The sequence below is a fragment of the Ambystoma mexicanum genome, chromosome 1p, assembly GCF_040938575.1.
Source record: "Ambystoma mexicanum isolate Mex_15411 chromosome 1p, UKY_AmexF1_1, whole genome shotgun sequence".
NCBI lineage: Eukaryota > Metazoa > Chordata > Amphibia > Caudata > Ambystomatidae > Ambystoma > Ambystoma mexicanum.
In genome coordinates, this window is record NC_090921.1 from 253,661,465 (window position 1) to 253,949,822 (window position 288,358).

A 288,358-nucleotide genomic window follows, 5' to 3' on the forward strand; every position below is an offset into this window, starting at 1 on the left:
ATTAATGCGGCCTAACCCCATGTTGCAGGGCGGCTACAACACAAAGATGCAGAAAGTTAAATCCGGTGGGCAAATTAATGCAGCCTAACCCCTTGTTGCAGGGCGACTACAACACAAAGAAGCAGAAAGTCCAATTCGGTGGGCACATTAATGCGGCCTAACCCCATGTTGCAGGGCGGCTACAACACAAAGATGCAGAAAGTTAAATCCGGTGGGCAAATTAATGCAGCCTAACCCCTTGTTGCAGGGCGACTACAACACAAAGATGCAGAAAGTCCAATTCTGTGGGCACATTAATGCGGCCTAACCCCATGTTGCAGGTCAGCTACAACACAAAGATGCAGAAAGTAAAATCCGGTGGGCAAATTAATGCAGCCTAACCCCTTGTTGCAGGGCGACTACAACACAAATATGCAGAAAGTCCAATTCGGTGGGCATATTAATGCGGCCTAACCCCATGTTGCAGGGCGGCTACAACACAAAGATGCAGAAAGTCCAATTCGGTGGGCACATTAATGCGGCCTAACCCCATGTTGCAGGGCGGCTACAACACAAAGATGCAGAAAGTAAAATCCGGTGGGCAAATTAATGCAGCCTAACCCCTTGTTGCAGGGCGACTACAACACAAAGATGCAGAAAGTCCAATTCGGTGGGCACATTAATGCGGCCTAACCCCATGTTGCAGGGCGGCTACAACACAAAGATGCAGAAAGTAAAATCCGGTGGCAAATTAATGCAGCCTAACCCCATGTTGCAGGGCGACTACAACACAAAGATGCAGAAAGTCCAATTCGGTGGGCACATTAATGCGGCCTAACCCCATGTTGCAGGGCGGCTACAACACAAAGATGCAGAAAGTAAAATCCGGTGGGCAAATTAATGCAGCCTAACCCCATGTTGCAGGGCGACTACAACACAAAGATGCAGAAAGTCGAAAGTCAAATCCGGTGGGCACATAACCCCATGTTGCAGGGCGGCTACATTTAGGTGCTGTTGTGATATTGCTTTAAGGCTGGGAGTCATGACCACGTCATGACATGCTCCTAATTAAAGGAGCCTCCTGCCGGCACGTGCAGTAGTACGACGGTGGACTCCATGCCTGAAGCACCCATCTCCCTCTCATGATTTGTATAATGGTGTGTGCTCACGTCTCGGTTTATTGTACAGGGCGTGTGAGCAGGGCAGTGATCTGGTGGGCTCGTGGGATGACGGGGCATGCCCACTACAATGGCAATGAGGCTTTCCGAGACCCTGCAGTGCTGGTAGTGCTGCTAATGGTCGCCCAGTAGTTTGTAGTGCCCTGAAGCTGCCGCAGGCATAGCGTTTCGCTCAGCATTCGTTCACGCTGCATGAAGGAGAGGGAAGCTGCTCCATGCTGTGAGCGCTCCTCCCTGGGTGTTCCCAGGACACGAGGATGGTGAATTGAATGCGCTCTGTGATCAGAGCTGGAAAAGAAAAGAAGAGAGCATCGGCATAATTTAGGGGGTGACAGGGGTATTTCCCCCCCAACTTTCATGGCACACCATGTTGTCCCCATTAATTTGGCTTGGGCACCTTTTCTTCAGATGTCATGTCCCACCCAACATTTTCAGCAATGTTACTCCCCTGGAAGAGAGTTCTGAAGTCCAGCGGGGGTACACATTGGACTGCCCCATTTCCCTCACCGAGGTTACAGCTCTGGTAAGGAGTGCACGTGCACCTCTGGGAGGGTGGGAACAAAATATGGTGTGCGCTCCGTGATGGGAGCTAAACAAAAGGAAGAGGGTAAATTCTCAGATTGTGTTGCACTGAAAAATAATTTTAAGGCACTTTATTTGGGAAAATTCAATACTTTGGGACTTCTGGGGGCGGAAATGTCTATATGGTCAAGATGTCTCTCAATCTCAAATGTTACGCAGGGCCTTGCGGTTGCAGGTTTTATCAAATCTCTAGATCTTTATGCATACTTGGTTTGAGTCTCTTGTTTATATGCTTTTCTACTACATTCCTTCTACATCTAAGCAATAACTCTACTATTTGAGCGATATTAGTTATCTATGAGTGCCTGTTTTGTCCTGTCTTTTATGTTCTCAGAATTTACATCGAACCTTTATATTGAATTTACACAAATTCGATTTTTATATCTCCTTGCACTGATTTTATGTGCTATGTATACATTTTAGAAGGTGTCTTGGTTTTTGTTGTACTGCTAATCTATAGATATGTACTCTCTTTTTTTTATTCATTAAATGTAATTGTAAAGGTTTATTATGTAAACCATATACAAATAACACATTTTAAAAAGAGGGTAAACTGCATGCCCTCTGTGAACGCAGCTGTAGGAAACAAAAATAAATAAATAACAAAAGAAAGGTGCTGTGCGCTCTGTAATTGGAACTGAAAAGAAAAAAGAGAGACTTCTGTCTGCTCCAGGGGTGTTGCTAGGTCTGGAAAAGATCAGCGGCTAAGCTAATGTCGGGCCTGGCGGGATTCGGGGTTAGCTATAGACTTTTGGTTGTAGTCCCTGAGCTTCTATCCGGGGCTACAACCAAAAGACCCAGAGCTATATCCCCCTTACCCACCCCCTAGCAACGCCTCTGGTCTGCTCCCTGAACAGAGCTGGAGGAAAAAAAGTAAAAACATCAGTTCTGGCACACGGGCCAACAAGGACAATGGGGAAGAGTCTGGGAGGTGTCCCAAGTGAGTGCTTGCAGGAGAATCTAGCAGGATCAGCGCATGGCTGGTGTGCAAAGGTGGAGGCTTGCAGCCCACTGCTCACGGTGAGTGCTTGTGCGCTCTCTTCCGTAGCATCGGCAGGGTGGCAGCCGCTGACTGGAGGTCCCACTCTCTGGATCGAAGGAACGAGTAGAGTTGGTCCTGCAGGCCAAGCAGTTGGTCCAGTGGGAAGGCGGTGACAACTGCGTACGTAGGTGATTTGAGCGGTCAGTGCCCCCAGACAACATAAGGGAGAAGACCTCACCTGCCCACCAATATGGGAGACGCAGAAGACGGTGTTTCTGAGATAGGAAGAATACCCTGCCAGCAGGGATCACTAGCACCGTTAGTTGAGTTTGACGTAGCTGGGGCCCTATCCAGGCTTGGGCCTTGGTGGACCTCATGCGTTGAAAGTCTGGAGATGTATTTTGAGGCAGTTGAGATCAATGAACGTGCGAAACGACCTACCATGCTGTACTCTTGACTTTAAAGCTGGAAGATGTCTGTGCGGTAGGGAAAACGCAAGGAGGTAAGACCTTCATAAAGAGTGAATGACCCAGGAAAGAAGCTGGCATGCGCCGCACTATACCCTTCCCACAGTGTGGATGGGACTTACCGCATGTGCATCACTGTCCTGCCAAAGGCCACACATGTGGGAGGTGCAGAATGGTTGACCACTTTGCAAGGGTTTGCCGAGCCCCGTCACCAGCCACCCCCTCCAGAGAATATGCCAGTTAGAGGGCTGGGGGACTACCATTTAAATAGTCTCTTGCTCAGATTGTGCCAGCAGAGTCTACGCGGAAAGAGGAAGAGGAGGAAGATGTCTTCTTTCTTTTCGGTTTTCAAGAGGACGAGCAAGCGTATTAACATTTTCATAAGTTACACTCTTTTTTCGGAACTTATTGGAAACGTTGCTAACACTCTAGTAAAACTTGAAGTCAGAAAAACTTCACCCCCAAAAAACATTCCCAGTAGTTTGCAGTATTTGAGGCACAGCTTCTTGCCCTGGTGTCAACGCTGGCATCAGAATAGAGGCGCAGCACTGACATCCTGAACTGGTGCACTGCTTAGTGCAGGCGAATGGCCGCCAAGCCCAGCCAGATGCTACAATCAGAACCTCAGCCTGAGTTGCTCCAACCACACTGGGGCACTGCGCATGCGCGATCAATGGACAAACCGAAACCTGTTCACAGTCTAAGGAAGCTAAGGCCTGCAACAGAATGCCACCAGGAGCTGCCGAGTGCTGTCCATGCCCCCCTCCTTTCCCCCGCATCGCCAATGGTAGTGATCATCGAAGTAATTTAGCCGTCCGATAGCACAGCGAGTAGAACGCTCGCTTTGACATTTGTGCAGAGCCTGCAGACGTTCGATTCCCGGCGGGGCCAAACTCACCCGTTCTTCTTTCCGAGGTCGATAACTGAGCACCACACACCGTGGGTAATATGAGGGTTCGTAGCACTATATAAATGCTAAATTATTATTAGGGACGATTTCCCCACACATTGCACAGCACTGGGAACGCTTTTTATTACGAAAACCAGATCCTGCCCCTTTCCATCCACCGTCAAGGAACTCGGGGAGGCTGAGGTTCCGTTTCACCCAGTGGCCCGGTGGCCCTTCTGCCCGTCATGTGTCTCCTGGATGTCTGTCTCTCATACTCCTGTTTGGTGGCCACGAAAGGCAATCGTTGACAGTTCGCTACAGGCACCATGGCCCCTCTCACTCTCTGTGAAAGATGACTACCTTCAGGCAGGTATGGTGTCGGGGTCTTTTAACCTTTTCAGGTGAAATGGCCCCCAAACCTCAGTGGGGAGCCCAACATCCCCCTCTATGTTGACAACCAGTTTTCATATGTGATGGCAATATGCACCTGCCATTTGGGAATTTAAATGTGCTGCTTTGAGCATGCGCATTACAGGCTAAATGTGCCAGAGCCCTGTGGCCTCTGCGGTACCTTTGTACTCCCGTTTCTCAACACTTTACTGACTTGCTTCTCCATGGAAGCTTAGTGTTTCAGCATCCCGGCTGGCTACTTGTCTGGTCATAATTGGTGGCTATAAAGCTCTTGGCTCTATGTCCTTGTCTCCATTGCAATGCATGCACCCTGCTGGTGCCTCAGACTGTTCTCTTCTCTAAGCAAGGAGGGCCCCCCCAACCATCATGATGAAATGGGCCCCCACGAGCTGTGACACCTCTTCAGCCGGCCCTGGCTCCAGGAGTCAACTGGACAGCTAATTCCAGGGCTATTTATTTGTACAAGTCATTTGGTGTTCTCCTGGTGATTCCTTCAATATGTTAATGGATTCAGGATAGTGCTCCTTTAACTTTCTACGGTATTCTCTGCCTTCCTTTCTCTATCTCACTGCATCGCTCACCTTTCCACTGCCACCTTCGTCCTTCCGCCACCCTTCACCCCTGACGCACCTCCACCTCTCTCTCTCTCTCTGTCTCTCTCTTCCTCCACCGCTCTCTGTTTCTCCTTCTCTCTCTTCCTCCGCCTCTCCCTCTAGCTCTCTCTCTCTCTCTCTCTCTCTCTGGAATGTACAGAGAGCAGGATTCAGACACTTGAGATAAATGAAAGAACAAACGGTCTTAGATAAAGCTGCAAAGGAAAAACGCAAGTGCTTCCAGCAAATATTTATATTTCAGTCCAACAGATGCAAATCAAACAACCACCTGATTTCCCATGAGGGAGGGAAGTGCTTTAAGTGCGATGGGAAATGGAGAGGGAGTGGGGGGGGGATGGGGGGGAGGCTCTAAAACGGGGCGGAGTGTAAGTGCTTGCCATTGCAAAGGTGGGGGTGGTTAGGAAGCAACTGTCCGCCCCAAACCATACATCACCTTGGGGGCGGGGGGGTGGGGGGGGGGAGTTATCATGAGAAAGCGAGGATACACCCTACAACAAAAAAACTGCAGAAATGTACAGCAACCAATTGACAGTTGTTTTCAGTTTAGCAAGTCTTTGACTTCGCAAAAGCCAATGGTACTTGTTTTCGTTTTTTGTTTTCAGGGAAGTTGGGACATCTTTTTATAAAGATGGACAGTGCAGATTATTCTCAATGCAAAAAAAAAGCAGGAACTTGGAAAAGAATACTAACTCTACTCTAAAGATCCTATGCTTGTTTTTGCTTAGTACATACATTGCACTTTTCATCCCGAGAACACAATCTTCCAAATTCTCAAAAAAATAAATATAGATTAGGTTACGAAGTAAAAAAAATAGTATTAACCTGAACACCAGAGTATCTGTGTCCTTTAATAAATAAAGCAGGCTCCTCTGCAGTCTGATGAGAGGCCATGAACTCTCTCGCAGTGGAGGGCCCACCCGCTGGCACAGGTGATTGGCTGGAGCAGACTGTACCCATGGGCACGTGCAAATGCCTGTCATTTGTTGGAAATATTCTCATGTACACGTCTCTATTGTATCGTTGTCTTTCCTGTATGTAATCTATGGAACTTTGTAACACGTCCAGATACCTCCGGGTTTGGTGCGCTACATAAATAAATAAACAAACAAACAAGCAAACATGCTGTCCTCGTCAGCAAGAGAGTTTGACAGCAGGGGGCATTTCCCTCTGCTTTGGCAATGCCCCCCCTCACAATGAAGTGTTAGGGCAATTCGTATAGCTCAGCGTACACCAATATGGCGCTGAGAGAAACCCAATGAAGACAGGAGGGGTAGTCATAAGTGAGAAAAAAAAGAATCAAGAGGTTTAGTTGAATAGGAGAGTCTTAAGACAGCGCCGAAAAGCCTGATGATCAGCCGTCTGAAGCTAATTCCAGCGGTGGGCGACCGCAACAGAAACATCTTGGCTCCCAGTTTGAGATCGATAAACTCAGGGAGTTTGAATCAGAAAATCAGATGACAAACGCAGCAACCGTGAGGGGACACATCGACAAAACCGCTCATGTAAATAGTGTGCGCCCACGCCATTAAAGGCCCGGTGAACTAAGCAGTGAGATTTAAAATCGACACAGAGTACCACTGGGAACCAATGGAGGCCACGTAATGATGGAGAGATATCGTCACGAACGGATAAGCCAGAAACAACAAGGGCAGCTGAGCTAAATATAGTGCCTTGCAATAATCCAAGGCACTCATAGTTAGAGAGGCAAAACGAGCACGCAGAGAGGGAGGGAGAAAGGAAGAGCGTCGCGCCAAACCTTAGGTTTAAAATGTCCCTGCTGACAAACCAAGCTGACTTGTGCTTCCATGGAAATGGAGGCAGATATTTACACTCGCAGGTTTTTTAGCACTAACACTTGCTGCAGGAAGAGGCACAAGGATGCAATAGGTGGACGTTGCTTTGTCCTACTGTCTGCAAACAATCATTGAGGGCTCTGATAAAACAAAACACAAAGAAAAGGAGCGCAACCCCTGAAAATAATGGACATATCAGTAATCCGCCCTTTCACACACATCCCTGACCCGACTTGGGGCCTGCTGCACAATATATGCATTGTGCTCAGCAGAGCGACAGACTCACCTGAAATACACTTCCTTGGCCTATGATCCACCAGAAGTCAGGACATGTGCAGGAAGGAAAAAAAAACAGAAGACAGGCCTTTTCTGTCTGCGTCCCAAAAGTCTGGACCATCCTCCACATCAACATCCAACTCTCCTCCTCGCTACCACAATTCACAAAGTGCTCCAGACCCTCCTCTTCAATGAATGGCTCCTCTCTAACGTCTAGGTCCATATCTAGGTGTGATCTGATCTGATTATTGACCACAACCTCGACTTGCTTGCCATCACTGAATTCTGGCTGCCTGCTGGCACTGACCCACTACTATCCATAGCTATCCCTTCTCAGCATGGATCCCACTAGTGCCCTGGGAGGCTGTGTAGCTCTTATTGCCAAATCCACGCTCCTTATTATGAGCATTGACTCAACCCAAGTAACAGGATTTGAATCTCTCCTCCTGAAACTCCCCCTGAACCCTCAGACAACCTAAAACCTCCTCCTCCATTACCGCAAAACCAAGCCTGTTAGGTCAACCTGACTCTGACATCCCGCTCCTGATCACCCCCCTAGTCAAACCCTCCACCAAGTTCATTGTTCTAGGAGACCTCCCCTTAGGCTATAACGATCCCAATGACAACAAAGACTCTTGGCTTGCACAATCGCTACAGGAGATGAATTACACACAGCTAGTTAGCTCGCCCACCCACTGCAAGGCACACATTCTAGACTGGATCCTTGCTGATAATGTCTCCCTCGAAATCTCCTCCTTCTCCCCTGTGATCTGGTCCGACCACTTTCTTATCCAATTTGCCATCATTTACTCCTCTCCTCTAGTTGCCCCTGCTACATCTCCCAGCCCAATTCAGGTTTGTAACACTCACAAATTCACTCATGAGTTTCTCATGCCCAGCCACTCCTCCCTGCTTTCCAAATACGCTGCCAACTAATAACACCTCAGAAGCCCTAGCTCATCACTATCACTAAAGCCTCCTCCCGATGATTGAACAGCATGCCCCCCTCAAAGCTAAAATTCCCAAACCACACAGACTCTCGAACTCCTGGTTCTCAGACAACCTTGTTTCACTTCACTGAATCAAGAGATCTCTTGAGCACCTGTACCGAAAAAATCCCTCCCAAGCCAATCACACTAAACTTGTTACAGCCGCCAAGACCTACAAAAAAGCAATCTTTTCCCACAAAGCCAACTCTTAGAACACAAGGATTGCTAACGCTATTTCCGACTAAAAGTAATTTTTCTGCATTGTCAGGTATTTGACCATCCACATGGGGAGTGTGCGCTTGTCTGTGCTTTTTTGATTTTTTGAGGAAAAAAAATGAATGATGGGATATCAACCTCTGAGAATGTGGGTGGCTAATCTGCAAACATTTTCTAATGCTTGACGCATAACAAACACAAAGTCCAGTGTATTCTTGGGGGCACAGCCTACAGACACAGTCCTCCCTGTCACATTTATTTGACAGCTGACAACAAGGGGTGCACTAAAACATCCAGAGGAGAAGGACAACACCTTCCTCCTGCCATGGCAGCCTAATTACATATCAAAGTCTCCATGGATCTGCCCTGTTGTATTGTCTAAATTCTGTGTGGTGGCACTGCATAACGATGAGAGTTCATTAAAGCAGGCCTGCAAATAGGCCTGGTCACAGAACTTAACAATGGGCAGGAAAACAAACACCTCTTTGATATGTAATGGGTCACCGTGAAGCGAACTCCCACCCCTATGTATGAAGGACAGTCAATGGTATGTCTTGGTCACTATTTACCTTGGGCAACTCCTTCAGAGAAGACCACTTCCAGAGGGAGAAGTATGTGATTTAAGGGAGACAGAAAGTCTGTTCTCACAACAAACATGAAGAGATACCTGTGCTTTGATCAAGAGCCACAGAGGGCTCAGTTAACCAGAGAGACACTTTGATCTACAACAGACAGGTGGATGGGTGAGACTTAGGAGTACATGCTGTCACCTCTTATCTTATCTGTTAGAAGGCACTCTGGTCCTGACCTCACGCATAACAGCAGATTGTCGGTGGGGAACCTAGATTGGTTCCTTAAGGTAGGCTTAGCCTGCAACAAACACTGGGGCCCATTTAGCTTTAAAGGAGGGCTGAGCCCCATACTTAGCAGATCATCCGATGACTTCGAAAGGAGTAAGAAGAAGGACTCAGCATTGGACCCTGGATGACGGTACAGTCTGCCTTACATCTTCCACCAGGATTTCCAAGAGGGAAGCAAGATCCCTCCCCTAAACATCTCCCAGGGAACAGAGGAAGATACCGTATTCAGAGGACCCATCCAGCAGTTCCAGAACCGGTACCCAGCCAGCACACAGCATGCCCTCCTAGGTTCTGCCAGCAAGCTTGCTAGGTGAGAAGTGCCAGTGATTCTCGAAACAAAGGACAGGGTCGTTGCCTGCAAGAACTCTCCTCAGCTTTGGGCCGTCTTCCTTAAAGGACGACACAAGCCCTACAAAGAAGCTAGGAGGAGTGCCACACAAGCATCAACCAGCTTCCATCTTTTAAGGACATTTTCGAAGGCAGTGGAGCCCTCGAACCGCGACCGGCTGCACCACTGACTTTTGTCACACTGTAGTCACTAAAGCAATCCGTGATGCCTTGACCAGCATTCCAGATCCGCCAACCAGCACAGAGAAAGTGATTCTTGACCCCAAGCCGCCGTGTAGGCCAGCCTGTAGCCATCCATCCAGCCTCGCTTGCCGAACTGCCTGCTGCCTGATTACCACAGATGTCTCCCATCTTGAACTCTGTCCCAGGAGCTGCAAAGTTTCCTGGAACTAACTTGACGCTATCAAGCATCAAGATCATCCCAAGCACCGGGTACATTGTGGTTCTGCCCCCTGGTGACAGTTACAACCCTTTGCTACCCTGGTGATGAAACCAAATAACCTTGAACAGTTAAGACTGATTGCTTTACCGATTACCCTCCTGTCAGTATCCAGAGAGCATTCCTTTCCTGTCTATTGTGATAATAATAAAGTAGACATTTTTATACAACCTTGACTTGACAGTCCCTTTTATCATTGGGTAATAATTGTATTTTTGCTGTGTTGCAACTAACCGACGATCCACAACCTTGCAGAGATAAGCCTGCCGTTCCGTCCATGTTACCAAAAATTGGACAAGGAGGTTTATAATTTACTTGTGTTCCAATCTGTTTGGATCCCTTCTAGTGTATTAGAGGTGTCGGGCTGATTGATGATTTAGAAACCAATATTCATCCCTGGACCAATGGTGCCCCGGAAGTTAATTCGTCACATTGCTGGCAAGCAGTCGGATCAGTCGGAGCGTTGCACACAGCGGAGTCACCCAACGATAAAAGCACTGTTGCAGGCAATGTTTATTCACTGCTAGGTTTTAGTAATAGTCATGGAGCTTGACATGGAGACTGTAAAAGGCATGACCAAGGATGTCCTGCGCGTCATATGTCAAGAGAGGGGACTTACCAACAGCACTAAGATTGCTGACCAGCCTCCAAGCTTAGGTAGAAGCAAGGGCAGTTGGGGAGAAGACCCCAGGGGAAAGGCTATGCCATGTTTTCCAACAACGGACAAGACATTCCGGAGGGGGAAAATGACGAGGACAGCCGCATGAGTAGTGTTTCTCGACAATCATCCCGCTGTGGGCAAGTGTGGTTTCTCAACACCCGAGAGTGTCAGTGAGGACAGGGGCTAGTGTGGTATCCCTCAGGTCTCAGGCATCTGCTCGGTCCTTAAGTAGCCCAGTAATTGCTCCGGCTGTTAATGAGGTAGCAGCTAGAAAGCTCCTACTCGAGGAGAGGAGACGAGCTGTAGCGGAACAGAAACAGCAGGTCAAGGTCACCATAGAGCTGCGCAAGCTGGCGCTTGAAGAGCAGAAGAAGGCCAACAGATCCCCCTCTAGCGAAAGCAACAATAGTGGTCAAACCAGAGTGCCTGGGATAAGCCTCGACAGCACATCCCGAAAGTCTAAGTACAGGCTTGTGAAGTGGGGAAGGATATTTTTGACTGGTTTGAAGTACTCAAGCTGGCTTTCCAGGTACAGGAGGTGGATGAGATACTATGGGGGGCAGCCCTGATGAGACACCAGGGACTGATACAATCCCTCAGTTAACTCCTGAGGAAAGGCACGTTTATGAGTGCATGAAGGAAGCCCTCCTCAGGAAGTTTTGTAAAACCCCAGAACAGAATCTCAAGAGCTTCAGAGCCCTTGGAAAGAAAGGATGGCAGACATTTGAAGCATTCACACACTTGTCATTGAAATTTCTGAGCTGGCTCATGGCTGGTAACAAAGTTGACACATTTAAAAGGATGTACAATTTGATTGCGTGTGAGCATGAATTGAAAAATGGTGAGGTTGACTTACACCAACAGCTTGTGGACAAGACTATCACAGACCCTAGGGAGCTTTCAAAGGATGCTGACAGGTTTGTGAGTACTCAAGTCCATAAAGGCTCAGGCAATCACACCCAATCCAGAAGAGATATTGGCGGACAAAAAAGTAAACAAGGATGGGAAGGACAAAGGTCCACCCAATCCTATTCCCTATTCCAAGTCAGATCTCCGAAAGAACGAACGGAAATCCCAAAACTCTTGTTCCGCCGTGCACACTGAAAAGAAGAGCACAGGCACCCTCAACACTAGGACACCTGCGTTCTCACCACCCAAAGGTTGTTTTGTGTGGAAGGAGCTGGGCTATAGGAAAGGGGATTCTGCTTGCAAGGTCTTACCCAATCAAGCCATAGTGAATGTTGGGCTCGTAAAAGAGCCTATCATTAGTGTGGGACTCTAAGAGGAAGACCTCCGACTAGGCCAGGGAGTGGCCGAATGTGGATTGATTACACTGAGTGGGTACAGTACTGGGTCTCTAGAAGAGATCACAATTCCCAATAATACTCAACTCTATCTAGAACATGTGTATATCGATGGACACAAAACCCCTGTGGTCCGCGACACCACAGCTAGCGTCACTGTTGTCATCCGGAAGTAAGTACAGCCAGGCCAGTATATTGACTGGGCTGATTGTAGCGTAAGTGAGTTTGAATCGAAGAGTAAGTGCCCCGTGGCGATAGTACAGTTCACCTGGCGAGTTGAAATGACGAAGCGCTGCATTGCGGGGAAAGACTCCATCCCTGTCCCATGTTTGTTGGGTAATTATCTTCCTGATCCCGAGATAATCGCAGCGGCTACCCGATTGAGGGCTAAAGAGATCACCAGATTGAACACTCTCAGCGCCATAGAGCCTGGAGTGATTCCAGAGGGCTTGTTGGAAGGACAGTCATGGCCGGTAGCCCCTAGTTCAGTTCCACAGACTACTGTGTCACCTACTCCTGTGGGAGAGGGGCTAGTACACACTGAGGACCCTCCTTTGGTAAAAGGGGACTCAGTGACTTCAGAGTTTCCTGGTGCAGCGCAGAAATCTGTGCTGGAGTATCAGGTGGGTGCAGATCTGAAGGTCCTGCTGGATGAGTTTGCCCAGGTCAGACAGCCTTCTTCACCACGCAGAAAGAGTGTCCCACTGTGGCTGATATTCAGAAGCAGGCAGAGCAGCAGCCTAAGGGCAAGGCCAATGGACTGTTCAAAGTGTACTGGGAGGATGGACTCCTGTACAGTGAGCCAAAAGACTCTGAGGGTAAGGGCACCAGACGGTATGTGATTCGCCAATGCCACAGAAAGTTCTCTTTGGATTTCGATTACCAAATTCCTTAAGCAGGTCACTTGGGAATGGCAAAGACATCAGACTGGGTGTCTGTGCACTTTTACTGGCTACAGTTTGGTGTAAAGGTCAAGGAATTTGTCCGGTCCTGCCCAACTTGTCAGGATTTTGGCAAGTCAGGTGGTGCCACAAAGGCCCCCTTAATTCCACTACCCATGGTTGGGCAGCCTTTCGAGAGACTAGGCATGAATATTGTGGGTCCTTTGCATCCTCAAACCAGCTCCGGGACAGTTATGTCTTGGTGGTGGTAAGCAATGCCACAAGATACCCCGAGGCTGCCCCTCTAATGAGCATTAAATCCCCTGTAGGGTTGCAAAAGCTCTGATTGGGATTGTGGTGTACATTTACCCACTCAGCAGAATTTCTCTCCACCAACAAGCTGCACGTCAGCAGTACCAGCAGAATGGCTGCGCTGGCTCCCTTGAGCACCATTGCCTCGCATCAAAACTGCATTTTTTTGCAGCTACAAAATGATGACTGCACTGTCTTGCCAAGCGCTTATTGGGCAAGATGGAACATGGAGCACACAGAGAAAGGCTGCCAGCGTGTTTCCTTATGCGCACCCAAGAAGAGAATTGAAAAGCAGTGCTGCTTTGCTGCTTGCTCAAAATTTCCCATTGGAAAAGGAAATATGTGGCATTTAAAATGATGACACCCTGATGCTCTTTTTCATCTGTTCAACATCACACTGCTTTTATCAGTAAGACTCAACTATGCTCAGCCATATTCAAGTTGTGCTTGAGCAAAAGAAAGCATTTTTCACTGCATGACAGGCTGTGTCAGGCAAGATCTGGGAAATCACCAGAAACTTTACTCTCAGCCATACGGAAAATGCTTGACCTTTATGCTACAACATGTCAAAATAAACACTTCAAAAGAAACCCTAACTCTCTGGGCATTGAACAGATTTCTGTGTAAGAGAAACTGACTACGGCTGCAAACCATGTTTGGAATCCAGATGGAAAAGAAAACCGAATTTGAAAGGGCCATCCCAGCAGAATTCACCACGTGTCAAAATGTGCTTTTGCAAAAAAGAAAAATATCTGTTTTAAAAGTGTAATGTTGAATAAGGCCCTGTCCTTGTCGAGAAATGTAAGGGGGGATTGCTTAAAATATAAAGTCAAGTTTTATTCCGACAGCCTTGCATTTTGGGCTCAGGAAAACTATATCAATACATAAATGCATTGGCTGTACTGTGGAACTAGCCAAACAGGTTTTGTCTGCCCTGGCTTCAAAGGACATTGCATCCCCCCAAGGGGACCAGCATCTGGAAGCTCTGAATGGACCAAGGGGGAGAATGGAACACGCTCGTCCAGACTTTCTGTCTAGACTCTAGCTTGACACAATAGATTCTGGGACACCTACGTGTTACTTTTGGAAGTGACACCTCCCATCCACTCAAACTAAGGAGCTCCAAAGACAAATTTTCTTACAACCCTAGGCTAAACTGACATTTGGTGACAAAGGCCAGCCCATTTGGCTCAAAAGACTATTTTAAGGAATACATTTTCAGACTGCAATTTCTACATCCGGACCATTAAGTAATGTAAACGTTTCACAGTTTCAGTGTCATTTTTGTGACTTTAAAACACAATATTGTGGCTGTCTATAGCATGTATGGGACGGAAATGGCAGGAAAATATGAATCATGGGAAAACTACATATGGTGGAACATTAAAAATGAATGGAAAGATGCTCTATGATAATATGTACACATCTAAAATTCTGGAATTTTGGGTGAAGCGGTTCCCACTAAGAATCGCAAAAAATGATTAGAAGGGCGAAACAATGTCGTACAGACCTGGGAGTTGGACTGCCATGTGCTGTGTGAAATATGTAATCTGCCTATGGGCCTCATTACGACCCTTGCGGAAATGGAAAAATGATGGCGGAAATGCAATACCGCCATCGAACACCGCTCGTTGCGATCATGACCCGTCACCGTAAAGTACGATGCCATTAGCGACACCGCAGTGAACGGCAACGCTAACTGCACCAAGTACGCGCACGCGCGCCTTGCAAAACCGGAATCACCGCCATGGCGCAACGGTACGCGAATTCTGACCCTAGCGGACATGTACTGAACGCCATCAAGCACGTCGTAAAGTACCATTCCGCCATGGCGAGAAATACGGCAACGCGAACCAACCGTAAATGGCCCACTGAGTGCCTGTACTCCACTCCCTGGCCTCATTGCACAACTCCTGGCAGGCGCAATGTACTCACACTATGCAACCAGTGAAATCCACAATTCACCCATGCATGCCAACGTAGAAAAGCATGCAGGGGCTCAAAGCGCCCCGTGAGTGGGCATCCATGTACGGCATGTCACCATAGCCGTACTGACGCAGCACAGGCATGTGAAGGTACAATACATCAAAATGAAAATCAAGAACACATGACACAAAACAACAGTAGTCCCCCATCGCTTGCCACCAGCGCAAGGCAACATCCAAAACAGCATCCTGAGGGGGATTGCACCAGCCCTGTACTCATGCCAGTAAACAAACCAACCATCAGCAGAAGCATGTACCACACAAGTCGGCAGAGTGACTGAGCAGCCAGGCTCATCCCAAGAGGGGCCGATGGGAGCTGCAGGGCACAGATGGCATCAATACAGAAGCTATTCCAATGGACATGACCCCAGTCCCCCTCCAACAAACGCACGCAAACACAGTCACCTGTGACCAGCCACATTCTGAACAACCCATCATTCCACCAATCGACCTGGCTGACAGGCACCAGTCGGCCAAAAGCCAATCCCCCGCCCCTGAACAGCACATCATGTAAACAGTCACAATGGCAGCCCCTATCCGTGACCATACTGTGCTACGTAGGCAAACGCGGCCAGTACTGTACCACACAACTCAACTCAGAAGGCGGAACACAATGCAGATCATCACGCAATACATACCGCCACAAAGCGAAAATCGCCACATCACCTGCAAAGAACAACGCAACACGACAAATATCGGAATACAATTTAAATGCACATCCAAATGACAAAGGCCCCACAGCAATTTGCAAAATACCACCAAAACAACCATCATCACCGAGGGCTGCATCTGCAATAATTGACCGGCTTCCACTTGTGTGACGCCCTGTACCATCATGGCACACAGGGCCTACATCAACGTTCCAATAGGCAACATGGAAGCGGCAAGAACCGCAGGTCCGTCCCATGAGGCAGGCACTAGTCGAGCTGAAAGGCCGAAATGTTGCACCTAGCCACCAGTACAGCGTAAGGGCATGTGGCCCATTGGCGATCGTCCCATAAGATCGAAATGGTGCTCCACTGATTCACCCGAAGCTGCAGGAGTCGAGAGTAAAAACCATCTGGAGGAGTGGCGTAGAGATGGCATCTGCAATAGGGCAGGAGATACCTGTCACCCAAAAGAAACACAAATTAACCGATTGCATTACGGGACTCATGATGCATTACAATCTTCATTCAACACACCAAATCCACACCCATATGCATGCTAGCCCACTCCAAAGGAATATACACACCCCTAAATCAGTATCGAATCATAACGAAACCAATCGAGCTAAATACACCATTGTCAACGTCGGTTACTGTGCATGCGTCCGTCAAGATAGAACCCATGACATGGGATTAGTAACGTGCCTAGACACAAGTGTATGAAGGCGCGTCGAGACAGGGAGGATCCGACAAGGGCAGATAGACGTATGTCCCACTATGGCAGCCTTGCATCACATAACGCAGGGGAAGGGGAGTGAATCAAAAAACCCATGTACATGGCAGACCCTAAACGGAATCATCAGTCCATGCATCCACACATCATTCCCTCATCCCGCAATGAAAACGCATGAATATTCACTCACATAATATGTGAAACTTCCATCGCGTCTGTGCGTAATGCAGTCCGCAAAAACCACTGTGCCCCTGGCCGGATCTGTAGTGTTGTGAAGCAAGATGGATTTGGGAACGTCCTGCCTTATCGTCCACTACGCTGTTGCGCATCCCATTCAATTCATATCATTCATTGCCTGCTCGTTATGGGCCATGTCCCAAGGACATTCTACAATAGAACGTTACATTTCCAGCCAGACCTGTGGGCGTATCCTCGCCGCTACTTCAAAACCCAAAATGCTGGCCTTCGAATTCCTCACTTGCAACATTACGTCGAAAAGGCTTCTGTGAACGCTTGCATTCACAATTACATCAATGTAGTGCGGCTGTGTGTCATGATGCTAACTGGCTGCAATCACAAATGGGACGCCACGCCCGTCGGTGAAGTACGTTACTGTGCTGCATGAGGGTCGGCCATCGATCGAGCCCTACATACCACTGACTCTTCACAGGTATGTAAGCGGCTGCAATCATAGCATGTGTAACAATGGGAGCATAGCATGAAAATCATCACACTGCCATCGGGATTTGATACATGATTCAAATCCCAAGATGCCATGCGGCCAAATGCAGCCTTACGTGCGGGACGTGCTCGGCCAGAAGGGATTGCATCTGCCACAGATTCATTCAATCAGCACAGGTGGAGGCCATACAGGCCGACAGCACATATATTGCAGACCCAAACCCCTCCCACAACCACTCCCACTCCAAAATGCTACCGGGAGGATAGCTCAGCGGCAGCGTGCGCGTCTTGGAAGCAAGACGACACGAAGCAGCAACAGGTTCGATCCCCGGGTCCGCGCTTAGAAACCTCCGGGTGTTTAAGCGCGTTATAAATACGTAACTAAGACAAAAAAAAACACAATTACGCAACTAAGAAAAACAAACAATTCATGTAACAGCGCCTCGATGCCTGCGGGCTGTGTGAGCGCTTTATAAATGTAAAATAAATAAATAAATAAAATACCACGCACGTACCAGGAGATTACCAACGCTAAAGTGGGATTCCATGCACTTGGCGGCATCCCGGGTTGCATTGGTGCCATCGACTGCACCCATGTTGAATTGGTTGTCCCACATGCCATGGAGGTCCAGTACCGCAACCGGAAACAATTTCATTCAATCAATGTGCAAATGGTGTGTGACTCCAACAAGATATTTACGCATTGTTGTGCCAGATTTCCAGGATCTACCCATGATTCTATGGTCCTGAGGAACACAAGAATACCACGCTACATGGAGCGACACGCAGGGCACAGATCCTGGCTACTCGGTGAGTCTCATTCCATGCATGACATCGTGGCCCATTTGATGCGTCAATGACCTTGCAGGGGGGGGGGGGGGCTACTTAGCACTATCATTCCACTGACACCCTTTATTCGTCTCATACAGGTGATGCCGGGTATCCACTGAAGAGATGGCTCCTTACACCAATCCGGAACCCACAGAACGAGCATGAGGAGGACTACAACCATGCCCACTCACGTACCCGTGTGGTCATTGAACAGGCATTCGGCCTACTGAAGGCTCGTTTCCGCAGCCTCAGCAGGTCTGGCGGGGCACTCATGTACAGCCATGAGAAGGTTTCTAAGATGGTCATGGCATGTGTCATGCTGCACAACATGTGCATACGTAGGAATGTGCCCATGCCCCCTGACGCTGTACTGCATGCACCTGAAGATGATGATGATGATGAGGGTGGGGATGTGGAGGCACCTCAAGGAGTCCATGAGGCACAGGATGTACGTGCAATCCGACAGAGCATCATAGATGCATGCTTCTAGCAACCACGCATGGTGCCTATTACACGGAAAGGGGACCTGTGGCACTGTGTGTGTGTAGTACAGGCACATTGTGGACTGTACGCCTATGAAGGCCTCGTACGCAAATATCAATGTCCACACATGTCATTGGATGATAATGAGGTGCTGTATTGTTAATGTGATTTGATTTATACACCCTATGGACCCGCCACCCAGTGAAGCCCAACACACCCCCTCCACCCTACTACCTCCCCCCCCAACACCAGTGTCCAAATATGCATGCTGTCCGTGGGTAGACGCTATTGCAAGCCCCCTCTACGGGTATCAGGGGCACCCCTGCCCGTGGAGCGCAGGTTCCTGCCAGATCTGCGTTGGGGGCTGCCCTGGACGGAACTTGCCACGGATGATGTCTCTGCCTGCTCGCGTCCATGCATGTCTCTGAGGGTTTGTGAGAGCTCCGAGAGCACACGGCGCACAGCAGCAAGTTCAGCACAAACGTCTTTGGACGTCGCATGCAGTTCCCCCCTCAGGCTCTCGGTGCTTTTCTCCATTTGTGCTCTCAGGCTCTCGGTGCTTCTCTCCATTTCTCCCCTGAGGCTCTCACTACTTTTCTCTATTTGTGCCCTGAGTGTCTCGGTGGATGTTTCCATGGCTGCCCTGGAACCCCCGCATTCATTTGCATGGTCCTTGAGTAGCGTGGACGCTTCCTGCTGTTGCTCGATCAGCAGGTCGAGGGACTGTTGCCTCTGCTGGGCCATGGACATTTGCGGTGGTGTGACAGGGGGGCTGCTCAACACATGTTGCCTTGGCACAGGACTTGTGGGGGTTGGCCAGTCGTCGTCTTCAGGGTGCCCCTGCATGGTTTCGTCATGGTGTAGGGGATGGAACATGCAGGGGGATTGGGAAAGGTCATGGATGGTACCTACGTCACCAGCACTGTTTTCCGTGTCGGAGCATGCTGGCATGACAGCTGTGTCACCTATGGTGCTGCTACCACCAGAGGCAGTGCCATCAGATACGTTCTTTGGGGGGACCTGTGGTGCTGGGGTTGTGGACTTGCTGGCTGCTGGGGTGCCTGTTGCAGTCCCCTCCAGTGTGCTGCCACTTGATTCCTGCTGCTGCCGTGTCTTGATCCTTGCACCTGAGGTGGAGGCTCTTGGGACGTTGGTCCTGGCCCTCTTTGCAGGCGTGCTGGTAGGGGTGTCCTGCAGCTCGTCGTTGGTATCGGACCCTGTGGTGGAGTAAAGAGGGGCGAGCGTTAGTTATGGGTCTGTCGGATTTGGAATGGCAACGTATCAAATGCATTGGGGTGGTACATGAGGCTGATTTGGGACTGGGCCTTGGAGGTGGTCTCATTTTCGTGTGGATTGAGGATGCATTCATTTGGCTGCATGCAGTTAGGGGGTGCATGCTGCACATGTAGGGGTTGTTTATGGCTTCTTGATTGATTTGTTTGTTCATTCTGACTTTTAGAGGGCGCTGTCAGGGCAAAGTATGTATTGCACTATGGGGTCACATGGTACTGCACATGTTCGTGGTTTGTGGATTTCGCATTGTTTCTCTTGGCCAACCTACCTGATTCTCCGGATGTCGGCACTCCTTTCTCCATCCCTCCGACTCCCTCTATGCTCTCCATTCCTATGGTGGAGGCGCAGATTTCCTCCCAGGGGGTCAACTTGATGGGCGACTCTGAACCCCCCCCGGTAGCTGTGGCGATGTTCCTGTTCGCAGAAAGTATGCTGCGTACGCGGATCCGCAGGTCGTCCCACCGCTTGCGACATTGCTGTGGCGTGCGGGGTGTTGTCCCCACCGCACTTACGCGCTGTGCCACCAGGGCCCATATGGCCTTCTTGTTGGCAAGGGCCGTCCTGGTCATTTGACTGGAGAAGACGACGGCGGAATTTTCCTGGAGGGTCTCGGTGAGCACGGTCAGTTCCTCTCGGGAGAAGTGTACCTGCCGCTTGCGGTCACACGCTTTCTTGGCTACCTTTCCCATATTTATTTTTTTAACTGGGGTTGCTAACGGGTTGGGATGTGTGTCAGGGTCGGATTTTTTATGGTTGTGTTGGGATTCGGATTTTATAGTTGTGCGGCGTGCTGTTTCCCGTTCCGGCCACATGCTTTTACTTCCGTTTCCGTATATTTACGGTGGCCGTAATTTGCGGTGCACGCTCGTTACGGTGACCGCTCATTACGGTGACCGCTAAGATGGGTGGCGGTATTGCACCTGGTGCAGCGTACGGCGGCGGTAAGGGCCGTTTTGGGGTCATTTCCGCCATCGCAGCCTTTCGGATTCCGCCATGGCGTAATGCTCGTGCCCGATGGGTCGTGATTGGCCGCACTTTGCTCCTTCGTGCAATGGCGGAAACGCTATTTACGCTGTTGCGGTCCGGTCAGTCACTTTCCGCCAGGGTCGTAATGAGGCCCTATGTAATTTGCAAAGGTGCCACAATTGTAAAAAGGAGCGATTTATGCCATAATTGATTTTGTGCAAAAATGACTGTGGGATGGCTTTGTACTTCGTGAAACACAACCCCATAAACTGAGTCCCCTCTTGGAGGAGGTGACCAAATATAGGCTGACCTATCCGGTTCTTAGGGGTAGGTCTAGCTTAGTTCTGCCCAACAATAAATCCTGTGATGTAGTGGGGGGGGGCTCACAGAGACAGGACTCTCTTCTGAATTTTCCAGCGTCTGCGTCTGCGTATCCAGACATTCCACCTTCACTCTGCAAGATTCCAGATTCTACTGCCAGGCCAGAGCATAGCTGCCCCTATCCAGGCAGGACCATTGATCCAGAAACCCCATTAAAAATCCCAATAACTAGGGGGAAAAGCTGTGGTACCCTTTTGGGAGTATCCTGTGACCAGACCGGATTTTTGCCCCACTACCTGCCTGCCAGCTGTACCCTTGCTATCCAGTGACCAGACAGGCCCAGCTGTTTGCTGTTAGGAGAGCCCGCCATGCTGTGACCAGAGCCTTTGAGTCCCGAAACCCGGTTGGCTGTCCCAAACCCCAAACCCCCAAGTGCGGATTCTGAGTATTTCCCCATCCCATAGCAAATATAGCATACCCCAACTTGATACTTTGGGCCTCATTATGACCATGGCGCTGCCGCAAATAATTTTTTACCGGTTCCAAGAAAAGGGCAATAACTGGGTTATGCCGACCTTGGCGGACCTGGTAATTGCCCTTTTCTTGGACCCAGTAAAAATCCATCCCCATTCCCATTTGAGCCCCATAGGGCTCAATGTGAATGGGGAGGATGTTAACAATGGGCCCGTTAATGAGGGGCCCATTGTTAGCATCCTGGCCTGCTAGCAGGTCCCGCTTTTCACATCTGGTCAGGCCAGATGTGAAAAGCGGGACTCTCTAGCATGCCTCGTAATAGGGCGTCCCGTAATGAACGATGCCGGTCCCGTACCGTCACCATTCATTACGGGTCCGCCAGGGTCCTAATGAGGCCCTTTGTCTTTATCCTACTCTCTAAGTAATCCCATCCATACCCTGGTAACATGTGTAAAACTGTCTGAATTCTCTGTGCATCCTGTCCTTGATCTTTAAGCATTAACACCTTTCTTCTATTTATTTCTGTCTTGCATAGATCCTTAGTCATATTTTGAATAATTTAAGTAATCCCCATATAGAGTTGAACGTGCGGTGAAAAGGTTAACGTTGCAAATTAACCCTGGACCATGTCTTTCTTTAACAATCTAGTCTTGATAATCTAGTTAAAGATTTGTCCTTTGTTTCCAAACCGACTTTCTCTGTTAACTGCGTTTATTTTGCCAAAAACGAATCTTCTTCCACATTGAAAATCTCATCCAGGTATTCAGTTAGAGCCACTCTTTCGCTTCTATATTATCCCTGAGATGTGCATCTATCACCGACCCTAGAAAGCGCATTCCGATTCTGTCTATTCCCCCTGTTTTTTTTAAAAAACGGTTTGACATTTAAAACTGCAAAAAGTGGGAAATGCAACTTTTCAACATGTGGTTTTGGCTGTACTGTGTTCTTACTTTCAAGCTGTTTTCTGAACTGTATGCCCTTTGTTGATACCTTGTAGTTGCTAGTGATATTACATTCCTGATACTGTGATAGATCATATTTACCTCATTTATTCAACCACACGTTTAAGTTAATTATTTACTAGTCTGAGTGTCATTTTATACAATTGCAAAAGTTTTTAAAAAGTCGGAATTTAATTCTGTTTGCTGCCTAGTATCCCTGAATCCTTGCTGCTCCTTTCTACCCACTCAAAATTCGATTAATAGGGGTTGGAGGGAGCATTGCAGGGTGAAATCTTAACTCAGGTGCTATCTACCCGAACAGTAAAATTGCTCCTATTCATCTGTGCTTTGGAAATGTTATAACTGTAGATCAAACTAAGTGTATTTCATCATTTATTCTGTAATTATAACAACATTGGTGATTGCTGCTCAATATTAAAATTGTGCGATCTCATTTGAATTTTAAAATAAATAAATACTGTATTCCCACCTACTGGCCTGTTTCATGGTCCATTGTGACCCGGGATATTTGTAAAAGGGGGTGTGAGACGGGTTGGGTGCCAGCTCAATCTGAATTCATAGAAAATAAAGAAAAAGTATTCTAATTGAGCGCTACATCCTAGGCTAAGGGCAAGAGTCCAGGTCCAGTGTGTGACGCCCGATTGGAATCATTTACAGGATATTCTCACGTGTTGGATTCCCCAAGGAAGTTGTTTCTGACAGAGTATCAAACGTCATATCAGTGTATATGAAGGCTATGTGGGAAGAGTGCGGTTCTCTATGTCCTTCCATCCAAAAATCAATGGGCTTGTTGAGCGGTTAAACAAAGAACATGAGGAGAAAATGGGATATTCTCCGGCCATGCCTTCTGTTCGCCTACAGGGAGGTGCCACAGAACGGAGCTCGGTTTAGCCCCTTTGAGCTTCTATTTGGACACCCTGTATGAGGTCCCCTCAGTCTAGTGAAAGAGGGATGAGTGAGAAACCTGATGGTATCTTCCTAACTAGTCCCCTGGGAACAGTCAACCAGGCGGCCAGGACGCACCCATCGCTATTGGATCTAGTTCCTGCGGGTGGACCAGTGAGGGAGGATCACCTGGATGGGGGGTTCTCAGGGAGTGACAGTGGGACACTGATGGGTGAGACATGGTATCCCCCTGCTTATAACACCTTTTCCCCATCCTACCATGTAGGATACTCAAACACCCTAACCTCCATCCACCCTTTCTGACACAGACACTTTTTTGCATACCACGAAAGACGACAAACACCAGAGCCATATACCTGACCTGTCCCAACACAAGGGTCAGGAAAAGCCAGGCAATTGGCCAGAATCACACACACCTGACAGCCCTTCCCTTTCCCTACAGGGATAAATGGTGGAGCAAGAGAGTACACTACGAGCAAGGCAGACCGCACAACGAGACAGCTATCCAAACATGGCAGTTCAAGAGGAGAAGAAAGACAACGAGAATCGAAAGGGTAATAAGGAGAGACGCGTCCTTGCCCTTTCCGACCCAGACCTGCAAAGCCTCCGTGGAAGACCGCAAACAATAGCGAGAGTGTGTTGCAGCAGATGTCAACGGTACAAGAATCATGCCTATGCTGATAAACAGGACAGAGAAAGACGCCTGATACCATCTTGCCGTCCATGACTCTGGAGTCATACAAGGAAAGCCAAGCAGTTCATCACAGCCGGTGAGTCGAGGGGAGAACCAATAAGGACATCAAACTGTGTTGAATGAAAGTTGCAAAGTAGCAAATTAAGAAAAGTTCAAGGAACTGTGAACATTAAGGGAAAACCAGCTGCAGAAGGGTCCAGCACCACGTGGGTGCTCACTCGAGAGACTCTGGTTGATCCTGCGTTTGTTTAAACTACCGAAACCAGAAGGCCCTAAGAGAGCCGCAAGGAAAAGGTCAAAGTGGTCATACAGGGGTCTAGCAAAACCCTCTGTACAGTCGAAAGTCTTTGACCCACACGTGATTGGAAAACTAAGGGGAGTGAATCCCACATAGTGAGACAATAGAAGGAACTGAAAGAATTGGCAAGAGTGAACCCGACCGAGGGATGCCGATAGAACGGGTTGAAGCCTGAAGTCCCACTGAATAGTGTTGGCAAAAGTGAACCCAGCAAGGGGATGTCCACAGTGAACTGTTTAAAAAGACATTAAGACTCGTGAATGTCACAGGTGAGATTGTTTTGAAAAGCTGTAGTGAACCCGATGGAGGGAAGCTGATATTTGAGAGGGGTCTGAACCCGGAAGAGGGGAAACAAGGGGTTGAAAATTCATCACCCAACGTACATGCGGAAATGGACTTTGAGTTTATTATTTTGAACACACCAGGTTGAACTGCCATTAATTATCAAACAGCTAATAATTATCAAACAGCTAAAAGCTTCCAGTATAATGCGTTTTAGGTTAAATGTATTCAATACAAATGAAACATGTTCCATTTCGTAACAAGTCTGATGATCAAAAATTTGCAGATTCTGCAAAGTTGAAGGAGAAACGGAAACTCTATTGCATTTGCCGTTAGTCTGTACATCTCTAAGAAAAGAGAGGCTCGAACACTTTGTCACATTTGTTAGGGATCCCACCTGGGTACAAAGGGATGTGATTTGCTATGAAATGTTACATGGTACATCTATGGCTCTAAAGATCAGGGTGATTGACTTTTTGAAAAATATTTGTAATGTAACATAGAACACCAGTAACAGGAGGTTCGGTGATGTTTAGTTTCAAATATTCCTATTAGTGTAAATTCATATGATAATTGAAAATTTCTATAGACCGTCAGGGGTTGTAATTACAACCATGTTTCTCTCTTTTATATTGCATTTTAGGCTGAGATATGTTGATATTAAGTTTTGATATTTGATTTTAATTTACCAAGTCGTACGTGTTGAAATGTGTACAGTATTTTTTTAATTGTAAAATTTTTACTCGAAATGATTGCATGTTGTATTAACAAATTCTATGTATGTGTATTATGATTCGATGTTCTTGTTTTAGTAATTTTGTTTCAATTTTTGTAAAGGTTTATATAAACCAATAAAAATAAAAATTAAAAAAAGCTTCCAAATGCAAAAATTACTCTTCTGCTGCCTTGATTATTAAGACCTGTCTTCCGACATTGTTGAGAGCTATCTGCTCATTTGTAAATGCCTCATTTACTCACGGGATTGCTCCCCAGGATTTGAAAAACGTCTGGGTTACGGCCATACTTAAAAAAACCTGGGCTCTCTACTGATTCTCTGAATAACTTTCGACCTATTACAAATACCCCTTTTCTCCTTACAGTTCTGGATGAGGTAGCCTAATGACAGATAGCTGAGCTTTTGAAGAAATATCCAATCCTACATGATCATCAATCAGGATTTTGGGTTGGCTTTGAAATGGAGATGGCCTTGCTGGAACTAAAATCAAGGCTATTGAACCGTATGGACACAAGATGCTGCTGGATCTGTCTGCGGCCTTCAACCTGGTGAACCACAACATCCTGGCCACCAGGTGGAAGGAGGTCGCTAATTTCTCACCCAGAGCAGTCCAGTGGACTTCTTTCCAGTGTACTTCTTCTTTTCTTAATAATCGGTTTAGCAGAGTTTTCTATCAAGAAGTTGAGGCAAAGCCTATTGATATTAACTTCAGGGGTTTCAGGGCTTGTGCAACTCGCCGTGCCTATATAATTTGTTTACAGTCCCTTTTTTTGCTATGTTAGCCCATAAGGGGGTTATTTTTACAAGCTACGCTGACGATACCCAGTGTGTGGTCCCCTTGACTGGTAATCATGCTTTACATGAAGCTCTGATTAATAAAATCTAAGGACTGATTGAGACCTGGGTGGTACATAACAAATTTGCCTTGAATAAAGAAAAAACAGAGCTGCCAGTGGTTGGCTCTCCCCAGATAATTCAGAACCTTGGCTCTACTTATGACTGTTTCTACATTGGTGGTGTAAAAATTACGCCTCTAAAGAAAGTCAAAACACTGGGGGTCATTTTTGATCAACATCTCACTATGGAACCTCAGGTGGGCTGTATAGTGTCTTCATGTGCTTATTTTGCGCAACTACTAGCCCACCTTAGGCCCCTTATTTCTCAAGCCAACGCTGAGATGTTGGCAAGAGCTATTGTGGGTGCTAGGATAGATTACTGCTCTAGCCTATTAGTGGGCATTAACAAATCTCTCTGCAAAAGGCTGCAGGTATCTCAAAATGGCGCTGTGAGGGCTATTATGGGTCTCTCTCAAAGAGATCATGTTTCATCTGCTAGAAAGTCTCTGCACTGGCTCCCGATTGAATCGAGAATTCATTTTCGACTCTTGGTCATCACGCAAAAGTGTAGACAGGGGAAGATGCATGGTTATCCTCAAGCCCTGCTCTCGAACAAATCCAATGGGAGAACTCTAAGGTCTAGCAACCAGGATCAGTTGATGATCCCTAAATGTAGGACTGAGAAGGCCTCTATATATTATACCCAGTACCCTTCAGGAGAGGTGGAATGGGCCATACTGTGTTCTGGAAAAGGTCAGCGACGTGAATTATCTCATTGCCGTGAAAGGACCTAAACAAATGTGCAGGGTCTTTCATGTCAACCGACTAAAACCCCATTATAGCCGGGATTACTTGGCCATGGCATTAGTGACAGATGGAGAGACTGAGGAGTAGACCGATCCCCTCCCTAACCTCTTTCACACTGAAGCCACAGTGGGGTCATTTAAAGGGGTCAACCTTGCAACAGACCTATCAGAACAGCAACTGACAGACTGTCACCATTTACTTGGAGAGTTTGCCGGTCTGTTTTCGCTGAGTCCAGGTCACGCAGATTGTTGCACCCATGATGTGGACACTAGAGATAGTAATCCGATGAAGAGTAGAATTCAACAGATGTCCGATAAGGTCAGGGGCACCAGCAAGGAGGAAGTTTCCAAGATGCTGTCGCTTGGAGTGATAGAGCCAACCCACAGCCCCAGGGCTAGCTTAGTGGTACTTGGTCCTAAAAAAGACCAGTGGTGGGAAGACTGAAGTTCACTTTCATGTGGACTACAGGGGGCTCAATTCTGTCACAAAGACAGATGCTCACCCCATTCCTCCGGCAGATGAGCTCATTGACAAGCTCAGCGCTGCGAAGTACATGAGTACCTTTGACCTCATGGCAGGTTATTGGCACGTCGGCTTGACTGATAGTGAGAAAGAGGTCAGCATTATCAACCCCAGAAGGGCATCAGTTCACTGTGATGCCCTTCAGATTGAAGAATGCCCCTGCCACTTTTCAGCGAATGGTTCAACAGGGTGTGTCTGGTCTGGAAAACTTCAGTGTGGCCTCTTTAGATGACATTGCTGTGTTCAGCCACACCAGGGAGGATCATTTATACCACCTGAAACAAGTGCTTCAGGTGCTGCAGAATGTAGGTCTGACTATCACAGCCACAAAGTGCAAAATAGCACAGGGTACCGTGACTTGCCTAGCCCACCTGGTCTGTGGAGGTAAGAAACAACCTCTCAAAGTGAAGGTGCAGGCTGTGAAGGGGTGGGACATCCCCACCACACAGGTGAGAGCCTTTCTAGGTCTCACGGGTACTACCGGTTGTTCAGCGGGGGTTATGGGACCATTGCCATGCCCATGAATGACGTAACTTCCAAGAAAATGCTGAAGAAGGTAACTTGGACCCCCCCCTGTCAAACCTCCTTTCAGGATTTAATGGATGGATACTGCTGAGCCCCAATTCTGACGGTGCCAGACTATGGTCAGGAATTCATTATCCAGACAGACCCCTGTGATTTTGGGATTGTAGCAGTGTTAGGGAAGGTGAACTCTGAAGGGGTAGAGCAACATGTCGCCTGCATTAGCAGACGGTTGACAAAAGGGGGAAAGGAACTGGACTGTCATAGAAAAAGAGGCAAATGTGGTTGTGTGGGCCGTAAAGAAGCTGAAACCCTACATCTTTGGGTCTCACTTTAATATCCGGACAGACCACCAGCATCTGCGATAGTTAATGGCCATGCAAGGGGAGAACCCTAAGCTTTTCCATTGGGTAATATCCCTACAGGGATTATATATGGTCATCCAGCACAAGCCAGGCTCCCAGCATGAAAATTCAGATGGCCCCAGCCGGTACTTTTGTCTTGATGTTAAACCAGACCCTCAGTAGTGTAGTGGTTCACATGTTGAGGCTGGGGGGGTTTGTGAGGAATTTGACCATCCACACGGGGAGTGTGCGCTCACATGGGAGCTTTTGATTTTTTAAAAATAAAAATTAATGGTGGGAAATCAACTTCCGAAAATGTCTGTGGCTAATATACACACATTTTCTAATAGTCGCCGCACAACAAACACATAGTCCAGTGTACTCTGTGGGACACAGCCTACAGGCGCAGTCCTCCCTGTCACATTTATTTGACACATGACAGCGAGGGGTGCACAGAAACATTCAGAGGAGATGGGCAACACCTTCCACCTCCCATGGCCAGCCTAATTACATTTCAAAGGCTCCATGGATCCTACCTGTTCTATTGTATAAGTTCTGTGTGGTGGCGGCGCATACTGATGCAAGTTAATTGAAGCAGGCCTGCAAATAGGTCTGGTCACAGAACTTAACAATGGGGAGGAAAACGAACACCTCTTTGATATGCAATGTGTCACCTTGAAGATAGCTTCCAACCCTATGTATGAAGGACAGTGGCTGGCATGTCTGAGTCCACTATTTACCATAGGCAATCCCGGCAGAGAAGTCCCATTTCAGAGGGAGAAGTATGTGAATTAAAGGTAGACAGCAAGTCTGTCATCACCACAAACTTCAAGAGCAACTGGCGCTTTGATCAAGAGCCACAGAGGGCTCAGTTAACCCGAGAGATACGTTGATCTACAACAGACAGGAAGATTGGTGGGACTTAGGAGTACATGTTGTCACCTCTTACCTTTTCTATTGCAAAACACTCTGGTCCTGACCTCACACATAACTGAAAATTGTTGGTGGGGACACCAGATTGGTTTCTTAAGTTAGGCCTAGCCTGCACCAATCACTGGGGTCCATTTGGCTTTAGAAGAGGGCTGAGCCCCTCACTTAGCAGATCATCTGACAACTTTCAAACGAGTAAGAGAAAGAACTCAGCATTGGACCCTGGCTGAAGGTACAGTCTGCCTTACATCTTCCGCCAGTGAAGGAGGGCAGAATTTCCAAGAGAGGAAGCAAGATCCCTCCCCTAGACATCTCCCAGGGAACAGAGGAATATGACAGACTCAGAAGACCCATCCAGCAGTGCCAGAAACAGCACTCAGCCAGCAGACAGCGTGCCCTGCTAGGTTCTGCCAGCAAGCTTCCTAGGTGGGAAGTGCCAGAGAGTCTCTGAACAAAGGACAACACCGTTGCCTGCAAGCACTCTCCTCAGCGTTGGGCTGTCCGCCTTAAAGGATGACATGAGCCCTGTGAAGAAGCTAGGAGGAGTGCCATACAAGCATCAACCAGTGGACATTTTCAAGGCAGTCGGCCCCTCAAACTGCGACCGACTGCACAACTGACTGTTGCCACACTGCAGTCACTAAAGCCATCCAAGACCCCTCAACCAGTGTTCCAGATATGCCAACCAGCACAGAGACAATAATTCTTGACCCGAGCCGCCGTGTAGGCCAGCCTGCAACTGTCTGTCCAGCCTCGCTTGCCGAAATGCCTGCGCCTGATTACCGCAGCTGCCTCCCATTTTGAACTCTGTAGCAGGATCTGTAAAGTGTTTTGAATCTGACACGAAGCAGTTGTGTCATGATCTCTGCTTCCAAAAGGTCAGGGTTTTCCCAACTCCCTTGGAAGCAGATCCATAACCCAGGTTCCGAGGGCCAACCAGTCCCAATTGGGACCTTTTGGACCCAGTCCTGGCGCCAGTGGCACCAGGCTCATAAATATGCCCAGTCCCAGCGCTGGAAGCGCCGGGCTCATAATGCTTGGGTGGACTTACCTGCAGCAGACCATGCTGCTTACTTGCCTGCCAGCTGAGCCTCTGATCCTCTTCTGTTTGGAACTACTTTTCCTGTTGGGTGGGGCAGGAGCCACCCTAGATTCAGAACACTGGAACTCTTCTGGAAAGCAGGAACTCTTTTCTTACCTAGGCGTGGCTGTGGAAGGAGACACCTAAGCACTACAGGAGGCTATTTAAACCACACCCGGTGGATGAATCTTGCTTTGCGTTATTCTGCATCCTCTGCAGCAGAACGCTCATCGTGTCTTCTGCATCGGATCCTGGGCCTAAGGAAAAAGGCTTACCATCCTGAATCCAGTCTTCAGCAACACCTATAAAGACAAGAAAGAACAGGTTAGCATTCCGGCATCTGAAAGACAAAGGCTTACCTACTCTTCGTGCGCTCCGGAGGTCTTCACACTGCATCCCGGCATCTGAAAGACAAAAGCTTACCAACTCTTTGCACGCTCCGGAGGCCTTCGGCGCTGCATCCTGCATCTGAAAGACAAAACAAGGTGCGTTTAAAGACATTGGGGAACTTTAATACTCACGTGCCATTACTCCTTTCCACATCAACCCCAGTGGGTATTCCGGCACCCTGCAGCCGCTCCGAACTCGTACCTGCAAAATAAAAGACAGTTAGAGCGCATCGTGAAGCAGGCAACAAGCGCTTACTTACGTGCTTCCAGGCGCTTCTATTCATCACACGGACTCCATTTTCAACTCACTTCAGCCCGTCATCCGCCATCGCCGGAACCTGCAAAACAAGAGACATCATTACTAAAGACTTTAAAGACAATAGAATTACTCGAAACTTACCGTTCGTGCAGTAAACGATGGACAGCAGTCCTCTGAAGTCAAGAGGCCTGCGCTACCGATCCAGTGAAGAAACTGGTTACAGCACCCTGCCCCGAGGCAGATGGAGAGCTCGGCATTCACTTACCTAAGGTGAGAGCGTTAACCTTTGGGGGTCTACAGGAGAGCAAAAAAGGAAAGAGATAGGGACACCCCAATAACCCCAGTTCATTAATCCCATATTTTCTATCTGCAGACATCTTACTCTTGAAGTCAGGCATACAGTGCACAGAGGTCCAGCCCAAAGAGCCAACCGGGTGCTACACATCACCTTTGAAGATACGGTAGTCGCCCAGTCAAGACCGGCGCCTCTGCGAGAATCAGGTGAGCGTTACAAGTTGTGCCTCAAGATCATTCCAACCACCAGGTACATTATGTCCCCATGGTCCTTTTCTGAAGGCCCCGAGTGACAGTTATGACCTCTTCCTCCCTTGGTGATGAAACCAAATATCCTTGAACAGTTAAGACTGATTGCTTTACCTATTACCCTCCTGTCAGTATCCAGAGTGCACCCCTTTCCTTCATGAAACTGTCTGTCTCTTTTTTCCTTTACAGGGTGGGTTGTATTTTGAAGTGTGCTCGAACTTTCTGTTGTAATAATAATAAAGTAGATATTTTTATCCAACCATGACTGGACAGTTCCTTTTATCATTGGGTAATAATTGTATTTTTGCTTTGTTACAACTAACCAATGACTATGACCTTGCGGAGATAAGCCTGCCATGCTGTCTACGTTACCAAAAATGGGACAAGGAGGTTTATAATTTACTTCTGTTCCAATCTGTTCGGATCCATTCTGGTATACTAGAGGTGTGGGGCTGATTGATGTTTTAGAAACGATATTCATCCCTGGACCACTGGTGCCCCGGAAGTTGATTTGTCACATGCATCCTACGAGAACTAGAGCACCCTGCCAGGTACAAAATTAGTGAATGCACTGACAAAGATTGGTGCACCACCATTCAGGTAGAACCCATCAACAAAATGGACACTGTGCACATCAAAATCAATGCCAATAAATCCTACTTGCCTCTAAAGCACCCTCCTCCACCATTACCCCCAACATCCTTTCCCTCCCAGACAATATACCTTTCTCCTTCTCCTTCTCCCAGGTTTTCTGAAGAGCATTGCATTGAAATCTATCTTATCACTTAAATCCTCAAACTGCAAGGGTGACTCTTTTCCACTGCACCAACTTTGTGAATGCTTCCTTCAGGACCTGCACTGTCCCCAAAGGCATCCAATCTGCTTGGATTACCCCTCTTCTCAAATAACCCTCTCTTCACCCCTCCTTATCCACTAATTACTGCCCCGTTACCACCATACCCTTCCTGCTCAAAATTCACGACCATATTTCCTATTCCCAAGTCCAACACTTCCTCGAATCCAATCATCATCTTGGTACAAGACAATCAGGGTTGCGACCAAATCCATCATGGAAACCGCTCTGCAGTTGGACAGCATTTGGGATGTAGGTAATCTGGCCATACTCCTCCTCAAACTCTCTGCTGCTTTTGACTTGGTTGACCATGACACACTCTGCCAACACATGGTATTCTCACTTCCTTTTTTCCACTGACACCATTGCCTGAGTAAGTCCTTCCTTTGAGATCGCACTTCAAGAATTTTCATTAGAAATTCAGCAGAAGACCCCATCCCAGCTCCTCTGGGTGTCCCTCAAGGCTCTTGATTTTCCCCCACCCTCTACAACATCTATACCAAGCCACTCTTGGACATCCTGGACTATCTTGACATCACATACACCAGCTATGCTAACGACACACACATTCTCATCCCCATCACAGGCAACCACCCTGAGGACACCATCATCATCAACAGGATCTATGGCATCATCCAAAACTGGATGACTACTCACAACCTCTGTCTGAATGATAAGACTGAGCGTCTCATAGTGGGCTCCCCTTTTCGCCTCAGCAAGCTTTCCTCTGTCTTCTCTGTTATCTCTATGGTACTTTCATCCCAGTTCTGAGACGGTACTTTCATTCCAGTTCTCAGACAAGTTAAAACATTGGCCGTCTACTTGGATGCTGAACTCAACATGTCTAAGTACATCAATGCCTTATTTTCAACCACCGCACACACTGCAAAGCTCATTTCCCTGAGCAGACAATTCCTTTCCGCTTCCAACTGTCTCATGCTCACAAGAGCCCTTATACTTGACTATTGTATTGTCCTCCTCATTGGCACTTCTGCTACAAACATATCTATGCTGAAACTCCTCAAGAACAAAGCCCTGCATGCAGCCTTGGACCTGCGCCGTTCGGATCACATCACTGCCTCCAGACGTGAAGCCCATTGGCTACCCATTAAAGCTTGCACTGATTTCAAAACCTTTATACTGGCACATTATACTGCATCTACAACATGTCCCCATCTACTTGAACAAGAGCTTCTCGCTGAAACCCCATTCACGTACCCTCCGTTCCTCTCACTGTACTTGGCTTGTTACTCCAAGATTCAAAAAGGCCAGAGCTGGTGGTGTTAGCTTTGCTGTCACGGCCCCCTTACTCTGGAACCTTCTTCCAACTCATATCAGTGACCAAACTTCCTACACCATTGTAGAGGAGCAGTTGGATGCATTATCCCTAACTCCTTCCCCCGATCACCACCATCATATTGGAACAGTAGTAGAAAGGCTCTGTATGGGACCCCATGTGTTGTTCCTATACCGCATCGAGTGTACGAGAGACAGTATGCACTCAGACAGCCATACCAAATATACCCTTGCACTGAAAGTGTGGAATGATGTCAGCAGGCACCATTGGACATCATGGAACACTGAGTGAAACTTCATGAGGGCAGATTGATGCCATAAAGCCAATATTCAAAGCCATACTGAAACAATATGAAAATACTTAAAGGGATGGTCTAGTAAAATTTTTTATTTAAAAAATAGATAGGCCACATAAAAAAAAATACTAGCATCCTCCGTTTTAAAACTTCCTATGTAAAATTTTGAGCTATTCAAGCTCAAAATTCGAAAAAAGCAAGCACAGGGACGCAGCCATTTTGTGAAATGGAGGCCCTCCTGTGCTGGCTTTTGCTTTTGCGGCACTAATGAAGGAAAAGCCAGCCAGCTGTAGTAAACAAAGTCTACCGCTGGGTGGCTTTCCCTTCATTAGTGCCGGGACTCGGAGGACGCGGACTGGACACCAGAGCAGGAAAGCTGCAGCTGAATCTCGGTAAGTGCTATTTATTTTTTTTACAAAAAATAAGCACTAGCTGCGTTTTTTTTTCTAAGTTTTCCGGGCTGGAGGAGCCCGGAAAACTTAGAAATAAAACCACAGCTTTAAAAACGTTGTATTTATGTTTGCGGTGGCTTTTGAAGCGACTGCAAACATAAATACAACGTTATTGTGTTGGAAAACGCTGCAGTTTTTCTTTCCAAGTTTCTCAGGCTCCTCCGGCTCGGAGGAGCCTGAGAAACTTGGAAAGAAAAACCGCAGGGTTTTCCAACACAACCGCGTGTGTTTCTGCCTGCTGTGGCTATCACTTTGGGTCTCCGGCTAGCACCGGAGACCCAAAGTGAAAGCCACAGCAGGCAGAAACACACGCGGTTATGTTTACATGCCGCGTAGTGTTTCTACCTGCAGCTGATTTCCCATTTGGGGCTCTCAGGCTCCCCGTGGTGAGCCCGAGAGCCCCAAATGGGAAATGCTAAATGCTGCGTTGTCTGCCTAAATCTGCTTTCCCATTTGGGGCTCTCGGGCTCCCCGTGGGGAGCCCGAGAGCCCCAAATGGGAAAGCAGATTCAGGCAGACACAACGCGGTTGTTTTCCGCAATGCCGCATTGTGTCTGCCTGAATCTGCTTTTCCATTTGGGGCTCTCGGGCTCCCTGTGGGGAGCCCGAGAGCCCCAAATGGTAAAGCAGATTCAGGCAGACACAACGCGGTTGTTTTCCGCAATGCCGCGTTGTGACTGCCTGAATCTGCTTTTCCATTTGGGGCTCTCGGGCTGGGGAGCCCGAGAGCCCCAAATGGAAAAGCAGATTCAGGCAGACACAACGCGGTTGTGTTGGAAAACGCTGCGGTTTTAAAACCGCAGCGTTTTCCAACACAATAACGTTGTATTTATGTTTGCGGTCGCTTCAAAAGCGACCGCAAACATAAATACGTTTTTTAAAGCTGCGGTTTTATTTCTAAGTTTTCCGGGCTCCTCCTGCCCGGAAAACTTAGAAAAAAAACTGCAGCTAGTGCTTATTTTTTGTAAAAATAATAAATAGCACTTACCGAGATTCAGCTGCAGCTTTCCTGCTCTGGTCTCCCGTCCGCGTCCTCCGAGTCCCGGCACTAATGAAGGGAAAGCCACCCAGCGGTAGACTTTGTTTACTACAGCTGGCTGGCTTTTCCTTCATTAGTGCCGCAAAAGCAAAAGCCAGCACAGGAGGGCCTCCATTTCACAAAATGGCTGCGCCCCTGTGCTTGCTTTTTCGAATTTTGAGCTTGAATAGCTCAAAATTTTACATAGGAAGTTTTAAAACGGAGGGTGCTAGTATATTTTTTTTATGTGGCCTATCTATTTTTTAAATAAAATTTTTTACTAGACCATCCCTTTAAGAGAGACGATGTAAATGGAGCAACAAGAGAAACATGTAGGAAATGATAAAGTAATCTTGAAGGCAAAAGAAGACAAAGTAACTTGCTCACCAAGAAGTGTAAATACACAGTAACGCAAGGTAGAAATTTCACATAGAAGCTTGCTATAGAGGAGTATATAATGTGGGTAGGACGGCCATAATTGGACAATGGACGCCGGCTCGTGTCAAGATTCAATTGAACAACCTCAGAAACAGACCGGGTTGAAGAGTCAGGAGATCCTGGAAGAACAGCTTTGTGTGCAAAACAAAGAGGAGTCCCTGTTGGCTTGGGATCAAGGATGCTATTTTTACAGAAGAGCATGCATAACACAAAGGGAGGCAGGAGGAGAAGCAATCGACGAGGCTTACTTCTCTTAGATTCAAGTGGAAGAAAACATCTCCAAAGAGCCAACTATTGAACAATTAAAAGTGTATAAAGTCTATACAAGATAGATGGAGCAAGACTTTAGAGGCCCAGAAGAGCAATGACACTTATTATAATTAAATCAAATAGCAGTAAATAAGATGTAGAAATTGACAAATTTGTGGACTCTTCACATGTGACTCAGAAGTCAAAAACAAGAGCTATTCATTAAGCCTCAGATGAAGATAGTGATGTGCTTACACTCCCTTGGATGTCCCAAAATAGAGAGCAGGCTGGAAGGTCAACTAAAGATGGGAAACTTTGGCTCATGGCCTGACGGATGAGAGATGATGGACTAATTGGGAATGTGGGGAGTAATCTGACGTGATTGAAGCACCTGGGTTTCCTTATGCTCACATGCTGCTAGCCGAGTCGAAAGTCCAAGATTGGGTGAGAATGCCAACTAACCAGTGGGTCTATGGGGCATCCTGCTATACAATGTTGCATAGACCAATGCACTGCCATTTTGTTCGCTGTAATCAGTATTATACGTATTTAGAGGTAGTTCGAGACGTGCCTCACAGATAAAAGACAGCCAATGGTGTACTAACCCATATGTATTCTGTAAGTAGATATGTTCCCCTAACCAATTCCTCCCGCTAATATGTTTTACAGTTTGCCAAATAGGATGATGTCATAGATGGTGCATATTGGGATATAAAACCTATGAGAAATCAAGTGTGGGTGTGAGTGTGCAAGCATCAGTCTGATGTCTGCTAGTTAACCTTGCTTTATTAAATTGAGAATTAACTAGTATTTTGCCATATTCTTTGAGTCTGTCCCGTTATTTGGTCTGAGATCTTTATTGGTATTTCCATCTAGCACAAGAGATGCTTCAAGGTGCTAGAGCCCGCCATCTTAAAGAAACTAGTCAAAACCTGCATTTCAATAATTACGAATAATGGTTTTACCATCCGATGTTCCCCACTCCCTAATGCATTATTTGACTGTGAATGTTCTGTTATTTCTTTTATATGGTGCAAACGCTGTGATACCCTTGCGTCTGGGCGTTACAAAAATGAGATACATACATAAATAAATAAATAAACCAACAAATAAATAAATAAATAAATAAATAAATAAATAAATGCATCGTCGACTCCTCACCTTACCTGAGCCTGGGTAATCTGATCCCCACTGTTCCCTACCATGGTTACTTGTAGATCCATTGCTGACTATTTCCCACCCGCCCCTGTTGTTAGATCCCCACTATGTGGTTCTCTGCCTCCTAACCTTATTCTTTCCCTATGATTGTAATGCGCTCCATTATTTCCCAAAGCTGGGTTTGTGCTCAATAAATACCATAAAAGTAATAATAATACTAATAATAGTAATAACTTAAGATACTTGCTGAGTACACATGATATTCTGAAAATATCTGTAGAAAGGGGATACAGACGGGAGCGCATCGATGGGAGCTTGACAGAGCCCCGGATCACAAGGAGTTTTTACAGACTGCTGGGGCTTGGCCCCAGCTAGCACTTGCCCACATAAATCCCTGACAGAAGGGGGACACACAACGCTGCCTCTGAGAGGAGACTGAGAGACGGGTGCAATGCCCAGCAGGGGTTACTGATGAAGAGGTGAAGAGGAGCACAACGACCGCTGTCCAGGAGAGGGTGACTGAGGCAGAGAGGCACACATAGCCCAGCCAAAGAGGGGGGACTGACAGAGAGATACAGAGATGCAGAGAGAGCACTGTCCATCCGAGTGGACTGAGACAGAGGGGTGCGCCGCACTATGCAGCATAGGTTACTGAGTCAGAGGAGCACAAACACCACTTAGGAGACCGATTGATTCTTCTCAATGGATGTATTCTGATCTCAGGAGGAGATATTGGGTGTTAGTCTCTGTCTGCTGAGCTCCTAGTCGTTGGCAACCCCAATGTCTTCCAGAACAGTGCTCTCCACTAGGGCTGTGCTCAGTCACCTCTGCTAGTGGTATCACTGAGGGACTCTCAGGGATAGTTTGAAATGTGTTCAATTTGTTCAGTTTCGGGTGATTGATGAAGATCCCTTTGAGCAGCCACCATGCTTCCCTCTTGGGATTTGATATCCATGGGTGATGGGTTGAACACCGGGGAGAATTAATTCTGGGGTCTCGCATTCCACACCAACACAGTATCTCCAATGACAACTGAGGGTGCTTCAGCCCCTCGCCTCTTAGTTTGTTTCTTCGTTCTGTTTCTTTCTCTTCGTGGTGTACTGATGCTTGTCAAAGATTGATGGGATCCATTCAGGAATTGTAGGGATTGGATTTCTTGGAGGTTGTCCTAACAAGATAGTTGCCGTGACATGGCTGTATGGGGCTTTGAGCAGTACTCTGAGCAAAACGAATATTGTGCTCTCTGTATCTTCTTATCTTGGATTCCGTACTTGGAAGAAAGACAATGCAGAGCAACGCAACGCAGGTTCTAATCCCGGTCCCCCACTTAGAGACTGCTTACCAGTATTAAGTGTGTTATTAAAGATCAATTAATTGATCAATTAATTGTTCAGCATGCTAATGGACTGTTCAGAATTTCAATTTGCTTGAGGTCAGTAAGGTATTATCTTTCAATGCCTGATGCCCAGCTATTGTCTCTGGAATTTGAGTCCAAGGGCGGAAGGCATCTCTTGAGTATTGAATTCTGGAATGGGGATTGTGGATGATGTGTGTTTGTTCATGGTTCTGGGTGTAGGGTGTGCTGCAAGCGGGGCGACTGCATCATCTGAGGTACCCACTCTGCTTTAATCGCCAAATGTTGTGCCCTATTTTGGAGTCGGGCCCACTGGAAGCAGTAGGAGGTTTTGGTCCTTTAGGGGCCTGGCTGGATAGATCAGGTGTACTGGTGGATTCAGGTTTAGTCATGCATCCATGCTACAAGGGTTTATAATCACCAGCGGTTCTGCCTCTAATAAGAGCTACCATACTGTGCTTAAGATCCACGCAGGGCTTCGGGCCCGTGCGCCAAAAACCGTGGGCCTATTATTGACGAGGTGATGCCTCACAGCATGACCACGTGACTTGGTGCATGCTTGTGGGTGTGCCTGTGGTCTGTGCATACCATGCTCCACCGCGTTGTCATGCTAACACTTGATACTATCACGCCTTGGTAGTGTGCTGTCTATGGAGAATAAGGACAAACTCATTTACTGCATTTCTGGCTTATAATATAAGGTTTCCCTTGGCTGTAACTGTATTCCAGTTCCTTCCAGTGGGAGGGGTACAAGCAAAAACCCATGAAGTGGAGTTCACCCCCTTGCAGTGCATCTGACCACGCCCTTCACAAGGAACACTGTGCTATACACAGACGACTGATTGCCACTGCCAAGACTAACTACTACCAAAACACCACAGCCAAGGACAACCGTGACATCAGAGCCCTCATCAAAGCCATCAAGCACTGCATCAACCCTCTGGCTGACCCACTCATAGGTATGCAGTGATAAATCGCGGCAATAATTGTCGCCTGTAAAAAGAATCGTGGCAAAAATGCTGTGGTTTGACCCGTTAAAATGTACCCCATTACACCATTTAAGGGGAGCAGGGGTTGCGGGGATGTCCCCGCTCACCTTAAATGGTATAATGGATACGGTGGTTGCGGGGGTGTTCCCTGCATCTTTTACATGGGTTGCGGTGGCAAAACCACAGCCTTTTTGCCACAATAGTTTGTGTCCACTGCCATTTTTGTCACAATTTTAACACATGGAACCCACTCAAACCGCACTCCATTGATAAATTCATCACCATCAACTCTTTCTTCATCAACAAGATCAGCATGATCCAACACCACATAAACACCAACCCTACAGCTGACAGCACACTACACATTCCATCTTGTAAATCCACAACTACCTGGACAACTTTCAAGACACTTTCTATGGAAGACCGCACTGCCACCCTAGCATCTCTCAAGGCCACATTGTATTTGGGCAACATCCTCCCTGCCTCCATACTCAAGACCCTTCCGACTGAAGCATTCCTCCCTTAACTGACAATCATCAACACCTGCTTAACTCAAGGCATCCTTCCCTCGACCCTCAAGAGCGGACAAATCCTCCCTCTTCTCAAGTAACCAACACTGAACCCTGACGACTTCAGCAACTACCACTCCATCACCAATCTTCCTTTCCTAGGTAAGATTCTTGAGAAAGCTACAGCCATACAACTCCTCCAAAACATCAAACCCTACAACCTCCTTCAGTCCCTTGGGATGACATTGACAGAATTCTCTCCTTAAAAAAGCACATAGCAAGGAAGATACAAGCAGCTTTTTACTTACAAATCAAGCCCTTCTTCCAAGAGAACAACTTCAGATCTGCTGTCCAATCATTGGTCCTCGCTCAAATGGATGGTGGCAATGCCCTTTTGGAATGCCTTCCGGCGACTACCCTGGCACCCTTGAGATTTGTCTTGTATGCTGCAAAATGACTCATTGAAGGACTCAGCAAATCTGACCATATCACCAAGACCCGCATTGAACTGCACTGTCTCATGTTGCAAGCAATATCATCTTCAAATCCTGCTGCATCATCTACAAGGCTGTCTCCCTGAAGTCTTCCAGCTACCTCACTGAGAAATTCAGCATCTCTGGAGGCCTACGATACACCAAAAGTAAGGACATGTGCAGACCTGAACTCTGCTGGTACAGAAAGGAAAGAACCAGAAGAGAGGCCTTCTCTGTCTTTGGGCCAAGACTCTGGAACATCCTCCCCACCAACATCAGACTTGCCCCCTCACATCTACAGGTAGGAAGGAGCTCAGGAGCCTCATCTTCGAGGGTGGTTCAGACCTACAGTGATAGAAGAGGTTCTCATAGGAGCCTCCACCTCATGGATGGCCGGTGAGGTAATGTAGATGTCAGCAGGACATGCCTGCCTACATTGGAGAGGAGAAACCTGGGGAATGACGTCACTGACACCACGCCCCTTTTGGCGAGCCTCCAGCAAAACCTCCCGCCCATATTTTTTACCCCAGCCCCAAAAAAACAGCGCCAATGTGATTGTCATAAATAAATAAAACAGAAGACACTTGATGAGACCACAGATCTTGCATTGGTTGCATTCTGTGTTGACAGACATCGCAAATGATGCTGACAGGTAATGTAAACTGTGGAATTACCTCCCTGTACTTCCTCTCTCTGACAACACCCCCGTTGACCTGACTCTTTCACTGGCCATTGTTACATCTGTCCTCTGCTCAAAAGGCCTCACAGAGAGTGAGCAGATCAGAGTGCTTCTCATTTTTTCGATTGTTGGAAGATCATATTTTGAGCAAATTCTCTGCACTACCGGGTCACGCCCACGCCTCCACCTGATTGGCTACCAACAGCCGTCTTTGGTGTTTAGTGGCTATTAGGATGGAGGCATGGGCGGAGCCACAGCAACTCTGATCCTGTGCCAGGACACCTGGAGATTCCATGTATAAAATCCTGGAGTCTTCGGGTTAAACCCAGAGGTTAGGCATGTATGTGCGAGGGACATTTCTTGAGAACTCTGGATCCTGACTCTTTTGAGGCAGATCCCCAAAGCCCCAGGAGCTCTCTGAGCCAGAGGATACAAATGCTGGCAAAACTCTGTGAGACAGGCACGAAAGGTGTGCACCAGGGCAGAGGTTGGTCCATCCCATGGGCACTCATTTAGCACACAGAGGGAAATTCTGAGAAGAATAAACACGCACATATAATCAAATTAAAACAATGCTCAGCTTATTAACACTGCTAATAACAACAGGATGGGATATAACCAGCGGGGAACAAACTAAATCAGACTTCCCTGAACAACCCAGGAGATTGCATTCCTACTTAATCGGCTCCTTCTAGTGCCAGGAGGAGGCAGGTGGCCACACCTACGTCAAGCACAGATTAGTTCCCTAATAAACATAGAGAGGAACCGGTCCAGCTCAGGGCTCAGCGTCGAACAACGAGCCGAGAGGTTGCCAAAACGTGTGACACTTGCCTAAAAGCAGCCTCTGCAGCATAACATGTCATCAGGTCATGAGGCAGGGGAAGGGCACTTAATTGCACCAGTAATGCTTGCATTAAAGCATGCATTCATGCAGAAAGGAGATCTCTTGAGTTCCTAACGTAACAGGTATCAACAACAACAAGCAGACACTCATTTCCCTCTCCGGCCCTACATTTCAGAGGTCTGTGGCCTCCCAAAAGGTGCATGCATGAAATAGATCATAGAGAAATTAAAATAGTCGTTTTGTGGTGACGGATGGAGACTTGTGATGAGAGGGCACCAAACGTACCACCTCACGCCCAGTGTTAGTTTCAACTTGAAAGGCGGAGTAACGTGCATCGCCCTGGCACAATGACATCATCACCTCCCGTCGGCTCCTTATCGAACCATCAAGCAAATCAAACCAGTTTATTAAGTAGTGAAGACTAAGCATATACAAGGCCTAGGAAGGGGACACACGGCACTTGCAGGAAAACGTTTAAAATCCCCTAGCCGTCCTTTTAGGTGGCTACCATTTTGGAAGCAGGTGTACGTTGGTGTGCTCTTCTAGTTTTTTGTATTGTTGGGTGTCCTGACCCACGTTTGAGCTATCATGCTGCAACATTTGGTGCTGTGGGCTTAGAAAATCCAAGATGGCCAAAAAGCCCACATGTGCGCCAGAATCCAGGAGAACCACGGAGTTTGTGCGTACACCAAAATGGCTGCCTAACTTGCCACCCACCAGTGCGAGCATGATGGGCCAGGGTGCCATGAGTGGAATGGGTGCCAAAGGCAAAACAGCAGCGCCTGTTAGCTCAAAAACGCTTTAAAATTACCTTTGGTTTCTCTGAATGCCAGCTCAAAATGCCTATTTTCAAACATTGCAACATATCCAAAAATCTCATTGAACACCAGCAGACATCTGGCAGAATGAAGTATGTGTGCATACAAAATCTGGGAAGATGAAGAGCCCAAAACAATGTTCATAACAAAACTGGCTGAGCTATGCATGTCAGCAGCCTAACTGAAACTGGATTAAAACCACCAAAATCGAAATGTTTAAATTAACTGAGTGACCTACTTTTGAGTGTCACATAGTTTGTAACTGTTAAAATGTCATAGTTTGAACTTAGAATCAGCATTCTAGCTGCATATGTAAAAATTGTATTGACTTAAACTGGGGAACAAAAAGTGACATTTTAGCTGAAAACTGGCTTAAAGAGATTCCAATTCTGCCTGACAGGTTCCCAGGCCTGGCTGCATTCTGTTGCCCCTGCCAAAAGGAGGTCACATACTCTCTGATTGAATTACCAGGGGACTGCAAGAAACTAAACAAAGGGCCCAGGCAGATGGATTATTTCGGGGGTCGTAAATGGCTTCCTTTTGAACAAAGCCCTTCCTTGACTCAGGCAGATGGTTTATAGGGGAGGTCGTAAAGTGGCTTCCTCTTGGCAGAAACGGGGAGGGGCAGCCCCCTCTGAGAACAGGCTGAGCTTAAAGAAAGTGGGCAAACTGGTTTCTCAACCATGTGACCTGGGAAGACATACCCCTGTTGGCCAGAATATGATTTTAAGAAAGATGTATAACTCATGGTGCGGACTTGTCAAAATTATCTAAATGATACCATAATTCTTGTGATTTTTCTGCCCACATTTTAAGAGGTTTTAGGACCCGGTGGTATGATCTGGGAGTTTACGAGCGGAAAAGAGGTTGTTACTCTAAATGTATGCAGGTTAAAAATCTGACACTTCCTTATGTAAATGCCCACATGCCTTGCACACAATTGTATAAATTTGGAGAAAAATCTGATATGGTGAAAGCTACTAAAAAGCACAAAATGTTGCCATTTCTGAATGCAAGCCCCCAGGAAGAGCAGAGTTTGAACAGAGTATACCTCATGTGATATGTGATGGGTGCATGTAATTTTAAACAACTGTGTATCTGTGGAATATGTATTTGGGTCAAATATAGATTTATGTGCAATTTGACAGGGGAGTGTCCTTTCTGCAGGCCATAAAACAGCATCACCATGACTCACATTTCCTTTCCCCTATCAGGGAAGAGAGAAAAGCTTGACCAATGATCAGTTGGTGATGCCAGGCACACACCCATTTCAAAACACATAAAAAGAGACTGCTGGGACAGGTAGAGACATTCAAATCCAGTTGCTGCGGAGCATTTTGCCGGACCACACAACATCCAGAAGATACTAGTTCCAGACTGACTCCAGCTACATACTCCAGAACCTAGAACTTATACTTTAGAACCTAAATCAGAGGCCTAAAATCACAAGCTGAGTTCTCTGCAGCAGGCCTCAAATCACTGCAAGCTACTCACAGCCGGGTGAGCTGCTTGAATCCCTTGCCAAGAACTTTTGCCAGGACCAGTGCAGAGATCCAGGAGCCGTGCAGAGACCGCTGTATCCGGACAGACCAGACCAGTGCCAGACCCGACCAGACCAGACCGTGCAGAACCACAGACCCAGAGACCAGATCGCTGTGAAGTGCCGCTAGCCTGATTGATCAGATCCGTGACGAGACCCAGTCCTTCCAAATATATTGTGAGTCCAGCTAGGACGGGGAAAACCAAATCTCTTAGTTTAAAGTTATATAATCCAATCTATTTAACCTAAGTAGAATGCCTCCTAACTGTCACCTGTCATTTGTAAGCTGCACCACTGTCATTTGCCAATTCTGCAGCTGCAAAGCTGTCACCTGTCATTTTGAGTTTACTTTAAATCCGAAAAACGACCTTTACAAAATCGTTCATATCTCTGGAACCGTTTGGGCTACGAACTTGGTTTAACTTCTCCTTATACTTTTTCCGCAATCACGATTCACGCACTCGCAAATTTTACAGTGATTTGCGATTTGGTTAAAAATCCAGCCACATGTAACCATCAGCAGTCATTTCTTTCCTTGCTAACAATTCGTTTGCCTCTTAATCATCATCTCTGAATCATTGCTAAAGTGAGCCTGAACTCATCCCAAGTATCTCTCACTCACTCTGAACCTCCTAAAGGGAATTAAAAGCATTTTCAGCATATTTCTCACTTCATTGCCACCACATTCAAAGCACTTGGGCCTGTGTTTTAAAAACTCATACCGGTTTTCTCTAAGCTTGCTGGGGGGGAACTGAATTTCGTATTGTATTTGATTGCATTCCTGAGAACTGTGTACTCCTCTTTCCATCTACTTCCATGTCTTACATTGCATAGGGGAGGGGGGTGAATTGCCAGAGAAAAAGTGATTATATTATCTTTTGTTAAAATCATCTCAAGTATTTCTGTACTGCCTTTTATTCCTCATTGCTTTTCCCTTGAAATCATAAAAGTATTTTTGCTACTTGATCCATCCTATACTAACTCCTCATTGATTATAAAGAAGTGTGCTAGTGTCAGATTACCCATTGTTGATTAACATTATGTTTATAAGGGCGATATCGATTATTAATTTATTATAAAAGCGTGGTATCTATATTTTGTCTTATTTCTCAAATAAACCTTTTAAACTTGCAAAACAGAACTACTTCGTGGCTCAGTGGGGTCACGGGGATTCTAAGAGAGGGGTGTTATATAGGGGTAGGCATTAAGAACTCATGATCTGGACATAAAGATATATCAATAAGTGTTTCCATTCAGTATCCCAGACTAGGCATTGACTTAGCTGTAGTGTTGAATTGAATCTTCTTACAAAGTGGGGGCTAGATTCTGGGTTAGATTTACCATTTGTGCAGATTAATACAGTGTGCCAGCTGACCAGATACACATATCCGGTCGGATCACCACGCTGTGTTACGCTGTAAAGCACTCCTCAAAGGAATGCTCTAAGGAAACGGTCTGTTTTGCAAAAATAAAATACAAACTTCTGTAAGTCAGGAAGGAACTCAAATTCCAGAATGACGACACTGGTAGACATCAAAATAGCCAGAGAGCACTTCTTAGATAAGCTATTTGTGAGAGGTGAGTGGACTCATCAGGACCAAACGGTCTGGTTGCAGGCAATCGCGCACCAGGTCACTGAAACAGGGTCAGATATATGGGGAGATCAGGGTCCCCTACATGTGGCCCTGAGTGAACTATATATGGCCCCTAAAGCCAAAGATGAACATAATACGATTGCCAGGATAGCAGCATATTTGTATCTATATATGGGAGCCATGCAGGACAAATGTGCTGAAGGCCAAGATCTGGCAAATAGGCAACAGCTGGCGTTAGAAAAGGCCCAATATGACCTGGTCTCTTCTGAGCAGAGGCTGCAGAGGAGCCAGGAGTCAGAAAATGAAAGTAGGCAGTATATCATTAAAATAAAAGAGGACATGGATAGACTGCAACAGGAGAAGGCTGACCAGGATACCAGATTTCTGGCCTTGCAGAAGGAGTACCAAGAAGGTTTGGGCTCCCTTCTGCAGAGTCAGAAAAAGCTGGAGCAACAACTGGACTTCAACAGGGCATGCACAGAACAGGTAGCCACCCTGCAAATTCGATTAGACACAGAGAAAGAGGAAAGCAATAAATTGATTCTGAAAGACCAGGATACCCAGGCAGAGTTTGATCAGGAGCACCAGAAAGCTGGTGCCTTTCAAAGGCAAAGGGATGACCTGGCGGCACAAATGCAGGCTCTTAGTCAGAAAAGGGACATCTTAGGCCAGGAAGTCTGCCACTTAAAAAGGAAAATGGAAGAAAATCACCTGGCCCTCCAGGGACTGGGTGACCTCCAAAAAGTACACCAGAACTTGTTAGAGCACACCAGGAGGGTGGAGGATGCTCTGGCAAGAAAGGAGCAGGCCAATAGGGACACAGCCCAGGAGGTAACCCTCCTGCAGCAGAGACTGGCCCAGTATTCCAGGACCAATCAGGAGGCACAGAGAGAAAATGAGGCTCTCTGTCAGCACAATGATAGGCTCCAGCAACAGGTAGCGATGCAGGAGAGACTGATAGAGTCGAGTAAGGCCTTAACTGAGGAACTGATAGCGCAGGCTCTTGCATTGCAACAGGAAGCAGGGGCGGATAGAGATGAGGTTCGCTGGGAAAGAGAAACTCCTGAGCATAACCTCAGGAGCCCTAGTACCAGAGGCCTTCATCTCTCCCAGTCCCTGGACTCTGCCACCCCCATGTCGCCTCGCGCACATGAGCCCAGGGCCACGGGGATGGCAGATTACTATCCAGCTAGAAGTATGGGGCTCATAGGCCAGCACCTTCCAGGAATGGATGGGCGGGCATCCGGGTATGGGCACCCAAGCACAGTGCAATTTAGTGGGGAACCCCAGGAGAGTAGGCCTATTAAGGGCATCCTGAAAACTTCTGCCCAGTTAGGTCAGTGGGGGGGTACCCATCAAATCCTGGCAGCAAGGAGGAATCTGAAGACTCCTCTGAACGGCGCAGGACACAGGAGACCAGGTCCCCACATTCTGCCAGCCATTCCCAGGCCCGCAGAATCCGGGAAAACCTGGAAGATCAGACGGGCACCTTTGGGAGCAGTGCTTCTGAGTCAGAGGATGAACGGACCAGGGTTACCCGAACCAAAAAGGCCAATAAGGCAAAAAGGGCCTTGCTTAAGGACCCATTGAAACAAATAAAGGCAATCAGGAGTGTCATCACTCCTTATCATAAGAAGGCCAAGTATTCCGTTTGGGAACACTTGGAGCTCTATGAGCAAATGATGGAGACTTTCGATTTGAAGGACAGCAGTAGCTGCATCCAGTACGTCAAATGGACATTCTCCCCAGAATACTCCAGTTTCTTTGCGGTGCTGGAGGACCAAAATCATTTAAGATGGTCCACCTATAAAGTGGCCATTTTGAAACATTTTTCTGTTCACAGAAATCCTCAAGAGGCTCGCAAGGCAGCCTACAATTTGCAATGTGGGGAGGATCAGGCCCCACAAGAGTTTGTGCAAGAATTAAAACGTACTTTTGCGCAGACCACCAGAAGGGTGCGCACGGATAGCAGAGAATTTATCAATACGTTTTTCCATGCCTTACCCAAATACATAATGACCCAGCTCGTGAGAGATTTTCATGAGAAAAGATCTTTAGACTGGGTCATTGAACAGGCTACCCGGACCTATGATGTGCAGAAGCCTATCGAAAATAAAAATAACGCGCCGAAAAACCCCAAAACCAACAGCACCCCGGCTGCTGCCAAGGTGGCAGAGGTAAAGGTTGCCTCCGTTTTAGATTTGGAGATGGGGGGGCCTAAACACCTGTCTGCACCAAATAATTCACAGCCCAGAAGGCCCTCGGGCCAGTCACAGACAGGGAGTCGAGGAGGTAGTCCCACAAATGGGGTCCCCCGCTCCCCTGACTATGTAAGTCCACGCTACAAGGGAAACCGACCAATCCTGGGTTATGTGTGGACTCCTCCAGCCCAAGGGGGGGGATCCAGCCAAGCACCTAACCCAGAGAACTTCCCTCCCAACTTCCCACAGGAGGGCAGAAATTCTCCAAATCCTGGGCAGAACTTTTTCCCCAGGTATCCACCCAATTCCCAGCCCCAAAATCATCCATCCTTCTTTCCCCAATTCCCTGAGCCCAGACAACCTAATCCGGGAGAGGGGAGGCCAAGGGTGAAGGGGTACCAAAATCTTCCCAACCAAGGGTATTACCAGAGAAGGGATAGCTACCCTTCCCGGGATCAGCCCAGGGGAGAAAATAGAGCCCCGTATCAGCCTGAGCGGGTTTCACAACTTGAGCGCCAGGTCCAAAATATGGCACGAGATCTGGGTCACATACTGAGGGCTCAACAGAACCCTCAGATGAGCATGCCACCGCAGAATGCCCCAAACTCTGGACCTGGTGCTCCAGAACAATGACGGGGGCAGCACCCCGATAACACACCGGTTCCCAGGGAGGAGGCACAAGGGGAAGGGGGGTGTAAAGCCTTGGAGGAAGCTTCCTTCCCAACTTGTAAACAGCCCCTGGAAAACCAGGAACCGGAAACAAAATCTCCTACCCCTGAAAGCCTGCCTCCCAAGGAGCAGAGGGGGGGTAGGAGAAACAAAGGACCCAAACAGACCCCCTTTGTGGAGGAGGTACAGGTCTTCCAATTTGAGGGAGAGGGATCCTCAGAGGATCCTGGTGAAAGGATCTTCTCCTTTAGAGATGGGGGATCTCCTCCCAAGGAAAGATGGGTCCCAAGGGATCCCAATTCAGACTGGGGAGATATGGAGAATGAGCTACCGCCGCCCATCATCTCATCCCAGAACCCACAATACCGAAATCCCCTGGTTCAAACCCATCCTGATGACTGCCTCCAAAGAGGGAGGGGCGGCCCAGAACCGGAACCAGGGGAACCCACAATGGCTCTGATCTCCAGTTGCCAACTTTTTCTTTCAGATTCCCAAGGCTCTCCACAGAATTCTGCCCAAATCTCTTCGCTAGCAATGTCCAAAACCAGAAAATTATCCCACCAGTTGTCCAAAAATGTGCATTATCTGTGCCCCCTTGAGGAGAAGGAGGGAAGATACTATGCCCCGGTACAAGTACAGGGGCAGGGTACAATTTTGGCACTGGTGGACACTGGATCCCAAGCTACCCTTCTGTCCAAAAGGGCCTTTGAGGAACTAAATTCAGGAAGGGGGAGAATTACCGTATTCCTCTCACCTCTCTTCCTGGACAACTGCAGAACTTTGACGGGACGGAGATTCCCGTTGAGGGGACTGCAGACTTGGACATTAAAATTGGGCGACACAAGGTGAAACACACGGTCATAGTAGTGACTCCAGAGGGCACCCCTTGTTTACTAGGGAATGACCTCCTGAGAAGGTTGTCACCCCTAATAGATTGTGTAAACAAGGTCCTCTGAACCCAGACTAGCCGACCAATAAAATGAAAACAGAGTGTCAAACATGTTAGTTTAAACGGCACCTGCCACATGGTTGAACAAAAATCTGACCAAGTAGAATTTCACTTCCAGAACAACCAAACTCCAGACGTGACAGTAATAGCAGTAGGACAACAGACTGGTGATGGGGTGTCCTCTCTATTTATGAATATCAACCTTCCTTCCAGTCTAAGGTGGTATTCCACACTGGAAGGAAACACCCTGAAATTCTTTACTAATCCACAATCAGAAACTCCCACGCCTATAGGCCAGAAAGATGTGAAATCAACTTAGAGCCTTGCTGATATTCAGCAAATTGGAGAGCAGTTGTTCATCCCTGTCCAGTTAAATGATGGGAAGGACTCTGTTCTCGCTCGAGTGTGTGTGAACAACGGTAAGAGCTTCATCAGCGAAGCCATGTTCCGCCAACTCCCAAAAGATCCAGCCATTGCCACATTCAAACTGATAGACAAATGGGAAATGGACCTGGAAGCACCTAATTCCAAACATCTCCTGCCAAGCAGGTGTATGCTCAAAATCTCCATTGACAACAAGAGCATAGTCCATAATTGTTGTGTCGTGCGAGACGTCACTGCTGCCTTTTACTTAGGCAGTGACATTCTCAATCGCTTTGCCATTAGTTTGGACCTAATAAACTTCAAAGCTTGGTCACGATTAGCGGATACTCCCATGGGCTTTGATGATCCAGAAAAAGCATTTAGGTCAGCTCAATTGCTACCTTATGCAGTTGAAATTCAGATCAAAGAGGAAGTCACCATCCCAGAAAGGCCCCGACAATTCTCCCTGGAAGTGAAAGTTAAAAAAGGACAACATTTGAAAAACCCTGATGCTTACATACATCTAAACGGTTCGCTCCAATAGCAAGGGTTGGGGGTAAACCCAACTCCATTAGTCAACATAGAACATGACACCATTCTAATAGAGGTGGATAACAGCGACTTAAAGAGTATTACTCTAGCCACAGGCACCATTATTGGAATGGTGGTTGATGACCGACATTTTTCCATCGATTTAGGAAATGAACTGTTAGGACCAATCCTCAAGGACTGTTTTGACAGTGACAGTGATGACAATACAACACCAGAGAGGATTTTTACCCGGCATGGGGGGAACTTCCTGGTGTACACTTCCTGCCCCTATGGTAAGGAAGATGTGACTTGTGACTTCAGGAGGGATGAGGTGATTTTCCAGGTCTATGAGGGTTGCCTTTCCCACCTGAGGCCTCCAGTCCAAATCAGCACTCTGAACAGGGACTTCTCCAGCCAGCTGGAGGAGGCTGCTGAGATAGCCAAACCAGAAGTCTTTCCAGGCTTCAGGCAAATGGTGGAAGAGAGAGTCAACCTAGCTGATACCTGTGTGACTCTGGAACAAAAGCAAAAGTTGAAACAAGTTTTCTTGGATTTCCAAGATCTCTTTGCGGTAGACTCATATGACTGTGGCCGCACCGACATCCACACAACAACAATCCCCACGGACCCTGGAATGACTCCAGTGTTTGTGAAGCAATATCGCTTGCCTCTTGCATCCATGGAGTCCCTTACTGAAATAATTAAGAACCTTGAGTCCCGGGGAATAATCCGTCCAGTTCACAGCACCTTCAATAATCCGGTGCTGGGAATATTGAAGCCAAACGGCCAGTGGAGACTCTGCGCCGACCTTAGGGAGCTCAACAAATAGGTCTATACTTCCCGATGGCCTCTGCCCTACATTGACCAAGGGCTGGCCCAGATTCAGGGGTCACAGGTATTCACAGCAATAGACCTGACCAACGGATACTGGACCGTGCCTGTCAGTAGGGAGGACCAATACAAACTGGCTTTTACCTTTGGGGGCCAGCAGTACACATGGACCCGGACTCCCTTCGGATACCTCAACTCCAGCAATGAATTCAACATTTTCCTACATAAGGCCATGCCCGACCTGGGTGCGAGAGGTAACCTGGCTTATGTAGATGATGTCCTCATCAAAAGTTCATCTGTGGAGGAACACATAGTGGAGATCCGTTATGTTCTGACACAGTTGAGGGCCGCTGGAGCAAAACTTTCCTTTCAGAAAGCACAGTGGTGTAGAACCCGTGTTAATTTCTTGGGGCATGAGATTACTCCTCAGGGTCTCTGTCCCCAAGAAAAGAAAGTGGAAGCACTTCAAAAACTGAAAGACCCCACAACTCTGCAGGAACTAAGGAGCCTCCTTGGACTGACTAATTACAGCAGAAAGTTCATTGAGGGCTACGCAGAGATCACCAGACCCCTGATTCATCTCTTGAAGGGGGGGTCAAGTGGGGATGGGGTCCAGAACAATCCGAGGCAGTAAGACAACTCAAAAGAAGCCTCTCACAAGCGCCTTGCCTAGCTTACCCTGTCAGAAACAAGGATTTCTTCCTGGAGACGGGGTTCTCTAATACGTGCTTGACGGCAGTATTATACCAAAAGCATGACAAAGTCAATAAAGTAATCACCTATTCGAGCAAAACTTTATCCTCTGTGGAGGAAAAATTCAACGATTGTGAGAAGACACTCCTGGCAACGGTGTGGGCATTGAAGAATTACCCCCCGTTTATCCAGGGGGAACACATCATAGTGGAGACTCCACACCAGCCTCTGGAATATATCCAAAGTGACAGAATCCGGGCCGGAAATGTGAGTAATTCCCGAATTACTTCCTGGATTCTGTCAATGCAAGGCTTTCCTGTGGAGGTCAGATATGGCCAAAACAAGAAGAGTCCCATCGCGCAAGGTCTGGCTGACTTGCATGATTGTGCCAGAGAAAACTGTCTCGGGGACGAAAGTCTAAAAATCAAGGACAACATGGAGGCATACCTTAATTCCCCACACAAATCTTTGAAGAAGACAAGTGTGAGGGAATGCCCACTGTCTATGTGGATGGATGCTCGTACCATGTTGACAACAATGGGGAGAAAGAACTGGTGGCCGGCGTAGGGAATGCCTGGGTGAAGGAGTTCCCAGAAACCTCCGCTGGGTACAAAATTGTTCCTGAAGTAGTCAGGTGGCAGAATTGATGGCTGTGCATCAGGCCATCCTCACTGCTGTCCAGCATCAACTCCACGAACTGGTCATAATCACAGATTTGGATTATGTACGGAACGGGTTCGTGGAGCACCTGGTCAACTGGAAAACCAGAGGCATGTTATGCGCTAATAACAAACCCCTGAAACATGGGAAGTTAATCCAAAACATTGATAATCTGGTCACCTGGAATGGGATGACCATCTACTGGAAGAAGATCAAGGATCATTCCAAAGTAGAGGGACCAGACAAAACTGTAAATGACTTAGCTGATCAGCTGGCCAAAACCGGGGCCATCCAAGGGGATCTAATCGAAATAGAGTCCCTGTTGGGGGAAATCAAGGTCACCGCTATCACTAGGTCCCATAAAAGTGCTCACAATGATCTTTCAACTGCACAAGTTGGAGTAAGGAGACCCCTGATGCTGATTTAATTACAGCTCAGAAGGGGGATCCAATTATTGGTAAGTTTTACCAACACCTTGAGGACCCTGAGAACTTTCCCCTGACGGATACTGATTACATTGGGAAAGAGGACCTAAGAGTGGTGATGAAATGTCCAAAAATGTTCCGGATACAAGACGGTTTGCTGGTAAGGAAATCCAAAGCTGGCCACAATCAGTGGGTGGTTCCTACTTCATTCCGAAGCCTGATGTTAAGTCACGGCCATGACGCGGCCACCGCCGGTCATAGGGGGTTTCACACAACACTGGAAATCTTAAGAGAGGTTGCATACTGGCCACACATGGGGCAGGACCTCGACCAATACTTGAAGGGGTGTCTTGTGTGTGCACAATTTCAGCCATCATCCCTCACGCACCGTGCACCCCTCCAAAAGAGGGAGATGACACTGCCATGGTCAGATTTGCAAATAGACTTTGTAGGCCCTGTGATTCGCTCGTCTAGAGGAAACTAGTACATGTTGACTGTTACATGCTTGTTTACCAAGTGGGTGGAATGTCTCCCAGCCCCAAACTGCAAGGCAGAAACAGCAGCTGCCCTGATGATTAACCACATCTTTTCCCGTTTTGGTCTACCTCAAAGGATTGAGTCAGACAGGGGTAGCCACTTCACCAGTGAAGTAATGACAAAGATGTGGGAGATACTGGGGGTTAAAAGGAAGCAACACATTGCTTACAGGCCAGCTTCTTCTGGAGCAGTAGAGAGATACAACCAAACCATTGTGAGCATATTAAAGACGTTTGTGGCAGATTATGGGCCAAGTTGGGATATCCGATTACCTCTGGTCCTAATGGCCATCAGATCTACCCCTTCTTCTGCAACCAAAATGTCACCATTTGAGTTGATCACTGGACGCAAGATGGTGCTTCCCCAGCATTTGCTCTAAAGAACCCAAGAGCAAACGTTGATAAATGCCTCCACAACTCATGAGTATGTGGAGAATTTAAGGAAACACCTTCAACATGCTTTTGCCTATGCTCAGCAGAATCTAGAAAGATCAGCTGAGAGTATGAAGACCCACTATGACCTGAAAACTTCCAGGAAGGAATATCAGGTGGGGGACCGGGTGTATTTATACAACTTCCAAAGAAACTAGGCAAGACAGCATACATTTTTGCCTACATGGAAGGGACCCTTTGAGATTATAGACAAGATCTCCCCTGTGGCCTACAAGATCCGCATCCCCAAAGTCGGTTTGGCAGAGGGGGAAGACAAGTGGATCCACATAAACCAGTTTGAAGTGTTGCCATCCCAGGCACACTTTGCAGCAACTGGAGGAGTCCTCTGTAATCCCAGAGGGTACCGCTCCACAGTAATTCAATTCCAACCCTAAAATATCCTACATATAGCCTATCAAATTCTGTGTTTCTCAAGTTTATGTGTTCCTGTCGCTTAATTTAAAAAAATGTGCATGTTCATATCTGTTAAGTTCTAAAATATATATGCCACCCCACTATATCAATGGTGGGGGAGAAATGTCCATGAATAGGTATTGCCGCTTTTCCTTTGTCATCCTAGGAGAAAGAAAACATGGAGACTGGCCAAGGAGGACGATCCGGTTACCGGGAGCCGAGACCCGAGGGGCCCGGGGTACCGCCCAATATTCCCATCAGGACCGGCGAGGAGAACTGATCGATCAGTACCGGATGGAGGAAAAGATGCTGAACTGTGCCATTTGCAGAATTGGAAGAAGATTATGCGAACATACCAGTGCGTGGGTCAAAACCTTCTGTGCACCCGAGTCCCCATCGACTCAAATTCAAAGTGCAGTTGCGTGGGGGGGCCTTGTTGGGTGTCCTGACCCACGTTTGAGCTATCATGCTGCAATATTTGGTGCTGTGGGCTTAGAAAATCCAAGATGGCCAAAAAGCCCACATGTGCGCCAGAATCCAGGAGAACCACGCAGTTTGTGTGTACACCAAAATGGCTGCCTAACTTGCCACCCACCAGTGCGAGCATGATGGGCCAGGGTGACATGAGTGGAATGGGTGCCAAAGGCAAAACAGCAGCGCCTGTTAGCTCAAAAACACTTTAAAATTACCTTTGGTTTCTCTGAATGCCAGCTCAAAATGCCTATTTTCAAACATTGCAACACATCCAAAAATCTCACTGAACACCAGCGGACATCTGGCAGAATAAAGTATGTGTGCATACAAAATCTGGGAAGATGAAGAGCCCAAAACAATGTTCATAACAAAACTAGCTGAGCTATGCATGTCAGCAGCCTAACTGAAACTGGATTAAAACCACCAAAATCGAAATGTTTAAATTAACTGAGTGACCTACTTTTGAGTGTCACATAGTTTGTAACTGTTAAAATTTCATAGTTTGAACTTAGAATCAGCATTCTAGCTGCATATGTAAAAATTGTATTGACTTAAACTGGGGAACAAAAAGTGACATTTTAGCTGAAAACTGGCTTAAAGAGATTCCAATTCTGCCTGACAGGTTCCCAAAAGGAGGTCACACACTCTCTGATTGAATTACCAGGGGACTGCAAGAAACTAAACGAAGGGCCCAGGCAGATGGTTTATTTGGGGGGTCATAAATGGCTTCCTTTTGAACAAAGCCCTTCCTTGACTCAGGCAGATGGTTTATAGGGGAGGTCATAAAGTGGCTTCCTCTTGGCAGAAACGGGGAGGGGCAGCCCCCTCTGAGAACAGGCTGAGCTTAAAGAAAGTGGGCAAACTGGTTTCTCAACCATGTGACCTGGGAAGACACACCCCTGTTGGCCAGAATATGATTTTAAGAAAGATGTATAACTCATGGTGCGGACTTGTCAAAATTATCTAAATGATACCTTAATTCTTGCGATTTTTCTGCCCACATTTTAAGAGGTTTTAGGACCCGCTGGTATGATCTGGGGGTTTATGAGCGGAAAAGAGGTTGTAACTCTAAATGGATGCAGGATAAAAATCTGACACTTCCTTATCTAAATGCCCACATGCCTTGCACACAATTGTATCAATTTGGAGAAAAATCCGATATGGGGAAAGCTACTAAAAAGCGCAAAATGTTGCCATTTCTGAATGCAAGCCCCCAGGAAGAGCAGAGTTTGAACAGAGTATACCTCATGTGATATGTGATGGGTGCATGTAATTTTAAACAACTGTGTATCTGTGGAATATGTATTTGGGTCAAATATAGATTTATGTGCAATTTGACAGGGGAGTGTCCTTTCTGCAGGCCATAAAACAGCATCACCATGACTCACATTTCCTTTCCCCTATCAAGGAAGAGAGAAAAGCTTGACCAATGATCAGTTGAGAGAGGGGCTGGCTTAGTGATGACAGCCACACACCCATTTCAAAACACATAAAAAGAGACTGCTGGGACAGGTAAAGACATTCAAATCCAGTTGCTGCGGAGCGTTTTGCCGGACCACACAACATCCAGAAGATACCAGTTCCAGACTGACTCCAGCTACATACTGCAGAACCTAGAACTTATACTTTAGAACCTAAATCAGAGGCCTAAAACCACAAGCTGAGTTCTCTGCAGCAGGCCTCAAATCACTGCAAGCTACTTACAGCCTGGTGAGCTGCTTGAATCCCTTGCCAATAACTTTTGCCAGGACCAGTGCAGAGATCCAGGAGCCGTGCAGAGACCGCTGTATCCGGACAGACCAGACCAGTGCCAGACCCGACCAGACCAGACCGTGCAGAACCGCAGACCCAGAGACTAGATCGCTGTGAAGTGCCGCTAGCCTGATTGATCAGATCCGTGACGAGACCCAGTCCTTCCAAATATATTGTGAGTACAGCTAGGACGGGGCAAAACCAAATCTCTTAGTTTAAAGTGATATAATTCAATCTATTTAACCTAAGTAGAACTGCCTCCTAACTGTCACCTGTCATTTGTAAAGCTGCACCACTGTCATTTGTCAATTCTGCAGCTGCAAAGCTGTCACCTGTCATTTTGAGTTTACTTTAAATCCGAAAAACGACCTTTACAAAATTGTTCATATCTCTGGAACCGTTTGGGCTACACGCACTCGCGAATTTTACCGCGATTTGCGATTTGGTTAAAAATCCAGCCACGTGTAACCATCAGCAGTCATTTCTTTCCTTGCTAAAAATTTGTTTGCCTCTTAATCACCATCTTTGAATCATTGCTAAAGTGAGCCTGAACTCATCCCAAGTATCTCTCACTCACCCTGAACCTCCTAAAGGGAATTAAAAGCATTTTCAGCATATTTCTCACTTCATTGCCACCACATTCAAAGGACTTGGGCCTGTGTTTTAAAACTCATACCGGTTTTCTCTAAGCTTGCTGGGGGGGAACTAAATTTCGTATTGTATTTGATTGCATTCCTGAGAACTGTGTGCTCCTCTTTACATCTACTTCCCTGTCTTACATTGCATAGGGGAGGGGGGTGAATTGCCAGAGAAAAAGTGATTATATTATCTTTTGCTAAAATCATCTCAAGTATTTCTGTACTGCCTTTTATTCCTCATTGCTTTTCCCTTGAAATCAAAAAAGTATTTTTGCTACTTGATCCATCCTATACTAACTCCTCATTGATTATAAAGAAGTGTGCTAGTGTCAGATTACCCATTGTTGATTAACATTATATTTATAAGGGCGATATCGATAATTAATTTATTATAAAAGCGTGGTATCTATATTTGTCTTATTTATCAAATAAACCTTTTAAACTTGCAAAACAGAACTACTTCTTGGCTCAGTGGGGTCAGGGGGATTCTAAGAGAGGGGTGTTATATAGGGGTTGTCATCCAGAACTCATGAACTGGACATAAAGATATATCAATAAGGGTTTCCATTCAGTATCCCAGACTAGGCATTGACTTAGCTGTAGTGTTGAATTGAATCTTCTTACAGTATCCCCTATTGGTTTGACCCTGTACGGTGCCGGCTTTGACCTATACACAGCCAGAGGCAAGATGTAAGGTAATTTCTTGTCTCCAAATCTAGTACATTCTGTGTCTAAACTTTGGTGTGCGCTTATGCCTGATGGAAATGAGCATCTGGAGGATCAGTGGAGAATGCTTTCTGCAAATATCATTTACTCATTGCACATATATATAGTGGAAAGCAAAATAATAGCGGTCTGAAACGCTGTCCCAAATGCAAGTGCTCAAAAGATTCAAGTGCAGAGTTATGGAGCGGAAGTAGTTGGCTTCTGGCACATCCTCTGACAAACTGGCCTGTCGTGTTCTCCAAAGGCATTACAGACTCTCCATCCGGTCCAAGGAGCGGGACCATATTCAAGCCGGCATCTCTGGGGCCACCAACAACATGGCTGAACTTTTCAAAATCTGTAAGGAACTTGCCAATCCTACTGCAGTCTCTACTCCTCCTCTTCCTTCCCAGGCCCTCTTAATGGCTTTGGCCTCCCATTTCACACATCCTGTCCTCCCTCTCCTCACCCCCCTCCACCTGCACTTAGACCTCCATCCATCCTACTCTCCTCCTTCTCACCCATGGCACCGGAAGCAATCACCAAGACTGTTTGCGCTATGAAAGTCTTCACCAAACAGCCGCTTCCCTGCTCCTCTAGAACTACCAAGGACAACATTACCGCCCTTGCTCCCTCTTTGGCTGAGTGCTGCAATCACTCTTATGGTTCTGGCTCCTTTCCATTACCTCTCAAGCACTCACTTGTGCACCCCTTCCTAAAAAAGCCATCTACGGACATTTCCTGCCTGGCTAACAACCACCCTATCTTCACTATGCCCTTCTGGGGCAAACTTTTGGAGAAGGTGATCATCTCCCAACCAATCCACCACACTGAATCTGTTGGCTGTCTCCACGACAACCAGTCTGGCTTCAGAGCAGTCAGAGGCACGGAAACTGCTCTCCTGAACACCCATGAAGACTTGCTCTCCTTAGGTTCTCATCCTCATTGATCTGTCCTCTGCCTTTGACATTGTCAGTCATACCACCCTCTTAAATCGACTCTGCGATACTCTGGGCATCTGGCTTGGCTGACCTCTTTCCTTTTGAATCAGTCATCCCAGGTTCAAATGGGCCCTTTTCTCTCCTCTACCTCACTCTCTACTTGCAGTGTCCCTCAGGGCTCTATCCTCTCACTGTGGCTTTTTAACTTTTACCTTGCCCCTCTTGCCCACCTGATCACCTTCTCTCCTTACTTCCAGTGTTATGCGGATGACACTCAGCTCTCTTTTAAGATTCCCTCCTCTGCCTCCTCTCCCCTCTCATTCCCCAATTGTCTGACTGCTATTCTGGCACGGTGTGTTGCTAACGATCTCTGTCTTAATGCCGGTAAAATCAAGATCCTTCTCATTGGAACTCCCCCACTCCTTTCTCCCCTCTACTCTCTAGCTGCCCTCCTTGGGCCCCCTTCCCTCACCCTCTCCTGAGTAAAGAAATCCTGGGTGTCATCTTCGACTCCTCTCTCTCCTTCTTACCTCATATCACTGACCTTGCCAAGAAGGATCACTTTCAGCTTCACCTCCTCAGAGGCATTCTCCCTTTCCTCACCTGCCCCAAGAAACTCAATGTCTCTAGAGCACTGGTTCTCTCCCAGGCTGGACTCCTGCGATAGGCTCTTCCTCAATCTGCCTCATTCCTCCCTCCGCCCTCTTCAACTAATCCAGAATAGGACTGCGAGACATATCCATGGCCTCAAGCCCAGGGACTGCATCTTTCCAGCCCCAAAATCTCTCCACTGGCTCCCGGTGGCTGCAAGAATCATACAGGGGCTAGGCCACCCCTCAACCAGTCTGCCTCAGCACCTCCTTAATAGCACTTTCCATTGGGCACCCATCTCTGACTAGACTACTGAGTCTGGTCCACCCCCCTCCTCGCACTAGTTGACCTTTGTCCCAACCCCCACCGCACTTGTCCTCCGGGCTCCCCATAGCACTTACCCAGCCTCTGTGGTCCCTTCCCCACAGCACTTACAAAGCCCCTGGGGCCCCCTCCCTCCTGCGCCCCTCTCCCCTCCCCTTACCTTCCCTTTCGCCCTTACCCACCCTTCCTCCCATGCACTTCCTGTTTGCTGCACTTGCACGATCCAGGTAAGCTGGGGGAGTGGGATGGGAATAACAAAGGGGGGGCTCCAACCACATATCAATTTATTGACACTACTATCCTATGTGTGTGTCTACTGTGTTGTATCTGTTTCATTACGTATTCAAACTTCAAAAATAAGCTAAGTATCCCATAGTGGAATAATTTGTTTGGGGTTTTAATCCATGCACATATCTTGAGGCAACAATTTTACGCTCAAAAATCTGTTTCATTCTGCAAATCGTGCCCAGACAATGGGCAAACATCTATGGTATTCATGCTTCATCAAATGAAAACAGTACAAATAGCATAGCCATTAATACAGTACTAGGACAAATAACCAACGTCTGCATCAATGGTGTGTTAGTACTGTTTGAGTGGTCAATATTACATCATATTTAAACCATCTTGTGAGAAATAAAAGCAAGAAAAGTGACAATGTTTACACATAGAGGATACAGTGGTGCGCAAGGGGCACACAGTAATTATATACATATTTCCTTAAAGTTATTCAAGGAAGAAACATGCTTAGGAACTGTATCTAAAGAAAGATTGTTGCTAGTCTGTTTTAGTTATCAGCTAGCTTTTGGGCTGGGACTTGCTATAGTAACCAGCTGGGGGGTGGGTTTAGATATTCCCAAAGTGCATTAAACCGGGGGAGTGGGAAGAAACTGCCTTAGGATGTGAACAGCTTGGTCCCTGTGGTGCCCACATTGTCGACACCCACTTCTGTCATGATGCTCAGAAGGGTAATTAGAGCCCCATTTGTGCATTATCCTACCAGTGACAGTAGCGCTAGGATTTGCTACTGTGCCGTACCCATTTCCATGCCCCAAAGCATGACATGCCAAAACAATCTGCATGTTTGACCAGGGGCAGGGCAGTAAAGTCCTAAGGAAGCAGAAACCCACAAATGATTGCATGCAGTGACAGCAATTTCTGCAAGCAGGAATTGTGATGAGCCCAAAGGATTAAATAAATAAGCAAAGAAAACGTAACAGATGGTAAGACCACACCTTTCCTTTTAAAGGGCATCTTCAAGAGCAGTGTGAATTCTGCAGAACTTTGGGTTTAATACATTATTTTACTACCAAATTAATAATCGCATCCTATCATAACTCTAAGTCTTCCTAGTTTAGAGATTCCAGCCGACCGAAGCGGAGGCAAGCAATCACCTCAGAGGTCAAGCTGTCCTCAACTAACCTCTTAAAATGCAGTTCACATGGCCCAAGAATCAGGACTCTGTCAATCGTCTGATACAAGTGACCCTTAAAAGCTGGACCACTGAGTGTGTGGACAAATGCGCCCAATCACGGTATGATTATCTTAGACCATCAATACTAAGATCGCACGGGCATGGCTGATCAGTGAAACAAGGCAGAAGATGAAAAGGAGACACTCTAGGACAGGGCACTGCTCGCTGCAGGGCTCCAGATGTTTTTGACTACGACTCCCATGAACCCTCACCATTGACTATAAGAGCTGGTGCTGACTGGAGTTGTATTCCAAAACATTTGCAGAGCCAAAGTTTGCACACCCCTTCTCTAGGAGATGGAAAGTCCTCAGTTGTGTATCAGCTTGCAGCGTGCCTGTCATTTTGATATTTTAATCATTACCCAAATCACCTCTTTTAAACTCTGCTTACCAGAGCCAAACGCGGTGGGAATGCATAATATCTGTGTTCCCAGATGCCCTAAGCTTCTGCAAGTTAAGGGGGTTATAGCTGTGGTGTTGTCAGACACCCATGTCACATGACAAGGGAATTGGGGACACAGGAAGGGGAGGAGCGTGCAGCGAGAAGGAGAGTTTAGTATTCAACGTGATGTTCAAGAATAAAGGTGTGTTGAGCCTCTCTCCAGCTCCCGCCTCGTGTGTTCGCATGGTACATGCTTGAAGCCAGTGAGGAATATGGTAGGTCCACCCTAAGATTCCACACTGGCGACGAAGTTGGGATTAGCGTGTATCCTGTGTCCTCCAATCGCGGAGTAGTATCATCAGGTTCTCTGTGTGACAGCACCAGGCTGCTTGTTTTGGGAGTTACAGCAAAGACTGCCACCCAGGGTAATGCTTCAGGCCCCCCTTTTATTTGATTGTTTATAGCATGGATCTGGCTCTAGAGCAGTGTGGCGCTGTACAAGCATGCAGGCCGTCATTTTGTTTCACAATAGGACAGTACTGTGAGTTGCGGTCTGCACATCCATTGGGATGCATCCTCAAAATATGTAGGTGCCCCCAACAGCCAGATATTATTTCTATGAAGTAGGTAGGGCTGTGCTGACAAATCTAGGAGTGTTAGTCACTGTCTGGATTTATTGCTGGATTCAGCATCCCTGTTTATTATCAAGAGAATCCTGCAGAGTTTCAATGTGGGTGCCTGCAATGGTTGGCTAATCTCATGAATGTGCCAATCAGAATGAGGCCTGTAATGCTTGGCGCCAGACCGGGGAAGGAGACTTGGGAATCAGCTCTAGAAGAAGAAGACCTGAGCATGAGCTGCTGACGCGTGGGAGAAGAGCTTTCAGATAAATGTCCAGAGGACTCTGGGGGCAAAGCTCTAAAAGACTTTGGGACCTTTCTCCAGAGAACTTCTAGGGTGAGTCCACCAATGTAGCGTTACTCTCCTCGGCAGGGACATCCCTGAATAATGTAACAGCGATTGGCCACTCATCAATTATGAGGCCAAGCCGTGAATCGAGACAGGACCGACTGAGTACTGAGAGTCCAGCCGCAGTGTACAAAATAATCCGGTGGACACCTCAGCTGCGGTGTCTCCTACCCCCTGGTGCGAAGGGGGTCAACTTGAACTTATGAAATGCCCCTGGAGCCAACAACGGTTCACAGAGCTACTACCGCCTGCCATGCTGTCATTACTACCAAGTCCAAAGACATCCCCTGGCCACTGCTCTGTGTTCTGGCTACTCCACAGCATCGTCATATGGTTCCAGAAGACTGCACCTCCGTGACTGTGAGGAATTCGATCATTCACACGGGGAGAGTGCACTCGCCTGGCCTTTTTGATTTTTTGATAAATGGAAATGCATGATGGGAGATCAAGCTCTAAGGATTGTGTGAGGCCATTCAGCACACAGTTCATCTGCTTCCCGCACACAAAACGCATAGTCACGTGTACTCTGGGAAGACACAGCCTACAGGCACTGTCTTCCCCTGTCATATTCAGCTGGAATGTGACAGCCACAGGTACATCAAAGCATCTTCAGAAGGTGGAAGGCACACCTTCCTTCAGCCATTAGCAGCCTAATTTAAATATCAAAGGCCCCATGGATTTGCTTTCCTTTGGTCTTATCCAGCTGGTGGCAGTGCATACTGACAAAGGAATTGAGGCAAGCCTGAAGGGTTTGGTTGCTGCACAAGACAACAGGACGGCGGGGTTAATGCCCCTTTGGTATGCAATGTGTCATCTTGAAGCTAGTTCCCACTTCTGTGTATGAATGGCAGTTAATGGCCTGCCTGGGTCCAGCAGTTACCACAGCTGTCCGTGCAGAGCAGACCCCTTTCAAAGGGGCAAAAAATGTGATTTGGGGGAGACATGAAGTCTGCTCCCAGCAAAAACTTCAAATGAAATCTGCACTTTAATCAAGAGTCACAGATGGGTGGGACTTAGGTATATGTTGTCACTCTTTGTCTGTCCTGTTGCAGAGCACTCTGGTCCTGACCTCATGCATAACAAGCTTGTCAGTGGTGAACGAGGATCGGTCCATTTAGGTAGGCTTAGCCTGCAACAATCACTGGAGCCCATTTGGCTTTTAAAGAGGGCTGTACCCCCTCACTTAGCAGATCGTCCAATGACTTTGAAAGGAGTAAGAAGAAGCACTCATTTGGACCCGGGCTGAAGTTACAGTCTACCTTACATCTTCCGCCAGTTAAGGAAGGCCAGGATTTCCAAGAAGGAAGCAAGATCCCTCCCCTAAACATCTCCCAGGGAACAGAGGGAGATACCGGACTCAGAAGACCCATCCAGTATCTCCGGAACTGGTATCCAGCCAGCACACAGCAGGCCCTGCTAGGTTCTGCCAGCAAACTTCCTAGGTGAGAAGTGCCAGAGAGTCGCTGAATAAAGGATAAGGCCGTTGCCTGTAAACACTCTCCTCAGCTTTGGGCCATCCACCTTGAAAGAATGCCACGAGCCCTGCGAAAAAGCAGCGCCATCCGAGATGCCTCGACAAGCATTCCAGATCCGCCAATGAGAGACAACGATTCTTGGCTCGGAGTCACTGCGCCCGACAGCCTACAGACGTCCTTCCAGCCCTGCTTGCTGAACTGCCTGCCGCCTGGTACCTGCAGCTGTCTCCCACCACTAACTCTGTCTGAAGGGCTGCAAAGCGCCCTGGAACCACCTTGATGCTGTCGAGCACCAAGAATTACTTTTGCACCAGGTACATTGTGGTTCTGCCCCACTGGCCTTCTCCGAAGGCCCCTAGAGACAGTTACAACCCTTTGCCTGTGGGGTGAAATAGCCCCGGATACCACGAATAAAAAGGCTAGAGTCATTGGTGTGTGTGCCCAAGAAATGAAAGGCCTGCGCGGAAATGATGTTCAACATAAGGCCTATGGTACCAAAGCAAAAAGGAGAGAAATGGGCAACTTCCAGATGCTAAAATATGCAAACTGCCTTTCATGAAGGAACAAAAACGCACTTGGACATAATGTGTTAATAAATCTATGGAGAGCTGCACTGATATTTCCAGGAACAGTAGTGCACAGAATCTTAAATGGAAAATGCCAACATTGTGTTTCAAGCCATACCACTGAATCGAATAATTTACTGTGAAATAAACAAATGCATGTAATTTCGTTTTTCCCTCTAAACTTATAATATGTTCAGCAAAATATTCGCCAGACTGTCAAAATATGAACTGGGTTTCTGCCTATCAGAAGCGCATCCCCATTCACAATGTTCAAGAAACTCACATGCATACATTGTAAATTGTGTGCCTTAATGTCATTTAAAATAAATGTATCTGCAAGCTTACAGGCTGCTTTCTGGATGGCCCAGAGCTGCTGACTATTTCATCAGATGTGCCTTTAAACTTCAGTGCCTCCCTTGGTTAACATGGAGATTTAGCCCTAGCTTCCTTAATTGTCAGTGATATTCCTTAAAAAACATTGGTGGCTGATGTAATCTGCTTGTTCTAATTTGCCTAAATAAATAAATTAATAAATATCTTATTAATACACACCAGCCTGGTTCCTAGTTCATTGTGCACTGGGTATTTGTTGAGGTTGTGTACGAGATGGGTTAGAGGCCTTATTAAAAAGGATCTGAATGATAGAAATAAAAGTGTTTTTATTGTGCGTCACATTCATTGTAGGGGAAGGAGATCCCTGACTTGGGTGTGACCGTATAATAAACCGCAACATGCCCCCTTGGTTCTGAAACCAAATAACCTTGAACAGTAAGAAGGATTACTTTACCAACTATCCTCCTGTCGGTATCCAGAGTGCATCCCTTTCCTTTGTGAAACTGTCTGTCCTATGTGTTCCTTTGCAGGGTAGGTTGTATTTTGTAGTGTGCTAGAACTGTCTTTTGTAGTAATAATAAAGTCGATATTTGTATACAACCATAACTGGACAGTCCCTTTTATGGAACTAGAGTCCCCAGTCACCCCTCTTGATACATGCACCCCTGACTCTGAATGGTGTTCCAATATACAAAAAGCACTATTAAACAAAATTGCCTTGCTCCAAGCCAAAATTAACACCAAAAAAAGCCAACTCTCAGACTCAGCGGGTAAACCCCAGTCCTACAATACCCCCTCTCCTAAGCACTCCTTCAAACCTTTCAGCTTCTCGCCTCTTACCATTAAGGAAGTTGAAAACATCATCATGAAGCTAAAGCCTTCCAACTGCCAAGGCGACGCCTGCCCTGCGCCGGTTGTAAAGGAAGCGGCGCATGATCTCGCCGCCTTCATCACCTCCTTTATCAATTCCTCATTCAAATCGGGTATAATACCCGACATCCTCAAGGATGCGTGGGTCATCCCTCTAATTAAAAAACCTAATCTTCTCCTTGTGCCTGTGACCGGGCCTGTTTCCTCAGACCTGCGAGAGAGTGACACTCTCTCTGTCACTTAGAGAAGTCCGCCCGGGAGGGTCCCTCTTCAGCTAACAAGCATTGAAGGTCGGGATGATCCTCTGGGTTGAGAACCTCTCCCACAGGAGAGTCTTCTGGCTCTTCTCCCACAGGAGTTGAGACAGGGTTTACCACTGGATCCAGCCCGTCCGGAGCATGGATCCGAATGGGTTCTGTAGGAACAGCAGGAAGAGAAGGGGCCCCTGGCACAGGGGTTGCCTTCTTGTTCTTCCTTCGTCTTGGCTTAGGCTGCACCTTTGACTCCGGTATCTGACTCACAGCCAGACCCTGTGTCACCTGTGAGCTAGTGACTGCAGCAGCAGTCATGGGAAGACCATCCGAGATCAACCCCAACTCTACTAGATCATTACCAAACAGAATGTTAGCAGGGACATTGTCCTGAACCAGGACAAGAAGCTTTGCTGTCTTGTCTCCAATTATGAGTGTGACTAAGGCTACAGACGGTAATTTGGGAGGCCCACCAGCTAACCTGGTGGTTCTCAGAAGAGCACCTACATAGTCCTCGGGCTTGAGCAGGGTCCTGTCCACCAGGGTCATGCCCCAATGTCTCTCAAGCCAGTAGAAGGCTAGCCATTCAAGAGGACACCTCTCAAAAATCTACGGGTGTTCTGTGGGATAGTGGCCAGTATTTCTGGGTACTGGTCCCATGCCCTAAAGGACACAAATGAAATCTCTACAGGAGCACCAAATGTGATCCCTGTTGAGGAGGGGAGGACAGTGGCCTCCACCTCAGACATGGGGTAAGGGTAGGTCAGGCTGACAGCCTGTACTCCAAGTGCCTTACCTTTACACTTGGAGTGACCCCTCTTGTGATCCAGAGCCCCACAATCCCAACAAAAGCCGGGTGTGCGGGGTACGCTACTAGAACCATTGGGAGCCTGCTTTACAGCAGGTGGACCACTACTCTTATTCCCACCCACAAATGACTTATCCCCACTAGATTTTTGGGTCTTAGGAGAGGAGGGTTTAGGTTTACCCGACTGTGACTGCTTTTGGGACTCCTCAGCTTTCTGAGAGGCCCCCTTTTCTTTGTCCTTGTCCTTCCCACTGGAGTCCTTAGGGGACACCCAGTGGGAGACCCACTTGTCAGCCAACCTAGCCAGCTTAAATGGACACAAAATGTTCTGGTCAGCAACATACTGACGCAGCTCTGGTGAACAGGCTTCAGAAAAATGCTCAAAAAACAACAGGTGGGACAATTCAACAAATATTTTCACCTTGTAACCATCAATCCACCCCATCATGTTCATGTGCGCAGCACTCACCCAGTCAACCCAAGATACTTTCTCTCTTTTCTTAAATTCCCTGAAGATTTTTAGGTATTGGGTAGGTGTCTTGCCAAACTTGGCAATCAAAGCAGATTTCATACACACATACAGACCCCTTTCTTCCACACTCAGCTTCAGAATACAGTCATTCCCAGTCTGAGGCACTCTGCTTAACAAACACTTAGCCCAATCTCTTTTGTCAACATCATGAATTGCACAAGCCATTTCAAATGCTTCAATCCATTGGAGGATATCAGAACACTCCGCAAACACACCAACCAAATCTTTCAAATCGGGTATAATACCCGACAACCTCAAGGATGCGTGGGTCATCCCTCTAATTAAAAAACCTAATCTTCTCCTTGTGCCTGTGACCGGGCCTGTTTCCTCAGACCTGCGAGAGAGTGACACTCTCTCTGTCACTTAGAGAAGTCTGCCCGGGAGGGTCCCTCTTCAGCTAACAAGCATTGAAGGTCGGGATGATCCTCTGGGTTGAGAACCTCTCCCACAGGAGAGTCTTCTGGCTCTTCTCCCACAGGAGTTGAGACAGGGTTTACCACTGGATCCAGCCCGTCCGGAGCATGGATCCGAATGGTTTCTGTAGGAACAGCAGGAAGAGAAGGGGCCCCTGGCACAGGGGTTGCCTGCTTGTTCTTCCTTGGTCTTGGCTTAGGCTGCACCTTTGGCTCCGGTATCTGACTCACAGCCAGACCCTGTGTCACCTCTGACCTAGTGACTGCAGCAGGAGTAATGGGAAGACCATCCGAGATCAACCCCAACTCTACTAGATCATTACCAAACAGAATGTTAGCAGGGACATTGTCCTGAACCAGGACAGGAAGCTTTGCTGTCTTGTCTCCAATTATGAGTGTGACTAAGGCTACAGACGGTAATTTGGGAGGCCCACCAGCTAACCTGGTGGTTCTCAGAAGAGCACCTACATAGTCCTCGGGCTTGAGCAGGGTCCTGTCCACCAGGGTCATGCTTGCCCCAGTGTCTCTCAAGCCAGTAGAAGGCTAGCCATTCAAGAGGACACCTCTCAAAAATCTACGGGTGTTCTGTGGGATAGTGGCCAGTATTTCTGCGTACTGGTCCCATGCCCTAAAGGAAACAAATGAAATCTCTACAGGAGCACCAAATGTGATCCCTGTTGAGGAGGGGAGGACAGTGGCCTCCACCTCAGACATGGGGTAAGGGTAGGTCAGGCTGACAGCCTGTACTCCAAGTGCCTTACCTTTACACTTGGAGTGATCCCTCTTGTGATTCAGAGCCCCAAAATCCCAACAAAAGCCCGGTGTGCGGGGTACGCTACTAGAACCATTGGGAGTCTGCTTTACAGCAGGTGGACCACTACTCTTATTCCCACCCACAAATGACTTATCCCCACTAGATTTGTGGGTCTTAGGAGAGGAGGGTTTAGGTTTACCCGACTGTGACTGCTTTTGGGACTCCTCAGCTTTCTGAGAGGCCCCATTTTCTTTGTCCTTGTCCTTCCCACTGGAGTCCTTAGGGGACACCCAGTGGGAGACCCACTTGTCAGCCAACCTAGCCAGCTTAAATGGATACAAAATGTTCTGGTCAGCAACATACTGACGCAGCTCTGGTGAACAGGCTTCAGAAAAATGCTTAAAAAACAACAGGTGGGACAATTCAACAAATATTTTCACCTTGTAACCATCAATCCACCCCATCATGTTCATGTGCGCAGCACTCACCCAGTCAACCCAAGATACTTTCTCTCTTTTCTTAAATTCCCTGAAGCTTTTAAGGTATTGGGTAGGTGTCTTGCCAAACTTGGCAATCAAAGCAGATTTCATACACACATACAGACCCCTTTCTTCCACACTCAGCTTCAGAATACAGTCATTCCCAGTCTGAGGCACTCTGCTTAACAAACACTTAGCCCAATCTCTTTTGTCAACATCATGAATTGCACAAGCCATTTTAAATGCTTCAATCCATTGGAGGATATCAGAACACTCCGCAAACACACCAACCAAATCTTTCATAAACTTGGTTGCTGAGGACCGGACACTCTCACTGGCTTTAGCTAAAGTCTCCACTCTAGCTTTCTCTAGCTGGATTCTCTGCCATTCAGTGTCCTTGTTCTTGAGTTCAAGGTCCTTATTTTTGAGTTCAAGATCCCTATTCTTGAGCTCCACTTGTTGAGCCAATTCCTTCTTCTTAAGCTCAGCATCTATTTCCAACTTGCGATATTCAAAGGCCAATTTCATCCTTAATAACTCAAGCTCCAAGGAATTTCTGGGGTCGGAACAGAGGCAGCAGGAATGGTGGCATTCCCAGAAACAGATTCAGCAGAAACCCCAGGGGCAGGGTCCTCGTGGGTTGCATTCCCCCCCTCCTCAAGAGTTTCACCATCAGTTTGGTAGTCCACCAGGGCAGCTATCAGCTCAGCCCCAGACGTATCCACAAAGTCTAACTCCCTGGCTTCACAAGCACTCTGGAGAGCCTATAAGCTCATCCTAGTCAATTTACCATTTGCAATAGACTCCATTGCTTGTAATGCAGTTATTTTGCACACAACCAAACCTTAATTTAATAAAGTGCAGATATTTTGTAAGTGGCACGGTTATACACTGATTCTTAAAACCATAAGCATCCCACCGCTGCCACCAGTGTAAAGACTGGAGGGGGTGTCTGTACTTCTGCTCTCTATATGGTAGAGGAGAGGCACAGAGGACCCCAGCCAAGATTCTCTATGCGGTAGCTATGGTCGAGCAATCAAGGCCTATCTTCTCAGGAGGTGATGCAGGCTGCTTCTTAAGTACAGTGTAGTCCCCAAGCCCCCACAAAGGAATGTCCACACACTGTATTACTGAAAACACAGTCTTTATATAATTAATAGTCAAAGGTATGTACACTATCACAATAATGCACTTTGTACCCGGAAATCAACAATGGTAAATATATACAATTCTAAAGTGGTACCACCAATATTATCAGATCTCATTAAAGTGCATTCAATATACTGTTAGAATGTCACACAGATCAATAACAAGGAAACCAGCAATAGAGATAGGAAGGAAAGCAAGATGGTTGACACAATTGGCAGAATACTGGCCCCTACCCCTGGACACAGTTCTGTGTGGAGATCCCCCCACCTGGGCAACCTGTAAAATAAAAATATAGCACAAGCCCAGACAATATATTGATCAATAGTCTTATTCTCTCCTATAATGTTTTTACCCCCCCCCCCCCAATGTAACTGGTGGAGTAGAGTTCTTCGAAGAAGCGTCGACGGATCCTTCTGGAGTGATTCCCTTTAAAGCAGGAGTCACGGATCGTCGAGAGGCGTTGAAGATGGTGAATTTATGGTCGACGGCGTTGATGAGAAGTTCGAGGGTGCCGAGACCAAGACGTCGATCCAGGCTGTGCTCGTCGGCAACGTCCTGCGAGGATGAGGTGTGCGGGGTACCTCGGTGATTGATTGCTCAGGACCGCAAACAGTTTCTGAAGAATTGTGGCCCAGCAAGGGCATCGAGCCGTCAAAGTCTTCCTGGCCTTCAGGTGGCGTGAAACCCACCGGCAGATTCTCCTCGGCACGTTGACGGCCTTGACTTTTTCCGGCAGGACAAAGCGGTCGACGTTGCGGACAAGGGAGTCCTTCGATTCAAATATTCTTAGGCAAAGGAGCGGGCAGCTCCGGTCGTCAGCGGCACGGCGTCAAGCGGTCCCCTCTTCTGGGGCAACACAACTTCAACGGGCCTCCAGTGGTTAGACAAACCTGCGAACCCTGGTCGACGGCAGTGGACTTCGACAGCGGCGAAGTCCGGGTGCTTCACTTCGTTCTCCTCAGCGGTCCCCGTCTCCGGTCGGCAGCCTTTCTAAGGTCTGACTTCCAGGGAGCTTTGGCGAAGGTTAGCAGTGCTCGATGGTCCCTCGGAGCACGGGAAGAGGGCGGCTTACCAGGTCCTCTCTCGGATCAGTCTTCGACGAATTCAGCAGCTTTCAGATCAGGTCGAAGCAAATGCAAAAGCAAGTCTTCTTCTTCCAGCTGGGCGTCGAGGATCAGCAGTTCCAGTTACTCTTCAAGTGTAGACACAGCTTCTGAACAATTTCCAGTGGTGAGAGGTCCCCATACATACTATCCTGTCTCTCATCCACACTGCTGGCTCACACTCAGCAGCCAATCATACAGAAAGACATTCATGCAGTCAGTCAGCCAATTAGGCCCACAGTGCATTCCGGCCATCCTCCTCCCTCTCAGACACTCACAACAAGGAATGTGGATTGGGACAAGTACCCAGCCATTCAATACTACACACTGCATTCAGGCCAGTTTCGGGCAGGGCTGTCTCAGTCTTTGTCTCTCATACCAGAAACCAGACAGCCACAACAAGAAGTGCATATTGGTCACACACTCCATTAACCCAGGTCCCACCCACAGGGTGTACCCACAATGTACAGTCACTGGGAAGGCTCCAGCCAGTCTGGACTGGACTTCACAACAACACCATATATGGAACTTCCACCCAACAGCCAGTCAGGGGGAAGGGACAGAGTCTGGGCTTCCCAGGACTTTGGGAAAACAAGTTAACAGGCAATAGAAAGCAAGAGGCCACAGGGGCCATCTTGTTTTCTATCAGGAATCAACTGATTCTAATGGCAGGGCCTGTGTATCCCAAAATGGAGGATACTCAGAGCACCTGTCAATTCAGCATGGAGCTGCCACCAGCTCATACCCTGCTCTGTGGGCCACCCACAGGTGCCCAAAAACATACACTAGGGGCACATGGTTGTACTCCCACCCATTGGTGCCATAAGGGTATCCCATGGGTCTGTTCACTAAACCAAAAACAGGACTTTCAGAAGTCCCACATGGACTCCTGTGCAGAAAACAATACAGAACACAATGAAAAAGGACTACAGGACAAGGACAGGGAAGCCCTGTCCCTCCAATGCATTTCCAGCCTCACAGTACGTTGTTTGCCAAACCGTTCGCATCGTTTGTCTCTGGACCCTCGGGATCACCGCCTCCGTTACCACCTCCTTTAGATTTTCGTCCGATCAGCTGCCAATAGGAATGGGAAGGGATATGTTTGATCTGCAGTCTTGGGTTAATTATACTAGCATTGTCTACGGGGAGCTTCACAGTCTGCTCAGCCGAATGGCGAAAGACTCGTGATATTGCCAAAGACCTAGAGTTACTTTATGTCGGCGGTCAATAGGTGTCTTATTTTAATCAACAATCAATAATCGATGGTTTCCAACCATCCTCTGCTACTAAGTGCACGGGAGAGGGAGTGACCCCTGACCGGCCCATAGAGTCAGAGCTCACTCTCGATTACTTTAAGACAAGATAGCTGCACCTTGAGGTGGAAGGGGTGCAGGATTTCTTACTCCAACATCAATCAATAAGGACAACTCAATGGTTTGGCAAAGCGGAGTCTGTTTAATGACAAGTACAAAAAAACAGGGAAACATGGAAATCAACAGTGATGCGATAGCCCGTCTCGCTTCAACTCCCAACAATCTTCATTCAAACAGTAACAGCTATACCCAAAATTCATCATCATTGGCGTGTAACGCTCATAAATTTGTCATGTAATTCTATTGGTTAGAAAAGGTAACTTAAGTATACGTGCTATATCTGTATGTGGTAACGGAGTGGTAGGATTGGTTAACCCTTATCAGGTGGCCGTCTATGCCCTTCCCTGTAACATTACTCATGTAGACGTCACTAAAGGTATGACGTCCCATTGGTTCTACTATCTATAGGACCCTAGATTATTTCGCCCATTGTGATTTGGTTGGCTACAACTCCAAGCATAAATCTCCACTTTAATTAGCAGCACGCAGAATGGTCAACCAGGTGCAGGATGCCCCAAGATTCACACAGCCTCCCTTCCATCAATCAGTACTCGAATGGCTATGTGTCAATTAGTTGGCTGTGGTCGGCCTCGAAACTGTAGCTTCTTGTCAGGAAATGTTATGGTATCTCCTGTTTTGGGTGACATCAGACGTTGGTGCCTCTTCGCGCTTGGTTGGTCACGTGTTAGCACACCGTGAATTTGCTTCGTTTTCCTTCTGTTTGTGCATTTAATTCTCATTTCGGCCTACCACCTGCCTGGGCCTCCTTATCTCGACCTTCACCGGGCAGGCTGCTCTGTACTTAAGTTTCGATTCTCTGAAGCTACTGTCCGCCTCCCTCTCTTGGTTTGACATCGATTTTCCAGGCATGAGCTGCTTCTTGCTGAGTTTCGATTCCGCCGTTCTTCTTGTTTTAGCTGGAATCAGAATCCTGTCCTGTTTGACCCTTAGTAACCTGTGTTAATTCTGCTTTTGTATAAAGTGGACTTTCACTTATATAGTGTGCCTTGTTGAGGTAGATATATAGTTAGCGCTTGCCGCTCTATTCTTCTACTAAGCATGGCAAGCCGCACTGTTTTCTTATCTTCTTGTGGTTACAAGCATAAGTACAGGTGTTAGCTGATTGAATGTCTTCATCCTACTTTACAGTTTACGTTTCTTTATATTTCAACATTGTCTCTGCTTGTAAGTTCATGCTATCCCTATTCATGACATTTCGTCTTTGTGTGTCATCTTTTAGATGTCGTTTCATCCATCTGTCAGTCTGTCCGGGCCCTTGTGTCGTCACCATTCGTCTTCAATTAAGGCCTTTTGAGTTTCTTCTGGGACAGTGTTTAAGCATCCTTCGTTCCTTGTCATTTGTTGGTAGGGTTGTCTCTATGGATACCTTACTGCCCATGGTTGTCTTGTTATTGGCACTTCAATAGCTATTGCTCTCCTGATGGGCACTGGGCAGAGCCCTAACGCGGCTCTCTGCTGGTTTATTTGCTCATCATACGTCACATATCTTGGTGTGAACCTTCCTGGTACTTCAAAATGGGTGGCTGGAGTACAGGCTATATTTGGGACCTTCTCTACACTACACTCATGTTCTGTTAGCGTGTTTCTATAAAAAAACAAATTTGGGGAAATATTGTTATGTTCATTTATTATGTGGTTTGTATACTTTCCAAGGCAGGCCTATAAAATGCTAATGTTTTTGTTCTTGAGATACAAATATTATTTAATATTTGGAAATGGCTTCAGGACAAGAATTCAGAAACAAACTGGTTAGGTGCACACATTGAAGATTGGGCTCCAATCCGAGCTTCATCAAAAATAATGTGCTCCTGGGCAAGTCATTTAAGATGATATTGCCTAACCTATCAAAATGTCCAGTCTCTAAATATTTTACAATAGTCTCGCCGTGAAAAAGATTTAGTTATCAGAGAGAGACACGTCCGCCGAAACTACCCACTATTTTTTTTAACAAGCTTTGGAGTTCCTTAAAATACAATAATAGTGCCTTTTTATAAATTGCAGACCACAAAGTCATTTGTTTCTTGGAGAGATGCCAGATTGTGAGGAATTAAAGGTGATTGTCAGAAAGGGAAGTGTTGATCAGTTCTGACAGCACATTTTCGATGACTCGCCCAAGAAACTGTACGATGCCCAGGCAGTCCTTTATAAGAGAAGTTATTTCACCAAGGGAATTAGCTCGTGGGAAACTACTGATCAGAGTAGCCCAGGATCGAAAAACATAAAAAACATTTTTTTTCAAAACAGCAGCGGCAGGAAATGGATCACTAGTGAAACGGTTTGGTTGGTTGGGAGAAAGGATTAAGGAAATGGCAGGACCAATTTATGTGAAGTCATATGAAAAGGGGGATTAAAGTGACATGGCACATTATCAAGAATTTGAGAGATGTTGGCCCTCATTAAGAGTTTGCCGGTAGGGACTTGATCTACTGGCAGGTCCGTGATCTCCGAGATCCGTGTCCCCCACCGGCAACCTTGTTTTTTACCAGTCCGGAAAAAAATACTGGAGCCGGAATGATGGCATTTGTCTGTTAAAAAGTAATGAAATGTTAACTCTTGATCATAGAAGACCTCATTAGTTCTTCACGAGGAAAATTGAGCATTTAAATTAAATGATAAGGGCCAAATCTGAGCATTTAGCAGAAATTATGAATTAGTTGCTATGAAAACACCATGCTACAGGTGGCAACTTATTTAATACATTTTGTCACACTGGATTAAAAGCAGAAGAGTGCCGGTTGTGCGCGTGTTTCGCCCACATATGTTTGGAGCTTCTTCAACAGGCACACCAGTGTCAGCTGCAGCTGATCACTGAGAGTTATGCGAATCAGTGCTGAGGGAAACATTGGCCGTTCAGTCCACAGTGGGGTTTCGCAAGCTCGAAAGACATTAGTAGAAATTATTGTGAGTCTATGAGGCGCAGTAAATCATGTTTTAGGGTGTCCATGATAGTCAATGGCCTATTCAAGGGCTTGGGTACGGCTTTTGCAGTATTTCCTCTCGAAATACCACCAAACGGTAATACCGTGAACGCATGTGATAAGGTACTTTACGGGTCTGCATGATGACACCTCACGTGGGCCTAAAAGTCACTCCCCATTTAGGAGTCCTGCTGGAGTCCAGGGGGGCTTTTATTACCGCATGTGGTAATTCCAGGCCACACCAAAGTAGGCATAAAAGGTACGTTTTATGTTTGAAACTCGTACCGTCCGGTATTGAAACCTTTGATCAAGCCCTTGGTATTTCTTCCGGCGACACATGCATTTCCGGCTGTGCAAGTGTGAACGCTGTGGATGTCGTGCATTGAGCAATATGCACAAACAGTTATTAGGTCACTTGGGACCGCATTCATAGAACTATGAATGTGTCAATATTGTGCAACGCATGCGCAATTTCTGCACACGCGAAAGTGCGGTTTATTGTCTGGGAGGGGGTACCTCCGTTCCCAAAGAGTTTGCTTCTGCCTAATGGGTGTGTCTTGAGGAGTGGTGGTGTGTGACCGGGCCATTCCAATGGGGGACACACCTGCACACACGTATTACCCTGATTCACAAAACAAATTCTTCCTGTAGCAACTCACCTCTTTTCTCACAGCCGCAAGTCACCTTTGAGACAATGATCTACTTCTGCGTAATATATGCAACGTTAACATGTTCCCCTAGATGTAGTCTACTTTCCACAAACCCAAAAGATGACACTACTTTCAGGTAAAACCGTAGAAAAAAACAATGTTTCTCTATTATTGGTGATTTTCCTGTTCCGGGGACATGCGCCTGTATGTGTAACTTTTTTGCGAGAATCAGTTCCTTTTCTGGGCACGTAGTGCGGTACATGCACACTACATGTGAGGCATTTGCAATTCTGCATGCATGTGCAGTGAAGAATCACTTCCTTTTCTAGGAGCGTAGAGTGGTATGTGAGGCATTTGCAATTCTTCATGCATGTGCAGTGGAGAATCAGTTCCTTTTCTGGGCATGTAGTGCGGTACATGCACACTAGATGTGAGGCATTTGTAATTCTGTATTCATGTGCAGTGGAGAATCAGTTCCTTTTCTGGGAGCATAGTGTGGTACATGCACACTACATGTGAGGCATTTGCAATTCTTCATGCATGTGCAGTGTAGAATCAGTTCCTTTTCTAGACGCGTAGTGTGGTACATGCACACTACATGTGATGCATTCGCAATTCTGCATGCATGTGCAGTGGAGAATCAGTTCCTTTTCTGGGCATATAGTGCGGTACATGCACACTACATGTGAGGAATTTGCAATTCTACATGCATGTGCAGTGGAGAAACAATTCCTTGTCTGGGTGCGTAGTGCGGTACATACACACTACATATGAGGCATTTGCAATTCTGCATGCATGTGCAGTGGAGAATCAGTACCTTTTTCTGGGCACGTAGTGCGGTGCATGCACACTACATTTGAGGCATTTGCAATTCTGCATGCATGTGCAGTGGCAAATGAGATCCTTTTCTGGGCAAATAGTGCGGTGCATGCACACTACATGTGAGGCATTTGTAATTCTGCAGTTTCAGTGTAGTGGCGGGTGCAAATGGCATCTGCCTCCATTTTCACATGCGATTGGAACTCCTTGCGATTTGTGCCCAATGTGTTTCAGAAGAAATCCAGTAGAGACCAATGATTGATCAGACCAGGCAACCTAAAATAATGCAGGAGTCGGGTAAGAGGAACAGTCGCAATACCCTAGCCAATTATGACTCCTCTCTATGTCGCGCCTAGAAACACTTGTGTACAGGCACGTAATAAATGACTTATCATATCATTATAATGTCTGATATGGCATTTATAATGCGCCTATACACAAGTGTTTCAAGGTGCAACGAGGCAAGGGAGGGGAACAGAGGGAAGACAGAGACAGCGGGCCTACTAGGCCAACTGACATTGAGATCGTGCAAGTGCAGGGGAGGGGTTACGGAGAAAAGTGCAGTATATAGGAAACAGTAAAATAAAGAAAGAAAATAAAGAATATATCATAAATAAAAGTGCGCCCAGCAGGTGTCAAGTGCAAAAGGGGCTGTAGGGATACAGAAACAGTCCCCCAGTGGAAGAGATTGCCAGGGGGGCAGTGCAGGTGTGCCATATCTAGAATGTGCAGAGAGATGGCGAAACAGAGAACAATGAGGAAAGGAGAGACTATTCTAATGTAGGCAAAGGATTTCCAAGGAAAAACAATCAGGTGACTTGAGGCAGAGGCCAGCAATATCTGTACTTAAAGCACTTACGCTAAAAGGCGAAATTTTATAGATGGTACAAAAATTTGGTACAGTATAAGTACATGCTAGTCAGCCCCAGACTGGCCAATAGGGCAATAGGCCGATGGGCGAACCGAAAACGCAAAATGCTGGGGTGGGCCAGTATTTTGGGTCAATGTGGGCCACTTTTTTGCCCACTGTGGGCCAGTTTGAAGAGTTAATTCACTATGCGGCTAGTAGTTTTTACCAGCGTTGCTGAATAAATATCCTTTAAAATGCACAATTCAAATCATATTTTATCCAAAATAATTACCCTTGGGTACTACGCAAACAGTATCACAATAGGAATGAAGTGCCATTTGCAACGGTGGCGGGGGCACTTTTTCATTGGTGCCCGAGACAAATTTATGGCCCAGTCCGACCCTGATGCTAGTCACGAGGAGATCAAAGAAGGTGATCTTTTAGTTGTGAGAAAACAGAAAGATAGAGGTACAGAGCCAGATAGAAAGTGGGAGATCATTCCAATATTTTGCAGCAAACATAGGAGCTATAGGTACGGCTAGCAGGAACTCAGATTGAGACCAGAGAGAACTAGAAAGACTATCAAAGGAAATGAGAGAAGAGAGGTAAAGGTGACAAGACCATGTAAACTTTCAAATACAATACTACATGATACATGAAATGGAACATAAGATGAGGGTCAAAGGGCAACCAATGAAGCGGCAACCGAGGCAGAAGAAATTGGGTCGGGAGGGGAAGGACCACCGAAAAGATGGATAGAGGAATTTTAAAGAGACGAAGAAGAGCACGTTGATAGGCAGGGAGTCCACGTAGCAAAGCAGAACAGTAATTGAGGTGAGAAAGAATGAATACGGAAGGCGGGTGGGGGGTTTAGTAGCGTGAAAAGAAAGGAGTGAGCAAACTCTACACATTAGCGCACATTATACAAGTGAAAACGACAGGAACACACAGTATTAGAAATGTGAACAGCAAAGGAAAGAGAAGAATCGAACATGGCACCCCAACCTCATTGTAGGAAGATCACTCTTTCCCGTCAAATCTGAAATCTTATCTATTGTACATTCTTTTGTGATCAAAAAGAGCATTTTTTTCCCTGTATGTAAATATAAATACATGAGTCAATTATGTACTGAGCGAGGGAGAGAGGGAGAGAGAGAGAAGCAAAGGTGGAAAGAAAATCAAAGAGGGGGAGAGGAGGAGGAAAATAAAGAGAAGGAAAGAAAAACACTTACATTTTTGAAGGATTAAGATAAGGAGAATTGGAAGACATAAAGAGTGGATGGCAAATAATCAGACAGACAGGCTAGAATGGGGAGTTTAGGACAATTTGAGGAAAATGTATGAGTTATCAGCAAAAAAAAAAATATGAATTAAAAGAAGAGATATACATAAGGGTGTGGTGTAAAGAGAGAAAAACATTCAAAACCAGAACAGAGCCTTGTGGGACCCCCGACAGGAGAGGAAACATAGGAAAGTAAGGACCAGCCAAGGAACGAGAGTTGGTATGACTTGCAAGATAAGAGTAGAACTACTAAATTTCAAAACACAAGAAATACATTGATGGAAAAGTGACGTGAAGAACAGAATGGTCAACTGTGTCAAAAGCTGTTGAAAGATTAAGTGGAGCCAAATGAGACGAGTCCTTAGCATAGCAGACAGATAACAAGGAATTAGAACCGTGCAGTAAGGGAGTCTCTCTAGAGTGCAAGGGCAAATCCAGACTGAAGCAAAGGTGCAAGCGAATCAGAATCCAGATAGGCAGAGACTTGGATGTAACCCATGCTTGCAAGCGCCTCACAGATAAACAGAGGTGGAGAAATGGGATGATACTAAGAAGCAAACAAGGACTGAGGGTCCGTTTCTTTTAAGATGAATGACTAGCTCATTCAATTCTTATAGATGTGATCTAGAATCTACCCCAATCTGCCCCACATTGTACCCTTCATCTTCTCCAGAACATACCCCTAAACTCCCCTAACACTTCAACTATTTTGATTCATAATCCATTCATGACCTAGTCCAGAACAAACACATGACATCCAAAGAATCGATCCTGGAGTTTCTTCAGCTTTACACATGATTTGTTCTTAAATCAGTCGCTGTTCTACTCAAGGCTCAAACTCTACACTGTTCCAGAAAATACCACTGGTTTGCTGCAAAATCGGTGTATCTTCTGCACCAGAATGCACTTCAGATATCCAGATACATTTACCACTTATCTTTGTGTCCAGAATCGTTCCCTGAATTCTTTCGGAACATACTCTACATTATATTTAAAACTCTTCTTGTGCAATCCACACTTGATCTTCATTGCAATCTCCTCCTTATATTCTTCTATCTACACATTGTCTGCTTGGGATTCTACCCTCGTGTGTTACAGAATCTACCCCTGATTAGCTTGAGAATGTACTCGCAATATGCTTCAGAATCCACTGATTGTCTCCAGTACCTCTTTCAGAATCTAGTGCTTAATTACTTCAGAATAAACCCCGAAGCCTCCCCAGAATGTATGATTGATGCATGTTGCACCCCGTATGCATCATATGCTCGAGAATGAAGTGCTGAGATGCTCTGCAATCAAACCCCGATCTGTTTCAGTACCTACCGTGATCACATCCAGCATCGGCCTCTTCATCTGTACGAAATTCTGTCTCATGTTTTCTGCTGGATCTACCTCATAACTACTTCTGAAACTTCTCCTGAGAAGCACCAGGCCTTTCCATTGATCTATTCACAAATCTACCCTTAACTCCGTGCAGAATCTAACCTTATTTCTGCCCAAGAATCAGTTTGAATCTTTTCTAGAATGTACATTGGATATCCTCCAGATTCTATTTTTGTTGTTTTTGTCTTAATCTGCTTCATAATCTGCTCCTGTTCTGTCCCAGAGAGGCTACAGAAATTTCCTAGTTTACCTCGAAAATCTACTCCTGACATGATGCAGAAAATACCTCTGAGATCTCCTTCTAGGGACGCGCCACCAGGGCCTGTACCCCAACTCCATACCCCCCCCACGACCAGCCTTTGACCGCACTCAAACACACCTCCCTAACCCAGCACCGCACACAAACTCAAACCCATCACCACCTCTGACCTCAGGCCAGATCAAGGCAAGCAACAAGAAACTCACTGGTGTTCTGATCAATGCCCGATCCCTCTCGGCTCATGCCCTTCATATTGCGGATATGATTACTTCTGGTAATCTAGACTTCCTGCTATTACCGAAACCTGGTTGCATACTGCATCCGGCCCTGCTCTCTCCCTTGCAGTTCCAGACAATAATTTCATCATTAGACAAGACAGAGATTCCAATCAATCCAAGGGTGGAGGACTAGCTGTCATCTTCAAAAGTTCACTTGAACTCAGGGTGATGCCTACCATCCAGATTCCATCTACTGAAATCCTATCTTTTAAGATACCCTTCTCCCCTAACCAAACTATCACAGCGCATCTTATATATAGGCCCCCTGGCCCCATCACTTCACTTGTTGATGATTTATCTCCCATTCTTGCCTCTAGCACCAAGCCCAACTTGAAAATCCTTTTATTTGGCGACTTCAATTTAGGCTCCAAGACGCAAATGATCACAAAGCGTCTGACTTCCTAAACACTTTAACTGACTTTGGTCTCACCCAACACATCAAAGAGCCCACCCATATCAAAGGTCGCACACTCGATTGGGTTGCGGACCTAAACTGCAAGCTTAACCTGATCTCTGTGAGCCCTTGCATATGGTCAGACCACTACAAAATAACCTTCGCTATCAATTCTAGCCCCCAAATTTGCAAACCTAATCTAGCCCCGGCCATTCAAACCCGCAATAAGAAGGATATCTCGACCGAGAAACTCCTTCTCATTATCCTTCCTCTACTAAATACCTCTCTATCCACCAGTTCCGACCCCACAGTATTAGTGGATATTTACAACCAAGCCATGCTCAAAGCCCTCGACACTATTGCTCCGCTCAAATTGCGTAAACAGAAACCTCGTTCTCATCTGAACTCCTGGTTCACTCCGCATCTCAGAGACTTACGCAAAGAAAAAAGAAAAGTCCCTTTGGAAAGACATACCTTCCACTGTTAACAAAAACAACCTAACCTTGGTTACCGCCTCATACAAAGCTGCTATTCTTGCAGCCAAAAAAGATGTCTACAACAAACGCATCACGCAGGCCCAATCAAACACGAAGGAACTCTTTAAGATCCTTAAGGAGCTAGAGTCCCCTGCAGCCCCCTTGGTGAATTGCTCCCCTGACGCTGTCTGGTGCTCGAATATTCAAAAGGCACTACTAGATAAAATTGCCTTATTGGAAGTGAAAATTAATGCTAAAAAGAACACCCTATCTGATCTTCCCCTGAACTCACCACTGCCTAACCTCCCAGTCCCTACATGCCCTCCCAAACCTTTTAGATTCTCTCCGCTATCCATTGAGGAAGTGGAAAATATCATCAAAAAGCTTAAACCCTCAAATTGTCAAGGCGACTCATGTCCTGCACCTATTATCAAGGAAGCTGCCCATGACCTTGCACCATTCATCACTACTTTTATAAATGCCTCCTTCAGATCGGGTATTGTCCCAGAGAACCTCAAGGATGCTTGGGTTATCCCACTAATCAAAAACCCTTCCCTTGACCCAAGCAACCCTGCCAATTACAGGCCTATTACTACGGTACCTTACCTACTAATAATTCTAGACCACGCCGCTTACTTGCAAATACAGAACTATCTTTAATCAATCCAACTACTTGGTCTTCGTCAATCTGGCTTCCGCCCTAGACATGGCACAGAGACTGCCTTGATTGATTTAAAAACGCAAATTGATGACCTTAAAGATAAGGGCAAGCTGGCACTCCTCCTTTTGCTCGATCTGTCAACAGCATTCGACTTGGTCGACCATAAGATCCTTTTCCACCATCTCAAAATTGCTGCGCATTTTTCCGACTCAGCATCGTCATGGATCAGTTCCTTTTTAGCAAACAGAACCATGAGGGTTTTCTCTCCTCTTGCCTTAGCAGAACCTGCACCTGTCCCCTCTGGAGTCCCCCAAGCAAGGATCCTGTGTCCCCCCCACACTATACAACGTGTTTACTAAGCCCCTCTTCGACATACTCGATTATCTGGGTGTCTCATATACTCATATACCAACTATGCTGATGACACCCAGATACTCATCCCTATCTCAGGCGACTTTGCACTCGACGCAAAGGCACTTAATGATGTCTACCTAATCATCCAGGCGTGGATGGCTCATCATGGCCTCTGCCTCAATGATGAGAAAACGGAGCTACTCATCCTTGGAACGCGCTCCAAACTGGCCAAACTTGACCCAGCATACAAATCATTCACCATAGACGGTAACATCATCAAAGTGTCAAACATAGCTAAAACTCTAGGCATTTATCTTGACGCAACCTTGTCACTAACCAGACAAACCAATGCCATAGCCTCCGCCTCAGCCTATACGTACAAACTCATTACAGCCTGCAGACCCTTCCTGAACACCGAGAACTGCATCAATTTAGCTAGAACACTAATCCTGTCAAACATAGACTACTGCAACGCCCTTTACTTAGGAACTAGCAAAACAAACCTGGACAAGCTACAAGTCACACAAAACAATGCCATCAGGGCAGCCCTCAACATCCCAAGAAGATCTCACATTTCTGACATCAGACGCAACCTTCACTGGCTCCCTGTCGTGCAGCGAATATCGCTTAAAACATTAGCATTAACTTACAGGGCCCAGAACAACTTGGCACCAGCTTATTTGACCAGCCGGTTCTCACAGCATGTTGCGCTCAGACCACTGAGATCAGCCCATATCAACACTCTCTCTATTCCTAGATTTAAGTTACAATCTGCGGGGCGATCAAGCTTCCCAGTCCTTGCAGCTAAACTTTGGAACACCACCCCCGTCACACACAGATCAGAACCCATGTTCCACGCCTTCAAAACCAAAACCAAATCTTGGCTTCACAAGCTTGATGAGCCTACTTCGTTCCCACTTTAGGTGCTCTCCGTAGTACACCAGCATCTCTTTCCCCGGTCCAACTCTTGCTCTCTCTTACTCTCTCTCCCCCTGCAGACCCTACTTTAGCTTCAAGTACCTTTTATACATTCCTGGAGTAACTATGTGTAACCGGCTCCTTTATTTCACTACCTGTATCTTTATAAGCTTTATTGTATATTGTTTCCTATATTGTTTCTTGTAAGACTGTTCCACTAAGGGGTCAAGTTATGCTTGCCTGTAACCACCTTCTTGTAACTACGCGCCCATATGCCTCAGGGCAAGGCGGCGCGCTACAAATAAATAAATACAAATACAAATACGAATCAAGTTTTGGTCTGCACTGAAATGTACTTCTCATCTGCTTCAGAATTAACCTTTATCTGTTCTAAGGTTTACTGCAGTCACCCCAAAATTCTATTCTTGATCTGCTCCAAAGCCACTGAATTCTTCAGTGTATTCTCTGGCTCTATTGCCTAATCGACCCACATGGACCTCCAAGTGTAATCCTGACACAATTGGTAGGAGAGCAGTGGGCTGGCATCTTTTAACAGTAGCACAGTACTGTGAGTAGAGGTCTGCCCATGTATGACACATTGCAGATTCCCCTCCCAATCGACCCTCTCAGAATTCTTGCTCCTCTGCTCCAGACAGTACTCCTCATATTATCCCAGAATGTTTGCCTCAGAGTCTTACTTGTGGTGTGACCCAGAATCGATTCTATCACACATCTGCCCCTGATCAGAAGAATTTCCTCAAGCAGCTACTCCTGATGTGCTTGAAAATCTGCCATGTACGTGCTCTAGAATCTAGCCCATATCTTCTCTAAATACGTTCTCTATTCCGCCCCAGATTCGACCCCTAATGTAACCCACAAGCTATTATTGATCTGCTCCATAATCTGCCCCTATGACCTACTTTTAGCGGACCTACAATATGCCCATGATTTGCTCGAGGATGTACGCCAAGCGTTGTCCCAAATCTACCTCCAGCTTCATCGCTGATTAGCTGTACCATCTACTGCAGATCAGATCCAGGGTCCACCTGAGATCTCCTTAGGAATCTTTTCTGGAGCTGCTCCAGAACGCACCAATCTGTTCTCTGAAATTTAATCATCCACTATGCCTGAGTATACCACTACTCTGCACCAGAATCTACATCTCGAGAAGGTACCAAATCTGCTCCAAAATCATCTCCGCATGCGCCCAAGAATTTAACTCTGATCTGATCCAACCCCGCGTTTCCTCCCCGATGTCTTGATTTGCTCTGGATTGAATAGCTCTCTAAAAACATGTAAGACAATTTCTAAAGATCTGTAAGAAACCCTGCTTTCTCAATTTCTTCTGTAGAATGAATGGTGGCCCTCCTAGAACCCAAGCTACTGTATCTTGCAGCCTAAAGTCCCTCCCATCCCACAGCCCAGAACAGTATGGGTGCCATGGCACGATTTCATTGAAATTCCAAGTTAAGTTTACCTTTCTAATGCCCATGACACTCCCAGACAAGAAAAAAAAATGATGTTCTGCTGGGTCACTTTGTTTGAGAAATGTAATAATATGACAATAATAATGACTATGCTGCGACGCCCGACCTTAAAATAGAGTGCGTCAACAGTGCGTGACGCGCAGGCAGCGTGCCATTGATGGATGGGAGAGCGTTGAGGAATCAGGCAATCACAGCTCTTATCAGTATGTTTGCTGTTGGATGTGTCCACACCCCCTTGATAAGGGCCGGAGCGCGGCTGGCTTCAACAGTTGTATGAGGAGAGCCGAGCATGGAGTGGGACTATCAACACACTGGCAACGGGAGGATGAGGCGCACCGGCTGGGCAGTAGGTGGCTTTCTGGGCCTCTGCCTCACACTAGCTCTGCTTCTTGTGGGTAAGTCCCTGGGCTGCATGTCCATCTGATGGGGAGTTATGTTACTATGCTTTTGTACTGAGCCGAATCACCACTGCAGCTGTTTTGAAATGCTGAATCTTTCTCCGAGGTGTATTGTGCCCCGGCCGGAGATAAGCGGACCACCGTCTGCTAGGAAGATTAGCTTGAGCAAGGGTGAAGTAAGAGGGAAGGAAATGGGGCAAGGAGTTTTCATTTCAGGCAGAGGGAGGCAGAGGCGCCACCAAGGGCTGGCCAAGGGGGCCATGGCCACTGTTATAAAACGCTGTCCTCCGGCCCCCACTGGCCCGATTGCCTCTTAGGTGTTTGTTTTGGTGTGCCACCCCAAGATTTCCAGTGACCATCAGGCCACCCCTAGGAAAGAATTCTGGGGGCACCACCGGGAGCTAGGCAAGGCTATATGCTTGTATTAATCACGACAACAAAACAAACCACACATAATCTTGCACAACACCACATGGCGACTACCAACTGAAAAGCCCACCTACGCTCAGTGACCGGTTTCTCTGAACTGAAGCTACCAACAGCACATCACAGCTCTCTTGCTCTTTTTCCCCCTGCTCAGTCCTACTAACTTACCCACCACCCTCCTGGCATTACAAATCCACCAGAGCGTCAAGAGACCACACAGGTGGCAACAGTGCACGGTAAAAGAAGCTTTAACATAACATAATGGGGATGCGTGTCCGTCCCTTGTATATGGACCACCTTCTAGACACGTGGCATTACAGGAGTCCTTGTGAGTCTAGATGAGTGAGTCCACGCCACTCTCAGTAGGTGAGTCCAGCATGCACCCGGATACTCTTTCGTGTAGGTGTTTGCTACTGCACCTCCAACGAGGCTCTCTGTGTTTCTGAACGCTTTTGTTGAAGGAAACATCAGGTGGGTGAAATAGGTATGAGCGAGACACAAACAGTTGAGACGGTCCAGGTGCTGGTGGGTAACGCGTAAAGGGGTCTTGCAAAGGATTTAAAGGTCGTGTCCGGCATTATTCTTCAAGCACGGGAAGATGGCGGAGATGTCTACAGGGTAGACGTCTAGAAGGGGGAGGGGACCAATCAATTCTGTGCAACATCTGTGGCTGGGGTCTGGGTGGCGCTCGTTTCCCCACACACGCCCAGGGTTCTGTCGGTCGTCTCTTTGAAAGGTTCGTTGTATCCTCTCTCTCTGGGATAAAGTGCGTGGACCGGTAGCTCGGGAAAGTGCGAGTTTCTCTTCTGCTTCTCTGTGGGATCTGAGGGCTTTGACCCCATGCCTTTGTCCTTTGACCCTTTGTTGTCCGATCTTTAGATGTGGGTGCACTCCTTCTCAAGTTTCCCCCTCGTGGATGTGTCCCTGGGTATTTTTATGGTGTGTCCCCTTGGTTTGCTTTGGGTGAGTCCCTGACGCTTTCTTTGGATGGGTGAGTGCCCACAGGGGCGAGTCCTTTTGCCTCTTGGGTATATCCCTAGCCTCTCTTTTAGTGGTGGAAATGGAATAACTCTGGGGTTCTGTGGGGGTGAGGCAGGGTTTGGGGGGCGATGGTGAAGGCAAGCCTGGGGACTTGGCAGACAATTGATACGTTTTTGAAAAGTGTGAAAATTACTAATATGAAATAACAAATCAGATGGTAAACCAACCCGCGAATCTATTCTTCGTTCTGGTAACAGTACTTTTGGCAGGTGTGCGGGTTCTACGTGTTGTTATTGCGGCCACTTTACACGTTGGCATTTTAACCGCGTAGCTTTCAAAGCAGCCGTTTTCACAGATTTGTTTTTTTAATGGGGTTTCTCCCTCAGCCCCCATCGAACCCACCCTCACCAACTCTCCCTGCCACCCCAATCCCCTACCCCAAATACATAACACATATATATACTGCCACTCTCCCACTACCTACAATCTCTCTCCCCCTCTCTCACTACCTACAATCTCTCTCTCCCTCTCTCTCTCTCTCTCTCTCTCTCTCACTCACTACCTACAATCTCACCCCCCTCTTTCTCACAACCTACAATCTCTCCCCCTCTCTCTCTCTCTCTCTCTCACTACCTACAATCTCTCCCCCTCTCTCACTACCTACAATCTCTCCCCCCTCTCTCTCACTACCTACAATCTCTCCCCCTCTCTCTCTCACTACCTACAATCTCTCTCTCTCTCTCTCTCTCTCTCTCCCTAAATCTCTCTCACTACCTACAATCTGTCTCCCTCTCTCTCAGTACCTACAATCTCTCCCCCTCTCTCTCTTTCTCTCTCTCTCTCACTAACTACAATTTCTCCCCTCTCTCTCTCACTACCTACAATCTCTCCCCTCTCTCTCGCTACCTACAATCTCCCCCTCTCTCTCACTACCTACAATCCACCCCGCTCTCTCTCTCTCCCTGCATCATGAAAGCACGCTAAGTGGGAGCACCATACGCTAATCTAGCGTGTGCTCCCGCTTTCTTTCTCTCACTACCTAATATCTCCCCCCCCCCCCCCCTCTCTCTCTCTCTCCCTACATTCTCTTTCTCTCTCTGTCTCTTGCTCTATTCATGTCTCTTTCGCTCTGTGGGCAACAGTCCCATTGTCAGGTTGTCAGGAGCATGTTTGCTAGAGTCAGCCCAGCCATTTCTGACAAACGAGAGAAGAAATGCATCTATCTAGAAGGTGGGGGGAGAAGGGGGGGGGGAGGTGGGTGGCCTGTGTTTTTTTTTAATGATCAAACCTAGAATGACCGCGCAACAGAGGCATCCTCGGAGGTGGGGGCCACCTGGGAAGCTGGAGGCATACATTGAAATCGTCATTGCGTGTGTCCTGTAGGAATGTTGCCATCACAATGAAGGTGCATTTTCCATCCGAAGAGAGGCGACGGGAACACAGATAGACCCCGTGGGGGGTTGCCGAGGTTCTCACAGATCTTGCAAGGGATGAGAGGACCAGGCTGCAGTGGCTACAGCTGTGTTTGTTATTTTCGATTTTTTTAGGGGTATGTATTCGTTTTTGTGCATGCTGTATCGGTTCTCACAGGAGAAAAAGATCATCGGTTTTAATGTGAGTGCGACCCTTTCCACAAAGGAAATAGATATTGAGAAAAACAATTGTCTTTATTCTCGCCAAAAGAAGCTTTTAAAAAATGAAATTATGTAATTTTACTAACATTATGAATTGGCCTTTTTAAAAATTGAACAATGCTCATTCCAACATGGACACTTTGATACATTACCACAGCACACTTTGAAAATACCCCTATGAAAAAGGGGGAAGAGGACAAATAGCACTGGTGATGGTTCCAGGCTGCTTTGCATAAAACCAAGAAGTACTTTGGAAACATAAAAAAGACCACAGATCGTGGTATGTGATAAGTATGTCTGTGTTGAAATGGTTTTAGGCGTGAAACACTAAGTGCAATATGCACACCGCTTTGTTGCTTATTTCGTTTCCCCCCAAACTCACCCTAATATTAAAGTATGTGTAACCAAGAACCGTATGAAGTCATTCAGATAGCCTCCAAACGTGGATCAGGGGATTCATAGCTGTGATATATGTCACTCTATTGGGGAAGGAGGCCTGCCATTCATCTCCACACTTGGTTCAAGAGCCTGATTGAGTTTTTAGAAGATGGTGGTTTGAGGGTCTCTGCGTATTACACTTATGTTCATGTTCATTAATAAAACGTATTCTTTTAGTACTTGGATGGAAGGCTACAATTATCAGTATGCAAGGTAATGGGAGTCCAAACAACCTTATCTAGGCCTTAAGACCTAAAGAAACAGTGAAAGACAATGCAGGATACCATCACCTGTTGTAGTCATTATTCCACACTAGGCTGTCCAGTCAAATGGTCGAATATATTTGATCGAATGACAAATTGGTCGAATTTTTTTTTTTAAGTATTTTTTTTTTTTGCTCTAGTATAGGTAAAAAAAGGTAAAAAAAAGGTGTTTTAACACCAAAAACAGGGGTTGGGGGGGACCCCCCCCAAAAAAAAAAATAATAATAATTCGACCATTTTTTCGACCAAATTGATTCGACCATATTGTAATTCGATCAAATGCATTCGACCAAATGTCTGGTAACCTCCCATTTCTAATGCACCATCTGCAGCATGATAAACGGAGATAAGAGCCGCGATCGCCCGCGTGTTGCTGCGTCTGCAGCCACACTCCTCCATTGCAGCTGAATGTGCCTAAACGCACGCAAAGACACGCATGCGCAGAGCTCTCCCAAGGCCGCAGGCTCGCCTCCGGGGCTGGGCGCAGCTAGCCAGTGCGGCTGCTTGGAGTTCCCTGGATTCGGAATCCGGGGCTACCAATCCTGTGAGGTCTCATTCATTGGCCGTTCATGAGTAAGTGCTGGGGACTCTCTACGAATGAGTCCTCTTGGCTGTCTTGGGGTGAAGCCTCGGTATGCATACACACCCTTATTTCATATCAGCTAGGTGGTGAGGTAGCTCAGTCAGCTAAGCACTTGCTATTATTATCATTGTGAAACGTGCCGTCACAGGTTGGATTCTGAGTGGACCAGTCCACCAGCCATCCTTATAAGGCAGATCTTCCGAGTGCCTGTGTGTTAGCTAATAATAACGCATATCGTATAGGGTCAAGAGACATTGCGTTTGTGCTTCCCCCTGAAATGCCAAATACCCCGGGAGCCCCGTGCGTGCTGCCATTCACACCCCTTCCACGTGTCTCCTCCCCTGTGGGTTTAGTCTGGTACCTGTGTCTGGAGGGGGCCAGTCCTCCCTTTGCAAGCACTCATCCTTTTCTATGTGCTGTCCTCGGTGCCTGTCCCCAACGTCCCTGCCCCCCATCTCCAGGACTATGTGCCCACTTATTTCTGTGTTATTCATAAAGCCCCCGGGAACGGCAATTAAACATATACATTCAGACACATGCACACGTGTCTCTCTGAGTTTGCTCCGCTGGTGCACTGTATTTGGCCCCCGGGGGCGCCCTGCACTGAGTCCCTGTGCATATGCGAGCCCAATTGCTCCCCTCACAGCACTCCTGACTGCAGCGAGTGCCATGTTTTCCAGCACACATGTCTGTTCTTAATACACCTCTGCCTTGGGTTGGCCCTGTGGCTTTCTTTAAATGAGTCCCATGAGGGCACGCATACACACCGCCTTTCCTAGGGTTAGGCCCATTTACCCTCTGTGGGTGAGCCTCTGTGACTCATTGTGGGTGAGTCCCCATCGTTCCCTCGGCTCCTGTTAATCTTTGGGACGGTGCAGAGTAGGTGTCACCGCCGGTTCAGGGCTGCACTCATGAGCTCGTGCCTCGTCTGCAAACGGGCTGACTGTATGCTGCGCCGCCAGGGGGGCTTCTTCAGCGCTGAGCCCCCCTTACCACTCCGATCTCCAAGATGCTGCTCTGACTGCCCCTTCAGGCACACATCATGTTCAATCTTGCCAGCATCACCTACACATCAGTCACAAGCGAAACACCAAGGTACAGGACCAAGAACCTCACCGTCCCCCCAGGGCGGTGCCCCACTAATAGCCAAGGCATTGCCAGGCTGGAAACAAGCAGCCACAAGAAGGAAAAAAAACAGGAACCAGGCCTTTTCTCTTTATATATTTATTTAAACTTGTTTTAATTCAAGTTTCCAATACACAAATAGATCATGTCTTGATAGCATCACAGGCTCTAATATAAACTCAACATAAATATACAACCATCGCCCCTGTCCAAAGACCCCTACCACCAAATGCCAGACATCCTACCCTACACCAAAGCTGCCCACCCCATCATTGCCCGTCCAACAACACTATTTCCACATATCCCGCCCCACTCCCCCCAGTACTCAGGCACCAGGACTTTTCGTGCTCTTCACCCTACCTCTGGCACAGGTGGCCAGTGAGGACCAGCACAGGCCCTTCCAGCCTAAAGCGCCTACTCTTCAAAAAACATCTCGCCAATTTCTGATCACTCCTCTCATCCCTAATCACTCCTCTCATCCCTATTCTCCCACACAGGAATTACCCCCACTTCCTTTTTCCTACACCCCTCAGCCCCTGCCAGCCTACACTGCAGGAAAGACCCAAAGACCCTACTCTTCAAAGAACATCTCGCCAATTGCTGATCACTGCCCTCATCCCTATTCTCCCACACAGGAATTACCCCCACTCCCTTTTTCCTACACCCCTCAACCCCTCCCAGCCTACACTGCAGGAAAGACCCAAAGACCCTACTCTTCAAAGAACATCTCGCCAATTGCTGATCACTGCCCTCATCCCTATTCTCCCACACAGGAATTACCCCCACTCCCTTTTTCCTACACCCCTCAACCCCTCCCAGCCTACACTGCAGGAAAGACCCAAAGACCCTACTCTTCAAAGAACATCTCGCCAATTGCTGATCACTGCCCTCATCCCTATTCTCCCACACAGGAATTACCCCCACTCCCTTTTTCCTACACCCCTCAGCCCCTCCCAGCCTACACTGCAGGAAAGACCCAAAGACCCTACGCTTCAAAGAACATCTCGCCAATTGCTGATCACTGCCCTCATCCCTATTCTCCCACACAGGAATTACCCTCACTCCCTTTTCCCTACACACCCCAGCCACTCCGCTACCCCTCCACTCTTCTTTGAAGCCCTGGGTGCATGCCCTTTGTACCGACTTCTGCTTTATAAATAACATATATAGATACATAGACCAGAGCGCATTCTACCAATCAGGTGGTAGAGCGGGGCGCGATACGCAATGCCAGGCCTTACTATTGGCGCTTGTGTCGTCCTCAGGAGAGGCTGATCTGTGGCTCAAAAGCTGATAGGGAAACTTATCAGAATTCAAACATTCAGTGCGACACTTGGATCTTTTCTCTGTAGCAATATTTGCTTTGTAGGCGATTTCTTGTATGCTAAGAGAACCTTATCGCATGTAAGACGTCAACCCAGGCGGTGTAATTCAAAATGGCGCTTAATGCGACACAGAGGACAATTTCAGGAGCAGCCCTTCAACAACCCTCTCCGATGCACAGTCAATAAGATACAAGAGACCTTCCAATCAATGCCAATATGTCCTCTCCACATAGGCCTTCCAATCACATCCACGAGATTCTGTCTGAAGGGGCCTCACAGAGAGTGACTCCCGAGATAGAGGACCACCCCAGAGGCTCACTCACTGACCGCATCTCCCCAGAATACCTCCCACTGTAGGGTGCCACCTTGGTGGTCATTCACACATTGATTCCTTTCCGGTAGTATTTCTCAGGAAACAGTGGCTAGTGGACCATATGGTGCTTCTCCATGTTGCTTCACCTAAAATGTCACCCCTGTATGCAGTGCTTTAAGTGGGTCGAGGCCAACTGGGCCTCAGCAGCCTCTGAAATGTGGGCCTGAGCCGGGGCCCTGCCAGGCCCCCCGTTCCCACCATGCCAAGGTAGGACACATTATCCCACCACGGCTGCAGCCACAACGGGAGATGCGCTCGCATTTTCCAAGTCAGGCAAGCTGACAGACAGAAGTTCCAGCCAGCCACAGCGTCACTCAAATTCAGCAATGCTGTGGCTGGCTGGCGCTTCTCAACCCCTGCAACTTTCTCTCGTGACCCTCGTCGAGGGTCAATTGTGTACTTTTCAAGCCATCTTTAAATATTTCTATGTTTATAAAGATGGCTTGAAAAGTATACAATCCAAGACATCTTTAATAAAGCGTCTCGGGCTTGCTTTGTCTGCCGGAAAAGATTTATAAAAGATGACTTGAATTGTGTACTTTTCAAGCCATCTTTTATAAACATGGAAATATGTTATGTATTTCTGTGTTTATAAAAGATGGCTTGAAAAACCGTAGTAAGATATGCATACAATTATATAAATGCTTACATACATTTATATATTTGTTTGTGTACCTTATTATGGTAATGTTCTGGCCACGCCCATCATGTAAGCCACACACCCAAATGACGTCCCCCACCCCCATCAATGTATGACCCCACTTAAAGCACTGCCTGTATGGAAAAGTTCCCATGACATCATGATTCACTAGAAAGTCAGTCTCCCCACCACTGCCAGTGCAACAACGCATTTCTACTAATGCCACGACAGAGTGTCTCCCAGCCACCCTTCAGATATTCTACGCACCTCTGCCTGTTTAAAACATTCTATCTCTTAATGCTACGATAGAGTGTCTCCCAGCCACCTTGCAGACATTCTCCCTGCCTTTTCCTGTTTAACGCTGTATTTCTCTTAACTTGCACCTTCTGAATGCTCGCAAGGCCTAGCAGGACCGTCTCTTTCTTTCTCTTTATTGTTATTATATTTGCCTTTCATTCCCATGTTCCCTCCTCGTTTGCCCTGTGGGCGCTTTGAAACACAATTTACTTTGAGCCGGATTCCTGGAAATGTACGCAGAAAGCCTGCAAGAGCCGCGGGCAGAGAAGGGCACTGCGTAAGCCTGCACACAGATTGAAAAATGTGCACCCAGTGTATTCATGTAATTGTTCACGCAAATAACCAAATTCACAAGTCGCAGATGGAACGTCCCCGACACGCCCACATGCAAAGCATAAACATCCAGATCAGCCACCTTTGCGTGCTCCCCTGGGTGTGAATACACGCACCCTTCAAACAGTTTCTGGGGTCGCCTGCAAGCAGGCCTGCATCTCGGGGTCCCTGTGGGCAAACCTCTGTAAAACATTCCTGCACCACACTACACTGCTTATGTGCATTCCTAAGTACATTCAGAACCCTGGTTTCGTACACGCACCCCGAAATCTGACATGCATCCCAACCTCTGCACTTCAAATCCTACCCACAAGTATATTTACGCCTGCCTTCGGGTGGTGTATCGTATGAGGGACTTCCGTGGCCATTTCCCGGTCGAGAGGTTGTGCGATCGAATCCATCAATGCATCTTGTGCCATGCAATTGTGGGCATGCGAGGGACTGCATGCAGGCTGTGGTTCGGAACACCGACTTTTCCACAAGTTCCTCCCCATATTTTGGTGTTCCGCCCCTTCCCTGCCCTCTGGGCAAGCCACGAGCATGATGTGTTTGGAGGCTCGTGCAAGTCCCTCGACGGCTCGCAGAGATGTGCCGAGCCAACACAAACTCCATGCAAGTCCAGGAAAAGTACTCCGCATTCGATTCCATTAATCGCCGAACAAGGATATGCGCACAAGAACCCTATTTTTCACACAAATTATTCCGTGAATCAGGTCCATGATGTATAAGCACCTTATAAATGCACAATACATTACATAACTAAATGCCCGAAATGTCTCCCAACTATCCTTGATGCAGTCTCCACGCAACTGCATGTCTAACACTGTATTTCTCTTAATGCCACTGAAGAGTGTCTTTCAGTCACTCTGAAGACATTCTTCCCACCACTGCCTCCAGCCACCCTTCATATATTCCCCCGCCTCTGTCTATTTAATACCATATTTCTCTTAATGCCATTAAAGGGTGTCTCCCAGCCACTCTGCAGACCCCGCCTATGCCTGTTTAACGCTGTATTTCACCTAATGCTACTAAATAGCTTCTCCCAGCCACCCTAAAGCCATTCTCCCCACATTTTCCTGTTTAACACTGTATTTCTTCTAATGCCAGGGTCGGACTGGGAAAAGAAACAGGGCCGGTCACCCAAAAAAAAAGTGACCCACCCCTCTCCTCAAAAAAAGTGGCCCACCCCTCGTCTCATGACCCTTAACCTCTGATGACATCATTGTAAGTGATGTCATTTGACCCAACCCCAAGGGACATCCCAGGAAGCGATGAAACACGACCTTTCACCCCTTGACAAAACAGGAAGTGGCATCAAATAGCATTGTTCCTAAGTACACTAAATGACTGTGAATCCAAGCAGACGTCTAAGGCCAAATGATAATATGTCATTGCATGGAACTTATGCTTCAGCTCTTTTTTATAGAACAAATATGCATACAATATCACCCAACCTGTGTTGGTACTCATTTATGGACCTAAGAAGGATGAAATGGTTTTTGAAAGAAAAATAAAATGTGAAAAAAAAACCCTATTTTATTTTCTTCCAAACCGGCCCAGGCATGGCCAGAAACCGGCCCCACTCCCAAGGGACAATTTCGGCCAGGCCACGGGCCGAAAGACGGAGGGGCCAATCTGACCCTGTCTAATGCCAACAAAGAGTGTCGCCCAGCCACTCTGCAGATATTCTCCCGCCTATGCCTGTTTAACGGCCTATTTCTTCTAATGCTACTATATAGTTTCTCCCAGCCATCCTACAGTCATTCTCCCCACCTCTTCCTGTTTTACGCTGTGTTTCTTGTAATGCCACTAAAGAGTGTCTCCAAGCCACCCTGCAGGTATTATCCCCACCCCTTCCCGTTTAACACCGTATTTATCTTAATGCCACTAAAGATTGTCTCCCAGCCACCCTGCAGACATTCTCCCCACCTCTGTCTCCCATCCACCCTGCTGCCATTCTCCCCACCTCTGCCTGTTTAACACAGTATTACGCGTAATGGCACTTAACAGAGTCTCTTGATGCAGTATCGACCAACACACAAAACGAACTGTTCAACATCATAAATTAAATGAGGAACCCATCACAACTTTAAAAAGAGATTAGGGACATCCATCAAATTAGACAAAGCAGACCGGTCAACCCAAACACACAACCAATCCCGCCAAACAAGGAACCACAGTACAAACTTCAAAGATTCCCGTAAATACCAGTAGAGGCATTTGTCAAGCTGGTAAGACATAGCAATAAAGCAGGACCCCCCAGACCTCCATGGATCCCTGCCCCCAGACATTTACAAATCCATCCTCAGACAGGGCGCACCACTGGAACACTGTTCAGAAAACTTTTTAAACGGTCACTCGTAACAGGGAAAGTACTACAATCATTCAAATCGGTGCACATCAAACCATTCCTCAGAAACACGGGAGGAGATGTGGAAGACCTCTCCAACTACAGACCTATTTCAAACATTCCCTACCCATTTGCATTTGTATTTGTATTTTATTTATTTATATAGCGCAGCCAGGCCCAAGGGCAACCGGGCGCATATCTTGACAAGGTAAGTACAATACAGTAATGGTTACAATTTGGATAGAGCGTTAGCGCCGTATATACGTACAGAGAAGTTATACATAGTAACAATATAATGTGCAACAATATCTACAGTTGCAGTGTAATGATTTTTTTTTTGTAATTTTATTGGTTTGCATACAAACCTTTAAAATAAACATTTCTTTATAGCTCATTACCTCACTTTACAATCTTTCTCTTTACCAAGTCCAACTCTCTCCTTTTGTTCTGTGTGTTTAAACTTTCTTGTAGTCTCATACTTCAAAAGACTTTTTCTGTGCCTTCACATCGGTCCAAGTACACTTGGGACTAGCAGCCGATTTTCGATTATCGCCAGAAAGTGTGTTAAAGGCAGTACCAGTTTCATGTCTCTTCCATTAAACATTTGTTGCCACCACACCTCAGCATTTGAGGCGGGTGGGACTCACTCCAGGGCCCCAGAAGTCGAGTTTTTTCCATTCGTAGATTACTGCAGAATAGCACCAGATGTTTTAAGGTTTCAATTTCCTGTGTGCAGCATCGACACATCGGATTCAAGTTTGCGTTGGCTGTCCATGCCTGCAGACGTTTTTTGGTTCGAAACACATTCAGCCGAAATCCCATAAACAGCCTTCTGGCGTTTGGATCGGGGAAGAATTCAATGTATTTTTGCAAGCTGTTAAATGCTCGGGCCTCCGGTGGTACCTCACTCAACATCTTAGAGGCTGCTTTTTTTCGAACAGGTCAAATTTCAATATGCACGCCAAATTTTTGTCTTTGCTGCATTCAGATTACCCTGGAGCAACTCAGGCCTGATGTCATAATCTGCCATTAGGGTTTCGCAACGTTTCAGCCACATTGACAAAACGCCTGGTGCACACGAGATAGCACTGTGGAAAATTTCAAATTGCGGAATTCGTTCACATGCTTTTGTTTTGCGATATAGTGATAGCAGGCACCAACAAACACGCGCATGGATGGAGATTAGCGATAATTCATATCGTACGGCTGTCGTAGCTGTTCCTTTCGGTAAACCCAGTACTTTAGTCCAAAAGATATTCTCGAGCGTGGACCACACCTCCCATGAGCAGCCCAGAGCATTTTCTGCCCCGTATATTAATACCGGTATTACCTTTTGTTGATAAAATCGCAAAACCGCTAGCAGAGAAAATTTCCCAAGTCTGTTTTTTATCACTAGAGTTTGACATGCCAGTTGCTTACATTTGCGTTTTGTCACAGTTATCCACGGACCATCATTAAGAGAGGAACTAATTGTCATTCCAAGGTATTTACGCAAGATGAAATCAGCAATTTTTCATGCCCCATAGACCATGATGTTCTTTTTGCGAGTCTAGCCCTGCCGCCTTTGAGGTTTCTGAGGACCAGAATTTCACATTTCCTCGTGTTAATGAGCAGACGGTTTTCAGCCACATATTGTTGAATTGCATCGCGTCTCCTTTGCAGGCCAATTGGTGTTAAATCCAACAATATGAGGTCATCTGCATAGAGGGGCCAATTTAGCTGTGATCTATGCACCTTTGGAGGAAAGGATTTGACTGCCTCTATGGAGTTGCCAATGTCCGATATAAACAGGCTAAATATCGCCGCCGCCAAAGGACATCCCTGCTCAACTCCCTTGAATGTTTTAATCGGTGACGACAGAGTGCCCGTTCGATCCAGGCGTACTCTAATTGAGGTTCCAGTATGCAGTTCTTTTATTGCAGCCACGAGATCTTCCGGGCACCCCCATGCATGCATTATGCTCGATAAAAGTGCTTGATCGGTCGTGTCAAAAGCATAGGAAAAAATCAACGAACGCGAGATATACCGTTGTTTGTGATCTAATCGCCTCCATTTTGAGTAAATTCAACAGCAACAAATTCAGTGAGCAGCCAACCTGCTTAACGAATTCTGTTTGTCTGACATCTACATGTTTCGATAGCTTTGCCCACTTTACTAGTTTGTGCTGTAGCATGGTTGCATACATTTTCCCTAAAACATCAAGTAAAGCAACCGGTCGATTATTTTTTGGGCAAGTTCTGTCCCCCTTTTTAAACATTGGGATAATCACGGCAGATTTCCATGATTGTGGTGTCTGTTGCTGGAAATGTTCTCTCTGAAAGAGGGCCACACAAACCTCTGCCCATATCTCAGGGTGTTGCTTAATTGTAAAATTCGTCAAGCCGTCCGGCCCGGGAGCTCTTGAGTTTTTTGCTTTGCTGATTATTCTTAAAATGTCATCTTTGGGAAAAGATAGTGCCCATTTTGAAATGATTGGATCATGTGAATTGAGTGGTCTTTCGGTTTCTTTATATAACTCTTTAAAGTGGGCTATCCACGCTGCTTCCGTTACCATAGATGCTTGTAAAGCCTCCTGGGGGGCTTGTGTGTCATTAATAATATTCCAAAAGTCTATGGTGTTCTTGTTATGAAGGCTTTCTAGCATTCGCTCAGAGTCTCTTTGTAGAATTGAACCTTTATGTGTTTTGATCCAGTTTTTGTACCTTTGTCTGGCCGCTCTTATCTTTGAAACACATGTCACTTTATCAGACGCCCTCGCCTGCCGAAATGCGCTTCTCATTAATCGTTTCTGTTTTAATATGTCCAAATGAAAACAATGAGAGTGTTTCAAGTTCATGTGTTTCAAGCCTCCGTTATTTGTTTTGAAATTGACCAGTAGGTGTGCATATTCTAATATGGATCCATCAGCGCAATATTGGTTCGATAGCTGCACTACTTCTTCTTCCGTTATTCTTAGTCTCACCCTTCTTGCTTCCACAGCAATCTTCTGTGGCCATTTTGATTTGACATTTAATGAGATATTCACGAATTCCATAATCAGCATGTAATGGTCGCTGCTTTCCTTTTGCACCACTTTTAGCGATGTCACACGTTGATGATGATCTGTCGATACAAATATGTAATCGATTGTGGAACCCTGGTTTGACCGGTTGCACGTAGGGGCCGGCGGTATGTCGCCAAATGTGCAACCGTTCAGCATCTGTACATTTCTTACACTCATTTCTTTCATCCATTGTGTAGCCAAAGTTTTTTTCTGGCACGTCTTTGGGTTAAAGTAGTCTATATTCAAGTCACCGCAGACTATTATATTGGACCCTTTTTGGTCAACAAGTAAGCGATCTATAATACTTGAAACTGCATAAATGAATTTGTGTTTCCCAGCTCTACCATGGTTCCAATACAAGTTTATTATAGTCATTTGTTCCTTGATTTGGGACTGCTTGTCCATTTTAGCAATTGTTGATTCTTGAATGAATGGTGAGTGATTTACTGAATTGATGATGCCATAGCTTGATGAGCGTCTTACTAAGGTTATAAGCCCTGCCATGGGGCGACCCTTTTCTGGTTTTATAGCAGGGTTTAACGCTATCTCAAAGTCTTCTACAACCGGGGTGGAACTTAACCAGTTCTCCTGTAGGCATGCGACAGCCAAACCGCCCAACCACTCTGTTAAACAGGTGATTGAAACCTCGCGTGTTCACAGATCCTAATGTACAATGTTGTAAGGCAGATTCCTTCTGTCATTATTGGAGTGTGGTGCTGTTTAATGTTTCGGCCAGCCATTGCCAGTCATGTGTTGATTCTTGATTATGGCTACTTGTGGGGTGGTGGAACACTGTTGCCCCTGATTGCATCTTTCCTTGTATGGTTATACTTATTTTCTCGATCTCCCCCCCTGGTGCAGGGCGTTGATCTTCAACAAACAAGACTCATTTCTTTTCTGATGGCACCATTCTGTTTTTTAGGTCGTCATCACAGATCTTATTTCTGGTTAACCTGGTTGGTCCAGCATGATGATTGGAATCAGACGCGGCAGGTGCCGCTGACGGTTTAGGTGAGGTTGATGCACGAGGTGCAGGGTAAAAAGCCTTGTTTCAATCATTTGTTATCATCGCTGACTGTCCGTCTTCTAACTTGTGGACATCAAAATCCAAGGAGAAAAGAGACACATTCGCATCGAGGATGGATGTCGCTATTAAGGTTGAGGTAACATGAAGCACCACTTTATCATTACGTCGTTCGTCAGGGAATTCGACGATCTTTAAGTCCTCAGTGGTGATTGCACATAGTCCAGGTACATGATGGAGTCATTTGATGATATTACTTCGATTTAGAATCAAATTGTCCGACGACTGTAACCTCTCAACCAGTAGTCTAACCAGAATTCCTCGCACTACGCCCCTAGTTCGTTGTACCTAAGTCTGGTCGTTTGTGCTGTTGCTTTAATTGATCGTTGTTTTGTTTGTCAAAATGCTTTAATAGCTGTGATGCATCAAATTCGTCACAGTCATGGTCTCGTTTCTCACACTGTTGTTCCCTATCACTCTGATCATAAACCACCTTCCTTGTAAAATGTTCCCGGCAACTTCCGTTTATCTTATGCCATTTTTCCTGCATTGTCAGGAAGGGATGACTCCTCAGTTTCACTGTGGTAGACGGTGTATCAGCTACCATGTCATTACTGGTGGTCGATCTTTCAAGTGGAAGCACTGTTTCAGGTTGGCGTGGAACTGATGCAATTAGTTTTGGTGCTTCTTTCTCAATGACGACCAGTTTTTCCACCGCCGGATCTTTTACTGATTTCATCCCCATGAGTATGTTGGCACTGGTGCTTTGTACTTCTACACTTGGAGTAGTGGACTCAACGATGTCCTCATATTTAGGGTCGTCATAAGTTGACATGTTTAGCAACTCACTTGGAATTTCGTGCTCATCTCTTCCCTTGTCGCTTGTGCCACCTTTGAGTTCAGTTGCAGGCAGAGTTTCGGCTGATGGATTTTTTGATGTGCTGGGGGTTTGTTTGGTGCTTTCATTGGCAACCACATGCACCACTTTAATGTTCCGAAGACATTTCGTGCTCCATTCGATTTGTTCCCTTTCTTTGCAGGTAAGTTTTTCTTTTTTTTACATTGTTGGGCTTTCTGTTGTTTTACAGAGCCCATGCTTTTAGGTATAACAACCTCATTGTTAAATATAGGGAACAACGATGGCATAAAGGTTTGAGGTGGGTGTTTTATAACTTTGACCTACACCCTCCAATTGAAGATTAATATATGATGTACATTCGACTTGAGTAGCGTCATGCGCCAGGTTTGCGGAACTTCGTGCTTGCTCAAAGGCGGTATGAAATGACACGTCCATGATTTCGACGATCAGTACTAACACGGGGCTTATATCGTCGGTGCTCTGCGGCATTTTTGTCACCCTCAGTGAGGTACTGATTGGCTCGCTGTTGTTAAGATTCAGGGTCAAAGGTGCATAGAGTGGTAATTGTGGATTTGATTTCTTGGTAGCAGCGGATCTTAGACTATCCTACGATTTATTATTCACTGTTAATGGGTGGGGACTGTGTAGATTTAAATTTCTGTCTGTATTGGTCGTGCCATGGGCATTTCCATTTGTAATCTGCTGTGTACACTCATCAGGTGTCCCACTGGGCTCTACAGATTGAGGCCTTCGTCCACTATGTTTGAATACGGCAAGAGCTTCCTTTGCTACTTCAGCAAACAGTCTTTTATGGATTGTGTCATTTCTCCTTTGTTCATGTAACAACTTGTATGATTCATCCAGTCTTTTAAAGCCCTCATGTTGCTTACTATTTGTGTTTCCACATATTTGTTCCAGTTTTACCACTTTTGAGTTTAATAAGGTCACCTCTGTAGTAAAATCTCGGGTTGCCTCATTTAGGTTTTCATACAACTTCATAAATGGTGCCAGAGAAATGGTTAGTGATGAAATAAGCATTGCTTGTATCTCCATTAGGGGCACAGCTGTACTTATGTCAGGACCATATGACAGAGCCTTCGAGCAATGGGGCACTCTGTCGGTTCTGCCTCGGTTTCTCCTAATTTTGGGGAAAGGTCGTTCTATAAGGGAAGAGTCGGCAGTCTCGTCTGAGTCAGAATCATCAGTGTTAGATAAATGGAGCCTTTTTGTTTTTGGGGTACAGCGAATTGTCTCACGTTTTTAATTAGTGCACAGCCTTTTCTGAGATGGAAACGGTAAGCCTGATAAATCGTGAGAGTGACGATTATGCTCACCTTTTTCCAACATTTTTGCGTGTTTATAAGGCACACTGGGTACTGTATCTTCACAAGGATCAGTTATACCAGTGTTAGTGCGCTTCAACGAACCTTTTGCACCTCCATTATTGTTTGTCGGCACTGTATCTAGTACTTTGTTCTTACAAGTTTAAGTCATTGTAGCCAATTTTGAAGCACATTTTTTACAATCTCCAGCGAATCACGTTGCGCATTGTGCTTTGTTGTTAAGGTCAACATTGAGGGGTCAACTAGCGTGCCTGTATTTGAGGCAGGAACATGTTCGTCAAGCCAGCACCAAATATAGCGTTGACCGGCTTTGACCTATTCAAGCCTTCAGAGACGCTTACAAACGACCCAGCTGCGGCAAACTGAGAAGCGATCGCTGAAGAGCAAACACCAGGAGAGCTGGCTCCCAACGGATGTAAAATACAAGATCCATCATCGATTGAGCAGCATTCGATCCGACTGGTCTTACACGTCAGCCCCTCGAGTTCAACGCAGCCATCCATCAGCCAATTCGCCCGCCATGCATACTCTCGAAGCGAAGCCGGCTGGTTCCACCCATCAGCAGCCATGGAATCCCCTGCAACATCGACCTCCAGAGGTAACGTTCCGTGCGCTACCAAACATGTGGTTACCGATACTGTGTTTTGTTCATTTTGTGGGGCAGTTGCCAGCACTCTTTGTTCCGCTTTGTCCTCTGGAGACGTCAGAGGCTGTATATCCGAGGACAAAGCCTTGCACAGTGTAACTTCATTATGTGTGTTACTTGAATTGCTTTTTGCAGTTGATTCATGCTGGACAGGGATGTTAGATGCAATTTCTTCAGAAAACACTTCATCAATAACATTCACAATTGGTGCCAGTGAAGTAACGGTGCTATGGGCTTGTGAATGTGGGGCTATCGACTCAGAAATAGCCTCACTTGTAGAGGTGCACAAATAATATTTGCTTACTTTATTTAGCTGCACCGCTTCTGTGCACGCATTTTTAGCATCGATGTTGACGCTGTCATTTGCCTTAAATGCAGCTCGTTAGACATGTTTTGGGATACAGTCTCTCAGGCGATTTGCCACAATGCCATTCGCCAAACAGCCCAACAGCAAACGTCCACAGCCCTTCACTCCTCAGGACTTAGTGCCGCAAGGGCGGCAGAGGCGGCCTCTTGTACCAGCTGACCAGCTGACCAGGTAGCTGAAAGTTTAAAGGCACACGCACCTCTGACTTTGAGTAACACGATCCAATACACATGAGAAGCGAGCCTATTAGTCCAAGCACTCGCCACAGCCCAACAGCAAACGTCCACAGCCCTTTACTCCTTAGGGCTTAGCACCGCAAAGATGGCAGAGGCGGCCTCTTGTACCAGCTGACCAAGTGACCAGGCAGCTGAAAGTTTAAAGGCACAGGCACACGCACCTCTGACTTCGAGTAACACGATCCAATACAGAGGAGAAGCGAGGCTATTAGTCCAAGCACTCGCCACAGCCCAACAGAAAACGTCCACAGCCCTTCACTCCTCAGGGCTTAGCCAGTGTAATTATCCATAATTTACAATGTGCTGTGCACAATATCTACAGTTTATCAGAAGCATCAATACAGGCAAAGGCAATTGTAGGATCAAAAAGTTGTCCTATGGTGATATTTAGTAATTTAGGCATCAGTAGTAGCTAGCCACAGTTTGGATCTTTGTTTGAAGAGGGTAGGAGAGTGTTCTGATCTGATAGCTATAGGAATCGAGTTCCAAAGTTTGGAGGCAAGGACAGGGAAGCTGTTTCCCCCGGATTTCTGCAGTTTGTATCTGGGGAGGATCAGGCAATGTGCTTGAGCTGATATGAGTAGTTGGGTGGGCGTGTAGTGAGAGAACCGAGAGGCAAGATAGGAGGGGGCTGATTGTTCAAACATTTATGTGTGAGGGTAAGAGATTTCAGAAAAATTCTTTGTGTTACTGAAAGACAGTGTAAGCTACTAATTGTTTCAGGGATGTGTGAGGATCTGGTGATGTTGAGGGCCACTCTGATGGCGTTATTTTGGGTAACCTGTAGTTTGTTCAGATTACGTTGGCTGGTCTCTAAATATAAGGCATTCTAGTAGTCCAGTTTGGCCATAACCAATGTCCCGGCCAAGATAGTACAGTTATGTGTGGTAAGGAAGTGGTGGCATGCTGTAATGAGCTTACATGTGTATGCAGATACCGAGACAACTGCGTTAGTTTGTCTATTAAGTGATAAAGTGGAATTGAGGTAGATTCCTAAAGTGTTGGTGTCTGAGGAGACTTTAATAGAATTACCATCAATGTTGAAGGTTTTGAAGGCAGGGTCAAGTCTATTCAGTTGTTGTTGGGAGTCCAGGATGAGGAGCTCAGTCTTATCATCGTTAAGACAGAGCTCATGCTGGGCCATCCACGCTTGGATGACTTGATAGATGTCATACAAGGCTTTTGTGTCCTCTGTGTAGTCACCTGTGATTGGGATGAGTATATGGGTGTCGTCAACATAGTTGGTGTAAGTGACACCCAGATAATCAAGTACGTCAAAGAGAGGTTTAGTGAAGACGTTATAAAGCGTTGGTGAGGAATGCCAGAGGGCACTGGAGTGGGCTCAGCTGAGGCAGTGGGTGAGAATACCCTCATCTGCCTGTTATCCAGTAAGGATCTGATCCATTTGGTGGCTTTTGCAGAGAAGTGGACTGCTGATTTCAAGTGTCAACAGAGGATTTGATGGTTAACAAGATCGAAAGCTGCCGATAGATCGAGGAGTAAAAGTAAGGCCAATTTGCTGTTATCTTTTAGGTCCTCAATTTGAGTTTTGAGATCTAATAAGGCTGTTTCCGTCCCATGCTTGGGGCGAAGCCAGATTGTCTTGTGCCAAGCAGATTGTTGTTTTCTAGGTATTTTTTAATCTGTAAATACGCTGCCCTGTCCAGAATTTTCAGTAAGAAGGGGACAGTGGTGATCGGCCTATAATTGGTAGGGATACTCGGATCCAGCGAGGGTTTTTTAAGCAAGGGAATGACCCATGCGTCCTTGAGGTTGTCAGGAACAATGCCCGAGTGAAATGAGGAATTGATAAAGGTGGTGATGAAAGGGGCAAGTTCATGGGCAGATTCCTTGATGATAGGGGCAGGACAGGAGTCACCTTGACAATTGGAAGGTTTCAGTTTACTAATGATGCTTTCTACCTCAGTAATAGTGAGTGGGGCAAAGCTAAAAGGAGTGTGCGTGAATAGGGCGTTTCTGGGTTTATTATTCATGGGTTTAGTTTGCGAAGATGTTTGTAGGCAGTTTTGCTTAGTATTAATTTTAGACTGTAGGGTGGATATTTTAGTGAGGAGAGCTTTTTGAATTTTTTCACACCACATGCTGTCCTTATTACAGATATCAGGGTGGAGGAGGGGGATTCTAATTCTTTAAGAATTTTGAATAGCTCCTTCGTGTTAGATTCTGCCTGTGAGATGCGTTGGTTGTACGTCTCTTTTTTGGCTTGTAGAATTGCTTCCTTGTAATTAAGAGTTGCTAAAATTAGGTTATCTTTGTTAGTCTCAGATGGAAGCCTTTTCCACAGTGTTTCGGCACACCGCTTTTCTTTGCGAAGTGTTCTAAAATATGGAGTGAACCAAGAGTTGTGGTGGTGGCGCGCTGATTAGGTTTCCTATTTCTAAGAGGTGCCATGGTATTAATAGCTTTGAGCACAGTTTGGTTGAAGATGTCCACCAAGACTGTTGGGTCGTCAGGTAGGGAGCCTGATTATTAAGTATGGGCAGGATCAGAGGGAGAAGTTTGTCCTTAGTAATGTCCTTTTTGTTTCTAGTAGGGTTGGATGGCGCAATATTAGGTTTGGTGTGAGGATCAATGGCTCGTATGTTAAAAATGATGATGTGGTGGTCTGACCAAGCACAAGGGTCATTAGAAATGATATGCGTGTTACAGTTTAAATCAGCAATCCAATCGAGCGTCCTCCCTTTGGAGTGGGTGGGTTCAAGGATGCAATGCGAGAAACCTAAATTTGTGATATTACTGGCGATCTCGCTGGCATGTGAGTCATTGGGATCTAATAATCCAAGATTAAAGTCACTAAGAAGTAAAACTTGGGAGTTTGGTTTGGTGTTGTCAGCCAGAATGGTTGAGATGTCATTCGAGAAGGTAGCAAGTGGACCAGGGGGTCTGTATATGAGGTGCATAGTAGCTGTACTGTGGTGAGATAGAGAAAGTTTGACTGAGAGGGACTCGGCCGAGCTACATTGTGTGTTAGGAACCAGTCTAATATTGATGTCATCTTTGTGGATAAATGCGACTCCACCTCCTTTGGAAAGGTTAGAATTGCGGTCATTTCTGATAATTGAATATCCATTAGGAATGGCAAGTGCCAGTAAAGGACCTGAGGCTGCGTGTAACCACGTTTCCGTAATGACAATACAATTGAAGTTTTGTGTGGTGATAAGGTCGGCGATGTCAAGGGCATGGACAGGGAGGGATCTTGCATTTATCTTCACCTCCTTTTTTGGCAGTGTCTTAAGGTTGTCTGGTTGTACCTTGGCAGTTTGGATTTGGCTGGCGTTTGTGTGCATGTGGGTGATGTGTTGGAGTTTGGGTACATGCAGGAATCCAGTTCTTAATCTGATATTTCTCAGATGTAATGGGCAAGGTTGATGGGGAATGGGTTTAGTAGCAAAGTGTTGGAGCCATAAGGTAGGAGAGTTGAGGTACAGATTAGTGTTGTACAGGAGGTTGGGCTTTTGGATGAGGCAGTGTTTCGGTGTAGAAGGTGAGATGGGTGCGGTGGTGTGATAGGCCAGTGGCTTGGTGGCCAGGTCCAGTGCTAGAGACATGGTGGAGGGATAATCCACGTGAGCCTTGGGTAAGGAGTAAGGCCGTGAGAGGAAGGATCTGGTCAGAACAGTATCTGGGACCCACAATGCAGTGAGATGGCAGATAGTATATAGGTGCAGCAGCATAGCAAAGTCTGGATGGCTGGTTAGGTGCAGAGGTCAGATACTGACGTTGTGTGCTATATGTAGCAATCCAGTGTAGAGCCACCTAAGGCTAGGTACAGCAAATAAGCAACAGCATATGTCTAAGTGCAGAGCAAAGTGGATCACCTAAGACTATAGCAGCAAAACTACTAGACACCTACGTCTACCAACTAACACAAGAACACGTAGAAAAACACCAGCTGCTGGACCAGGCGCAAGTCAGCTTTAGACACACAAGGGGAACAGAAACGTAACTCCCATCTATCTGGGATGACCTAAAGACAAACGCAGACTCCAACACAAACTCTGCCCTAATACTACTCGACATCTCCGCAGCATTCCACACAGTCAACCATGACATCCTCATCAAGAGAATAGAAGAAATAGCAATAACAATCTTAGCCCTACTCTGTATAAAATCATTCCTAGCAAATAGAACGGAAACTGTCTGGCTAAAACCCTTCAAATCTGCTCCACGGGACACTGACTGTGGAGTACCACAAGGATCATCCCTATCCCCACTGTTCTTCAACATCTACCTGGCGCTGCTAAACAAGATCATCAAAAAACATAACCTTACATGCTAAAACTACGTAGACAACTCACAAATCATCTATAAAATCGAAGATACACAAGAAGAGAACACAACGCTGGGAGAATGTCTCAAATAACTCTACGAGTGGATGAACACAAATAGCCTAAAACTCAACCCAGGCAAGACACTGAAACAACAAAACAAACCACACATAGTCTGGTAAAACAGAATATGGGAGCCCACGGATCCGGAAACCACACCCATGTTCAGCGAACGATGCTAACCGAACTGATCCTGCCAACAGAACACCACAAATCTCGCTCTACCTTTATCCCGCTACACTGAAATAACTGGTCCAACCCTCTTAACTTTCAAATCCGCCAGAGCGCCAGGGGACCACTGCGGGGGGTAGTGCACGGTATAAATATCCTTCAACATAGCATAACATCTCTGCTACTGTCTCTTCTGGCAGCCTGGCCATCTCTTCCTTTGCCGTACGTACTTTCAGAGAGTCCTGGCAGCTCTGTCTGTCCACGGCAGTTCTTCTACTGCTGTCACTTCAGACAATGTTCACAATCCTGCCTCTCCAACATACTCCAACATTTCCCCAGTGCCACTTCAGACAGGTTCCTCGTCTCTGTCTAGCAATACATTCATGCCCCGCTAAGTAAAGTAAATCCCCCACTTTTCCTCCAAAAAATCGCCGGAATTACCCTTCTGTTTTACTGCATACATGGCCCTCTCCAGCTCGGTTTGCACTCTAGCAATCCCGATGTACACACATACATCTTGCCGCACTGCCAGCAGGCCCGATCTTTCCACTAACCAGCCCCCAGCTCCCTCCCCCAAAGATGGACTTCCCACTGGTCAGATGTATCATCCATTCAGGGAACGTTCACAGTCACCACGTGGGCGAATCTCAAAAATTATAAATGTTATTTGTTAATAGCTTTTCAAGACAGATCCCTCCAGCTTCTAAAGGCTGTAACAACAAGCGTCCTTATTACCCCATATTTTTAAATATCACTCAATTTATCAACCCCTTAAGTGGCACGGCAAAACGACCCGGGGCTCATCAGAGTGGCATGGCCTCTGGGGGGGGGGTCGCCTGGGCTTGTTGAGCCGGGCTCCCTTGTTGATCCCCGGCTTAATGGCCTACAGGCACCCCCTGCGTGGGAGAGGTTGCTGATCTAAGCATTTATTAACTAAAAGGATGCCTGTCAGGGGACAGCAGCCACATGTTTTCAGCCTTAATGGTGGCACTGCCCCTCACTAGGCATTTTTCAAGGGGCAGCAGCAGTATTAGGACTGGAAAGTTGGGGCCACTGGAAGCCAACACCTTTTTCCCTGAAGCCTGAAGTTTCTACAAGCAAGCGGGAGCTTCAGGCTTTAGAAAAAAAAGCCCTCTGCTTCCAGTGGCCTCATCCTTTTCTTCTAGAATGGTCGAACCAGCCCATGGGCCCCACCTTAGACCCATATTTTTGAGCCTGCTGGGACTCAGCCCCGGCTAGCCACGACCCACTTAAAGCCCTGTTTACATGGATGGAAGTCTAATTTGGCCCTGCCGCTCGACTTGCTAAGTGCAGGCTGTCTGCCTGCCAGACACCTGTGCTTTCCCAGTAACCTATCCAAGCAGACACAGATTTCCTGGGCACTGACCGCTCCGCATTTAACAGTTTTGACGCAGGTGAAACTAGGTGCTTAGTGATTTAGAGAACAATTGTCGGCAGTGAAAAGTCACTTTTCAGCAGTGCAAAGTCACTTTGAACCGTGCAAAAAAATCCATGAATCGGGCCCTAAATAAATGCCTGGTACACAGTAATGCAACAACACAAACCAAACGATTGCACAAGGCTATGTCATCGCCAACACAAGCAAATGCAAACTTAAATAAGAAGCTAGAGGCCTGAGCAGAGATGAGAGGCAGCAATCATTTCATGTGAGGTAAAGGTGGGGCCAATCAACCACTGAAACAGTACTTGAAGCAAAGGACACTTCCCGGTATTTGGGTGGCAGTCAAAGTGTTGATATAGGAGCAACCGTCTGTTGCAGACCCACGCCCTCATAGAGGAATTCGCCTGGTCTGTGGCAGGAACTCGCCTTTCCTCCACTTACTACTCACGGGAAAGAGGGGCCCACAGCAGGGTTTGGACCATCAGAAGAGGACCGGGTGTCTGGGGCGGAGTCCTGGTGGAGGACCCGCCCGTGTGTGTCAGGAAGTAGCTCTGGCGCTGTGACCTGGCTGTCTTTGGTACAGCCGCCTTCCTTCTGAATCTTACATGAATCTTCTTTTGGACTGTCCATTAAACAAGTCGTACAGGACACATCAAGCAAACTTACCTTTCCTTGGAGAAAGCAGGTTACATGCCGGCTACATGTCACTAGACGCCATGTTCCAATCTGTAGCTTGGCTTTGACGTTAACGCTTTTTTTATTTGTATTCAATGAAAGGCGCTCCAGTCTCTCCCAGTATCCTGGTGACATTAAATGCTTGGGCAGTAAGGAAGTGATGTGCCAGGTGACATGGAGCTATCCCGAGTTTGGTAGAAATCTCTGCATGGCACCTCCTATTAGTTATGAGTCAAACACATAAAGTAGTTCTATGATATCATGGGGTACTTGGGCTCTATGGGGTCAGATATACAATGTTCACATACACGCCAACATGCCCATGGCATTCACGACATGTTCACCCGACCATGTTTTTTTCTTTGCTCTTGATAAATCCAGGACTACAAATCCCATAATGCAAGGGAAATGCACCAATGGTTGACAACCTATCAAATGAAATGGGGGCATGTTGGTATGCATAGTTTATTAGAAACAACTGGGTATATAAAGCCACTCAGTCCTGCGTTATTCTTTGCATTCTGTGAGTTGCTGTTTTGCTTTTCCTATTTTAAATTCAGGAATACAGGTTACAGGACACAGAAAAAAAATAGGATTGGAAGACCAATATACGCCTAGGGAGCTCGAGAACTCTATATTTTGTATAGTGCCAAGAGACCCCTCATGGAGTTGGTAGCGCTGTACACATGGAATCGGTCAATCGTTCGCACGAAATTGATTGCACACTTCTCTGATTGTAATGGGGCATGTGGACATATCTGAGCAGATTTAAAGCCCAGCTCACAGAGGGGATGATAACGTGAAATTCCGTGCAAAAACTCCTTGTGCTATGATAAGGCTCTCGTATGCGCTGCACTGACCTGGAAAGGCGCTGCATGCAGGAAGGCTATAAGGCACTATGGCGATGCCCAAAGGGTCGGCCGTGGGGCATTGTTCTTAAGGAATGTATGTGGGACACTTCATGGCTTCCTGTACTCTGCAGCTGGCAATTTTAATCAATGCTTCCTGACTAACATGCTGTAAAATGCACCATTTCCATCAAACTGCCCCCGGAAATGCTCCATTCGATACTAATCAAACAGTTTCTCCCGAAGAGTCACGAATGGTGATTTGTGAATGCGGGCCCAAGGAGAAGTTTGTTGTCCCCAGCCCCATCCTGGTTGTATGCCCCCAACCAAACAAAGACAACAGGTGGGTTTGTTTCCAGAGGATTGACGCCAGCAGGCGGGTGCTGACATCTCTCTGAATACAAAAGTAGGGAGGTGGAGTCCTCGTGAGGGGGCAGAGGTGGCTGCTGGTCCCTTCCCACTATGGAAGCTGGCAGGCTAGCCCAGAGAGCTCATTCCAGAGACCAGGACAGGGTGGACCCCACAATTTATCCATCCTACTTCCTGCATGAAGAGGACTCCAGACAGCAGGTGGAAGCAGACCTGGTATTTCAAGGTGTCCCTGGGCACCTAACAAACATGTTGGGAGATAGTGTGCTCCATTCTATCAAGGGTGCAGTGGACCACCCGAATGCCCGGCTGATCACCCCTCGACCTGTTCCAGATGATGGCCTGGCTCCCATAATATCTGTGTGTTTTTTCAATCTTATGAAAGGTCAAAGTGGTCTACCTTGCTGCACGTGCATGGCCACGACCACTGACCTTGCTGCGAGATGGACAGGTGGTGCTGCTCTGAGGCGTAGTGAGTGCGTGTTTTCTGAAATGATTTCCTCGCCTACAGGCGGCCTGGCCATTCCAGCAACAGCTGACTGGACAGGTGGCCGTCATCATTCCTTTAATCACCTCAAACAGAGGCGCGCCTGGGGGTGTGAAGACCACTGCGATGTCAATCACAGGCACCCAGATATACCACGTGGCTCCGCCCAGCTAATCAGGGGCTTTGGGCACACTGGAAGGGCCAGGCGGAGGTAGCCGTGCACGCACTTGCCGTGATGCAGTGGAGGTGCTGGCAGTGCAGGGGGCGCTGAGCGTTGCGTCACCGTGCTAGGGGATAAGGCGATACATCACCAGCTTCAGGTTTCCTGATTAGATTTTAGGGCACCTCAGTGCTTTAAGTGGGGTAAGAAATTGAGGGCGGGGCCCTTGTTTGGGTACGTGGCTTTTATTGTGGGCGTGGCCTAAAAGTGCACAAATCATAGTAAGGTGCGCAAACAAATATATAAATGTATGTGAGCATTTATATGTTTGTATGCGTACTACTATGGTTTGTGTACTTTTCAAGCCATCTTTTATAAACGTAGCAATGTTACATATTTCTATGTTTAAAAAAGGTGGCTTGAAAAGTGCACACACCATAGTAAATTACGCACACTTGTGTGCTTCCCTTACTACTGTCTGTGTACTTTTCAAGCGACCTTTTATAAACATAGACATATGTAACATTGCTACGTTTATAAAAGATGGCTTGAAACGTAAACAATTCAAGGCATCTTTTATAAAGCTTTGAGGACGGACAAAACCCAAGGTGGCTTTGTCCGTCGACAAAGCTTTATAAAAGATGCCCTGAATTGTATACGTTTCAAGCCGTCTTTTATAAACATAAAAATAGTTCTACGTTTATAAAAGACGGCTTGAAACGTACACAGTTCAAGGCATCTTTTATAAAACTTTGCCAACGGGGAAAGGCGCCTCGGGCTCTGTGATCTATCTGCTCAGAGCACATAGAATACGGAGCCCGAGGCGCCTTTCACCCTCTGCGCACCCGCGGGCTCCGTGATCTAATCTGCATATTAGATCATGGAGCCCGCGGGTTCGCGAGAGTCAGGGACCTGGGGAGGGCAAACAAAGGGACAGTAACTTCCTCTGATGACCCTGATGAGGGGTCATCAGAGGAAGTTACACTGACTGACAGAAGTGCCGCCAGCCTCAGTGTCCCTGTGGCTGGCTGGCACTTCTGTCAGCTTGCCTAACATAATGACGGGCACATCTCCCGTCGCGGCTGTAGCGGGATAATGCGCTCGCCAATGTTATGTGGGACTGAGGGCCCCGGCAGGGCCCCGGCTCAGCCACACTTTCTGGAGACGCCCTGGCAGGCCCTGGCCCACTGGGACACCTGTTGAGGAGGTGAACAGTCAGTAGCTGCACTTAGAGCACTACACCACAGGCCATGTCCCGGGAGGATAGCTCAGTGGCAACATGCTCGTCTTAGAAGCAAGACGACATGAAGCAACACAGGTTCGATCCCCTGGGTCAGCACTTAGAAACTTCTGGGGATTTTAGCTCATTATAAAATGCAATTCGGACAACAACAACATTCTGTAACAGCGCCTCAGTGCCCCGGGGCTGTGTGAGCGCTTTAAAACATGCACGTAAATAAATACAATGTGGAAGGCCCTGTTTCTGAGCTGTGGACACTGCATTTCACATCATGCATGGCAATTCGTGAGCTGTTGGTGGTGGGGTGCACGCACCAAAGATGTAAGTCATTAGTTGTGAGGGTGCTTGCTTTTATCATCTCGATCTTTCCAGCCTTTTGGATGACTTTTGACTCGGTCATTTCGCTCATCATTGCACGTGGCAATGAGCTGAGTTCAGCATGTGCACCTTTCGTCACAGTTACACACCATCCTTAGCATTCATCCTGTGGCACTCCTCTTGCTGCTGAACGTCTGCCTCCCATCTCTTGGGGCCCAAGGACTGGTATTCCACCAGCAAGCCCCAAAGTTTCAAGCAAGGGAGGCATCGCCCCGCCTCCTATCACAGTCACCCCATTCCTTTGGTCAGCCAGGCGGTCATTCAACCACCTGTTGCTTCCACTCTCACTCCAGGGAGTGGAGACTGCACCCACCCAATTCTGGATCATGGGCCAGAGTGCTGTGCGCAGCCTGGCGCCTGCCCCGACCATCTGGTTGCCACCAGAGTGCTGTGCGCAGCCTGGCGTCTGCCCCGACCATCTGGTTGCCACCAGAGTGCTGTGCGCAGCCTGGCGCCTGCCCCGACCATCTGGTTGCCACCAGAGTGCTGTGCGCTGCCCGGGGTGTGCTGTCTGGCTCCTGCCCCCACCACCAGAGTGCTGTGCGCTACCTGGCGCCTGCCCCGACCATCTGGTTGCCACCAGAGTGCTGTGCGCAGCCTGGCGCCTGCCCCGACCATCTGGTTGCCACCAGAGTGTTGTGCGCAGCCTGGCGTCTGCCCCGACCATCTGGTTGCCACCAGAGTGCTGTGCGCAGCCTAGCGTCTGCCCCGACCATCTGGTTGCCACCAGAGTTCTGTGCGCAGCCTGGCGCCTGCCCCGACCATCTGGTTGCCACCAGAGTGCTGTGCGCTGCCCGGGGTGTGCTGTCTGGCGCCTGCCCCCACCACCAGAATGCTGTGCGCTACCTGGCGCCTGCCCCGACCATCTGGTTGCCACCAGAGTGCTGTGCGCAGCCTGGCGCCTGCCCCGACCATCTGGTTGCCACCAGAGTGCTGTGCGCTGCCCGGGGTGTGCTGTCTGGCGCCTGCCCCCACCACCAGAGTGCTGTGCGCTACCTGGCGCCTGCCCCGACCATCTGGTTGCCACCAGAGTGCTGTGCGCAGCCTGGCGTCTGCCCCGACCATCTGGTTGCCACCAGAGTGCTGTGCGAAGCCTGGCGCCTGCCCCGACCCTCTGGTTGCCACCAGAGTGCTGTGCGCTGCCCGGGGTGTGCTGTCTGGCGCCTGCCCCCACCACCAGAGTGCTGTGCGCTACCTGGCGCCTGCCCCGACCATCTGGTTGCCACCAGAGTGTTGTGCGCAGCCTGGCACCTGTCCCGACCATCTGGTTGCCAGAAGAATTTTGGGCCTCCTTCGCCATCTCCCCTCTGAGTACAATGCGCTCCATCAAATTGAAGATTTTGCGCTGGCTGCCAACTACAGAGCCTGACATGATAGCTGTCTGCCAGTATGCTTCTGTGACTCGGAATGAATTGTGTTTCCATCTTTCAAAATGGCTGTTGCTCTATATACGGCAGTAGTATGATTAAAGGCCATAAAAACCACCGTTATACACTCAATTGAACACAATAAAACAAATACAAAATCAACATCATAAAGCCCTGCTTAACCTTAAATATTACAATACATAAGACTTCATGCAAAATTCATTACCCACAATGCTAACTACCCATATATTTACATCTTAATGGCCAGGCTTACGTTTTAAATTGGCCCTGGGCCCATATGTCTGAGTCCTTCTCAGTATACATAGAAATGAGGACGGCTTGCTTAGTGGTCACAAAATGTTGGTTGGTATGTTTTGGAAAGAGCCCTCTTTGTCTCAATTTGCCATAAAGCAGACACACATTTAAAAATAGGAACATTCTCTCAGTTTGACACCCTCAAATCATTTCATGTGCCCTACACAACAATGTAGTGTGACAGTTGCCAAAGGCAGGACACCCAATCCTGCATCCAGATAGAGAGTTTTCACTTCTCTATCCTCCAGAAAATGTAGTGTGACAGTTGCCAAAGGCAGGACACCCAATCCTGCATCCAGATAGAGAGTTTTCACTTCTCTATCCTTCAGAAAGTTGAGACACCTGACAGGGCCAAGTTGGAATTTAAAAATTGAAATTGATATTTTATTTCTATCGCGCTCGTACACAAGTGTTTCAGAGTGCGACAAGGCAAGGGAGGGGAACAGGGGAGAACAAAACAGTGATCTTACTAGGCCCAGTGACATTGAGAACGCGTAAGTGCATGGGAGAGGGGGAGGGGGAAAGTGCATGGAAGGGGGGAGAAGTGGAAAGTGCGAAGCAGAGGAGAAACAGATAAATAACAACAAATAAATAATAAAGGCAACAAACAGTGGTAGTGCAGCTAGCAATTTGCAAGTGCTAGGTTTAAGGCAGCAGTCAGGGTAGGTCTGATACGTGCAGGAAGAAAATGGGGGGGCTGTATGGGTACAGATATAGACCCCAGTGCAAGGGGTGGCCCGGAGGCAGTGCAGGAGGGTGGCAGGGTGAGCAGTTACCTGGGCCCGGAGGACAGAGGGTGGCCAGGTGCACGGTGCCAAGAGAGAACAGATCAGCAGGGGAGAGGGGGAGCGAAGGCAGAAGAAAAGAGGAAGGTCTTGAGGTGCTTCCGGAACCGGAGATGGTTCTCCTCAAGTTTTAGAGCGGCAGGGAGTTATTAAGTAATTTGCTACTATACAAGTAGGGCTTATCTAAGACAACTTTGCTTGATAATTCCATTCTTTATATTTCCGTGCAATACCAACTTTAGGGACTATGTTCGCTTTATCTAAGGACGGGTGTGCCAGATCTAAGTCCACTTAATTCAGAAACATAAAGGACACAAGGCAAATGTTTTGCCCCACTTTGAGCAAGAACACCCTCTGATCCTCGTCTATAGGGAGATAAAAAATCAGATGTTAAAATCTTACGCAAATACAGAAGGGTTTTGCTCAACTCAGCGTGGTCCTGAGATGAGCGTACCCCCAATCTCAGGACCACAGGACCATGTAGCACCGATTAATTAGCACATGCCCCCGGGGGTTGGGAAGTGGCATCACCTCCATAATGTTTCAAGAAATGTTGAACCGCTGCCTTGAGAAATTCAGAGTAGACCTATTGATCTGTGTCCCCCATCGACCCCTATCATCTATTCGGACGCGCAAGTAATCATAGAAACCTTCGCTCTCAACTATAGCTTTACCAAGAGAAATTGGAGGGGGGGGGGTATATTTTCCATTCGGTTTGGATCCGATTAATAATTTAGTCTTGCTTAGATTCATTTCCAAACCCATTCGTGATGAAAGAGCTGAACAAGCGTTCAAGGCTTTTTGGATACCCGTCCTCGTCTTGCTTATCAATACCATTTCATCAGCATACAGCAGAATTCCTATTTTCTTTCCACCCAAGAGTGGGGCATCCATATCAACACTTTCAATTTCCATGGCAATTTTATTGATATACAACCTAAAGTGGGTAGGAGCTATAAGACAGCCTTGCCTTACTCCTCTATCCACAGACAAGGGCTTTTGTAAGTCTCCATATACAGTTTCCGTGCATGTATTGCAGTACTTACAGAATGCAATTAGGTTATTAACCACATGTGTATCATTCCTCATGCCGTATTTCACATTGTTTCGCATGCAGACTCTTTCATTACTGCTGAAGCCGGGGTAAACTCAGGAGGAAACCGTGTGTTAACAATAACTAGTGTATTCATAAATCTCAGACATAACTCCTTCATGCACACATAAAGGCTCTGCATGTCATGCTCGCTAGGGTATATGATTGGGCACATCCATGCGCTGTATGAATGTCAGAGCGGCTAAGGTTTCTGAGCTGAATAGTCTCCCTAGAACACCTATCAGGCTAGAGCTTGAGTCTCCATAGAATATCTTCCTGGATAAAGCCTGAGTCTCCATAGAACATCTATCTGGCTAGAGCTTGAGTCTCCATAGAATATCTTCCTGGATAAAGCTTGAGTCTCCATAGAACATCTATCTGGCTAGAGCTTGAGTCTCAGTGGAACATCTACCTGGATACAGCTTGAGTCTCCATATTGCATCTATCCGGATAGAGCTGGAGTCTCAATAGAAAATCTATCTGGATAGAGCTGAGATCTCCATAGAACATCTATCTGGATAGAGCTGGAATCCCCATAGGACATCTATCCGGATAGAGCTGGAGTCTCAATAGAAAATATATCTGGATAGAGCTTGAGTCTCAATACGACAACTACCTGGATAGAGCTGGAATTTCCCTAGAACATCTGCCTGGATAGAGCTGGAGTCTCGCTAAAAAAGGGTTCTGTAAGTTTAGATGTTTTGGATTAGACTCCTATCTCTCATCATTGACCATGCTAGTAATGGCTTATGGGAGTTATATACCGAAATATCTGGAGAGGAAAAGGTTGCAGAATCCTGCCCTAAGACATCTGGATAAAGCTGGAACCTACCTGGAACATCTAGCTGGATAGTGCTGGAGTCGCCTTAGAACATCTGCCTAATACAGCATATCATTGGGCAACCTGTAGCTCCACATAGTCGGGTTTGCTATTTAATGAAGCATCTCATAAGAAAGAATTGGCTGCATTACAAGTATGACAGTGTGGTAAAAGAGTGGTGGTGACATATTTATTGCCACAGGCATCACACCACCATATTCTGAGTTTGCAGTTGACATGATATGATGTTTTGGTCATGATCAGGGGTTGCATGGGGGAAAACCTTCAGCGCTTGCCTTGGTTTGTCTTCCACATTGGCTCCAATAAATGGAGAATGAGCCTCAGGCATAATTATTGCACAACATCAATGTTCCAAACCCAAATGGTGGCTAACACCACCGACCAACCACCTGTAAATTGACGGATATACTTACAAATCGGGCACTGAAATGGTAAATGAGTATGACAGTATTGCCTCTGAAATACCGCCATATCCAGAATAAGGCCCTATGTCTTCTTCCCGGCATAACAACCACAGGAGGAAAAAAAAGATTTTTCTGGGGCAGCATCAATTAAAAATCACTAAATAGCTCAGACTGTCACCCCAATGATTGCTGTTCGCAGTGCGTGGCGCGGTTTGCCAGACCTCTTGCCCATAGCTGGCTGACTCTGTCTTGCAGAAACGTTGCGCATGTACATGGAATGAAAGGGTAGGAAGCCACTATTATTATTATTTATTCTTTTATTTATCGTTGTTGCTATTGTCAACGGCCAGACTTCTGGTCTACCTGCTAAGCAGACATTGTGAATCTGTTTAATGCTTTTAGACACAAAGCCAAGCTTACTTGTGAATTGAGTGGAAAAGTGCAGTGATATACTCTCACTCTCTAGTGAAAGAGGTTTATTGAAGAGGTGTTCACTTGTGGTAAAATGGATAAACTCCCTTACACGCTGAAATCCGGCATGCCGGCAGTAAATGCTGCATTGTTCAAGGAGGGAACCGCTTTGAGCACAAAAAATCCAGTTGTAACACCGCTCACACCAAATATCCATTGTTCAAAAAAAAAAATGGCATCTTGTTTAGGAGAGAAGAGAGTGGGAATTAAAAATAGGAACCGCCTGATGTTAAAGGTTCCTGATATCTGCTCATGCTACAACCTAAATGTAGACATGGGGGAGGATTCTCGCCAAACACAACAGATCAAAAACAAATATCCGAAACAAGATATGCTCCTTGAATTGAATACTCGACTTGACATCGAAGTAGCTGCTATTAAAGCAAATGCTCAAGTGATGTCCAGTGCAGGGGCTGAAAATATAAGTGCAGGGGCTGAAAATATAATATCAGACACTACAATGGAGCATGAAAGCAAACGGTGTGAGAAGGATAGAGCGTATGTACCTAAAATACTTGAAGAAATTGCTGAGAGCCCTCCTAAACCATGCTCAGTCGAGGCTCAACAGAGATTGAGAGAAGCCTACTAAAATCTACAAATCGTAGGACAAGTAGATGAGGAAGCGCTCAATTTTATGAACTTGAGCTCTGCCTCCACAAGTGAAGAGGAAGTTGTATTTGTTCACTCAAATACAGGTGATTTAATGCAAGTGGATAACCTGTCCCCAATCCCGATGCAACGCCCTTGTAACACTAACATGCCGAGGGTTGAGGAGGAAAATATAATGAGTAAATCAAAAAACAAAAACCTCCCTAGACATGTCTGAATGTTCTGAAGAAGAAGCTTTTGTGAATTCACTCTCATTTGTTCCCCCAACTCCTAGGCAGCCCATGAGAGAGAAAAAAAAACCTTTTTGGTGAAAAGCCTTGCACTTTAAGGCTTGCTGAAAGCCATGCAGAAGAGGACCTAGGACAGGTGGAGAGCAATACAACTCTAAAGGCAGTGAATACAGCTTTGCTATCATTAGCCAAATTATATGAAGCCATGGACAAAAAGCTAAACTATCAGACTATATTGTTGAACAAATTAACAAATCAAAACAATAACTGCCTGGCAATGGGTGAACGGAGAGAGTGCGTTCAACAATACAAAATATTCAGACACTGTGAGACAAAAAACTCTGAAACTCAGACCGAATCCCCTCCTGATCTAAGGCCTAAATTAGCTTTGCAGCTCCAACAGTTTAACTTTGGTGGATCGACCAGCATTGGTAGACCTGCAGAAGTGTCAAAGCCACAATCACAGAATAGTGTAAAATGTAACACTGGTGAGCTGACTACAAATAAAATGCCCCAAGTAGCAACCAGTGAGGACACTACTCATTGGAACACACAACATGAGGTTTCTAGTGTCCCACTCAAACTGGATGCAAAACAGAACAAACAAGACAAAAAGGGCAATGACTGCTGCAAAGACTGGTAAAGGCAGAACTAAACATAGAGGAATTCTGAAGATAATAAGTGTTGCAAAAGAAACCATTGAAAAACCAAAAGTTATTAAGGAAAACAGTGGTCATACAAGAACCTTGCCTGCAAGTGGTACATACAAAATAACCCCAAGTTTATTTTACAAACCGTTAAGTGATGTAGTGGCTGTAGAATCAGCCATGAGAGAAAATGAAAGAGCCCAATCTCAGATACCTCCCATTATTAAAGTGACAGACTCAAGGCTGAGTGGATTAACTGAGGCTCAAATGAGAGAGGGAATAAGCAAAACTGTTGAAAACTACATGGCTAATAGGTTAAAGGAAACCACGGAAACTGGTACAAACAAGAAGGAACAAAATACCATGCCACAATGTTCGCTGGTGAGAGGCTCTGAATCTAACATGACAGCATAAAGTAGAGAGTCAATTGAAATTGCCAGCACGAGGAAAACCATGCAATGGCAAAAGAACATGAGTATGACCAAAGATCATACATTTAAGTCGAGAGCAGTGTTCATACAGGAATGCAGAGATCACCCATTCCAGCAATTTTTTTTAAATCGATCAAGTGTCATAAATATCTGCAAGGAGCTATCCCAACTAAAGAATATAACAACATCTGATATTGATAGAGTTGAATTCCTGGACGATCAAGACCTGTCACGTTCTCGAATTTCTGTTCACTCAACCATTCTTGCAAACATAATGTGGCAGGCAAGGGACACTCTCTTCCATATGGGCTTTAATTTATATCAAGATGACCCTCAAACAAAAGAAGAAATCATGCCAAGCTCCAAGAAATGGAGTCCACGTGTCTATGGCTCCAACTCCACTGGATTAAATGAGGGAAGACGCAATTCATTGGTCCGTTCGTAACAACCCACAACAAAAGAAAAATTCCAACTCATATGTTGGAACACTCGTGGATTTACGCACTTTACGAACACTCCAAGCACAGAACTTTATGGAAGTGACATAGTGGTCTTGCAGGAAACCTGGATGGTGGAAGCCCCCATCTGGGATGGATATGAAATATTTTTACAGCCAGCCTTATGCCTGCCCCGTGGTAGACCAACGGCAGGCCTCTTAATAGCAGTAGAGAGATCAAGGGGTTTTAAAGGATCAATGTATGACTCCAACACCCCTTTCATTCAAACCATCATGTTGAGTAGTAACTCACACCTACTCTTAATTGTTAATATCTATTGCGGAAAGTCACATTTGACACCTGATTGCTTTTTTGACCTACCACAAGAGGTTTTTCGATAAGATTGCCAAGGAACAAAATGTTTACTATGTAATGGTTATGGGTGATCTTAACATACATCTGTTGAATAAGGGCAAAAGGGCAACAACGGGTGAAGAGAGAAGATGGTTCACAGTCATGGAAAATATGCAGTTATTCATGCTAAATGGGTCAGTGGAGGGGGACACGCAGGCTGCCAGTACGTGGCGTAATGGTCCATTTGAAGCAATAATAGACTATATATTTGTAAATACAACAATGCTGAATGCAATCCAATCCATGACTATAAAAGCAAAAAGGGAAAGTGATCACAGTCAACTCTGTCTAACCTGGGAACAGGAGGAAAATCAGTGCGAAAGTGATTGTCGCACCTATAAAAGTGCCATAACCACATGTAACAGGAGGAATAGAATTAAATGGTCTAATGCCTCTCTACAGGATTTTGACAACCATTTATCCATGTGTCCAGGGTTAGATTACGTTACAACGATGTAAAAATATGTATATGCAAGAAACAGTTCTCAAGGACATGGTTACAAACACACTCACGTATTTGATAATGATGTCAAAATCAAAAAAGCTGACATGAGGAAGCAGATACGCTCATTAAACTGTTTAACATCGGAAGAGAGACTGTCTCAAAACATATACGGACAGTCTATAAAAATTTGATAAGAGGAAGAAAGGCGCTATGCTATCAAAGGCACAGCGAGGACATGTTAAAAAGAATAGCCTCAAAATCCTCTGCTGATATTTGGAAGGTTTTGAATAAAGCCACTTATAAAGATCAGACTTCTGTGCAAGTTAATTCCATCTCTGCCAAAATTTGGTGCGAGTATTTTTTGAAAATACATCAGATGCCAATATTGACCCATCATATGCCCCTTATGGGTGTAAACTGGGATCATAACATAAAATTTGATCAAGAGGATATCATATATTATATTTCAAAATTGAGCTCCTCAAGCGCTCCGGGCCCGGATCGGCTCGATAATAAAATGATCAAAGAAGAAGTAGAAGTCTGGTCTTTAATATTAATGAAAATATTTGCAGAAGTGATGCGTTCCGGGAAGTTAGCCGTGATGTGGAAAAAATCCACATTGATCGCGCTGTTTAAGAAGGGAGATAGACTTGACCCTGGTTCCTATAGGCCAATAGCCCTCCTCGATTGTCCGGGGAAAATATTTGCCCGCCTGCTCCTGCGTGAACGTAACAGCTGGTTAGACAGAGAGAACTTGAGGGACCCGTGGCAGACAGGTTTTCTCAAGGGCCTGGGCACAGGCATTAACCTACTAACGATAAATGCCATCATTGCAAATCATTCAAGTAAGAATTTACCATTATATGTTGCATTTGTCGATTTTAAAACTGCATTTGATTCCATCCTGAGAGAGATACTCTTTATGAAGCTGATGAGAAACGATTGCCCCTGGAACATCTTGAAGTGGATCATTGAGCTTCATCAAGATACCTCACTCCAGATAAGATTAAACAGTGATGGACTGCTGACAGACTCCATTAAAACAACGAGAGGTCTTAAGCAAGGTTGTATACTTGCCTCAGCAATCTTTAACTTCTTCATTTTCGACATGGGCAAAGAATTTCTCAATATCACAACTGACTCCCCGAAGCTAGGCCAACATGAGATCAAATGGCTTCTATATGCTGACGACCTCCTTTTACTATCTAAGACACCGATGGGGTTACGCAATATGCTCCAAGTATTGGAGAAATATGCCAAAACCAATGGGATGATCATAAACAACAAAAAAACTAAGGTGATCCAGTTTGAAAATTCCCAACAAAGAAACAAAAAATATAAGTGGACGTTAGACAATCAACCGCTTGAATCGGTGTGCGAATATACTTATTTGGGAGTGAATATCAATAACAACCCAAAAGACATCCCATATGAAACCACCATATTGTTGAAATGGAATAGTCTAACCTCACAATCTAGAATCATCAGTGGCAAGTATTGCAAATTTACCATTGAGCCTTTGCTAACATACTACAAGCAAAAGGCCATCCCAATACTGCTATATGGGGCTGAAACAAGAGCATATAAACCATGCAACTATTGGGATAAGAAAGAGGGGGCCTAGTGGAGAAGCCTTTTAAAGCTTCCTAGATCTACACCAGTAGCCCTTTTAAGACACGAACTGGGGCTTATATCAATACAAGCCACCTATAAATGGAAAACATGCATGTTATACAGGAAATGTGCCCTGGAAAAGCATAACAATGGGCTGGTAAAGCAGTTAGCGAACTATGTGAGGGAGTCAGAGGACAGATTTTCTAAGCAATGGATAGCACAAGAGCAGAGATTCATGCGAGAGGCAGACATAGGGGATGAGCTTCTGCTTCAAAATCCTGACAAAGCAAAACGAAAAATATGGGAAATTGATTGGATCAGGACCAGGGAACTATGCCAAGCATATAAATGCTTTAAGCAAAATCTGTTTGCCCTGAAACACTTTGGCTCCCCTGAAGAGTACCTTTTAAAATCTCCCAGTGTCATGCATCGAGCAGGACTTCTGTCTTGAGGCTAAACCAGTGGAAAACCAAAGAGGTTACATCTAAATGGTTTGTTACTGTTGAAGGAAGCCGCTTATGTCGATTTTGCAATATGCATGAGGAGTCTTTGAAACATCTGACCACTGTGTGCGTAGAATTGGCATGTTTGAGAACAAAATATTTCAAAAACCTCTTTAAACATATATTAAACATGGATTCGAAAAACTGTGGAACTATATATTCCATGTGTATTCAAGAACCGTAGGTTACGCAACTATTAACTTCCTGAATGAATTGAAACTCAAAGCTGATGATGACCAAAAAGGCAAAGGTTAAAAGGGAAGTGCGCAAGTCCTGTGGTGAACCATCTATGTCAAGTTTGAAATCCATTAAAAAAAAAAAATTTCACCTTCTTGTTAAACAATTGTTAACTGTTTCTACCTTAGAGTATGTTGTTCTTCTCTCATTTTTTTCTATTTTTACATTTTATTTGTCGCTTGATTTTAGCGTCTACTTCACTGCTTGTTGCACAAATTTCTTTTATTTTCTTTTTTTTAATGAGAACTTGAATGAATGTACGTGTAGAAGTGATTGACTTACATCATGATAATTGAAATTTATTTGTCTGATATATCTGTATACATCTGTATTTTAAGCATGTGAGTAATAATGGAAATGAAGTATATGTATTTTGTATTGAAAGGTTACATTTTTCAGTCAAATCAAATAAATAAAAAAATACAAAAAGATTTGATTTTGAGAAATATGAACGCCGATGACTAGATTCACAAATAATCACAATCACTTTTCCTCCCCAGGCACACAGGGCCCTGGGACGGGGCTGAAGGACGTGGAGAGTATGAGCACCTCAGAGAAGAGCACAGACACGAAAAAAGAAGATGGCGGTCTGCAGACCACTTGGACCTGCAAATCAGAGTGTGGAGAGCACCTGCAGGACAGAGGCCAGAACGTGCACCAAGGGAGACAGGAGGTGACCGCCCCAGACCAGAACTTACACCGCGGGGACCAGAAAATGCACCAGACAAATGAGAACCACAAGCTATCAATAGAAGAGAAGACACTGGCAAAAGAATACAGAGATGGGATTCTTGGAGTGAGGCACAAGCGAGAGAGAAGAGAAGGTACACAGGTTTTCATAGATATGACAACAAATTCAAACGAAAGTAAAATGACTGAGAGTTTGAGTAATTCAGAGAGTGTGACACAACCACATATTCTGAGCACAGCAGAGACTGTGAGTACAACTAAGAGTTTGACTTCACCAGAGAGTCTGAGCACATCTGAGAGTTCCAGAACAGCTGAGAGTGTCACAACTAAGAGTCTGACAACCAAAGAGGGTCTGACATCACCAGAGATTCTGAGTACACCAGAGAGTGTGATATCAACAGAGAAACTGAGCAGAACTGAGAATCTAAGAACAGCTGAAAGTAAAACGACTGAGAGTACAACAGAGAGTGTGACACAACCACAGCTTCTGAGCACAACAGAGACTTCGGGTAAAACTAAGAGTCTGACATCAACAAAGAGTCTGAGCACAACTGAGAGTCCAAGAACAGCTGAGAGTGTCACAACTAAGAGTCTGACAACAAAAGAGAGTCTGACATCACCAGAGAACCTGACTACAGCAGAGAGTGTGACATCAACTCAGAGACTAAGCACAAGTGAGAATCCAAGAACAGCTGAGAGTTTAACTACTGAGAGTCTGACGACGAAAGAGATTTTAAGCACAACAGCAATCCTGACGACCCCAGAGAGTCTGAGAACAATTGAGAGTCTAACATCGCGAGCGAGTCTGAGCACAACGGAAAGTCCAAGAACAGCTGAGAGTGTCACAACTAAGAGTCTCACAACAAAAGAGAGCCTGACATCACCACAGAATCTGAGTACAACAGAGAGTGTGACATCATCTCAGAGACTAAGCACAAGTGCGAATCTCAGAACAGCTGAGAGTTTAACGACTGAGAATCTGACGACGAAAGAGATTCTAAGCACAACAGAAATCCTGACAACACCAGAGAGTCTGAGAACAATTGAGAGTCTAACATCACGAGAGAGTCTGAACCCGACTGAGAGTCCAAGAACAATTGAGAGTGTCACAACTAAGAGTCTGACAACAAAAGAGAGCCTGACATCACCAGAGAATCTGAGTACAACTGAGAATGTGGCATCAACTCAGAGACTAAGCACAAGTGAGAATCTAAGAACAGCTGAGAGTTTAACGACTGAGAGTCTGACAACGAAAGAGATTCTAAGCACAGCAGCAATCCTGACGACCCCAGAGAGTCTGAGAACAATTGAGAGTCTAACATCACGAGCGAGTCTGAGCACAACTGAAAGTCCAAGAACAGCTGAGAGTGTCACAACTAAGAGTCTGACAACAAAAGAGAGCCTGACATCACCACAGAATCTGAGTACAACGGAGAGTGTGACATCAACTCAGAGACTAAGCACAAGTGAAAATCTAAGAACAGCTGAGAGTTTAATGACTGAGATTCTGACGACAAAAGAGATTCTAAGCACAACAATAATCCTGACGACACCAGAGAGTCTGAGAACAATTGAGAGTCTAACATCACGAGCGAGTCTGAGCACAATGGAAAGTCCAAGAACAGCTGAGAGTGTCACAACTAAGAGTTTGACAACAAACGAGAGCCTGACATCACCACAGAATCTGAGTACAACTGAGAGTGTGGCATCAAGTCAGAGACTAAGCAAAAGTGAGAATCTAAGAACACCTGAGAGTTTAATGACTGAGAGTCTGACGACGAAAGAGATTCTAAGCACAACAGCAATCCTGACGACAACAGAGAGTCTGAGAACAATTGAGAGTCTAACATCACGAGCGAGTCTGAGCACAATGGAAAGTCCAAGAACAGCTGAGAGTGTCACAACTAAGAGTTTGACAACAAACGAGAGCCTGACATCACCACAGAATCTGAGTACAACAGAGGGTGTGACATCAACTCAGAGACTAAGCACAAGTGAGAATCTTAGAACAGCTGAGAGTTTAACGGCTGAGCGTCTGTCTTCGAAAGAGATTCCAATCACAACAGAAATCCTCACGACACCAGAGAGTCTGCGAACAATTGAGAGTCTAACATCACGAGAGAGTCTGAGCACAACTGAAAGTCCAAGAACAGCTGAGAGTGTCACAACTAAGAGTCTGACAACAAAAGAGAGCCTGACATCACCACAGAATCTGAGTACAACGGAGAGTGGGACATCAACTCAGAGACTAAGCACAAGTGAGAATCTAAGAACAGCTGAGAGATTAATGACTGAGAGTCTGGCGACAAAAGAGATTCTAAGCACAACAATAATCCTGACGGCAGCAGAGAGTCTGAGTACAACTGAGAGTCTCAGAACAGGTGAGAGTCTCAGAACTGAGAGTCTGACAACAAAAGAGAGTCCAAGAACAGCTGAGATTGTCACAACTAAGAGTCTGACAACAAAAGAGAGCCTGACATCACCAGAGAATATGAGTACAACAGAGAATGTGGCATCAACTCAGAGACTGAGCACAAGTGAGAATCTAAGAACAGCTGAGAGTCTAACGACTAGGAGTCTGATGACAAAAGAGATTCTAAGCACAACAGCAATCCTGACGACACTAGAGAGTCTGAGAACAATTGAGAGTCTAACATCACGAGAGAGTCTAAGCACAAATGAGAGTCCAAGAACAGCTGAGAGTGTCACAACTAAGAGTCTGACAACAAAAGAGAGCCTGACATCACCACAGAATCTGAGTACAACAGAGAGTGTGACATCAACACAGAGACTAAGCACAAGTGAGAATCCAAGAACAGCTGAGAGTTTAACTACTGAGAGTTTGACGACAAAAGAGATTCTAAGCACAACAGCAATCCTGACGACACCAGAGAGTCTGAGAACAATTGAGAGTCTAACATCACGAGAGAGTCTGAACACGACTGAGAGTCCAAGAACAGCTGACAGTGTCACAACTAAGAGTCTGTCAACAAAAGAGAGCCTGACATCACCAGAGAATCTGAGTACAACTGAGAGTGTGGCATCAACTCAGAGAATAAGCACAAGTGAGAATCTAAGAACAACTGAGAGTTTAACTACTGAGAGTCTGACGACGAAAGAGATTCTAAGCACAACAGCAATCCTGACGACCCCAGAGAGTCTGAGAACAATTGAGAGTCTAACATCACGAGCGAGTCTGAGCACAACGGAAAGTCCAAGAACAGCTGAGAATGTCACAACTAAGAGTCTGACAACAAAAGAGATCCTGACATCACCACAGAATCTGAGTACAACAGAGAGTGTGACATCAACTCAGAGACTAAGGACAAGTGCGAATCTAAGAACAGCTGAGAGTTTAACGACTGAGAGTCTGACGACGAAAGAGATTCTAAGCACAACAGAAATCCTGACGACACCAGAGAGTCTGAGAACAATTGAGAGTCTAACATCACGAGCGAGTCTGAGCACAACTGAAAGTCCAAGAACAGCTGAGAGTGTCACAACTAAGAGTCTGACAACAAAAGAGAGCCTGACATCATCACAAAATCTGAGTACAACAAAGAATGTGACATCAACTCAGAGACTAAGCACAAGTGAGAATCTACGTACATCTGAGAGTCTCAGAACAGGTGAGAGTCTCAGAACTGAGAGTCTGACAACAAAAGAGAGTTCAAGAACAGCTGAGAGTGTCACAACTAAGAGTCTGTCAACAAAAGAGAGCCTGACATCCTCAGAGAATCTGAGTACAACTGAGAGTGTGGCATCAACTCAGAGACTAAGCACAAGTGAGAATCTAAGAACAGCTGAGAGTTTAACGACTGAGAGTCTAACGACGAAAGAGATTCTAAGCACAACAGCAATCCTGACGACAACAGAGAGTCTGAGAACAATTGAGAGTCTAACATCACGAGCGAGTCTAAGCACAAATGAGAGTCCAAGAACAGCTGAGAGTGTCACAACTAAGAATCTGACAACAAAAGAGAGCCTGACATCACCACAGAATCTGAGTACAACAGAGAGTGTGACACCAACACAGAGACTAAGCACAAGTGAGAATCCAAGAACCGCTGAGAGTTTAACTACTGAGAGTTTGACGACGAAAGAGATTCTAAGCACAACAGCAATCCTGACGACAGCAGAGAGTCTGAGTACAACTGAGAGTCTCAGAACAGGTGAGAGTCTCAGAACTGAGAGTCTGACAACAAAAGAGAGTCCAAGAACAGCTGAGATTGTCACAACTAAGAGTCTGACAACAAAAGAGAGCCTGACATCACCAGAGAATCTGAGTACAACAGAGAATGTGGCATCAACTCAGAGACTGAGCACAAGTGAGAATCTAAGAACAGCTGAGAGTTCAACGACTGAGAGTCTGACGACGAAAGAGATTCTAAGCACAGCAGCAATCCTGACGACCCCAGAGAGTCTGAGAACAATTGAGAGTCTAACATCACGAGAGAGTCTGAGCACAACTGAAAGTCCAAGAACAGCTGAGAGTGTCACAACTAAGAGTCTGACAACAAAAGAGAGCCTGACATCACCACAGAATCTGAGTACAACGGAGAGTGTGACATCAACTCAGAGACTAAGCACAAGTGAAAATCTAAGAACAGCTGAGAGTTTAATGACTGAGATTCTGACGACAAAAGAGATTCTAAGCACAACAATAATCCTGACGACACCAGAGAGTCTGAGTACAACTGAGAGTCTCAGAACAGGTGAGAGTCTCAGAACTGAGAGTCTGAAAACAAAAGAGAATCCAAGAACAGCTGAGAGTGTCACAACTAAGAGTCTGACAACAAAAGAGAGCCTGACATCCTCAGAGAATCTGAGTACAACTGAGAGTGTGGCATCAAGTCAGAGACTAAGCACAAGTGAGAATCTAAGAACACCTGAGAGTTTAACGACTGAGAGTCTGACGACGAAAGAGATTCTAAGCACAACAGCAATCCTGACGACAACAGAGAGTCTGAGAACAATTGAGAGTCTAACATCACGAGCGAGTCTGAGCACAATGGAAAGTCCAAGAACAGCTGAGAGTGTCACAACTAAGAGTTTGACAACAAACGAGAGCCTGACATCACCACAGAATCTGAGTACAACAGAGGGTGTGACATCAACTCAGAGACTAAGCACAAGTGAGAATCTTAGAACAGCTGAGAGTTTAACGGCTGAGCGTCTGTCTTCGAAAGAGATTCCAATCACAACAGAAATCCTCACGACACCAGAGAGTCTGCGAACAATTGAGAGTCTAACATCACGAGAGAGTCTGAGCACAACTGAAAGTCCAAGAACAGCTGAGAGTGTCACAACTAAGAGTCTGACAACAAAAGAGAGCCTGACATCACCACAGAATCTGAGTACAACGGAGAGTGTGACATCAACTCAGAGACTAAGCACAAGTGAGAATCTAAGAACAGCTGAGAGTTTAATGACTGAGAGTCTGGCGACAAAAGAGATTCTAAGCACAACAATAATCCTGACGGCAGCAGAGAGTCTGAGTACAACTGAGAGTCTCAGAACAGGTGAGAGTCTCAGAACTGAGAATCTGACAACAAAAGAGAGTCCAAGAACAGCTGAGATTGTCACAACTAAGAGTCTGACAACAAAAGAGAGCCTGACATCACCAGAGAATATGAGTACAACAGAGAATGTGGCATCAACTCAGAGACTGAGCACAAGTGAGAATCTAAGAACAGCTGAGAGTCTAACGACTAGGAGTCTGATGACAAAAGAGATTCTAAGCACAACAGCAATCCTGACGACACTAGAGAGTCTGAGAACAATTGAGAGTCTAACATCACGAGAGAGTCTAAGCACAAATGAGAGTCCAAGAACAGCTGAGAGTGTCACAACTAAGAGTCTGACAACAAAAGAGAGCCTGACATCACCACAGAATCTGAGTACAACAGAGAGTGTGACATCAACACAGAGACTAAGCACAAGTGAGAATCCAAGAACAGCTGAGAGTTTAACTACTGAGAGTTTGACGACAAAAGAGATTCTAAGCACAACAGCAATCCTGACGACACCAGAGAGTCTGAGAACAATTGAGAGTCTAACATCACGAGAGAGTCTGAACACGACTGAGAGTCCAAGAACAGCTGACAGTGTCACAACTAAGAGCCTGTCAACAAAAGAGAGCCTGACATCACCAGAGAATCTGAGTACAACTGAGAGTGTGGCATCAACTCAGAGACTAAGCACAAGTGAGAATCTAAGAACAGCTGAGAGTTTAACTACTGAGAGTCTGACGACGAAAGAGATTCTAAGCACAACAGCAATCCTGACGACCCCAGAGAGTCTGAGAACAATTGAGAGTCTAACATCACGAGCGAGTCTGAGCACAGCGGAAAGTCCAAGAACAGCTGAGAATGTCACAACTAAGAGTCTGACAACAAAAGAGATCCTGACATCACCACAGAATCTGAGTACAACAGAGAGTGTGACATCAACTCAGAGACTAAGGACAAGTGCGAATCTAAGAACAGCTGAGAGTTTAACGACTGAGAGTCTGACGACGAAAGAGATTCTAAGCACAACAGAAATCCTGACGACACCAGAGAGTCTGAGAACAATTGAGAGTCTAACATCACGAACGAGTCTGAGCACAACTGAAAGTCCAAGAACAGCTGAGAGTGTCACAACTAAGAGTCTGACAACAAAAGAGAGCCTGACATCATCACAAAATCTGAGTACAACAAAGAATGTGACATCAATTCAGAGACTAAGCACAGGTGAGAATCTACGTACATCTGAGAGTCTCAGAACAGGTGAGAGTCTCAGAACTGAGAGTCTGACAACAAAAGAGAGTTCAAGAACAGCTGAGAGTGTCACAAATAAGAGTCTGTCAACAAAAGAGAGCCTGACATCCTCAGAGAATCTGAGTACAACTGAGAGTGTGGCATCAACTCAGAGACTAAGCACAAGTGAGAATCTAAGAACAGCTGAGAGTTTAACGAATGAGAGTCTAACGACGAAAGAGATTCTAAGCACAACAGCAATCCTGACGACAACAGAGAGTCTGAGAACAATTGAGAGTCTAACATCACGAGCGAGTCTAAGCACAAATGAGAGTCCAAGAACAGCTGAGAGTGTCACAACTAAGAATCTGACAACAAAAGAGAGCCTGACATCACCACAGAATCTGAGTACAACAGAGAGTGTGACACCAACACAGAGACTAAGCACAAGTGAGAATCCAAGAACCGCTGAGAGTTTAACTACTGAGAGTTTGACGACGAAAGAGATTCTAAGCACAACAGCAATCCTGACGACAGCAGAGAGTCTGAGTACAACTGAGAGTCTCAGAACAGGTGAGAGTCTCAGAACTGAGAGTCTGACAACAAAAGAGAGTCCAAGAACAGCTGAGATTGTCACAACTAAGAGTCTGACAACAAAAGAGAGCCTGACATCACCAGAGAATCTGAGTACAACAGAGAATGTGGCATCAACTCAGAGACTGAGCACAAGTGAGAATCTAAGAACAGCTGAGAGTTCAACGACTGAGAGTCTGACGACGAAAGAGATTCTAAGCACAGCAGCAATCCTGACGACCCCAGAGAGTCTGAGAACAATTGAGAGTCTAACATCACGAGCGAGTCTGAGCACAACTGAAAGTCCAAGAACAGCTGAGAGTGTCACAACTAAGAGTCCGACAACAAAAGAGAGCCTGACATCACCACAGAATCTGAGTACAACGGAGAGTGTGACATCAACTCAGAGACTAAGCACAAGTGAAAATCTAAGAACAGCTGAGAGTTTAATGACTGAGATTCTGACGACAAAAGAGATTCTAAGCACAACAATAATCCTGACGACACCAGAGAGTCTGAGTACAACTGAGAGTCTCAGAACAGGTGAGAGTCTCAGAACTGAGAGTCTGAAAACAAAAGAGAGTCCAAGAACAGCTGAGAGTGTCACAACTAAGAGTCTGACAACAAAAGAGAGCCTGACATCCTCAGAGAATCTGAGTACAACTGAGAGTGTGGCATCAAGTCAGAGACTAAGCACAAGTGAGAATCTAAGAACACCTGAGAGTTTAACGACTGAGAGTCTGACGACGAAAGAGATTCTAAGCACAACAGCAATCCTGACGACAACAGAGAGTCTGAGAACAATTGAGAGTCTAACATCACGAGCGAGTCTGAGCACAATGGAAAGTCCAAGAACAGCTGAGAGTGTCACAACTAAGAGTTTGACAACAAACGAGAGCCTGACATCACCACAGAATCTGAGTACACCAGAGGGTGTGACATCAACTCAGAGACTAAGCACAAGTGAGAATCTTAGAACAGCTGAGAGTTTAACGGCTGAGCATCTGTCTTCGAAAGAGATTCCAATCACAACAGAAATCCTCACGACACCAGAGAGTCTGCGAACAATTGAGAGTCTAACATCACGAGAGAGTCTGAGCACAACTGAAAGTCCAAGAACAGCTGAGAGTGTCACAACTAAGAGTCTGACAACAAAAGAGAGCCTGACATCACCACAGAATCTGAGTACAACGGAGAGTGGGACATCAACTCAGAGACTAAGCACAAGTGAGAATCTAAGAACAGCTGAGAGTTTAATGACTGAGAGTCTGGCGACAAAAGAGATTCTAAGCACAACAATAATCCTGACGGCAGCAGAGAGTCTGAGTACAACTGAGAGTCTCAGAACAGGTGAGAGTCTCAGAACTGAGAGTCTGACAACAAAAGAGAGTCCAAGAACAGCTGAGATTGTCACAACTAAGAGTCTGACAACAAAAGAGAGCCTGACATCACCAGAGAATATGAGTACAACAGAGAATGTGGCATCAACTCAGAGACTGAGCACAAGTGAGAATCTAAGAACAGCTGAGAGTCTAACGACTAGGAGTCTGATGACAAAAGAGATTCTAAGCACAACAGCAATCCTGACGACACTAGAGAGTCTGAGAACAATTGAGAGTCTAACATCACGAGAGAGTCTAAGCACAAATGAAAGTCCAAGAACAGCTGAGAGTGTCACAACTAAGAGTCTGACAACAAAAGAGAGCCTGACATCACCACAGAATCTGAGTACAACAGAGAGTGTGACATCAACACAAAGACTAAGCACAAGTGAGAATCCAAGAACAGCTGAGAGTTTAACTACTGAGAGTTTGACGACAAAAGAGATTCTAAGCACAACAGCAATCCTGACGACACCAGAGAGTCTGAGAACAATTGAGAGTCTAACATCACGAGAGAGTCTGAACACGACTGAGAGTCCAAGAACAGCTGACAGTGTCACAACTAAGAGTCTGACAACAAAAGAGAGCCTGACATCATCACAAAATCTGAGTACAACAAAGAATGTGACATCAACTCAGAGACTAAGCACAAGTGAGAATCTACGTACATCTGAGAGTCTCAGAACAGGTGAGAGTCTCAGAACTGAGAGTCTGACAACAAAAGAGAGTCCAAGAACAGCTGAGATTGTCACAACTAAGAGTCTGACAACAAAAGAGAGCCTGACATCACCAGAGAATATGAGTACAACAGAGAATGTGGCATCAACTCAGAGACTGAGCACAAGTGAGAATCTAAGAACAGCTGAGAGTCTAACGACTAGGAGTCTGATGACAAAAGAGATTCTAAGCACAACAGCAATCCTGACGACACTAGAGAGTCTGAGAACAATTGAGAGTCTAACATCACGAGAGAGTCTAAGCACAAATGAAAGTCCAAGAACAGCTGAGAGTGTCACAACTAAGAGTCTGACAACAAAAGAGAGCCTGACATCACCACAGAATCTGAGTACAACTGAGAGTGTGGCATCAACTCAGAGACTAAGCACAAGTGAGAATCTAAGAACAGCTGAGAGTTTAACTACTGAGAGTCTGACGACGAAAGAGATTCTAAGCACAACAGCAATCCTGACGACCCCAGAGAGTCTGAGAACAATTGAGAGTCTAACATCACGAGCGAGTCTGAGCACAACGGAAAGTCCAAGAACAGCTGAGAATGTCACAACTAAGAGTCTGACAACAAAAGAGATCCTGACATCACCACAGAATCTGAGTACAACAGAGAGTGTGACATCAACTCAGAGACTAAGGACAAGTGCGAATCTAAGAACAGCTGAGAGTTTAACGACTGAGAGTCTGACGACGAAAGAGATTCTAAGCACAACAGAAATCCTGACGACACCAGAGAGTCTGAGAACAATTGAGAGTCTAACATCACGAGCGAGTCTGAGCACAACTGAAAGTCCAAGAACAGCTGAGAGTGTCACAACTAAGAGTCTGACAACAAAAGAGAGCCTGACATCATCACAAAATCTGAGTACAACAAAGAATGTGACATCAACTCAGAGACTAAGCACAAGTGAGAATCTACGTACATCTGAGAGTCTCAGAACAGGTGAGAGTCTCAGAACTGAGAGTCTGACAACAAAAGAGAGTTCAAGAACAGCTGAGAGTGTCACAACTAAGAGTCTGTCAACAAAAGAGAGCCTGACATCCTCAGAGAATCTGAGTACAACTGAGAGTGTGGCATCAACTCAGAGACTAAGCACAAGTGAGAATCTAAGAACAGCTGAGAGTTTAACGACTGAGAGTCTAACGACGAAAGAGATTCTAAGCACAACAGCAATCCTGACGACAACAGAGAGTCTGAGAACAATTGAGAGTCTAACATCACGAGCGAGTCTAAGCACAAATGAGAGTCCAAGAACAGCTGAGAGTGTCACAACTAAGAATCTGACAACAAAAGAGAGCCTGACATCACCAAAGAATCTGAGTACAACAGAGAGTGTGACACCAACACAGAGACTAAGCACAAGTGAGAATCCAAGAACCGCTGAGAGTCTAACTACTGAGAGTTTGACGACGAAAGAGATTCTAAGCACAACAGCAATCCTGACGACAGCAGAGAGTCTGAGTACAACTGAGAGTCTCAGAACAGGTGAGAGTCTCAGAACTGAGAGTCTGACAACAAAAGAGAGTCCAAGAACAGCTGAGATTGTCACAATCAAGAGTCTGACAACAAAAGAGAGCCTGACATCACCAGAGAATCTGAGTACAACAGAGAATGTGGCATCAACTCAGAGACTGAGCACAAGTGAGAATCTAAGAACAGCTGAGAGTCTAACGACTAGGAGTCTGATGACAAAAGAGATTCTAAGCACAACAGCAACCCTGACGACACCAGAGAGTCTGAGAACAATTGAGAGTCTAACATCACGAGAGAGTCTAAGCACAAATGAGAGTCCAAGAACAGCTGAGAGTGTCACAACTACGAGTCTGACAACAAAAGAGAGCCTGACATCACCACAGAATCTGAGTACAACAGAGAGTGTGACACCAACACAGAGACTAAGCACAAGTGAGAATCCAAGAACCGCTGAGAGTTTAACTACTGAGAGTTTGATGACGAAACAGATTCTAAGCACAACCGCAATCCTGACGAAACCAGAGAGTCTGAGAACAATTGAGAGTCTTACATCACGAGAGAGTCTGAACACGACTGAGAGTCCAAGAACAGCTGACAGTGTCACAACTAAGAGTCTGTCAACAAAAGAGAGCCTGACATCACCAGAGAATCTGAGTACAACAGAGAGTGTGACATCAACTCAGAGACTAAGCACAAGTGCAAATCTAAGAACAGCTGAGAGTTCAACGACTGAGAGTCTGACGACGAAAGAGATTCTAAGCACAACAGAAATCCTGACGACACCAGAGAGTCTGAGAACAATTGAGAGTCTAACATCACGAGCGAGTCTGAGCACAACTGAAAGTCCAAGTACAGCAGAGAGTGTCACAACTAAGAGTCTGACAACAAAAGAGAGCCTGACATCACCACAGAATCTGAGTACAACAAAGAATGTGACATCAACTCAGAGACTAAGCACAAGTGAGAATCTACGTACTTCTGAGAGTCTCAGAACAGGTGAGAGTCTCAGAACTGAGAGTCTGACAACAAAAGAGAGTTCAGGAACAGCTGAGAGTGTCACAACTAAGAGTCTGTCAACAAAAGAGAGCCTGACATTCTCAGAGAATCTGAGTACAACTGAGAGTGTGGCATCAACTCAGAGACTAAGCACAAGTGAGAATCTAAGAACAGCTGAGAGTTTAACGACTGAGAGTCTGTCGACGAATGAGATTCCAAGCACAACAGAAATCCTGACGACACCAGAGAGTCTGCAAACAATTGAGAGTCTAACATCACGAGCGAGTCTGGGCACAACTGAAAGTCCAAGAACAGCTGAGAGTGTCACAACTAAGAGTCTGACAACAAAAGAGAGCCTGACATCACCACAGAATCTGAGTACAACGGAGAGTGTGACATCAACTCAGAGACTAAGCACAAGTGAGAATCTAAGAACAGCTGAGAGTTTAATGACTGAGATTCTGACGACAAAAGAGATTCTAAGCACAACAATAATCCTGACGACACCAGAGAGTCTGAGTACAACTGAGAGTCTCAGAACAGGTGAGAGTCTCAGCACTGAGAGTCTGAAAACAAAAGAGAGTCCAAGAACAGCTGAGAGTGTCACAACTAAGAGTCTGACAACAAAAGAGAGCCTGACATCCTCAGAGAATCTGAGTACAACTGAGAGTGTGGCATCAAGTCAGAGACTAAGCACAAGTGAGAATCTAAGAACACCTGAGAGTTTAACGACTGAGAGTCTGACGACGAAAGAGATTCTAAGCACAACAGCAATCCTGACGACAACAGAGAGTCTGAGAACAATTGAGAGTCTAACATCACGAGCGAGTCTGAGCACAATGGAAAGTCCAAGAACAGCTGAGAGTGTCACAACTAAGAGTTTGACAACAAACGAGAGCCTGACATCACCACAGAATCTGAGTACAACAGAGAGTGTGACATCAACTCAGAGACTAAGCACAAGTGAGAATCTTAGAACAGCTGAGAGTTTAACGGCTGAGAGTCTGTCTTCGAAAGAGATTCCAAGCACAACAGAAATCCTGACGACACCAGAGAGTCTGCGAACAATTGAGAGTCTAACATCACGAGAGAGTCTGAGCACAACTGAAAGTCCAAGAACAGCTGAGAGTGTCACAACTAAGAGTCCGACAACAAAAGAGAGCCTGACATCACCACAGAATCTGAGTACAACAGAGAGTGTGACATCAACTCAGAGACTAAGCACAAGTGAGAATCTAAGAACAGCTGAGAGTTTAATGACTGAGAGTCTGACGACAAAAGAGATTCTAAGCACAACAATAATCCTGACGACAGCACAGAGTCTGAGTACAACTGAGAGTCTCAGAACAGGTGAGAGTCTCAGAACTGAGAGTCTGACAACAAAAGAGAGTCCAAGAACAGCTGAGATTGTCACAACTAAGAGTCTGACAACGAAAGAGAGCCTGACATCACCAGAGAATATGAGTACAACAGAGAATGTGGCATCAACTCAGAGACTGAGCACAAGTGAGAATCTAAGAACAGCTGAGAGTCTAACGACTAGGAGTCTGATGACAAAAGAGATTCTAAGCACAACAGCAATCCTGACGACACTAGAGAGTCTGAGAACAATTGAGAGTCTAACATCACGAGAGAGTCTAAGCACAAATGAGAGTCCAAGAACAGCTGAGAGTGTCACAACTAAGAGTCTGACAACAAAAGAGAGACTGACATCACCACAGAATCTGAGTACAACAGAGAGTGTGACATCAACACAGAGACTAAGCACAAGTGAGAATCCAATAACAGCTGAGAGTTTAACTACTGAGAGTTTGACGACGAAAGAGATTATAAGCACAACAGCAATCCTGACGACACCAGAGAGTCTGAGCACAATTGAGAGTCTAACATCACGAGAGAGTCTGAACACGACTGAGAGTCCAAGAACAGCTGACAGTGTCACAACTAAGAGTTTGTCAACAAAAGAGAGCCTGACATCACCAGAGAATCTGAGTACAACTGAGAGTGTGGCATCAACTCAGAGACTAAGCACAAGTGAGAATCTAAGAACAGCTGAGAGTTTAACTACTGAGAGTCTGACGACGAAAGAGATTCTAAGCACAACAGCAATCCTGACGACCCCAGAGAGTCTGAGAACAATTGAGAGTCTAACATCACGAGCGAATCTGAGCACAACGGAAAGTCCAAGAACAGCTGAGAGTGTCACAACTAAGAGTCTGACAACAAACGAGATCCTGACATCACCACAGAATCTGAGTACAACAGAGAGTGTGACATCATCTCAGAGACTAAGCACAAGTGCGAATCTCAGAACAGCTGAGAGTTTAACGACTGAGAATCTGACGACGAAAGAGATTCTAAGCACAACAGAAATCCTGACGACACCAGAGAGTCTGAGAACAATTGAGAGTCTAACATCACGAGCGAGTCTGAGCACAACTGAAAGTCCAAGAACAGCTGAGAGTGTCACAACTAAGAGTCTGACAACAAAAGAGAGCCTGACATCACCACAGAATCTGAGTACAACAAAGAATGTGACATCAACTCAGAGACTAAGCACAAGTGAGAATCTACGTACATCTGAGAGTCTCAGAACAGGTGAGAGTCTCAGAACTGAGAGTTTGACAACAAAAGAGAGTTCAAGAACAGCTGAGAGTGTCACAACTAAGGGTCTGTCAACAAAAGAGAGCCTGACATCACCACAGAATCTGAGTCCAACAGAGAGTGTGACATCAACTCAGAAACTAAGCACAAGTGAGAATCCAAGAACAGCTGAGAGTGTAACTACTGAGAGTTTGACGACGAAAGAGATTCTAAGCACAACAGCAATTCTGACAACACCAGAGAGTCTGAGAACAATTGAGAGTCTAACATCACGAGAGAGTCTGAACCCGACTGAGAGTCCAAGAACAATTGAGAGTGTCACAACTAAGAGTCTGACAACAAAAGAGAGCCTGACATCACCAGAGAATCTGAGTACAACTGAGAATGTGGCATCAACTCAGAGACTAAGCACAAGTGAGAATCTAAGAACAGCTGAGAGTTTAACGACTGAGAGTCTGACTACGAAAGAGATTCTAAGCACAACAGCAATCCTGACGACCCCTGAGAGTCTGCAAACAATTGAGAGTCTAACATCACGAGCGAGTCTGGGCACAACTGAAAGTCCAAGAACAGCTGAGAGTGTCACAACTAAGAGTCTGACAACAAAAGAGAGCCTGACATCACCACAGAATCTGAGTACAACGGAGAGTGTGACATCAACTCAGAGACTAAGCACAAGTGAGAATCTAAGAACAGCTGAGAGTTTAATGACTGAGATTCTGACGACAAAAGAGATTCTAAGCACAACAATAATCCTGACGACACCAGAGAGTCTGAGTACAACTGAGAGTCTCAGAACAGGTGAGAGTCTCAGCACTGAGAGTCTGAAAACAAAAGAGAGTCCAAGAACAGCTGAGAGTGTCACAACTAAGAGTCTGACAACAAAAGAGAGCCTGACATCCTCAGAGAATCTGAGTACAACTGAGAGTGTGGCATCAAGTCAGAGACTAAGCACAAGTGAGAATCTAAGAACACCTGAGAGTTTAACGACTGAGAGTCTGACGACGAAAGAGATTCTAAGCACAACAGCAATCCTGACGACAACAGAGAGTCTGAGAACAATTGAGAGTCTAACATCACGAGCGAGTCTGAGCACAATGGAAAGTCCAAGAACAGCTGAGAGTGTCACAACTAAGAGTTTGACAACAAACGAGAGCCTGACATCACCACAGAATCTGAGTACAACAGAGAGTGTGACATCAACTCAGAGACTAAGCACAAGTGAGAATCTTAGAACAGCTGAGAGTTTAACGGCTGAGAGTCTGTCTTCGAAAGAGATTCCAAGCACAACAGAAATCCTGACGACACCAGAGAGTCTGCGAACAATTGAGAGTCTAACATCACGAGAGAGCCTGAGCACAACTGAAAGTCCAAGAACAGCTGAGAGTGTCACAACTAAGAGTCCGACAACAAAAGAGAGCCTGACATCACCACAGAATCTGAGTACAACAGAGAGTGTGACATCAACTCAGAGACTAAGCACAAGTGAGAATCTAAGAACAGCTGAGAGTTTAATGACTGAGAGTCTGACGACAAAAGAGATTCTAAGCACAACAATAATCCTGACGACAGCACAGAGTCTGAGTACAACTGAGAGTCTCAGAACAGGTGAGAGTCTCAGAACTGAGAGTCTGACAACAAAAGAGAGTCCAAGAACAGCTGAGATTGTCACAACTAAGAGTCTGACAACGAAAGAGAGCCTGACATCACCAGAGAATATGAGTACAACAGAGAATGTGGCATCAACTCAGAGACTGAGCACAAGTGAGAATCTAAGAACAGCTGAGAGTCTTACGACTAGGAGTCTGATGACAAAAGAGATTCTAAGCACAACAGCAATCCTGACGACACTAGAGAGTCTGAGAACAATTGAGAGTCTAACATCACGAGAGAGTCTAAGCACAAATGAGAGTCCAAGAACAGCTGAGAGTGTCACAACTAAGAGTCTGACAACAAAAGAGAGACTGACATCACCACAGAATCTGAGTACAACAGAGAGTGTGACATCAACACAGAGACTAAGCACAAGTGAGAATCCAATAACAGCTGAGAGTTTAACTACTGAGAGTTTGACGACGAAAGAGATTATAAGCACAACAGCAATCCTGACGACACCAGAGAGTCTGAGCACAATTGAGAGTCTAACATCACGAGAGAGTCTGAACACGACTGAGAGTCCAAGAACAGCTGACAGTGTCACAACTAAGAGTTTGTCAACAAAAGAGAGCCTGACATCACCAGAGAATCTGAGTACAACTGAGAGTGTGGCATCAACTCAGAGACTAAGCACAAGTGAGAATCTAAGAACAGCTGAGAGTTTAACTACTGAGAGTCTGACGACGAAAGAGATTCTAAGCACAACAGCAATCCTGACGACCCCAGAGAGTCTGAGAACAATTGAGAGTCTAACATCACGAGCGAGTCTGAGCACAACGGAAAGTCCAAGAACAGCTGAGAGTGTCACAACTAAGAGTCTGACAACAAACGAGATCCTGACATCACCACAGAATCTGAGTACAACAGAGAGTGTGACATCATCTCAGAGACTAAGCACAAGTGCGAATCTCAGAACAGCTGAGAGTTTAACGACTGAGAATCTGACGACGAAAGAGATTCTAAGCACAACAGAAATCCTGACGACACCAGAGAGTCTGAGCACAATTGAGAGTCTAACATCACGAGCGAGTCTGAGCACAACTGAAAGTCCAAGAACAGCTGAGAGTGTCACAACTAAGAGTCTGACAACAAAAGAGAGCCTGACATCACCACAGAATCTGAGTACAACAAAGAATGTGACATCAACTCAGAGACTAAGCACAAGTGAGAATCTACGTACATCTGAGAGTCTCAGAACAGGTGAGAGTCTCAGAACTGAGAGTTTGACAACAAAAGAGAGTTCAAGAACAGCTGAGAGTGTCACAACTAAGGGTCTGTCAACAAAAGAGAGCCTGACATCCTCAGAGAATCTGAGTACAACTGAGAGTGTGGCATCAACTCAGAGACTAAGCACAAGTGAGAATCTAAGAACAGCTGAGAGTTTAACGACTGAGAGTCTGACGACGAAAGAGATTCTAAGCACAACAGCAATCCTGACGACCCCTGAGAGTCTGAGAACAATTGAGAGTCTAACATCACAAGAGAGTCTGAGCACAACGGAAAGTCCAAGAACAGCTGAGAGTGTCACAACTAAGAGTCTGACAACAAACGAGATCCTGACATCACCACAGAATCTGAGTACAACAGAGAGTGTGACATCATCTCAGAGACCAAGCACAAGTGCGAATCTCAGAACAGCTGAGAGTTTAACGACTGAGAATCTGACGACGAAAGAGATTCTAAGCACAACAGAAATCCTGACGGCACCAGAGAGTCTGCGAACAATTGAGAGTCTAACATCACGAGAGAGTCTGAGCACAACTGAAAGTCCAAGAACAGCTGGGATTGTCACAACTAAGAGTCTGACAACAAAAGAGAGCCTGACATCACCACAGAATCTGAGTACAACAAAGAATGTGACATCAACTCAGAGACTAAGCACAAGTGAGAATCTACGTACATCTGAGAGTCTCAGAACAGTTGAGAGTCTCAGAACTGAGAGTTTGACAACAAAAGAGAGTTCAAGAACAGCTGAGAGTGTCACAACTAAGGGTCTGTCAACAAAAGAGAGCCTGACATCCTCAGAGAATCTGAGTACAACTGAGAGTGTGGCATCAACTCAGAGACTAAGCACAAGTGAGAATCTAAGAACAGCTGAGAGTTTAACGTTAACGACTGAGAGTCTGACGACGAAAGAGATTCTAAGCACAACAGCAATCCTGACGACAACAGAGAGTCTGAGAACAATTGAGAGTCTAACATCACAAGCGAGTCTGAGCACAATGGAAAGTCCAAGAACAGCTGAGAGTGTCACAACTAAGAGTCTGACAACACAAGAGAGCCTGACATCACCACAGAATCTGAGTACAACAGAGAGTGTGACATCAACTCAGAGACTAAGCACAAGTGAGAATCTAAGAACAGCTGAGAGTTTAACGACTGAGAGTCTGTCGACGAAAGAGATTCCAAGCACAACAGAAATCCTGACGGCACCAGAGAGTCTGCGAACAATTGAGAGTCTAACATCACGAGAGAGTCTGAGCACAACTGAAAGTCCAAGAACAGCTGAGATTGTCACAACTAAGAGTCTGACAACAAAAGAGACCCTGACATCACCACAGAATCTGAGTACAACAGACAGTGTGACATCAACACAGAGACTAAGCACAAGTGAGAATCCAAGAACAGCTGAGCGTTTAACTACTGAGAGTTTGACGACGAAAGAGATTCTAAGCACAACAGCAATCCTGACGAAACCAGAGAGTCTGAGAACAATTGAGAGTCTAACATCACGAGAGAGTCAGAACACGACTGAGAGTCCAAGAACAGCTGACAGTGTCACAACTAAGAGTCTGTCAACAAAAGAGAGCCTGACATCACCAGAGAATCTGAGTACAACAGAGAATGTGGCATCAACTCAGAGACTAAGCACAAGTGAGAATCTAAGAACAGCTGAGAGTTTAATGACTGAGAGTCTGACGACGAAAGAGATTCTAAGCACAACAGCAATCCTGACGAAACCAGAGAGTCTGAGAACAATTGAGAGTCTAACATCACGAGAGAGTCAGAACACGACTGAGAGTCCAAGAACAGCTGACAGTGTCACAACTAAGAGTCTGACAACAAAAGAGAGCCTGACATCACCACAGAATCTGAGTACAACAGAGAGTGTGACATCAACTCAAAGACTAAGCACAAGTGCGAATCTACGTACGTCTGAGAGTCTCAGAACAGGTGAGAGTCTCAGAACTGAGAGTCTGACAACAAAAGAGAGTTCAAGAACAGCTGAGAGTGTCACAACTAAGAGTCTGTCAACAAAAGAGAGCCTGACATCCTCAGAGAATCTGAGTACAATGGAGAGTGTGACATCAACTCAGAGACTAAGCACAAGTGAGAATCCAAGAACAGCTGAGAGTTTAATGACTGAGATTCTGACGACAAAAGAGATTCTAAGCACAACAATAATCCTGACGACACCAGAGAGTCTGAGTACAACTGAGAGTCTCAGAACAGGTGAGAGTCTCAGAACTGAGAGTCTGACAACAAAAGAGAGTCCAAGAACAGCTGAGCGTGTCACAACTAAGAGTCTGACAACACAAGAGAGCCTGACATCACCACAGAATCTGAGTACAACAGAGATTTTGACATCAACTCAGAGACTAAGCACAAGTGATAATTTACGAACAGCTGAGAGTTTAACAACTGAGAGTCTGACGACAGAGGAGATTCTAAGCACATCAGCAAGGAGCCACAGCCCAGGGACCCTCGCCAGCACAGGGAGTCCTATCAGCACAGGGAGCCACATCACAGGCAGTCACACCAGCACAGGGAGCCCCAGCAGCACAGGAAGTTCCAGCAGCACAAGGAGCAACAGCACAGGGAGCCACACCAGCACAGGGAGACCCAGCAGCACAGAGAGTTCCAGCAACACAAGGAGCCACAGCACAAGGAGCCACGCCAGCACAGGGAGGCCCAGCAGCACAGGCATTCCCAGCAGCATAGGGAGCCCCAGCAGCACAGGGAGTGCCAGCAGCACAGGGAGCCACACCAGCACAAGGAGTCCCAGCAGCACAGGGAGCCCCAGCAGCACAAGGAGCCACATCACAGGCAGTCACACCAGCACAGGGAGCCCCAGCAGCACAGAAGGTTCCAGCAGCACAAGGAGCAACAGCACAGGGACCCACACCAGCACAGGGAGACCCAGCAGCACAGAGAGTTCCAGCAACACAAGGAGCCACAGCACAGGGAGCCACACCAGCACAGGGAGGCCCAGCAGCACAGGGAGTCCCAGCAGCAGAGGGAGCCCCAGCAGCACAGGGAGTGCCAGCAGCACAGGGAGCCACACCAGCACAAGGAGTCCCAGCAGCACAGGGAGCCCCAGCAGCACAAGGAGCCACATCACAGGCAGTCACACCAGCACAGGGAACCCCAGCAGCACAGGAAGTTCCAGCAGCACAAGGAGCAACAACACAGGGAGCCACACCAGCACAGGGAGATCCAGCAGCACAGAGAGTTCCAGCAGCACAAGGAGCCACGTCACAGGCAGTCACACCAGCACAGGGAGCCCCAGCAGCACAGGAAGTTCCAGCAGCACAAGGAGCAACAGCACAGGGAGCCACACCAGCACAGGGAGGCCCAGCAGCACAGGGAGTCCCAGCAGCAGAGGGAGCCCCAGCAGCACAGGGAGACACACCAGCACGGGGAGCCCCAGCAGCACAGGGAGCCACACCAGCACAAGGAGTCCCAGCAGCACAGGGAGCCCCAGCAGCACAGGGAGCCCCAGCAGCACAGGGAGCCACAGCAGCACAGGGAGCCACAGCAGCACGGGGAGCCCCAGCAGCACAGGGAGCCACACCAGCACGGGGAGCCAGAAGACATCAAGGAGTGAAAGCTCCACAGGAAGCAGCAGACCCTCAAGAGCCAGCACTGTCAGCACATCTTTGTCGACAATCACCTCGACGAAAACCCCAGCAGGTGAGTGCGCTTTGTGCGGTGTGGGGTGCACCCATATGAGACCAACCTATGCTACAGGCTGCAGTCAAAAGCAGCAACTTTGCCGTGGGTTTTTTTTTTTTTTAAGTAGGTACCTAGTGTTCATCCTCGCGGTCCAGCACCCAAGAGGTTCATGCCCTCCCAGCTTCCATTCTGACCCTTTGGTCTGGCACATACGTGAAGACCACTCATCTGCTCACCATCATCCCCCTTTAGAGAGCTCTTTTCTGTGACCCTGTCTTTAGGACCACATGCGATGCAATGAGCTCCCCTCAAACTCTCTACACATCCCCGGAAGTATCTGCATGCCTCTGTCATAGCCCCAATCTAATTCCTATATTATATTCATACCCGAGAAGCATTCGAATGCGTCTTCCCTACCCCTTCCCATTCCCATTCATACAATGTATTCATACCAGAGGCGGATTTAAATGTCTCTTTCATACCCCTCTCACATAAAGAATTCACCCCCCCCCCCCCCGGTATCCGAGGTGCCTTACTCATATCCCCCTTCTCATTCCTATATTGTATACATACCCTAGAAGCTTGTAAATGCCTTTATCATATCCCCCTTCTCAGTCCTATACGGTGTACCTAACCCAGAGGCATGTAAATGCCTTTAGCATATCCCATCTCCTCTCATTCCTATATTATATACATACCATAGAAGCATGTAAATGCCTTTAGCATATCCCTGTCTCCTCTCATTCCTGTACTGCATGCATACCCTAGAAGCATGTACATGCCTTTATCATATACCCGTCTCTTCTAATTCCTATACTGTATTCATACCCCAGAAGCATGTAAATGCCTTTATCATATCCCTGTCTCCTCTCATTCACGTACTGCATACATACCGCAGAAGCATGTAAATGCCTTTAGCATATCCCCGTCTCCTCTCATTCCTATACTGTATACATAGCCCAGAAGCATGTAAATGCCTTTATCATATCCCTGTCTCCTCTCATTCACGTACTGCATACATATCCCAGAAGCATGTAAATGCCATTAGCATATCCCATCTCCTCTCATTCCTATACTATATACATACCATAGAAGCATGTAAATGACTTTAGCATATCCCTGTCTCCTCTCATTCCTGTACTGCATGCATACCCTAGAAGCATGTACATGTCTTTATCATATCCCTGTCTCTTCTCGTTCCTATACTGTATTCATACCCCAGAAGCATGTAAATGCCTTTATCATATCCGTCTCCTCACATTCACGTACTGCATACATACCCTAGAAGCATGTAAATGCCTTTATCATATCCCCATCTGCTCTCATTCCTGTACTGCATGCATACCATAGAAGCATTTAAATGCCTTTAGCATATGCCCCTTCTCATTCCTATACTGTATACATACCCCAGAAGCATGTAAATGCCTTTATCATATCCCATCTCCTCTCATTCCTATACTATATACATACCATAGAAGCATGTAAATGCCTTTAGCATATCCCTGTCTCCTCTCATTCCTATACTGTATACATAACCCAGAAGCATGTAAATGCCTTTATCATATCCCCATCTGCTCTCATTCCTATACTGCATGCATACCCTAGAAGCATGTAAATGCCTTTAGCATATCCCTGTCTCCTCTCATTCATGTACTGCATGCGTACCATAGAAGCATGTAAATGCCTTTATCATATCCCCGTCTCCTCTCATTCCAATACTGTATACATACCCCAGAAGCATGTAAATGCATTTAGCATATCTCTGTCTCCTCTCATTCCTGTACTGCATGCATACCCTAGAAGCATGTAAATGCCTTTAGCATATCCCTGTCTCCTCTCATTCCTGTTCTGCATGCATACCATAGAAGCATGTAAATGCCTTTATCATATCCCCGTCTCCTCTCATTCCTATACTGTATACTTACCCCAGAAGCATGTAAATGCCTTTAGCATATCTCTGTCTCCTCTCATTCTTGTACTGCATGCATACCCTAGAAGCATGTAAATGCCTTTAGCATATCCCGTCTCCTCTCATTCCTGTACTGCATGCATACCATGGAAGCATGTAAATGCCTTTATCATATCCCCATCTCCTTTCATTCCTGTACTGCATGCATATCATAAAAGCATGTAAATGCCTTTATCATATCCCCGTCTGCTCTCATTCCTGTACTGCATGCATACCATAGAAGCATGTAAATGCCTTTAGCATATCCCGTCTCCTCTCATTCCTGTACTGCATGCATACCATGGAAGCATGTAAATGCCTTTATCATATCTCCTCTACTCTCATTCCTGTACTGCATGCATACCCTAGAACCATGTGAATGCCTTTAGCATATCCCCGTCTCCTCTCATTCCTGTACTGCATGCATACCCTAGAAGCATGTAAATGCCTTTATCATAGCCCCGTCTCCTCTCATTGCTGTACTGCATGCATACCCTAGAAGCATGTAAATGCCTTTATCATATCCCCGTCCCCTCTCATTCCTGTACTGCATGCATACCCTAGAAGCATGTAAATGCCTTTATCATATCCCCGTCCCCTCTCATTCCTGTACTGCATGCATACCCTAGAAGCATGTAAATGCCTTTATCATATCCCCGTCCCCTCTCATTCCTGTACTGCATGCATACCCTAGAAGCATGTAAATGCCTTTATCATATCCCCGTCCCCTCTCATTCGTGTACTGCATGCATACCCTAGAAGCATGTAAATGCCTTTATCATATCCCCGTCTCCTCTCATTACTGTACTGCATACATACCCTAGAAGCATGTAAATGCCTTTATCATATCCTCGTCTCCTCTAATTCCTGCACTGCATGCATACCCTAGAAGCATGTAAATGCCTTTATCATATCCCCGTCTGCTCTCATTTGTGCATATCCCATCCCAACATGGCCCCCGCTGCAAATGCTCAGTGTTGCAGGGCCAGGCTTAGGGTCAGTGGGAGTGGCTCACCCAGGAAAAAGACACTGTGTCCTGTCCCTTTCCTGGGAGCGCGCTTCCAGGGTGTTTGCATTCAGTTGTAGGAATGAAACAGGACCGGGATTACACGAGGTAAGGTGGAAAGCCCTGGGGTAGTTTTGGAGTGGGTGGGGAGTCCTGGTTGCTTGTGGAAAGAGTGGAAGGGCTTTTTGTTTTTTTGTTTTTGGAGCGGGTGGGGCCTTTGGTTTTTTTGGGAGCAGGTGGGGGACCCTGGGATTCTGCAGCGGGTGGGTGAGCCATGGGGTTCTATTGTCAGCAGGTAGAGGGCTCTGAGATTGTTTTTGGAGCAGATGGGGGAGCCCATGGGTTTTTTTGGAAACTGTCGTGGGAGCCCATGGGTTGTTTTTGGAACAGGTGGAGGGCCCGGGATTGTTTTTGGATCGGTTGGGGAGCCCTGGGGTTGTTTTTGGAGAGGGTTGGGGCGCTGGGACTATGCAGGCTGTGGGGTAGAGGGAGCCTAGGGACTATACAGGGGGTGGAGTAGAAGGATTAGGGTAGGTGGGAGCTCTGGGACTGTGCTCGTAGCACAGTGGGCAGCGCCATACTGGTGGGAGCAGGGTGGGGAGAGCCATGGGATAGTGGTGGGAGCAGGGTGGAGAGAGCCCAGGGACTAGGCTGGGAGTGGGATGAGGGAGCCCAGAGACTGTGATGGGAGCAGGTGGGGGAGCCCAGAGTCTATACTGGGAGCGGGGTGTTGCGACGGCCCACAATAGTTCCTAGCCATTTGGACTTACTGGCCATTTGGCATTTTTGGGGGGACTTGTCCTGTCCAGATTCTGCTCAAGGGGGCCCTAGGCCAAAAATGTTTGGAGACCACTGCCCTAGATGATATTACATATCCCTATTATATGGCCCCTTCCCCCCTATTCTGTGTTCATACCAGAGAAGTCTTTCAATACCTCTCATATATCACCCCTCGGTCTCCCTGCAAGGCATCTAAATGCTTCTATCATATCTCCCAAGTCATTCCTGTACTGTGTTCATAGCTGAGAGGCTTTGAGAGCCCTTTGTCATATGTACCCTCGCATTTCTATACGTGATTCATACCCAGAAGCGTTTTAATTCCTCCATCATAAACGACTTCTCAGTCCCATAGTGTATTCATACCCTAAAGGTATTTAAATACCCTGCCATATTCACCTTTTCTTCCTATAAAAGCCGCTGCTACACCTCCGCTGTGGCTTACTGTGAGCATATCTGCAATTTGCGAGCCTAGCTGTGAGTGTGCAGTGACTGTGTGCTTGCTTGTTAGCTTGCCTGAACAAGCCTCTCTCTGTAGCTTCTGAGGGTGGCGTAAGCGTGCCTTCTTCTGAGTGTGCTGTGTAAAGCCTCTCTCTGTACCTTCTGCTAAACGAACCTGTTTCTGAGTGTGGTGTGAACGTGCCTTGTTCTCAGTGTGCTGTGGCTGTGTGCTTGCTTCTTAGCTTGCCTGAACAAGCCCATCTCTGTAGCTTCTGGGAAGCGTACCTGCTGCTGATTGTGGCGTAAGCGTGCCTTCTTCTGAGTGTGCTGTGCCTGTGTGCATGCCTCTCTCTGTACCTTCTGCTAAACGAACCTGTTTCTGAGTGTGGTGTGAGCATGCCTTGTTCTGAGTGTGCTGTGGCTGTGTGCTTGCTTCTTAGCTTGCCTGAACAAGCCCATCTCTGTAGCTTCTGGGAAGCGTACCCCCTGCCGAGTGTGGCGTAAGCGTGCCTTCTTCTGAGCGTGCTGTCTGCTTGCCTCTTAGCAAGTCTGTCTCTGTACCTTCTGGTAAACACATCCCGTTCTGAGTGTGGGGTGCGCATGCCTGCCTCTGAGAGGTTGTGGCAGTGATTGGAGCTGTGGTGCCTTTGTCTCTAACTACTGACAAGCAAGCCCCGTTGTTTGTGTGTGGTCTGACTGTGCCTGGCACTGGGTGTGCTCTGATTGTGTGCTTGCTTATTGCGGGCCTGTCTTTCCCACCTTTGGTACTGCCAAAATAACTTATGCAACGTTTACAAAGTAGGAGTGGTTAAGCTGACCTCAAGTGGGATGAGTAGGAGTAACAGCAAATCTGGGGTGAAGTTCCAGGGGTGCTGCTGTAGTTCACCTGTAGATCAGCCAGTTGCAAAATTGCAGGGGGATGAAGCAGAATCAGGTATGAGGTTGGTGCTAGGGAGGGTGGGAAAATGCAAAAGAATCATGAATTCCTCATCCTCGTTCTTTTTCACCCTGCCCACTGTGCTGCAGTTAGCCCTGCCCCAGATGCTGCCTGTCATCAGGCCCAGTGCGCGGCTGGTCACACTGACCCATGCGTTGCCTGTTGCCCGGTTCCATATGCTGTTTTTCAGCTACCCTCTCTGCTCACCTCACACCCTACTCTCCCCCTCGCTCGTTATGATCATCCTCTGCTCACCTCCCTGCCGCCTCTTGAGTCCCCTCTGCTCCCTCTTGTTTCCACTCCCTCTGTCTCTTTGCTGGTGTCCGGTCAAATGTCGAATGCATTTGACCGAATGACAAAATGCTCAAGTCAATTTGACCGAAAACAAAAAGGTTGAATTTTATTTTTTAAAGTATATATATTTTTTTGCTCTAGTACAGGTAAAAAAAAGGTGTTTTAACACCAAAAACAGGGGTTTGGGGGGGAACCCCCCCCCGAAAAAATAATATCAAAAAAATAATAATTCGACCCTTTTTTCGGTCAAATTAACTGAAGCATATTGTCATATTGTGATTCGATCAAATGCATTCGAGCATTTGACCTATAACCCTCCTTGCTCCCCTACTCTGGAATGCTCTTCCTCTCCCTGTCCGTACTACTCCACCTCTACCACTATTTAAAAGCAACCCCAAAGCCCTCCTGCTTCCTGAAGAGCCTGTTTCCTTGCACTCTACGCTACTGCATCACCCTGTTGTCCTCTCTCCCTGCCCCAACCGTACAACACTTTTCTGTCACTGCTCCGTCCTTAATTCAGCACTTTCTCTACCATCCCCTTCCTATGTCATTCTGTCCTGTCCTCGCCCCTGGTTTATGTCTACAGCTTCCCCTGCAGCATCTCGTCTTCAAGTCACATTCTCTCACCCCATTGTCAAGGACGCATGTCCTCCGCTCTGTTATCCATGGTACATTTTGTATGCATTTTTGTGCCAAAAATGCATTGCTTTCGTATTGATTTTAATAAATGAAACCAATGAAATTTAAATACCAAAAAAATAAAAAACTGTCCCCAGGTGTGGTTGATGACCCTGCCTGCCGTGTTGATTATTTATTTTATGTGTTTAAATGTAGAAAGCAGAGGAGGATACAAAGCAATCAACATGAAGCAACATTGTAAGAGGTGTGGGGGTCATAGTAGGATGACATTTAATTAAAGTGCAAAAGGAAGCAAGGTTGGGGGAAAGAGTGAAGTTGAGACAGAAAATCTGCTGGGTGACCAAGAAAAGTTAGGAATAGTAGCCAAGGTAGGAAAAGAGAAGTTTAGGAATATCCATCTTTCGGCCAGTGCGATTGGGAACAGGGTGGTATTTATGTAAGAGAAGAATTGTGGTTGGTGAATAAAAACAAACCAAGAAAACTGACCTTAAGTTTCTGAGCAGACGGAGCTGGGGTGAATTGAGAGGGGGTAGGGGTAGAAGGAGGGGGAACACCGTTATGAGGGGAAGGGGCACGAAAGAAGAGGAATTCTGTGTTTGATTAATTGAGATGTAGGGAGTGGATGATGATCCAGAACTTGATAATGTATAGACTAACAGCCATAGAAGCAGGAAGTTGGTCTGTGTGAGACGGAAAGGGAAGAAAGACTTGGAAATGGTCTGTAAAGGAGCGACAATTTGCACCGAATAATAGAGTTCAGGATGTCAGAGGAAAGGTATTAAGGGAGAATAGCAAGGGTCCAAGGACTGAACTGTGAGGGCGCACTGAAACAAAGGAGGACGGAAGGAGGAGTCACTAACCCAAGACACAGAAAAAGAAACAGAGGAAAGATAGGGTGAAAAAGCAAGAAAAAGCAGAACCAGAAATGCCAAGGGAGGAAAGGAGGGAGTTTTGAATAGAGCGATCCAATTTGTCGAAAGCAACAGAAAAATGAGAAGAGAGGATTACTTGACGAGTGAAATGGGAAAATGAGTAATGTGCAAGAGCGCAGTTTCAGCTGAGGTGGCCGGGCGCCATGTGCAGGAGTGGGGGGCAGCGTCCTACTAGAGAGATAGATGGGGATAGGCATCAGGCCTGTGAACTCTCTCACGCTGTCTCGTATGCTGTTCTCCACACTGCCCAATACACTACTGGTTATACACCCTCGCATGCATTTGGTAGCGCCCTGTTGTTCACTCTACCCCATAGAGTGCTGGTGAAATACTCCCATCAGCAGTTGGCCTCCCGGCCCGGGAAACCGCTAGCTACCCTGCCCAGCGTGGTGTTGGCCACACTGCTCCCTGTGTTGGGTTTGTCACCAGGTCCTGTAGTTTGTCACTCTGCCCAAGGTACTTTAGGAGATCTGGCATTATGCGCTGCTGGTCACTCTGTCCCCTTGTGCACTCGTCACCCTGTGCCTTGTGGTTCTGCCCCCCCCCTTCCAGACATGCTTCCATGTCTGCTGGTTCCTTCCTTTGCTTTGTGTGGTGCTTGCCAGCCTGCCCATGTGCTGTCTGCCACATGGCAACACTTGTCCACTTCTTATCGACCACTGTCCCCATTTCGTCAGTCTTTTTCTTTTTTTAAATTATTTTTCTCTTCACGACGTTGTTTAGAATGCAAAAACTATATCGCGTTTTGCATGAATTGATTTCATGTATGTTCGCTCTTGTCAGTTGCCTGTTGTACATTTGCACAGCTGTGTGGGAGATGAAGTCCATTCCCAGCCCCTAGGTTCAGTGCTTTGCATTCTGCCTGTAGGGCCATGTACCTCTAGGCTGTATGGAAATATTTAATGCTTGCCTCTTTTGAGCCTGTCTTTTGTACCTGCTAGTAAGCTTTCCCGGTTCTAAGTGTGCTGTGACTTTGAGAAGTGTGCTGTAACTGTGTGGTTGTCTCTTTCCATCCTGCCTCTGTCTCCTCGATCCTGCCCCTGTAGCTTCTGACAAGCGTGCCTGGCTCTCAGTGTCGTGTGAAAGTGCCTGGATCTCAGCATGCTGTGCAGGGGAGTTGCTAGGTCTGGAAAAGACCCGGGGCTAAGCTGATGTTGGAACTGTTGGGACTGGGGGCTAGCTAGTCTTTTGGCTGTAGCTCCTAAGATTCTATCCGGGGCTACAACCAAAAGATCAGGGGCTATAGCCCCCTTAGCCCCCCCCTAGCAACGCCCCTGATGCTGTGTATGTTTGCCTCTTTCGACCCTGACTCTGAACCTTCTGGTAAGCGTGCCCAGTTCTCAGTGTGCTATGAGCGTGCCTGGCTCCCAGCATGATGTGTGTGTTTGCCTCTTTCGAGCCTTTCTCTGTACCTTCTGGTAAGCGTGCCCATTTCTGAATGTCGTGTGAGTGGTCCTTGGCTCTGAACGTCTTGTGACTGTGCTTGCCACTTGCCAGCCTGTCTCTGTACCTTCTGGTAAGCGAGCCCGGTTCTCAGTGTCATGTGAGCAGTCCTTGGCTCTGAACATGTTGTGACTGTGCTTGCCACTTGCCAACCTGTCTCTGTACCTTCTGGTAAGCGTGCCCGTGTCTGAGCGTCGTGTGAGTGGTCCTTCTCTCTGAACGTGTTGTGACTGTGCTTGCCACTTACCAGCCTGTCTCTGTACCTTCTGGTAAGCGTGCCCGTTTCTGAGTGTCGTGTGAGCGGTCCTTGGCCCTGAACGTGTTGTGACTGTGCTTGCCACTTGCCAGCCTGTCACTGTACCTTCTGGTAAGCGAGCCCGGTTCTGAGTGTCGTGTGAGCGGTCCTTGGCTCTGAACGTGTTGTGACTGTGCTTGCCACTTGCCAGCCTGTCTCTGTACCTTCTGGTAAGCGTGCCCAGTTCTCAGTGTCGTGTGAGCGGTCCTTGGCTCTGAACGTGTTGTGACTGTGCTTGCCGCTTGCCAGCCTGTCTCTGTACCTTCTGGTAAGCGTGCCCTGTTCTGAGTGTCGTGTGAGCGGTCCTTGGCTCTGAACGTGTTGTGACTGTGCTTGCCGCTTGCCAGCCTGTCTCTGTACCTTCTGGTAAGCGTGCCCGGTTCTCAGTGTCGTGTCAGCGGTCCTTGGCTCTGAACGTGTTGTGACTGTGCTTGCCGCTTGCCAGCCTGTCTCTGTACCTTCTGGTAAGCGTGCCAGGTTCTCAGTGCCGTGTGAGCGGTCCTTGGCTCTGAACGTGTTGTGACTGTGCTTGCCGCTTGCCATGCTGTCTCTGTACCTCCTGGTAAGCATACCCGTTCTGAGAATGGTGTGAGCGTGCTTGGCTCTGATTGTGCTCTGACTGTGTACTTGCCTCTTTCGATCCCTCAACTGTACCTTCTGGTCAGAGACGTTTTAAGGGATGGCAAAAGGGGCTCTTGCCCCGGGCTCATACCATGCAGGGGGCCCACAATGCTGCCTGATCTGCAAAGGTCAGTTTCCACTGGTTACCAGACTTAAATAGCACCTGTCAGGATATTGTATGGCGTGCGGTGCAGGCTCTAAACCTATTGCCCGTCTGTTGTTGTCAAGAACATTCTGCTCTGGTCAATTCATCCTGTAATGCATTCTGTGTTCACTGTACTGTACATAGTTTGTGCGTTTACTAGAACACAATACCTGTGTATTCTCACCTCTATACTCATTGCAGAGATATGTGCTCATATCCAAGATTACAATTCTAAATTCCAACAAAGTTAACTCATCCTTTCCTATGTTTGAAGCTGATCAACTTGATTGTATATGTACGGCGTTTTGTAGCACAACATGTCCTATTATCAGCAATGTACCTGCACCAGATAGTCCAGATAGTGGTTGCTATAAATAAAAAAAAACAACTACGTAGGCTCAGTAAGGTGAACGTCTCAAAACTTGTTTGTTCAGATGGAGACTTGTAAAACCTAGCCAGTCACCTCCAAGTAGGATAACGTGTTAGTCATAGAGGTGATTTGGTATTCAAATTCAAGAACGTGGAACCAAAGTGTTCATGCTTGCATCCTAGCTCAGTCAGCAGACGATTAAGTGACCCTGGACAAATTACCTTATATCACTGAAATCTCCACGCTGCCTTCTTGAAAATGTTTGTCTTCCCGCAGGCTAGTGGCATTGTTTAGCCTATTAACTGATCACTCTTTTTGTATAGTTCATTTCAGTGGAAGGGGTTCTAGACAGAAGAAAGCACACCCTCTGGAAAGCATATTTTAAAATGTGCTCATGCTCATTTGACACAAAAAACTGTTTGCTTTTTTGTACAAGTCAAAGTTTCTGTGTTTGATTATAAATAACAATGATTTAAAGTAAAATATAAAGGAAACACCCAGATGTAATATTTTCAGATCACATAAATTAGTATGCCTATACTTATGTACTTCCCTTGTATAATGGAGACAATGAATTTAGGAAATTTCCCATTTTGCATAATACATTTATATAACATTTCGATTTTCAAAATTGTCATGTTAGGTCATGCGAGTTGTCTGCTTTCCAAGTCAGTTCTATAAAATGGGTTTATTTTAGTTCATGATACGTGCTAGAATTGAAAGGGGTAAAGTGCACAAATTGCAAAGCGGGAGCAAATCCCAGCATCACCTCTTAATCAATGTGTGATCCTGGGCATCTCATTTAATCTTGTATTACCTAACCTGTCAAAATAGCCAGTCCCTAAACCATTCAAAATTGTCACTCTTCAGAGTGATGTTGTTCTCAGAGTATGATCTCTCAAAACAGCTACCCTCACCGTGTCACTGACAGTAGTGTTGCTTCTTTTATAATAATAGTGAGCATTGACATAGTGCACACAACAGCCACTTCTTTCTTTGCTATCTAATGGCACCTCTACTTGAAAACCATGTCCCTCTTGTAATCTCAGTCTGTCTGTATACGAGCAGCGTACTGGGAGCTTCTAACCTTCCTCCACTATCTATGCTACTGTATGTGTAGCTTTCTCCTTGCTGCCAGTTGGTCTCCTGCATCCATACTTGAGCACCTTTGCACTGGCAGCTAATCTGAGTGCTCTGTCTATTCTGGATTATGTGCCCTTTTACATGCGGCCTGTGTCCTGCATTTATACTGTGGCCGGGATACCTTCCTCGTGGCTGCTGTTGGTGGAAAGTGTCCTGTACCTATGCTAGAATGCAAGTGCCATTGTCGTGGACTGCTAAGGTTGGCTCTGACATGCTACTTATTTTTCATTCTAATTACAACAGGAATAAAGAGGGTTTGGGCACTAACAGGGAGTGACCCTTGGCTATTTCCATTACTGCAGTGTGACATAACAAGTTTTTTGTTGTGATTGCAATGAGGGGGTACAAGCAGATATTCTGAATCCCTTAATTCCTCTAGTTCAGTGGATGGAGGCCCCAAAGGTGTCTGTGTCCTGAGTATGCCTGCTTCTGGTAAGGCTGCATGATTGCGTTAAACGAGTATGCCTGCTTCTGGTAAACCTGCCTGATTGCGTTATATGAGTATGCCTGCTTCCGGTAAGGCTGCTTGATTGCGTTACACGAGTATGCCTGCTTCTGGTAAGGCTGCCTGATTGCGTTACACGAGTATGCCCGCTTCTGGTAAGGCTGCCTGATTGCGTTACACGAGTATGGTATGCCTGCTTCTGGTAAGGCTGCCTGATTGCGTTACACGAGTATGCCTGCTTCTGGTAAGGCTGCCTGATTGCGTTACACGAGTATGCCTGCTTCTGGTAAGGCTGCCTGATTGCGTTACACGAGTATGGTATGCCTGCTTCTGGTAAGGCTGCCTGGTTGCGTTACACGAGTATGCCTGCTTCTGGTAAGCCTGCCTGATTGCGTTACACGAGTATGCCTGCTTCTGGTAAACCTGCCTGATTGCGTTATATGAGTATGCCTGCTTCCGGTAAGGCTGCCTGATTGCGTTACACGAGTATGCCTGCTTCTGGTAAGCCTGCCTGATTGCGTTACACGAGTATGCCTGCTTCTGGTAAGGCTGCCTGATTGCGTTACACGAGTATGGTATGCCTGCTTCTGGTAAGGCTGCATGATTGCGTTAAACGAGTATGCCTGCTTCTGGTAAGCCTGCCTGATTGCGTTATATGAGTATGCTTGCTTCTGGTAAGCCTGCCTGATTACGTTACACGAGTATGCCTGCTTCTGGTAAGCCTGCCTGGTTGTGTTATGTGTGTATACCTGCTTCTGGTAAGCCTGCCTGATTGCGTTACATGAGTATGCCTGCTTCTGGTAAGCCTGCCTGGGTGTGTTATATGAGTATGCCTGCTTCTGGTAATGCTGCCTGATTGCGTTACATGAGTATGCCTGCTTCTGGTAAACCTGCCTGATTGCGTTGCATGAGTATGCCTGCTTCTGGTAAGCCTGCCTGATTGCGTTACACGAGTATGCCTGCTTCTGGTAAGCCTGCCTGATTGCGTTATATGAGTATGCCTGCTTCTGGTAAGCCTGCCTGATTGCGTTACACGAGTATGCCTGCTTCTGGTAAGGCTGCCTGATTGCGTTACACGAGTATGGTATGCCTGCTTCTGGTAAGGCTGCATGATTGCGTTAAACGAGTATGCCTGCTTCTGGTAAGCCTGCCTGATTGCGTTATATGAGTATGCTTGCTTCTGGTAAGCCTGCCTGATTACGTTACACGAGTATGCCTGCTTCTGGTAAGCCTGCCTGGTTGTGTTATGTGTGTATACCTGCTTCTGGTAAGCCTGCCTGATTGCGTTACATGAGTATGCCTGCTTCTGGTAAGCCTGCCTGGGTGTGTTATATGAGTATGCCTGCTTCTGGTAATGCTGCCTGATTGCGTTACATGAGTATGCCTGCTTCTGGTAAACCTGCCTGATTGCGTTGCATGAGTATGCCTGCTTCTGGTAAGCCTGCCTGATTGCGTTACACGAGTATGCCTGCTTCTGGTAAGCCTGCCTGATTGCGTTATATGAGTATGCCTGCTTCCGGTAAGCCTGCCTGATTGCGTTCCACGAGTAAGCCTGCTTCTGGTAAGCCTGCCTGATTGCGTTAGATTAGTATGCCTGCTTCTGGGAAGCCTGTCTGATTGCGATATGTGAGTATGCCTGCTTCTGGTAAGCCTGCCTGGCTGTGTTATGAGTATGCCTGCTTCTGGTAAGCCTGCCTGGCTGTGTTATATGAGTATGCCTGCTTCTGGTAAGCCTGCCTGATTGCGTTACATGAGTAAGCCTGCTTCTGGTACGCCTGCCTGGCTGTGTTATATGAGTATGCCTGCTTCTGAGATTGCTTTGATTCTGTACTTGCCTCTTTCTGGAACTTCTGGTACGTGTGACAGTTTCTGAGTGCGACGTGATCCTGCCTGGCTCTGAGTGTGCTATGACCGTGTGCTTGCCTCTTTCGAGATTGTCTAAGTATCTTCTGGTAAGAGTGCCCAGTGCTTAGTGTGCTGTGACTGCATGCTTGCCTCGTAACTAGCATGTAGCTGGACATTCTGGTAAGCATGCCCGGCTCTAAGTGTGGTGGGAGCTTGCCTGTCTCTGAGTGTGCTGTGATTCTGTACTTGCCCCCGTCGAACCTGTCCCTGTAACTTCTGGAAAGTGTGCCCGGTTTAGAGTGTGGTATGAACGGGCTTGGGTTTGACAGTGCTGTGACTGTGTGCTTTCCACTTTCGAGCCTGTCTCTGTACCTTCTCGCAAGTGTTCCCAGTGCTGGTCATTGGGCCGGCTCTCGGCGGATCCGAGATCCGGCACCAGATGTGAAGCCGGATCTCGGGATCCGGCCAGAGTCAGTGCCCAAGCCCATGAACCGCGCTGGAAAAAAGAAAAAGAAAAAAAAGCGTCCGCGACGGCAGCATTGCCTTTTACCGCGGCTTTGGCACTGATGTGTAATGCACAATGCTCACTACATGTACAACTGAAAGGAATCAGTTGTACATGTAGCGAACATTGTGCATTACATACAGCGAGCATTGTGCATTACACACCAGTGCCAAAGCTGCGTAAAAGTCAATGCTACCCTCGCGGGCGTTTTTTTTCTTTTCCTTTTTTTCGCACAACAAAATGAGCCAGGGCTCATCAAGGGGGTCTTGCCTAACTGCAGGGGTCCTGGGGGCCGTTAGGCCACGCCCCCCTGACGAGCCCAGGCTCAATGGGCTAATGGCACCCCTGCCAGGCAACCTTTTGTAGTGATCTCTGCATTTATATTCTATAGGCTTGCCTGGCAGGGGACATGGCCTCGCCTATTCAGCCTTAATGGTGGCGCTGCCCCTTGCCAGCTGGGTAGGCATGGTGTCACCATTAAGGCTGAAAGGGTGAGGCCCCTGGAAGCAGAGGCCGTTTTCCTGAAGACTGAAACTCTCCAGGAAAACGGCCTCAGCTTCCAGCGGTCTCGCGTTTTCTCCATAGTGGTGGCGCCGGCCCATGGGCATCTCCTGCTTAAAGGGATGCCTCGCAGGTGCGGCGCCACCATTATGGCTGATAGGCATTTTTTTCTGGAGCCTGAAGCTTTCGCACACGAGCGAGAGCTTCAGGCTTCAGAAAAAAATCCTTTTCGTGTAGTGGCCGGGGCTGGCAGGGGAGATTAGTGGGCCCCACAGGGTCCCGCCTCAAAGGAAATTTCGGAGCCTGCCGGGGCTGAGCCCCGGCAGGCCCCGTCCCACTTAAAGCCCTGGCCGGCGGTAACAGGCAATATTACTGTTGTGGGCGCTTATTTTTCTTTCTTTTTTTAAAAGTATTTATTTGATCGGATGGCCACTACCAACCCCGCCCCCTCCAGACCACGCCCCCTGTGTCCCCCCAACTCCTCCCCCACCGCGGCACTCGTGGGATCCCCCACCACATTTTTTCCATTTCCATCACTGATGTGTTCCCGGTTCTGAGTGTGGTGAGAGCCTGCCTGGCACTCAGTGTGCTGTGACTGTCTTTGACCCTTCTAGTGCGCGTGCCCATGTGTGGGTGTGAGCATGCCAGGTTCTGAGTGTGGTATGAGCGTGCCTGGCACTCAGTGTGCTGTGACTGTCTTTGCCCCTTCTAGTGCGCGTGCCCATGTGTGGGTGTGAGCGTGCATGGTTCTGAGTGTGGTGTGAGCGTGCCTGGCTCTTGGTGTGCTGTGACTGTTTAAGCCCCTTCTAGTGCGCGTGCCTATGTGCGGGTGTGAGCGTGCCTGGTTCTGAATGTGGTGTGAGCGTGCCTGGCTCTCGGTGTGCTCTGACTGTCATTGCCCCTTCTAGCACGCGTGCCCATTTGCGAGTGTGAGCGTACCTGGGTCTGAGTGTGGTGTGAGCGTGCCTGGGCTCGGTGTGCTGTGACTGTCTTTGCCCGTTCTAGTGCGCCTGCCCATTTTCGGGTGTGAGCGTGCCTGGCTCTGAGTGTGGTGTGAGCGTGCCTGGCTCTCAGTGTGCTGTGACTGTCTTCGCACCTTCTAGTGCGCGTGCCCATTTGCGGGTGTGAGCGTGCCTGGCTCTCGGTGTGCTGTCACTCTCTTTGCCCCTTTTAGTGCGCGTGCCCATTTGCAGCTGTTAGCGTGCCTGGTTCTGAGTGTGGTGAGAGGGTGCCTTGTTCTGAGTGTGGTGTGAGCGTGCCTGGCTCTCGGTGTGCTGTGACTGTCTTTTCCCCTTCTAGTGTGCGTGCCCATTTGCGGGTGTGAGCGTGCCTGGTTCTGAGTGTGGTGTGAGCGTGCCTGGCTCTCGGTGTGCTGTGACTGTCTTTGCCCCTTCTAGTGTGCGTGCCCATTTGCGGGTGTGAGCGTGCCTGGTTCTGAGTGTGGTGTGATGGTGCCTGGCTCTCGGTGTGTTGTGACTGTCTTTGCCCCATCTAGTGTGCGTGCCCATTTGCGGGTGTGAGCGTGCCTGGCTCTGAGTGTGGTGTGAGGGTGCCTGGCTCTCGGTGTGCTGTCACTCTCTTTGCCCCTTTTAGTGCGCGTGCCCATTTGCGGCTGTGAGCGTGCCTGTTTCAGAGTGTGGTATGAGCGTGCCTGGCTCTGAGTGTGCTTTGACTGTCTTTGCCCCTTCCAGTGCGTGTGCCCATGTGCGGGTGTGAGCGTGCCTGGTTCTGAGTGTGGTGAGAGGGTGCCTGGCTCTGAGTGTGGTATGAGCGTGCCTGGCTCTCAGTGTGCTGTGACTGTCTTTGCCCCTTCTAGTGCGTGTGCCCATGTGCGGGGGTGAGCGTGCCTGGCTCTCGCTGTGCTGTGACACTCTTTGCACCTTCTAGTGCGCCTGCCCATTTGCGGGTGTGGGCGTGCCCGCTTCTGAGTGTGGTGTGAGGGTGCCTGGCTCTCGGTGTGCTGTGACTCTCTTTGCCCCTTTTAGTGCGCGTGCCCATTTGCGGGTGTGGCCGTGCCCAATTCTGAGTGTGGTGTGAGGGTGCCTGGCTCTCGGTGTGCTGTGACACTCTTTGCCCCTTTTAGTGCGCGTGCCCATTTGCGGGTGTGGCCGTGCCCAGTTCTGAGTGTGGTGTGAGGGTGCCTGGCTCTCGGTGTGCTGTGACTCTCTTTGCCCCTTTTAGTGCGCGTGCCCATTTGCGGGTGTGAGCGTGCCCTGTTCTGCGTGTGATGTGAGCGTGCCTGGCTCTCGGTGTGCTGTGACTCTCTTTGGCCCTTTTAGTGCGCGTGCCCATTTGCGGGTGTGAGCGTGCCCTGTTCTGCGTGTGATGTGAGCGTGCCTGGCTCTCGGTGTGCTGTGACTCTCTTTGCCCCTTTTAGTGCGCGTGCCCATTTGCGGGTGTGAGCGTGCCCTGTTCTGCGTGTGATGTGAGCGTGCCTGGCTCTCGGTGTGCTGTGACTCTCTTTGCCCCTTCTAGTGCGCGTGCCCATGTGTGGGTGTGAGCGTGGCTGGTTCTGAGTGTGGTGTGAGCGTGCCTGGCTCTCGGTGTGCTGTGACTGTCTTTGCCCCTTCTAGTGCGCGTGCCCATGTGTGGGTGTGAGCGTGCCTGGTTCTGAGTGTGGTGTGAGCGTGCCTGGCACTCGGTGTGCTGTGACTGTCTTTGCCCCTTCTAGTGCGCGTGCCCATGTGTGGGTGTGAGCGTGCCTGGTTCTGAGTGTGGTATGAGCGTGCCTGGCTCTGAGTGTGCCTTGACTGTCTTTGCCCCTTCCAGTGCGTGTGCCCATGTGCGGGTGTGAGCGTGCCTGGTTCTGAGTGTGGTGAGAGGGTGCCTGGCTCTGAGTGTGGTATGAGCGTGCCTGGCTCTCAGTGTGCTGTGTCTTTGCCCCTTCTAGTGCGTGTGCCCATGTGCGGGGGTGAGCGTGCCTGGTTCTGAGTGTGGTGAGAGGGTGCCTGGCTCTAAGTGTGGTGGGAGGGGCCTGGCTCTCGGTGCGCTGTGACTCTCTTTGCACCTTCTAGTGCCCGTGCTCATTTGCGGGTGTGGGCGTGCCTGGCTCTCGGTGTGCTGTGACTCTCTTTGCACCTTCTAGTGCGCGTGCCCATGTGTGGGTGTGAGCGTGGCTGGTTCTGAGTGTGGTGTGAGCGTGCCTGGCTCTCGGTGTGCTGTGACTCTCTTTGCACCTTCTAGTGCGCCTGCCCATTTGCGAGTGTGGGCGTGCCCGCTTCTGAGTGTGGTGTGAGCGTGCCTGGCTCTCGCTGTGCTGTGACACTCTTTGCACCTTCTAGTGCGCCTGCCCATTTGCGGGTGTGGGCGTGCCCGCTTCTGAGTGTGGTGTAAGGGTGCCTGGCTCTCGGTGTGCTGTGACTCTCTTTGCCCCTTTTAGTGCGCGTGCCCATTTGCGGGTGTGGCCGTGCCCAGTTCTGAGTGTGGTGTGAGGGTGCCTGGCTCTCGGTGTGCTGTGACTCTCTTTGCCCCTTTTAGTGCGCGTGCCCATTTGCGGGTGTGGCCGTGGCCAGTTCTGAGTGTGGTGTGAGGGTGCCTGGCTCTCGGTGTGCTGTGACTCTCTTTGCCCCTTTTAGTGCGCGTGCCCATTTGCGGGTGTGAGCGTGCCCTGTTCTGCGTGTGATGTGAGCGTGCCTGGCTCTCGGTGTGCTGTGACTCTCTTTGCCCCTTTTAGTGCGCGTGCCCATTTGCGGGTGTGAGCGTTCCCTGTTCTGCGTGTGATGTGAGCGTGCCTGGCTCTCGGTGTGCTGTGACTCTCTTTGCCCCTTTTAGTGCGCGTGCCCATTTGCGGGTGTGGCCGTGCCCTGTTCTGCGTGTGGTGTGAGTGTGCCTGGCACTCGGTGTGCTGTGACTGTCTTTGCACCTTCTATGCACCTTCTAGTGCGCGTGCCCATTTGCGGGGGTTAGCGCGCGCCTTCTTGGGAAGTTACTCCCGCCCTGTAACTCGTGTCTCTCTTTTGTCTGCAGCGAGCACTGCCCTGGTGCCTCTGGAGTGTCAGAACGGTGGTAGCCTGGACTCAAGCAACAGCCAGTGCGTGTGCGTGGGGCATTTTTATGGCACACGGTGCCAGTATGCTCAAGACAAGATCGTCGTGGGTAAGTTTCATTAACCCTTTTCTGCCCTTTCCCCTATCTATCATTCATCCACAGGTGTTGTCAGGACAGATGACCAGGGGCGTATTGAAACGTACTCACGGGCAACTACTGCAGTGGTATCTGGAGGGCGCATTTTTTGGGCTTGGGGAAGGGGATTGGGTGAAATTGACACGATATTGATAATTTTAAAGCAGAATCGGCAAGTGAGAAAACTCCCAGCAGCCGAGGGCACCACATTGCAACAAAAACAAACAAAAAAAACCTGGAAAACTGGTCCTGAACTGTCCAGCCATCGTTTTCGTAGCCGCCCAAACCTGCCGATGGGTGCGTCCACGACGAGATGCGTTAGGCTGGTGGGCGCTGGAGCTGTCTGTGTGATGGCAGGAGACGTGCATAGAAAATGGCGTGTGTGACTTGGGCTCGGACAGGAGGGCAGGGCGCAGAATGCGTGCTTTGGGGACAGTGGGGAGTTCTGTTTATTCATGGTGCATGGAAGGGCAGGGTTTAAGTGGTTCTGCTAATGCAGGAGCTTGAGTGCGATGGAGGGCCGGGCATGGCGATGTGTGTGAGGAGGTGCAAGGTTGTTTGTTTACGAGGGTGTGTTTGAATGCACGATGGATGGGGGCAGGCAAAGAGAGTGGGGGAAGGTTTGCTTGAGGGCAGGGTGGAAGGCAAAGTATGAGGAGGGAGTGTGAGGGCGGGGCATGGCATGACTCGTATGAGGATGTTCTAAAGGCTATAGTATGATGGCGCGCGGGGTGTAAAGTTATGCAAGAGGGCAAGGTGTAGGTACATATCGGTGGGCATAGCATGAGAATGTTTTAGACCAGGTATGTGAGGGTTTGCGGAAGGGCAGGGCATGAAGGCATGAAGGCAGCATGTATGGGTTTGTAAGGGGAAGGTGTGTAGGAAAGCTGGATCAAATGGTAGGTGGGTATGAGAGGTAAGTGTGTGTGCTGGAGGGCATGTTGTGATGGTATGTGGGAGGGTGGGGGGATTTGCGGACATGCTGAATGATGATGATGATGATAGATTATTAATAAAGCGCTTAATACCCATTAATACCCAGAAGTTTCTTAGGGCGGCCCGGAGATCGAACCTGTGTTGCTCTGCGTCGTCTTGCTTCCAAGGCGAGCACGTTGCCCCTGAGCTATCCTGCCGAGGATAGATGCGGGGAATATGTGAGGGCAGGGAGTGAGCTGGTTTTTGAGAGGAATGAGTCGATGGTGTTAAGTGTGGGAGAGGGCGGCTGTGATGTGAGGAGGTGTGGGAGGGCAGCGTGAGCGAAAGGCATGATGGCACGTGAGAGGGAAAGGCCACTAGAGTTCGTCTGGTAACCCCACTAGGGTCTCCTTCCTCGCCCCCATTCTCCCACACCTCCTAAAAACCCTAGAAAAGATGTTTCCTTCCATTGACCAGACCCTCCCCTCCACGCCACTCCATCTTTAAGCTCGAGAAATAGAGTACCCAGCCACTGCACCCCTCCTGAAGCATCGGGATGGCTTTGAGTATTGAGATGGGAAAGGGGACCCCGTGTAATCAGGGTTACCATGCATACTCTAGGCACCCAGGGGCATCGTCCCTCGCCCCAATCCTCACTTCATTGAGGACACAGACTCATGACACTGGGGCGTGAATGTGTGAATATGCACAGATGTGGGAGACGAATGCGAAGGTAGGAGGGGTTTGAGAGTGTGTGCTATGGTAGTTTGTGAGGATATGTAGAGGGCAGAGCGTGTGGCTATGTGGGACGAGAGAGTTCAAGAAGGCAGAGTATTTGGAGCTGTTGTCCTGCCAAATCTAAAAGAGACTTTTGCAAGGAGGGTGCACGGATGTGTGGGAGGCCAGGGTATGTGTGCATGAGGGTAGAGTGTGGCTGGGTGTGGTAATGCAGAGTACAGGAGGCATGATGTGAGCATGCGTGGAAAGGCAGATGAGTGATTTTCTGGGTCAGGGACAGATTGGGCGAGTCAAGTTATTTGTATCACATACTTCACAGACTCAATGAATGAAGGGGGCAGCTGGGTTTTTATTATGCTATCATCCAGGGCGTTTGGGGGTGGAGAAGGCTGGTAAATGCCTGCCAGCCCAAGACTAAGGAAGGCCCTAGCGAAGCAATGGCCTCTTCGAAGGCTCCGGACCATTAGCAGCGCTGCACACCATTGTTAAAGGGGTTGATAGGTATTAGCATCCCAGGGCTCCCTCCAGGGTCTGCACATGAGCCATGATGCCTGCCTCCCTAAAAACAAACATGAACACTGTGACAAATCAACTTCCGGGGCACCAGTGGTCCAGGGATGAATATCGGTTTCTAAACCATCAATCCGCCCCACACCTTTAGTACGCCTGAAGGGATCCGAACAGATTGGAAACACAAGCAAATTATAAACCCTCTTGTCCAATTTTGGTAACGTGGCCGCAACGGCAGGCTTATCTTCGCAAGCTCTTTGGTTAGTTGCAACTGGGGCGTGCCTTAGCAGCAGCACTGCCCGGGCTGTTTAAAAAAAAGTTGATGCCTCCCCGCGTGTCCCTGAGGGGAAGGGCCACATTTATTTTCTAACTCCCCGCTCCGGGGCCTGGCAGGGAGTTAATCACTGGAAAAGGCGCTCATGCAGCATGAGCACGCTATTCTAATGAACGTCGCCTTGCTCCTGTGTTGGAAGGGTGAGATAATCATCTGAATAGGGTGCTGATGTGAAGCACCAGCACCAGCAACCTATTGTTATTAAATGCACACATAACAAAAGGGCGCATGCCACGCCTTCTACCACTATGCCAGCTCGGGGGAGCCCTTGAAAGATTCCTCCAAGCTGGTAAGGCTGGAGGCTAATGCCACTCTGGAGGGCATGGCACCCCGGGCAGTCGCCCGGCCCGCCCTGCCCTAAGGCCGGCCCTGGTTGCAACACAGCGAAAATACAATTATTACCCATTGATAAAAGGGACTGTCGAGTCAAGGTCCTATACAAATATCTACTTTATTATTATCACAACAGACATTTCTAGCACACTACAAACTACAACCCACCCTGTAAAAGAATTCAGAGGACAGACAATTTCAAGAAGGAAAAAGGATGCACTCTGGGTACTGACAGCAGGGTAGTTGGTAAAGTAATTAATCACAATAGTTCAAGGATACCTGATTTCAAAACAAAGGGGCGACAGAACCACAATGTACCTTGTGTTTGTAGAAGTTCTTGGTGCTCGACAAGGTCGAGTCGGTTTCAGGGCGCTTTGGACAGGAGACAGCTGCAGGTATCAGGCAGCCAGCAGTTTGGCGAGCAAGGCTGGACGGACGACGGCAGGCTGGCCTACATTGCGGCTCAGGGATCGTTGTCTCAATGCTGGTTGCCAGGTCTGAAGCATTGGTCGAGGCATCCCAGACGTCGCTAGGGACTGTGGCGTGACAACAGTCAGTGGTGCAGTCGGTTGTAGCTCGAGGGGCTCATCTTGCTCAAAAATGTCCTTTAAGGCAGACACTGCTTGATGTTTGTCTATGCTCTCTTCCTAGGTTCTTCACTGGGCTTGTGTCGTCCTTTAAGGCGGACTGCCCAAAGCTGAGAAGAGTGTTGCAGGCACTGTCCTTGTCCTGGGTTTGGTTCAGAGACTCTCTGGCACTTCCCACTTAGGAAGCTTGCTGCAGAGCCTAGCAGGGCATGCTGTGTGCTGGCCGGGTACCGGTTCTGGAGCTGCTTGGAGGGTACTCTAGATTCAGTATCTCTCTCTGTTCCCTGGGAGATTTTTAGGGGAATGATATTGCTTCCCTCAATTGAAATCCTCGCCTTCCTTCATTGGTGGAAGCTGTGAGGCAGACTGTACCTGCAGCCAGGGTCCAAATGAGTTATTCTAGTTACTCCTTGCAAAGTCTTCAGATGATCTGCCAAAAGAGGGGCTTGACCCTCTTTTAAAGCCTAATGGGCCCCAGTGATTGGTGTAGGCTAAGCCTACCTTAATTAACCAATCCTGGGTCCTCATCAAAAATTTCCTGTATGCAGAAAGGTCATAACCAGAGTGCTTTGCAACAGAAAAGGTAAAGGGGTGAAAACATGTAATACTAAGTCCCACCCATCTTCCTGTCTGATGTGGATCAACAGGTCTCTCTGGTTAATTGAGCTCTCTGTGGTTTCTGATTAAAGCGGCAGGTCTGCCTTGAAGTTGTGGCGGGAATAGGCATTCTGTCTACATCAATCCACATACTCGTACCTTCTGAATGGGGTAGCCCTGTGGGGGTTGCCTACTGTAAACACATAGCCCCAGACATGACAGGTCACTGCCCTTGATGCTGAGAGGCGGGAACTGGCTGCAGGCTGCCAAAGTGCATATAAACGTTTTCTGGGGTGTTCCTGTCTTTTGTCAGTCCCGCGACCAGGCCTCCCGTGGGCCTGCTTGAATGAACTCTGTTTAGTATGTGAAGCTGCCACCAGCAGCTAACAAAGGACAGAGCAGATTCATGGAGCCTTTTTTAGTTAATTAGGCTGGCCATGGCAGGAGGAAGGTTTTGCCTTCCCCCTTCTGAAATGCCTCAATGTACTCTTGGAGGTCATATTCCAACTAAATATGACTTGGGGGATGGCGCCTGTAGTCTTTGCCCGCTTAGAGTACACAGGTGTATTTGATTGTCATGTAGTAAGCATAGGATAATGTTTACAGATTAGCCCCACACATTTTCCGGAGGTTGATCTGCCATCATTAAATTTCATTTTAAAATGTTTTAAACAAGCCCAAGCGAGCACACACCCACTATGCGAGTGGACGGATTCCACACAGACACTAATAGAAAAGTGCACCTTTTCTATGTCCTTGGTGTGGAGGGTGGGCTGGTCAGCCGAAATTATGCAGGTGGTACACGCTGTCAAGCAAATCAATCTCGGGTGTCGAATCTTAGGTGCAGTTAGTTGGGAAAGGGTTTAACAGCAGCAGTGCAGTCGGAACACAGAAGCAAACACCACACAATCTCCAAATGATCCAAACTGTGTTATGTTATGTTATGTTATGTTAATTACACTTATAAGGCGCCAAAGCCTGCAGGCATCCAGGTGCCGAGGGATAGAAGTAGCAAAAGGCAGAGCTAGGGTTATTCTATTTAAACAGGATTGTCTTCAACTGTTTACGAAAAACAAGATGATTCTCAATCTTGCGCATCTGTGTCGGTAGAGAATTCCAGGCGTGCGCGCCTCGGACACCAAAGGCTCATCCTAGACCACAAGATCTTTTTATCCGGGGTAAGATCAACAAAGATCCAGCCGAAGAGCGTAAACTTCTTGTTGGCTGATAAGCGTTGATCTTCTCCTTCAAATATGCAGGAGCGTTTCCAAAAATGCACTTCTGGCACATAGTAAGTATTTTGAATTGGATCCGGGATGCCACTGGAAGCCAATGAAGTTTTCTTCTAGCCGCACTGGTGGGTTCTGAGCTTTTCATCTGGAAGATGATTCTGACAGCTGCATTTTGTTCCTTCTGTAGCTGTTGAATGTCAGCCTTGTTACTCCCCCCAACAATGCATTGCAATAATCCACCCGAGGCAATGTTATTGCTTTTACGAGTTTTACGCGATTTTCTACCGATATCAACGGGGCTACTTGTCTAAGTACCTTTAGATGGTAGTTGGCATTGGTAGAGATGGCTGTGACATGTGCCTCACTATCAAAACTCTCCTCCATATAAGTACCTAGAGTCTTAACTTTCTTCACGGTTTTAATTTTGGAACCTTCTATCATGAAGCAGTTATAGTCTTGGCTAAGTTTGGATTGGGCTTGCTGGGAGCCGAAAAGCATCATCTCAGTTTTAGCAGCATTCAAACAGGGCCAATTAGTTGACATCCATTGTTTTATGATGTCGTATGCTTCGGCTACCGTTTGTTGATCAGTCTCATAGTTCCCGGTTATATTCAGTACTAGATGGAATTCATCTGCATAATTACAGAAGAAGATCCCAAGGGATTCCAACAAAATAGATAACGGAAGAATGTAAATATTGAACAACAGCGGGGAGAGACAGCCACTCACCTTGCAACAAAGGATATTGAGTTTTCAATGCATTGATTCTAATGCAATCAGCAAAAGAATTCAGGACTTCATAAGGGAGGACTTCACTCCTTCCAATTAATACAATGAACCTCTAGGTAGAGACAGAAGAGCCTGGTCCTGAAGGGTTACCACTTTTGAGAGATACCAAATGCAGATGTGCATTAATTTTCCAATAAAGACTCACACTTATCAACACTTTGTTTTTAAATGAGGTCAATCATTACAGTAATAAAAGTTTGCAGTGTGTAGGAGGCTACCTAAACTTGTGCTATGGTTGCAGTAAGCTACCGTGCAAGTAAAACACCTCTTCAGTGAGCCAGCTTTCAAGGCTCCATCCTGACAGCAAGCCTATGTGTTATTCAAAATGGAGTTGCTCTAACCATACCAGTCCAGTACAGGGATTATAAGGCCTAGTTGTCTTAAATCACTACATCTACATTTCTTTCTTCTTCACTTGTATTCACTTACAATGTCATTACAAACTACTTTCTGTTTAACCATCATCACATAGAAGTGCATTTCCCCCCACACCAGTAAGTGGGGAGGTGAGTGGGAGGGGGCTGTGGTGAGAAGGTTGGGTTGAGGCACTGCAGAGGATGGTGTGGGAATAGAGGGAGATGCAGCTTGGGCCACTGGCAAGAAGATAGAAAGATGGCAGCCGGGGAAAAGACAGAGGTGGCCGACAAGTATTGTGGATGGCTACTGGGGGGTCGCGCTTTTGTTTGGAGATATATGATTGGCCAGCGTCTCCCCCTGGGTGGTAATTATACATTGGCTAGTTTAATGAACCACACTGAGAAGGGATCGCTTCTGAGGGCCGTGGGTCTGATGATGTATGGGAGAGCAGGGTGTGAAGGAGAGTATGCAGGGTTGGGGTGAGGTGAGTAGAACGTGTGTGGGAAGGCACGATGAAGAACGCACATTGTCTTCCATGACCTCAAAACATGAACTGCATGCTAATATAACATTAAGACTTATTCTGCATGTCTATGGGAGAATGTCATTTTTACAGCTCCAGAAAGTTTTCATATATGTTAGGGAAATGTAGCTGCGTTTGGGTGTCTGCATTTGTGTGGCTGTGTGTAGGAGTACAGAAAATGGCAAAGTCTGGAAAGGAAGAGATGAGGTCTCTGTAAGGAAAGCGATGAGTGTGTGTGTGTGTGTTAGCACTGTAGAGGGAGTCAGGGAGCGCCCAGCCTGGTATCTTGTGGTGACTCACCAACATCACCCCTCCTCTTGGGCCAACCCAACATTGTCCCTGAGTGGGGAGGTCTGGGCGACTGTCCATGGGAGGCTTCCTTGCCATCAGAAGCCCTCTGCAGGCTGGACCCTGGCCTTGTAGGGGCAATAGGATAGGTTCCCTGGACAAGGTCCTAATGCTGTCTTTTCTTCTTCCAGACTACATCAGTGTGACTGTAGATGTGACTGTGACAGTGATTGAACAATTCAACCCTGCATTGTGGGACACATCCTCAGAAGCCTACCAGGCCTTTGCCCAGAGGTTTCAGGATCAGGTAAGAGCCGGCTCTGGTTCGGGAGAAATGTCGCTCTCATGTACTGCTTCCCACCCTCCTCCTGCTGTACCCCTCTCTACATAATTCCTCCCCTATTGCAATATTACCTTACCGGTTCCTACTCCATTTTCCATTATCTCCTGTACCGCCTCTCCTGCCTTTTCACATCTACCTCCACTTCTCTCTGCTCTACCACCCTCCTATGGTATGATATGATATGATAATTTATTTACAACGCGCCTGTACACAAGTGTTTCTAAGCGTGACAAGACACTGGAAGGAGATGGAGGGAGGGCAAGACAAAAAATCTTACTAGGCCTTGCGTCATTCAGATCGTGCAGAGGAGAAGGAGAGGAGAAGAGCCAGTGGGAGGGAAAGGGGGAGTGCAGTCCGGGCCGCGTTGCTCTGAGAAGTGCAGACAGGGGAGCCTGCTCAGGGTTAGTGCAGGGGTGGAGGGGACTGTGTGGTTACAGATAGAGCCCCTAAGTGCGTGGTAAGGCCGGAGTCAGTGCAGGTGCGACTAGTCACGGGGAGCCTGGTATCCATTATGGTTATGAGGATAGCCGGGCAACCAGCCAGTGCAGAGGAACAGGAGATTAGCAAGGGAGAGGAGGAGAGAAAAGCAGAAGCGAAAAGGAAGGTCTTGAGCTGCTTTGGAAAATGAGGTGATTCTGCTGAAGTTTGAGAGGGGCAGGGAGGCCATTCCAGAGGGAGGCCCCCTTTAGAGGAGAGAGATCTACCACCCAGTCCCTGCTTGGAGAAGCGCCTTTCTTTCAGAGAGTTGGAGGTAGTGGAGCGAAGGGCTCGAGAAGGAAGATGTTTAGGAAGAGAACGTTGGATGTAGTGCGGGCCCACCCCAAGAAAGCCTTGTGGATAATGCTGAAGTCCTTGAACTTGGTATCTGGACTTTCCATCGAAAATGTATTCATCAAATAAAAATCCATTTAAATGTATTCATTAAATTGCTTTACCATCGAAACGCATATTCATTGAATGCATTTTGATGGATAATTTCGATGGATAATTAGGGTTAGGGTTAGATTTAGGGTCAGGGTTGGGTTATGGTTAGGGTTAGGGTTAGATTAAGAGTTTCATTGTGGGTTACATTAAATGTTAGATTAGGGTTAGATTAAGGGTTAGATTAATGGTTAGATTTAGGGTTAGGGTTGGGTTAGGGCTAGGATTAGTTTTAGGTTTAGGGTTAGGGCTAGGGTTAGATTAAGGGTTAGGGTTAGATTTAGGGTTAGATTAAGGGTTACATTAAAGGTTACATTAAGGGTTATATTTAGGGTTAGGGTTGGGTTAGGGTTAGCGGGTGCCTTTGGGGGTTTGGGGGCTTGGGAGGACCCCCCTCCAATAAACAATAAGCACTAAAACGTTACATGAAGCTGGCCAGTGGCGAAATACTTAAAAGATTTCAGGACTGGACATCTCCATGTAATGTTATAACGTGCAAAATAAATGCATTGAAATGCTATCTTTAACAGTTAAAAGGAGGGAATATGTATTTTTAATTCAAAAAATAGCATTTCGATGCAATTACTTTAATTGTTTTTTTTGATGGATTTTAATTTCGATGCATCATTTTCGAGGGATTTCAAGGCTGGAGAGATATGATCCCTGGGCTTGAGGCCAACAACAAGTGTCGGAGTCCTGTTCTGGATTAGCTGAAGAGGGTGGAGAGTAGAAGAAGGCAGGTTGAGAAGGAAGCTGTTGCAGTTGTCCAGCCTAGAGAGAACCAGAGCTCTGGAGAACTTGGGCTTCTGGGGGAAAGTGAGAAAAGGAAGAATACCTCTGAGGAGGTGCAGTTGGTAGTGGGACTTCTCATAGACTTTCGTGTTGTGAGGAGTGTAGGAGAAGGTCAAATCGAAGGTGACCCCAAGGTTTTTTTCCTCACCGGAAGGCAAAGGGATAGGGCCCAAGGAGGGCGGCCAGAGTGAGAGAGGGAAAGCGGGAGCAGGTGTCCCAATCAAGAGGAGCTCAGTCTTGCTGGCATTGAGACAGAGATTGTTGAGGGCACACCATTCCTGAATCGCAGATAGACAGTCAGAGATGATGGATAGAGTAGAGGCAGAGGGGAGCCTAAAGGAGAGCTCGGTGTCATCCACATAACACTAAAAGTTAGAGGAGAAGGTAGAGATGCGATGGGCCACGGGGGCCACATAGTGTTGAAAAGCCAGGATAAAAAGTTGGGGCCCTGGAGAACTCCACATGTGGTAAGAGAGGCGGAGGAGAGAAAAGTCCCCAATTAGACCTGAGAGGGGTGGTGCAGAAGGAAGAAGGCGAACCATGCAGGAGAATAGATGAAAGCGCAAATCTGTCAGTGAAAAACAGAGTTAAGCAGAGCAAAGAATACAGAAGATAACAATGAAGTAGTGTTCCAGAAGGGAGAAAGAAAGAAACAAAGCAAGAAGAAGATGAAAACCAGATGATAGAAACATGAGAAAAATAAAACAAATCCCAAAGACTGGCAGAAGTAGATGATAGTAGGGGTAGACATTTCAAATTGAAAGCTATTAGCCAGCCATAAACGTCGCTTGCCTCTTCACACAGCTGCAATCATGGATACAATCAAAGCAAGTGGATCATTTTCCCAATTGATTGCTTGATTCTCTTTCCAATGTTTGTACAACTGGCCTTGTCAACCCACAATCAAGTAAATATTAATTCAAAATGACCCATCATTTTCAAATATTCTCTTCTGGTATTCAGTGCATTTAATTTTTTTGCTACATTTACATTTTCATGAAAATCAGAGTGGATTTGAGTATTCGGCAGGTTGGAGTGTCCAGCCATACTGATTAACCATATGCGCACTATGCAGAGAAGGGCTGATTTTGTTGCATTCATGATAAGTGAGATCTTTAGAAAAGTGCTGCATCAGTCTCTGCATGTTCCCTAGATAGAAACAATGGGGATATAAACTCTTACCAATTACACTTCATTTTTAGATCCACAATGGACACAGTAGCTTCCTTGTAAAATTGTTTTGTTACAAAGGAATGCAACAAATTAAATCAGTACAAATTCCCCATTGTGAATCTCTGTGTCTAATTACATGCATTGACATGTGTTTGCTTTTTCTATTTTTCTAGATGTCGATTTTGTACAAATCCGTCACGGGATATAAAGGTGTAGAGATCATATCGTTGAGGTAAGAGCCTTTTTTATTCAATAAGCAATTTATTTCACTTTTTCTTTCCTGATTCATCCATGAATTCCCTTAAACAGTTTAATAAACGTTAGAAGTGTGCACGACCAAATTTCACTGGGTGAATCTTTTGGGAAAAGAAAGAGTGCTGGTGAAGAGTGAAAAATAATTGTGACTAGTAGAAGACAAAGGAAAGAGGTGCTAATCCAGGTCAGTAAAGTTGAGGCAGGGATTTGAGGGTCATCATGTGGAGTACGCACAGATAAATTGTGGTGTGGGGCCATCAAACACATTAAAACATTCTCATTAGTCAATGAGAGCCTGGAGAAGCGATTTCAGGATGCTGAAACATTGTGAAGAATTAGGTGATTTTACTTAGGTGAATTTGATGAATTAGGTAATTTAATCAGGGGTTTGACTGTTGCACCTGGAATGAGTCCTGAGAAGAACTTCTGAAAGAGGTAAGTTAAGGGAAGAAGTAACAGGCACACAACCACCAGAAAGAACAGGCTGGAAAGAAGAAAAGAAATGAAAATAGCGCAAGATCCTGAGAATGGCAAATACACCTGGCAGGGCTGAACTACTGAGCTGTGCATTGAAAAGGGGACGAAAGAATCAGTACTTAGTCTGCTGCAATATTAAGCGCAATAGAAGGAGCAGTGCTAGCCTGAAAAGGGTAAACAGTGAGTAATTAAGTTAGAATTTGTTTATTCGATTATTATTAAAAGAATCATAAAACACATTGAAGTAAAATAAATGCTAAACCAAACATTATACATATTACAATAACAATTCTAAAACGTCACTCAGTGCAGCACTATAATTCCATCAATATTTAGCAATAAGTGTACTTCCTTAACAATGAAAGAATGTATAAAATTATAAATTCAAAGTAAAACCTATGTTAAGGACATTTTTATATAGAAATGATATTCTCCATGGGATCAGAAATGCGCGTCTTCCTCAGCGTCAATGCCTTTCAAATGGAAGAATTAAGTGCCCACAATAGACTTTCATCTTGCAGCAGTACGCAATATAATAATGCCGGCCTAAATTGATAAAACCCTCTTTATTTTAAAACTGGAACCAACGTTCTTTTATGAAAAGCAATATAAAGAGAACAGAAAAATGTAAAATGACCCACCCTTTCAATATCCATGTGGCATATAGGGTAGGTTTGATGATCAATTCCTAGCCCATGCCATTTCTCAGTGAAGGAATTGAAATGGAGAACATTAAACCATAGGTGAACTAGGTAAGAACGGTGAGATACAACAATGCACCACTTAAGGTACGGCTGCACTTTCCTAGGGGACCTCATTATCTGCTCAGCTCTGTTCGAAGGTTTGCCAATTTCTGCCATTTCCCCTTTTCCCTGATAATGGTTAAAAAACAGGCTCATCATTTCAGTGTAGCCATCAATCAAGTTTGGATGTTCAAATAAATGGCTAGCGTTTATGGCTATAAGGATAACTTTTACATTCCTTAATCCTCTGATTTTAAGTACACCAGTGTGGTAAAGAGTGAGTAATGTCCTTTGTCGTGGATTTAGACTATAAAAGATTCATGCTTATTCCACTGACACACTTGAGATAGTTGTCTGGTCTTCTCGATGCAAAATAAAGGCTCACAAAGACATCAAACCAATAAAATATGCCCCGCCTTTCAACAATTCAATCGTGTAATGTTCTTCAAAGAGTTGGGTGACTCCCTGGTCCCACCCTCTAGATCTCCTAAACCTTTTAGTGGCTTCCATGTTTTTTTTTCTTTGCTGTACTTTTGTATTGAAATCCACCTGCCACTGCAATCCCTTTTTTAATGTGTTTCCCTAGTGGCCCTTTTGGCTACCAAGGATGGGATGCTTTTTAAGCAACTAATTTCGGCCCCTCTGTGTTTAGATAACCCCACATGTGTGTTGAGGTGTAGGCTGGTGGCAGTTTTGGCTACACCAGAGTGCAGTCATTTTTACCATGGTGGAAGCCCAATAGGCCAGCATGGTAGCCATTGTTTGTCTGCATATTATCAGACAGGATTAGGAAAAGAAAGGTCTTCAGAAGTGTTCTCAATTTTAAGCGGTATAATTCTTACCCCAGATCTATAGGCAATGCGTGCCAGTCAGTGTTTGATTCAGAAAATAAGTTCCAGGTTCATATTTTTTAAGGACGCTTTTGACATATCAGGGCGGGCATCTTCCTGCCACAAATGCCACCAGCCATGGCTGTTAACATTTTGCTGTGGTACCTTAGGTGTTAAGTGGATCCTATGGACTGACCAGGCACAGAATACAGAGCAAACGTGCTTTCCTTCTATTGTATCCCGATGGATAAATGCAGGCAAAATCATTACTGAACAGATGAACTTTCCTGTCAACCACTGCAGCAGGATAATCTAGCACAGGTTGGCACTCAGAACAAGCACTCCTTCTTGGCAATTGCCAGCTCCAGACTGAGCCCCCAGCATTGTCGCCTTCCAACTCATTGTTATTCATGAAAATTGATAACTAGCACTGTCACAGGTTCATGAATTACAATAGGCCAGCCCCGTATGCAGAGACATATGGCGAGTACACACTTTCGTTGATTGTTGTGTGGTTAATAGTGACTGCTAGATGAAATAATAAAGTTGCCAAAACACCACATCGTAATCAAACCGAGTCTGAGACAATAAGTGCCGGGTCTCAAAAATAAGTATCAGGGCTGAGCCCTGGCAAACACACCCACAAATTAAGCTCTGGTTCCAGTGTCTTGCTGCCTGCACTGCACATGATTCCTATCTGTTTTTAGAAATTCCAGATGGTCCAATCCACTCTTTGGTATTACCCCCTCTCCCTATGCTTACTAATGCATTTTTTAAGTCCTTCTTCCAGCTGTCTTGTTTTGGGTCATCCCTTTGTCAGTGTTAACCACATAGAAGGTCTAAAATGGTCATTGTGCAGATGTGGGCCCACCCCGTGCGCAGCCCTACTACCACTAGAGTGGTTTCAACTGGGCTAGATTGCTTCTCTGACATGCCCAAAACATATCCTGTGTGGTGGACCTAAGTGTTTGGCGGTCTTTCGGCTTGGTTAAATGGCTGGCGTGCTTCGCCATGATTGGTAGACTGGTTTAAGCCATCCCCTGGGTGAATGTGTTTATCTATGGGAGATCCCGTCCATTCTTCAGATTCTCACCTGAATTGCTGGATGACTGCTGTGTAGAAGGGTTGCTTCACCTGAGGTCCTGCTTTGGACATATGGACTGGACCCTGCCTCTTATGTCCTTGTCCTCGGTTTGTGTTAACTATGCATGAATAAATTAGGCCACACAATTGTAGGTTTCCCCAGAGATGATGACCAAAGCTCTTGCCAAGGAGGTCCATATAAGATATGCGTTGTTCAATGCAAGCAGATTGCTGAGCAAAGCATGGGGACACATGCAGCGATGGACGGTAGACAGATATCATCAACCCTCTCATGACTTAGCCGTAATCAATGCAACACTCTACAGTCAAGGCTATGCCTCGGAAAAGTCATCCTTCTGATTCAGGTGGTTGGATCCGATTTTTAGCACAAAGACCTCATGCACGAGATTGTGTTAAAGTATTGATTGGCACAGGGCACATCGGAACTTGGTGGTATGGCTGGGTCACATCTGGTACAACCTGGGCTCAGGCAGTGGGACCCCTCGTAGTGATTGGAAATAAGGTCCCTTCAGGTGCAACCCTAAATCAATGAGCCAGGAGAGGGTGCCTACACCAGTCCTCTCCAAGTCATGGGGCCATAGCAAAGGAAAGAACAGCAGGAAAGACCAGCCCGAGAAACACAGGGAAACCTGACCTGTGATGCGCGAGTCCTCAGGCAAGATCAGCGTCACCATGGCAACAGGCACATAAACAACTATCAAAGTATGGCAAACCTCTGACTACTCTGCTTTTACCATGGCCTAGGCTTTGTGGTGTACTGTTCTGATGCCGCGTGTCAGGTGCGTAAGCGTGTGTGCGGGTACCATTCTCCTCCAAGCTGCTCATACCCCCCAGTGACACAGGACACAGACCCCAGGTGGTTGGTGGCAACCTACAGAGCCCTTCCCTGATGTCTGGCGCCTACCGCTAGAGATGCCTGCCTCGGGGCCATGGGTCTGTCTGGAGCAACCACCATGACCTTGGACTAGGAACTCCCAGCTTCCGGCCACTCAGACGTTAATAAGCACAACAAGCTCTGTCACAAAGGGGGCAAAGAGGATATGCTCTTTGTAGTGCAACAGAAGCAGAGCAAAAAGCAGCTGCGATGGCCACTGAAGAGCATCTTTCTAAGAAAGTGCATTGGGCAGCAGCAAAACATGCAATGCCATCAAGAGGGGTTCCATTCAAGATCTACAGGCAAACCTAAGTCACAGCCACCACCTAGGAAAAACACAGAGCCCTGTGTGGTGTTTTACAGTCAAATATATATACGTCCTAATATAGTGGACGTTTTGATCAAAAGGTCTAAAAAGATATGGCCTATGGTGGGTAAGCCAGCAATTGTTGAAGACCCCTGGGCTACCATATTTGTTGACCTCAGCATCGTAGGGGCCACAGGTAGGGTATTTCGTGCTCGCCTTGGAAGCAAGACGACGCGGAGCAACACGGGTTCGATCACCGGGTCTGAGCTTAAAAACCTCTGGGTGTTAACCGAGGTATAAATAACATATCATATCATATCATTTAACCCCTTAACTTCCAGGCCATCATGAAAGTCTATGCAAAAAAGACGAGCATACCCGTCCTTGGCACTTCAGGATTGCGGCTGCTGTGACATGATCAATTACATGATCAATGACATGATCGATGGAATGCTATGAGTTAGTCTTTGCAATTCTGAATTTGAACATCAGACCTTTGATTAGAAAATGATGCCAAGTTTGTGGGACTCCTCGGCACTGCCAATCAGTGCCCCACATACACGTGTCGCTGTGAGCCTTAAACCAACACTAGGCTCACATGGAGGCCGGTAAGATCCCCTGCGGGAGGGCTTTAGCTTTAAAGGGGACCTATTGCTGGGATGGGTAATGTGATGAGCCTAGGCAGCTATCTTCATGGGGTCAGCACACCCTACAGTTATCTTTGGCCAAATATCGGAGGCAAGATTTGGAGCCCAGGGCTATGCATGGAGCTGACCGTAAGGCACAGCTGGGGGCCTCACTGGCCGCAGGAAGCAACACGTAGAAAGTGGGTGGCATACAGAAATATCTCAAGGCAAAGAGGAACATCTTAGGCATGGGTGGCTGAGATGGGCACTGGGGCACAATGCAAAAGCATGCCAACTCAATGCTACTGAACACATGGGGCGCCTCCCACAAAACTGCACTCCAAAAAGAAGGGCTGGAAATAGACCTTAGCACTTGGGCTGGGAGCACTTAGTAAGTGCCAAGAACATTGGGATGTCCCATAACAGAGTGGAATTGTGATACATAGAGGTATTTGCATTATAGCCTCGGGAGGATAGCTCAGTGGCAACGTGCTCGCCTTAGAAGCACAATGACACGGAGCAACACAGGTTCGAATACAGGGTCTGAGCTTAGAATCCTCTGGGTATTAAGCACGTTATAAATAACCAATCATATCATTGTTATACCCATGCCCCCTTGTCATTATACAGTCTAATTGTGGCCTCGGTGATTGGGTGAGGGGCGAGGTTGCAATGCTAGAAGGTGGCACTATCATGCCCTTGGTACCTCTACTGTCCATTTTGCTTTTTGGAGCTGATTTGTGGGAGGTGTTTGCTGCACAGCGCCTGGGGACCATTTCCGGTGGTGACTGTGCACGGTGCAAATCCCTTTAGCATTAACACATTGCACGCCCCGGCCCCGCGCTGCCTGCAGCTGATCCGTGATTTTCTTCTTGTCTCCTCCCAGGCCAGGCAGCATCATCGTGAAGCACAAGGTCATTGTGCAAGTGCCGTTCTCCAACTACAGTCATTCCTACAATGTTGCCTACAAACAGATCGACACCACTATCACCCACACCAACTGCACGAGCAACGAAACAGGTATGTTTAGAACTTGGAGCCAGAGACTGTGAGAAACAGACCCAGAAGCATAGACTGTGGGGAGACTTACAGGCGGCGACTTGAGAAATGGGATTACACACATCTCAGGCACAGAATGGGACAGGGAGGCTACTGGGCATTTACTAGGAGCATTATAGTAGCAGGAGAAAACTGGGAAAAGAAGACTAACAGGCACAGACTGGGAAAAGTAATCTATCGGGAGTAAACTGGGAAATGTATAATAGCAGGAGCCAACTGGGAAAAGAAGACTAACAGGCACAGGCTGGGAGAAGGAAACTGACAGGAGCAAACTGGGACATGTATAATAGCAGGAGCCAACTGGGAAAAGAAGACTAACAGGCACAGACTGGGAAAAGGAAATTGATAGGAGCAAACTGGGAAATGTATAATAGCAGGAGCCAACTGGGAAAAGAAGACTAACAGGCACAGGCTGGGAGAAGGAAACTATTGGGAGCAAACTGGGAAATGTATAATAGCAGGAGCCAACTGGGAAAAGAAGACTAACAGGCACAGTCTGGTAAAAGTAAACTATCAGAGTAAACTGGGAAATGTATAATAGCAGGAGCCAACTGGGAAAAGAAGACTAACATGCACAGGCTGGGAGAAGGAAACTATTGGGAGCAAACTGGGAAATGTATAATAGCAGGAGACAACTGGGAAAAGAAGACTAACAGGCACAGACTGGGAAAAGGAAACTGACAGGAGCAAACTGGGAAATGTATAATAGCAGGAGCCAACTGGGAAAAGAAGACTAACAGGCACAGGCTGGGAGAAGGAAACTGACAGGAGCAAACTGGGACATGTATAATAGCAGGAGCCAACTGGGAAAAGAAGACTAACAGGCACAGACTGGGAAAAGGAAATTGATAGGAGCAAACTGGGAAATGTATAATAGCAGGAGCCAACTGGGAAAAGAAGACTAACAGGCACAGGCTGGGAGAAGGAAACTATTGGGAGCAAACTGGGAAATGTATAATAGCAGGAGCCAACTGGGAAAAGAAGACTAACAGGCACAGTCTGGTAAAAGTAAACTATCAGAGTAAACTGGGAAATGTATAATGGCAGGAGCCAACTGGGAAAAGAAGACTAACAGGCACAGGCTGGGAGAAGGAAACTATTGGGAGCAAACTGGGAAATGTATAATAGCAGGAGCCAACTGGGAAAAGAAGACTAACATGCACAGGCTGGGAGAAGGAAACTATTGGGAGCAAACTGGGAAATGTATAATAGCAGGAGCCAACTGGGAAAAGAAGACTAACAGGCACAGGCTGGGAGAAGGAAACTGACAGGAGCAAACTGGGACATGTATAATAGCAGGAGCCAACTGGGAAAAGAAGACTAACAGGCACAGACTGGGAAAAGGAAACTATCGGGAGCAAACTGGGAAATGTATAATAGCAGGAGCCAACTGGGAAAAGAAGACTAAGAGGCACAGACTGGGAAAAGTAAACTATCGGGAGTAAACTGGGAAATGTATAATAGCAGGAGCCAACTGGGAAAAGAAGACTAACAGGCACAGGCTGGGAGAAGGAAACTGACAGGAGCAAACTGGGAAATGTATAATAGCAGGAGCCAACTGGGAAAAGAAGACTAACAGGCACAGGCTGGGAGAAGGAAACTGACAGGAGCAAACTGGGACATGTATAATAGCAGGAGCCAACTGGGAAAAGAAGACTAACAGGCACAGACTGGGAAAAGGAAACTATCGGGAGCAAACTGGGAAATGTATAATAGCAGGAGCCAACTGGGAAAAGAAGACTAAGAGGCACAGACTGGGAAAAGTAAACTATCGGGAGTAAACTGGGAAATGTATAATAGCAGGAGCCAACTGGGAAAAGAAGACTAACAGGCACAGACTGGGAAAAGGAAGCTATCGGGAGTAAACTGGGAAATGGGTACTAGCAGGAGCAAACTAGGAAAAGAAGACTAACCGGTACAGGCTGGGAGAAGGAAACTATCAGGAGAAAACTGGGAAATGTATACTAGCAGGAGCAAACTGAGAAAAGAAGACTAACAGGCACAGACTGGGAAAAGGACACTGACGGTAGCAAACTGGGAAATGGGTACTAGCAGGAGCAAACTAGGAAAAGAAGACTAACCGGCACAGGCTGGGAGAAGGAAACTATCGGGAGCAAACTGGGAAATGTATACTAGCAGGAGCAAACTGGGAAAAGAAGACTAACAGGCACAGACTGGGAAAAGGAAACTATCGGGAGCAAACTGGGAAATGTATAATAGCAGGAGCCAACTGGGAAAAGAAGACTAACAGGCACAGACTGGGAAAAGGAAACTATCGGGAGCAAACTGGGAAATGTATAATAGCAGGAGCCAACTGGGAAAAGAAGACTAAGAGGCACAGACTGGGAAAAGTAAACTATCGGGAGTAAACTGGGAAATGTATAATAGCAGGAGCCAACTGGGAAAAGAAGACTAACAGGCACAGACTGGGAAAAGGAAGCTATCGGGAGTAAACTGGGAAATGGGTACTAGCAGGAGCAAACTAGGAAAAGAAGACTAACCGGTACAGGCTGGGAGAAGGAAACTATCAGGAGAAAACTGGGAAATGTATACTAGCAGGAGCAAACTGAGAAAAGAAGACTAACAGGCACAGACTGGGAAAAGGACACTGACGGTAGCAAACTGGGAAATGGGTACTAGCAGGAGCAAACTAGGAAAAGAAGACTAACCGGCACAGGCTGGGAGAAGGAAACTATCGGGAGCAAACTGGGAAATGTATACTAGCAGGAGCAAACTGGGAAAAGAAGACTAACAGGCACAGACTGGGAAAAGGAAGCTATCGGGAGTAAACTGGAGTAAGAAGATTAACAGACAGGACTGGGTGAATGAAACTCTTGGGAGTAAACTGGGATAAGAAGACTAACAGGCACAGTCTGGGAGCAGGAGACTAACAGTGGCAAATTAGTATAAGAAGTTGAACAGGCACAGATTGGGAGATAGAAACGACAAGAAGCAAACTGGGTTATGAAGACTAACAGGCACAGACTGGGCAAAGGAAACTAACGGAAACACACCCGAATACCAAAACTAACAGGCACAAACCAGAAGGAGACTATCAGGCACAGGCCGAACTGACGAGTCTGGGAGAAAGAGCCCAACAAGCATAAACTAGCACAACTCAACAAGGAGTGGGTGAAAGAAGTGAGCAGGCACAGCCAGGGGTATTCTGTAGGTAACAGCCTGCAGGTGACAGACTGCAGGACACAGGCATGGTGAAGGAGGCTACCTAACATGCCTGCTACTTTTAATGATCCTTCAGCAGTTTGCAGTATTTCACATGTTTGCCACAACCATAATGGTTCTGCGTGGGCCATATATTGCGGGCCAAACCCTTGCGAACATTTTCACAATTTCCAATTATGCAACCCCAGTACAAGTTAGTGAATGTATGCCATGGGTAGCGCACTTAGACATTTAGGTATCAGGTAATAATGTTCCCATACATAATGTCCCCATACATAATGTCCCCATACATAATGTCAGCATACATAATGTCCCCATACATAATGTCCCCATACATAATGTCAGCATACATAATGTCCCCATACATAATGTCAGCATACATAATGTCCCCATACATAATGTCAGCATACATAATGTCAGCATACATAATGTCCCGATACATGATATCGCCGGGAACAGCCATTGGCGACATGATATATGGTGACATTATGTATGCGGACGGGTTGTGGGAATGTCCCCTGCTCCCATTGTAAAAGTAAATACAAATCGGGGGTTGCAGGGGTGTCCCCCGCGTGTTCAATGTAATTATGTCTCGCAAAAAACAGCGACTTTTTTGTTAGGAGACATTTTATGCAGGGACGTTATTACATAGAACTGACATTTATCGGGGGCAAGGCTAATATTTATTGTTTCTTTAATAATTGACATTGGAACCCGGATGATTCCGTCACATTCATGCATAAATTGACGACAAAGAAGCAAATGCCGTGAGACTCGGGTAAAGGGGGCTCTGGTCAGAGACATGTGCAGAGGGAAGTCATTATCAGGAAGATGTGGTGTTGGGCAGCAAGGAGTACATGTTTGAGTTCAGCAGGAGTGGGTTTGCCATACTGTGGAGGGAGGCTAGCCCATCCTCAACTGTGGCTAGGTAGTCCTTGAGGGGGTGAGTGCACTGGGATGTGAAGATTTTGAAACAAATTTGGGTGTCAACCCGATAAAGAACAGAACTGTCCTCTGAGATCAACTGTTCAGTAAAACACCCAATCAGAGACCAGAAACTATCCTGACATCAACTCCTGCACACGGGCCACCCTGGGCAGACTTGCCCAAAAAGGGATTGCAACAACCATCAGAGAGACTACCCCACAAGAGTCCACAGGGCACTTCAAGACAGGCAACTCAATACCAGTTTAAAATCTTCCCTACGACTTTCCACTCAGAAAAGGTACGCAATACACCCTGAGGTAGACTACCAAACAGGAGATAGTGACACCCTGAAACAGACCACACAGCAGGGTTCACTTTCTACCATGAGAGATTACCCAATGAGAATGTCCAATCCATCCTGAGCCAGGCCAATCAACAAGAGACAGCATCCACACTGAGACACACTACAAGAACCATGAGACACACTACCTAACAAGCACCAACCCTAAGCACCGACAAGTGTATACAGCTTTGAAGCAGTCATTTGTTAGACCTGTCTGAGATTCATTTTTATGTTTCGTTTTTTCAGGATATCTGTGCTTTAACCAGACTGCCTCCCAAGTGTCCAGAGTGCAGCTGAGCGTCGAAGGTAAGATGGGGACCGATGGATATCACTGCCATATGGAGTGCTGCCTGAGAGCGTGCTCTTTGCCCTTTCACTGCTAAGCAGAGAGCCCTCATAATATTGTATACTGTTTCAAGATCATGTGTCGGTCCTGCACTCAGCGGCGCAAAAACCCTGATAACCAATCCGGCGCCACAGAAGAGAGACCGTGCTTTTTCGTAGTCAACATGACTTAGGGAATGCTCCTTACCATGCATTAAAGCAGTCCCTCAGTTCCAAGGAGTCTGCTGACAAGGCGCGCTCAGTCCAGATCCAAGAACGTTGCAGTGAGTGATTCCCCAGCCGGCCTCCTTAAAGACCCCCTATGATCATACTAGAGGTAGCGTGTCTACCTATAAGCGCAGTGGGACCTCATTTCCAATGAGTGTAGACCGCATTATTCGTGGCACGCCTAATATAATAGGGCCTAGGTCTTCTTGTTGTTGGAAAGATCTCTCTCTGTCTCAGAGGACCCCTGGCCATCCTTACTCCAGCAGTGGCTATCTGCAAACTGTAGCTGATTAGGGACCCTCTGGCCAGCCATGCTCACAAGGAGGGGACCCCAGCTGTGCATTTTGGACTCTATCCTGCTACAGCTTTCTCTGACGCACAAACCTCTACCTTCCTAAACTCGCCATACCTCTCGATGGCCCTGCCAGCTTTCAACATTGGGGATATTTCCTAGATATTACTTGTGTCAGGAGGGTTCACCAAACGTTGTTTATTACTCCCTACACACTGCTATCCCTTCTAGTTACGATTCTAGACTGGCTGAGTGTCAGCAGACACTCAGCCAGACAGTTTTAACTCCCCAAAACTCTAGTTTAGGATCAACTAAGAAGGAATTTTCCTTAAAATGAATTTTTTAAGCATCCCAAATTCCAGTACCATTCAAAAAATGGAGTGTGCAGTATACTGTTACCAAGAGATACGTATTACAGTGTTCTCTAATGGATTAAGCTTTGGGCTCAGGGGTCATTAGACCCTCAGGGACGTCCTGGAAAACTGTTCACAGGATGGGGCTGAATACCACGCCAATGGGGGGAGGTGGGCAAAGCATCTTCCATGCCAGCATGTCTTACGCTGGGTCTGGTAAGTCCTAGTGTATGTAGGTCACTGTAGGTCACTGTTAAGCCCCACTGGAAGATACATGTAAAACCAGCATGTGTTACACTGGGTCTGGTAAATCCTAGTGCATGTAGGTCACTGTAGGCCACTGTTAATACCCACTGGAAATCACATTTAAAACCACCATGTCTTTCACTGGGTGTAGTAAATATTAGTGTGTTCAGGTCACTGTAGGGCACTTTTAAACCCCACTGGAAGACACATATAAAACTAGCATGTAATACACCGGGTCTAGTACGTGCTAGTGTATGTGGGTCACTGTAGGCCACTGTTAATCCGCACTGGAAAACACATTTAAAACCAGCATGTTTTACAGTGGGTCTAGTAGGTCCCAGTGCATGTAGGCCACTGTAGGCTGCTGTTACTCCCCACTGGAAGACACATATACAACTAGCATGTCTTACAGGGGGTCTAGTAAGTTCTAGTGTGTGTACATCACTGTAGGCCACGGTTGCTCCCCACTGGCAGACACATATACAACTAGAATGTTATGCACTGCATTAAGTAAGTGCTGGTGTATGGGGGTCACTGTAGGCTACTGTTAATCTCCACTGGAAGACGCATTTAAACCAGCATGTCATACATCTGGTCTAGGAAGTCCTAGTGCATGTAGGTCACGGTAGGTCACTGTTAATCCCCACTGGAAGACACATACAGAACTAGCATGTTATACACCGGGTCTAGTAGGTGCTAGTGTATGTAGGTCACTGTAGGGCACTGTTAATCACCACTAGAAGACACAGCATATTTTAAACTGGGTTTAGTAAATTGGGTATGCAGAGGTTGTATATGCTCACTGTGTATACGGTCGTGTGGTCTTGAGGAGAGCAGTAGGCACTGTAGGGGGTTATGCAGAAGGTTGCACATGCTCTTTGTGTATGATGGACTGTTTTTGCACAGCGCTGTAGGCACTGACTGGGAATGCTGTAGGGGGTTATGCAGAAGGATGTATAAGCTCATTGTGTATATGGTGGTGTGGTCTTGCGGAGTGCAGTAGGCACTGACTGTGAATGCTGTAGAGGGTTATGCAGAAAATTATATATGCTCTTTGTGTATACGGTGATGGTCTTGCGGGGAGCAGTAGGCACTGGCTGTGAATGAGTACAGCTCTCTGCTAATGGGCGTCACCCAGAAAGTTTTGGCAAATATGGCTGTTTCTCTTTCCTTCCAGATTCCTGTGCAACATCCCCCAATATCACTGTCCTGTTCAGGCCCTATTACTTCGGTGTGAACGTGTCCAACAGCTTGGGCTGTTTCTCCAACTGCAGCAGGAGTAACCCCTACTACATCGACTGCAACAGCGGCCAGTGCGCGCTGCCAACCAACGGACCCACATGCTAGTAAGCCTGTGTGTGTGTTTGTGCACGCATATATGTGTGTGTGCGCATATGTGTGTTTGTGTATGCCAGGAACATTGTATCATCTCCTCTTGACTCTGGCAGATCCCGAGATCCGGATACACATCTGGTGCCGGATCTCGAATCCGGTGAGAGCCGGCCCAATGACCAGCACTGCATATTTCAGCCAGTAGGATTGGCTGGTTTAGGTGAAATTCAGAGACAGTTCCATGCACCTCTGTCAGATGCATGCATCATGGAACGTTCTCTCTAAGAGAAACCGAAAGCATCTGTGCTAGGGTGACCAGAAGTCCCGGTTTTCCCGGTTTTCCCGGGACAATCCAGGAAAAACGCCCTCCGTCCCGGGATCCAGAGAGTTTTTTTAATTAAATGAACCCGTACCTGGATTGGATGGGCGGGTGGCTGCGATCCCGCTTTTTGCCGGAACCGATTCAGAAATCCATTAAATCGGGCCCGGCGTGACTCTAACTTAGCATGAAGGCTTTTCAGGCCCCCATTTCCTTCCCCTTCCCCTCCCTGGTCGCACTCCTGGAACACCCTCTGTCCCCCGCAAAAGCCCGGCGACATAGACATAGGACTTACTGTTTTATTGGAGACCTGTTTGTTTTTACTGTAGTCCTACCTCAATGTCTATGGCCTGTCCCGTTTCCTTTTTCTTTTTTAAATCTGGTCACCCTAATCTGTGCCTCATTAATTGCTGACACATGAGTAGACACGTGTATTCAAACAGGTGTGGTTTCAGTATAGTGAAAGAGATGACACTATTGAGCTGCATTGATTCGGGTTTTGCAATCATAATCTTCAGTTGGGAGCAGTAGTTAAGTGTCTGTGGTGGGGGCTCTTTGCCAACCATCTATCAGTACATGACACTTGCCAAAAGGAAAACTCCTTAGCCCTCTTGCACTTTAAATAATATTCCCACACATTTTAAAGGCGGATTGAAATCAAAGTCCCCTGGGCTACAGAATTCCTAAAGAGAAGGATCTTCTACTTGAGATATGACAAAATCCCTCAACGAGAGCTCAACGAACACTTTACCGTCCATGTATTTGCCATGATTTGCCCCAGAAACATACCATGTGGACCTCCCATCATCAGCTGGGTGTACGCCCCCTAATCATTGCTCATGAGTTCTTTGTAAAATCCCCCCCCCCAGCTTGGCTCACACTATTATATTTATTTTACATTTACAGAGTACACTACCCTCTAAGAGACTGACTCACTATGTCCTCAATATACAAAAGAAAACAACCAAAACAACCTACAACCAACGCCACACACAAGCTTTGAGTTGTTATGTTGTGTTATGTGATGTTAGGTTTGATTAGGCTAGGTTGCTGGGGTGTACACAAAACAGTCCGCTGCAAATGTGCATGTTCTCCAGGCACTCAGCTGGATCTACTGCAGGGCTTAAGTTGGTGGGAAACGAGCGATAAAGCGATACAGATTTGCACTTGTGTTGGTGAGGATGGTTTGGAAATACCCGAGTCTGGCGTGACCGTGGTGCCAGGGGGCATTTCCTGGGTGGCGGTAAGCAAGTTTGTTGTACTTACCTGAGAGATGAGGTCAACCTTGACTTGGCAAGTTCAAATCTTGTCAGGGACGACTCAGTCCTTCATCCTTCTGATCTCATTGCATTGGGTAGGTAAAGCAAAGAGAAGAGTGACTGAGTGGGACCACTTGTAAAGCAGACACTGCATAACTTAATTGCCTCTTGGTGCTTTGGAACATAGGTAGTGTCCTTTTGGACGAGGCAAGACGAGGCTAACTTAAGAAGTAAGGCTTACCCAGTGCATAGACCACAGGCAGATGACGGCAATGTCAATTGCTATCATTTTATTTTCTGTGACGTGGCTTGCCATGACCCCGCCTGAGTGAAAGGATGCGGCTTTAGGCGTGCACACCCACCCCTGCTCCCAAACCGCCTCGCAAGCCCGAACATCTGAAACTAGGCACCCCTTATTTATTTATTTGTTGAGCGCCAACAGCCCATAGGAATCAGGGCGCTACATAAAATAAACAGGGACACCAAAGCAGACAAATCTGAGCTACGGGATGGGGAACCATCCACCCCAGATAGTGGCTTTCTATGCAAAGAGGAGGGCAGAGAGAAGGGTACCTGGGGCGCTGGTTCCCGAGCCTTCCTTGATAGTGTCCCTGTGTTTTCTCCACAGCTGCGAGTACTCGAGCCTCTACTGGTTCAACGGAGACCGATGTCAGCTAACAGTGAGCAGGCTCGGGGTCTACATCGGCGTCCCCATCGGACTGGCTGTGTTGCTCCTCATCATCCTCATCCTCGCCATCCTTCTGTACTTCTACAAGAACAGGACCTCTCGGCACAAGTACGTATGCGCCCCACCCCCCCAGACTGCTCTGTGATCAAATCTCATGGACATGGGTGCTGGTAGACTGGGCAGAGAAACAAGACTCACAGGCCCCATAGAACAGTCCAGGGATGGGGGCACATCTCATTACATCTCCCACCAGGCTCCATACTGGGGCAACCCCTTGGTAGAAGGACTACAGGCCTGTGAACCTTTCTATTCTTTTATTTACAGCTTGGCAGACGTGGAGGAGAAGTGGTATGAGGACGGGTGGGAATCGCAGTCCCCCCAGGGGATCGTGGTCAGGAACTCGCAACCTGTCAGCTGGGCAGGTAAGAGCACCCCTCGCCCCCTCGCTTTAATTGTTCACTCTTTCACCTTTTATCACAATCATGCTGGCGATGATCTCCGGAGAGTGCTGAGAGCTATCGGATCCCCCCAAAGCATGGGAGGATAGCTCAGAGGCAACGTGCTCGCCTTGGAATCAAGACGACGCAGAGCAATACAGCTTCGATCCCCGGGTCCGCGCTTAGAAACCTCTGGGTATTAAGAGCGTTATAAATAACCTATCATATCATATCATTATCGAATGATAACAGTTAGGAGCAGGTGCTCCTGGTGGTCTAGGCTCCCTTCACGCTTGTGGCTATTTGGGAGCTCCCTATCTGCGGATAATACATCTTCAGAGGGGCTCTAGGAACCTGCAAATTCCCATAGCACCAGGTGGCAGAGTATCAAAGCTTTGCACTTCTGCAAAACAATGGAGCGAAGGAAATTAGCACCAATGTTGCTGCTTAGATAATATGGAATGGAGAAAACAGGTTCCGCTCCAATCGGTATTATCTAAACATCTTTTCACCTGGTCAAATTGAAGCAGGCTGTGTATTTACAATGTTTGCATTGTAACCTGAACAGAAACATAATAAACACCTTTTTCTTTTGTTATGTGCTTTTTGTTATGCAGGAAACATGGTCCAATGTAACAGTCTGATTAATGGGGGCCCTGGTGCAAATGTGTTTGGATAATATGGATTATGACAAAACCTGCTTTCTACATTTTGTATTTTCTAAGCATTTTCTCAAATTTTAGCATTGGTGCAATTGTTAGATAATCTGGACCCTGAAAGGCAAGGGGTGGCACAGATAATAGGCATGAGTGAATACCTTGGGGCTGGCACTAGTGGGAGAGAGGGTGTCTTCTCTATATCGGGGGCAGAAGTGTGTATGTGTGCACTGATCACACATACACACTTTTGCAACCCTATGCAGAAGAACCCCGCTCTAAGAGATCGACTGCAGCAATCATGGGAAGATTATAGCGCTTAGAAGCTCAGTGCATGTAAAGGCTCTCTGTGCATGCCGTCAGCCGAGCATGGGTTGCAGTGGCGGGTAGGGGAGCTGCCATTCACGTGACTTGGATAATAAGCACTCACGGAATTGGCTTCTGGGAGCATCTTTCTGCCCTCTCTGCTGAGATTTAGCTTTTCACTTCCAGGGTCCAGATTTTCTAACATTTGCCCCGGTGCTAAAAAGTGAGCAAATGGAGCAAGCAGATTTTGGTCACAACCCATATTATCTAAAAACATTTGCACTCGGGGAAAAAATGAATCAGGATGCTTTCATGTACCATGTTAGCTGCATGACAAACAGCACAATGTTTCTACATTTCTTTTCATGTTACATAGCAACCATAGGGCCTGAATCACAGCGAGTTTTCCTCTGGCATTGCAGCATTATAAAATGCTGCTGTGAATCAGGTCCGTGCTAAATAAAACAGCCTGCTCCAATTTCACCCACTTCAGATGATACCCATTGAGGCTAAACCTTTGTGCACCGTTCCCTATTAACAAAGCTGCAAAATTGGTGCTAAATGAATTTGCTCCACTTTTTTGCACAAGTGCAAATCTTTGATAATGTGGTCCCAGGACTTTAACGCTGTCCTCTAACAATGAGGGCTTGTATATGAGCTTCCGATGGCAGTGAAAAGGGTTAACAGAGACAGCTCTATCCCAAAATGGATTCCTTCACCCTACAGGCTTGGGGACTAAATTCCCAAACCTTCCCAATTAAGCCAGGGGACACCATGCAGGGGGTGAGAGGGTGCTAGACCCCTCCATTCCTTGAGGTGCTAGGGGCTGCAGGGTGGCTTATCCACCCTAAAGAGCCATCTTCTTCCTCGGCCAGGGATCTGAGAACTTTCCAGGGAAGGGAGCAACCACAGCTGGGGTTATCCCGGTGCATGGTCCCCCACCAGGAGAAGAAGATCTCCCCTTGGGAGCAGTGGGTCTTATTAGGAATGCTCCAATTAGAGTGCAGTGCTTGGGCCTTACCTGCCCTTAGGTTATATGTGACGCCCTTCCTCTTCTTCCCTACATCCCTTGAGGGTCACGTCCAGGTCCTCTCACAGTCCTCTGTCTCCTGCGCACCCTGTAATATATAAAGCCCTCTTATTTTCTGCCTTTCTATCCCTTTGATGGGCAACAGGCTCTGGACTTTCAATAACTGACGGTCATCCTGATAGACTGGTTTGGCAATGGTGAACATTTTCAATTGTACTGCAAAAATCACAATTTCCTTTACATTTTTTCCAGCTTATATAGCCGAGCAGTTGGGAACCCATGTTCTACTCTTGCACCCTCATTCACAGCTCGGCGGGTGCAGTATGGATCTGCAGGAAAGGGATTTCTGCATCATCCGTGTACACCTGTCAATTCTCCCGAGTGCAGTGTCTGCCTGCAGTGACTCCCTCACCATGGCTAATTCGCACCCTGGAAAATCCTCATGACTCTTCATCGTGCGGGGGTTTCCCTGTTTACAGGCCTTAAAATCCGATGGGCTTTAACATCCTGTAGTGTTTGTCCCTGTTCAAGCGCTCTATCATCCTGTGGTGTGTTCCCTGTTCATGGACTCCAACATGCTGCAGTTTGCTCCCTGTTCATGAGCTCAACCATCATCTAGTGTGTGACCTGTCCGGCTCTATCTTCCTGCAGTTTGCACACTGTTCACGGACGCCGGTATCCTCTAACGTGCGCCCTGTTCATGGGCTCTGGCATCCTCTAGTGTCTGCCCTGTTCATTGTCCCCGACATCCTGCAGAGTGTGCCCTGTTCATGGGCTCTGGCATCCTGCAGTGTGTGCCCTGTTCATGGGCTCTGGCATCCTGCAGTGTGTGCCCTGTTCATGGGCTCTGGCATCCGCTAGTGTGTGCCTTGTTCATGGGATCTGGCATCCTCTAGTGTGTGGCCTGTTCATGGGCTCCAACATCGCAGTGTGTGCCCTGGTCATGGGCTCCAACATCCTGCAGTGTGCGCCCTGTTCATGAGTTCCAACATCCTGTAGTGTGTGCCTTGTTCATTGGCTCTGGCATCCTCTTGCGTGTGGCCTGTTCGGCTCTAACATCCTGTAGTATCTATCCCTGTTCCTGGGCTCTAACATCCTGTAGTGTTTGGCCCTGTTCATGGGCTCTAACATCCTGTAGTGTGCGCCTTGTTCATTGGCTCTGGCATCCTCTTGCGTGTGGCCTGTTCGGCTCTAACATCCTGTAGTATCTATCCCTGTTCCTGGGCTCTAACATCCTGTAGTGTTTGGCCCTGTTCATGGGCTCTAACATCCTGTAGTATGCGTCCCTGTTCATGGACTCTAACATCCTGTACGTTTTGGACATGTTCATGTGCTTTAACATCCTGTAGTGTTCGGCCCTGTTCATGGGCTCTAACGTCCTGTAGTGTTTGGCCCTGTTCGGCCCTGTTCATGGGCTCTAACGTCCTGTAGTGTTTGGCCCTGTTCATGGGCTCTAACGTCCTGAAGTGATCGGCCCTGTTCATGGGCTCTAACGTCCTGTAGTGTTTGGCCCTGTTCATGGGCTCTAACGTCCTGTAGTGTTTGGCCCTGTTCATGGGCTCTAACGTCCTGTAGTGTTTGGTCCTGTTCATGGGTTCTAAAGTCCTGTAGTGTTTGGCCCTGTTCATGGGTTCTAGCGTCCTGTATTATACGTCCCTGTTCATGGGCTCTAACATCCTATAGTGTTTGGCCCTGTTCATGGGCTCTAACATCCTGTAGTGTTTGGTCCTGTTCATGGGCTCTAACGTCCTGTAGTATGCGTCCCTGTTCATGGGCTCTAACGTCCTATAGTGTTTGGCCCTGTTCATGGGCTCTAACGTCCCGTAGTATGTGTTTATGGACTCTAACATCCTGTAGTGGTTGGCCCTGTTCATGGGCTCTAGCGTCCTGTAGTGTGGGTCCCTGCTCATGGGCTCTAACGTCCTGTAGTGTATGGCCCTGTGCATGGGCACTAAAGTCCTGTAGAATGCGTCCCTGTTCATGGGCTCCAACATCCTGCAGTGTGTGCCCTGGTCATGGGCTCCAACATCCTGTAGTGTGCGACCAGTTCATGGGTTCCAACATCCTGTAGTGTGTGCCTTGTTCATGGGCTCTGGCATCCTCTAGTGTGCGGCCTGTTCGGCTCTAACATCCTGTAGTATCTATCCCTGTTCCTGGGCTCTAACATCCTGTAGTGTTTGGCCCTGTTAATGGGCTCTAACATTCTGTAGTGTGCGTCCCTGTTCATGGGCTCTAACATCCTATAGTGTGCGTCCCTGTTCAAGGGATCTAAAGTGCTCTAGTATGCGTCCCTGTTCATGGGCTCCAACATCCTGCAGTGTGTGCCCTGGTCATGGGCTCCAACATCCTGTAGTGTGCGACCTGTTCATGGGTTCCAACATCCTGTAGTGTGTGCCTTGTTCATGGGCTCTGGCATCCTCTAGTGTGCGGCCTGTGCGGCTCTAACATCCTGTAGTATCTATCCCTGTTCCTGGGCTCTAACATCCTGTAGTGTTTGGCCCTGTTCATGGGCTATAACATCCTGTAGTGTGCGTCCCTGTTCATGGGCTCTAACATCCTATAGTGTGCGTCCCTGTTCAAGGGATCTAAAGTGCTCTAGTATGCGCCCTTGATCATGGGCTCTAACATCCTGTAGTGTGCGTCCCTGTTCAAGGGCTCTAAAGTCCTGTAGCATGCGTCCTTGTTCATGGGCTCCAACATCCTGTAGTGTTTCGCCCTGTTCATGAACTCTAACATCCTGTAGTGTTTCGCCCTGTTCATGGGCTCTAACATCCTGTAGTATGCGTCCCTGTTCATGGGCTCTAGCGTCCTGTAGTATGCGTCCCTGTTCATGGGCTCTAACATCCTGTAGTGTTTCGCCCTGTTCATGGACTCTAACATCCTGTAGTGTTTCGCCCTGTTTATGGTTTCTAGCATCCTGTAGTATGCGTCCCTGTTCATGGGCTCTAGCGTCCTGTAGTATGCGGCCCTGTTCATGGGCTCTAACATCCTGTAGTGTTTCGCCCTGTTCATGGACTCTAACATCCTGTAGTGTTTCGCCCTGTTCATGGCCTCTAACATCATGTAGTATGCGTCCCTGTTCATGGGCTCTAGCGTCCTGTAGTATGCGTCCCTGTTCATGGGCTCTAACATCCTGTAGTGTTTCACCTTGTTCATGGACTCTAACATCCTGTAGTGTTTCGCCCTGTTTATGTTCTCTAACATCCTGTAGTGTGCGTCCCTGTTCATGGGCTCTAACATCCTGTAGTGTGCGTCCCTGTTCAAGGGCTCTAAAGTCCTGTAGTATGCGTCCTTGTTCATGGTCTCCAACATCCTGTGGTCTTCATCCCGGTTCAGGGGCTCTAACATCCTGTAGTGTGCGTCCCTGCTCATGGGCTCTAACGTCCTGTAGTGTATGGCCCTGTGCATGGGCACTAACGTCCTGTAGTGTGCGTCCCTGCTCATGGGCTCTAACGTCCTGTAGTGTATGGTCCTGTTCATGTGCTTTAACATCCTGTAGTGTTTGGCCCTGTTCATGGGTTCTAACGTCCTGTAGTGTTTGGCCCTGTTCATGGGTTCTAGCGTCCTGTAGTATACGTGCCTGTTCATGGGCTCTAACGTCCTATAGTGTTTGGTCCTGTTCATGGGCTCTAGCGTCCTGTAGTATGCATCTCTGTTCATGGGCTCTAACATCCTATAGTGTTTGGCCCTGTTCATGTGCTCTAACGTCCCGTAGTATGTGTTTATGGACTCTAACATCCTGTTGTGTTTGGCCCTGTTCATGGACTCTAACATCCTACAGTGTTTGGCCCTGTTCATGGGCTCTAGCGTCCTGTAGTATGCATCCCTGTTCATGGGTTCTAATGTCCTATAGTGTTTGCCCCTGTTCATGGACTCTAACATCCTGTAGTATGCATCCCTGTTCATGGACTCTAACATCCTGTAGGGTTTGACCCTGGTCATGGGCTTTAACATCCTGTAGTGTTTGGCCTGTTCATGGCCTCTAACGTCCTGTAGTGTTTGGCCCTGTTCATGGGCTCTAACATCCTGTAGTGTGGGTCCCTGCTCATGAGCTCTAACGTCCTGTAGTGTATGGCCCTGTGCATGGGCACTAACGTCCTGTAGTATGCGTCCCTGTTCATGGACTCCAACATCCTGCAGTGTGTGCCCTGGTCATGGGCTCCAACATCCTGTAGTGTGCGACCTGTTCATGTGTTCCAACATCCTGTAGTGTGCACGTTGTTCATGGGCTCTGGCATCCTCTAGTGTGTGGCCTGTTCGGCTATAACATCCTGTAGTATCTATCCCTGTTCCTGGGCTCTAACATTCTGTAGTGTTTGGCCCTGTTCATGGGCTCTAACATCCTGTAGTGGGCGTCCCTGTTCATGGGCTCTAACATCCTATAGTGTGCGTCCCTGTTCAAGGGATCTAAAGTCCTCTAGTATGCGTCCTTGTTCATGGGCTCCAACATCCTGTGGTCTTCATCCCTGTTCATGGGCTCTAACATCCTGTAGTGTGCGTCCCTGCTAATGGGCTCTAACGTCCTGTAGTGTATGGCCCTGTGCATGGGCACTAACGTCCTGTAGTGTGCGTCCCTGCTCATGGGCTCTAACGTCCTGTAGTGTGCGTCCCTGCTCATGGGCTCTAACCTCCTGTAGTGTGCGTCCCTGTTCAAGGGATCTAAAGTGCTCTAGTATGCGTCCCTGTCCATGGGCTCCAACATCCTGCAGTGTGTACCCTGGTCATGGGCTCCAACATCCTGTAGTGTGCGAACTGTTCATGGGTTCCAACATCCTGTAGTGTGTGCCTTGTTCATGGGCTCTGGCATCCTCTAGTGTGTGGCCTGTTCGGCTCTAACATCCTGTAGTATCTATCCCTGTTCCTGGGCTCTAACATCCTGTAGTGTTTGGCCCTGTTCATGGGCTCTAACATCCTGTAGTGTGCGTCCCTGTTCATGGGCTCTAACATCCTATAGTGTGTGTCCCTGTTCAAGGGATCTAAAGTGCTCTAGTATGCGTCCTTGTACATGGGCTCCAACATCCTGTGGTCTTCATCCCGGTTCATGGGCTCTAACATCCTGTAGTGTGCGTCCCTGTTCAAGGGCTCTAAAGTCCTGTAGCATGCGTCCTTGTTCATGGGCTCCAACATCCTGTAGTGTTTCGCCCTGTTTATGAACTCTAACATCCTGTAGTGTTTCGCCCTGTTCATGGGCTCTAACATCCTGTAGTATGCGTCCCTGTTCATGGGCTCTAGCATCCTGTAGTATGCGTCCCTGTTCATGGGCTCTAACATTCTGTAGTGTTTCACCCTATTCATGGACTCTAACATCCTGTAGTGTTTCGCCCTGTTTATGGTTTCTAGCATCCTGTAGTATGCGTCCCTGTTCATGGGCTCTAGCATCCTGTAGCATGCGTCCTTGTTCATGGGCTCCAACATCCTGTAGTGTTTCGCCCTGTTTATGGACTCTAACATCCTCTAGTGTTTCGCCCTGTTCATGGCCTCTAACATCATGTAGTATGCGTCCCTGTTCATGGGCTCTAGCGTCCTGTAGTATGTGTCCCTGTTCATGGGCTCTAACATCCTGTAGTGTTTCACCCTGTTCATGGGCTCCAACATCCTGTGGTCTTCATCCCGGTTCAGGGGCTCTAACATCCTGTAGTGTGCGTTCCTGCTCATGGGCTCTAACGTCCTGTAGTGTATGGCCCTGTGCATGGGCACTAACGTCCTGTAGTGTGCGTCCCTGCTCATGGGCTCTAACGTCCTGTAGTGTATGGTCCTATTCATGTGCTTTAACATCCTGTAGTGTTCGGCCCTGTTCATGGGCTCTAACGTCCTGTAGTGTTTGGCCCTGTTCGGCCCTGTTCATGGGCTCTAACGTCCTGTAGTGTTTGGGCTAGTTCATAGGCTCTAACGTCCTGTACTGTTCAGCCCTGTTCATGGGCTCTTACGCCCTGTAGTGTTTGGCCCTGTTCATGGGCTCTACAGTCCTGTAGTGTTTGGCCCTGTTCATGGGCTCTAACGTCCTGTAGTGTTTGGTCCTGTTCATGTGCTCTAGCGTCCTGTAGTATGCGTCCCTGTTCATGGGCTCTAACGTCCTATAGTGTTTGGTCCTGTTCATGGACTCTAACGTCCCTTAGTATGTGTTTATGGACTCTAACATCCTGTAGTGTTTGGACTGGTTCATGGACTCTAACATCCTGTTGTGTTTGGCCCTGTTCATGGGCTCTAGCGTCCTGCAGTATGCATCCCTGTTCATGGGTTCTAATGTCCTATAGTGTTTGCCCCTGTTCATGGACTCTAACATCCTGTAGTATGCATCCCTGTGCATGGACTCTAACATCCTGTAGGGTTTGACCCTGGTCATGGGCTTTAACATCCTGTAGTGTTTGGCCTGTTCATGGCCTCTAACGTCCTGTAGTGTTTGGCCCTGTTCATGGGCTCTAACATCCTGTAGTGTGGGTCCCTGCTCATGAGCTCTAACGTACTGTAGTGTATGGCCCTGTGCATGGGCACTAACGTCCTGTAGTATGCCTCCCTGTTCATGGACTCCAACATCCTACAGTGTGTGCTCTGGTCATGGGCTCCAACATCCTGTAGTGTGCAACCTGTTCATGGGTTCCAACATCCTGTAGTGTGCACCTTGTTCATGGGCTCTGGCATCCTCTAGTGTGTGGCCTGTTCGGCTATAACATCCTGTAGTATCTATCCCTGTTCCTGGGCTCTAACATCCTGTAGTGTTTGGCCCTGTTCATGGGCTCTAACATCCTGTAGTGGGCGTCCCTGTTCATGGGCTCTAACATCCTATAGTGTGCGTCCCTGTTCAAGGGATCTAAAGTCCTCTAGTATGCGTCCTTGTTCATGGGCTCCAACATCCTGTGGTCTTCATCCCTGTTCATGGGCTCTAACATCCTGTAGTGTGCGTCCCTGCTCATGGGCTCTAACGTCCTGTAGTGTATGGCCCTGTGCATGGGCACTAACGTCCTGTAGTGTGCGTCCCTGCTCATGGGCTCTAACATCCTGTAGTGTGTGTCCCTGTTCAAGGGCTCTAAAGTCCTGTAGCATGCGTCCTTGTTCATGGGATCCAACATCCTGTAGTGTTTCGCCCTGTTCATGGACTCTAACATCCTGCAGTGTTTCGCCCTGTTCATGGGCTCTAACATCCTGTAGTATGCGTCCCTGTTCATGGGCTCTAGCGTCCTGTAGTATGCATTCCTGTTCATGGGCTCTAACATCCTGTAGTGTTTCGCCCTGTTCATGGACTCTAACATCCTGTAGTGTTTCGCTCTGTTTATGGTCTCTAGCATCCTGTAGTATGCGTCCCTGTTCATGGGCTCTAGCGTCCTGTAGTATGCGTCCCTGTTCATGGGCTCTAACATCCTGTAGTGTTTCGCCCTATTCATGGACTCTAACATCCGGTAGTGTTTTGCCCTGTTCATGGGCTCTAACATCCTGTAGTATGCGTCCCTGTTCACGGCTCTAGCGTCCTGTAATATGCATCCCTGTTCATGGGCTCTAACATCCTGTGTAGTGTTTCGCCCTGTTCAAGGACTCTAACATCCTGTAGTGTTTCGCCCTGTTTATGGTCTCTAACATCCTGTAGTGTGCGTCCCTGTTCATGGGCTCTAACATCCTGTAGTGTGCGTCCCTGTTCAAGGGCTCTAAAATCCTGTAGTATGCGTCCTTGTTCATGGGCTCCAACATCCTGTGGTCTTCATCCCTGTTCATGTGCTCTAACATCCTGTAGTGTGCATCCCTGCTCATGGGCTCTAACGTCCTGTAGTGTATGGCCCTGTGCATGGGCACTAACGTCCTGTAGTGTGCGTCCCTGCTCATGGGCTCTAACATCCTGTAGTGTGTGTCCCTGTTCAAGGGCTCTAAAGTCCTGTAGCATGCGTCCTTGTTCATGGGCTCCAACATCCTGTAGTGTTTCGCCCTGTTCATGGACTCTAACATCCTGTAGTGTTTCGCCCTGTTCATGGGCTCTAACATCCTGTAGTATGCGTCCCTGTTCATGGGCTCTAGCGTCCTGTAGTATGCATTCCTGTTCATGGGCTCTAACATCCTGTAGTGTTTCGCCCTGTTCATGGACTCTAACATCCTGTAGTGTTTCGCTCTGTTTATGGTCTCTAGCATCCTGTAGTATGCGTCCCTGTTCATGGTCTCTAGCGTCCTGTAGTATGCGTCCCTGTTCATGGGCTCTAACATCCTGTAGTGTTTCGCCCTGTTCATGGACTCTAACATCCGGTAGTGTTTTGCCCTGTTCATGGGCTCTAACATCCTGTAGTATGCGTCCCTGTTCATGGGCTCTAGCGTCCTGTAGTATGCATCCCTGTTCATGGGCTCTAACATCCTGTGTAGTGTTTCGCCCTGTTCAAGGACTCTAACATCCTGTAGTGTTTCGCCCTGTTTATGGTCTCTAACATCCTGTAGTGTGCGTCCCTGTTCATGGGCTCTAACATCCTGTAGTGTGCGTCCCTGTTCAAGGACTCTAAAATCCTGTAGTATGCGTCCTTGTTCATGGGCTCCAACATCCTGTGGTCTTCATCCCGGTTCATGTGCTCTAACATCCTGTAGTGTGCATCCCTGCTCATGGGCTCTAACATCCTGTAGTGTATGGCCCTGTGAATGGGCACTAACGTCCTGTAGTGTGCGTCCCTGTTCATGGGCTCTAACGTCCTGTAGTGTATGGTCCTGTGCAGGGGCTCTAACATCCTGTAGTGTGCGTCCCTGTTCAAGGGCTCTAAATTCCTGTAGCATGCGCCCTTGTTCATGGGCTCCAACATCCTGTAGTGTTTCGCCCTGTTCATGGACTCTAACATCCTGTAGTGTTTCGCCCTGTTCATGGGCTCTAACATCCTGTAGTATGCGTCCCTGTTCATGGGCTCTAGCGTCCTGTAGTATGCGTCCCTGTTCATGGGCTCTAACATCCTGTAGTGTTTCGCCCTGTTCATGGACTCTAACATCCTGTAGTGTTTCGCCCTGTTTATGGTCTCTAGCATCCTGTAGTATGTGTCCCTGTTCATGGGCTCTAGCGTCCTGTAGTATGTGTCCCTGTTCATGGGCTCTAATAACCTGTAGTGTTTCGCCCTGTTCATGGGCTCTAACATCATGTAGTATGCGTCCCTGTTCATGGGCTCTAGCGTCCTGTAGTATGCGTCCCTGTTCATGGGCTCTAACAGCCTGTAGTGTTTCGCCCTGTTCATGGACTCTAACATCCTGTAGTGTTTCGCCCTGTTCATGGACTCTAACATCCTGTAGTGTTTCGCCATGTTTATGGTCTCTAGCATCCGGTAGTGTGCGTCCCTGTTCATGGGCTCTAAAATCCTGCAGTGTTTTTCTTGTTCAGAGGCTCTAATATCCTGTTTTTTTTCCTGTTGACATGCCACAACATCTTATGTTGTTCATGTTACTGGGGCTAACATCTTGCACAGCATTCCTTCTCTATAAGCTCGAAAACCTGCAATGTTTTTCTAGTATAAGAGCTCCATCGCCTGCTGTGTCTGTCCCTGTTTACAGGCTCTCACATCTTCCAGCGGTGCGCTCTAAAGAGACTCTAGTACCCAGCAGAGTTCTCCCTGCATTTTGTCTCCAGCAGTCTGCATTATTATCTTGGTTCATTTTAATTGTTAAAGGGCTGTACCATCCTGTAGTTTAAGACCCTATTTACGAGCCACACCTTCGTCCAATGTCCCCCTTTTTACAGATGCCATTAAAGGATCTGGCATCGTGTGTTCTGCAGTGTAGAGGCGTTTTCCTTCTTTCCCTGTGACACCTGTCTGGCCTGGCACAATGAGAGAGTCTTTTAAAAGCTCCACCTCATCAGCTTCTGCTCAGTCTGTGTAACTGCAATTGCCCATGTTGGCACAAAGACCTTCACGAGCTGCTCTCCTGGTGACTGGCAGCGCCAGAGAGGGGATTGTTAGACTCTAGTGCCCCGCCTGCATTCCAGAAACCTCAGAAGAGTTTATCAATATATTTGGGATCTGGCACTATAGAACGGGGCTTCAGGCTATACCCGTTGATCCAACAATATGTCAGTCTAAAAAAAGCAAAATCTGTACCTTTCATTCGTAGATTTAAAAATGGCATTGGATGGCGTGCCGAGACTCGAACTTCAGAATTCCCTCAAAAGGCACAACATTCCACCCAACCTGATTAAGGCAATTTTTGGGCTTTACACCTGTAACACTGACTTGGTTAGATGGGGAGCGGGCGGCAAGAACACCAAGAGTTTTGGAGTTGGAAAAGGCGCTAGGCAAGGTTGCGTCCTCGCCCCAAGCTTATTCCACATTCAAGTGAAGGAGATCGTACTTGAAGTCGTCAGTCCGCAAGTGGACTATGCTCAGCTCAGAGGAAATCCCGCTTCTACTGGTTGCAGCGTATGCGCCTATGCTCAGCTCAAAGGAAATCCTGATTCTACTGGTCGCAGCTGATATGCCCGTGTTCAGCTCAGAGGAAATCCCAATTATACTGGTCGCAGCCGATACGCCTATGCTCAGCTCAGAGGAAATCCTGATTCTACTGGTTGCAGCGGATGCGCCTATGCTCAGCTCAGAGGAAATCCCAATTCTATTGGTCGCAGTGGATGTAGCCTATGCTCAGCTCAGAGGGAATCCCGATTCTACTGGTCGCAGCGTATGCGCCTATGCTCAGATCAAAGGAAACCCTGATTCTACTGGTCGCAGCGGATATGCCTATGCTCAGCTCAGAGGAAATCCCTATTCTACTTGTCGCAGCGGATGCGCCTATGCTCAGCTCAGAGGAAATCCTGATTCCACTGGTCGCAGCAGATGCGCCTATGCTCAGCTCAGAGGAAATCCAGATTCTACTGTTCACAGCGGATACCCCTATGCTCAGCCCAGAGGAAATCCCTATTCTACTTGTCGCAGCGGATGCGCCTATGCTCAGCTCAGAGGAACTCCTGATTCTACTGGTCGCAGCGGATACGCCTATGCTCAGCTTAGAGGAAATCCTGATTCCACTGGTCGCAGCAGATGCGCCTATGCTCAGCTCAGAGGAAATCCAGATTCTACTGTTCGCAGCGGATACACCTATGGTCAGCTCAGAGGAAATCCAGATTCTACCCGTCGCAGATGATGCGGTCTTGATATGGAAAACAATAAGTGGTCTGAAAAAACGAATAGAGAGGTTTGCAGAACTCTGCTCATGGGGAGGGGTTTTTAAAGTCCTCAGAAACTAAAACTGTACTTTGCTCAACTAAGAGTACCAACATAAGTGAAAACAACAGGGCGGTTAATGGCAAACTAGTTGAGGAGGTGGCAACTTTTGATTATCTGGGCCTATGATTTCATTGGAGAGGGAGTTGGTCCCCCCATCAGGTTAATACATCCTTATGCACTTTAAACCGTACCTGGGAGGCAGCTTAAGGATTTCACGTAACCATGCCAATAGAACAATGGGACCGACCCAAGTTTAGGCAAGGTAGGCGGTATGCTATGGAGGCGATCTACGGGGTTTCACGCAGAACACTGCCATTACTACTCAAGAAAATAACTTTTTCAAAAGAGTTTTGCATTTGCATTGCAGAGCTGCCAATGCTTAAACTCCTTTATTGTTGAGTTTGCTTATGGTCCTCTCCTGACCTGGTGAAATACAAAGACGCCTTACTAGATAGTCTGAACGCCCAGATGGCATAATACTCCCTCGGCTCAAACATGTGACACAGATGGCCTATATATTGAGAATGGGACATTGGTCGACCACCCATAATCTGGTGTATACATCCTCAAAAGAATTTGTGTAGAACATTTCTGCTGAGTGAATAACCAGACCCTACTGTCTAGTAGCCGCAGCAATAGTTTACTGAGCTCTTAATTATTAATCAAAGAAATGCGGCAATTTGAAAATGATCAGAACATCGTAAAGCAACCACATGCACGTTCTTTAGTGTTTTTTTAAACTAGGAGCAGGCATCTTACCTTTGGCCAATTTGATGAGCATGTGGAAACCCAGTCCCTCCCAAATGTGTCCCTTTTGCCCTCGTTTTAGGGAGACTATACAACCATTTGAGTTTATCTGCCCAGCCTACGCATGGATCAGGCAACGCAATTTGAGACAGTTACTGTTATGTTATAAGGCCAGAGAAATCCATGCAGCACCACATTTTGTAAGTCTCTGTCCCGGCAAGACGTTGGGCCTCATTACGACTGAGGAGGAACGGGTTAACGGGCTCCGCTAAAGGAGGCGGACCCGTTAAACCCGTTCCGCCTCATTACAAGCTCCCCTTGCGGGACCCTTGAAGTAATGCCTGGTCAAACCAGGCGTCCTTACCGGGTCCCGCGAGGGGAAGAGGGAGCAAATAAAGGGCCACTCGTAATCGGCCCGTTGTTCGCTCCCTCTCCCATTCCCTCCTCCGAACTCGGAATGGCCCGGTAATTCCCCATTCAGGGAACCCGGACCCGATTTTGGCCAATAGCGGCATGGCTATCGCCAAAGTCGTAATGAGGCCCGTTGTCTTTAGAGTGCCTCACTTCTTGGGGAAAGCATGGAACAAAAAAGGAATGCATGTCTCGCCATGCCTTGGATGACTAGGCTGTTTTTTTGAGAAAATAGCATTCACAATGAGCCCATCACCCTGATCAGCAACACAATGAGTGAGTTGATATCACCACAGTTAGGCACATTGTCACATTCCTCTTCCTAATACAAGAATATGTACATTCACTTTGGACAGACGAAGAGATCTCTTTTAATGATCACTATTAAACTGATGCCACTGTTGTATTCTTTCTATATTTTCTTGCATTTCACTTTTATGAACCTTTAACTGATTTTGTGTGTCTGGAATTTGCATTTTAAACTCTGTTTGATCTTCCTTTTATATAATTATATATGACATTTGTGTTTTTATGTATATTTATGTGCTTTTATAACCCACGTGTCAAATAAAGCTTGAATTGAATGATTGCCTTTGTTTTTAAAAGAGCATCTTCTGACTTCTTTGAAGGATGTCAGAAAAGAAAGAGAGTTGGTAAAAATGTCCAATCGTAATCATATTCTCCTAACCTCGTAGGGTATCCAAGATTATCTCACGTGGACCAATTAGTTCAATGAGAGATACCTCATTAGAAAGCCAAGATTGAATAATAATGACAGCTTTAAGGACTGGCTCGAACGGCATGAGAAGTTACGTACTGTGTAGAGCTTTGGAGGAAGGCCTGTTGCATTTCTTCTTCTTCTGCCCTCCATATTCTCTGCTTAGACGTAAAACGCTGATCCCGTTCCTGCTTGACTCTGGCATCAGTCAGTGTCGTGTAGCTTTAAACTATTTATCAAAAGCACTGTCCCCATACGTTGGCTGGGCACTCTTGGCATATTTGAGACAAGCCTTATACTTGAGAAGTAACATGGCCCTGGATCTAAAGTCTGTCACAGGATACCAATCAATTTGTTGGCATAATTTAGTTGGTAGATTCTTAGTAATGTAGGGCAGACAATAGACCACATTAAGACTGTGCCGGTCCGGTAATAGTGGTCCCGGTAAGCTTACCAGCACCGTTGTTACTGGACCGGCACAGTACGATTCTGCGGACAGGTGCCTTCCCGCCCACCAGGGTCAGACCTGGCGGGCGGAAAGGCACCCGCCCGCAGAGTTTCACGGAAGCACCGGCACCGTTATTAATGGTGTCGGTGCATCCGTGGTCCCATTCCCATTCAGGCCTATGGGACTCAAATGAGAATGGGGATTAACCATTTACCTGACTTCCCGGAACGCAGGGGTTGTAACCCCCCATTGTTACCAGCAAGCCAGGTGCCAGTAAATATTGCAAGGCTGGCGGCAACCCGCCGGTAGCACCAGCAGGGTTACCGCCAGACTTGTAATGAGGCACTATGGGCCTCATTCTGAGTCTGGAGGTAGCCATGGCGCTATTTGCACCATGGCTGCTTCCAAACCCAGGTCCGGGTCCGTGTCCGGTCTGGGTGAATAGGGATTTACCAGGACATTCGAACCTGTGTGGACCCCATAGGGCTCAATGGGAATGGGGAAGGCGCTAATTAAGGGCCTGTAAATTATGGGCTCGTTATTATTAGCACCCTGGACTCTTAGCGGGACCCGCAAAGGACCTGTGGTCAGACCACATGGCCTTTGCGGGTCCCGCTAAGGGACCTCAGAATTGGGCGCTAAGGGTTTAACGGCACCGGTCTCCTTACCGGTGACAGTTAACCCTTACCGCCCAACTCGGAATGAGGCCCTATGACTTTTATCAACCTAGTGGTCACTATTTGTCATTAAGATATTTTATGAATAGCGCTATGTTTTTTTATTGTCAAGTGTTTTTGCATATGTATATCTGTGTACTTGCACCTATTTGTATTATAAATCACAATTTTAAGTGCTATATATTTATTCATTATCTTTTTATCTGTGTACATATGTTACGATCTCTAAAGATGTTGTAGACAGTTTTGCTTTTAAGACAATTATTTTTCGAAATAAAGTGATTTACTGACTGGAATTACTTTTTGATTGCCGCCTTCTGTTTTTCCTCTTGGGTCTTGCAGGGTCCGAAGGGGACTCGACTTCCTCCTCGTCCAATAGCCAACCCTTCAGGCCGTCCTTGGACAGAGTGGACACAGCTGCCCAGGTGAGAGAGTACAGAAGTCACCACACACAACCAATGGAATGTTTTGCTGGTTTGTCATCTTCATGGGGCTGCGTTCAGTGGTCCCTCCCCAGCCTTCAGCTGTGGTTGTTGGTTTAGGTGGGATTAAAATGAAAATATGCCTCCTTGTTTAAGGAAACTATGACAGGCTTTTAGACCCTTCAGGCCGTCCTTGGACAGAGTGGACACAGCTGCCCAGGTGAGAGAGAACAGAAGTCACCACACACAACCAATGGAATGTTTTGCTGGTTTGTCATCTTCATGGGGCTGTGTTCAGTGGTCCCTCCCCAGCCTTCAGCTGTGGTTGTTGGTTTAGGTGGGAGTAAAATGAAAATGTGCCTCCTTGTTTAAGGAAACTATGACAGGCTTTTAGATGGAGGGGGGGCGAGGGTAGGGGACATCCTGGCAGTTCTAGATGAATCTCCCAATGAAGCCAGGGCTCACTATATTTAGGAGAAATTCAAGAACTGGCGAATGGTAACATCCAGTGAGGAGACTCTTATCCAGGTTATTCTCCTTCATAACATCCAGTGAGGAGACTCTTATCCAGGCAACCCGTGAGGAGACTCTTATCCAGGCTACTCTCCTTCATAACATCCAGTGAGGAGACTCTTATCCAGGTTACTCTCCTTCATAACATCCAGTGAGGAGACTCTTATCCAGGCTACTCACATTCATAACATCCAGTGAGGAGACTCTTATCCAAGCTACTCTCCTTCATAACATCCCGTGAGGAGACTCTAACCAGGCACCTCACATTCATAACATCCAGTGAGGAGACTCTTATCCAGGCTAGTCTCCTTCATAACATCCAGTGAGGAGACTCTTATCCAGGCTACTCACATTCAGTTATCCAGTGGGGAGACTCTAAACAGGCTACTCACATTCATAACATCCAGCGAGGAGACTCTTATCCAGGCTACTCACATTCATAACATCCAGTAAGGAGATTCTTATCCAGGCTACTCACATTCATAACATCCAATGAGGAGACTCTTATCCAAGCTACTCTCCTTCATAACATCCCGTGAGGAGACTCTTATCCAGGCTACTCACATTCATAACATCCAGTGAGGAGACTCTTATCCAGGCTACTCACATTCATAACATCCAGTGAGGAGACTCTTATCCAGGCTACTCACATTCATAACATCCAGTGAGGAGACTCTTATCCAGGCTACTTACATTCATAACATCCAGGGAGGAGACTCTTATCCAAGCAACTCTCCTTCATAACATCCCATGAGGAGACCCTAACCAGGCACCTCACATTCTTAACATCCAGTGAGGAGACTCTTATCCAGGCTAGTCTCCTTCATAACATCCAGTGAGGAGACTAGACTCTTATCCAGGCTCCTCACATTCATAACATCCAGTGAGGAGACTCTTATCCAGGCTACTCACATTCATAACATCCCGTGAGGAGACTCTAACCAGGCTCCTCACATTCATAACATCCCGTGAGGAGACTCTTATCCAGGCTAGTCTCCTTCATAACATCCAGTGAGGAGACTCATATCCAGGCTACTCACATTCATAACATCCAGTGAGGAGACTCATATCCAGGCTACTCACATTCATAACATCCAGTGGGGAGACATCCAGTGAGGAGACTCTTATCCAGGCTACTCACATTCATAACATCCAGTGGGGAGACTCTTATCCAGGCTAGTCACATTCATAACATCCAGTGAGGAGACTCTTATCCAGGCTACTCACATTCATAACATCCAGTGAGGAGACTCTTATCCAGGCTACTCTCCTTCATTACATCCCGTGAGGAGACTCTAACCAGGCTCCTCACATTCATAACATCCAGTGAGGAGACTCTTATCCAGGCTACTCACATTCATAACATCCAGTGGGGAGATTCTAAGAAGGCTCCTCATATTCATACCATCCAGTGAGGAGACTCGTATCCAGGCTACTCACATTCATAACATCCAGTGAGGAGACTCTTATCCAGGCTGCTCGCATGCATAACATCCAATGAGGAGACTCTTGTCCAGTCTACTCACATTCATAACATCCAGTGAGGAGACTCTAACCAGGCTCCTCACATTTATAACATCCAGTGGGGAGACTCTTATCCAGACTAATCACATTCATAAAATCCAGTGAGAAGACTTTTATCTAGGCTACTCACATTCATAACATTCAGTGAGGAGACTCTTATCCAGGCTACTCACATTCATAACATCCAGTGAGGAGACTCTAACCAGGCTCCTCACATTCATAACATTCAGTGGGGAGACTCTTATCCAGGCTAATCACATTCATAACATCCAGTGAGGAGACTTTTATCCAGGCTACTCACATTCATAACATTCAGTGAGGAAACTCTTATCCAGGCTACTCACATTCATTACATCCAGTGAGGAGACTCTTATCCAAGCTTGTCTCCTTCATAACATCCAGTGAGGAGACTCTTATCCAGGCTAGTCTCCTTCATAACATCCAATGAGGAGACTCTTATCCAAGCTACTCTCCTTCATAACATCCCGTGAGGAGACTGTAACCAGGCTCCTCACATTCATAACATCCAGTGAGGAGACTCTTATCCAGGCTACTCACATTCATAACATCCAGTGAGGAGACTCTTATCCAGGCTACTCACATTCATAACATCCAGTGAGGAGACTCTTATCCAGGCTACTTACATTCATAACATCCAGGGAGGAGACTCTTATCCAAGCAACTCTCCTTCATAACATCCCATGAGGAGACCCTAACCAGGCACCTCACATTCATAACATCCAGTGGGGAGATTCTAAAAAGGCTCCTCACATTCATACCATCCAGTGAGGAGACTTTTATCCAGACTACTCACATTCATAACATTCAGTGAGGAGACTCTTATCCAGGCTACTCACATTCATTACATCCAGTGAGGAGACTCTTATCCAAGCTTGTCTCCTTCATAGCATCCAGTGAGGAGACTCTTATCCAGGCTACTCACATTCATAACATCCAGTGAGGAGACTCTAACTAGGCTCCTCACATTTATAACCAGTAAAGAGACTCTTATCCAGGCTCCTCACATTCATAACATCCAGTGGAGAGACGCTTATCCAGGCTACTCACATTCATTACATCCGGTGGGTAGACTCTTATCCAGGCTACTCACATTCATAAATCCTCACCTTCATAACACCTAATTAAAGACTGGAACAGGCACCTCTCATTCATAAAATCCAATGATGAGGCTCTTCTACATGCTCCTCTCATTCATAAAATCCCAATTAAATAATCTAACCAGGCTCCTCACATTAATAACATCCAGTAGAGAGACTCTTATCCAGGCTACTCTCCTTCATAACATCCAGTGGGGAGACTCTTTTCCAGGCTACTCACATTCATAACATCCAGTGACGAGACTCTTATACAGGCTACCCTCCTTCATAACATCCAGTGAGGAGACTCTTATCCAGGCTCCTCACATTCATAACATCCATTAGGGAGACTCTTATCCAGGCTACTCACATTCATAACATCCATTGAGGAGACTCTTATCCAGGCTACTCACATTCATAACATCCAGTAGAGAGACTCGTATCCAGGCTCCTCACATCCATAACATCCAGTGGAGAGACTCTTATCCAGGCTACTCTCCTTCATAACATCCAGTGGAGAGACTCTAATCCAGGCTACTCTCCTTCATAACATCCAATAGAGAGACTCTTATCCAGGCTACTCACATTCATAACATCCAGTAGAGAGACTCTTATCCGGGCTACTCACATTCATAACATCCAGTGAGGAGACTCTTATCCAGGCTACTCACATTCATAACATCCAGTGAGGAGACTCTTATCCAGGCTACTCACATTCATAACATCCAGTAGAGAGACTCTTATCCAGGCTACTCACATTCATAACAACCAGTAGAGATACTCTTATCCAGGCTACTCTCCTTCCTAACATCCAGTGGGGAGACTCTTTTCCAGGCTACTCACATTCGTAACATCCAGTGGAGAGACTCTAATCTAGGCTACTCTTCTTCATAACATCCAGTAGAGAGACTCTTATCCAGGCTACTCACATTCATAACATCCAGTAGAGAGACTCTTATCCAGGCTACTCTCCTTCATAACATCCAGTGGAGAGACTCTAATCCAGGCTACATTCCTTCATAACATCCAGTAGAGAGACTCTTATCCAGGCTACTCACATTCATAACATCCAGTAGAGAGACTCTTATCCAGGCTACTCACATTCATAACATCCAGTAGAGAGACTCTTATCCAGGCTACTCTCCTTCATAACATCCGGTGGGGAGACTCTTATCCAGGCTACTCACATTCATAACATCCAGTAGAGAGACTCTTATCCGGGCTACTCACATTCATAACATCCAGTGAGGAGACTCTTATCCAGGCTACTCACATTCATAACATCCAGTGAGGAGACTCTTATCCAGGCTACTCACATTCATAACATCCAGTAGAGAGACTCTTATCCAGGCTACTCACATTCATAACAACCAGTAGAGATACTCTTATCCAGGCTACTCTCCTTCCTAACATCCAGTGGGGAGACTCTTTTCCAGGCTACTCACATTCGTAACATCCAGTGGAGAGACTCTAATCTAGGCTACTCTTCTTCATAACATCCAGTAGATAGACTCTTATCCAGGCTACTCACATTCATAACATCCAGTAGAGAGACTCTTATCCAGGCTACTCTCCTTCATAACATCCAGTGGAGAGACTCTAATCCAGGCTACATTCCTTCATAACATCCAGTAGAGAGACTCTTATCCAGGCTACTCACATTCATAACATCCAGTAGAGAGATTCTTATCCAGGCTACTCACATTCATAACATCCAGTAGAGAGACTCTTATCCAGGCTACTCTCCTTCATAACATCCAGTGAGGAGACTCTTATCTAGGCTAATCTCCTTCATAACATCCAGTGAGGAGACTCCTATCCAGGCTCCTCACATTCATAACATCCAGTAGAGAGACTTGTATCCAGGCTCCTCACTTCCATAACATCCAGTAGAGAGACTCTTATCCAGGCTCCTCACATCCATAACATCCAGTGGAGAGACTCTTATCCAGGTTACTCTCCTTCATAACATCCAGTGGAGAGACTCTAATCCAGGTTACTCTCCTTCATAACATCCAGTGGAGAGACTCTAATCCAGGCTACTCTCCTTCCTAACATCCAGCGGAGAGACTCTAATCCAGGCTACTCTCCTTCATAACATCCAGTAGAGCGACTCTTATCCAGGCTACTCACATTCATAACATCCAGTAGAGAGACTCTTATCCAGGCTACTCACATTCATAACATCCAGTAGAGAGACTCTTATCCAGGCTGCTCTCCTTCATAACATCCGGTGTGGAGACTCTTTTCCAGGCTACTCACATTCATAACATCCAGTGAGGAGACTCTTATCCAGGCTAGTCTCCTTCATAACATTCATTGAGGAGACTCTTATCCAGGCTACTCTCCTTCATAACATCCAATGAGGAGATTCTTATACAGGCTCCTCACATTCATAACATCCAGTGGGGAGACTCTTATCCAGGCTACCCACATTCATAACATCCATTGAGGAGACTCTTATCCAGGCTACTCACATTCATTACATCCAGTGAGGAGACTCTTATCCAGGCTAATCTCCTTCATAAGATCCAGTGAGGAGACTCTTATCTAGGCTACTCACATTCATAACATCCAGTGAGGAGACTCTTATCCAGGCTACTCTCCTTCATAACATCCAGTGAGGAGACTCTTATCCCGGCTCCTCTCCTTCATAACATCCAGTGAGGGGACTCTAACCAGGCTCCTCACATTCATAACATCCATTAGGGAGACTCTTATCCAGGCTACTCACATTCATAACATCCATTGAGGAGACTCTTATCCAGGCTACTCACATTCATAACATCCAGTGAGGAGACTCTTATCTAGGCTAATCTCCTTCATAACATCCGGTGAGGAGACTCTTATCCAGGATCCTCAGATTCATAACATCCAGTAGAGAGACTCGTATCGAGGGTCCTCACATCCGTAACATCCAGTGGAGAGACTCTTATCCAGGCTACTCTCCTTCATAACATCCAGTGTAGAGACTCTAATCCTGGCTACTCTCCTTCATAACATCCAATAGAGAGACTCTTATCCAGGCTACTCACATTCATAACATCCAGTAGAGAGACTCTTATCCGGGCTACTCACATTCATAACATCCAGTGAGGAGACTCTTATCCAGGCTACTCACATTCATAACATCCAGTGAGGAGACTCTTATCCAGGCTACTCACATTCATAACATCCAGTAGAGAGACTCTTATCCAGGCTACTCACATTCATAACAACCAGTAGAGATACTCTTATCCAGGCTACTCTCCTTCCTAACATCCAGTGGGGAGACTCTTTTCCAGGCTACTCACATTCGTAACATCCAGTGGAGAGACTCTAATCCAGGCTACTCTCCTTCATAACATCCAGTAGAGAGACTCTTATCCAGGCTACTCACATTCATAACATCCAGTAGAGAGACTCTTATCCAGGCTACTCTCCTTCATAACATCCAGTGGAGAGACTCTAATCCAGGCTACTCTCCTTCATAACATCCAGTAGAGAGACTCTTATCCAGGCTACTCACATTCATAACATCCAGTAGAGAGACTCTTATCCAGGCTACTCACATTCATAACATCCAGTAGAGAGACTCTTATCCAGGCTACTCTCCTTCATAACATCCGGTGGGGAGACTCTTATCCAGGCTACTCACATTCATAAATCCTCACCTTCATAACACCTAATTAAAGACTGGAACAGGCTCCTCTCATTCATAAAATCAAATGATGAGGCTCTTCTACATGTTCCTCGCATTCACACATCCAAATTAATTACTCTAACCAGGCTCTTCACATTCATAACATCCAGTAGAGAGACTCTTATCCAGGCTACTCTCCTTCATAACATCCAATGGGGAGACTCTTTTCCAGGCTACTCACATTCATAACATCCAGTGAGGAGACTCTTATCCAGGCTACTCTCCTTCATAACATCCAGTGAGGAGACTCTTATCCAGGCTCCTCACATTCATAACATCCAGTAGAGAGACTCTTATCCAGGCTACTCTCCTTCATAACATCCAGTGGGGAGACTCTTATCCAGGCTACTAACATTCATTACATCCAGTGAGGAGACTCTTATCTAGGCTAATCTCCTTCATAACATCCAGTGAGGAGACTCTTATCCAGGCTCCTCACATTCATAACATCCAGTAGAGAGACTCGTATCCAGGCTCCTCACTTCCATAACATCCAGTAGAGAGACTCTTATCCAGGCTCCTCACATCCATAACATCCAGTGGAGAGACTCTTATCCAGGTTACTCTCCTTCATAACATCCAGTGGAGAGACTCTAATCCAGGCTACTCTCCTTCCTAATATCCAGCGGAGAGACTCTAATCCAGGCTACTCTCCTTCATAACATCCAGTAGAGAGACTCTTATCCAGGCTACTCACATTCATAACATCCAGTAGAGAGACTCTTATCCAGGCTACTCACATTCATAACATCCAGTAGAGAGACTCTTATCCAGGCTGCTCTCCTTCATAACATCCGGTGTGGAGACTCTTTTCCAGGCTACTCACATTCATAACATCCAGTGAGGAGACTCTTATCCAGGCTAGTCTCCTTCATAACATTCATTGAGGAGACTCATATCCAGGCTACTCTCCTTCATAACATCCAGTGAGGAGATTCTTATCCAGGCTCCTCACATTCATAACATCCAGTGGGGAGACTCTTATCCAGGCTACCCACATTCATAACATCCATTGAGGAGACTCTTATCCAGGCTACTCACATTCATTACATCCAGTGAGGAGACTCTTATCCAGGCTAATCTCCTTCATAACATCCAGTGAGGAGACTCTTATCTAGGCTACTCACATTCATAACATCCAGTGAGGAGACTCTTATCCAGGCTACTCTCCTTCATAACATCCAGTGCGGAGACTCTTATCCCGGCTCCTCTCCTTCATAACATCCAGTGAGGGGACTCTAACCAGGCTCCTCACATTCATAACATCCAGTAGAGAGACTCTTATCCAGGCTACTCACATTCATAACATCCATTGAGGAGACTCTTATCCAGGCTACTCACATTCATAACATCCAGTGAGGAGACTCTTATCCAGGCTAATCTCCTTCATAACATCCGGTGAGGAGACTCTTATCCAGGATCCTCAGATTCATAACATCCAGTAGAGAGACTCGTATCCAGGCTCCTCACATCCATAACATCCAGTGGAGAGACTCTTATCCAGGCTACTCTCCTTCATAACATCCAGTGGAGAGACTCTAATCCAGGCTACTCTCCTTCATAACATCCAATAGAGAGACTCTTATCCAGGCTACTCACATTCATAACATCCAGTAGAGAGACTCTTATCCGGGCTACTCACATTCATAACATCCAGTGAGGAGACTCTTATCCAGGCTACTCACATTCATAACATCCAGTGAGGAGACTCTTATCCAGGCTACTCACATTCATAACATCCAGTAGAGAGACTCTTATCCAGGCTACTCACATTCATAACATCCAGTAGAGATACTCTTATCCAGGCTACTCTCCTTCCTAACATCCAGTGGGGAGACTCTTTTCCAGGCTACTCACATTCGTAACATCCATTGGAGAGACTCTAATCCAGGCTACTCTCCTTCATAACATCCAGTAGAGAGACTCTTATCCAGGCTACTAACATTCATAATATCCAGTAGAGAGACTCTTATCCAGGCTACTCTCCTTCATAACATCCAGTGGAGAGACTCTAATCCAAGCTACTCTCCTTCATAACATCCAGTAGAGAGACTCTTATCCAGGCTACTCACATTCATAACATCCAGTAGAGAGACTCTAATCCAGGCTACTCTCCTTCATAACATCCAATAGAGAGACTCTTATCCAGGCTACTCACATTCATAACATCCAGTAGAGAGACTCTTATCCAGGCTACTCACATTCATAACATCCAGTAGAGATACTCTTATCCAGGCTATTCTCCTTCCTAACATCCAGTGGGGAGACTCTTTTCCAGGCTACTCACATTCGTAACATCCATTGGAGAGACTCTAATCCAGGCTACTCTCCTTCATAACATCCAGTAGAGAGACTCTTATGCAGGCTACTCACATTCATAATATCCAGTAGAGAGACTCTTATCCAGGCTACTCTCCTTCATAACATCCAGTGGAGAGACTCTAATCCAGGCTACTCTCCTTCATAACATCCAGTGGAGAGACTCTAATCCAGGCTACTCTCCTTCATAACATCCAATAGAGAGACTCTTATCCAGGCTACTCACATTCATAACATCCAGTAGAGAGACTCTTATCCGGGCTACTCACATTCATAACATCCAGTGAGGAGACTCTTATCCAGGCTACTCACATTCATAACATCCAGTGAGGAGACTCTTATCCAGGCTACTCACATTCATAACATCCAGTAGAGAGACTCTTATCCAGGCTACTCACATTCATAACATCCAGTAGAGATACTCTTATCCAGGCTACTCTCCTTCCTAACATCCAGTGGGGAGACTCTTTTCCAGGCTACTCACATTCGTAACATCCATTGGAGAGACTCTAATCCAGGCTACTCTCCTTCATAACATCCAGTAGAGAGACTCTTATCCAGGCTACTCACATTCATAATATCCAGTAGAGAGACTCTTATCCAGGCTACTCTCCTTCATAACATCCAGTGGAGAGACTCTAATCCAGGCTACTCTCCTTCATAACATCCAGTAGAGAGACTCTTATCCAGGCTACTCACATTCATAACATCCAGTAGAGAGACTCTTATCCAGGCTACTCACATTCATAACATCCAGTAGAGAGACTCTTATCCAGGCTACTCTCCTTCATAACATCAGGTGGGGAGACTCTTATCCAGGCTACTCACATTCATAAATCCTCACCTTCATACCACCTAATTAAAGACTGGAACAGGCTCCTCTCATTCATAAAATCAAATGATGAGGCTCTTCTACATGCTCCTCGCATTCACACATCCAAATTAATTACTCTAACCAGGCTCTTCACATTCATAACATCCAGTAGAGAGACTCTTATCCAGGCTACTCTCCTTCATAACATCCAGTGAGGAGACTCTTTTCCAGGCTACTCACATTCATAACATCCAGTGAGGAGACTCTTATCCAGGCTACTCTCCTTCATAACATCCAGTGAGGAGACTCTTATCCAGGCTCCTCACATTCATAACATCCAGTAGAGAGACTCTTATCCAGGCTACTCTCCTTCATAACATCCAGTGGGGAGACTCTTATCCAGGCTACTCAGATTCATTAAATCCAGTGAGGAGACTCTTATCTAGGCTAATCTCCTTCATAACATCCAGTGAGGAGACTCTTATCCAGGCTCCTCACATTCATAACATCCAGTAGAGAGACTCGTATCCAGGCTCCTCACTTCCATAACATCCAGTAGAGAGACTCTTATCCAGGCTCCTCACATCCATAACATCCAGTGGAGAGACTCTTATCCAGGTAACTCTCCTTCATAACATCCAGTGGAGAGACTCTAATCCAGGCTACTCTCCTTCCTAACATCCAGCGGAGAGACTCTAATCCAGGCTACTCTCCTTCATAACATCCAGTAGAGAGACTCTTATCCAGGCTACTCACATTCATAACATCCAGTAGAGAGACTCTTATCCAGGCTACTCTCCTTCATAACATCCGGTGTGGAGACTCTTTTCCAGGCTACTCACATTCATAACATCCAGTGAGGAGACTTATCCAGGCTAGTCTCCTTCATAACATTCATTGAGGAGACTCTTATACAGGCTACTCTCCTTCATAACATCCAGTGAGGAGATTCTTATCCAGGCTCCTCACATTCATAACATCCAGTGGGGAGACTCTTATCCAGGCTACCCACATTCATAACATCCATTGAGGAGACTCTTATCCAGGCTACTCACATTCATTACATCCAGTGAGGAGACTCTTATCCAGGCTAATCTCCTTCATAACATCCAGTGAGGAGACTCCTATCTAGGCTACTCACATTCATAACATCCAGTGAGGAGACTCTTATCCAGGCTACTCTCCTTCATAACATCCAGTGAGGAGACTCTTATCCCGGCTACTCTCCTTCATAACATCCAGTGAGGGGACTCTAACCAGGCTCCTCACATTCAAAACATCCAGTAGAGAGACTTGTATCCAGGCTCCTCGCATCCATAACATCCAGTAGAGAGACTCTTATCCAGGCTACTCTCCTTCAAAACATCCAGTGGAGAGACTCTAATCCAGGCTACTCTCCTTCAATACATCCAGTAGTGAGACTCTTATTCAGGCTACTCACATTCATAACATCCAGTGAGGAGACTCTTATCCAGGCTACACACATTCATCACATCCAGTGAGGAGACTCTTATCCAGGCTACTCACATTCATAACATCCAGTGAGGAGACTCTTATCCAAGCTACTCTCCTTCATAACATCCCGAGTGGATACTCTAACCAGGCTACTCACATTCATAACATCCAGTGAGGAGACTCTTATCCAGGCTAGTCTCCTTCATAACATCCAATGAGGAGACTCTTATCCAGGCTAATCACCTTCATAACATCCAGTGAGGAGACTCTTATCCAGGCTACTCACATTCATAACATCCAGTGAGGAGACTCTTATCCAAGCTACTCTCCTTCATAACATCCCGTGAGGAAATTCTAACCAGGCTCCTCACATTCATAACATCCAGTGAGGAGACTCTTATTCAGGCTAGTCTCCTTCGTAACATCCAGTGAGGAGACTCTTATCCAGGCTACTTTCCTTCATAACATCCCGTGAGGAGACTCTAACCAGGCTCCTCACATTCATAACATCCAGTGAGGAGACTCTTATCCAGGCTAGTCTCCTTCGTAACATCCAGTAAGGAGACTCTAACCAGGCTCCTCACATTAATAACATCCAGTGAGGAGACTCTTATCCAGGCTACCCACATTCATAACATCCAGTGAGGAGACTCTTATCCAGGCTACTCACATTCATAACATCCAGTAGAGAGACTCTTATCCAGGCTACTCACATTCATAACATCCAGTAGAGAGTCTCTTATCCAGGCTACTCACATTCATAACATCCAGTGGGGAGACTCTTATCCAGGCTACTCACATTCATAACATCCAGTAGAGAGACTCTTATCCAGGCTACTCACATTCATAACATCCAGTAGAGAGACTCTTATCCAGGCTACTCACATTCATAACATCCAGTAGAGAGACTCTTATCCAGGCTACTCACATTCATAACATCCAGTAGAGAGACTCTTATCCAGGCTACTCTCCTTCATAACATCAGGTGGGGAGACTCTAACCAGGCTACTCTCCCTCATAAGTCCTCACCTTCATAACACCTAATTAAAGACTCGAACAGGTTCCTCTCATTCATAAAATCCAATGATGAGGCTCTTCTACATCCTCTTCGCATTCATAAATCCCAATTGAAGACTATAACCAGGCTCCTCACATTCATAACATCCAGTGGGGAGTACTTATCCAGGTCCTCTGCTTTATAAATCCCAAGATAATATCGCTGTCCAGGTTCGATAAAACATCTATTTAATGGCCCCTGAGTCCATGCTCCTCGTCTTCATAGCACCCATGAATTAGTCTTGTCCATTCTCCTTGCCTTATAACAGGCAATGAAAGGCTTCTGTTAAGACCCTTCATCTTCATAACAGTCCGTCAATATATTGGGGTTCATTACAGTTTCACAGGTCTGGAAAAACTGGCTGTAAAATTGCCAGTAATTCGAGCACCAGCAATTTTACTGGACCGGGGAAATGCAGGTTTGCCGCTAGGGCTACTGCTTTAGATCCAGCCACGAGCTGGAAGTAAATCCGGCCCCCTCTGGCAAATAAATACTGTAATTAATTGCGGCATTCCCCTCCATGGAGTCCTAGGATTCACTGGCATTTCCACCATCGGGATATCAGGATATCAGGCAGTGGAACCGGTGTGGTCATTTTGCCGCTATCCTGCCAGAATTATCTCCAGGATACCGTCAAACTCATAACGATCCTCATTCGTTCCGAACTCCTTACCTTCATAAAACCAAATTGAAACTCAGCTCCAGGTTCCCAGCCTTCATAACTCTTCAACAGAGATGGTGCATTCTAAGCATCCACTGAAAGCCATACCCACTCTACTCCTTTCCATCCCCTCCAATGAGAGACTTCAGTCCTAGGCTGGGAGGATAGCGCAGGGGCAAAATATGTGTCTTGGAAGCAAGGCAGTGCAGGGCAACAAAGGTTTGAATCCAGGAACTGCGCTTAGAGACTGATCTCCGGTGTTAAACCTGTGGCAACCTCTCTTCATAACCTCCAGTAACAAACTGAGGTCCTTCATAAAGTCAAACGGAGAGCCTCTCATACCTGCAGAGCAATCTGTGTCCCAAGCACCCCTCGTGCAGATACAAGAGCCGCGTTTCCAGTTCCGCTGTCACAGCACGAGACCTTCAAGCTCCTTCTTCACATCCATTGACAGCGGCGTGTCTTAACGGCCTCTAGGATGAGCTTCTCTTAGATATCCCATGTAAGCGGAGTGATTTGCCCAATGAGAGCCACCTTCCTAAAGCTCTGCTCATCCTCTTCTTGTTATCCCACACTTCCAAGCGGCTAATGCTGATGCTGCTTTCCCATCCTTTCTAAGATGGTTGTTTGTCTTGCATGTTTCCTTTGTTATGATGCTTCAGGACATATTTTAAAACCCTGCTTCCTCTTGTTGTTCACAGCTTAGAATTGGAAGACCTCAACTGACCCGATTGTGAGTCCCCAGAGAAGAAGAACGACCCAACCTGAAAAGGTGACCGTGAGGATGGGGTCTGAAAAGCCTTTGACGTGAGTGCAGGATGAAGCCTACGGAATTGTACCCATCTGTGTTGAGTTTCTCAAGACCAGTCCTGGAGGTGATGGCAGGAGGCAGTGCCCAGAAGGCCTCACAGACCTCGCAGACAAGTTACGAGGTCTCCTAATACATATGAAGGCCCTGGAGGCCGATGCAGCGCTGTTAACGTGCCTTTCTGCATGCTCCTCACAGATGCACGAGTGCCAAGGACATCGATCGGGATGCACCGACCAACCAGAACTCATTTACCCTACCAGCACTAACGTTCTATGGATTCAGATCATGACACACCATTCTGCAGCCACACCGGGTGTCCTTAGGAGTGAAAAACACTGCATACAGTGCATTACTGTGCCAAAACTCTGCGGAGCGTGGCGGCGGCGCGTGCACATGCCCAACTAGTGACTTCCAGCAAGAAAGAAACGAAGCTATGGGGGAAATGTTCTACTCTTTAGACTTGACAGCAGAGTTTCAATGTCTCCTCCTACCTCCTACCTGTGAAGAACGTGTAGGGGGGCTTGGTGTGGTAGCTGGGCCCTGCCCACAGCTGCTGGCACACCTGATGGAACGAGGAGAATCTCCTCCAACCTATGAAGGCAATGTAGGGGGGCATGTTTTGGTAGCCCGTCTCTGCCCACGGCTGCTGGCACCTGATGGAAGGAGGAGAACACGGGACTGGTCTCAAGATCTGCTGCCCTTGCACGACTCAAGCTCTCGACCTGCCCAAATATTCAGAAAGTCTTCAGCTCGTGACATACCTGAAGATACTCCAGGCCCTCGTGGGATGAGAGCAGACCTGCACGCATTATTGGGTCCATGCAGGAATGATTGCTAATGGTCGTGATTGCTAATGGTCGTGCTTTCAAGAACACAGTATTGATATTGATATTTTATATTGCGCTTGTACACAAGTGTTTCAGTATCACACAAGCCAACAGTACAAGATTCCATGTTTCATGCTGCAACCTGTTGCTGACTTCCTGACATTCACACATACAGCACACACGCTGTTTTCTATTCCCCATGCATAGAGAGGAGCATACACAGACATTGGGGGTCATTACAACCTTGGAGGTAACCATGCCATTATTTGCGGCATGGCTACCTCCATTCCGGGTACCGGGTCCGGGTTCCCTGAATGGGGAAGTACCGGGCCATTCCAACCTTGGAGGGACCGGTATTTCCCCATTCAGGGAGCCCGGACCCGGTCTATCCCGATTCCCATTTGAGCCCCCATAGGGCTCAATAGGGAGGGTGCTAACAACGGGCCCGATAATAACGGGCCCGTTGTTAGCACCCTGGTCTGCTAGCAGCAGACTTGTAATAGGGCGGTAGGGGGTTGACAGCTCCGGCACCTTTACCGGCCCCGTTAACCCCTTACCGCCAACCTCGGAATGAGGCCCCATTATCCTTGTACAAACCTTCACATCATTCTCTCTGCCCAAAGGATGGCTCTCACTCTCTGTGTGCAAAGGGGAATGTTGTTGTTTTCCTACCGAGAGTAATAGACTCACTCCCCTGCACCCAAAGAGACGGCCTCATTCTTTCTCTGTGAGCAGACATGTTGTCACCCTCCTCTTGAGCAATCCACTGCCTTTCCTGTGTACGGGAAGTCCTTCTCTGTGGACATAAGAATGTTCTCTATGTACAGACGGTGATGACCTCACTCATGCTTGTGAACAGAGGAATGATTTCTGCGTACAAGGTGATATGATCAGGGGTGGACTGGCTATAGTGAACTCTGGAGATTTGCCTCTGCACCTTGGGCCTCTTTTGTGTGAAATTTCCAAATGTTCCACTTCCCATAGGAAAGGGGTTGGGCTTGCTGAAAATGTGTAATATGGGCCACTTTGAAAATTAAATCCAGGGCCTCTTTTGGTTCCCAGTCCACCCCTGGGGATGACCTCACTCATTTTCTGTGGACAGAGGAATGATCTCTGCGTACAAAGGATGATGACCTCACTCATTCTCTGTGGACAGAGGAATGATCTCTGCGTACAAAGAGTGATGACCTCACTCATTCTCTGTGGACAGACGAATGGTCTCTGTGCACAAAGCATGATGACCCCACTCATTCTCTGTAAATACGGAATGTTCTCTGTGTACAAAGTGGGATGACCCCACTCATTCTCTCGGGACAGAGGAATGATCTGTGCTTACAAAGTGGGATGCCCTCACTCATTCTCTATACACAGAGTAATGTTCTCTGTGCACAAAGAGGTATAACCTAACTCATTCTGTGTGGACAGAGGGATGATCTCTTTGCACAAAGTGGGATAACCTAACTCATTCTCTGTGGACAGAGGGATGATCTCTTTGCACAAAGTGGGATAACCTAACTCATTCTCTGTGGACAGAGGGATGATCTCTTTGCACAAAGTGGGATAACCTAACTCATTCTCTGTGGACAGAGGGATGATCTCTGTGCGCAAAGGGGGATGGCCTCACTCATTCTCTGTGGACAGAAGGGCAGATTTGAATCTTTTCCAGGATATAAAAAGAGAGCTGCACACTCACCCTCTAGGTACAAAGTGGGGAAACCCAAACTCGTTCTCTGTGCACAGAGGAATGTCCCTGGCCATTTTCTGTGACCATAGAGGGATGTTATCACTGACTTTGTGTACAGAGAAATATGCTCTTCCTCCACCGTCTGTGCCTCTTTGGATGTGTGCACTCTTGTTCAATGTAAATGCACATAAAGACACGCCTTCATCCTTCCTCTGCATACATACAATGTGCAGAGAGCAGTAGGTCCAGAGGGGTGGCCTTGCTGCCTTTGTACAGAGAAATCTCCCTCCCTGGCCCCCAGTGTAGAGCGATGAATGCTCTCCTGCACGCTCCTCCTGTGAGAGGGTTGTGGCCTGTCTTCCAGGTAGCCGAGCTCACTCATTTCTGAGGGCAGGGTGGAAGCTCGTCTGCTTGACTCTTCTGGACCTGTGTTTCAGCCTCGATCATTCGGGCCATATCGCTAATATTGGTCTGTGCGAGCCTTGGCCATCCTTGCCCCATTTCATGGTGCTCTGGTTCGGTGGGGTTCACATCTCCATCTGTGTGGTGGTCCCGCAGGGCTCTGATTGGTCACCCTGTGAACTTTGCACTTTATCTCCTTGCGTGCGTGCGTGCGTAGGCCAGCTGAGCTGACCTTATCTTGGTTGTATTGTATGTGAAAGCAAACACTGTGAGTGTATACTTCAATGCCAGCTATTTAACGTTCCTAAGTTATGTTGACTTGTATATTAAAGTATTTGATGTTTTTTTATGATCGATGTGTCATGTTTCCTGTGCTGGCTACCGGTTCATGCTGTGGTGGGTGACGCATAGCTCTGGGATGTGCTCCAGGGAGGTGCTCCAAGGATGGGCGGTCGCTTCCTCCAGGCTATTGCTCAGGTGTTGAGATATAAACGCTGCGAATAAGCCATGCAATGGCGCTTTCCAGGCAGAGTCACTTGCACACCTGCCTCGCCTGCTAGGGAGCCGGCTTCAGGGACGTCATCTGGGGAAGGGTGGATGCTCTCCTGAGGTCTCTCTTGCTACCCCTTTGGTCTCCCTTGCTACCCCATAAAAATATTGTTCTTAAAAGGTCTTTTTTTTTAATGCAAGCTCCTGGCCTGTGTCCAACACCATGTGGCTTTTTGCTTCTGAAGTGGCTGGCTTTCTTATTGAGGCCGCTTAAAAAAATAAAAAAGGACTGGCGTTCCACAAGTCAAACACTTTCAGCAGTGACCCTAAATAAAAAAGAAAAGGAATACCAAAAAATGTGTCTTTCTGGAATTCTATACAATAATTGCTAGACTCATTAAAGGTTTATTTCAGGCACACTTCAGAGGGTGAGTCACTGATTTAGTCTGTTCTTAAACACCACAACTCAGCCGTTCATCCTTCTGAGGTTGATAAATGAGTACCAACACAGGTTGGGTGATGTTGTGTGTATATTTTTTCTATATAAAGTTCTTAAGCATAAGTGCTATATAATAACCCATCATGATCATTTGGCCATGGACGTCTGCTTGTATTCACAGTAATTTGGTAATCTGGGCCTATACACACTGATCTTAACGATACATATGGTGATCCATTCTTGTATGAAATGGTACATTATAGTATATCGTAACCATCTTTTTCGTAGTGTACTTAGGAACAATGCTATGTGACGTCACTTCCTGTTTTGTCAAGGGGTGAAAGGTCATGTTCCATCACTTCCCACCAAATCACTTCAGGGTGGGGATCAGAGGTCAAGGGTGGTGCGATAGATCCGCTAGCCCTGGCATTTTGGTGAAATGATGTCCCTGGCTTTAGACCTGCCACCAGACCTCGGCCTAGGACAATGTAGTGCCTTTTGCAGAATATTTCTGAGAAACAATAAAAAAAATAGCCATAGGATTTACAGGGTAGCTTTGAACATATGACATATTAGCAATCACTCAACCTGCTGCTCAGCCTTCCAAGTTTGCTGCGTTTGACTCATCACCCAGCTCTCAAATAATTCAACATCTGTGGATCCAGCATATGGGCGCCTGGAGACTGCCCTCTGGTGGTAGCGGTGCTCGGTATAAATCAACAGAGCATAACACAATGCTCGCAATCACTGCATTACCCACGATGCAGCTCAGGCCAGTGTTTTCATCTCCAACGACACTGGCACAGCACACAGTCTCAGTTATGACGTGAATCCAGAATTTAGAACCTGCAATCATCTTCACAGGTTGGCAACTTTTCCATTTCCGATGGGGGTGATCTTTATGACAACCTTTGACCCGGGTGATGTCATAGGAAATGACAAGGCAGGAAAGGGTAATCTTTCACAGCTAAATAAAGGTGTTGTGGGGGGAGGGGCATGTGCCTGTTTTTTTTCCCTTTTTGTCTGGTAATAAAAATGCTGCCTCGTCCTCCAAAGGGCCAGGACTGGCTGATACTCCCACATTTTACATGGCTAAACTCCAGATGTATTTAAACTTCCACCCGGGTTGTACATTTGTGATAGCATCACTTGCTCTTAGACATTGTTCACTGTTAAGAATGATGTCACGAAAAATTGCATTTCCACAAAAAATATACAGTTAGTTAATGAAATTAACTGGTAGCTTTCATTTTAAGAAAATGGGTCTACTTTGAAACTGAGTAAATTTATTGCAGATGTTAGAACACTGCCTTAGCAAAAAAACAGCACGTGACCTTGAAGTGATTGTGCCTTTCCGCATACACTTGTAAGCCTCCTACTCGACTAATCTGCTTCAGGGTGCTAGAGCAAAGGGGCATTTCAGTGTGAGGTGTAAACTGCCCATCTCCCCCCCCACTGTCCCCCCACTGTGTGTGCTGCTAGCAACATACATCACTGGCCAGAGCATAGAAATGGTAACAGAGTCCTTGAATATCCTTCATTGATCTGATGTTCTGAACCACTCCCACCCTCCACCACTGCATTTTTCACTTGGGGAGAGGGGAGAACACTGTCTTTGGGGCCAAAGTGAGGTTCTTAATCCTGCCCCCGTTGAAAAAGAACTAGGAGAGCCCAATTATTTAATTTGATTTGGATGAGTTTTAGAAAGCGCTAATATTCACTAATGGGTATCTTGGCACTAGGGCCTCTCGCCACGGGGATAGGGGAATGAGGGACGGAGCATCAGGCTCAGGGGGCATGGAATGGAAGGGAAATGCGGGCAGAGGGGTAAGCCATACAAGAATGCTAAATTAAAATGTCCTTGATCTCATACTTGCCAACATGCCCCATTCCAATCTGTAGGTGCTAATCCAGTCCAGGCTTTTCCTTTGCATTCTGGGACTTGTAGTTCCACTGTTCCCCAGTATAAAACTCGAACTACAAGTCCCAGAATGAAAAGAAAAATCAGGACCAGATAAGCACATGGGTCATGTTGACAAGCATTTCTATTGGCTCAGAGCGGATGACCGGATGGACAGTGCGGCTATCACGTGCCTCGCGATCTCGCCATGGGGAATGGGTGCACACATTGGGCGCCTTAGGATATGGTACATGCCACCCAGCCTGCGTTTGAAGTTTGTTTTAACATGTAGGCGGGGCAGGTAAGTAGAGTCTCGAATAGCCGTGGGTGTGGCATCGCATGATATAGATCTCAGGGTTTTCGATTTTCAAATGCAGCCATGTCAGGAGAAGGTGCTTACTGGCTAATTATCTCCCTTCAGAAGCCGGAGACCCGGGTTCGAATCCTGCTTCAGCACACGCTCAGCATCTTATGATTCTGGCCACTTCAGCATCTGTGCCCTTATTGCACACATGTGTAATGAACATATGTAAAAAGAAAAACGCTGTTCAGTATGTGCTGTCTTGTCCCCACACGCTACCCATCACAGCTGGGGTTTTGTAAGGCTGTCTCACCAGGATTGCTCCCATCAGACTGTTGAGGTATATAAGCGCAATATCAGATAAATAAAAAGGAATAATTAAATATAGCACACCGAACTGGAATCACGACTATCAAAGCACTAGGAGTTACATAAATCAAATGCTCAATCCCTACCGGAGGAGTGACAGGCACACACAAGAGGACGTATACAGGGCTAGCAGGCGTCACTTCGCCACGGTAGACGTCTGCTATACAGCGCTAGCAGGCGTCACTTCTCCATGGTAGAAGTCTGCTATACAGGGCTAGCAGGCTGTTATTCAGGTCTAGCAATCGTCACTTCGCCACAGAAGAAGTCTACAATAGAGGACTAGAAGGCGTCACTTCGCCACGGTAGACGTCTGCTATACAGGGCTAGCAGGCGTCTCTTCCCCATGGTAGAAGTCTGCTATACAGAGCTAGCAGGCATCACTTCTCCATGGTAGAAGTCTCCTATACAGGGCTAGCAGGCTGCTATTCAGGGCTAGCAGGCATCACTTCTCCATGGTAGAAGTCTGCTATACAGGGCTAGCAGGCGTCACTCTTCCATGGTAGAAGTCTGCTATACAGGGCTAGCAGACTGCTATACAGGGCCAGCAGGCATCACTTCTCCATGGTAGAAGTCTGCAGTGAAGTAATGTAATCAAAAGGAAGGAACACAAAAAGTACCTTCAGCCCTTCACTGCGGGTGGATCATAGAACAGATACTTCCCAGATCTCCCAACTAAAATGGGATGTATTACATTTCTGGTGATGTAACCTCAAAGCGATTGACAGCTGGGGTCTACAACCTTAGGCACTTCGCACCACAGTCAGTGGTGGAAGTGGAAAAAATGAATGAGTGTACACTGGCTGCATTCAAAAAGGAGGGAGTGGAATGGGGGAAGTCTATTGCACTTATGATCCTGGCTGCTATGTTCCCTCACCTCTCTGGTCATTGGCTGCTTTTTTTATTGCCCCTCTGGCCCTTGGCTGCACTAATCCATCACACATCTAGGGTTTGGCTGCTCTAATCCATTGCCCTTCTAGTTCTTGGCTGCCCTAATTCGTCACCCATCTCGTCCTTGACTGCTCTGGTCAGTCACCTCTTTGGTCCTTGGCTGCTCTGGTCAGTCACTCACTCTGGTCCTTGACTGCTCTGGTCAGTCAGTTCTTTGGTCCTTTGCTGCTCTAGTCCGTTGCACCTCTGCTCCTTGGATGCAGAGGTCCCTCACCCCCCTGATCCTTGGCTGCTCTAATCCAGTTACCCTCAGGTCCTTGGCTGCTTTGTTCACTCACCTCTCTGGTCCTTGGCTGCTCTAATCCATCACACGTCTAGGGTTTGGCTGCCGTAATCCGTTACCAATCTGGTTATTGAATGCTCTGGTCAGTCACCTCTTTGGTCCTCGGCTGCTCTGATCTCTCACTCCTATGATCGTTGGCTGCTCAAATCCGTTACCTGACTGGTCTTTGGCTGGTCGGGTCAGTCACCCCATCTTGTCTTTGGCTGCCTTGGTCCCTCATCAATCTGGTCCTTGGCTGGTCTGATCAGTCACCCCCTCGGGTCCTTTGCTTCTCTAGTCCGTTGCCCCTCTGCTCCTTAGATGCACAGGTCCCTCACCCTGCCTGATCCTTAGCTGCTATAATCCATTTACCCCTCTGGTCCTTTGTAACAGATTTTATGGCACGGCACACTCCAGCCAGAGACTTCTACTGACATTGAAGGTGGCGCACAATAAAACATTTCTATTTGAACCCTGAATTCTTTCTTGAAGAGGCACCCAACTCATCTCACACCCACCTTGATACCTCGTGTCGTAGTGGACCATGAACCAGGCCGGTGCGTACAAAGAAATATTAATTTATTTTTACAATTGAAATGAAAAATAAAAGCCAAACACATTTTAGGGCAGCAATCACCAGTGTGGTGACAATATAATGCAAAATGTTATCATACAAATAATTCAACTTTCTGATACTTCTATATAAACCTTAAATAGAAATAGAAGCAAAATCACTTTTTTTCACACTCCTAGATGGCACGTATGTTATACACTCCCCCTGCACACTCCCCCAAGAATGGGAGGCCAAAAACGAAAAATGAAAACCTTTAAATTGTGCAAAATAGCATACTCAGATTGCACTTGTTAGTTAGAGATCAGTTTACATTTGTGGTAGGATAGATAGGACTGAATTTCGTGTGGCTGCGCTAAAGAGACAAAGAAGCGTGCAGGCTACTGATCAGAGCACTAAAGCAACACACAAGTGAGAAGATCGATTTTGGGAGGAAAACAATGCAACAAAAATCACACGTGGAAAAATTGCAATTTCTTATTTCACACGGGCTTTAAACTGGCAAACAGCAAAGAAAATGGGTTTAGCAGGTAAAATCAGAAATCGTTTTTTGGGATGGGAACAAAGACACAGAACAGATAGGATGCTGAGGGAAAGGGATGACTCTTATGGGATGATGTTATGGGTTTTTATTATGGGAAAGGTAAATTGGATTTTTAAAGAAAGCAAACCACACAGGCAAAATCGGTTTTGTTAGCACAATGATTAGTTCTATTGAAACTATATTTTAAGGCTATAATTATGAAAACACTCCACAGAATTGTTACTTTCGAATTGCAACAATAATGAACATGAGTTTTCAATGGGAAAATAATTAATTTATTCCAAATGATACTAGGGACTTACACAGGTAACTAAAGAAAATAAAGAACAAATATGCTAACAGTTATAGACTAAACAGATTATTCTAGGGAAAGGGTGAACAGAGGATACTGGCTTTTGGGAAATGATGTGGGTTTTTATGGGATTTGGATATTGTTGGAACAGGGTGCAAGGGAAGATAGTGGGATATGCAGTTTTGGGTACGGGTGATGGGATACTTACAAGGCAAGCTTGGGTCTGGCAATTTGGACAGCCAGCAGGGTCTCCAGATGAAGGGCTAGAGATCTGGTCACAGACAGCAGGGTCGAGAGCTGTGGTTACTGGGTCAGCTGGGCTCTCCTGGTGGGGAACAGTTGGGCAAAGTATGGTCATTGTGGACAGCGGGATGGGTCAGCTGGGCAAAAGATCTGGTCACTGGATTCTCCTATAGGGGATCAGTTGCCTTTCCTTCTTTCTCCCTGGATTATTGGGTATGCCTGGGTCTGGATAGATGGTTCTGCCTGGATCTGGATCTAGAGTCTTGGAATCTTGAAGGGTGAATTTTGAATGTTGAATCTGCCTGTGCGTCCCTATTTACCCCTTATATAGCCAGAATGACATCAGATAATTTTACAATATGGGCGGATGGATCCTGGACTTACCCCCTGAATGAAATAGGCCAGGCTATTGGGGTCGCCTCCTCACTCCGGGCTGATTGGTCCAAGGGAAGTGACCTCACCTTAGGTGTGTGCATTTTTATGACTCCCTTTGTTTCACAAGCCTATTTTTCACAAAAGTGGGTTATGGTCAAAAACCTCATATTTACAATAGTCACCATTATAAAAATCAGATCCCATATTTTACAAGAAATATGTCGGTTCGAACGCCAATTCTGTGCGATGTTGCCTCGTCCTTGGGCACAATTTCACCATTTTCAGCAGAAACTTTTTATCTAAAAATTTGCAAATGGCTACACATATGCATAATAGTATTTGGCATATTTTCCCCCAAGTTTAATATCTGTGCCTTTTATGTTTCCCCCAGAATTGCATTTTTCCTGCCATTCCAGTTCCCCAGGTGATAGGAACAAGTGCTTAGTCTCTTTGGGTTTGTCCATAACTCACATAAAATACTGGCATAATATAACATTACTGCTTATTCAGGGTATTGGGAGAAAAGTCTTCATATGAAAATGTCTTTAAATGAAATGGGCTGGATTTGTCACAAATGTGGGCGGTCTTTCCACCCCCCACAGCAACAGTCTCTGCCAAGCGTGGCTGGAAACAAATCGTTTTTAATTATGTCTTTTGAGGTTTTTGACAGTTCTCCCTTCAGAGGGGTGCTTGAGGAAATCGCACATTACTGTTATGCCCAGCCCAACTTGGCCTCCTTTGTTCATTCTGGCAGAGCATCCAGTCAGTCTGACGAGGGCATGAACTTCCACACTTTGGCACTTTCATATGCTCCTGGGGGCTGGTCCATTTGTAGAGGGAATTCTTTTCCCATGAGGGGCAGCACCTTTGAAGTGCCTGCCTAGGCCAGACCTATTCTGCTGGTTTCAAAAGGTTTTTTTTCTTTCTTTCTTTCAACAGAAACCAAGTCTTTTTGGGAATAAATATAAAATACATTTCAGAGACAAATCCATCCCCACATATATAATACTGTTTCTGTGTGAGTAATGGTATTATTTCACATTTAGTTTTCAAAATGTCATTTTCCTGCAAAAGCAGATTTACACGTGTTCTTTTTCTCTCCAGTTCATTTCACAAAATGCTTTTGTTCCCTCACACAGCTTCCTTGGCATTTACTTTCTGAAGTGCTTTTTATTTTTAAACTTTATTTACTGAAGTGCTTTTTGTAGATCTGGTCAGTTTCTGAACACAGAGATATGCTTGAAAATGGTTTCTTGGTAATTGACACAATCAAGAGAGAGCATCATTTTTTTAAAAGTACTTTCTGTGTGTTGATTTATTTGAAAAAGTAAATCCAACCCTTGCGGACTGGAAGCAGCAATCATTTGCTTATCATGGACTTTACTGAAGAAACAATGGCGTTCTGGGAGGGATGGCCTTATTCGATGGTGCTCAAAATGAAATACATGGACAGGGCTGTGTTTTTAATAGAACCAAACTGTGTGATGTTAAAAATGAAAGTCGCACCAGTGCGATGCTGTTTTAAATGCAAGTTATTTTCCTGTGCAGCCTTGAATATTTAAATCACAGAGCAGAAATTCACAGCCATTCTGATTTTGAGTTGTTTTCTCTGGGTTCACGTGAATGACAACCAAATTCAGCCATTCTTGGGGTGGCTGTGTTGAACTCTCGCCCCATATGTGCTCAGCAGACCAAAGCACAGCCATTTTTGGGTAACTGCTGAAATGCAGTTTTTGTTGTAGGCGGGTTCTGCCTTAGTCCTTAAATGTACCCCACAGATCTCCCGTGCTCTACCGTGACTTCTTGTTGAGGGAGAGTAGGGCAAAGTGGGGTTCATATGACAGAGTTCTCTTCCATCAGGGAGCAGCACACCAGGATTTCCTTCTGTCTTTCGGTTGGAGGGTATGGAGCAGCACCCCCTTTCCTTCATTCCCTTTCCAGGTCCCCGGGGAGGTCCTCGCCAGACTAGGAGTTAATGAATAAATTATCTAATAGGTGATAGATAAAAACAGGTTTTAGGAAATTTAAATGACAGCCTTCCCGGAAGAGTTACACAGTGGGACAATAATTACAACTTGCACGTTCTTGGACATACACATTTCTCAGCATTACCAGCAAACCAAGTAGATTACTGAGCCAGACAAAACAACCATTTGATTTTTAAAACACATTTTATTTCATTATTACAGTAACACTAAAGATAAATACTACCTGTTATATAGATATACCTATGCACCTACATATGTCCTTCTTCCTTTTCTTTACTTTCCTCTCATTCTTCCGATGGTTCCTCTGTGTGATTTTCCTTCAGCTCATCAATCAGCCGTAAAGTGTGTTTGGGGTGCCAACTTTTTAACTGAATGATGTGGACCCATTTCTCTTCTGACAGCTCTCCTCTGGGGATGCGGATCCTGTAGGGCCAGACCTGGGATGGTGACCTCCTCTCCACTTTTGAACTTCAACTGCCTATGGTAGCAATAGGGCTAACCGGAAGGCTTTCTTTAGGATTGCCAAGGCCCTTAGGGTGATCCTCCAATGGGGACCAGGCTTGGCAATTACTGGGATCCAAATTAGTTTTGAGTCTGTTGAGAATGTTACTGCCTAAGTGGAAGGGCGAGGGAACACCCTGCACGACCCAATAATTATGCTCTATGCTTTCACCAGGGATAGACATTTTTAGCATACAACTGCTAAGCAGAAGATATTTGGAATAGGGAATTTCCAGGCCACATACCCACTGATAAACCGACTGAACAGTGGGAAGAGTCTGGTCTTTTGGGAGTTTCCTGAATAACGCTTCACTGATGAAGCTTTCTTCAATATTCAGGCCAACTCTGGCGAGAAGAGGCTCTCTCCTCTCATTTAACAGAATGGGGAGGAACAGCTGTTCACCCTTCTTCTGAATCTCAGCCAGGTTTTGAGGTGGGTTTTCATCACTTTTGACTAAAGGACTTGGATATTCAGATTGGGGTTCGATATAAAATTTCAAGGTATTTCCTTCCAGTATGGAATGCCACTTGAAACTGGAAGGAAGGTTGATATTCAGGAATGAAGAGGAGTTCTCATCAGCAGATTGTTGTCATACAGTAATTACTGTAATGTCAGGTATGTTATTGTTTTAGAAGTGGAACTCAATTTGGTCAGATTTTTGTTCAACCATGTGGCATGTGCTATTTAAACTGACATAGTTGATGCTTTGTTTTAATTTTATTGGCCGGTTAGAATGAGTCCAGAGGACCTTATTCGCACAGTCTATCAGAAGAGACAACCTCTGAGGAGGCCATTTCCGAATAGACATGGGGTACCCTCTGGAGTCACGACTATGACCGGGTGCTTCAACTTGTGTCACACAATTTTAATTTCCAGATCTGCAATCCATTTGACAGGCATTTCATTCCCGTCAAAGTTCTGGAGGTTTACAGGAAGAGGGGTTAGAGGGATCTGGTGTCTCTCTCCCATTCCTGAATTTAGCTGCTCAAAGGCCCTTTTGGACAGAAGAGTGGCTTGGGATCCAGTGTCCACCAGTGCTAAAAATGAACATTGCCCTTGCACTCGGACGGGGGGCATAGAACCCTTCTTTCTCCTCCAAGGGGCAAAGGAAATGGGCATTTTGGGCAAGCTGGGTGGTTAGTTTCTTGATTTTGGGCTCCGACATTATGGGATTTTGGACAGTTTTCTGTGACAGAGTCTGGGGATCTGGAAACAAAATTTGGCTTTCTGATATTTGGGGAGTTTCATGCTCCTCTTCCTCTCTTGATTCTGAGATGCCCCCACCCCTTCTTGGAGGCAGTCACCAGAATTGTTTTGGGATATTTGGGAATCCCCTTTTCCCTCTGATCCTGGGCTGCCCCCCCTTCCTGGAGGCAGTCACCAGGATTGGTTCATGGTAAGGATCCCTCAGTTACTGTTACATTCACAGGATGACATATCTGGGGTTCACGGAAGGGTGATTCTGAATCAGTCCCACCTCTACCCAGTTAGGGTTATGGTCTCTTGGGACCCACCTTTCCTTGGGAGGAATTCCCACATCCTTGAAGGAGAAGACTTTCTTCCCAGAATCCACCAAGGATTCTTCCCCTTTAAACTGGAGGACACTGACTTCCTCCACAAAATGGGTCTTTTTGGTCTCTTTGTTTCTCATACCCACCCTCTGTTCCCCGGGTTGCAGATTTTCAGGAGCAGGAGATTTTAGTTCCGGTTCTGGGGTGTCCAGGGGCTTTTCACAGGTGTACAAGGAAGCCTCCTCTAGGGCTTTGCATCCCCCTTCCTCCCGTGCCTCCTCCTCAGGAACCGGTGGGTTATCAGGGTTCTCTCCCCGTCATTGTTCAGGTGCCAGACCCTTGGTTGGAGTTATCCTGAGCTGCGATGTTCATCTGAGCGTTCTGCTGAGCCCTCAATATGCGTTTCAGATCTGGAGTCAGGTTCTGGACCTGGCGCTCCAGTTGGGACACACACTCTGCCTGGTACAAGGGTCTTGGATCAACTCTGAGTTGCTCTCGGGGAGGGTAACTATCCCTTCTTCTGGAGTAACCTGGGTACTGGGGGTTCCCCTGGTAACCCTCTACCCTTGGCCTCCCCTCTCCCAGATGTAGTGGTCTGGACTCCTGAAAGTGGGGAGAGTAAGGCGGATTGTCCTGCATGTTGGCGTTTGGAAGGTACCGGGGGAGGAAACTCAACCCAGGATTTGGAGGATTACTGCCCTCATGAGGGAAGTTTGGAGTGAAGTTTCCTGGGTCCGTAATCACCTGATTGGATCACGCCCCTGGGCCGGGGGAGTCCACACGTACCCCAAAATGGGTCTGCTGCCCTTATACCTAGGGCTGATGTAATTGGCAGAGTTAGGAGGCACATTTGTGGGGTGCCCTACCTGACTACCACCTGCTTGTGAATGATCAGAGGTTCTCCTTTGCCTCTGATTGGGTTGGTTTGGGGAAGGTGTATTTTTAGGCTCCCCCATTTCCATATCCAAAATGGGGGCAACCTTCACCTCCGCCACCTTGGCAGCAGCGGGGGTGTTGGTTGGTTTCGGGTTTTTGGTTGGATTTTTGTTTTCTACATGTTTTTGGACCTCGTAGATCTGGGTAGCTTGCTCTATTACCCAGTCTAGGGTCTTTTCATCATGGAAATCTCTTACCAGCTGTGTCATGATATATTTTGGGAGTGCATGAAAATAGGTAATTATAAATTCCCTACTATTCGTGCGCACCCGCCTAATAGTTTGCGCAAATGCCCATTTAGCTCCTGAACAAATTCTCTTGGGGCCTGATCCTCTCCACACTGCAGATTGGAGGCCGCCTTGCGTTCCTACTGGGGGTTTCTGTGTGTGGAGAAGTGCTTCAAGATGGCCGCCTTATATTTGGTTATGAATGGTTCTGGTCTTCCAGACCAGCAAAGAAGCTGGAGTGCTCTGGAGAGAATGTCCATTTAGCATATTCTATGCAATTCTGATTATTTCTAATGTCAAAAGAGGTCATCATCTGTTCATATAGCTCCAGATGCTCCCAGACAGAATATTCGGCATTCTTGTGGTACAAGGCCATGAAACTCCTAATATCTTTAATCTGTTAATGGGGTTTTTCACCAGAGCTCTCTTTTGTTTATAAGTCTTCTTTTGCTGCTTCAGACTCGGAGCTGCTTCTATTTGAGGGTCCCTCGTTATCTTCTAGGCGCTCCCTAATTCTTTGAGCTTGTGAGTTTCTCCCAGAATGATGGGGCCTAGTCTCATCTCCCCTGTGGTGCCTTGGTCTCTCTGGGTCACTCCCCTTGAACTCCCTCATTTGCACCTGTAATGGAGGTCCCAACCTATATATATATATGTATTGAATCAACAGCTGAATGAAGTGGAGCTCCCCCCCCACTTAAACCTAACCTGAGAAAGTCAAAGGGACTTATGTGATGTTGAATTATGCGAAAATGGGTTTTATAATGTTACAACATACTAGTATTCAAAGGCATTGTGTTTATAAAGTCGAAAATGGCATTACCATGTTGTAGTAAGGTGGCGAAGCACAGAATGAACAATGAGATATTCTATACACAGACAGAAAATCATTCAGGCTAACAATGCCTTTAAATGAAAATGCATGTAACCAAAATGTGGCTTGAACATGAAGAACTGAGGAGCTCAAAGTATGCAATAATGAGATCATTTTAAAAGTTGAGACGTTCAGGGACAATCATGCCTTCAGAAACTTGACTAATGGACAAAAACTTAGACTTTTAATGAGGCTGTGTCTGAAGCCTTATCTGAAAGAATCCAGCTGCACAATTATAAGTTGAACCGAGCACTGAAGCAGAGTTAGGAATGCATGTTAGAGTGTATTTCATTTTTAAAGGGATTAGTCCAATTAAAATTAATTGGACAATGAGCTAATTTAACAAAGTAGTTGTTTAAGACTGTGCAGAGAGAGGGGGGGCATTTTGCTCCCTCCATTTTGCTATAAATGTGTGTAATGCTGAGAAAGGGGTCTCTTGGAGGCAGGGAACGTGGGCACACTTGTTAGGGCTGTGCTGTGTCAGTGATGGTGAATAAACCCTCATGAACTCAAACAGTCTATGTGCTGATCCATTTGAGTGGTCTTTATTGAATTGTGTTGGAGTATGTAAACCCTGCACCCAAACCTCCTCGAGGTGCAGCTACTTTGTCTTAAGGTATTCTAGGGCCAGCCCTGATCCCATGTGCCCGTCAGAGGTCACTAGGTCCTCGTTTACATTTGGTAGCAAGAGGACGGTTTCTGACAATCAATTATTGATAAAAAAAAATGTCACCTAATGACCGTTGACAAAGTAACTCTAGGTCTTCGGCAATATCACGAGTCCTTCGCCATTTCAGGCTGAGTGAACTGTGAAGCTCCCCATAGACAATGACTGCAGGCGGGGCCTGAAGGGACCAGCGGACCAGACGATAACCTGAAGAAGGCGGTGATCAAGAGAGGGTCGGGAGAACAGAAGGTGAGTGAAAAGCTGCCATAGCCAATAGAGAGTGGGAACAAAACAAATATGTCAACTGCATTTAAAAATTAATAACAAGAGTAAAATATTAATGAGGGTCATGCATGCAGGTGGTCGGGGTCTGTGTCTAACTTTGTTACATGTCGCGCTATGTGTCTAAAGTTGTATGTTGTGGCAGATTCATGAGGCTCGCTTCGTACGTGCGCAGTTAAAACATTGGAACTATTATAAAAAATTATATTTTAAGCTGAATAAAAATTGGCGTCAAGCCAAAATTTGGAAATTGCAAAAATTGCATCAACAGAAGTGGTCAGATATTGTAGTTTTAAAGCACACAAATTCATGGTGATTGCAGCCCAAACAGAGCTAGACAACCTGTCGGAAGTGTAAAAATTCTGGTACTTAAAGCTTACACATTGTGTTTCAAACCAGCTGCCATGGAGTTAAAGTTGTATTTCCTTGTAGGAAGATAAATGATAGATCGTGCTGAGAATGATGGATTTTCGCATTGAAATGACTGAGTTGTAAGTGATTTTAGGGAAGCGCTGTTCTCATGTGTTAAGAGCGCGGCAAGAGAAACAAAAACATGCTTGCTTTATGGCCCACGAAAATGAGCAGGGATCTGTCAAGGGAGGAATGTGTAAAGACAGTTTGAGATAAGACACTGACCGGCAAACGACCCTGCTTTGCAAAGCTGTATGTTGTGAATGATGGAATAAAAGGTACACATTTAAAGATAGGGTAAATACACTAGTGCAGTTAAATGTATTAACCAAGCGCTAAGGGGATATTTATTAATGAAAACAACAGCTAAATATTTCCGTGGAATGGCTGGAAAACACAGGGCTCAGATCTGGCTGGTTCATCACATTTTTATTGTTCTTAACTCGTGGTAGACATGCCAACCGCCGATGTAATTGTGAGTTTATTTCAGTGACCTGTAGAATGTTTTGAGTGCATGTGTGTTAGATATTGCATTTAATTTCTAGGACAAAGTGCATTGCATGCAGTATAAAAGTGTCTTATGGCAGAGCAAACCCAGCAATTCTAGAAAAAGGGCTTGATTGCATACTAATGCATCCGGCCTGTTGTGGAAAACACTGCAAGGTTCTTTCATTTTAGTACTGGTAAGCAGACATCCCAGCTCTTAAGAGCCGGATGATTAAAGCTAGCATTCCGGTAAGGATGAATGAGCGCGGACGAAAAGACATCTTTTGTGCTCTACCAATGAGGTTAACAAGAAATGCATTCTTACTAATAACCTGTGAGCTTCTCTCATGAGAGGCACCTGTATGGGAATATTCAGTATTGCCTAGAGACCGTACTCTCTATGGGACATACTAAGCTGCTGTTCAGCATTTAAGCTAAGCATGTGTTCGCCCTTTTGAGGATCCTACCCTCTCCATTCTTGCGCTATTCAGAATGAGAAACAAGAAACATTTGAAGGCCAATATTAGTAAATCTGCAAAGAGGTTACTTCACTTCTAGCATAGAACCAAGATACCTTTAGCATCCGGAAAAGTATGCAGCCTGCAGTATTAATGTAGGACTATTTGTGACAAGATACATGCAACTCAGAATAGGCAGATAAGAAGCTGCCAGGTAGGTAGCTTTATCCAGGCAGACTGAGAGTAGGAATGGGACATGGTTTACAAATTGTGTCACCATTAGAGAACGACGGGACAAGTGTCTGTAATATGCAACATGGCAACGCTCACTATCACATTGGGAACGACCACATAGCCAGTAAAACCATGAGGAGTGCCACGATGTAAAACATACGCTAAGAAGAAAATTACCCTGAAGGACTGATGATTTTTGAGAGGTTAAGAGACTGGCAATTAAGAAATATTAGGCAACAAAAGATTAAATGAGAAGTCCAGGATCACACAGTGTTAAGGGGTGAAGCTGAGATTTGTGCCAATATTGCAATTCCTGCAGTTGAGCGCTTCTCTTCCAGCTCTTAACACAAACTAAGGCAATCTAATGTTATAAAATGACTTGCAAAAGTATGCAACCTGCATTTCAAAACCTGACAACTTATAAAAACCTAAAAATTACAGAAGGGGGTTACACAATGTGGGAATTAAGTTAGCATCAGTTCTCCCTTATCAAAGGGATTTCCCGCATGAAAGTAGGTAAAACCTCGCAGAAAATAGCACAGGAATGCAAGGGATCCTATATGTGTTGACCAGGATCACAGTACCATCTGCTGGAATAGCCAAGATACAAGCATTAACACAGTTGTGGCACAGTCTCGAATTTGCATACTTGTTTGCCGTTTGGGCAGATATTCTATGCACATCTCCCAAGGGATTGCTTAGGTTTTAAGAAATGCCCAGCTGAGCAAGCTAATTTTAACCCCTATCTGGTGCAGGAACAGTACTGCTAAACTCGCCGCTTGTGCTGCAAACCACAGTAATTGTGCAGGGATATTTGTGAACTTCAGATTTAAAAACGGTTCAGCCAGCCTCACTGGGATGTGCCCTTCTCATCCTTCACATGAACACATATCCCTACAATAAGTGCTTGACACACTAAGACAGGGGTGCACAACTGATTTTGACAGAGGGCCGAAAGTACCTTACATGAGGGCTATAGTGGGCCGAAAAGTAAATGTGGGCGGGGCGGTAGGCGGGGCGTGCCAGGAGGCTTTTTCAAACCCCAATTTGTATTAAATACATGGAAAAAGAATATGTTTTTGAGGGGTAACGATTTTTATTTGCATTTCAAACTTACATTTTGTACTACACATTTTCCATTTATAATGTATTTCTATTTAGTTATTGTTATCTCGTCTGTTTAGACGTCTGTCCCTAGATTTTATTGACCCTAGATTGGACATTTCGTTATTTTGGACTGCTATAGTTTGCTGTTTGGGTGCCCAAGAGGAGTGAGGAGTGTGATAGGCCTTTGTTGAGTCAGGTTTCCTCAAAAAGCAAAGGATGTATATCTCCTAACTGTGCCTGTTTTAGCTTTATTATTGGGTTCACTCTTGGAGTGCAACACTATGCCCCATGGCTTCCACCCCCAACCAAACACTATGCCCCATGGCACCCTCAACACCCAACCAAACACTATGCCCCATGGCTCCCTCAACCCCCAACCAAACACTATGCCCCATGGACCCCTCACCCCCAACCAAACACTATGCCCCATGGCTCCCATACCCAACCAAACACTATGTCCCATGGCCCCCTCACCCCCAACCAAACACTATGCCCCATGGCCCCCTCACCCCCAAGCAAATACTATGCCCCATGGCTCCCACCCCCAACCAAACACTATGCCCCATGTCCCTCACCCCCAACCAAACACTATGACCCATGTACCCTCATCCCCAACCAAACACAATGACCCATGACCCCCTCACCCCCAACCAAACACAATGCCCCAGGGCCCCCTCACCCCCAACCAAACACTATGTCCCAGGGCACCCTTACCCCCAACCAAACACTATGCCCCATGGCTCCCACCCCTAACCAAACACTATGCCCCATGTCCCTCACCCCCAACCAAACACTATGCCCCATGCCCACTCACCACCAAACAAACACTATGCCCCATGTCCCCCTCACCCCCGAACAAACACTATGCCCCATGTCCCCCTCACCCCCAACCAAACACTAGGCCCCATGCCCCCCTTGCCCCCAAACAAACACTATGCCCCATGGCCCCCTCACCCCCAACCAAACACTATGCCCCATGGCTCCCATACCCAACCAAACACTATGTCCCATGGCCCCCTCACCTCCAACCAAACACTATGCCCCATGGCCCCCTCACCCCCAACCAAACACTATGCCCCATGGCTCCCACCCCCAACCAAACACTATGCCCCATGTCCCTCACCCCCAACCAAACACTATGACCCATGTCCCCCTCACCCCCAACCAAACACAATGACCCATGACCCCCTCACCCCAAACCAAACACAATGCCCCAGGGCCCCCTTACCCCCAACCAAACACTATGCTCCAGGGCACCCTTACCCCCAACCAAACACTATGCCCCATGTCCCTCACTCCCAACCAGACACTATGCCCCATGCCCCCTCACCCCCAACCAAACACTATGCCCCATGTCCCCCTCACCCCCAAACAAACACTATGCCCCATGTCCCCCTCACCCCCAACCAAACTCTATGCCCCATGTCCCCCTCACCCCCAACTAAACACTATGCTCCATGGCTCACACCCCCAACCAAACATGATGCCTCATGGCCCCCTCACGCCAAACCGAATATATGCCCCATGGCCCCCTCACCCCCAACCAAACACTATGCCCCATGTCCCCCTCACCCCCAACCAAACACTATGCCCCAGGGCCCCCTCACCCTCAACCAAACACTATGCCCCATGTCCCTCACCCCCAACCAAACACTATGCCCCATGGCACCCCCACCCCCAACCAAACACTAAGACAGTTGGAAAAAACACCTTTTTGGAGGTGTACTGTTTTATTTGTATTTAAAACTTACATTTTGTACTATACATTCCCCAAATCATACAGGATGAAACAGTGAACCAGACATAGTTGATCAATGAGAAACATTGCAGCGTTTCTCATCTGTCAGTTTCTGGATCTCGGGCTCCAGTGAGGTTGTTCCTACTCTCAGGATAGCATGGAGATGGTGGTCAGTTAGTCTTGTCCTTAGGCTAGATTTATGTAGTTTTGTTTGTGAAAAAACCTGCTCACAATTGTAAGTACTGCCAAACATAGATACCATCTTTAATGCTTCCCGTGACAGATTGGGGAATTGAGCAGTGTCCAGAGACTGATAGAAGACTAATAAAGGCATCTCTCTGTATTTATTTTTGAGGGAACTACAGCACTGAAGTTCAATCAGTTCCAGTTGCAGTTCAGGTTGCACACTGTCAGCATCAGCTGAGAAAGGGTCTGCAAAAAGTTTAAAAGAGGCTCGCTGGGATTTGAATTGTGAGAAACGATTCTCAAAAACATTTTGCAGTTCCTTCAGGACCTTCACATGCTGATACCATCCTACATACTTGTCATGGGGGAAAACCTCTGCACATGTGGGGTAGTGTACCAGCATCCCTTTCTCCAGTTGTGCTGTCAGAAGCCTTAACTTTATTTCAAAGGCACAAACTGCCTCAAACAGATCTGATATGAGATTTTGGCTTCCTTGCAACTTTAAATTTAAATCATTGAAATGCTCTGTCAGGTCAGTCAGAAAAGCAAAGTCAGCCACCCAGTCAATATCCTGCAAGACAGAAGTGTCCATTCCCTTTTCATCAAGGAATGCTTTTATTTTGTGCCGTAAAGCAAAGAATTGTTTCAGCACATTGCCACGACTAAGCCATCGAACATCGGTGTGATATAGGACATCACCATACAGACCCAAAACCCCCACCCCCCAACTCAGCACACACACTCAAGCATGCACCCATACGGACCCGGACCCCCCACCCCTAACTCAGCACACACACTCAAGCATGCACCCATACAGACCCGAACCCCCCACCCCCAACTCAGCACACTCTCAAACAATCACCCATACAGACCCGAACCCCCCAAATCAGCACACTCTCAAACAAGCACCCATACAGACCCAAATCCCCCACCCCCCAACTCCGAGCCCCCCACCCCCCAAATCAGCACACTCTCAAACAAGCACCCATACAGACCCGAACCCCCACTCCCCAACTCAGCACACACACTCAAGCATGCACCCATACAGACCCGAAGCCCCCACCCCCAACTCCGCACACTCTCAAACAAGCACCCATACAGACCCGAACCGCCCAAATCAGCACACTCTCAAGCAAGCACCCATACAGACCCGAACCCCCCACCTCAGCACACACACAAATATGCACCCATACAGACCCAAACCCCCCACCCCCCAACTCCGAACCCCCCACTCCCAAATCAGCACACTCTCAAACAAGCACCCATACAGACCCGAACACCCCACCCCCCAACTCAGCACACACACAAACATGCACCCATACAGACCCAAACCCCCACCCCCCAACTCCAAACCCCCCAACCCCCAATCAGCACACCCCCAACCAAACACGATGCCCCATGGCCCCCTCACGCCCAACTGAATATATGCCCCATGGCCCCCTCCCCCCCAACCAATCACTATGCCCCATGTCCCCCTCACCCCCAACCAAACACTATGCCCCAGGGCCCCCTCACCCCCAACCAAACACTATGCCCCATGTCCCTCACCCCCAACCAAACACTATGCCCCATGGCACTCCCACCCCCAACCAAACACTATGACAGTTGAAAAAAACACCTTTTTGGAGGTGTACCGTTTTATTTGTATTTAAAACTTACATTTTGTACTATATATTTCCCCAAATCATACAGGATGAAACAGTGAACCAGACATAGTTGATCAGTGAGAACCATTGCAGCGTTTCTCATCTGTCAGTTTCTGGATCTCGGGCTCCAGTGAGGTTGTTCCTACTCTCAGGATAGCATGGAGATGGTGGTCAGTTAGTCTTGTCCTTAGGCTGGATTTATGTAGTTTCGTTTGTGAAAAAACCTGCTCACAAATGTAAGTACTGCCAAACATAGATACCATCTTTAATGCTTCCCGTGACAGATTGGGGAACTGAGCAGTGTCCAGAGACTGATAGAAGACTAATAAAGGCATCTCTCTGTACTTATTTTTGAGGGCACGACAGCACTGAAGTTCAATCAGTTCCAGTTGCAGTTCAGGTTGCACACTATCAGCATCAGCTGAGAAAGGGTCTGCAAAAAGTTTAAAAGAGGCTCGCTGGGATTTGAATTGTGAGAAACGATTCTCAAAAATGTTTACAGTTCCTTCAGGACCTTCACATGCCGATACCATCCTACATACTTGTCATGGGGGAAAACCTCTGCACAGGCGGGGTAGTGTACCAGCATCCCTTTCTCCAGTTGTGCTGTCAGAAGCCTCAACTTTATTTCAAAGGCACAAACTGCCTCAAACAGATCCGATATGAGATTTTGGCTTTCTTGAAACTTTAAATTTAAATCATTGAAATGCTCTGTCAGGTCAGTCAGAAAAGCAAAGTCAGCCACCCAGTCAATATCCTGCATGACAGAAGTGTCCATTCCCTTTTCATCAAGCAATGCTTTTATTTTGTGCCGTAAAGCAAAGAATCGTTTCAGCACATTGCCACGACTAAGCCATCGAACATCGGTGTGATATAGGAAATCACCATACAGACCCGAACCCTCCACCCCCCAACTCAGCACACACACTCAAGCATGCACCCATACGGACCCGAACCCCCCACCCCCAACTCAGCACACTCTCAAAAAAGCACGCATACAGACCCGAGCCCCCCAACTCAGCACACTCTCAAACAAGCACCCATACAGACCCGAACCCCCCACCCACCAACTCAGCACACACATTCAAGCATGCACCCATACAGACCCGCACCCCCCACCCCCAACTCAGCACACTCTCAAACAATCACCCATACAGACCCAAACCCCCAAATTAGCACACTCTCAAACAAGCACCCATACAGACTTGAATCCCCCACCCCCCGACTCAGCACACACACAAACATGCACCCATACAGATCCAAATCCCCTACCCCCCAACTCCGAGCCCCCCACCCCCCAAATCAGCAAACTCTCAAACAAGCACACATACAGACCCGAACTCCCCACCCCCCAACTCAGCACACATACTCAAGCATGCACCCATACAGACCCGAACCCCCCACCCCCAACTCAGCACACACACTCAATCATGCAACCATACAGACCCGAACCCCCCACCCCCAACTCAGCACACTCTCAAACAAGCACCCATACAGACCCGAACCCCCCAAATCAGCACACTCTCAAGCAAGCACCCATACGACCCGAACCCCCCACCCCCCAACTCAGCACACTCTCAAACAATCACCCATACAGACCCGAACCCCCCAAATCAGCACACTCTCAAACAAGCACCCATACAGACCCGAACCCCCCACCCCCGACTCAGCACACACACAAACATGCCTCCATACAGACCCAAATCCCCCACCTCCCAACTCCGAGCCCCCCACCCCCCAAATCAGCACACTCTCAAACAAGCACCCATTCAGACCCGAACCCCCACCCCCCAACTCAGCACACACACTCAAGCATGCACCCATACAGACCCGAAGCCCCCACCCCCAACTCAGCACACTCTCAAACAAGCACCCATACAGACCCGGACCCCCCCAAATCAGCACACTCTCAAGCAAGCACCCATACAGACCCGAACCCCCCACCTCAGCACACACACAAACATGCACCCATACAGACCCAAACCCCCCTACCCCCCATCTCCGAACCCTCCACCCCCCACCCCACAAATCAGCACACTCTCAAACAAGCACCCATACAGACCCGAACACCCCACCCCCAACTCAGCACACACACAAACATGCACCCATACAGACCCAAACCCCCCACCCCCCCAACTCCGAACCCCCCAACCCCCAAATCAGCACACTCTCAAACAAGCACCCATACAGACCCGAACCTCCCACCCTCCAACTAAGCACACACACAAACATGCACCCATACAGACCCGAACCCCCCGCCCCCCAACTCACCACACTCTCAACACTAATGTTGCAGGTTGAGCGCACATAACTGAATTATTGAATGAGGATTCTTATCCTCGCATTAGAGGGGGAGATTCAAAGCTGTGTATGACCATCCTGCACACCCAATGGGGGAACCAGCGATGACAATGAAATGGGTCTTATCTCAATTTCTATTCCTTTATATTGTGGGGTGGCAAGCAGCCTGGTGCAGGTAGCCAATCCGGCCCTGGCCGAGCATCACAGAAAATATTGGCTGGGCCATTGCGCCAGCAGTCCCAGTGGCAGATACATGCAGGACTGCTAGCAACTTGGGCAAATGAAAGATGACAGTCAGTGTGTGAATGTTGCTTTCTATAGCATGTGTGGCTATGAAGGAGCCAGGGAATGGAGGTCATAGCCTAATTTAGCGGTCCCTCGCTCTCAACCCCTTTCTGGGCTAGCAGAGATCCTGTAAAGGGCAGAGTCTGCGCCTGTGCGTATCTGTGAATGCCACCAGCCTCATACATGTCACTCAATGGGGTGCTGTTGTAAAAACAAGGAAAATATATTGAGGCTGAATACCCCAAAAGGAAATACACCGAACGCAGGTTACAAAGGAACATACAAAGATCTTTATTTTATACTGAACAGTTTCAAAGGACAATGTAACCAATAAGCTATCAGGCCCACAGTACAACACAGCGAACTCCAGCATGGTTCGGTGTGTTCAGTGAACGGGACTGTACATTAGAATAGTTTCGCTTTATAAACCTTTGAAAACAGGACGTTCAACACTACTGCGAGTTAATATTGGTTAATGCATTACAGATCTAGGGTACGTGCCGAGTTCACGCATCTGTACATTTAGAGTTTGCCTTTAATACATTCGCCAACAAGCCTCAATGGCGACAGTGTATTTTCTCGCAGAGCCTTCTCAAATAGTTTTATACAATGTAGTCAAACAAGTGTCCACAGATCAGCATTTGGATACATTGTGTTTGACATATGCTCGCGGATTAGCTTCATTGGCACAGGTAATCCTCTACTCACAGGTCAGCGAAGGACAAGGTCTCAGTTTATGACCCTAACATGTGGCCTGCGGGCAAGTTACACATTAGTTTGTACACGGAGATCAAGATGGCCATGTTACATTCGGAATGACACTGTCAACCATTTTAGACACAGGGTGACTTTACAGAGAGAACCTAAAATGGTGGATAGACCTAAAATGGCAGCTTACATTAAACTCTGAGGTCAAGACCTTGCAACGCGGATTTCCTTGCAACAGGCTTATAAGTAGCTTGGCGTAGGCCAATACATGTATATTCATCAAATAGGAGGCACAATATAATTTCCAGTTCGACACTGTTTGGACACGTGGCTTTCGTACCCTTTGGTTGCAGACACCTTGGCTCAGATATTGCTGTGTATTTCTGATATGTAGACCTTTTAGTTAAGTTTATTGTGTGTGTGCGTTGTATGGCAGAGGCGCAGTGTTCCCAGTTTTTGTGAACTGCCTTTGGGGTTGTTGATAGGTGCTTTATTTTAGAAAATGATATTCATGTGCATTATTTGTTAATGCCCTCACATTAGTCCAGACCAGGAGTCCGTGAGCTGGGAAAAAAACATTGCAGACATTTCAGAGGATTCCAGGCAGTTCAGACTCATAATTAGACCAGGATTTGTGATGCCATATGTCTGTGGACTGGGACAGTAGATTGCACATCTTGGAAGCCATTTCTTCCAAAATGCCTTGCAGAGGGAGAAGCCACCTGCACACTGAGTGATGTGAGGTGGCCTAGCTCACTCCCAAATTCATGCCAAGACATGTACGCCCCACCAACCTTCAAGTCACCAGCCGCCACTGGGCTGAACGGACCCTAGCATCATCACCAGTTAAATGTACCAGCGCTATGTAAGACTTACATTTGTGACTCTAAAAGAGTAGCCTTTCCTGGTGTGCAGTCATAATGTCGAAAAAAAAATGTCGACAGACAAAAATGTAGACAAAAAAATGTCGAAAAAAAAAATGTCGACTTTCTCCTTTTTTAATTATATATTTATTTTAGGGGTTTGGGAGCTAAAAAAAGGGAAAAATTAAAAAAAAAATTAAAAAAGGGGGGTTGGGGGGGGAACCCCCCCATATAAACAAAAAATGCATTGAAAAAAAAAGTCGACATTTTATTTTTCGACATTTTTTTATCGAGATTTTGACTGTCGACATTTTGACTGTCGACATTATGACTATAAACCGCCTTTCCTCCATGGTTGGCCAGTGCGCAGCTCATCTGGCACAAAGTCAGGTGTAATCTTTCACAGAATACTGAGAGTTGCATACTGCGGCACCCTGCACTTTTAGAGCCTGTGAGGATTTTTGTGAGATGCCTGCAAGGATGGCGGTGTAGTAATACAATTTAACACTGATAAGGACACGCAAAATGAATGAGCAGGGTGTTCTTTAAGTATGGCAGGGAAAGGAAAAGGCCGGAGGCATTAGCGTACATAATATTGAAAGGGAAGCAATGACACAGGGACATCGTCCCACCAAAAGGATAAGAGGTAGCCAGTGACATCTCATGACCCTTGACCTATGATGATACCACAATAGGAAAGGGCTTAAACATGATTTCATTTTCTAGGGTAGCAAAGGGGACCGCGGGGCAACAGGATACCTCTGGGTGTGCAGCCACAACCCTTAGCGACCCCCAAAATTACGTCCCTGGAATGGCACTGTAGCGATAAAAGAGCAGCAAATAGAGTGTGGCATGTAACCTGGCATGGTATGAGCAAGGGTTATTTTACAGCTACAAAAGTGCTGTTAAAGTTAAAAGAGGTAGTGATAAACTTCATGAGATGAGGAGCAAGTGATTTTACATGGGGTTTTAAATCAACGTGCAGGCAGGAGCAGGCACTGCCCTGTAGCTGAATGGTCCATTGCCATTCATGCGTTCTATCATTTTTTTAAAATGCCCCTGAAATTAAAGGAGGTTACTGGATCATCTGCGACCTGCTTTTGGGAAATTTATGGATAACACACATGTAGTGTAAGGGTTTTTTGGGGTGCTCCTAAGAATTGTTTCTAGGAGCTCCACCGTGACTAGTAGGACTGTCTGCATGGAGTCATACCAGGGGTGGTAGGTTACAATTTTGAGACCCTGGCGGTCATTACAACCTTGGTAATAAGTGCACCAACTTTACCACCATGGTGTAAACTACGTTTACACCATGGTGGATGGCGGATTTACCGCCCCATTCCAAGATGAGTGGGGCGGTAAATCCCCATTTCCCATTTTCCCTTCCCCATTCCCATTTTTGCCCCATAGGGCATAATGGGAGTGGGGAAGGCGCTAATTACGCCGCCGTAAATTACGGCGGCGTAATTAACACCATGGCGGGTTAGCCAAAAGCAGGCGTTAAAGTGGGAATCCGGCGTTAAGGGTTAACGCCATCGTTAACCCTTAACGCCGGGGTTGTAATGACCGCCCCTGTCTGCTGGAGTGGAGAGCACTTTGTTAAATGAAAAAAAAAAAAACTTTCGGTTTGAGACAGGCGGTTGAGATTCTGGTACTATAGGAATTAGATGAATGAAGAAAGACTTGAATGACAAAGCATGGAAGCCTGATGACAGTGTTGAGGTTACCAAGGAAAGCATGATTATTTAGGGCATGCCTTAGTTAAACACAAGCAATTTTGAAGGCATGAAAGCGGCAGAAGGCAAATGAGATTGGGTGAGTGAGAAGTAAAAGATTTTTAGTATTTTTGCAACATACTGGATATAGCCAGCGGTAGGACCTGGCGGAGGAAGAATGACATAGTCTTCGAAATGCAGGCGCAGAGTGTGAATTATTAACATTTGCAGACACGAGGTAGAAACAGATGGCCTCTAGGAAAATAAAGGCAAACATAAAATAGGGAAATATGGCAAATAAATAAAAGAGTGAACAGAATGAAATAAGAATAATGAAGGACAGTAGTGGTTAACGTAAGAATTTCGGAGGGACACCCGAGATAAAAACGTAAGAATTCCGGGAGGACACCCGAGATAAAAACGTAAATCAGGTGGGCACCTGAAGTAAAAACGTAAATCAGAGGGGCAACTGAAACAAAACGTAAGGAATACTGGGGGGGCACCTGAGAGAAAACGTAAGGAATACCGGGGGGGCACTCGAGAGAAAACAGTAAGGATTCGCCTTGTTCCTGCGCTTTAAAGAGTGGTCAGAAGAAATGTGAACCCAGAGCCCACATAATTGGGGACGATAGGCTACGGTGACGATTAAAGACGGCACAAATGGGGTTTGTTTAAACCCCATGTCGGGGTATTCATTAGAAGGCAGGTATATGTGTGTCCAGCTGGTGTTTGTCTAGACTGTCAAGTGTCTGTTATACATGTCCTGTTGTATGTCAAATGTAAGGAATTTTGTCTCCTGGTTGGTTTAAATCATGTAAAAAGTAATGCGATTCTGCGGTTGAGAAGGAATCACACATAGATTGATGATATTGAGTAAATTGGTGGTAAAGAATAATTTGCGGGAGGAGACTGGATTGGAGCTTGCTGCATTTGATGCTCGCTCATAGTAATGGGAGGTTTGGACTCACATAAGGAGATCAATAGAAACAGAGTTAAGCCCGGGAAACATTGCTCCAATTGGAGGAGTGGGTTAAAGGTACCGCCCACAAGATGTTATGCCATTTTACCGTGCATGGCAACTTACTTGCATGCCACACATACAAACAAAAAGTTAGAAAAACGCTATGCTACTCTCGAATTGTAAAAATATAAGAGCAAAGAAAGGAGGAAGAGCCTCCAGCAGCTTGGTTGAAGTAGGCACTGAGGGGGGGAGGGTGAGACACCTGCAGCAACGCCTGCCCCGCCTGAAACAGGAGCTAAGGGAAGTAAGCCTAGGGGACTTTGCCCATTAAAGAGAGCTAAAAAGCAACCACAGGTTATAGTAACCCCGCTTATGAGTCACCTTCATACAGTAGTAGAAAAACGCAAGGGAAGGTTAAGGACAAGAATCTCACATCCCTAGCCAAGGGACAAGGGGAGACACGATGATGCGTTAATGAAGAAGGGGATCAAGCACAGACAAGGGCATCTCTCAACAAGGGAGAGAGAGAACAAGAGGAAAGAAAGTGAAGACAGAACTGATGAGATAGCATTTACAAAGGACGAATGGATGGGAGGACAAATCTCATTGAAACTTAATGGGATAGGAAGCGATGGTGGTAGGCCGGAGGAGGAGTTAGATGAAGCACAGAGGAAGAAGAAAGAGAAGGATTTGAGGGACAGAAGGGTAAGAAGGAAAGTTAGGCTAAGACGAGAACAGTTTTATCGCGAAGAGCAAGGAAAGCAGCTCGATCGCAAACCAGAGAGCAGCCTATGAACATGACAGACAGAAACAGCAAAGGTTAGAAGAAAAGCAAAGGCACGTGAAAGAAGGGATGAGGAAAGTCAAAGGAAAAATGAATATAGAGATAAGAAGAAAGGAAAAAGATAGGGTCAGAGAAGAAACGGGGAAGCGCAAAAGGATTGACCACAGAAATAAATAACAAACAAACAAACAAACAAACAAACAAACAAACAAACAAATAAATAAATAAATAAATAAATAAATAAATAAGTAGATATTGAAAGCGAGTGGTTATCTTGGATAAAAAATGAAAAAAGGACAAGGGATACACTCAAAAGTATAAAGAAAAAGAGCAAAAAGTGGAAAACAAATAGCACTTATGAGGGTTCCTGGCAAACAGGAAAAAAAATATGACTGATAAAAGTAAATATGGTGAAGGAATCAAAACAACTTGTGAATGTTGGTAACAATGTTGATTTATTTTACAGACAAGCTATGGACCTCTTGCGTGGAAACACAAGAAATTGTCTGCATGGCCTTAAATTAGGGAGAAAAGAGAAAAGGTAGGCACTAGTTCATGCCAAAAGGGGGTGAACACGCAATTGATCAACACTGAAGGTAAGAGGATCCAGGTGAGTAACAGGAAAAGGTAGCAAGAGACGCAAGGTCTTCACAAGTTAGCTGTTTTTCCCAAGATAAGTATAATCAGGTGGAAAGAGTAGAGAAAAAGATAAACAGCATGGCCATACCAGACAACCACAGAAAACAGAAGTGAAATTGAAGGTGAGTAATTATTTTTATGTTCATAATGTCAAAAGAATTGTCATGATGGAGGTATGCAAGCATCAGAATAGTCAAGACATTAATGGGAACAATAAAGGTGGAGGCACGTAGCAAGAATTGGTGCCATAGTTTTAGAAGACAGGGGTAGGGTAGATCAAGTCAGACAGGGACGGTGTGCAGCGAAACACCTCTGTTTTTTCTCCCTAGGATGAACACAAAGCACAAGTATAGACAATGGTCCAACCAACGAAGAAGAAAAGAACAGGAAGAATGGCTGCTAAGCTGAGGAAGTATGTGCAGCTAACCAGGAAGAATTTACTGCTAACCTGGAAGAAATACAGCTAAGCTGAGCAAAGAACCCAGCCAAAACTAAGTATCCCCGCGGGGTGGTTTGGGAATTAGTTGTTTATGCGCACCAACGAATAGGGGAGAATGACCCAGAGAGTATTTTTGATAGCAGAAAGGGAGGAAGGGGGTTAAAGTCCAGAAGAAAACCTGACCCCTTGCAAATGCCCAAATGACTTTTGCCTTTATCTTGAATTTCTACAGACGACAGGGATCCCCAAGGACATTTCAGTCATCTACTAGGGATGTGCTGTGAAGACCAGGAAAGAAGACGACATCTTTCTTTAATTGTTTTGTCTCCTTAGGGTTGCATGTGGCACCCGGAAGGGGAAAATGTTTCCCATGAAGGACGTGGTGTATCAAGTGTTATTGAAACCAAAAATCATTGTCTAAGCCAGCTGACACAGTGCTAGGAATGGGGGGTATTTTAGTTATGGTGTATAAATGACCCACAAAATGGAAATGTTTAAAAGAAAATGTTTTGTAGCTTGTCTAGGAGGCAGGGGTGTCAAATAAGAGGGAATGTCTCGATTTCTAGGGAACAGGGTAAAAGAGCAAATGCGAAAAGAGGTTTTAAGGAAATGGGTTGGTAGGAAATGTGTTAGATAAGTAGAGACCCGGTTATTCACAAAAGAAACTCATTCCGTTTTATATTACAGGTATACGTCGAGGGACCTGTATGCCTTGGGAAATTGACGTCGAACCGCGTGAGGAGAGAGGAAGGTCGTAGAGGAACCCAGTGAAAGCCCGACACTGAATTATGTCTGCAAAAGGACTCCCCCACCCGTGTACCCCATGCCAAACCATCCCCTCTTGCGGAATCATTGAACCATGAACTCTTTTGAAAGAGAGACACTCTGAAAAAAAAACACTGTACCTCATGTGATAAAGAAAAAACAATGGACCTCTGGTCTAAGTATCAAAGGAACCTCGGAGACCAACTGTGAAAACAGCACAATGGAAAGGAAAAGGCGACAGGACAGAGAGGGTCCACTAATGCCAAACGCATGACAACTACAATGGAAGATACAGAAAAGGAAAGAGTGTGGACAAGTGGAAAGGATGAAGTGAAATGATATTCATGGTCAGGAGAAGATGCTCAAGGAAAGATTGTACCTTGATGGGGTGGGAGTTGCAGACAAGGTGTGACGTATAAAGAGACAATGGGCTGAATGGGTTACCCCATGGATTGACCAAACCTCTTGAGTCTCACAATGGCTGTGAATAGTCCAAGGCATACAGCTAGATTAAAGGCACACAATTACAGGAAGTAGACACACATGTTTGTTTTAGTATGACGCTACGTTAGTATATGCCAAACTATAAGATTGTGTTAAGAAATGTTTAGATAAATGGTAAGGTGAATGGAATAGAATATGGTTTAAAGTTGTTGGTTTACAAACAACTGAACTTTAAATACGGGGGAGTGTAATGGAGGTCCCAACCTATATATATATGTATTGAATCAACAGCTGAATGAAGTGGAGCCCCCCCACTTAAACCTATCCTGAGAAAGTCAAAGGAAATTATGTGGTGTTGAATTATGCAAAAATGGATTTTATAATGTTACAACATACTAGTATTCAAAGTGTTTATAAAGTCGAAAAATGGCATTACCATGTTGTAGTAAGGTGGCGAAGCACAGAATATTCTATACACGGACAGAAAATCATTCAGGCTAACAATGCCTTTAAATGAAAAGGCATGTAACCAAAATGTGGCTTCAACAAGAAGAACTGAGGAGCTCAAAGTATGCAATAATGAGATCATTTTAAAAGTTGAGACGTTCAGTGACAATCATGCCTTCAGAAACTTGACTAATGGACAAAATCTTAGACTTTTAATGAGGCTGTGTCTGAAGCCTTAGCTGAAAGAATCCAGCTGCACAATTATAAGTTGAACCGAGCACCGAAGCAGAGTTAGGAATGCATGTTAGAGTGTATTTCATTTTTGAAGGGTTTAGTCCAATTAAAATTAATTGGACAATGAGCGAATGTAACAAAGTAGTTGCTTAAGACTGTGCAGGGAGACGTGGGGGCATTTTGCTCCTTCCATTTTGCTATAAATGTGTCTGTGTAATGCTGAGAGGGGGGTCTCTTGGAGGCAGGGAACGTGGGCACAGTTGTTAGGGCTGCGCTGTGTCAGCGATGGTGAATAAACTCTTATGAACTTTTACAGTCTCTGTGCTGATCCATTTGAGTGGTCCTTATTGAATTGTGTTGGAGTATGTGAACCCTGCACCCCAACCTCCTTGAGGTGTAGCTACTTTGTCTTAAGGTATTCGATGGCCAGCCCTGATCGCATGGGCCCGACAGAGGTCACTAGGTCCTGGTTTACACACCGCAGTGTAGTCGTCTGACTCCTCCCTGCTTCCAAGGTTGGTGGAGAATCCCCCCACTGCCCTGACTGGTTAGAGGTTTTTAGAATACTCTTTTGAGGCCTCAACTCATACTCCCTTTTCTCTGCAAAGCGAACCAAGTGTTTCCTCTGTAGGTGATGTTTCTGCAGGTCTAATTCCCTAATTTTCTCCTCATAGGAGCTTTCCTGGTCAGATCCCTCAGCCATAATATTTGTGTACCTGAACAGGGACGCGCATTCATCAGTCTCTGGTGGACGCTGGCCCATCAGCTCAATAATGCTAGGTCTATTTAAGTCTAGCTGCATCATGGTTTCCGGTTCATGTGAACCCGGGGACACAAAGTCAGTAGTGCCTTGTGCATACAATGTGGTAAATGGGTTTGAGTCCCTTGGTACAGAGGGCATCATGCTGTAATCAGGTGTTGCCCTGCCACTCCCTACTTGTTCGGGATCCCTCAAGTTTTGATTCAGCCTAGCACACTTTTTTTCTATCTTCCCAAGTTTCTCCTTCTCAGCCCCTACCTCTTGATAGTAGGCAAAGGTCTGATCATTTTGTTCTGCTATCAGGGCTTTACTTGCCTCTATTACCTTTCCATGGGCTGCTTCCTGGCTCTGGGGTCCCCTGTTCTCATCACAGAGGGCCTCATTGTCTTTTTGTGCTGCCTGTATTGCCTGGGAACACCGTGACCATTTTTGTTGCAGGAGATACATCTCCTGACTTTGCACATTTTTGGCTTGATTGGTCCCTTCTAGATCACCTTCTACTTGTCTTGTGTGCCCCAGTATTTTTTCATATTCTACTTTTAGTTCATTCAGTTCCTGGAGGTCTAACTCTTTTTTTCTGTAGGTCTGTTTTTATTGTGCACGCTTCCTGGTATAGGACATCTTTTTCCTGATACAGGGTGCCAACCTTTTCAGTCAGGTCATCCCTCTGTTACTTGATAGCACTTCATTTCTGGCGTTCTTGGTCAAATTCTGTTTGAGAGTGGAGTTCTTTAATAATTAATGTATTACTTTCCTCTTCCAATTTCTCAATCTGTTTCTGTATTAAGTAATTATCTGCTCTGCGCAGACACTGTTATATTTTATTTGTTGATTCAATTTTAGTTGACTCTTTTCCAGAGGGTCAACCTTTTCCTGACACTCTTCTTTTAATGTAACTAATTTGGCCTCTTGCTCTAAATAGTTTTTGTCATTGTACAGCCAACTCTTCTTTGAGTTGCTTGATGTGGTTTTCAAATTCTACCTCAGAATGTTGGCCCTTTTGCAATTTTTCTTCTACCTGTTTTAATTCACTCTAGAGTTGGTTTAAGAGCTCAGACTGGTTTTGCACAAGGGTTCTATTTTCTTGATTGTTTTCCTCCATAACACCCATGCGGAGGTATATGTAGGCAGTGAGTCAGGCCATTTTAAGCTGTTCCTCTTTAATATTGGGAGTCATATACAAGGCTTAATGTAACAGGACGCTGTCCTGCTACACATCCATGTTTATGGAGGCGACCTGTTGTGTCAAGTTGGCTAGCCAGGCTCCCTGCTCCTGCTCAATGAGTTAGCCTGCTATGTTAAGCTGTCCCGGGTGGGAACACTTACTTCAATCACGGCACAAGTCCTCAATGTGTAACAGATTTTATGGCACGGCACACTCCAGCCAGAGACTTCTTATACTGACACTGAAGGTGACAAACAATAAAACACACCTTTTTATTTCTATTTGAACCCTGATTCTTTCTAGAAGAGGCACCCAACCTGTCTCACACCCACCTTAACAAATACCCTGTGTCGTAGTGGACCATGAACAAGGCCGGTGTGTAACAAAGAAATATTTCTTTATTTTTAAAATTCAAATGAAAATTCAAAGCAAAACAAATTTTAGGGCAGCTATCACCAGTGTGGTGACAATATAATGCAAAAGGTTATAATACAATTAATTAATACAAATTTCTGACACTTCTACATAAACCTTAAATAGAAATGGAAGCAAAATCACGTTTTTCACACTCATAGATGGCACATATGTTATGCAGTCCCCCTGCAACACTCCCCCAAACACCTGATAAATAAATTCTGTGCAGATGGAAAGCAGTGGCAAGTAGTCAGCAAGAAGAAGGAAAAACGATTTTTAAATTCCACCCACCTCCCCAGAATGGAAGGCCAAAAACTAAAATGAAAACCTTCAAATTGAGCAAAATATCCTACCCGGATTGCACTTGTTACTTAGAGACCAGTTAACATTTGCAGTACAATAGATAGGACTGAATTTCGTGTGGCTGCGCTAAAGAGACAGGGAAGCTTGCAGGCTATTGATCAGAGCACTAAAGCAACATGGACACAGGTGAGAAGATCAATTTTGGGAGGAAAACAATGCAACAAAAATCACATGTGGCAAAATTGCAATTTCTTATTTCACACAGGCTTTAAACTGGCAAAGAGCTAAGAAAATGGGCTTAGCAGGCAAAATCGGAAATTGTTTTTTGGGATGGGAACAAAGACACAGAACAGATAGGATGCTGAGGGAAAGGGATGACTCTTTTGGGATGATGTTATGTGTTTTTATTATGAGAAATGTAAATCAGATTTTTAAAGAAAGCAAACTGCATGGGCAAAATCGGTTTTGTTAGCACAATGCTTAGTTCTACTGAAACTATATTTTAAGGCCATGCTTAGTAAAGACACTCGACAGAATTGTTACTTTCGAATTGCAACAAAAATGACCGTGAGTTTTCAATGGGGAAATAATTAATTTATTCAAAATGGTACTAGGGACTTACACAGGTAACCAAAGAAAATAAACAACAAATATGCTAACAGATATAGACTAAACAGATTCTTCTAGAGAAAGAGTGAACAGAGGATACTGGGAATTGGGAAATCATTAGGGTATTTATGGTATTTGGATAGGGTTGGAACAGGGTGCAAGGGAAGATAGCGGGATATGCAGTTTTGGGTACTGGGTATTGGGATACTTACAAGGCAAGTTTGGGTCTGGTAATTTGGACAGCCAGCAGGGTCTCTAGACAGCGGGGCCACAGATCTGGTCACGGGCAGTGAGGTCAAGACTCTGTTTACTGGGTCAGCTGGGCTCTCCTGGTGGGGAACAGCTGGGCGAAAAGTCTGGTCAGTGGATTCTCCTAAAGGGGATCAGTTGCCTTTCCTTCTTTCTTCCTGGATTATTGGGTAGGTCTGGATCTGAATAGGTGGTTCTGCCTGGATATGGAGTCTTGAAATCTTGAAGGGTGAATTTTGAAGGTTGAATATCCCTGTGTCTCCCTGTCTACCCATTATATAGCCAGAATGACATCTGAGAATTTTACAATATGGGCGGAAGTATCCTGGACTTACCCCCTGAATGGGATAGGGCAGGCTATTGGGGCCGCCTCTTCACTCCAGGCTGATTGGTCCAAGGGAAGTGACCTCACCTTAGGTGTGTGCGTTTTTATGACTCCCTTTGTCACAAGTCTATTTTTCACAAAAGTGGGTTATGAACAAAACTTCATATTTACAATAGACACCATCATAAAAATCAGATGGGCAGATCCCATATTTTACAAGGAATATGCTGGTTTGAACGCCAATTCTGTGCGATGTTGCCTCATCCTTGGGCACAATTTCACCAATTTCAGGAGAAATGTTTTATCTAAAATTCTGCAAATGGTTATACATATGCATAATAGTATTTGGCATATTTTCCCCAAGTTTAATATCTGTGCCATTTACGCTTCCCCCAGAATTGCATTTTTTCTGCCTTTCCAGTTCCCCAGGTGATAGGAACAAGTGCTTAGTCTCTTTGGGTTTGTCCATAACTCACATTAAATACTGGTATAATATAACATTTCTGCTTATTCAGGGGATTGGGAGAAATGTCTTAATATGAAAAGGTCTTTAAATCAACTGGGCTGGATTTGTCCCTAATTTGGGCGGTTTTTCCACCCCCCCCCCACAGCAAGTGTCTCTGCCAAGCTTGGGTGGTAACAAAGAGTTTTTTATGATGTCTTTTGAAGTTTTTGACAGTTCCCCCTTCAGAGGGGTGCTTGAGGAAATCACACCGTACTATAATGCCAAGCCCAACATGGCCTCCTTTGTTCATTCTGTCAGAGCAGCCAGTCAGTCTGACGAGGGCGCGAACTTCCACACTTTGGCCCTTTCATATGCTCATGGGGGCTGGTCCATTTGTGGAGGGAATTCATTTCCCAATGGGCGCAGATCACCTTTGAAGTGCCTGCCTAAGCCAAACCTGTTCTGCTGGTTTCAAACATTTTTTTTCTTTCTTTCTTTCAACAGAAACCAAGTCTTTTTGACAATAAATACTGATCCTTTGAAGTCGTTCGCAATCAACTTAAAAAAACAAAACCATGATGCAAGGAAGTGCTCTGACCAATCACAGGCCTGCAAATCTCTATAACATATAGATTGCACCCTGTTTTTGGCCAGAGCAAGTTCCTTGCTGGAAGCTGTGCTCCCATTGGCCACAGCAGCTTCCATTTGTGCTAGTGAGTTTGCCATGCTTGGATTGGAGGATGGGCGCTGACAAGCTGCATAGAGCTAAACTTTAGCTGCTACGGTAAGTGAGGACGGGTCAGGTGGGTCAAGGGAAGTTGATTATGCATTTATTTTTGTTTGTCTGCCAAGCCACTGTGGTCCCTCCTCCTTTTATGTGTGCTGTCGGAGAAGGGGCGGGCAGCTTGGTCGAACGGAGCACAGGGTGAAATGGAGGCATGCAGCTATCCTGCTTAATATCTCTGCTTCACCCTGGACTCATTTGCAATCGTGTAAGCTACATTTAGATGACAGGGCTCCGGCGAGTAAGCCCTCTTAACAGAGCCCTGCCATTTCTAAGAGTAGCTTATATGACTAAAATGGCGCAGGGCGAAGCGGAGAAATTCAGCAGGGGAGCTTCATGCCTCTGTTTCGTCCTGCGCTCATTATCTGCCTCAGGAGCTTAATTCTGAAACGGCAGGGCTCTGGGAGCAAGCCCTGCTCCGATTGCACGTGTGAAAAGCTGAAACTGTGTCTGTGTGAAAGACTGAAATACGGACACCGTTTCAGCTTGTCACACTTAGAAAATAAGCAGAGCTTGCTCTCAGAGCCCTGTCGTTTCCAAATTGAGCCCCATTTGTCCACTTCGTCCTGTGCTAATTTTCAGTTACAGAGGCCAAATTTAGAAACAGCAAGGCTCTGGGAGCAAACTCTGCTCCCAGGGTCGGACTGGGCCATACAATTGTCTCAGAGCATTAATGAACAAGGGGCCCACAGTATCAAATGGCTATTGATTGCTTTTGTGAAATTGATAGTAACCAAAGAGGAGTGTTTTGATGATGCATAATGCAAATTGTGCATTTTAAAAAAAACATGTATTCAGCAACACTGGTCAAAACTACAAGCCTCTGAGGTAATTAACTCATCAAACCGGCCCAAATTGGCTGGGCTGAATCCATTTTTGATTGCAAGTGTGGCGTTTGACTTAATGGCCTCAAATTGGTTAGGCAACCAACGGTATGTTTGTTCATCTGACAGTCTTCAATTCACCATGATGACATTAAGAACTATGAATAATGTCTTGGGTGGCTTGGAAAGGTCTAATTTTTTAAAATTGTATAACCTACACACATCTGTTTATTAAAATTAAAGTTGTTTTGGCTAAAAGCACTGCACAAAGGACATGTAGATGGCAGAGACAGTCTGTACTAATGTGCTTGCCAGGACACTAGGACATTCGAATATGTCCATGGAATGTTTTGTTGGAATGTGGGTCGTGAGTGAGTGTTCGCAGTGTCAGCAGGTCACTTCACGGTTCCTTTGCTCTGTGCTTTAGTCATGATTAAAAGAGGACAGAAACTGCAAAATCCTGACACATATGTACACCTCAATGACGATCTCCAACAGCAAGGGTTGGGGTTAAACCCAACACCATCAGTCAATGTAGAACACAACACCATTCCAATATTTATGGATACCAGCGACCCTAGGAGTATCACTCTGGGCACAGGCACCATTATTGGAATGGCGGTTGATGACCGAAATATTTCCATGGATCTAGGTAATGAACTGGTAGGGCAAATCCCCAATGACTGCTTTTACAGTGATAGTGACAATGACTTACCACCAGACAGGATCTTTACCCGGCAAGGGGAAATTTCCTGGTGTACTCTTCCTGTCCTTACGGTGAGGAAGAGGTGACCTGTGACATTAGGCAGGACGGGGTGATCTTCCAGGTGCACAATGACTGCCTCCCCTACCTGAAACCTTCTGTCCAGGTCAATACTCTAACCAGGGACCTCTCCACCCAGCTGGAGGAGGACGCTGAGTTAGCAAAACCGGAAGTCTTTCCATGCTTCAGGCACATGGTTGGAGAGCGAGTTAACCTAGCTGATGCCTGTGAGACTCCGAAGCAAAAGCAAAAGTTGAAACAGGTGTTCTTAGATTTTCAAGGTCTCTTTGCAGTGGACTCGTATGACTGTGGTCACACCGAAATCCACACCACAACAATTCCCACGGACCTTGGAATGACTCCAGTGTTTGTGAAGCAATATCGCTTGCCTCTCGCATCCCTGATGGAAATCAACAAAAACCTTGAGTGCCGTGGGATAATTTGTCCAGTCCACAGCACCTTTAATAATCCAATGCTGGGGATTTTAAAACAGAACGGCCAGTGGAGACTCTGTGCTGACCTGAGGGAGCTGAATAAATGGGTCCACATGTACGGATGGCCTCTCCCCTACATTGACCAGGGGCTGACCCAGATCCAGGGATCAAAAGTATACACTGCCATTGATCTGACCAATGGATACTGGACCGCACCTGTCAATAGGGAGGACCAATACAAGCTGGTCTTTACCTTCGGGGGGCAACAATACATGGACTGCCTTCGGATACATCAACAAATTCAACATATTCCTACATAAGGCCATGCCCAACTTGGGTAAAAGGGGTAACCCGGCCTATGTGGATGATGTCTTGATAAAAAGCTCAACTGTGGAGGAACACATAGTGGAAATGTGACACAGTTGAGGGATGCCGGAGCAAAACTATCCTTCCAAAAGGCGCAGTGGTGCAGAACCTGTGTCAACCTCTTGGGGCAGGAGATAACTCCTGAGGGTGTCTATCCCCAGGAAAAAAAAGTGGAAGCACTCCTAAAACTTAACAAACCCACAACTCTGCGGGAGCTCAGAAACCTCCTTGGACTGACTAACTGCAGTAGTAAGTTCATTGAGGATTACGCAGAGATTACAAGACCTCTGATCCATCTTTTGAAGGGGGGGTCAAGTGGGAGTGGGGTCTAGAACAAGCCGAGGCAGTAAAGCAACTCAAAAGAGCCTCTCACAAGCGCCTTGTATAGCTTACCCTGTCATAAACAAGGAGTTCTTCATGGAGACAGGGTTCTCGAATACATGCTTGACAGCAGTATTATATAAAAAGCATGACAAGGTCAATAAAGTAATCTCCTATGCAAGCAAGACTTTATCCTCTGTGGAGGAAAAATTCAACAATTGTGAGAAGGCATTCCTGGCAACGGTGTGGGCATTGAAGAATTATCACCCGTTTTACCAGGGGGAGCACATCATAATGAAGACCCCAAACCGGCCTTTGCAATACCTCCAAAGTGACAGAATCCGTGCCAGAAATGTGAGTAATTCCAGAATTACTTCCTGGATTCTGTCAATGCAAGGCTTTCCTGTGGAAATCAGATATGGCCAAAACAAGAAGAGTTCCCTCGTGCAAGGTCTGGCTGACTTGCATGATTGTGCCAGAGAAAACTGTTTCGATGATGAAAGTCTTAAAACCCAGGACAACATGGAGGCGTACCTGAATTCCCTGCACAAAGTCTATGAAGAAGACAAGTGCGAGGGAATGCCCACAGTTTATGTGGATGGGTGCTCCTACCATGTTGATAACAATAGGGAAAAGGAACTGGTGGCCAGCGTTGGGAATGCCTAGTTAAATGATGCCCGGAACCCTCTGCTGGGTACAAAATTGGTCCCCGTAGTAGTCAGGTGGCGGAGTTAATGGCGGTTCATCAAGCCATCCTCATTGCTGTCCAACACCTACTCCATGAACTGGTCATAATCACTGATTCAGATTATGTCAGGAACGGGGGGCGCTGTTGCGCATGACAGAAATGGCCGCCTGATTCCAGAGCTCTCGCTCCACTACGATATCCTGTGCCATAACATCCGTTATAACACTGCCTGCGTGGTCTATCTGTTCTGGGAAGGCAGTCCAGCTATCCGTGGTCGGCCAGCCGAGCTCCTGTGAGTTGGGACCTAAGAGCGCCGGAGATACAACCCCTGCCAGATCAGCCGATGCACGCGGCCAAAAGTATCCTGTTACGAGCTCCAGGACGATTCACGCGAGTGCCGCGGCGCGGCTGTAGTGCTGAGGCCCCTGATGGGAGGAGCCTAAACTGTGGCCCAGGCTCGACACCTTGCTGGTAATACGTGGGGCTATCCGCAACACGAGTGGTTCAATCGGACGACCCGACCTGCATTCCAGTCCGGCCCCTATGTGTGGAGACCCGCGGCCGCTGAAATCCTGAAAAAAAACCTGTGGAGCCCGCATTAAAACTGGTGACGGGGTTCACGGTGGGCCCGTGATACTGGACTGCGAAGAGACCCGGAGACGAGAATATTCGGAGCAGTGTTGGGTAAGGAGGCACGACTGGGCAGCGGATAAGTGGCTGAGAAAAAACTCAACATTTTCCGGGGGCAGTGGCTGCAAACCCGGGGAGCTAATATACTTTGCTCTGCGCTCCGTTGGACTGGCGAACTCCAGCGGTGCATGCGGCAGGTTGGGGATACTCGGACGGTCCCATTGTCTGAGGGACAGCCCCCCCCAGACCCCTTATACTGGCTCTGACATTCGCCGGCGGTGCACTGAGCGGGCCGCATTGGGCTTTTGCTCCGAGGATCTGCTCGTCCCGCGTGGGGGACTGGACTAAGTAGAGGCCCCAGCACATACAACAACTGCGGGCTGACGCGGCTCAGTAATCCTGCTAAACTATCACAGAACTGTTACACACGGCAGTCCCCCCGGCTGGGGACTCAATGTTAGATCATTCATAACACCTCTAGCCCCTTGACCGGTTCCACTCCCAGGGCTGGAGCACGGCACAGGGAGCGGGGGAAAAAGGCGACCTGGAACTTGGCTCACAACTTACTGCATTGCTCCAGTACACAATTCCGACAGTACCATGGGGGAGCCACAGAAGTCGGGGAAAAGCGCCAAAACTCCGGGGAAGCAGAAGAAGGGCCCAATGGACGCTTACACGGGCAGTCAGAGTCTGGCTGCACCGGCTGACGCCCATGCTGAAGCTAACGAGATCCTCACTACTGAGTCTAGTGAGAATTTAGACAACTTAACCGCAATAGTGCTGAATGGTTTCTGCGCAGTCAACACGAAATTGGACGACATAGTGTCCACTATCGGCTCCTTAAAAGCTAGAATGGAGAAAGAAAGTTTTCGCATCACGGAGACCGAAAGCAGGTTAAGCACTAATGAAGACACTATCTCACATCACAGCTGTGACATCATTCAAATCAAAGAAAACATGGTGAAACTACAGAACAAATGCGAGGACTTAGAGTCGCGTTCCAGGAGAAATAATATCCGCGTGGTGGGCGTGGCGGAATCTTTTGGCAAAGGCCAAATGGAGAAACAGCTCGAGGCACTGCTTAAAACCCTGTTTGGACCGGAGGCATTCTCTGAAAAGTTTTTGGTGGAACGCGCTCACCGCACATTGGCTCCAGCACCTAAACCGGGTGCATCACCACGCACCATAATCGCACGACTCCTCAATAGTAGGGACAGGGACACTACGTAAGGCAAGAGAGATGGGCACCCTTCAATATGAGAAAAGTCACATCCACATCTACCCTGATTTTTCCTCGGCGGTGCAGGCAAGCAGAAGATCCTACAAGCCAGTCAAGAGGCTCCTAAGAGAACGCCAGATCCCATGTGCTCTGATGTTCCCAGCAAAAAATGAGGATCCAGCATGCAGGGAGGGCCCATTTCTTTGAGTCTCCGGCCGAAGCCACGTAATATATTGAAACTTCCATACCTCTTCCTCCCAGAGGGGGTAGACTGGCCAAAATAACAGACCCAGACGTGCAGATTAAGGAATACTCGTCTGTCAACTCCTTTTAAGGCTCTAGTCATGATGGGTGTGGAGCAACATGGCTACCCGCGGAATATTCCATAGGTTTTGTTGGATACATCGTCAAGTTGGGGGTGATGATGAGAGTGGGGGGAGATGATGAGTGTGGAGGGGTGGGATGGGGCGAGGGGTTTGGAGAATTCAGCTCCAGCAGTGACTGATGGTGGCAGCTTGTTGGGGGTTGGTGCCACTCTGCAGAGCCATGTTCAGGCACAAAGAGGTTGGAGATGTTTTGTTGGTTGAAAAGTAAAATTGTGGTGGCATTGAGGCTGGTACCAAGTATATTGCACGATTATAGTAAACCCGTTGAGTTTGACAATGGCTAATGCTTCGGTTCAGAGCCTAGGTAATGGATTTAAGGTTAAACTCCTGACATGGAATGTTCGGGGACTAAATAACCAGGTTAAGGTCAAGAAGGTTTCCAACTATGTTGCCAGGCATGCCCCCCAGATCCTGATGCTACAGGAAACCCATTCGGTGGGGATAAGTATTGCCCATATATTGCCCAGGTGGGGTCCCCTGAGGTTCTACACTGATTATTCATCCCAATCCAGAGGGGTGATCACCCTCATTCATCCAGGCCTTGGGTTCAGGGTGGGTGGTCACAAGGCTGATCCTCAGGGCAGATTTGTCATGGTCTGGGGGGAGGTGGCTACTCAACAGATACTTCTGGTCAACACGTACGGGCCTAATATCGATGACCCTGCCTTTTACATGGATGTATACTAGATGATTTTGTCTCTTGATATCCCAAATGTGCTATGGGGAGGGGGTGATTTCAATTTGCCTTTGGATCAGACTCTTGATAGATCCTCAAAGGTGGTTAGAACCCCTAGCAGGGCAGTACTGAATCTGAGACATGTTTTGTCGCAACTGTTGCTGGCTGATGCATGGCGTGAAATTCATCCTGATAGCAGGAGATATATGTTCTATTCCTCGGTGCACGACTCAGAGTCTAGGATTGATTATTGGTTTGTCTCCATATCTTTGATGGCTGGGGTGGAGGGGTGCAAAATCTTTCCCTGAACATTGTCAGACCATTGCCCAGTGATGCTGGAACTAGTGTTCCGAAAGGCCCTGTGTCCTGCTAGGAGGTGGAGGATGCCGGGTGGAATGTTGGGAGACCCGGGGACAGTGGAGGAACTTCATGTTGAGATCGCAGAATTTTTTTCTAATAATGTGGGATCAGTGGACAAATACTCAATGGTGTGGGAATCCTTTAAGGTCTGGATAAGGGGGGTTTTGATATCCACATCTACGGGTATGCTGAAGGCTGTGCGAACCGAATTGTCCACTATTGAAGGCAAACTAGACGTTCTGGAACAAACATACACCAACACGCAAGACAAAGTAGTATTGGCCGACATACACACACACCTCCAAGAGTCTGATACGTGGCGGCCCCTATATGCGCGCGTAGGTACGGGGAGGTTAATAAGTCAGGTAGGATGCTTGCAAACCTACTTAAGCACGATAAGCAACCTATACAGATCACAAGTATACGCACAGCTCAGGGGAGGATACTGCTCAGAGATGAAGACATTAATGGGGAATTTATGGAATTTTACAAGGAGTTATATTCCAATAAAGATAAGAAAACACTCACAGAAATTGAGATATACCTTGAAGCCCTCTCCCTTCCTAAACTCTCTGATGAAGAACGCCTTGCGTTGGATCGACCGGTGACTGCGGAAGGGATTGTAGAAGCAGTCAAAGCATTGGCTTCGGGCAGGGCACCGGGGCGGGCGGACGGGTTGGGTGCCGAATTTTACAAAGAGTTCCACGAGGAACTCGTTCCGATACTTTTGCTTGTGTGGGAGGAGGCCCTGGAGTGCGGCAGGTTGCCCCCAACTATGAGAGAAGCTATCATAACCGTACTCCATAAGCCTAAGAGACCGCCGCAGGACGTTTCGTCCTATAGGCCCCTATCACTTATTAACACTGATGCTAAAATACTTGGAAAGGTCCTTGTGAATCGACTTCTGCCAGTGGTCCCTACTTTAGTACATCCTGATCAGAACGGGTTTATTCCTACACAATCTACTGCCCTGAACCTCCGAAGACTCTTTGGTATAATGGCACAGATCCCGCTAAGAGCACGGTGGCCATATCCCTTGACGCTGAAAAAGCGTTTGACTCTGTCTCATGGGTCTATCTCCTTGTGGTGCTGGAAGCGTTTGGGGTGGTGTCCAACCTAATAAAATATGTGAAACTACTGTACACAGATCCTGGGGCTCGTATCCTGACTAACAGAGCCATTTCCCGGATGTTCCTGTTGGGGAGGGGAACCAGACAGGGATGCCCGTTTTCGCCCTTGCTGTTCGCATTCACCGTTGAGCCAATGGCAGCTGTGGTCCGCCTCAGACATTCAGATAGAGGGATCAAAATGAAGGGATCTACCCAACTAATATCGCTTTATGCGGATGACACTCTGTTATATGTTAAAGAACCTGAACTTAATATAACACCCATTATGGCTGAGGTTCAGGACTTCGCAGAGTACTCTGGGTATACAATAAACAGAGGCAAATCGGAGATATTTCCGCTCACACTGGCTACCCAATGCCCCACAGTTACAGATGGACTTAAATGGTCTGACGACCATATCAGATACCTGGGAATTCTTGTCTCCAGTAATAAACTTGCATTATATTCGGATAACCACGAAAGTGCCCTGCAAACTTTAACTGCCAAGCATCAACCGTGGGAGCATCTCCCGATCTCCTTGGCCGGCTGAGTTGCTATTCTTAAAATGGTTATCCTCCCTAAACTTCTCTATTTATTTGTCCACATCCCTATATGGCCTGGCAGAGCCTTCTTCACCAAACCCAGATCCATGGCGATAACATTTCATTGGAACGGTAAGACTGCGAGGATAAGCTGGGAAAAAATGACAGAACCATATTCTTCGGGAGGTATAGCAGCCCCAGATTTCGAACTTTACTACTATGTGGCCCAGGCTCAGTTTGCTAAATATTGGTATAATGATGAGGACAGCATACCCCATGCATGGGTAGAAAAATGCACTACACATCCCACCAACATACAATCAGTCATTTTTGATCCACGCTACAAAGACACGTGTGAATATAATCCAGTTAGCTGCACAGTCAGGGCATGGGAGGCTATATTCAAAAGGCTTGGACTGGAGGCCCCCTACAACCCCGAGATACCTCTTTGGAACTTTCCGGGGATTCCACCTACATATGACACAAGCATACAGGAGTCTTGTGACCCTAACTGTGAAATGAAGCTCGGCCATATGTTTGTCAATGTCATTTTTTCAGACCTGGAATTGCTGTTGAGGGCGCTGGGTGATGGTCCACTGAAAACGTTGCAATATTACCACATGAGAGCTGCATTTCAGAAAAAGTGGCCTCTGTTCCCGGATGAACCTACACTGCATCCATGTGTACAACTGGTCACAGCCAAAAATGGCCTGGGAATTTCTAGGCTATACGCTGAAGTTCAGGCCCATACCCCCAGAGTGAATCAGATAAGGGAACGATGGGAGGCAGACTTACAAGTTCCCATCGAGGCGAAGCAATGGGCCAGATATTATTCACTAACTAAAAAGATCTCGCTTAATTCTGGCCTGAGGTTGATCCAATTTAAAATTCTTAATAGATTACATTACACGCCGGCCAGGATCGCTAAATTCGCACTGGGTTCTTCAGATGCCTGCCCTAAATGTAATGCCCCTCTGACGGGTTCCTTTCACATGTACTGGGAATGTCCGGTGGTTAAGGGGTTCTGGAGGGAAGTAGCAGAAGTATTGGAAGGAATAACTCAGGTTCCTCCTGATCTAACCCCCAGAAATATCGTTTTGGGGACAAAGGCAAGCACTCAGAAAAAATCAGAAGACTATTCAACATTTCATGTGCGGTTGCCAAAAAATGTATTTTATTGAAATGGAAAAGTGCCATGCCGCCCAGCATGAACCCATTTTTACAAGAATTGACACATGTTAATGAATCGGAGGAGCAATTTGTTTTGACCCAACCTTCGATGTGTAGACCCAATGATTTGGCACCATAATATTGTTATGTGAAACTGCATTGACCAAATGTATTCCAGTTGCATCTTTGAAATGTACTGTGCAATGGTGCTGTTAGCCTCTCTGTTACCACTAATAAAAAAGAGTTTTAAAAAAAAAGGATTATGTCGGGAACGGGTTCATGGAGCACCTGGTTAATTGGAAAACTAAATAACATGTGCTAATAACAAACCTCTCAAACATGGCAAGCTAATCCAAAATATTGATGATCTGGTCACCTCTAGTGGGATGACCATCTATTGGAAGAAGATCAAGGGTTATTCCAGAATAGAGGGGCCAGACAAAACTGGAAACTACCTAGCGGATCAGTTGACCAAAACCGGAGCCATTCAGGGGGATCTCCTCCAGATTGTGTCCCTGTTGGGGGAAATCCAGGTCACTGTTATCACTAGGTCCCAGTAAAATGCTCACATTGAACTCTCAACTGGCCAGAAGAGCCCAGATGCTGATTTAATCACAGCACAAAAAGGGGATCCAATTATTGGTAAATGTTATCAACACATTGAGGACCATGAGAACTTTCCTCTGACGGATACCAATTACCTTGGGAAAGAGGACCTCAGGGTGTTGATGAAATGTCCAAAAATGTTCTGAATCCAAGACATTCTGACGCCTGATGCTAAGTCACGCCCATGATGCGGCCACAGCCTGTCATCAGGGGTTTCACACTACTCTAGAAATATTGCGAGAGGTTGCATACTGGCCACACAAGGGGCAGGACCTCGACCAATACTTGAAGGGGTGTCTTGTGTGTGCACAATTTCAGCCAACATCACTCACACACCGAGCTCTCCTCCAGAGGAGGGGGATGCAACTGCCTTGGTCAGATTTACAAGTAGATTTCATCAGGCCTGTGATTCGCTCCTCTAGGGGCAACACGTACATGTTAACTGTAACATGCTTGTTTACCAAATGGGTGGAATGTCTCCAGGCCCCAAATTGCAATGTAAAAATGTCACAGTTTACAAGTGATTTTTTGGGCTTTCATTTAAGACATGGTAGAATTCACTGACCCTTTGGGAATGGAATTGGGAAAGAACCGGGGATTACAACAAAAGTATCCATGATGCCAATGCACATTTTTTATACTTACACCGCTTATGTTAATCCACACATGTGTATAAAGTTTTAGAATTTTAGGCCGAATCGTTCATACTCAAAATTACCAAAAAGTCTTAGAAGTTCGAAACAATGTCTCATGGATTGCAGAGTTGGAGTGCTATGGTCTACACAAAATATGTAACCCGTGTATATAATTTGCTAAGAGATTTCAAATGTATAAATTTACCATTTGTGCAAATCGGATTTTGGCTAAAATAACTGGGAGTTTTTTTGAACATTGTAAACTCACACCATGAATCTGCCCTCCTGCTTTGAAATCCAACCAGTTGAGAGCGAGGTGCAGACTAGCACCCGTGACCAATACCATTAGTTAGAGGTGTGTTTAGCTAAGCCTGCCCAGCCATATACTTCGATTATGTCACTATGTATTATAAATAAGAGTCCCTGACAAGACTCTAGACACACACTCTTCCGGAAGTTCCTGCGCTGTGTTCCTTTTCCATTCATCATCCAGATTCCAGACCCCAACTACAAGGCCAAAGCATTGCCATTAGTCATATTTCGAGTGATCGGACTGGTTTCTGCCAAGGTTGGGCGCAGGGGTGATAGGGTTGCACCTGCGAATCAACCTTGGATCTTACTGTGTCCATCTTTGGTGGCCTAGCCTGAATACTGTAGTGTAGGGTAAAACTGTTTGTGTCACAGATGGATTAACTTTTCACGGTTTCATTTTACTCAAAGCGCACCTTTTTATATCTTGCATAACTCATCCAATTTACCATTTCACTTCCATATTTTCCCTGTGATATACCTCTATCCCCCAACATACAAAAGCTGCACTCCAAATCATATTTCACCCATTTTTATTAGAAGCCGTTTGGGTAATTTAAGGCGGTAATTGAAAAAATGCAACTTTTACACGAGTCATTTTACTGCAATCTGTTTTAAACTTTCCACTCATTTTCAAACTGTTTGCTTTTGGCAATCCATTCCTCGTGATTATTAGTGTCTTTGATTTGTTGCATTAGTGAGGAATGATATTTGCTTCAAGGTTTTTCACCCACATTCATTATTTATTTGCCCATTTCCGAGTGTCATTTCATCACAGTGCAAGGGGTTTAAAATCTGTTTTTCTCTCTTATTTGGTGAGGGAAGGTCAGATTTGGATTCTGTTTTCTGCATCTTATTCCTGATTACCTGCTGTGTTTTTCTATCAATTCAGAATTCAAGTCTTTACATTGCAGGGGGAAATGCTAACTTGAGTGCTATCTTTCCTAAATCAAAAAGTACTCCTATTGCCTGGTGTTTTGTATAGGTTCCACTAGAAGGTTAAACCAAGTGTATTGTTTACATCCTCATTGTAATTATCACCCCATTGATGATTGCTGCCCCATATTAAAAATGGTATGATTTATTTGAACTTTTAAATAAATAAATACATATTGCATTTGACCAACCAGCCTGGGTCATGGTCCAGAGTGACCCGGGGTATCTGAAAGGGGGGTGTTATACGAGTTGTTTACCATCTCAAAGTGAATATGTATAAAATAAGGAGAAAAGCATCTCCATTGGGCGTTACATATTAGGCGGAGACCAAGGTGCGTGTCGCCTGATTTAAATCCCTAACAGCTGGCACTGGTAGGGGATTCTTACATACATTTAGAAGACTCTGGGAACTTTTCAATATTTTTGATCATTGAGAAACCACGGTAACATGTGGTGCCTCTATCCTCATGCTGTATTAGAATGTTTCTGTGTGATATGTAGCATGTTTTTGTGGAAACACAACAATGATAAATACATTAATGTATTTAATATTGATGTGGTTGCTGACTTTAAAACCAAATGTGGGCAGACTTTTTATTTAAAAAATATTTTCAAAACTAAACTAAAATGAAAATACCAAATGGAGGAGAATGAAACACACGAAAAGAGAAGATGAAGACAGTATGACTTTGAAGGTTGTACTGCTACTCTTATTTTTAATTTGCAGCACATTTGTAAGGGGTTGCACACATTAATGTTAGCAAATGGAGCTTTCCTCTGTGGGCTAGTTTTCTTACAATGAACATGGCCAGCAGCAGTCATTAACCCCACGTCAGTTAATCCTTGTCTCAGTCCTATCTTGGTGGCACGTGCTGTTCCTCCTTAGTAATGGAAGCAGTTTTTGGCACTGGGGATCCTGATGAGGCCCGTACCATTATAAATGATGGCAGGTTATTTGTGGCTGTAGATCTTTTCATAGGAGCAGCGTGAATATTTTCCCTGAATGTGTGTCTGTGAGCGACCTAGAGGAGAAAGAGAGCCTGAGCAAATGCGGGACGTTAGAGCGTTCTCCCCCCAAGATTTCGATTAATATTGGGATGAAATTATACATATTTCAGCAACACTTTTTGTCAAAATGCCTAAAAAGCCATACAAGGTATAATTGGTTCTGTGAAAAAAATCCAATAAATCATTGCCTGCTTGCAAACAGTACACAGGAGCATTGTACAACGTTTCATGAAGGCTGTGCCCACAATATATGGCAGCATTGCCACATTGAGGCAAGTATTGATTTTCCAGGTCTATGATGTCTACCAGCATTGCCTTGTAAAATTCTTGCCCATTCTGTCTGTGACCAAATATATCCCAAATTGCACTTTCCTGCTACTGATCCGTCATCACTATATGCCAACGCTGTCACTGTAAATCATATGTTCATGATGCCTGTCTCTACGATGTATGCCAGAACAGCCGTATAATGCACTTTTACATGCTGCATGTGCGAAAATATATGCCAGTATCACCCCTGTAAAACACTTTAATGATCGGGCTTGCAGTATACTCCAGTATGCCACTGTAAATCCTGTTCCTTTACAGAACTAAATGAATAAATATAAATGTGGCGAATTGGCAGTTCGGCACTAACGTACACCGTGCTGTCAAGAAATCACTACTCAAAATAGTATAACAAAAAGTGTGCCTTAGTTTGGAGAGAGATAGACAACAAATTATATTTAAAAAAAGTTTCATTTCATTTGAAAATTGGCAATTCCCAAACAACAAATTTCATGCATGTGCAAATAATCATTTAATGCAAAAAAATGTGGTTCCAAGGTATATAAAATTTGTGAACACCATGTGCTGCCCTTGTCTAATAGAAGATGTAACACAGACAAATATTAAAATAAAATGAGAACATATATTTAAATCCTAGAATTATTTCCTCTAATTATTTTCATTTCTTTAGACAAGGGCCGCACATTGTGTTCTCAAATTGTCGTATATACCTTGGGACTGAAATTGTCCCATTGCCCCATTGCCCTGATAATATGCTGGTAACCTCATAACAGAAAGGTGTTGACTAAATTGGGGTGCTGATCCTTCTTGACCTCTCTGCGGTCTTTGATACAGTTGCTAGTGGGATTTGTTTAGCCCATCTCAAACAAGCTGGCATTTCTGGTAGTCCACTGGCTCGGTTTTCATTATTCCACACAGATCGTATGAAAACTGTCTCTCTTCGTTGTTGTCATTCTTCCCCCATTACACTTGAATGTGGTGTCCGTCAGGGATCTTCCCTGTCTCCGCTTCTTTTTAACTTATACCTGCGTTCCTTGGCTGACCTCATGTTCTGAACATGGGGTGCATTTCCACACCTATGCCGATGATACACAGTTAAAGTTTCGTCTTGACTCACCTATAGCGGAGCCGCCGCACAAGTGGAGAGATTGTCTATTTGCAGTTGGGGACTAGATGGCGAATAATTGGCTAAAGCTAAATGGGAAAAAACAGGTCCTGATGGTTGTCCCTCCTAATGCTAATACTTCCTGGAACGCTGAGTATTGGCCAGACTCTCTGGGCCCTTACCCTGCCCCCAGTATCTCAGAAAAAAGCTTGGCATGAAAGTTCTGCCATCTGGCTCCAGAGAAGCTGAGATTTCCTCAGTGTGTAACGCAGGCTTTATCAAATTAAAAGTTCACAGAACAATTCTCCCTTTTCTTCTGGGGGAATGCAAGGTGAAGGTAGTTACATTCTCCATTATGGGATCGTTAGATTACAGTAATGGTATATACCTTGGGCAGCCAGCCTTATTGATCCAGCGGCTACAAATTCTTCAAAATTCATCTGCTCGATTGGCTGTGGATGCCCCGAGACTCATTCCTTCTTGATCTGTGTTTTGCAGCAGCCCCTCTGGTTGCCTGTTAAATCTCGAATTGAATTTAAAACCTTGTGCATTGCTCATCTGGTGATTCACAACACAGGCGCAGATTACCTGCAAGCAGAATTGGAATCTTATCGTCCTACCAGCTGCCTACGTTTAGCTTCAGAAAACGTATTAAATATTCTACGCTAACCTAAGAGCTCGGTCAGGTGGACACTCTTCTTCGGTTCTTGCCCCCACTTTGTGGAACGCTCTTACCTCCTTTCTGTGTGAGACTGAGGATCATCTTCAGTTTTCGCAAAGTGCATAAGATACACTTATTCTAGTCAGGGTTTATGGGCCGACCACTAGATTTCCCCCCTAGCACCCAGATGCCCTTTAGCTTTAGCCTGTGCATTATAAATACCATACCATACCATACCATAAGTCATTTCCAGGCCCTTGTTAAGGGGCCAGCCCTGCAGCAGTACCTGGTAGACACACTGTTTATCTTCAACGTCTTGCCATCATCAAAGCCCTGTTTTGATTAAACTCCTGCAGGGCCAAAATAAAAACATGTTGCAGGTGTTGGACCTGGAGAGCTGCCAGTACTACCACACACAAAAGAGTATCCACCAAATCAGAACACCCTGGCACGCCACAAAAAGAAACCTCTGGATGAAGTGGCCCCCTGCAACAGTGCAACCTACAGCCACAGAGCGCCATGAAGAGCCACTCACGAGCACCCTTATCAGAAAGAGACATTGCCAGTCAAACAATGCACACCCTGTGCACCCAAGGATCAACAGCTGAGCATCCACCATGGATAACTCAGATTGAAAACACCTGCAAAACCCCCAACACTGCATGCCTTCAGCTCTCCTTTTGGTTGACTGGTTATCTGTCAACTAACCCTCCTCACGTTCCCTTCTCATGTGTTGGTGCACTGCACCCAAAGAGCCAGATGAGTGTGATACCAACGTTACTAATAAAATACACATATAGAAATAAATAGGAAGCGGCCACCTTCCTCCATAATGGCTATAGACTGTACTCTATTGTTGGTATAGTAATGTTCTCACAGCTTGTCGTGAAGCAGGACAGCACCGCCTCCATCCATAATCGCTATGCCTTCCAAAGAGGGACTGATGTTGGCTACAGGTGGTGGAGAAATATGAAGGTTCCACCTCCCTCCATAATGGCTAGAACCATGCTCCACAGCTGAGAGAGTAATGCTGCCCACAGGTGGTGTTGATGTATGAAGGCTCCACATTCCGCCAAACTGGGGATACCATACTATACAGCTGAGGGAGTAATGTTGCTCATGGGTGGTGGTGAAATAGAAAGTGTGGGGTGCATTTAAAAGCCCCAAAAAGAAGTCCCTTTCACATAAAAGCAGCCATTTGAACACTGCAACCAAAAACGCCTGGCTTTTGCTTTCCCTGTCACATGAATGGCAGGAATTTAAACTCTCCAACAAAAATGGCCTGGCTTTTGCTTTATTTCACATGAGTAGCCAAAATGTAAACACTGCCACCAAAAACGGCCTGGCTTTTGCATTCCCTGTCACATGAATGGTAGGAATTTAAACTCTGCAACAAAATGGCCTGGCTTTTTCTTTGTTGTTCATGCACAATTAAACAACCATGGCGAAAGGGGCCTACCTGTCATTATCAATGGTTCAGCAGCAATGTAATTCACCCAAGAAAGAGGAATCAAAGAATTCCGTGACATGGAAAACAGGATTTTTAAACATTAAAAGCAAAAAAACCTGCACCTGTGTTTGCAAATAAAAACGGCTTTAAAAAGCCACAATGGAAAAATATATCACTGCTTCCAGAAAAATGTCAGGAAAGCAAAACCTGATGTGGGGGGAGGAGGGGTGACCAAAGCCAATGTATAGGCTGTTTCACCCACAGAACTCCAGTGACAGATGGAGAGACACTTACTTCAGGAAAAACCTGTTCTGGCTGGATGCAGAAACTTCACAATGAAAAACCCCACTCCAGCTGGATGTCGTACCTCCCAGCTAACAACCCCACAATAAATGTGATGCTGCTGGAGGCGTCAAACCTCCCTATTGTGCAGACCGGCTGGCAGGAAGGCAGGGATTTCAAAGAAGGTAATGAAGCATGACAAAAAAGGTGTGAGCCCTTGTTGCACCCATTCCAAAAGAGCCCACACTGACTTCAAAGGACTCATTAAAAAACAACTCTGGCCACAGGCGAGCCCCCAAAGACAGATGGCTGTGGGGGATGATGCAGCCCTCCCATATGGGAAACAGACACTCCAAATTAGTATTAAAAGACTATTCTTGTTAGAGGCAATTTTATGCCATTTTTCATGTAATTTCCAGGCGGTTTTAGGGGTACAAAATGCATCTACTTGTGACTTTGGGAACTGTAATAGCCAGTTAGATTAGGTTTCTGGCTGATCTGAACATGTGACAAGTATGAGAGTTGATGAAAAGGTGGAAAATGAAATTAAGAACTTGCTTCATAACTTACATATTCATAGCCGTTGTACATTTTATGAAAACAACAAAAATGTGACACATGGCCATGATACATTGTACGGATTTGGCGGTCAGCTTTTCTAATTCCCCATGATTAGCTCAAACAGAATATATGTTTTATATGGCAGTGGCTAGTACAATTATGAACTTATGATACACAACTCCTTTTTGTCCAAAAGTTGTAAGGAGAACAAAAGGATGATGACAAATGGAAAAAGACAGATGATGGTCTCCGATCCCCTGAACCAATCCTGACTGGGGGCAGAGAGAGGGATGGTAACTATCCAATCCTAGTGGCAAGGATAATTGTAGGGTACTCCCCCTAGATTGTAAAATTAGTGATGTCATTTCTGCTATATAAGGGAGACTGTACTAGGAATCAGGACACAACAACCGGGGAAGACAGAAAAAGGAGGACGCAGAGCAGGCTGCTGAAACCTACCATCTTTGTGCAGTGACCAGACCCCTTGCCTTTCTTTCCAGAGTGTCCTGAGATGCAGCTTGCTTTCCTGAATCATAAAAAAAGGCTTGCTATGTAAGTAGCAATTACCCCAGCCTCAAATTGCAAAGACCCTTCTTTTTTGTAGCAGTGCATCCACTATTTCCCAATTGAAAACCCCAATTGCCCATGTAGTTCAGTCATCTACCCATAGAAGAATCTCTTGTTTACCTGTATATGTTAGCATATCCCCATTAAGAAAACCCTGCATTTGTCTCTGTAAATCCTTAGTATTTTTGTAAGTAAATCAATTAATTACCCCACTGAATTTCACGGATCGGGATTGTTGAAATTCAAAACCAACAGTCGTGTTCCTAGTGTGTTTATTTAATTATTATAGTCATTAAAGTGTTACCCCAAAAGATTGATTCCGATTGTGAGCTGAAAACCGAATGTGTCTGTGTATTGTGTGCATTACCAAACAAATCCCTATTTGCATCTGTCAGTGTAAACCCCAACTGGTTTCATTAGTGTGAGCAATCCCTTTGCCGACAACTCTACCTGTTATGTGCCTCTGTCATTTTTGCTGAACACCAATTTTCCTATTGTAAGCTAGACCCCTTCCCTGGGCTGCCTGTAATTGTAAGCCTCAGTGTAAATGAATTTCCATTTGCTATTGTATTTTCCCTTTGCATTTGCTTTCTCCTAAAACCGATTGTCCTACTTCATTTCTATTTTGCCCTGGTGTGCTGATTAGTATTCTATAAAACTAAGTGCTAAGTGTAAGCAATCTGAATTTTCTTCTATTCTGTCCCATAGCAGCTGTGAGAAATAATCAAAACCTGATTCTTCCATTTTGCTCCAGAAACAGGTTTTCCCTTTCACCCCAAATCTGACTTCCCCCACTATATTCCTACTCCTTGCCACTGCCTTCTATTCAAAGGAATGAAGTTCAATTGATGTTTGGGGGTGAGTGTTGCAGGGGGGAAGTGCTTAACTGTAGGTGCCATCACTTTGTGGTAAATTGTTCTCTGTCTGTTCTGCCATTAAAAAACGTAATGAACTGCAATAGTATATCTTAACCTGGTTGTTTTGTAGAGATTATTGCATTTTGTATTGATCTTCTTTTTTCATTAAATAATAATTTAATAAATATCTTATTGATACACACCGGCCTGGTTCTTGGTCTATTGGGACAAAGGGTGCTGGTGGAGGTTGGGTGTGGGACAGGTTGGAGGCCTCCTTAAAAGAATATGGTTGTGGCTGGTGCTGCATAGTATAATCTGACAAAAGGCACCACCTCCCTCTATAATGGTTATACACCGTGCTCCACAGCTGAGGGAGTAATGTTTGTTTGTTTGTTTGGTAATGCGCACCAAACCCTTAGGTAGCTGGGCGCAACAGGACAAGTAAACGTAAAGCTAAGTTACAGCAAATGAAATGGGTACAGACATACAGAGATATACATTGCTACCACTTACAGGTTACAGTGAGGGAGTGGTGCTGTAGGTCACATATTACATAATACAGTCAAGTAGTACAGTGGGTAGCAGGTAATGCTGCCTACAGGTGGTGTTGAGATATGAAGGCACCACATTCCACCAAACTGGCTACACTGTGCTCTACAGCTGAGGGAGTAGTGTTGCTCACAGGTATTGGAGAAATAGGAAGGCACTACCTCCCGACATAATGACCTAACACTATCCTCCACAGCTGTGGGAGTAATGCTACCCACAGCTGGTGGTGAAATAGAAAGGCACCACCTCCTTCCATAATGGCTATACAACATGCTTCCCAGCTGTGGGAGTAATGCTGCCCACAGGTGGTGGTGAAATATGAAGGCACCACATCCCTCCATACTGGCTACACCATGCTTAACAGCTGTGGGAGTAATGCTGCCCACAGGCGGTGGTGAAATATGAATGCACCACTTCCTCCATACTGGCTACACCATGCTCTACAGCTGTGGGAGTAATGCTGCCCACAGGTAGTGGAGAAATAGGAAAGCACCACCTTCCTACATAATGTCTTAACACCATGCTCCACAGCTGAGGGAGTAATACTGACAACAGGTGGTGGTGAAATAGGAAGGTGCCACCTCCCTCCATAATGGCATAACAACAGTCAGCATTACAGTCGGTTGCAGCTCGAAGGACTCGACTGGCTCAAACATGTCCTTTAAGACAGACGTCGGTAGTTGCTTGTTGATGCACTTCTCCTAGCTTCTTCACTGGGCTTGTGTCATCCTTTAAGGTGGACGGCCCAAAGCTGTGGAGTGTGTTGCAGGCGGCTGCCTTGTTCTTGGTTTCAGATTCAGGGGCCTTCAGGCACTTCTCACCTAGGAAGCTTGTTGCAGAGTTTTTTCAGGGCACGCTGTGTGCTGGTTGGGTATCGGTTCTGGAGCTGCTGGAGGGTCATCTGGATTTGGTATCTCCCTGGGAGATGTTTAGGGGAAGGATCATGTTTACCTCTTTGGAAGTCCTGGCCTTTCTTCACTGGTGGAAGAAGTAAGGCAGACTGTACCTTCAGCCAGGGTCCAAAGATGAGTTCTTCTTCCTACTTCTTGCAAGGTCTTCGGATGATCTGCCCAAAGAGGGGCTCAGCCCTCTTTTAAAGCTAAATGGGCACAGTGATTGGTGTAGGCTAAGCCTACCTTACTGAATCAATCCTGGGTCTGCACCAACAATCTCATGTATGTGTGAGGTCATAACCAGAGTGCTTTGCAACAAGAAAGGTGAACGTCTGAAATATGTAACACTGAGTCCTACCCATCTTCCTGTCTGTTGTGGATCAAAAGGTCTCTTTGGTTAATGGACCTCTCTGTGGTTCTTGTTTAAAGTGGCAGGTCACCTTGAAGCTGTGGTAAAATCAGACTCTCTGGCTCCTGAAAACCACATTCTCATACCTTATAAATGGGGTCCCCCTGTGGGGAGGACTACTGTAAGCATGCAGCCCCAGACATGACAGCTCACTCTCAATTGATACTGAGGGTGGGAGTTTGACACAGTTGCATATGAATGGTTTTTGGGGTTTCCTGTCTCCTTTGTTATTAGCCTCTGCAGCCAGGCCCCATATGTGCCTGTTTGAAGTACACGTCATTTGTATGTTAATTATGTTAATCACTGCCACCAGCTACAGGGCACAACAAAAGGACAGGGTGGATCCATTGAGCCTTTGTTAGTTAATCAGGCAGGCAATTACAGGGGAAGGTTTAGTCCTCCCCCTTCACGTACTCCTGTCATATCAGGCAATTACAGGGGAAGGTTTAGTCCTCCCCCTTCACATACTCCTTCTATCATATCCCAACTAAATATGTCAGGGGGGACTGCACCTCTAGACTGCGTCCACCCAGAGTGCATAGGTCTATGCATATATCTTGCAGTGACCATAGGAAGATTTGTGTGGATTAGCCCCTCACATTTTCCAGAGGTTGATCTACCATCTTTCAATATCATTTAAAATTTCAAAAAGCCCAGGCAATTGCACACCCACCGATGATCAAATTCCTCACAGCGTGCAAATATAATTCATTACTACAAATGGCCTGAGCCCTTTAACCTTAAACATAATTGCACGAGTCGCATATAAACTTCAAGGTATATGAAGAAGGCTGAGTAAACAGATTCTCTTTGAACTGCTGATAGCTATCACATCTGCCCGACTTACTGGCTCAATTGAAACACTCTAATCTAAATAACTGCAATTACATCATGCACAGCACATCTGAGAATACAATTGAAACTCATGGGTTTCAATCACTTTGTACTCGAACGTGACTTCCCCCATGTTTTTTTGCTGGTCAAAACAAATAGCCAAAACCCTTCTGAATGTTGCCATGTACTTTAGAATACATCTGCTTTCTGTGATATCGGCCATAAACACCATGACCATTTTCTTTAGCTGAGCTGACCATTGGCTAATGTCGAAATTACCTATTTACCCATCCTCTGGCCTCTAAAACTGTGCAAAACCAGTTTCTCAAAGTCAAACTCTGACTACTGTGTTTTAATCCAAAAAAAGGCCCACTACATGTAGATTTTATAAATTCCCTGTTCATGTATATCAGTGTGCATGCATATTTACCGGTCATATTTTCTTCACAGTGGGTTCTCTATGACCAGTCCTCTTCCTTGCATGCGCATTATGAAAATTCCTTGTTGATCGTGTTTTGTATTTCATTTGGTAGTTTTGGCATTTGTCTTTTTAACCAATTTAACCAAAAAGTAACACTAAGTAACGTATCTTAACTACACTGGATACATATGAAATTGTAACATTGCGTCCAGTTCGCCGCACCCCCAGTCACAAATATGGGACGTACAACATGAACCCCTCTTTATCATTGGGACCTTTCCTGACCACCCCAACATAATGTTGCTCATATGTGATGGTGAAATGAAAAGGTGCCACCTCCCTCCATAATGCTACACACTGTGCTCTACATCTGGGGGAGTAATGTATCTCAAAGGTAGTGGTGAAACAGGACATCCCCACCTCCCTCCATAATGTCTATACACACTATGCTCTACAGCTGAGGGAGTAATGTTGCGTACAGGTTGTGGTGAAATAGGAAGGCGCCACCTCCCTACATAATGACTATATACTATTCTCTACAGCTGGGGGAGTAATGCTGCACATAGATAGTGGTTAAATAGGTAGACGCCCCCTCCCTCCATAATGGTGATACACCATGCTCTACAGCTGATGGAGTCATGTTGCTTACAGGTGGTGGTGAAAAAGTATGGCACCTTCTCCATCAATAATGGTTATACACTGTGCTGTTCAGCTGGGAGAGTAATGTATCTCACAGATGATGGTGAAAGAGGACAACACCACCTCCCTCCACAATGGCTAAGCACTGTGCTTGACAGCTGGGAAAGTAATGTTGTTCTTTGGTGGTAGTGAAAAATGAAGGCACCACCTTCATCCATAATGGCTATACACCATGCTCTACAGCTGAGGAGTAATGCTGGTTATAGATGGTTCTGAAATAGGAAAGTGACACCTCCCTCCATAATGGCTATACACCATCCTCTACAGCTGAGGAGTAATGCTGGTTATAGATTGTTCTGAAATAGGAAAGTGCCTGTTACTCACTGGCCGGTGAGTGGTTCGGGCAAGCGACCAGGAAGGTTGTACTGGATGTTGCTTGAAGAGCTTGAGATGGAGCCTCCACCTGAGCCTCCTCTCTGTTGAGGGAAATAAGCTCTTTTTGATGATATGACTCTCAGCTGTACTAAATTACAGACTGAGAGACCGATCACCCAAAAGAGCGGGGAGAACACACCGCCACAGACCCAGCTAAAAGAAAAAGACAATTGGTAAATATTTGGGAAGATCAAAGATCACCACAAGAAACAAGCCTCTCAAAAGCAGAAAGTACCTGGGTCACCCACTCCCCTTGTAATCGAAAAGGAACAGAAATGGAATTTCCCCTGTAAGTACAGAAAAGAGATTAACTCTATTTTGATGACTCAGATAGGAATTAATAAAGAAAGTTTAGGAAGTCTTACCAGAACAGGAATTGAAATAACCTAATCAATCCAGGTTAGAACAACGGAGGTACAAAACAATAAACAGGAAGGTTAGTAGGGATGCTATACCCGGGCGGCACGAGAGGCGCCCTAGATACGGGTAGGTGCACTTCTCAGCAAGGCGTCCCTGTGTGCACTTTCAGAAATGAGTCTTTGTGTACAATCAGCAAAGTGTCCTTGCGTAAACTTGAGGGAGGAAATCCAAAACAACGGGATGGAGTCGGAATCCACAAAAGAACACTGGAATTGAAGAAGGAAGCAGTACCCAGTACTTGGAGTCAGCTGGGAAGGTGAGGAAAACCAGTTGAAGGCAGTGGTAGGTAAATCAGGACAGAAGTTTCTGTACGGTAAGAATTTAACGGAAGGCAATCCAGTAAACAGGCAGTGAGATCTGATACACAGGCGGGCTAAGGACAGTACAGAATCAGGAAGTAAGCAATCCGTAGGACAGGCAAAGGTCCGGTACACAGGAAGGCAGAAGAATTGAGAAGTCTCAAGGCAGTCCGTAATTGGAAAAAAAAGGAATTGGTACACCGGAAGGCAATGATTGGGAAGGCACAGAAGACTAAACTTCGGATGCCGGTTGCAACTTTAATCAGAATCAGCGTCCTTCCCGCTGCAGTGCCTAATATACCCAGGAGGTGGAGCGCCGTAAGCCCGTCAGAGCTCACGTTCCGAATAGTCGGAACTACACGCAAAAAGTAGGTTTCCTGGGAGTTGTAGGCAAAGGCTGGGTTGTCGATACCTTTGATGTTGTTGAGCCCAATCTCCAGGGTAACCGCCACCGAGAGAAGTAAGGAGCTGAGAAACGTCGGATACTGTGGCGAAGCGTCACGACTTTGGTAGGTACCTTGAAAGTGGTCTGTTTCACCTGGCGTGATGAGGAGGCGCGCAGGTCATTCAGACCCCGATGTGTGACAGTGCCACCTCCCTCCAAAATGGCTATACACCATGCTCTACAGCTGAGGAGTAATGCTGGTTATGGATGGTTCTGAAATAGGAAAGTGCCACCTCCCTCCATAATGGCTATACACCATGCTCTACAGCTGAGGAGTAATGCTGGTTATAGATGGTTCTGAAATAGGAAAGTGCCACCTCCCTCCATAATGGCTATACACCATGCTCTACAGCTGAGGAGTAATGCTGGTTATAGATGGTTCTGAAATAGGAAAGTGCCACCTCCCTCCATAATGGCTATACACCATGCTCTACAGCTGAGGAGTAATGCTTCTGAAATAGGAAAGTGCCACCTCCCTCCATAATGGCTATACACCATGCTCTACAGCTGAGGAGTAATGCTGGTTATAGATTGTTCTGAAATAGGAAAGTGCCAACTCCCTCCATAATGGCTATACACCATGCTATACAGCTGAGGAGTAATGCTGGTCCTAGATGGTTGTGACATAGGAAGGTGCCACCTCCCTCCATAATGGCTATACACCATGCTCTACAGCTGAGGGAGAAATGCTGCTCAATGGGGGCGGTGAAATAGGCAGGTGACACCTCCCTCCATAATTATTTTACACTGTGCTCTACAGCTGAGGGACTCGTGTTTGTCACACGTGGTGGTGAAAAAAGATTACACCAACTACTTCCCTAATGGCTAAACACTGTGCTCTACAGCTGGGAAAGAAATGTTGGACTGTTACATGCCATACATCCTGAACCAACACACTCAGAGAGAAACTACAGAGGCACTTTGCCATGCATGAATTACAACTGTAGTAATAACATAATTAAAGGTTGAACTATAGTATATCCACGTACAAGACAACACATCTACATGTAAAACCAGAAATGTAATTTACAGTATTAAATGCCCCTGTGGGATTTATTATGTAAGCTTGACCACACGCTTAGCCAAGGTGAGATGGGGAGAACATAAATCCAACATTAGGACTGGTACCATGACATCTATAGTAGCATTACACTTTAAGGAATGCAGACACACGCTATCACAATTGAGGTTTCTGATCCGTGAATCTTTGAACGCCCCTAAAAGAGGGGGTTATATGACACAACTGGGTTTTGAAAACATGGGTCTCCCCCTCCCCCCTCCCAGTGCCAAGGCCTTTTTTGGTGATTTCAGTATTTCACCATGCAAAGCCTTCTAACATTTTCTCATTCATTAAAACGTACAGACGTTTTATGGATCCAGAGACTACATTCCCGTTCCCCAAAGAGTGTGAATCAAGATTAGGATTTATCTTGTTCCCTGTGAATGTTGTAATTAAAAATTATAATTTGTATTGTCAAGAACTTTGAAGTAAATTGATATAAAAAGTTTCACCAATTTTGATGTTTTGTGATCATTTAACCATGTTTGAATACTTTAATACAAGATGGTGTCTTGCCTATACAGACATTGCAGGATATGTCTTTGGTCACATGATGGCTCCGGCTTCATGTGACTCAAAGCGTATAAATTGACAAGTTTGAATGCTTTTCACTTGATAGCACTGATCCGTGAGATCAGTGACTGATATCAGGTAAGTTGTTGTGTGCCGTAGAGTGACATTATGGGATATAAACTAAAGAATTGAGTTAATTTTGGTTAAGAGACAGAGACTTGTTGTTTGGAATTCTTAGGAACAATTTGAGCAACATTTTGACTGGACCTGGATCTTGTTTGCCGTGTCACTGAGAGAAGTAAGTTTCTTTAAAATTATTCATCTGCCTGCAATTGTAATATCCATACTGGACACTTACTTATAGAGTGACTCTTTACACTTTTGCAGCTTTGGTCTTCTACATTGACCCTTTATATGGTGTTGGTGACTTCTGGTACAATGTTTTCTATGGTATAGCAGACGGTCGGTGTCCAGTAACTTCAATTTATGAGTACGTTACTTTTGAATCTCTTGGTGAGGGCGTGGCATGGGCCTTTTTACGTATCTACAGATGTTGTTGATTTTTAAACAGATTGTGCCCCATTGACTGTGATTGGGTACTCTACAGCTGTAGCAAAGGACATAATAAGGTTAGTGCTATGTGACTGGGCTTCACTTTTCTTTTTTTAAGCCTTATAAGTGTGTTCATTCTAATACTAATTGCCTTCTTTTTACTTGTTGAACATATAACTGGTATCGTCCCTAATGAAGAAAGACATTTTTTAGATGCGTTGGACATGAAATTTAAATCCATGAAAACTGGTGAACATTTTTTACTTCATGTGTAAAAAGGAGACTTTTTAAAAAGCAGATCCCCTTTGTATTGTTAACCACAGAACATGTGTAAAATGCGTACATCTCTTTTGAAGTCATACTAATGGGATATTGTATGAATAAAATGCATAAATGTAATATGTGCTTTTTAGTTTTGCTTAGTGATCTTTTTTGAAAAAAAGAAAACATACTTTTTCGCGCAAACGCACTACGACAATCCATCACGCCGCCTGCAGGTGTACCTATGTACTGATCCTCATAGATCAGATGCAGGACCCTGTAAGAAACATTAGCACTACAGCACATACCTCCTTAAATGAGGCCTTATAGACCAGGGCATTAAAGGGTGTTATTGGCCCAGACC

At 46.4% G+C, this 288,358-nt stretch overlaps 1 protein-coding gene across 1 annotated transcript; it reads left to right on the forward strand.

The window, feature by feature from the left end:
* The first annotated feature begins 86,344 nt into the window (after nt 1-86,344).
* LOC138568751 (pneumococcal serine-rich repeat protein-like) lies at nt 86,345-226,241 on the forward strand. Its single transcript, XM_069646538.1, has 12 exons — nt 86,345-86,471; nt 126,183-147,440; nt 165,676-165,804; nt 173,226-173,341; nt 176,437-176,495; nt 182,366-182,499; nt 187,238-187,297; nt 189,612-189,780; nt 191,973-192,140; nt 192,357-192,454; nt 208,964-209,046; nt 222,867-226,241. The coding sequence occupies exons 1-12, from the start codon at nt 86,366-86,368 to the stop codon at nt 222,900-222,902; spliced, it is 22,416 nt and encodes a 7,471-aa protein (XP_069502639.1). The 5' UTR covers nt 86,345-86,365; the 3' UTR covers nt 222,903-226,241.
* The last annotated feature ends 62,117 nt before the right edge of the window (nt 226,242-288,358 follow it).

Coding starts and splice junctions, on each gene's coding strand:
- LOC138568751 (XM_069646538.1), top strand. CDS start 86,366: ATGGAGTGGGACTATCAACACACTGGCAACGGGAGGATGAGGCGCACC. Junction 86,472..126,182: donor ACTAGCTCTGCTTCTTGTGG/GTAAGTCCCTGG, acceptor TTTCCTCCCCAG/GCACACAGGGCCCTGGGACG. Junction 165,805..173,225: donor TCAAGACAAGATCGTCGTGG/GTAAGTTTCATT, acceptor TTCTTCTTCCAG/ACTACATCAGTGTGACTGTA.